Genomic DNA, 223,573 nt, shown 5'->3' with positions numbered 1-223,573 from the left:
CAGGCCCCATAACATTAAGATACTAGGTTAAGATGATTTGGGAGGCAGGAGGGGAGGCAGAGCCAAGATGGCAGAGTAAAAAGATGCACATACCCTAGCTCTTCCCCCACAGCCCATAAAATACTTGTAAAAAATGACTCAATAAATTCCAGAGCAGCAGAAGCCACAGAACGACAGAGTGAAAGAGATTTCCAGCCAAAGGTAATCTGGAAGGCTGACAGGAAAGGTATATTGCACGAGACACTGAGCAGAGCCCAACCTTGGCCACGCAACACCAGGAGGAACAGGACCAGTACAGGCCTCCAGGGCAGAATTCCCAGCAGGAAGGGTCTCAGATCCCTCAACTCACAAGCGCCAAAGAAAGCTTCAAAGATCAGTGAGAGGGTTTTCCCAACTGGGTGAGAGGGGAGCAGGGTCCTCCCTAGCACTGGCCCCAGGAGGCAACCGTAGTAGCAGAGGCAGCAGCAATGGCTGCAGCAGTGGTGGTAGCAGCAGTTCGGCCTAAAAACCCTGGGGGAATTGAGCAACTAATCTGAATCTCAGACCTGAGCACAGTCCTGAGGGGAAAAGGCACACTAGGACCCTCCTCTTGACAAAGGATTCAGAAGTCAAGTAACTAACTGGGAAAATGCACTGGGAAAATGCCCAAAAAAGGGGGAAAAAATAAGACTATAGAAGATTACTTTCTTGGTGAACAGGTATTTCCTTCCATCCTTTCTGATGAGGAAGAACAATGCATACTGTCAGAGGAAGTCAAGGCTTCTCCATCCAGTACTTCCAAAATGAATATGCAATGGGCTCAGGCCATGGAAGAGCTTGAAAAATGAGTCAACAGCTTGCTAAAGGAGACCCAAAAAAATGCTGAAGAAAATTATACCTTTAAAAATAGGCTAACTTAATTGGAAAAAGGGGTCCAAAAAGCTAATTAGGAGAAGAAAGCTTTAAAAAGTAGAATCAGCCAAATGGAAAAGGAGTTTCAAAAGCTCACTGAAGAAAATAGTTCTTTTAAAATGAGAGTGGAGCTGGGGGAAGCTAATGACTTTATGGGGGGGAGGGGAGAGATGGGGAGAAAAACTGGAACTCAAAATTTTGTGAAAATGAATATCAAAACCTAAAAATAAATAAATAATATACTAGGTTAATTTGGAATGTCTCCCCAAATTCATAACATTAAGATACCAAGTTAATTTAGAATGTCTCCCCAAATTCCCCAGAATCAGTGAGGGTAGACAGGAAGATTGAAAGGAAACATTTGAGACTAACTGCTTTAAGGATTACCCCTAACTTAGCAAGCATTTTTTCATTTTCTTTATACAATAAAATGTGTGTGGTTGCAGTCTAGGCTATATAATATAAATAGAAAGGATCAGCCAGGTTAAAGGAATTTTACAGACAGAGAGGGGGACTGAGCCATAGAGAGATTTCTATAATTCTCACAATTCTCCATTTTCTTTTTCTGCTAAATTCATTTTGAATCTGGCTAGTTGGATAAATAAACCTGTTCAACCAGGTCATGATGCAGGGAGGGGGTATCTTGAATAAGCATTGGAGAGACCTTTGTCTAAGGATGTAAACCTACCTTGACCAGTAGCTGAAGTAGAGCATTACCTGGTAGAAAAGGCACATATCATGCCTCACTTCTGGTTAACTGATAAATTAGGAAGGGAAGTGACAGCATGCTTTTCTCGAGGCTTCCAGAAAGCAGGTATGGGTTGCTGCTGCAGCTGCTGCAACACATGAAATGTATGCTGGAATGCCCACCAAGTAAATATACATGTAACTGGCATCAGTACAGCAAGAGTTTTCCAAAAGTGACAAAGTCTGGGCCATACTAAGTCCTCTCAGATTACTAGAGGTCTTGGTGCAAAGGCTAGAAGAGCATTTGTCAAGAATATTAGATTCCTGGGAATTCTTGCTAGGTGTGAATTAGGCTCTGTAATCTAAACTCAGATTTAGGGATGATAATGACCAATTTTAAAGATTTTTATCACTTCATCCTAACCCTAACCACTGACCACAGGGTCTAAGTCAGTTCTGTTTGATTTCCCAAGTGCCTAACTTCTTTCTCCCTGTTCTTAACCTGTATATTAACTTAATACCAACACTATGAATTTGGCTATCTAAGTAGCTGTTTTATCCCTCTGTAACATACCCCTCAGGCAGCAAGCTGGGTGGCAAAGTAGATAGAGCGCTGGGCTTGGAGTCAGGAAGACTCCTCTTCCTGAGTTCAAATCCAACCTCAGACACTTACTAGATATGTGACTCTGAGCAAGTCATTTAACCCTGTTTGCCTCAGTTTCTTCATCTATAAAATGGCCTGGAGAAGGAAATGGCAAATTACAGCAGAATCCTGGCCAAGAAAACCCTAAAAGAGGTTATGAAGAGTCAGACATGACTGAACCAACAACATCAATGACAATTTACATCTCTTTAGATGCCTTAAACAAATTCTCTTCTTTGGTCACTTTTTGGGTACACTGTACAGCCTGGCTCATGGCCTGGCAAAGTACCTGTTGATCCACTCCATCCTCCCACCCCCAGACTCTAAAGGCAAAAGATGCTTCAATCACAGACCCCAAAGATATTTACCCTGAGGTTTCAGGTCTTAATATCTTTCTTATCCCTGGAACTTTTAAGTTCTAAATCTGTTCCTGGCACATAATAAGCACTCAGTATATGCTTGCTGATTGACTGAATGAGTGATCTCATAATACTGAAATTTCCAAAGTTTGGTCACCCATAAGTAATGACTATTTTTCCTCTCCTCTCCCCTCCTCTCTTTCCTCTCCCCTGTTCTCCTCTTTCCTCCTCTACTTTCCCCTCCTCTCCTCTCCTCCCCTCCCCTCTTCTACCTTTCCTCTCCTCTTCTCTTCCCTTTCAGTGTCTTCTTCTGTTTCCTAGCTGATTCCCTAAAGTCAAGAGTACAAATTGAATCTTTTTGGTCACTTTGAGCTTTGATGGCCAAATTACTTATTGTCCCTATGTCATGCAGGTGACACGAACCAAGGCCAGTCTCATGCCCATGCCAGGTCCTTCTCAATCTGGATCTCCAAACTCCTCACCATGTAACTTCTCATTTGCCCTCTAGCTCTGAATATATACTCCCAAGCACTTGGGAGCTGTGTTGACAGAAATATCCAAGAACCAGCAGACACAAGAAATGTCTTTCTGTCCTCACCTAAAAATACCACCCCTCCAGCTCAAGAAGTAGGTCATTAAATTTGACTTATCTGGGGATAGTGTTAGAATAATAAACTGAGATGATTGTTCGTTGGAAATTTCCTTTGGATCATGCCTCAGTCCCTCCTCCTTGGCATGAAACCTAAAGACTACAAATTAATGAAAAAATGCCTGGGAACATAGTAATATCAACTTATCTTACCCTTCTACTCCCAGTAATTGGGTGGTAATTTCATCACACCTCAATCCAGCTCTTCTGCTCATTCCTTCTTAGAGCATCACTAGATATTCCTGAGTTTATGACATTACTAGATTCCTTAGCTTCATTCATGTTCCCCCAGCCTTACCTCTTGACCTCATCATCACTAAGCTCACAGAAAGTTAAGCTGGCCCAGGAAGTTGCCTCCAATAAAAATTTCTAATACAATAATACTCATATATTATTTATAGATAACCCAGAAATAAATGTTATACTTTGAAGACTTTAAGTAGTGCATAATTATCTGTACAATAGAAGCCAATTTTTCCTACAATAGAAAAAATTGTGGGGGTGCCTTTCATCTCAGTACGAAGCCCTCCATTTCAAAGGAACAATCAGTCTTAATTGTTCTAATGCTTCCCCAAAATAAGCCAAGCTAAATGAAGTCAAACCATCCTTCCTTTTCCTCCCAGCACCCTCCCCACACTATGAAACTAGAGGTGAATGCTACAACACAAAACTCATTCATTTGGATTTCATTTCTTCAGTTTGGGGGACACTGTGAAAATCCAATTTTTTTTACAGAAATGTTATCATGGAAAACCAGTTTTTGTGGAAAATTGAAATCAGCTATTTATCATACAAATTTGTTTCTTAAAATCCTAAGAAATTCTGTTCTCCTCCTGTGGTACTCTCTGTGATTCTAAAGCATTAGCCTGATCTGAGCAGGGTAAAAGGTAGATTACCCCAAGCAAAAAGCTCAGTTACAGTAGTTAGCACAAGGGAAACAAGCAAACTGAGATCAGAGGCAGAATGTGAACAGATAGCAGAATATGAAGGTAATGGAATACAAATTGTGCTATAAGAAAGGAGGGAAAAGTTTCAAACAGACTTAGAAAGACCTGTATGAACAGATGCACAGCAAAGTGAGCAGACATGGAAGAACAAATTATACTGTAATATCAGCATTATAAAAATGAACAATTTTGAAAGACTTAAGAACTCGGATCAACTTTAATTATAAAGCTGATATAAAAGAATGCTGCCTACTTTATGACAAAGAAATGATTACACTAATATGTAGAATAGAAACGCATTTTTGGAGGTGACCAACATGGAATGCTTTGTTTGTGTGACACAGATGTCTGTTTGGGTTGGTTTGGTTTGCTTTCCTTCCACTCTCATTTCTCCTTTCTTTTCTTCTTTCCTTCCTCTTCAGTAGATGGGGGAAGGTAAGAAGGAAAAAAAAAGATCATTAAAAAAATAATTTCTTACAGTTTTGTTCAAAACCTAGACCTACATGTTAACAATACAAGATCCAAAGGGCAAAACAGAAAAACATGACTCAAGTAGAGGTAAGAATCTCTTAATACGTTGGAGCTCATATAAGGAGCTACAGTCTCAGTTGGTTTGTTAGTGGAATGAGAATGATCTTTTAAGTCACAGCATTGTGCGCTAAAACTTGCCTTCCCTGCCCCTCATACTCCTCATGGTGCTGATGCAACTTCAGGTATGGACAACACTTACTCCCTTGTCACTCCCCATCCTCCTCCCCAAGAAATTCTTATAAAAGAAATTTCTGAGTTTACATTTCAGTCAGCTCTATATTAATTGAATAATGATGGGAGGCAAAACATGCTTTCTTTCCCACATTAATGAATTACAATTCACACAAAAGTTCAATTTTAAATTACACACAAGGCTTATAAGCATAATTAAAATCTTTACTGATCATTTTAATTTCCTAAGACTAGTTTTTCTATAAAACACAATTACATTTTTAAAAATGAGATTTTTTTTTAATTCAGACATGGGTTATGCTGAAGCTTACCTTTGTACTACTTATTAAGGAAGGATTTGCTAAGCAAATTAAAAGTGGAAATGAAATTTCAAGGGATGTGCTTAATTTGCTTGAGAACAAATTATTTTCAAGTACTTTGGAAGCATCCATTTGCATAAAAATGTATGACACACTAATTATAAATTATCATTACCTGTTCATTAAAGCAGGTTCCCCAAAATCCTCTACTTGGCAGAGTTGTGCCAAGTTACTTGAAGTTAGAATGTTCTTTCAAGTAACAAAACTTTTAATATTCTAACTAGAGTAGGTTTTTCACTAATTCAAAATGAATTTTTCTCTACTTCAAATTAGTAAAGGTTTAACTATGTATATTTTTAATGTGCTCACATTAAATGATTAATAATCATTTAATGTTAATAAATATGAAGTAAGTCTCCTCAGGGTCTTAGCTTGTTCTCAGGCTGACTTGAGTACTAAGTGTGCCCCTTTCTCATTTCCTCCTATTTTGATAGCTGTTGAATCATTTCAGTTTTGTTGGACTCTTCATGACCCCATTTGGGGTTTTCTTGGCAAAGATACTGGACTGGTTTGCCATTTCTTTCTCCACCTCATTAGGAAACTGAGGGAAACGGTTAAATGACTTGCCCAGGGTCACACAGCTAGTATGTGTCTGAGGCTGAATTTGAATTTAGGAAAAAAAATCTTTCTGATTTCAAGCTCAATTCTTTTTTTTTTTTTATTTAACTTTTAACATTTATTTTCACAAAGTTTTGGGTTACAAATTTTCTCCCCTTTTATCCCCTCCTCCCCCCCAAACCCAAGCATTCTAATTGCCCCTGTGACCAATCTGCTCTCTCTTCTATACTCCCTCTCTGCCCTTGTCTCCGTCTTCTCTTTTGTCCTGTAGGGCCAGATAGCTTTCTTTACCCCTTAACCTGTATTTCTTATTTCCTAGTGGTAAGAACATTACAGTTGATCCTAACACTTTGAGTTCCAACTTCTTTAGCTCCCTCCCTCTCCACCCCTTCCCTTTGGAGGACAAGCAATTCAATATAGGCCAAATCTGTGTAGTTTTGCAAATGATTTCCATACTAGTTGTGTTGTATAGGACTAACTATATTTCCCTCCATCCTATCCTGTCCCCCATTACTTCTATTCTCTCATGATCCTTTCCCTCCCCATGAGTGTCGACCTCGGATTGCATTCTCCTCCCCATGCCCACCCCTCTATCCTCCCCCCCACCCTGCTTGTGCCCTTGTCCCCCACTCTCCTGTATTGTGAGATAGATTTTCCTATCAAAATGAGTGTGCATTTTGTTCTTTCCTTTAGTGGAATGTGATGAGAGTAGACCTCATGATTTTCTCTTGCCTCCCCTCTTTATCCCTCTACTAATAAGTCTTTGCTTGCCTCTTTTATGAGAGATAATTTACCCCATTCAATTTCTCCCTTTCTCCTCCCAATATTTCTCTCTCACTGCTTGATTTCATTTTTTTTTAAGATATGATCCCATCCTCTTCAATTCACTCTGTGCACTCTGTCTCTATGTATGTGTGCGTGTGTGCATGTGCATGTGTGTACTCCCACCCAGTACCCAGATACTGAAATGTTTCAAGAGTTACAAATATTGTCTTTCCATGTAGGAATGTAAACAGTTCAACTTTAGTAAGTCCCTTATGCCTTCTCTTTGCTGTTCACCTTTTCATGCTTCTCTTCATTCTTGTGTTTGAAAGTCAAATTTTCTTTTCAGCTCTGGTCTTTTCATCAAGAAAACCTGAAAATCCTCCATTTCATTGAAAGACCATTTTTTCCCCTGAAGTATTATGCTCAGTTTTGCTGGGTAGGTGATTCTTGGTTTTAGTCCTAGTTCCTTTGACTTCTGGAATATCCTATTCCATGCCCTTTGATCCCTTAATGTAGAGGGTGCTAGATCTTGTGTTATCCTGATTGTATTTCCACAATACTTGAATTGTTTCTTTCTAGCTGCTTGCAATATTTTCTCTTTGACCTGGGAATTCTGGAATTTGGCCACAATGTTCCTAGGAGTTTCTCTTTTTGGATCTCTTTCATGTGGTGTTCTGTGGATTCCTTGAATATTTATTTTGCCCTCTGGTTCTAGAATCTCAGGGCAGTTTTCCTTGATAATTTCATGGAAGATGATATCTAGGCTCTTCTGTTGATCATGGTTTTCAGGTAGTCCCAGAATTTTTACATTGTCTCTCCTGAATCTATTTTCCAGGTCAGTTGTTTTTCCAATAAGATATTTCACATTATCTTCCATTTTTCCAATCTTCTCGCTATGTTCTGTGATATCTGTCTTTCTCATAAAGTCCTTAGCGTCCATCTGTGCCATTCTAGTCTTGAAAGAACTATTTTCTTCAGTGAGCTTTTGAATCTCCTTTTCCATTTGGCTAATTCTGCTTTTGAAAGCATTCTTCTCCTCATTGGCTTTTTGAACCTCTTTTGCCAATTGAGTTAGGCTAGTTTTCAAGGTGTTAATTTCTTCAACATTTTTTTGGTTCTCCTTTAGCAGGGAGCTGATCTGCTTTTCATGCTTCTCTTTCATCCCTCTCATTTCTCTTCCCAGTTTTTCCTCCACCTCTCTAACTTGATTTTCAAAATTCTTTTTGAGCTCTTCCATGGCCTGAGCCCATTGGGTGGGCTGGGACACAGAATCCTTTATTTCTGTGTCTTTGTCTGATGGTAAGCATTGTTCTTCCTCATCAGAAAGGAAGGAAGGAAATGTCTGTTCTCCCAGAAAGTAGCCATCAATAGTTTTATTTCTTTTCCCTTTTCTGGGCATTCTCCCCAGCCAGTGACTTGACCTCTGAATATTCTCCTCACACCCACCTCGCCTCTTGGTCCTCCCAGCCAGCGTTTGGGGACTGGGATTCAAATGCTGCTTCCAGCCTTAGGGCTTTTGGCGGGGGCAGGGCTGCTATTCAGTGTGAGAATTAAGTTCAGATGGTCAGGTCAGGGCAGGGCCGCCTCTCAGGCTCAGTTCCCTCAGGGGGTTTATGCACAGACCTTCCACAAGGGATCCAGGTTCCCGCCCGCTTGGGGAGCCCCTGTCTGCAGCCGCCTCTCAGCTTCTATCTCCCTGGGGGGCCCGAGCCATGGGGGCACCCCACTCCCCTCTCGACCCGCCAAAGAGACTCTCTCACCGACCCCCGTCACCTGTGGGTGGAGGGGCTTGTGCCGCTGCTGGAGATCCCGTCCCTGAAGCCTGCTCGGATCTGTACCTCTCGGAGCCGCGGCCGCCGCAGGTCTGGGCTGGGCTCCACGTCTGCAGCGTGACGGACCTTTTGCGAGAGGTTTGCAGGTCCCTCTGTGGGTGGAGAGACCCTCATGGCCACTGGAGATCCCATCCCCGTAGCCTGCTCAGATCTTTTCCTCACGGTGTTGCGGCCGCTGCAGGGCTGCACTCAGCTCCCAGTCCCAGCGCCCAGTCCGCAGCGTGAAGGACCCCCCGCGAGAGGTTTGCAGGTCTCTCCAGAACAGAAATCTCCCTCGCTCCAATATTCCGTGGCTTCTGGGTGCAGAATTCACCGTGAGTTGTTCCCCTCTAGCCGTTCTGTGGGTTGTTCAAGCTCAATTCTTTATCCATTGTACCACCTACCTACCCTTTTCTCCTACTAGACTTGAATTTATTAATATTAAATGAGTATGGAAGTAGCCTTTCTGAACAAAATCTCCTATCTTTCTACCTCTCCAGTCTACCATCGAACCTCTCCTTTTCCCCTCATCATGACTTCCAAGGGGAAACATGCCGTTTATCTGGATTTCCTGTTTATGTTCATGGTTTTACTATTTTCTCAGCCACTAAGACTTGAATTATCAGTCATTTTTGTTTCCCCTCTTTTCTTCATGCCCACATCCAATCAGTTCCTGAACTGATACCCCTCACAAAAACATATCTTGCCTCTGTCTCTTCCTCCCCATTTCCATTCCAGAACCATCCTGGTTCAGGCCATTATTAACTCTTACAATCAATGCACATCTGGACATTATAGTCTTAGAGATTGCCTAAGGTACTAAGAGATTAAATGACTTGGCCAGGATCATACAGCAAGTATTTATAAGAAGCAGGACTTGAACCCAGGCAAGCCTTCCTATTTACTTGATGACCTTTCTATACTCTTCACCTCTGTTTGGTTTGGGGAAGGCAAATGGGGAGAGGATGGTTATATGACTTGCCCAAAGTCACACAACCAGCAAGTATCTGAGGTAAGATTTGAACTCAGGTCCCCCTGTCCCTGGAGACAATGCTCTATCCATTACATCACCTCGCTGCCTATATACTTTTCAACTCTTGTAAAAAAAACGCTATTGAAATAGCGTCCTTACTTTCCCATTTCCATCCTCTTCTCACCTCTAATCCATAGTGTGTGCCTTTGCCGGATTAATTTTCCTAAAATAGAGCTCTGACCATGTCATTTCTTTGCTTAAAAGTCTTCATTGGCTCCCTACTCACCTAGTGAGTTGGGTCTAGATTCCTTGGCCTGATTTTAGGTTGTTTACAATATGAACCCAGAAGACCTCTTTATCTCCTGCCATTTTTCTTCATACCCTGTACTTCAGCCAAACAGTACTATATCCTACTGCCCTGATCAGAGTTGACTTTCCATCTTAGGAATGTATGGCCATGCTCACTCTCACCATGCTCAATCTGTTGAAACCTATCCGTCAAGTCCCTCTCAAATGCTACTTCCCTTAATGCATGAAAAAGTAGGACAGAAAAAAATCATAGAAAATCAGGGAAACTTTGAAAGTTGTATGTTGAATTTATGATACCCTTAAATAAAAAGTAACACAGATAATAGAGATTTGTAGTTTCATGTTCAAACATTTTTTCTATTTTATTAGGAATGTAGAAATGCTCACTTTATTTGGCATTTAAGTTCAGTGATACTACAAGCAAATTAGAAGAGCATAGAATAGTTTACCTGTCAGATATATACAAAAGGGAAGAATTTAGGAGCAAACAAATTATTAGAAAGCATTACAAAATGTAAGATGGATAATTTTGAGTATATAAAATGTAAAGAATTTTCCACAAATAGAAATACTTGTTAAAAATAGTAATCAAACGCCACTTCCTTTATGGAGCTTTTCCTTATGCCTTCCCTCCAATTGGATGGGATATCTCCCTCCTTTGCACCCCCAAAGCACTTTCTATCTCTTATGTCCTATATATTCCAAAACTCCATTCTAATGCCAAATCTTGGTGTAGAGGTGATCTTGGGTTCTCATAGGCTATTTCAGCATAGGACAAGTTCTTCTAAGTTCTCCTAAGCTGGTTAAGCTTTGACCACAGACTCAGTTATGGCTGTGAAACTGTCACATATATCAAAAACAAGGAAATATTTGCCCACCAAAAAAACTTTATTTAAGGAAACATCCATGCCAACTACACTCACTCTAAACCCAGATTAGTCCAAGACTCCACAGACTACTTCTCCATTTTGGTCCAGCAGTGTCCTAAAATTATCAATACCTCCATCTCTCCAGGCTCCTTTTCTGGTTGATGATTTCCTTCCCTGACCTTCCATGGAAGGAAGCGCTCATGATAACCATCACTCCAAAGCTGGGTTAGCTCTTGATTCCTTCAACTATTCTTTAATCTTGCCTCCTTATGGGTATCTCTCTCCCCCTTTCAGCTTCTTTTTGTGTGTTTTCTTACCCCTATTGAAAAACAAGCTCTTTGAGGTCAGAGATTATGCTGACCTTAGAAGTGTATGCCCCACAGTACTTTGAATATCGATTAATCAAGCAACAAGCATTTATCAAGCACTTTCTGTGTGCCAAGTACTGAGTCAGTCCCTGAAGATGCAAGGGCAAAATGAAGTAGTCTCTGACTTCAGGGAGCTTACAATCAAGGCAGAATAGACAACAGGAACATATGTAAGTATATAACAAAATAGATAGCAAGAATTTCTATAGAACTTTACAAATATCTCAGTTGATCCTTATAGCAACCGTGAGAGGTAGGTGCTATTATTATCCCCATTTTATAGCTGAAGAAACAGAGTTAGACAGAGGTTAAGTCATTTCTCCAAGGTCACAAAGCTAGCAAGTATCTGAGGCAGGATTTAAACTCAGATCTTGACTCCAGATCCAATGCTGTCTTCACTGCACCACCTAGCTGCCTCTATATAGTTATAGTATAAAGGTTTGGTGAGTTGAATGGAAATATAGAGCATAGGTTTAACTTAAACTCTTTCTGTAACAAAGGAAGTCTCCTCAGCTTCTTAAATTGATAGAGAAAAAAGATGTAGCCAAAGAAGGAATGGCATTGGTGAGATCCACAGGGACTCTAAGACTTGAACTGGGCTATTAAGAATGGAGCTGAAAGAATGCTTTGGGGATAACACAATTCAATTCAACTGTCTTATATCTTGGTCAATTTTGCTGCAGAGATTCAGAGCAGCTCCAAGGGTCTTTAAAAGTCTGGAAAAGTCAAATCTCAGAGTTGAAGTAATCAGAGACAGTCCAAGTGAAAAAACAAATTGGGTTTGTATAATTACTCCAAACAAGTACTGGAACATCTGGGTTATTCCCCCAATCTTCCAGCTCATGGGGAGGTGTCTGGCACAGATGGAAAGGCTGTCTAAGCACATCACGTTATTGTGGTGCTGAAGTCACAGGTCAGATCAGAAACCTTATTTCAAGTCTGAAGACATTATATATCCTAAGACAGATGTCACAACTTTCAACTTTTAATAGCTTTGGGGAGATTTACATGAGCTCATTCCAAGGCCCAGGTCAAATCTGAGACCTTCTTCCACACTGAGGGAAAATTAGCTCCCTCTAACATATGGTACAATTGTTGGCTTATAATGGTCTAAGCGGAGCTCCCATTTAAGCCTTCAGAGTTAGCAAGCTCTATTGTGAGATCAGGTGACTGCTCATTAACAGCTACACCTGCAACTCTGGGGAAATTAATTTTCCACTCTTACCTGAGAATTCCAATCAATGTTAGCTTTAATCAGACTATCCATGAGTCTCAATTTGAGTTTCATTTAAACTACCTATCTGAGCCAGAGGGGAGAGAAGGCCTAAGTGTGACTTGGAGAACAGGTTTGATTTATCAAGACTCTAGGATATGCCCTTCCACTCAACCAGGGGAAATGTGAATTAGCATGGGGGGAGGGCAGGCCATTAATGGAGAGTCCATTAGTGAAATGGAGAAAGAAATGAGTGCGGGTTTTTTATAGTGTAACTAATGCTATGGCATCTCTGGAAGCCTATATGTATGCAACTGATCTCACCACAAATAACAGTTTTACAAGGTAAGAGAGAGAAGGGACCATGTTATTGGCTTGAAGACATGAAAGTCTTAGGTTCTGTTCCTTCTTATAAAATAAGTGGATGGAATTTGTTCAGAAATGACAAGAAAGAAGAAAGAAAAATGATCAGAAGAAAAAGAAAACAACGTACAGATGCTCACCTAGGAAAATACCTTAAAATAGTCAGAATCAACCAGATTGATGAATAAACAGGCAATACAACGTCAAACTGGGGAAGAATCCACAGAAAACGGTGGATTAAAGACAGTGAAACACATGCACACACACAAGCACACACACCTGAGAAACAGTAAGAGTAGGTGGGTAGCACTCAAATGACACTCATAATTACACACAGAGGAAGTTCTTTCGTGAACCTGAAAACAAAGCCCTGAAGAAAAAGAAGAAGACAAATTCAAAGAACTGTTTATGTAACCTTAGGGGATTTGAACAGGGAGAACTGACGGTCCCTGAAACATAGAAGGGAATTGAAATGGTGCGGGGGCTGAATGTTAAGAAATAGAGCTTTTGGCAAGAGGTCAAAGAGAAGAACGGAAGTGGTGGGGAGAAAAGGGGGAGAGAAAGAGAGATTGAGGATGGGGGAGGTGTGACTTTTATGTTAAAAAGAAGTTAAGAATTTCTTTTAATGTATTTGGAATCTAGAGAAAAATACACCAAAAAGAGAGAAGGATCCTTCTGCCTGGAATGGTTATGTGGGCAACAGCCTTAGTGAACTTGACCTTGCCATGAATGTCATCTCCTAATTTCATTTGTGTCACCATGAATGTCATCTCCTAATTTCATTTGTGTCACCCACAAACCCATTATTACACTGAAGTGATGAAAAAGCACCCCTAACAAGAAGTTTCTGGAGAAAATGTGCTGAGTTCCCCAGAGCTGGGTATGAGCAGAAAGGGAAGATTTCAGAAAAGCCAAGTGGTATCTGTGGAACAAGCTAGACTGGTGTAGCCCCAACAGTCACTTGAGGAAGCCACGAGGAACACTTGTGATGGGAGTCCAGCTTTCAAGAGTAGCTGGGTGCTTGTGGCATTCTAAAACAAATGTAGCCAAAGAGTATTTACAGAGTGCCCACTCACTCTGTGCCAGACACTGTCTTATCCAATGAAAGGGGAAATAACACTATATACATACACATATGTGTATACGTATGTATATATGCATAAGTGTGTATGTATATATTTGTATATACATATGAGTATATGGCATACATATATGTGCATGTATGTGTATATATAACATATATATAAAACAGTCTCTGCTCTCTTGTAGCTTTCAGACTACATATAGAATCATGGAATATTAGAGTTGGAAGATACTCTAGGGGAGGAGTCCTTACCCTGGGAATCTGTGAATTGTTTTAATATTTTGCTATTTCAATATATTTGGTTTCTTTTGTAATCCTATGTAGCTTATCTTATGTATTTAAAAATATGCCAAGAAAGGGTTCATAGGGCTTACTAGACTGATGGTGGGTTCCAGTACACAAAAAAGGTTAAGAACGACTATTTTAGAAATCATTGGATCACAGATTTAGAAGTGGAAGAGACCTCAGAAGTCATCCAGGGCTTCGTAAACTTTTTCCATTTGCAACCCTTTCAGGTCTTCTTCATTTTATAGATCAGGAAACTGAGGGCCAGGGAAGTTGTTACTCCTTCATGTTCACATACATATGGAATTTGAATGTAGGTATTCCCGATGCTAAGTCCAAGACTTTATCTGCTATGCCAGTCCAGTATTCTCATTTTAAAAAAGATTTAGAAATAGAAGTCAAAGAGAGAATTATCATGACTGGCTGGTTCCCCAGCCTCTATCTGATATGTATTCTCAAGAAAAGGTGGCATTTCAGATTTCCAGATCTCAGTGAGCCAAGCCACACTGACCTCTAAGTAGGTCTGATAATATAAGACCACATTCCAAGAGCCATCAACCCCTAACAGCACATTGAGCCAAAGAGGGGCTTCAAAATGAGACCCTATATGCGCAGAGACAAGGATAACAGAATGGATTCATCCTAAGTCCCTGAAGGAAGCCCCTAACCCTGAGTAAGACACATAAAGCTTGGAAAATTGGCTGAGTCTCCCAAAGTTATAGAGGTCATATCAAAGAATCATAAAATCTCAGAGTAAGAAAGGACCTTGAAGGTCACCAGAGAGGTTATGTGGTAGAGTAGAAAAAGTTCTTGATTTAGTGTCAAGAGAGACCTGTGTCCAAACTCACCTTGGCCATTTACTTGCTATGTGCTCATGGCTGTCATTTAACCTCTTCTGAGTCTCAGTTTCCTCACCTGTAAAATAAGGGTAATAATACCTATAGAAAGTATGTACCCCATGGGGTTGCCATGAGTTTCAAATGAAAAAATACAAATGTAAAAATACTCTGTAAGTATTAGTCATTATTATCTACTCTAACTCATGTATGATGAAGAATCTACTCCATAATATCCCCAAGAAGTAGTCATTCAACCCCCAGCAAGAGGGAAATCACTGCCTTCCTAAGTCATTTTTGAAAAGCTCAATTTGTTAGAAAGTTGTTCCTCATATCCAACCAATATCTGTCTCAGCAACTTCCACTACCACTTCTTGTTCTACCCTCTAGGGACGAACAGAACACATATAATCCCTCTTCCACATGACAGGCCTTCAGATACTTTAAGACAGCTATCATGTCCCCCTTAAGTCTTCTTTTCTCCAGGCTAAACATCCTCATTTCCTTGCATTGAACCTTATACTGCAAGTTTCGAGTCTCTTCATCATCCTGGTTCCCTGCCTCTGGATAAGTTCCAGCTTGTCAGTGGTCCTTCCTAAAATGTGGCAGCCAGAACTGAACCCAAGATTCGATGTGATTTGATCAGGGCAGAGTACAAATGGGACTCTGAACTCCATCATTCTGGATATTGTGCTTCTGTGAAGACCACCCAAGTTCACATTAGCTTTTTTGGCACCCACGTTACATTATTAATACATTGAACTTGTCCATTAAAATCCCAAGGACTTTTTCACATTAATCATGTCTCCAATAGCCAGTGTTCCTTTAGCTGAGTTTCTGAGGCTAAATGTAGGACTTTATGTTTATTCCTACTAAAATTCATGTTTTGAGAGTAGTTCTAGCTTATCAAAACATTTTTGGATTCTCATTCCATCATCCAACGTACAAGCTTGCTCCCCAGCTTCAGGTCATTTGTAAATATGAAAAGTATTCCATCTATACATCTATCCAAAATAAGAGCTAAAAATAGTGAATAAATTTGAAAACCATGCCATCTATGCATTCATATAATGTTATGCTAAATGGTGGACTAAGAAAGGCTCAGAGGCAACACCCTACAAGACTCCACTAGAGACTAAGTTGATATTGATTCATAATGGCCAGTTCAGGGTTGGGGAACCACTCATCCCATTCTAAATATATTTAACTATAACATTATGCAGCACATATTTTCCCTTAGAGTCCACAGTTATACTGCAAGAAGACTTTGTCAAATGCCTTATTGAAATCCAGTTATTTTCCCAAGGACAGTCTATGCTGTGAGCAAATGTCTTATTTCAAGCAGGAAATGAGTTCAGTCTGCTATAACTTGTTATTGATGAACCCATGCTGGCCCCAAATGATTACTGCTTCCCTTTCTCACAAACCATCCCTTTTAATAACACATCTAGAATTTTTCTGGGAAATCAAGTCAAGCATATCAGTGTAGAGTGAGAAGAATCCATTATATTCTCCTCTTGAAAATCAAGATCTGTTCTCATACCCCTAGTCCAGTGATACCTGGAGAGCAGCACAGTAAATTTTTTCTCTGTACCTGGGGCCTTGAATTCATCATTGAGGGAAGCTAGGTACTTTCTCAATATCTTTTTACTTATCTCTGCTAAAACTCCATGTTAACCATTTATGTTCTTTTCCCCCAGTTTAAAATTCTCATTGTCAGAGAAAAAACGACAATGCTAAAAATCAAGTAATTTTCTCTTCTCTCGATTCTACAATATCATTCTCCTATCCATTCCCAAGGCAATGAAGTTATCCTTTCTTTTATTTTGCCCTTGACCCCCAACATGGTTTTGAAACCTCATTTTGTTCTTCTCAACCTTTATCATAGCCTTCCATTCACTTTCATCTTTAGCAGTCTTGACATCATTCTTAAACAACCACACCACTCTTTTGTTCTCATTTTCAATTTTCTGCCTTCTTTTCTAGACAGGCCTTTTTAAATCTGAGTAAACGAGTTTCCTATGCAGCCACATCAATTTCTTTAGACTGCATGTCTTTAATACACATCATATGCACCCACCAGATTTCCAGTGTCATGGTCACTCCCTCTCAAAGTTCCCATAATTTCTATTTTGGTAGCCAAATCTTTCTTATTGGTAGTAAGAATCAGACCCAGTATGGCAATTCTCCTTATCATTTCATTTACTTTTTGCATAAAATGAAGTATTTGTCACCTGCTCTGCTTTTAGCAGAGCAAATGATCCAACAGATGTCCTGATAATTCAAATTCCCATCACAGTTCCATGACCTTGTGCCAGATTTATTGCCTACTTCTACAACTTCTTCATTTCTTGCCTCTGGCCAAATGATCCATAACATAATCTCCATCCCAGTATTATTTCTGTTTCTCCATTCCATCCTTTCAGTTTGTAGATTTCCTCAAAAAAGCATATCTTCTTCATCTATAGTGCTACTATTATTTAATCTAATTCATGCCTTTTGAATAAAGTATGCCCTTCCACAGACAGCCTAGTCAGGACTCACACTCCACCAAGTTTCAATGGTACTTAAGAGTCTGAATATAACTCTCCTTTTGCTAACATATGTAATTAACTTTGTTTATTGCCTCATAGTTGTCCTTGAACTTATAGAAAACATGAGTATTACATCCTTGGAAACTCTAATTTGGTCAAAAGCAGGTTCCCTATTTTAAAAAAAAATCCTTCCTACTTACTCTTTGGATGTTTGAAAGAGGGGTCATCTAGTTATGGAATTGTCATAAGTGAAGGAAATTGTCACAGCTGCTTCCCCAGTCAACTGGGAAATTTCTACCACTTTATAATATGCAAATTGTTTTATTTGCTGAATATTTCACTGATTTTACATAGCAAGCATGGCAGAAGGAGATTGAAGGAGCATTTTGGAATACATATAAACATTATGGATACACAAAAATGGAGGCACTGTCTAAAGAAATTGATGCAGTTACATAGGAAAGGAATGTTTTTGAAAATCAAGTAGATAACCACCAATTGAGAAATGCCTAAAAATCTTGGGGTACCTAGATACAACAGGATATTATTGAACTATAATAGCAAAGCATGGGAGGACTCAAGGGAATTGCTACAAGGGGAAGGAAGCAAAATTAGAAAAACAACATACACAATGATACAACAAAGTAAAAAGAAAGAAAAATCAAAATGCTGTGAAATTATAAAAGTCAAGCTTGTTCCCCCAAAATATCTATAAGAATGAAGCTGGCAGGACAGCTAGGAAGCTCGGTGAATAGAGTAGCAGCCCTGGAGTCAGGAGGACATGAGTTCAAATCCAGATTCAGACACTGTATGACCTTGGGTAAGTCATTTAACTCCATTGCCTAAAAAGAAAAGAATTAACTTTTCTCTCTCCTTTATGAAAATGAGGGGAACTATGAGTGTGGAATACTTTATATAATTTTGAACTGGATTGTTATTAGTTAGTTTTACTTAACTACTCCCTCCCTCCCCTTTTATTCCTAGTTATCAGGAATAACTCTCTCGAAGGAGGAAAGGGAAAGATATATTTGAAATTAAGGTGATATAAAAACAAAAATATCTATAAAATTTTAAAGTAAAAAAGACATATTTGACAGTTAGAGAGATGACAAAATGCAATTGTCCTTGGTAATACATCCAAATCTATAAGCCTTTATTATCTATTTTTTTTTAAGGTCTGTGAGGCATTGGGGTAACAAACACTAAAATCAAATGATCCTTTCCCTTGAGGACTTTACACTGTATTGACTTAAGTTAAATACACACACATAAGGACTGATATGAATACTTTTCCTGAGGGTGGGTTTTCAGAGTGGGAAGGAAAGAGGAGAGAACATGGGGTCAGTGGGCACTTAAAGTGGAGCAAAAGAAGGAAATTCCATAAAGAAAGGAAAGGGAACGAAGGGGCCTTTGGGGGCCCTGAAATAAAGCTTCTCCATAATTCTTATCAGGACCAATCTTGTCTTTGTTTTTTGAAGAGGATAATATTGAGATAGATAGACAGACTTGGGGCATGCCTCGTCATTTCATTCTTTTTGAAACTGGATTTTCCAATGGGATAATGAAGATAACAAGCTGTAACAAGCCTCCCTTACAAGAATATTAGGAAGATTCACTTTGATAACCTTTAGTGGAAAAGAGCTTAATGAACTCCAAGTGGGATTGTGCTATTACCACTCCCCCCAGAAGCTCTTATTTCCTTAGAATAATCCCTCTAGATCCAAAGCTGAAGAGACCTCAGATGCTATCTGGTCCAATTGCTTCATTATAGAGGCAAGGAAATTAAGGCCCAGAGAGATAACTTGTCTTGCTCAAGTTTGTCCAGGTAATTAAGCATAAAAGGTGTGATTTGAACCCAGGTCCTTCGACTCTAAAGCCAACATGTTTTTCACTATCCTGCAATGAAGCAGCTTCACTTTGAAAGCCTTCTTTTGTCTTTATTACTCTCTTATGATCAATTTCTGCCATTTTGTAATAGGAAAATTGTTCATTTACTGAATATTTCTCTGATTTTACATAGCAAGAGGGACAGAAGGGAGGCTGAAGGAAAGTTAATGCATAGGAATGACTGGAGGACAACAGATGAACAACATTTAAGACCATCAAGTCTACGTGAAACAAGGATAAATGTGAGGGACAGTGTGTATGCACACACATACGTATATTTCAGAAGATCCAGCACTGATGGGAGAGGTTACGGTTGACCTGTTAGAGGCAATAATTTTGCTTACTTCCATGCTTCATTAGGCGTGAAATATACACCATTAGATGTTTCCCCTCTGAAGTTCGGCATATGGTCTGCATGAGTTGCTATGGCTTAAAAGCTTTGTGTGTTGTCATTCAGTTGTTTTCCAGTTGTGTTCAACTCTTCATGACCTCATTTAGGTTCACTCTATCATCCGGTCATCAGTCTTCTACGAATGGGCTTCTCCAAACTTATTTGGCCTGGTGTTTGAATGAGAGCCACTGAAATAATATCAAGGATAATATATTAATATTAGCAATGCTGAAGTGCTTTTACATGTAACATTTTATCTGATCCTTGAAAACATGTTGTGAAGACAGTCCAAGAGCTCATATTGTCCAATCTAACAATCTCCATCGCCAGTAACCAGCCTTCTATTGATGGGTCTTTCTAAACTTAACTGATGTAGTGTTTGAATGCTTGGCACTGTGCTAAGTGTTTTACGATCAGTATCTCATTTGATCTTCATAACAACATGAAAAGTAGGTGCTGTTGTTATCCCCACTTTAAAGTTGAAGAAACTAAGGCAGACAATGTTAAGTGACTTGAGCAGGGTCACAAAGCTAGGAAGCATCTGAGACTAAATTTGAACTCAGGTCTTCTAAACTCTAGGCTTAACTACTCTATCCACCACTCTATGCACCACACTGTTACTGCCTTGAGAGGAAATATGCTTAACCCCAGTACTCATCAGGCAGCCATGAAGCAAACTCCTTAAGTCATTCCTCAACTACTGTCCCTTCCTTAGCAGTAGGAACACAAGTACTTTAAAAAATGGTTAAGTTTAAGGAAGAGAACAGCTAATGAGACATAGGGAAGGCTAATAGTACAGGCGCTAACTGTGTGCTACAAAGCAAAGATAGGCCTGTCCCTAACTTAATAGCATCAAGCTGACATGCTCTTGATAGTCAATGAACAGTAACTTCATGCTTTATGTTAGCCAAGCGTCCTAGGCAGCACTTGCAACTTTATAAATCAAAATTCAGCCATAAATATTAAAAATGTCACCTGCAAAGCCCTGAGCTAAGGAGTTTTGTGGAGTTTTTTTTCCCCTTTCATCAGCAGGAGACATAGCTTTGATCTGCCAAGAACACAGCCCACAGCTACACAGCTTCGTTTGAGTAGAAGTGAGGGATGTTCACAATCATTGTAAAGACCGGAACCTAGGCCTTGCTAGAAGAATTGGCCCAGAGCCAACAAATGGAATTTGTTTTCTGCTTACCTGGTGACTCTCAGTTTGGATATCATACCCCAGGCACATCCTCCTTAGCCTTACCTACCTCTCTATCTGTGCACAAAAGAAAAAAGAACAGAGAGGGAGAGGGAGGGAGAGAGAGAGAAAAAGGAAGAGAGAGAGAGAAGAGAGAGAGAGGGAGAAAGAGAGGGAGAGAGAGAGAAAAGGAGAGAGAGAGAAAGGGAAAGAGAGAGAGACAGAAAGGGAAAGAGAGAAAAGGAAAGAGAGAGGGAGAGAGAGAAAGAAAGAGGAAGAGAGAGAGAGAGAAAGAGAAAGAGAGAGGGAAACGAAAAGAGAGAGCAAGAGAGAGAGAGGGGAAGAGAGAGAGACAGAAAGGGAGAGAGAAAGAGAAAGGGAAAGAGAGAGAAAAAAGGAAAAAGAGGGAGAGAGAGAAAGGGAAAGAGAGAGAAAGAGAGAGAAAGGGAAAGAGAGAGAGAAAGAGAGAGAGGGAAAAAGAGAGAGAGAGGGAAAGAGAGCAAGAGAAAGGGAGGAAGAGAGAGAGGGAGGGGTGGGAGAGAGAGAAGGAGAGAGAGAGAGGTTTTAAGGAAAGGGAAAATGTGTATTTCTTTAAATCTTCACCTTTGGTCTAATTTTTAAAGCTTTTATTTACTCAAAGCATATGGTATAGCAAAAACTATATCTCAACATCCTTCTTATCCTTTACTTTGTGCATTTTCTCTTGTTTCCATTAACATGCTATTTAGGCACAATAAATAAGCCAAGATGGAATTTTAGGTGGAAAAATGTTAGAGGGGTGGGACAGAGAAAATGAAAAAGAAAGAGAGAGGTGAAAGAAAGAAGAACTAGACAGTGAAAAAGGATGATGACAGTGGGGGAGATGAGGGACAATGAGAGCACAAGAGGAGGAAGAGTAGGTTAGAGGAAGTCTGGTGCCTTCCCTTCATGTCACAGGCATTCAATAAATAGTGAACAGAACTGAATGGTTGGGAAGAGGAGGGTATAATAAGTGAGGGAGCTCAGAAGAGCACAGCAAGTCTCACGTTTTCTTTTTAACAAAAGTTGTCCATAAAGGAAAGTGTGCTGTCCTAGACCTGGGTTTTTATCCCAACTGTAATATTACCTAGCAGTTATATGATTGGGCAAGTTACTTAACATCCCTACACTTCAGTTTCTTTATCAGTAACATGGAGATAATGTCTAACTTCCCCATCCTACAGGGCTGTACATAGCACGGGCTTCCCATCACGCTTCTGATCTTCATGCCAGAACTTCTCAAAAAGGCTCTCTTACTAGATCGAGGCTTTGTGTTTCTTGTGTAGACCAGATCCTGCTCTGAGTGTTCACCCCAGATTGCCTGGGATTCGCCCACTCTGGGAGTCCAGAGCAGAACTTTGCTCTTCCTTCAGAGCATTCTGCCCTCCCTATCACCATCTTTGACTTGACACCACCCTATAGGTAACTGGGCCCTTCCTCCTCATCCCAGGAAAAAAAACAAATAAGCGCCTCTTTCGTCTTTATTCCTCTTTAGCGCCAAAGAAGTAGTGACATTAGTACCACTTGCTGCTTGGATGAGACAGGACCTCCTGGCATCCCCAAAACCAAACCATATTCTAGCCTAAAGATCCTATAGCCTGTGCCTGAATTAGCCCCACTTAAAGAAGCCCTTTCCTTGGGCTAATTAAATTACCCTCAATTCAAAAAGACCACTCTTACACCCAATTAATTTAAGGCCATTCATTGCAGTCATTTAAAGGAGGGCTATTTCTGTGAGTTCTAGGAATTTTCAAAGGCAAAGACATGATTCGTTCCTCCCACTCACCTCAGTTCCTATATTTTGCAGAAAGGTCTTGCCAAACTAATAGTAATGTCAGTCCATACAAGGAAGGAAGGAAGAGAAAACTAATGCACAAGAATTATATGTTGGAGGGAGATATTAAAGAATACCCTGAAGATGAGAGGGATGCTGTCATCTTCCAAGTCTGTGTTCCAAGGGGAGTGGTGGTATGGCAGATCCCCCCAAAAACAGTTTCCTAGCTTTCTTCTTTTTTACAGGAAAACTCCCACATCTGACATGTGTCAGGATGCTCCCTTGCTTTTTAGAAGTTCCATGGTGGTGATTAGGGAAGCAAGGAAGTACTAAGATGTCGGTTACATGTGTTCCTAGATCTATGCTTTGTGATTTTTGAGTCTTGTCATTGGCTGACAGGTCTGAGGAAGAAGAAAGGGAAAGAGTAGGAGAGAGTCTGTTTCATTCCAAGGCTGACTTTGGGCCTGTTCTCATAGAGATAGGAGCCTTGGTCTTCATGGCCTTGGCTGGACTTCTAAGAAACTCTCCCCAGCACAGCTGGTTGTGAGCTCATACAGAAAAACAAAGGTGCCAAAGCTCCTTCAGGGTCTGAATTTATTATTTAACTTTTAACTGCCCTTAACCAGTCTCCTACCTCCAGAACAGAAGTTATTAGCCTTTTTTTTTTAATATCATAGACCACTTTGGAAGACTGGTGAAGAATATGAATGCCTTGCAGAATAATGTTTTTAAATATATAAAATAAAATACATAGGATTACAAGGAAAACCAATTATATTAAAATACAATCATTTTTTTAAAAATTTTAAGTTCACTGAGCCCAGATTGAAAACTTCTGCTCTAAAGCACACTAAAGGGAAACCAATTAGTTCAACATTCATTGGAATCTTTCCTTATACTAGAGTATAGGCTTGCATCTATGAAATGGACTGTCAGATAAATGCCTAGGGTTAGAATAGGTCTTAACACAATGCCCACTGTAGCCCTTTGGACCGTCCACAGTTTCAATCCTTCTGTGATTGTGGTGTTCTTGATTCATATAGTGCCATGGGGAGAAAGAATATTGATGTTTTTTTAAAAAATTACTTTTATAGAAGAGGACAGCTTGAAATCATTGAAAACCTTGCACAACTTCCCATTTGAAATTATTCATAGACTAAAGTTATGCTAATTATTTCCTTTCAATAAGATGTATCCTTTGAAGTGTTTCACAGTAATAATGATAAAATTCAATTCAATGATCATCCCCACTGGATGCAAATCACTGTACTAGGTGCTGGAAGGGGGAGATAAAATATTTATATAAGAAACAGACCTTATCTCCTAGAGTTTATAGTCCAGGGGAGAAATATCTACAACCCACATTCAGATCGTCATATTAGATATCATTATGAACTGGAATGATTAGAAAGGGTTTCATGAAGGAAACACTTTGTGAGCTGGACTTTAAAGGACAAGTGGAATTTTACCAGGATGGATGAAGAGGAGAATATCCCAGACACAGGGAACATCATGATCTAAAGTACAGAAGTGGGAAAGCATGGGGTGTGTATAGAAGATACGAGTAATCCTTTGAAAAATAGAGTACATGAAGGGGAGCAGTATAAATGAAAGAACTAATGGGTGAATGAAAAACCCATTTATTATGAATTTAACAAAAATAAGGTCTTAGATTTAGAGCTAAAATGAATCTAAGAGACCATTGAGTCCAACACTTGTTTTATGGATAAGAAAAGAAAAGCATAGTCACATAGTTAAGTTACTAATTGTCTAAGGTGGGATTTGAACCCAAGACTACCTGCCCTCAAGTCAAGCACCCCATAATAGTGTACCATGATGATATGCAACTATTAAGTGTTAGGAATTGGGTTAGATAGTCTCTGCCTTCAATGAGATTACAACAGGGAGACAATACCTATAAGTGAATGGTAGCAAGGAAGGGATTCTTGGACTGGAAAACTATAGAAACTGTGAGCAGAGTCTCCACTGCCATGGAGAAAGGAAAGATCCAATGGTGATGCTAGCTATAGCATACTTGGCCCATCGCATACCTATATCTTTTCCAGAAGCAATGGTAGTGTTGGTATGAGATTATTTTCTAACTCAAGAGGTAGAGAACAGACAGATGTGGGTCTAGGATTGACTAGATTTAGCTTGTACTCGCCAATCAGTACAAATGGGGCTGGGGAGGAATTCCAGAACTGAGTGGATAAACTTCCCTAGGGAGCAAGCATGATCCTGCTGCCAGGAAAAAGTAGGAGGTGAGGGAAAGCCAGGGATATGGTATCAGACAAGACATCCAGGATGAGATGACACAGCTGAAAAGGCTAAGTGACAACAGATTATAGAGGGTCTTGAATACCAGACTAAGAAATTTCAACTTCATTCCATAGGCAGCAGTCGAAATGTTTTGAACAGGGTGTTGCAAAAGTCTTAGTGCAGTTCCAAGCTATCAAAGCTCAGAATTGCACTAAGATTTTGGAACAACCTATACAAGAAAAATGAGATGCACAACCTTGTGATAGGAGATTTGGAACAGGAAGAGACTTGGAGATTTGGAGACATAGGAAGACCTGATAGGAAGCCTAGTCCAACTGGTTTGTAATGGGAGCATGAACAAGGCTAGTAATAATGGGAAGAAAGTACAAAGGGCACATGTAAGGAATATTGTAGGGGTAGAATCACTAGGCATTTTTTAAGGATTGGTTATAAAAGAAAGAAAAGAGAACAAACATTTATTAAGCACCTACTATGTTCCAGGCCCTATGCTGAGTGCTTTACAAATATCCCATTTGATTTTCACAATAACCCTAGAAGGTAGGAGGTATTGTTATCCTCATTTTACAGTTGAGGAAACTGAGGCAGACAAGTTATGAGACTTGCCCAGCATCACACAGTGAGTGACTGAGGCAGGATTTGAACTCAAGTCTTCCTGACTCCAGGCCCAGTGCTCTCTCTACTATGCCTCAATTTTTTTTAACATGAGAGAATGAGTGGATTAAGGTTAACAGAAGATGTGACATATATTCATAAGCCAAATGGCTAAGTCCAGAAAGTATAGTCTATGGCTATGAAATTTATTTTCTCTATAGTAAGTCAACAGGACTTTAAGGTACTTTAACTGGACAAGCTGCCCTGACACTTCAGTAGAAATGAGATGAAGGCCTCCTCACTCCCAAACTGCCTCTCTTAGTAGAGTACTTCAGGTTGGTCTTTTACAAACCTTTGTTCTCTTTCACACCTATGCCTGTGCCTGTATCTATGTCTATGTCTACGCATTTGCGTCTCTGTGTCTGTTTCTGTGTCTATGTCTATGTCTGCATAAGACTCTGTAACTATTAATTAGGTTGGTTGGTTTCTTGCTGGGTATCCTTGCATATATTTACCTTCCCTGCTTCCACTTTGAATAACCAAATAAGATCTTTCTTGGCTCCTGTCTCTCTGGCAGAGGACAAAGTAGATATTTCTGTGAGCTGGAGTAGTGGAATAGGTTAGACCTGGGGTCAGCTCTAGAAGTTCCCCTGACACCTTTCAATTGCAGGCTCAACCTGGAATATTTTAGTGATGGTGTGGTATAGTGGATCAAGCTCTAGACTTGAAATCAGGAAGATGTAGGTTTGAATCCCACCTCAAACACTAATTAGCACTATGCTACTGGGAAGGTCACTTAGCATCTCTGGGTCTTGGTTTCTTTATCTTTATTTTTGAAGGGGTCAGACTATGATCTTAATCTATTGTCTGATTCTTTGGCCTGTATGAAATTGGCTAAGAACTATTGATGAACTTTGTGATCATTTTGTTGAATATTTTTAAATAAGTAAGAAATGTTGCTTTTAGCCTCATTTTCTTCTCTATGGCCTTTCTTTTGGTGACCTTGATCTATTCCCATAGGTTGTACTATGATCTCTATTGAAATTAATTGCAAATTTCCCAGCCCCAGCTTTTTGTCCCTAACTCCAGATCCACATGTCCAATTACCCATCCATCTCCAGTTAAATGACCCATCCCCCAGAATCTCCAAATCAATATGTATAAAATTTAGCTCATCATCTTTCCACTATCATCTGCTCCTACTCCAGAATCCCCTACTGCAGGTAATGGCATCACTGTTCTGCTAATTATTCATTCAGAATCCTGCAGTTATTTTTAGTTCCTCACTCTCAAACTACCCCTCAGTCAAGAGCTGTTGCCAGTAGAACATAACAGTAGAACGTTTCTCTTTTTGTTTTTGTTTTTTCGTTTATGGGCAGCTCATGTTGTTCACTTGTTTCCATTGTGTCTGACTCTTTATGACCCCATTTAGGGTTTTCTTGGCAAGGATTTGGGAGTGGTTTGCCATTTCTTTCTCCAGCTCATTTTACAGATGAGGAAACTAAGGCAAACAGGATTACACAGCTAGTAAGTGCCTGAGGCCAGATTTTAACTCAGGAAGACCTGAAGTCAGGAAGAGTCCAGGCCAGGCACTCTCTGCACTGCACCACCACATGCTTAATAAATGTTTGGTGATTTAAATTCTATCTCTACAAAACCTCTAGCATCAGTCCTGTCTTTCTGCTTACACTGCCACCATCTTCCAAAGACCTTCATTAGCGCTCACCTAGGCTGTGAGCAGGGACTTTGGTGGGGGTTAGGTAGGGGGGTGTTTTGGCTTGGGCCAGTTTTGTTTTTTTATTTGGGGTGGGGGACTTTTGCCTTTTTTCCTATCCCCAGTGCTTAACATGATGTTTGACACAGATGCTGAGTAAACGCTTGTCGACTGACTGACTAACTGACTGACCTCCTAGACCAGCTTCCCTTCATTCTTCTTCCCTTCCTACTCTTCATCATAATCTATTGGTCACTGGACTCGGATGACTCTGGAGGAAATAGTGAGGCTGATTTCTCTGCACACCCCACCTCACTTAAACACAATTCACTTGCAAGTGCAGACATCACCCAGCTGTTATCATTGAGAAAGAAGTCCAAACAAAAACAAAACAACATCCTAATCTATTCTTACCAGATTAATTGTCCTAATGCATAGTTCTGATCTCGTCACTCCCCTGATTGAGACCTCTTGATAGCTTCCAAACATCCCAACCTAACATTCAAGACCATCCACAATCCAGCTCCAATTTCCAACTGTCAGTAAAGTAAGTAAAAGGATTTAGGGGAGTTAGTAGGCAAAGGGATTATTGTGTCTAGATCAGACTAGCCATCACACAAAGGTAGTCAGAGAATGCCCTAAGAGTGAGTGTAGGGAGCTTCAACACGGATGTGGTGCTGGTGCCACCTCGGTACAAATATTGATTCTTTCTCCCCTGCTGGTATCGTCATGGTATGTGGGCACCTTCACAGACCTCTGTGTTGGTCTGAGGTTGAGCCTCATGTTGTTCCAGAGACCATGTGCAGTCCATACAAGAACTGAAGAAGTAAGGGATTATGAGAGTTATACACAAGAACCCTTGTCTGCAATCTACTAGCTGAGCTCACTCCTTTGAGAAGCAGTAGACTATGGAGGCCAGCAGACCCATGTTACTTTTCTCACACAACTGCCCTGATGAATGCTGTACCCCCTGTCCAACTGACCACCCTCTTGCTTTTCTGCTTCAGTGTCTCTGATCACACTTTCCCATACCCTCAAAATGTGCTTTCCCCTATCTCTCATCGTTGAAAACCTGCCAGTTCTCAAATGCCTGTCATGCAAAGCCAAGAGGTAAATTTCTCCCTCCTCTGAATGCTCATCACATTTTATTTATCCTCATGTCTGGGTCACATTCTGCCATGTAGTATAGTCAATGTAGTACATGTTCCCTACATAACTGTAAGGCTTTCCTCACCTCTTACCTGGGCGATTACAGTTGTCTCCCTACCTATAGTTTTTCCCCTCTACAATCCATCATCTTCACACCCTTACCAGATTGATATTGGTAAAAACTCGCATCTGACCATGTTATTTCTCTTATCAAAAACCTTCTCTGTTGAGGTATATATATATATATATATATATATATATATATATACTGAATCCTCTCCTATATTCTCCTGTGTGCAAGTGTTTTTTCTTTACTTATTTTATATTTAAGTTTTACTGTTTGTCTAAAATAAATAAAAAGAGAAAACAAACCTTCTTTGGTTTCCTATTGCCTCTAGTATAAAGTATAATAACCTCAGTATGCCATGTAAAGCCCTCTGCACTTTGTCTTCCACCTAACTCTCTGTTCTTGTCAGAATTTTTTTCTCCATATTCAATCTATTCCAAACAAACTGATCTGCTTCCTGTTCTCCATTCACAATCTTCTATCTCCTGCCTCCAAGCATTTGCAGCGTCTAGAATGTACTCCCTCCTCACCTCCCTCTTTTGGAATCTTGTTCAGTTGTTTCATTGGTGCCCAACTCTTCATGTCCCCATTTGGAGTTTTCTTGGTAAAGTGGTTTCCAGCTCATTTTACGAAGAGGAAACTGAAGCAAACAGAGTTAAGTGACCTGCCCAGACACAGATAATTAAGGCCAAATTTGAACTCAGATCTCCCTGACTCCAAGTCTGGTGCTCCATCCATTATACCACATAGCTGCTCTTGGAATCTCCAGCTTCCTTCAAAGTTCAGTTCAGGTGGTATCAGTTCTTCAGTTGTTCTCGCCCTTTTGAAACTGTTTTGTATAACTATGCACGTGCTCCACATTTGTTTAATTATGCCTATGTCCTCTCCCCTGATTGAATGGACGCTCCATAAAAAAAGGAACAGTTTTATTTGTATCTCTAATATCTTTTGCATAATAAGCATTTAAGAAATATCCCCTGCTTTTTCCAGGCAAGACTGCCAGCACTCTGGTCATGCTATACATTCAGCTCCCACTGGAATCTGGTCTTTCCTCCCTAAGATTCTGTGTTCTGATAGATGAGGTTTTGTTTTGTCTTGCCTGGAATGGACTTACCCGCCCCTTCCCTTTCAAGCTCCCTTTATATATGTTCCCTTCACTCATCAGAATGTAATAGAGCACAGACTGCCTTGTATGCTTGTATTTGTAACCCCAGCGCTTAGCGCAATGGCTGCATCATAGTAGGTGCTTAGAAAATACTTTTTTCATTCATTGATTTGAGAAAGAAAACCTCCCTTCTTTACCTTTGTACTTACCCCAGTGGCTAATCATAGTACCTTCTCAAACACTTCATAGTAAGTGCTTAGAAAGTTTTTTAAATGAAAAATTACATTTGATCATTCTATTACTGGTAAAATATTGCTTAGAAACCATGTGATTGTTGTATTTTTGGTAATTTACATGTAAAACATATGTAAGAATTTATACCTACATAGGAATGATATATAGAAATATATATACTTTTTGACATGTGATTCATCAAAATATAATATTCATGTATATATACACATAAATAATGGGAGTAACATTCCATTTATCCAGAAGTCAGATTTCTAGTAATGTTAACAATTGAAAAAAACATAGCTTGACCTGAAATAAGAAAAAAAAGTCCTTTGTTCACTGAATCATCGTATGGCATGTTTTCCACCACAGGAAAAATACAGACAATTCGTGTAGAAAATAAGGTAACAGTTTTTAGTGTCAGGAGACACAGAGCACTGACACTTCTTACTGAAGTGACAGCTGATGGCACATGGAGGAGACAGACAAACATAAAAAGCAGACTAGGACTTCTGTCTGCTTGTTAGCTCTGTAACATTCAGTCTGGGGTCATTTAACCAGAGCAGAGCAAAAAGCCCTCCTTACCACAACAGCTCCCAGGGGCACCTTGCATTACAGCCTAGTCTAATAGTGGATGTTTATAATAATAAGCCTGAGTCACAAGGTAAAGGAAAAATGATATTGAATAAATTAAAAAAATATGTATTACATCCCTACTATGTGCAAAACAGTATGTTAAGTGCTGAGGGTACAAATAAAAAAGCAAAGACAGTCTCTGTTCTCAAGCAGCTTATATTCTAATGGGAGAAACAATATATGCAGGAGGTCTCAGCTGTAAGTGAGATGTCAAAGTCCTGTGGTCCTTAGGGTGCAGCAGCTAAACAGATGGTCATGTTTCTTTAATGTCTTTTCCACTGATAAAAATAAAATCACATCAGTTTCTAATGTGGAACCACTTGATAATACCAAGGAGTATGGTGGTGAGAACTTACTTTTCCAGGTTGACAGATGATAGATAGATAGATAGATAGATAGATAGATAGATAGATAGATAGATAGATAGATAGATAGATAGATAGATAGGGTTTATAAACATTTCATATATTATTTAGTAGAAAGCTGAATTCTATGCCAGATATACCTTGCAATCATATCCTGCTTCTGTCATGTACTTGCTTTGCAAACCAAGAAAAATAATTTAACCTCTTAGTGCACCAGGCAGCTTTCTAAGACTATAAATTGCAGAGAAAGTGCTGACTTGCATCTGCAGAGGTAATGGGCTCCTCCAGGAGTTCATCATAGCAGTGAAATCACAGTTCCCAGTCCCTACTCATTCCCCACTCTCTGCTTTAGGAAGGAAGGGGATTGGACTTATCAAAAAACACATTTTGGCCCCTTTCCTTCTAATTCACCTGGTATGTCTTGCATGTTGTCAACCGTATTAGAACATGAGATCCTCGAGGGCAAAGACTGATTTTGCTTTTCTTTGTGTCTTCAGTGCAGTAATGTTAAGAGAATAGGAAGATCTTCCCTGCCCATTAATATGGAGCCTGAGTCACAAGGAGCTGAGACTGGGAGGAGCTTGCCCAAGGAGGACAGAAACAGAGAGAGACAGAGAGAGAGAGAGAGAGATGGACAGAGAGAGAGACACACACAGAGAGAAACAAAAAGAGAGAGAGACAGAGAGTGAGAGAAAAAGAGAGAGAGTATGAGCAGAGAGTGAGAGCAAGCAGAGCAGAGAGAATCAAGCTGTGAGCGGCAGAGGGAAGAATTTGTCTAGGGGAACTTGTTTTTGTGAGGAGGCCTGAAAGAAAGAAAGTTTGGGCACTCCCAGGATTAGTGATAAGTACCTTGTTAAATCTTACCTCCTGGTATTCTAATGACGTCCCAAATAAATATTTTGGCTTTGCCTTTGAGGAAGAGTTTATTATATTTTGCAAATTTATCCAGGAAATACATATACATATTCATAGCAGCTGCTCTGGGTATCACATTGGCATTACAAGTGCCTAACAGGCGGCTAGGTGGCACCGTAGTGCATAGAATGCCTGGTCTGGAGTAAGGAAGTCTCATCTTCCTGAGTTCAAATCCATCCTCAGACATTTACCAGCTGTGTGACCCTGGGCAAGTCACTTAACCCTGTTTGACACAGTTTCTTCATCTGTAAAATGAGCTGGAAAAGGAAATGACAAAACCCTCCAGTATCTTTGCCAAAAGAAACCCCAAACAGGGTCATAAGGAGTCTGAAGTGACTGAACAATAAAAAGGAAAAAATAAGAAGCTAACTGACATTTTTCCCTTCCTAAAAAATTATATCACTGTCATTTAATCTTTGTCTCTTCATAACCAGTAACAATACTCTTGTTCAATACTTCCATGGTTCCAAGCCATCCCAGCTGAATGACCAAGAGGATGACTATGGAACAGGATCTTGGTGTGGGAGGGAGACTTTTCTCTGTCATCTAGAGGCTAAAGATAAAACCTGAGGGTATCAATGCAAAAAAAAAAAAAAAATGTGCTCCTGACACAAACCTGGCATTAGTGGAAGATACAGGGCAAGCACCCACATAAAAGCCAGGGCAGCACTACAACTTGACACTTCATTCATGCCAGGCATAACAAACAGGTCAAGGCAAATAGGGCTTGTGGCCCCTTTGCAAAGGTCAAAGGGACACCGTGTTAAATTCCACAGGCCTTGATCATTTGAAAAGACTGATCATCAGTCTCACTTCATCTTCCTGATTCTCATTTTTTAAATAAAGAAGGCAAAGCCAAAAATAATGTTATCCATTCAACCTCTCTTCACTGGGAAGAGCCTCAGTTGATTAAAAAGACTTTGTTTAGACTATAATAGATCACAGAATCTGGCACTGTCATCCTTTTCCCTAACTGGCTCAATCTGAGATTTCCTTGGACAAGGCATTTCACCTCTAAGCCTCAGTTTCCTCATCTGCAAAATAAAAAAAAAATGGAATTAATGATCCCAGGGCCCACAGCCATCATCCTGGGAAAGAACTCCTGTGGAAATAAAGCTTGGCAACTGATCCTGCTGCTACTGGAGACCTAGAATACAAAGGTCTTGTCACCAAAGTCCTTGTTTCAACATCAGAAACTGATGTGATTTTTTTTCCAGTGGAAATGACATTAAATATTATGTATTACTATCTGCTAACTCTAAAAGTGCTTAGCAAGCTGCTTTACATATCATAAGTACTTAATAAATGTTTTTTCATTCATTCATTCTCTAAGAGCTCTTCCACCTCTAAAATTCTGTGATTATACTGAATTAAGGAATGAGTGAGCAAATGAATGGCTGGATGGATGGAAAAGCATTTATTGAATGCTTACAGTGTGCCCAGCACTATACTAAGTACTTGGAATACAAATAGGAAAATAAGTCAGCCCCTATTTTAAATTCTCTACTGTGCTTCTATCTGTTTCCACCTCCATTATCCTACCCTGGATTGTATCCAAAGGCTCTTTTCTTGGTGTAATTGCTAATCAAGGAGTTAGCCACTGGTAGCCCCAGCTCTCCAGTATTTGATGGGTGAGCCAACACAATACAACCTATGCTTCTGTCAGGTAGGTATGCTCACTAAATCAGAGGATTTAGCCTAGAAGGGACCTTAGACATCAGCTAATTAGCCACACTCATTTTGTTGCCCCATGGAAACTGAGGTTGAGGGAGACGAAGCAATTTTCCTAAGGTCACATAAGTAGTTGATAACTGGTATCAACATCAGAATTCAAACCCAAGTCCTCAGGGTCCAGAATTCAGGTTCTTTCCCACTACATCTCCCTAATACTCCTTCTCCCTTGACAACCTTTAGGATCATACTCCTGCTTCAGATTAAGTTTGGCACCACTACACGATAATTGCAGTGGCTGACTTTTGTATCCCACTTTAAAGTTCATACAAGACTTCATGTGGATTTGCTCATTTGAGCCTCACAACCCTGTGAGCTCTGTAGTGCAGATATTATCATCTCCATTTTGCAGATGAGGAAGCAAATTCAGAGAAAGTGATTTGCTTAATGACAAAGCTTAGACTTGAACCCAGGTCTTTTCATTCTAAGACTATGATTCTCCTTCCACTATACCATGAATCCTCTATAACAAATTCACCTGAAAAATCTGAATCTGTTCATTCTCATTCCTCCATTCTTTTTACAAGGCTTCTTCTGCCAGAAGTCATTCAGCACATGGATTCATATCTTGCCAGATGTTCAGATTCACATGCTCACTTAGGAAGAACTATTCAGGCTGGCATCGCTTGCCATTTATTGGGTGCTTAGTGAATTGCTGGCACTGTGAAAAACATAAACAACCTGTCTGGACCCCATTTATGTCACCTAAACCAGGGTTCACAGCTGCTAATACCTCATCTCTGACCTCTCTTTCAAGACAAGTTTCCACCAGTTTCTGTTTTTTTTTCCCTTTGCTGAAAGGTTGCACAAATATGCTCTTGAAATGATTTCAGCTCACAGAAAGAAGGCAGTTTGCACCCTTGCAAGTTTGGTTGCCTGAGAGATATTGTTAAAATTGTGGGACTTTAGCAATCTTAGAGCCCAATCAACAAGCATTTGTATAGTGCCTGCTGTGTGCTGGCACTAGAGATGCAAAGACAAAAAATGAAAGTTCTTGCCCTCAAGAAGCTTACACACTTTCAGGGAAGAAAGTGTATCTATATCTGTATATGTTCACACATACACACACACACACACACACACACACACTGAGTTGTTCAGTCATGTTTTGGTCAGTTCCAACTCTTTAAGACCTCATTTGGGGTTGTCTTGGCAAAGGTAGTGGAATGATTTGCCATTTACTTCTGCAACTCATTTTACAGATGAGGAAACTGAGGTAAACAGGGTTAGGTGACTCGTCCAGGTTCACACAGCTGGTAAGTGTCTGAGCCCAGATTGGAACTCAAGAAGATGAGCCATCCTAACTCCAAGCCAAGTACTCTATACACTGCACCACCTAGCTCTGTGTGTATGTGTATATGCTTACATATATACACACACACACACACACACACACATATGTGTGCGTGTGGTTGTATACGCACATGTATTTACATATTTATGTATTGTGTATATTCTTAGTCATATACATTGTACATATACATATGTGTACATATGTATCTGCGTGTGTATATATGTGGGCACTCATGTCTGGGATGGGGAGGTATACCAGTCCCAAAGCCCACTGGTATGAGACTCTCATCACTGATGGAGATGAATGTGCCACCTGGTTGGAGAGATAGGATGGGAGTGGTGAGAGCCTGGAAGAGTTTCAATCTCTTCAGTCTAATTTCCTCCTCAAGCTTTCTTCCAGTCACCAAGTTTGAAGCTTCAGCATTCTCTTTAAGCTTTGAGACACTTAGTACCCTGAAGTCACTTCAGATGCTTCTGGCTTCCATCTTGAGGAGGGAAGATGGAGGAGGCCAACTCCACTGCAGGTTGCTAAAGGAAAAGTTTCTAGGAAGATACAGGAAGAACCAATAGTCTTCATCATGTGCTCATTCTCAGCTTGCTATACCATACACTTTTCCTTGGGAGAGATCCATGGCTCTTTCTGTGATTTGCACTGAGTTTTCTTGCTCCCAATGGGACAGCTCCTTCTCTCCATACTGTTGGATATGTATTACTCTACCTATACCTTCTCTGATTTCTGTTTTGCTATGATTTGAAAAAAATGGTTGTTCTTGGATAAATGTTAGGTGGTTCATTGTGTAATTGGGATGGGGGGGAGAAAGAGAGTCATGTCTTTGATAGAAAGCCTGGGATGCTCCCCCCTCCAGTAATGAATCAGTGATCAGAAGTTAGCTTGAAACTGAAAATCTCATCCTCTAGAATAACAATAATTAAGGCAGCAGTTATAGATAATTCAGTCTAGTAACCTCTCTCTGAGGAGAAATAGAGTGACTTATGATCCCAGCTTTCTGCTTCTACTCCTAGCAGGAATTAAAGTCTTTTTCAGAAAAGGGAAGGGGAGGAGAGGCTAGAGAGACCTATTCTGTCTCCCTTTGACTCACTTAATGACACCCCCATGACAGATGTAGCAGGACCACTCTCAGGATTTGTGAGGGCTTGTTACACACATACATATGTGTGTATATGTAATGTGTGTGTCTGTGTGTATATATGCATATAAACTCACATATATATATATATATATATATATATATATATATATATATATATATATACACATAAAATATGTACAAAATAGTCCAACTTCCCAACCAAATGCCAAAAATCTCTTCTACAAATGTAACAATGGGGAGTTCACCACTACAAAAAAAAACCAACCCTGCTCTGTTGATGCCCTTAAAGGGACCCATCATTCCCCTTGGCAGAATTTACAGTTAGCTAATGTGATTTCTTGGGTAGTTAAGTGGTGCAGTGAATAGAGCACCAGGCCTGCAGTCAGGAAAATGTTAGTTGAAATTCAGCCTCAGAATTTTAATCGCTGTGTGACCCTGGGCAAGTCACTTAACCCCATTTGCCTCAGTTTCTCATCTGTAAAAATGGGGACACACTGGAGAAGGAAATGGCAAACCATGCCCATGGACAGGACATGACTGCATGGGTGAACCAGTGTGACTTCTTAAGTAAGAAACTAGAGGGGGGAAGGGGAACATGGCAGAGTCAAGAGTCAACAGCCTTTGTTGGATCTCGGTTTTCCCATTTTTTAAATAAAGACATACCTTTTGCTCAAGGCTTTTAAGTTTTAATTTATCCAAAGGGTAGAAGAAATTTCAAGAAAAAATAATCCATGGCACCATCATAATTGTAATTTAATTAATGATAGTAATGATCATCATTAAACAAAAGGAAATCTATACCTTACATGAAGCTCTATGCTCTATCAGCCTTCCTAACATCTTAAATTATGAGAGTTGCAATTTTTAAGTCCACTGTTCCTCATTATTATATTACTGCTAATACTCCAGTTGTTTCCATCTGGCACTGATAGTGCTGTTAAATGTGGTGTTACTATCTGCCATTCGTAGCTGAGTTCATTTAATAAATGTCTCATTGAAATTGGAATGCGTAACTTTTGAGAAATTTTCTTCTCATCTTCCACAAACAGCCACATCAAAGCTGTTTGACTACCTTTAGCAAAACTAAATTCAAGAGGTTACAAGGGCTCATTCTAACCTTGGTCTCTTTCACTTGAAATCCCTCAATTTCTCCATTGGGTGAAGGGTTATCAGAGGGTGCTTGTTCTCGCTTGTCTTCTATTTGTGGTGATATTCCTTTGAAGGGCCAGTCTTTGAATAGCACCGGCTTGTGTTTATTTTCTCTGTGTTCACCACACGTGGCCCTCTTTGTTGTACTTACAAACAGTGCTTTTGCTATTTTCAAATCTTTACTGTATGTCATGTTTCCTTTCTGACTGCACTCATCATTCAGCATTAAAGGCAGAAGCAACAGGAAGGAAAATGAACAAATCAGCAGAAAACAGTTACAAATATACTCAAGAGGTTCTCTGCCTAATGAAAATTTTCCATTGAATACCCCTGCCACAAAGACAGAACTATAATACTTTGATTTTTCACCAGTCAGTGAAATCTGTACCTGGAATTATATAAGATTACATATATTGGATACCCTTTTCAGTCAGCAATGCAATGGGCGTTGCCACAGTCAAACTTAAAAAGGTCAAGGTCTCCCACCGCATCCTGGGCCATCTCTAGTCATCCTGATCTATATCTTGCCACTGGACCGATATGGCTGTGGAAGAAAAACTGAGGCTGGCAACTTTGTACAGCTCTCCCTCACTTAAATCCAGTTCAGTTGCAGGTCATGCCATCACCTCCCTGATGCCATGGTCCTCTTCAAGAATGAAGGACAAAAACAACCCAGGAACATCATAGCTTCTAATACAATGCAGGGAACTTGCAGAACAGTCAGTTCTCAATAAGCAAGTGCTAATTAAACATGGCAAGTATCTCCATATTGAGCCAGACTCTCTTATTTCAAATCTGCATCAGTGAAGAGAGTTTCCACAGCAAGAGTCCATTACATTTTTTACATCACAAGTCCAACCTGGGTGTGGTGGCATATGCCCACTGCTGCTGGGGAGTGAGGCAAGTGGATTGAGTTCAGAAGTTCTAAGCCATAATAGGAATAAAATTGATCATTTGATTACACTAAATCCAGTACTAATATGGTGAGCTCCCAGGAGTCCCTAGGAAGGCTACCAGGATGCCTAAGGAGGGATGAACCAGGTTAGGTCAGAGAAATACTCTGCCAACCAATATTGGGATCAGGCTAGTGAGTGACCACTTCATTTCCAGCCTGGGTGAGATGGAAAGGGAGGAAAGAAGGGAGAAGAAGGAGGGAAGGAAAAAGGGAAGGGAAGAGAAGGAAAAGAAAGGGAAGGAAAAAGGAAAAGGAAGGGAAGGGAAGGGAAGGGAGGGGAAGGGAAGGGGAGAGGAAGGAAGTCTGTTTTTCTCCAACTCATATTTTTTGGAGCCTAATACCCTTTTTCAGACTCCTAAAAGACTGAGATAGCCAATTGTAGATCAATTATTAATCAATGGTATTAATAGTTAATAATGCTTTACCAACACCCCAGTGCCTTCTTATGTATAGAACAGTATCCAGACTTGAGGTTGTCTAGGAGCAGAAAAGACATCGCCTCTGCCTTCCCTTACTTTTAGTGACTTTACTTTACACGTCACTTTTATAACCACGTGGCACTTCCAAGGTGTAGCACAGGCATTAGAAGACTGTCTCTTAAATGGGGATAATAACCCTGTCCTCCCAGAGTTGCTGTGAGGATCAATGAAATAATATTTGTAAAGAACTTTGGAAGCCTTAAAGTACTCTTTGAGTGTAGCTATTATTATTGCCATTAATTTCTTTCTTTTATAGATGAGGAAATTGAAACCCAGAGAGATAAAGTGTTTGCATAAGAGCACAGCAAGTAGTGAGTATCAAATGAAGGCTTCAGATTTTGGTCTTCTCGTTCCAGACCCAGTGTTCTTTCCGCTAAAGCAAGCTCACTAAACACAGTTGATACACAGGAAGTATTTTAATGGATCACAGAGCCATGTTCTCTTCTTTGTCTACTCCCTTCTCCTGATAGATAGTAACTTATCCATGGCTTCTCACACTATATGTCTGTTGCTCATGTTCTCCTGTCAGTCTTCCAATGACTACCTACCTAATGAATTGGTCATATTTCATGAAAACTAGTTGCCTGTGTGTTAACCAATCTTCACATTCAATATGTGACCAGGCCATTTTTTTCTGGTCATGCACATACTTGATAATGCCTTTAATAATATATCTTTTGTTAATGTGTTTGAATCTACTAATAATCCATCATACGTTAATTTCTTCATTGTCTTTTTGATTTTTTTGGCTCCTCAAATACCCCAAGTTACACAAGTTCAGTATTTGTTGATTTAATTTGATTTGAGTTGGAAAGCTGAGTCAGATGACAACATGCCATTGATTTGACTGTTTTAACTTGGATAGATCCAAGGTTTATCATGAAGATGGCTAGTTATCATGAAAAAGTTTTTGATTTGGGAGTCAAGAAACCTAAACGCTACTCTCAGCACTTCCTCTAACGAGGTGCCTAATCTGGAGCCAATCACTTACCTCACAGGACTTTATGGGACTAAACTAGGTGAGAGGCAACATGCTGTAATAAAGCATTCAATTTGGAACCAGTGGCTCTGGATTTAAATCTTTGTCTATTCTAGCACCGCAAATCACACCCAGTTTCCTAGAATCTTTTTGGGTCCAGCATTTATTCAAAATCCCTGCTCATAAGCCTCCATCTTCCTTTGACTATTAATCAGAATCAATCACATGGCAACATGGTCATGTAAAAAGACATTTACTTAAACCAGAATGCAGGGTAAATAACAAGTAATTAAGAAAGACAGCTGGCACTTCATTGATCATTCCTTTCAGACTTATAGAGACAAGAAGTATGTGAATCCATTCATCTCCACTTCTCCGCTGTATGTTCTACAAAATAAGAGAGGGACATAGGCAGGTTCACCACCTGCCAGCAATCCCTTTCATCTCCATGACACATGAGGAGGCAAGATAATTCAGTCCCTTATGGAAGATGGTACGGAACCTTGCTCCTTCTACTCAGAAGTTGCAAATAATCAACAATCTGTTCCTTGTTCATGGTTATCCAACCCCTGGTCACCTTGCTCTTTTACTGCTGCTACCCATGCTCAGTCATGTCATTTCTGCTCTTGGACTATCTCTTCCTTCTCCACTACTCAAAACTTCCCACATCTCATTTCTCTCCAAAGATAACCATCTCCTATTAGGCACCAGAGTTTGTGAGTTTCTTTCCTGTCTATTATTTTATTGTATGTCCTTGGGTAAGCTACTACCTCTCTGATCCCTTGTTTTTTCATCTGTAAAGTCAGAATACTCTCCAAGGTCCCTTCCAGATTGCAATCCTATGGTTTTTAAAATCACTTTTAGGTCTCTGATTCTATGAATTCTGCTTTGAGGCTAATTATGTGTGCATTTTCCTACCATCCTACTCCAGTCTTATCTAAAGTTATGAGGAAACTTGCCAGGAAAAGTCACTTTCCACTTGTAAATAGTACTTTTTACATGTGGTGAATTCTCTATTATCTGCAGATTGTGGTTTATGATAATCCACATTGTGACTTTTCTGTGGTAAAGCTTGATTTCATGTTCTTATTGACATTATCAATAACTCTAGTTAATTGGTTCTTTTGTTGATATATCCTTTCTGATTCTGGGGAAATAGTTACTGATAAGGTTTTAATTTTTTTGTTTTTCCTTAATGTTTTTTTCATTATCTTGAAGGGCAGTAGAAATAGTATTGGACTTGAAATTTAAGGATTTGGGTTCAAAACCAGCCTCCACTATTGTGACTTCAGGGAAGCTACTCTCTGGGGCTTAGTTTCCTCATCTCTAAAATGAGACTGTATTACTATATAACGTCTAATGATCTTTCCAGCTCTAAATCCATGATCTTAAAATTTAAATAGCTAATAGGGTATGCCAGTGTGCAAAGGAGATAAGCAAAGATGGGACATGGTATACCATCTTTAATAGACCTAAACTCAACCTCAAAAACATTAATTTAATGGACCGTCTCTGCTGCATTTGCTACCCTCAGTAAAAATTTCTTTGAATTTATTTTATGAGATGAGTATTTTTAAAATAAAGTAATAGGAGTTGCAATTTCTCTTTTAAAGAAGCAGAATTTAGATAGCCTTCTTACCCTCCTTCTAGCCTTAAGTGTGTATATGTTCCTAAGAAATTATTCATGTGGATTTGGGTTTGTTCTTGTACCACAATGACAGGTCGAATGCATTATGCATTGTGGAGGTTAATATACCCAACCCATACATTACAGCTGACATGACAGCGCTCTAAAATATTCATCAAATTCACAAGCCGTTCATGTTCACTAAAGCAAACAAACTACCAACAATAGAATTCTAAACAGAGAGAAAATCGGAATGCAGGATCAACAAATGGCACAAAAGCAACAAGGTACAATAATATCTCAATGGCTTTCCTTCATTTTGCAACATTGCTTTCTAGGCTAGAAACTAGAGCTAAAGAGTATCTAAAGAAAGGTCTATGCCAATCAGGCAACAAACAGAAAAGACCAGGAAGGTTTCTTTCTCTCTGTTCCTTCTATTGCTTTCCCTCCTTCTCTACCTCAGAAACCCAGGGCTGAGATCAAGACTGCCAAATTGCTAAGCCTGTGGTTCCACAGAGTCTCAAGACTCCAGCGGAGGGGTTTAAGTCACTAAGCCTCCTCGGCTACTTTAGAGAGAATAATGACACATATTGGGCATGAACAAGGAGTTCTAGTGCTTAAAGGATTTCACTTTTAAATCTGTCATTTGTAGTAGAGGCCATGGCAGCTCAGGGGAGGTGTGTCATAAAGTCAAGTAAGATCTTAAAGGGTTCCTGGTCTGGTAACTCCTTTTAGTTGAGGATAAGATAAAGCAGCAAGGTGGCACAGTGAACAGAGTGATGGGCCTGAAGTCAGGAAGATTTATCTTCCTGAGTTCAAATCTGGCATCAGACACTTACTAGCTGTGTGGCCCTGGGCAAGTCACTTAATCCTGTATGCCTTAGTTTCTTCATCTGTAAAATGAAATGGAGAAGGAAATAGCAAATCACTCTTGTATCTTGACCAAGAAAACTCCAAATGAAGTCACAAAGAGTTGGACATGACAGAATAACAGCAAAAGAAAAAGCAGCAGGAAAACAGTAATATAATTGATCCAGGGAAGAAAAGCACGACAGGACTTCTTTCGATGATGATTGTCATCCTTAATAATGTTGATATTATTATCATTATAAATACAAAAGCAATCCAGTATCTGGCCAGATCCAGAGCCCAGGTATAATGAGGGTAATTAGCAAATCTGGTCTACCTGATCTGGATAGCACTTCTAATGGAGCTAGACATGTGCTCTGGCTGGGGAACTTCCAGTTGAGTTAAGTATTTACCATGTCCCCTTCCACTGGCCTCATGACTGGGACACACATCTGATGACCTCTTGTTGGAGGGCATACCTGAACAAAGCAGTAGGTCACTTGGTCCCTATAACAGGGGATGAGAGGAGGTTGGTTCACCATGCCAAAGAAGGTTAGCCACAGAGCAGAAGAATTGCTCACAGAGGAGGCTTTAAAGAGATAGCCTTAATTATCTCCCTCTATCTGTCAAAGCTTACCAGTGTATCAGGAATCTTTTAATTGTCCTTCACACTTTCAGGGTCCTTCACACTTCCAGGGGCAGGTGTGAAGGGATCTCACTTCCCACTTCCTCAGTCAGGTATGATGGCTTTTCAGCAGTCAATCCCCATCACACATAGAATAGTGAGGTAGAAATAACAGGATTTGTTAGGCCCTGGGTTCAAAGTCCAGCTCTGCCACTTGCCACAGGTATAACTTTGGAAAATCCACTGAACCTTTCTGAGTCTCACTTTTATCAATAAAATAAGGTGGTTAGGCTAGATGGGCTCTAAGATTTTATCTAGCTACTAAATCTGTGATTTTATAAATATACTTTTGCTACAATAGCTAACCAATGTTGACTGAGACAGTCAGGCAGCAGGAGTCACTCACTTGGGTTCTAACCTTAAAAAATTTTGTCTGCTACTACTGAGTTTGGACAGGTCATCCAACTTCTCTGTACCTCAGGATCCTAGGTCATGAATAAATTATCTCAAAAATGTCGTCCCCCTCTTAATTACATTTCCTATGAAGATCAATGAGGACTATGCTAGAAGAGCTTTGAGTTGGGTGGGTGGAGGAATGGGTAGCAAATCTGTAAATTACAAATATTATTAACAGAGAAATGTGTGTTCAAACCTAAGGACCAATTTTCATGGCTTGCCTTCCTGTGGCTTGCCATCACGCACACATGGGTATATCCAAGTGTTTATTAGGAATTTCTGTAGCTCCTAACCAACATTTTGTAAGAATCAAGTATGATCAGATAGAATGTTAAGACCAAGCAATATGGTGTTTTGGATAGAAAGATGGCCTACTAGTCAGGAATACTTGGGTTTAGTCCTGCCTCCTGTGTGACCCTGGGCAAAAACTTAACCTCTTAGTACCCTTAGGTAATTCTTTAAGACAAGAGTTCTTCTTTTCTGTGTCATTGCCCTCTCTGGCAGTCTGATAAAACCTAAGGACACCTTCTAAAAATAATGGTTTTAAATGTGTAAAGTAATATGCATTGGATAAAAAGGGAACCAATCACATTGAAATACAGTTACCAATTTTTTTAAAACTAGTCCACAAACCTCAGGTGAAGGAACCCATGTTAAAAGACTCTCAATTACAAAGAAGACACTAATCCACACTGACAGAGGAAAGGCTTCAGTGGGAGTTCCCAATATCAAGAAAATCTCAGGTATTGTGCCATCCTCTCCCTGTAATAAAAGGGGGAAAAAATCCAAAGTCTACCTTACATTGTGTGGGAAGTCTTTTTTCATCCACTGAGAGGTTTTCCTAATGCCCTAATAGATTATTAAAAAACAAAAAACAAAAAAAACAACAACAACTTGTTATACAACCAAGAAGCTTGGCTGTCAGAAAATAATACATTCTGATTTTTGTCCTCCTAATGCTATACTATATTTAATCTTTTGCCTTGGGATAGGACTCTTATATGTGGGATGCATCCAGGGGAGCTGGATTAGGTCCATCATCATTCAAAAGAGTAAAGAAGAAAATTGGCTGTAACCTAGTTACTGAATTTCAAACTTTAACCAGGACAGAAAAAAGAAAGCAGGGAGGAGGGAAAGCCATTAAGAATGATTGGAAAGAGATTATTCTACACTTTGCAATATAAACATGTTTTAATAGACATCTGTATATGTCAAGGGATTACTTACCACCAGGCTCCCAGAGAGCATACACCCTCCTGTTTTTCTAATGATGGATTTTCTGCATTATTAAATTGTAACCCAAGTCCCCTGCTATGTACTATGAACTTTTCACAGGATCCAGGTGTGCTTTTAGATGAATAATTATTTGTTAGAAAGTTGCATCTGGTGTTGACCATAAGAATAAAGAAATGATTTTTTTTAATCTATGAATTTGTCCTCTCCTCCTAAACCATATTAACTTGATGATTGATAAGCTATCTCTGGGGAGCTTATCATCTGGGTCTCACTTCATCCTGATGTCAAGTAGAGGTAGAAAGTGCTTTAACTGTTAAATCACTGGTCTCAAGAAAGGAGACAGGACCTCATCAGTTCAAATGTAGAAAAATTGTATAGTTCAGAAAGGTGCTTGCAATTGAATCTTAAAAATATCAAGAACAGACTTCGAAATATTTTCCTTGCCTGCAAAAACTCTCCCATACCTGCAACATGGTACAATGCAAATAATAATTAATAATGATAATAATAGCTGGCATTTATATAATACTGTAAAGTTTGTTTTATGTGTATTAACTCATATGATGTTCACAACAACCCTGTGAGGGAGGTGTCTACACATGAAGAAATCAAGGTTAAGACAGGTTAACTGACTTGCCCAGGATCACACAACTAAGGCAAGATTTGAACTCAGGTCTTCCTGATCCCAGTTCTAATATTCTACCCACTCTGTCCATCACATGGCTGCCTGGATTGAGATCTTGAAGACATGGGTTTCTGTCCTGATTTTTATAAACTAGCTGTGTGACTGGGCCAAGCACTTCTCCTCTTTGCCTCAGGGGTCTCTGTGAAATGACATTGGACTTTGGACTGGATGATCTCTAAACTCCCTTACATAGAAGGTCAAAGACTTACAGGAAAAGGGATAGGGGACACAGTAGCTGCAAGATAAATGCAGGGTGAAATGTGATGAGGCACTGGCTTCTTTACAACAATCGTACTCATTCTCATTTGACCCCTTTCTTTTGTTGAGAACATCTGGGCAGGAAAGACCAATCTCTAAGAAAGTTCTATAGGCATGCCCACAAGGCAAAACATCGATTTTAAAAGCCAGAGTGACTCTAGAAAACCCTTATTCCCAGGGGGAAGTGTTATGGGGTATTCTAGAACACAGAAAGACAGAGGAAGTGAAAGGTGAGAGAACAAATGATAACCTGCATGGAAAAAGATTCCTCTTATGAAACTGTGGTGCCTTTATACAAGAACAGATTCATAAAGCAAAAAGTGGTGTGGCAGGAGAGTTTAAGGTTAAGACCCAAGTGGGGTAGCTGGCAAGCAGCAAATCAACTGGAGAAGCTTTTCTTTTGTGCCAACATTTCCCTAGGTCCACGTCACCATACAATGAGGGGGAGCGAAGTCGACTGGAGTTGATGAAGGGTTTCATGTAGTTTAACTTTTACCTTGATGAAAGTAGTGAATGGAACAGCCTTTGGGAACTATGGTGTACTGATTGATCTCTCTTGGACTGGAGGAACAGGGCAGTGTTAATGGAAACCACCACCCCAAAAAAAACCGTGAAATATGTCTCTCTTAAAGCTATGAAGCTATGAAGAGAGAAGCTATGAATGTGGCCACATGGTAGTCATTCTATTATATATTGATTTTATACCATTTGTTGATTATAAACACTATGTCATAATATGACTGCTTATTTACACAACTTACTCTATCATATCCTGCTTAACCCAACTAAGGCTCAGAAAGTTTTCCCTGGAAAAGGGAAGTTTGAGGGATATTCTGATTAAATCTTAAACTAAGAGTAACATCGGCAATCTAAAATCTGTTGTAGAGAGAGGGACTGGAATGTTATCTTCTGTCTTGAGAACCAGTGCTAGGTACTTCCCCAGAGCTCCTTTTTTAGGGGTTTAGGGGCAGAATGTACTACTATGAGAATGTGAGACTGCCCAATACCCTTTCCTTATATTGAGCAAAGTCAGGTTCATGTCTGATTTAACCACTCCTGGTGGTTAAATTAATTTTTTCAGTGGAGCTTACCCCTTCCATTCTAATCAGTCTTTTAAAGGCTACAGTTTGGAGGATTGTTTTTCAAAGTATTCAAAGTTTTGTTTGTTTCTCAGATTGAGGCTAAGGAGGGAAGAAGAGAAAGGGGGGGGGGGAGGGAGGGAGAGAGGTGAATATACTTCACTTTACATGTCCACTCCCTGCCACTAATGAAAAAGCAATTCAGAAGTCATTACTGCTGGCAATGAGTCAAGCAGTAGCATCTTTAGATGCTAGGATAGCAAGTATGTTATGTTTAACTCATATTTGTGAATTGATGGTTAAGAGAGATTGGTTTATTCCAGTAACATTTAGTAAAAAAAGTCAATCTTTTAAAAAAATCTGATTTATTAGGAAGATAAATCAGACTTTAATGTATAGTAAAAAAAAAAAAAGAAGTCTAGATACTTAGGGAAAAGTCCAAGAGAAAAGATACCACACATGTTGTGATGAAACAATTAAAAGTACTAGACATGGAGGGAGCAGACTTGTGTTCTAGCCCCATCTCTGCCTTTAACGAGCTCTGTAACCTCAGGCAAGTCATTTAGCACCTCTGGCCTCATTTTTCTCAAGTGTAAAAAAAAGAGTATTGGACTAAGTGATTTCTAAGGAAATTATTAGCTCTAATGATCAATGTTTCTGGTTCCCTTGATGCTTGTAGAAAATAGTTATTACTCTGCTTAGTTATTATTAGGAGATATATATAAGTATATATATACATATATATCATATATGTGTGTATATATATCCTTATAATATATAATATCGTATAGAGAGAGCCATATAAGATATTTTTACCCTTTTTATAGGTTAAACAACTAAGGTTGTTTCCCCAAAAACATAGCTAAGTGGTAGGAAAAATAACAATTTTGATATGAATCATAGGTCTTCAATGTAGAAAGAACATCCAAAGATGATCTCCAGCCTCTACGTCTTGAGTCATGCGAGATATTGCCCATTTTATAGGTTAAGCAACTAAGTCACACAGCTAACTGGTAGGAAGGAGGGAGGACTAGAAGTCAGGTGTCCTATTTCCTACTACTATTCTTTTCACTGTGTCATGCAACCCATACTACTAATAGTCACATGTAGATACATATACACACATAATACATGTGTGTGTGAGTGTGTGTGCTTCTTCATAGAGTACAAGCTCCTTGAGGCTAGACATTTTTACATCTTTGCCTCCCTAGAACCTTACATAGTACCTGGCACATACTTCAATTGCTGAGGGTTTCCTCTTCACTGGTGTAAATTATAACCCATCTATGCCTTCTCATCCCATGTGATCATTATCTATGTCCTCCACAAAGAATCTACCCAGTGAATTAAAGGTCTTCCCCTAAGACTTTTTTATGTTTTTATGGGCATCAATGCTATACTTGAACTGTCCATTTGCTATCCTTTATTCTCACTACATCTCCTGCCCAATCCCTTTTCAGATGATACATTTCTTGAACGCTATCTCTTACATGCATGTAAGTCATGACTGAAAATATGCTGCAGCCCACTTGTACCTAACATCCATCTCTGTATCGACTTCAGAGGTCATGAAAAGAGATTACAGAATTTCATTATTCCCCACCATACAGCATCACTTGAAGAAATAAAAATATTCTATACTCAAAAGGATTTGTGTCCCCCTCATAGATTCACATGTAATCTCTGTGTGAATATTCATTCCAGTGCTACAGATTGGGCTATTTTATGAATCATAAAGTGATATGTAGATGGTGTTGGGTTGCTCGGTCATTTTAGTCATATCTGACTCGTTGTGACCCCGTTTGAGGTTTTCTTGACAAAGATACTGGAGTGCTTTGCCATTTCTTTCTCCAGCTCATTTTAGAGATAAGAAACTGAGGCAAACAATTAAGTGACATCTAGTAAGTGTCTGAGGTTGGATTGAAACTTAAAAAGATGAGTCTTTCTGATTTCAAGTCCAGTGCTCTATCTACTACATCACCTAGCCACCCCTTATATAAATGTCCACTGCTAGTACTATTATTAATTACTATTATATAGCTGAATCCCAAATTCTTTACCAAAGGTTTTCCTCCTTTTCCCTCAGCTATAGGCAGCTTCCACTGGGTTGTGCATGATAGTACATGAATTGTATCAATCCTAGAACACACTAGGGCCTCCTTAATGAAATTCATGATTATTTAAAAGACATCTGTCTAACAACCCATAACGAAAAACTAGATAGATGAAAAATACTTATTGGCAGATTATGAGAGGCCATTTGATAGTCAGTCCATTGATTTAGCTTCTCAATGTAAATGCCTGAGACAGATGGATGATACAACTGGATATTGGACCCAGAATTCAAAAGGAAAAAGACAGTAACTTAGATTGCATTTGGGGAATTGTGCAGTACTTCTAATGATCCAGAGCTACTTTCTGGTGTCAAAAACAAGCAAACAAAGAAGCATGTTTTCAACACAAACATAAACCCTATAATTATGGATCTCATTTAGGAGGCCCTGCAGTGTTCTGGGGCTTGATGCAGTGAGTGCAATGTCATCCATAAAAAGGAGCAGAGAAGGACCTCCCCGTCTCTGGCAAGTCTCTCCTTAACTAGAACTCTGCCTGCATCTCTTCTATGACAATGAGTGGCAAATACCCTCGGTGATCAACATACATCTCCTTGTTTTTGCCTAACCTGATATTAATGGTCAGAGGGTTGTTGAACAAGGTTATCTCTGGTGTAATACTTTTCATGGAATCTTGTATAATTTTTGCATGTGTTGGAGAAGGGCTTTTAAGGTAGCATTTTGCTCCTATCAAATCAAATGCATTTTGGGTCTAACAAACAGTAAGTATAATGGAATCTTTTCTTTTCTTCATCTTTCAGTCAGTTGTGTGATGGTAAAGACGTGCTATTCTGTAGAACATCATTTGAAGAAGGCTTCCCATTCCCTTTCAATATCCTCATCAAAGATGCCCTTCATGTACGTAGAAACAGAATTTACCAGAGTTTCCCTTCATCTCAAATAGGGGTAGGAAAAGAAAAGGTGACAAAGCTAGGACTTGGTTGGCCTGAGAGTGGGAAAAGATTCAAGTTGTGCCTCCCTTGATGCAGGTTCCAAACAACCTCTAGTTGTGTGGATATAGTTTTCTGGTCACCTAGGAACACAAATGGTCCCATACATGTAAGGTAGGGGTGTCTCTGATGTGGTGGATGTCTGAAGACTATGCTAACTTGATGAACAGACTTTTCTCTATGGAGATAAAAGGAGTCATATTTATACAAGGTAAATGCCACTGTACCCTTGTTACACGTCCTCGTATGTAAGAACTAAGTAAACATTTTTGGGGTCACTGAGCTTGAACTAATAGGTTGTCACCATCAGTTCTGCACCTAATATATATGTTCTAGAGCCTCCAAATTGAGGAGCATAATCATTCAAAAAGTATGGCCTATCAATTCAGAAAAACCAAGTGGATGAAGAGTGCCTAGTGTCTAGATTGTAATATATAGTTGGGTAGGCAACCTATTGAGCTTATCAATCAATATGTCTTTAATAGATAGACCATAAATTAGGCCAAGAAATGAAGAAAAAGAAGCAAGTAGATTGAATAACCTTTGAGGTAACCTTCATTTAATGATCTCAAGTTTTTTCAATCTTTTTAATACAAATATTCTTTTGGTGGTGTTGTATGGCTGTTAGTCATGGAACACCAAAATCTCTGAAGGACTGAAATTGAGGATCATCTGAAGTGTATTTAGAAGCACCTGGTGAATGTTATAAATCTGCAACATAGTGTAAATCAAGAATTATATGGGAAGAAATGCATGATTGAAAAATAAGATAGGTTGATCACTTGGTGAGTGTAAGGGACAAACTGATTGACAATTTTAACATGTTCCATTGGTATCCTTGGAATGTCAGGAGAAATCACCCTCCCCCCCATATTAAGTGGAATTCCCAGGGCATACATATGGGAGAATGTAGACATGAATCACAAAGACCTACATGAGATGTATTCTCATCACTGAATGTGTTCGCCATTGTCATGGGAGAGATAAAGGCAGAATTTAAGTTAAGGAGAGACTTGCTAGAGATTGTGAGATTCTCCAGCTACTCCTTTTTGTGGCTGATATCACACTCACTGCATCAAGCCCCAGAACACTACAGAGCCTCCTAAACATGGTTCATAATTATAGGGTTTACATTGGTGTTGAAAATATGTTTCTTTGTTTGTTTGTTTTTGACACCAGGAAGTAGCTCTGGATCATTAGAAGCACTGTGCAATTCCCCAAATGCAATCTAGGCTACTCTCTTTTTCCTTTAGAATTCTAGGTCCAATATCCAGCTGTATCATCCATCTGTCTCAGACATTTCCATTGAGAAGTCAAGTCAATGGACTGACTATCAAATGGTCTCTCATAATCTGTCAATAAGTATTTTTCATCTATCTAGTTTTTCGTTATGAATTGTTAGGCTGATGTCTTTTAAATAATTATGGATTTCATTAAGGAGGCCCTAATGTGTTCTAGGATTGATACCATTCATGTACTGTCATGCACAATCCAGTGGAAGCTGCATATAGGTAAGGGAGAAGGGAGAAAACCTTTGGTAAAGAATTTAGAAGTCAGCTATGGAACAGTAATTAATAATAATAATAGCTAAGACTTATATAACACTTAATGGTTTACAAAACAGTTTAAATATATTAAATATGTTTAAATATTAACTCTTTCCACTGGATATCATGGGAACATTGCGGGAGACCTGGAAAAAACTTCAGAGAGCTCCTAGTCCAACCATTTCATTTTCCAGCTGAGGTTCAAGAGGTCTGAGTGATTCACTCAAGGTCATGCAGGAAGTAAATGACAGGAATGACACTTCAGCACCAGTCCTCTGACTCATTCCTCTGTGCCACAATGCCTGGAGATAATCCTGTGGAGTAGATCCTATTATTATACACATTACACGGATGAAGAAACTGAGGCTGAAGGATGGCTGTTTTTGTTTTATTTATTTTTTATTGAAACAGTAAATAGTCCACCCGCAGCAGTGGGTGGTGGAGGTTACAAGTTACACAGCTTCATTTTGTTTGAGGTCCAAACCAGTGCCCTAGAACAAACTTCCTCACCCAGCAATCACTGCACAGCAGCAAACAGCTCCAGGTGGAACAGAATTAAATTTCTCAGTCAAAGAAATGGTGCCTACAGCGGACTTCAATTAAGAAACATCTGCCTCTGACCCAAGTGGGTCCCCAGTGAAGCAGCTCAGCCTGGTGACCCAGCAGAGGCTGCAAAGTGGAGGGGCCCTGGGTAGGGGTGGGAAAGGAAAGGGAGGGAGTTGGGACCTTATCTCACTTAGATGATTTCAACAAATGAGGTTGCATCTTGCCCCCAACTCCTCTTTGGCCTGTGATTAAGGTATCTAAGGGGGGAGAGTAGTCTTCACCCCTGGGAGCTGGGAACTTGCCCACAGCTGGTCCTTTCCAAAATGCAGAGGGAACGGTGGGCCAAGTAAAGAGGTAAATGAATCTCTGGAGAAGCTTAGGGCCGGCCAACCCCTTCCCTCTTCTGCTGGGGAAACACTAAATTCATTCTTGATCCAGTGAAGTCCCACCTTCCCCTCCCCCAATGGGAACACACCTCTCCTCTGTCTTTTCTATCCCTAGCATGGCCATCCCATTTTTCTCAGGTTAATCATCTGGAGTCAATGAGACTTCTCCTAATACAACATTTAAATAGTGACTGTCAGCACCCTTTGGTGGCACCTGTTCCTTTGCCCCCTGGTAGTGCAGCCAGGTGGCAGGGTCAACACTGTATACAGGGTGTGCCCTGAGGACCCATCCGAGCACTCAGCTGACCGGATCCTGGGGAGACGGCTGGCTGTGCTCGCACATCACCCCCGGGTCCGAGATATCAGTCAGGGTAGCAGGCGATTCTTGGCGTCGGCCAGAACGTTTAGTGGGAGAAGAGGGGGGTTATGGTGGCTCCCTGGTAGAAAGCCCGGAGGGATGAACTGAGGCAGCGGTGGGTAGTAGCCTTGTCTTAAGACTCCACTAGTATCCCGCATTAGCAAAGAAGAGGTCCGCTCTCCATGGTTGCTGGGGACATGGCGGAAGCCCCTCTGGAGGGGCATCCCTGGGGCAGCAGCAGAGCCGCGGTAGCTGGGCTGGTTGACGAGGCCCAGTGGGAATGGGCGGTAGTGGTACATGCTGGCATCATCAGGGTACATTTTAGACTGCTCTGACCAAATATTCAGGTCCCATCACGCACTCTAGGGCAATGTTGGAAGGGTGCCCGAAGTCAGCATAGGGTGGGCTAGAGGAGGCCGAGGTGGAGGCGGCGGGGCCGGCAGGGGCATGGGCAGGGGCAGGGGCATGAGCAGGGGCAGCTGGCCCCGGACCGTGATCTTCTGGCGCTCCGTGATCAGGTGGCACTTCTCGCAGGGGCACTGCTTCCAGCGGCACTTGCGCACGTGGCCCTTGACTGGCACCAGAAAGCCGTGGCTGCGGCAGGGGGGGCACTTCGGGGTGCGCCTCTGGTCGGCGGGGGCCGCCTTGGGGGGTTCAGTCTTTGTGGTCCAGCCGCCGGGGCTGGAGGGAGCTGGAGGCGGCAGAGTGGAACGCTATGGTGAGTTCGGAGTCGGCCAGCAGGCTGCGGCTGGCTGCTCCAGGGAATGCCCGAAGTGGGTACACTTGTAACAAGTCGGCACCTCCGCAGCCCATTGGCACGGCAGCTCCTTTTTCGGGTACAAAGGCCCCTGCACCCCGAGAGCCCGCGGAGGGGAGCCCCGGGGAGTCGGCGTGAGCGGGACCTGGCAGCCTGGGCGGGCATAGGTTCCGGACTCCTGCTCAGACAGCGGGAGAAACCGAGGTCCAGCGCGCGCTGCCTCAGCTGTCTCTGGGCTGGTGGAATGCATGGCGCTCACCTGGAGTCCCCAGGAGGTTGCTGTTGCGTGGACCAGGTGAGCAGCGTTAGGTAATTTGCCTCGGGTCACATAGCTAGCAACTGTACGAGGCAGGAGTTCAAGTTAGGTCTTTCCGACTCCAAGTCTGGTATTACATCCGCTATGCCACCTGTTTGTACAAGCAGTCCCTCATTCCCCCCCCCCCCCCCGGGTCATTTTTTCTATAAATATGTTTTTAAATATACTTTTTTTGGAATTCCCTCCCCTTCAAAAAAGAAATAATAGAATAAAAGCTTTATTTTCCTTGGCTTTTGCAAAGGGAAAGTATATGCCGTGTTCTTTTTCACATTTCGCCCTTGGGAAATAATGCTGCCATAATGGAATCTGGGATGAGGAGAGGGGATGTGCACAGACTTAGGGAGGGGAAGGTACCAGGCAAAGTGTCAGGAGTGTGCAACTGTGGGACCAAGACAAGGAAAGGGAGAAACAACTGTTCCCAGACACTAAGAGGGAAGACAAGTGTCTACTCCCCCAATTCAGGGGTGGTGTTTACCAGGTTGGAGGTTGAGATCCTGGCCTAGTAGACTGGTCATGAGCATGGGAACATGGAACGAAATCTAGCAATTATAGTGAATAATAATAATAATGATCATGATAATGGCAGCTAATACTGTGCAAAACACTTTGTAAATTATCTCATTTGTTTCTTACACAAGTCATATAACCCTTTGAAGTTGTATGTTTCAGTGAGACCAATCAGTCCATCAACAAGTATCTAATAAAAACCCATTGTGTGCCAGATAAGCAGGGGAGGGAGTGGGAGTTGGGGGTTGGGATAGAGTTGATTAAAAAAAAAAAAAGGAAGGAAGGAAGGAAAAAAGGTAGGGAGGGAGGGAGGGAAGGAAGGAGAAAGGGAGGGAAGGAAGGGCAGAGAGAGAAGAGGGAGAGAAAGGAAGGAAGGAGGGAAGGAGGGAGGGAGGAAGAGAATAGGAAGATAAGATAAGAGAACAGGAAGAAAGCCAAGAGGAATCACAAGCAAGTAGGGCAGCTTTGAAAGTTACATATTCCATTTATTATATGCTTAAAAAGAAAAGCTTTTATGGCAGAGATTCACAATTTAATGGACAACTCTCTCTGTTCTATTGTGCACATAGAAGTGATCCTTTCAGATGATGTTTAAGTTCAGAACTGGAAGAAATAAATTAAATAAATCTATAGGAGAGAAACTCTCTGAGAGAGATCATGTTGACAGAGATCAGAGCAGAAGGTTGTGCCTGAGCATCCTATATAACCCAATTCACAGAGACTTTTCTGCGACTACAAAAGAAATATTTTCATTTCAAGAGCAACACTGGGCCCCAACTTACTGCCAACACAACTGATAGAAAACAGTGCCTACTGGGTGCTCATAAATACTCACATGTGACCTGGTACACTTGGCTTCCAAGGTAATTCCCATAAAGTTCAATAAAAGACTCAGTACGCTGGGCTGGCAACCTCTTAATGGAAATCATTTTCTCTCTAGTCACACAAAAAATGTGTAGACACTAAAATTCTGTTTAGGAAAAAAAATAATATAAAGGAAGCTTATCTTTTATTTGATATTTATCCTCAGCCTGCTCCATAAGATGTTTATGAATGTTCACAATCTATCTTCATATAAACCAACCAAGACAAAAATGGTTCCGAATTGTCTGGCTTTTAAGCTCCATGGACCACAGAAACCTTATTCTGCAAGGCAGTAATGAAAATTCATTCCAGCTCAGCCAACAAAGAGCTAAATAAATAGTTCTGTCTATCCTCTCCCCCTTCCTCATGTAACACTGCCATCTCACTTGAATGCCTATGTCCCAGTATCTTTTGTTAGAACATTTTTGTGCCCATATGTTATTGTGCATTTGATTATAGAATTGAGGGAACACGTATGCATGGCCCATGGGCCCAATTAAAAGGAAACCTTAAAAGCTGTCATCCATCAGCACCTTCTCTTATCGTGTGACTTAAAAAAAACCCTAGAGTTCATTTAATCCAATGCACTTATTTTACCAAAAAGTAAACTGAGGCCCAGAAAATTTAAGTAACTCATGCAGGGTCACATAGATAGTCACAAAATATAAGTCATTCATAGTCAGTCATTCTATAAATATTTATTAAATAATTGCTATGTGTCAGGCACCATGGTAAGGAATACAAAGGGGCAGCTAGGTGGTGCAATGGATAGAGCACCAGTGCAGGAGTCAGGAGGACCTGAGTTCAAATCTCATCTCAGTCACTTGACACTCACTAGCTGTGTGACCTTGGGCAAGTCACTTAACCCCAATTGCCTCATCCTGGGTCATCTGCAGTCATCCTGATGAATATCAGGTCACTGGATTCAGATGGCTCTGGAGGAGAAGTGAGGCTGGTGACCTGCACAGCCTTCCCTCTCTAAAAACAAACTTAAGTGCAAGTCATGTCATCATTTCTCTGATGGCAAGGTCTTCTTTGGCAATGAAGGACGAACACACAGGAATACAAAGAAAAAGAGAGGAGAAGAAAAAGGAGGAGGAGGAAGGAGGGAAAAGGAAGGGGAGGGGAGGGAGAAGGGAAGGGAAAAGGGGAAGGGGAAAGAGAAAAATTAAATATCCCCAAACCTGAAATTTAAAATCAAGTTAGGGACACACTGGCAGTAGGAAGAATTCATGATCGGAGTCTTGTATCTCCATCTGCATTAAGGCAGCGAGGTAGCCCAGCAGATAGTGTTGGATTTAGAATCAGAAAGTCCTGAGTTCAAAACCTCATCCAAACACTTACTAGCTGCGTGACCATGAGCAACTTAACCTCTCTCAGCTCACTTTCTTCATCTTCACAACTGAGATAAATAATAGCACCTACCTCACAGGGTTATTGTGGAATCCAAATGAAACAATATATGTAAAGTACTCTGCAAACCTCGAAGCACTCTCTACTATTATTATCAGTCCTGGTATAGCAGGTTCTTATCTGCTTGCAGTGTGGAAGCTCTCCTACAGAATCACAGCCTTTGCAGGTTTTGGACTCCTATGTGCATCACTTGTGAGTATATAATGTACCAGAGAGGGGTGTATAGATCTACCCTGCCCCTCAGGACATAGAACTGGAGAAAATGAAATCTGGCATTTCCCCATTCTTGGAAAGGTAAATGCTTTCCTGGCATTACTTGCAGGTACCTACAAAAACCAGCCTCTTCACCTGAACATAGTAGGGAGAAGGAATCCTTCCTCGAAAAAATAAGTTCTAAGTCCTGGTACTCACTTAGCCAAGGCCTATTTCAAGATGCAATGACACCTCAGCACAGGGATGGCATAGGATAAAATACACATAAGTGGCAGCTACAAGACTATCCACCAACTATGCAGTTACAGAAGACAAAGAGAAGTCTCCCTCTTTCTCATTCAGCTACTCCCTTGTATCCTTTCACCTTCTCCCACCAACAGGAGACATGTCTTCCAGCTGTTTAACTTTTCACCCACCCAATAGAAAGCCAGGACAACTACCCTCCCCAAGGTTCCCGTTTGGTGGAAGGTTTACCCTGTAATTCTCCTCCAGGTTAACTGCCATGAACCACCTGGACGCATGCTATTTTAGCCTCAGTCCTCATCAGCAAGCCTCTAGGAGAGAGGAGTTCCTCGAGGAAAAAGCCCAGATCTGTGCCATCCCTTTCACTCTCCATAGAGCCAAATGCAATCCTCTGGTGGCATCCCAGATTACTCTGGGCATTATTACTCAGATGGTTCTACTGCCAGGTCATTCTGGTTTTTTCTAGGTGTCTTCATGAGCTACTCATGTGTAGCTGAAATTCTGAAAGAACTTTCGTGATAAGGAACAACAAATCAAATGGATAATTAATAAAATACAGTCTCTTGTCTGAAGCCATAATGAAGAGTTATGAAACATAGACCTTTAGCCAGCCTGTCAGGTGTATAGTTTCATAAGCCTCTGTTTCAGTTTAAAAGTTCTGTCCTGACAGATCATAAGGCAAAAAAGGAATTGGAAAAAACAATGTTGCAAGAAGGAGAGCAAGGCCATTAATTCAACAAACCTTTCTTAAGCACATAATATGTGAATTGTGGTTCTATATGCTAGGGAAATACATCATTTTATACAAAACATGTTCCCTGCCTTCATGGACCTTATAGACTGAGGGGGCACTGGCAGTCAGAGGACTGGTATGGTTCATGCATAATGGCAGTGCTAGTGGTGGCAGAGTGGCAGAAATGGGGGCAAAAGGTGCCAAGAATCATAGTTGTTAGAACATCAATAAATGTTCTAAATTGAGCTCCTAGTCAATGAATAGACATCTTGCTATAAATGAAACCAGAAGATAAAAGGAAGTTTGGAAGGATAGAAAGATAGCTCACAGGTTCTCTTTGGAAAGACAAATAAATAAATAGATGAAAGAGAGAGAGAGAGAGAGAGAGAGAGAGAGAGAGAGAGAGAAAACAGTTGGCTTTATCACTTCTCCAAGAGCAACAAGGAACATCATTTCGAGGGATATTTGGTCATCTTACATTATAGTGTCATGTTATCATTTATCAAAAGGTCACTATAATTATATAAATATATAAATAATTATAACTTTTATTCCAATGTATTTTGTAGAATTTTAGGAGATAAAGAAGCTCTAATGTGAATCTGAGAAGACCTTCCAAATTAAATCAGCATATTCTTGATTTTTGAATACACAAGTAGTAGGCATAAATTGAAGGGAGACAGAGAAAAATGTTAGAAAACATAGTTCAGAAATAAGACCAGTAAAAGTTTACATCTACATATCATGAGTATGAGGTACTGGATACAGTAAACACCAAATAACATCCTAAAGAATGAAACTGATTATATTTTAACAGACAGGAAACAATTATTTTTTTATGTATTAGTTATTTCTGGATCAGTCATCTATGTTCAATAAGATTGTCAATATGTTAGAGAAAAAATTAAAAGGATGCAATTAAATGAAAGAATGAAAATGAGGAGATATTGCCATACAACGAAACACCACTTCAACCTAAGTTTAAAACCTGTTGGTGCTGAAAAAAAATGGGGAAAGGATAAAAAGAACAGATATTAACACAGGCTATCACTATATCCTAAGGATGCTTAAATCTATGTAAATGAACCACTATGAGAACAGCAATCTCTTGATTTTTTTGCCTATCATAGATATGGCAGCCATAAGCAACAAAAGTTTAGAATCTCTATTCATTTGAAAAATCTTATGGAGAACTTTGGAAAATTATGAAGTTTTACTTCATAAAACAACAATGGAGGAGGAAAACAAGTTAAAAGAAAGCAAGACAAGATAGCCAAACAAGCAAAATTTTCCTGGAGACATATAAGGATGAAAAAGAAAAGAGAAATCAGTTGAAAAATGCAAAAACTCTCTCAAGATTTTGGTAACAAATTATTTTCTCCATTAATGACAGGAGAAGCATCACATTTACATTATAACCTTAGGGTCTCCAGAGTTCTGCATGAAGAAATAGAAAACTTCAATTAAAAAAAAGAAAGAGAGTATCTGGGGCAAACCAAATATACACAGAGGAAGTCTGTGCTGGAGGCAATAAGAATTTTGGAGGCATAAAAGAAATAATTCTCAAACTATATGAAAGATAGAAGGATAACAAATGCTTGGGGGGGAAATATAGACCTCATTATTATAAAAAAAGTAACCAAGAAAACATCAGTAGTATTGGCCTGTTTGCCTACTTTCCCAACTCTATAAAATCTTTATGCGAATAATCTTCACATACATTGAGAGCATGCTTGATGAAAGAGGAAACATTTGGTCAAAGTTTTACATATAATACTCTGCATTAGATCACAACTCTACATTCACCTAACTGAGTAAAAGATTTAAAGAATGTTTAAAAATCCCCCTCCCCCCTCATGCTGATTGCTTATGTGCTGTAAAAAGGCATTTGATTACATAAAGTAAAATTCTGCTTTAAAGACTGTCTTCCAACATAGTATCTTCCATGCATGTCAAAATCATATAAGGTTTCCTAAAAGATCTCATAACAAAGATACTTGATGAATATGAAATAGGGAGATGTATGCTTTCACAAATTGCTTTCATGGAGGAGATTTAAAGTCCAAATGAAAGAGATCAGAGACAGAGATGGAAGGAGAGAGAGAGAAAGAGAGAGAGAGTTTATATATATGAGATTTTATACATAAATACATATATATTATACACACATATGCACACATATATGTATACACACACAGCAGCTAGGTGGCACCATGGAGAGAGTACCAGGGCCAGAGGCAGGAATACTCATCTCCTTGAATTCAAATCCAGCCTCAGACACTTACTAGCTGTGTGACTCTGGGCAAGTCACTTAACCCTGGTTGTGTCAGTTTCTTCATCTGTAAAATGAACTGGAGAAGGAAATGGCAAACCACTCCACTATCTCTGCCAAGGAAACCCCAAATGGGGTCACAGAGAGTCAGATACAACCAAAAATCGGTTGAACAACAACACATATACATGCATAACATATCTATGTGTATGTATGTGCACAGTGCCTGGCACAGAGTTAAGTGCTATATAAATGTTAACTGCTACCATCATCATCACTATGATGACGATCATATGATGAGGTCTTCTAGATACTTCTTTTTGCTAGTAATGCTAAGCTGATTATTGTGGAGCTACCTAAATGAGATTCACAAACACTCAAAAGAGTTTGACCTAACTGTCTACACTGGAAAAATCAAGTGAATATAAAATGTCAATTGTCCAAACTATCATATGCAGTTGGATATGTATCCATCAGTATGTCTATCTTAAACAAATACTACTTATAGTCAATAAGCTGGGTCTAGAATTAAACAGGCGGAAGTTGTTCCAGTCTGATTCAGACAAATCAGATGCTTCAGGTTTGGAATTAGACAAAGTAAGACTCATAAAACACCTAACAATGAAACTTTAAAGTGACATTTACTTAGTCATAGTATAGAATGGTTTCTCAGCAAGGTTACTGCATGGATTCAGTTGAGCATAACATCCTCATCTCTGTGTTAGCCATCATGGATTGTTGGTCAGAAGCCAAATGAAAAAGTTCCTGACTTTTCATGTGTTGGCCTTTGGACTTGGAGCACTAGGACATTACATCGATGACCTGAGCTTAGTCCCTAGAACCAATCAAATCTGAAGACTTCTTTCAGCCCAGCAACTTTTTAAGAAAAATTATCCATGCCTACTTAGCAGAAATTGTTCCTGTCACAGAAGAGGACAGGAGCCCTTGGGAAATTGTTTAGTGCTTTTAATAACCCAAAGATTCTCCCTAAACAAGACTCATCAAATGCCCTTAGCATTAATATTCTTCCTATAATGCTGTATGGCTTCAAGTCATAGAATATGACTGTCTCCAAATAAAGAAAATGATGGGTCACTAAAGGGAAATGAAGAGGTTTGTGGTGAATATGTTGTTCAGCTGTTTTTCAGTCATGTCTGACTCTTTGTGACCCCATTTGAAGTTTTCTTGGCAAAGATACTTGAGTGATTTGCCATTTCCTTCTCCAACTTATTTTATAAATAAGGAAACTGAGGCAAATAGGATTAAGTGACTTGCCCAGGATCATACAGCTAGTAAATGTCTGAGGTTGGATTTGAACTTAGGAAGAGTCTTCCTGCCTCCAGACCCAGCACTCTCACCACTGTGCCACTTAGTCGCCCTGCAACATGTGACCAATGAAGAATTGTATTAGAGAAGGGGTGAAAGGGATATCATCAGAAATGTATAATCTCAAAAGAAGATTGATCTGTCAGGTAGGAAGAACAAGAGATGTATCACAGTCTGGATTGCCAAGAATAGTACTCACATCAGTAAGATTTTACATTCCATCAAAATTTTGACAGGTGATTTGGAGGGCATAGAGGGAAAGAGAGAAGACTACCAGAGGGCTTTTGAAATAATCCGCATGGACAGTAAGAAAGGCCAGTACTATATGATAGGACTTGGTAACTGCCGCTCCAAGAGATGATTAAGAGGGAAAAAGTTAAAAATATTACGGAGATGAACATCATGGTGCCACAAACAAAACTAGGAAACTCATAAGGAAAAATAAGCTGTTTTAGACATGTTGAATATGAAACATAGAAGGGGCATTCAAGTGGAGATGACATATACAACCAAAAATGTGAGTCTTGAACAGCTAAGGGCTAAGTATACAGTAGGTGCTTAATAAATGTTTGCTGAATTTATTAAATTTAGCTTTCTTGCCCCTGACTTCTCTTCACTCTTCACTCTTGCACTTCAACAGTGCAATCACTCAAGCGTAGGCCCTCTTCACCTTTCACCTGGACTACTACAAAAGCCTCCTAGTTGACCTCCCTAATTCATCTCTCTCCACTAATCCATCCTCCATTCAGCTGCCAAAGTGATTTCCCCAAACCTCAATTCTGATTATGTCATGCCCCTACTCAGTAAACTCTAGTGGCTTTCTGTCACTTCTAGGATCAAACATAAAGTTCTTCTATTTGATATATAAGGGTCTTTACAACTTGACCCCCAACTGACTTTTCCAGTCATGTTACACATTCTCATTCCCCCTGTTAATTCACATTACTATCCAGTCAATTCCTGATCAGTCATTTAAGTCAACAAGCATTTATTAAGGGATTGCAATGTGCCTGATGTTGTGCTAAACACTAGGGTTAGAAGACAGATAAAAATACAAAAAAAAGAGATGAAAAGTCCATACATTCAAGGAGTTTGCATTCCAACGAGTGTGACAACATGAAGATAATCATATATAGAATGTAAAAACAGAAGGAAATTTCAGAGACAGCACACTGAGAATTGGGAAGGAGGATGGGGAAAGAATCTTTTTTTTAAAATTTATTTATTTATTTCACTTTTAACATTCATTTTCACAGAATTTTTGGGCTCCAAATTTTCTCCCCCCTTGTCCCCTCCCCCCACCCCAAAACACCGAGCATTTCAATTGCCCCCATCACTACTCCGCTCTCTCCTCCATCATTCCTCTCTGCCCTTGTCTCCATCCTCTCCTCTGTCCTGTTGGGCCAAATAACTTTCTATACCCCTTTACCTGTATTTCTTATTTCCTAGCGACAAGAACAGTACTTGACAGTTATTCCTAAAACTTTGAGTTCCAACCTCCTTTCCTCCTTCCCTTCCCACCCCCTCCCCTTGGAAGGCAAGCAATTCAACATAGGCCAAATCTGTGTAGCTTTGCAAATGACTTCCATAATAGTCATGTTGTATAAGACTAACTATATTTCCCTCCATCCTATCTTGCCTCCAATTACTTCTATTCTCTCTTTTGATCCTGTCCCTCCCCGTGAGTGTCGACCTCAAATTGTACCCTCCTCCCCATGCCCTCCCTTCCATCGTCTCCCCCACCCTGTTTATCCCCTTGTCCCCCACCTTCCTGTATTGTAAGATAGGTTTTCATACCAAAATGAGCGTGTTTTTTATTCCTTCCTTTAGTGGGATGTGATGAGAGTAAACTTTTTTTCTCTCACCTCCCCTCTTTTTCCCCAAACTAAAAAAAATCTTTTGCTTGCCTCTTTTATGAGAGATAATTTGCCCCATTCCATTTCTCCCTTTCTCCTCCCATATATTTCTCTCTCACTGCGTGATTTCATTTTTTTTTAAGATGTGATCCCATCCTATTCAATTCACTCTGCGCACTGTCTTTATGAGTGTATGCGTGTGCATATGTGTGTGTGTAATCCCACCAAGTACCCAGACACTGAATAGTTTCAAGAGTTAGTAATATTGTCTTTCCATGTAGGGATGTAAACAGTTCAACTTTTATATGTCCCTTATGACTTCTCTTTGACGTTTACTTTTTCATGCTTCTCTTCATTCTTGTGTTTGAAAGTCAAATTTTCTTTTCAGCTCTGGTCTTTTCATCAAGAATGCTTGAAAGTCTTCTATTTCATTGAAAGACCCATTTTTCCCCTGAAGTATTATACTCAGTTTTGCTGGGTAGGTGATTCTTGGTTTTAGTCCTAGTTCCTTTGACTTCTGGAATATCCTATTCCATGCCCTTCGATCCCTTAATGTTGAAGCTGCTAGATCTTGTGTTATCCTGATTGTATTTCCACAGTACTTGAATTGTTTCTTTCTAGCTGCTTGCAATATTTTCTCCTTGACCTGGGAATTCTGGAATTTGGCCACAATATTCCTAGGAGTTTCTCTTTTTGGATCTTTTTCAGGTGGTGATTCTTTCAATATTTATTTTGCCCTCTGGTTCTAGAATATCAGGGCAGTTTTCCTTGATAATTTCATGAAAGATGATGTCTAGGCTCTTCTTTTGATCATGGCTTTCAGGTAGTCCCATAATTTTTAAATTGTCTCTCCTGGATCTATTTTCCAGGTCAGTTGTTTTTCCAATGAGATATTTCACATTCTCTTCCATTTTTCCATTCTTCTTGCTTTGTTCTGTGATTTCTTGCTTTCTCATAAAGTCCTTAGCCTCCATCTGTGCCCTTCTAATTTTGAAAGAACTATTTTCTTCAGTGAGCTTTTGAATCTCCTTTTCCATTTGGCTAATTCTGCTTTTGAAAGCATTCTTCTCCTCATTGGCTTCTTGAACCTCCTTTGCCAATTGAGTTAGCCTATTTTTCAGGGTGTTATTTTCTTCAGCATTTTTTTGGGTCTCCTTTAGCAGGGTGCTGATCTGTTGTTCATACTTTGCTTGCAAGTCTTTTATTACTCTTCCCATTTTTTCCTCCACCTCTCTAACATAATTTTGAAAATTTTTTGAGCTCTTTATGAGATTTTCCCAGGTCTGATCCCATTGAGTGGTCTGGGATGTAGAAGTACTGACTTCCGTGTCTTCCCCTGATGGTGAGCACTGCTCTTCCTCATCAGAAAGGAGGGGAGGAGAAACCTGCTCACCAAGAAAGTAACCCTCTATAGTCTTGGTTTTTTTCCCTTTTCTGGGCATTTTCCCAGCCAGTGACTTGAGCTCTGAATATTCTCCTCACACCCACCTTGCCTCCTGATCCTCCCAGCCAGCACTTGGGGTCTGAGATTCAAATGCTGCTTCCCAGCCTCAGGGCTTCCACGGGGGCAGGGCTGCTATTCAGTGTGAGATTAAGTTTAGGTGCTCAGGTAGGGGCAGGGCTGCCTCACAGGCTCAGTTCCCTCAGGGGGTTTATGCAGAGACCTTCAACAATGGATCAGGGCTCCTGCCTGCTTGGGGAGCCCTGGTCTGCTCCCACCTCCGTTGGTGCCTCCGGAGGGGGCCTGAGTCATGGGGGCTCCCCACTCCCCTCTGTACCAGCCAAAGAGACCCTCTCACCGACCCTTGTCACCTGTGGGTGGAGGGACCCGCGTGGCTGCTGGAGATTCTGTCCCTGAAGCCTGCTCGGATCTGCTCCCCTCTTGGATCTGCTCCTCTCGGCCCGGGTAGCTGCGACAGGGCTCCCAGTCCGCTGCGTGAAGAACCTTTTGCGAGAGGTTTTCAGGCTCTCTGGAACAGAAATCTAATCCGCTCCACTGTTATGTGGCTTCTCCTGCTCCCGAATTTATTGGCAGCTCTTTACTACAGATATTTCATGGGCTGTGGGTTTGGAGCTAGCGTATTTGTGTGTTTCTACTCCGCCATCTTGGCTCCGCCCCCTGGGGAAAGAATCTTGCAGAAAGTGGAATTTGAACTGAGTCTTGAAGGAAGACAGGAGGTTGGGAGGTAGAGGTAAAGAAGAGGACATCACTATCATCCACCTCCTTTCTTGGTGCCTTTCCATTTCCGTACTGTGTTTCTTCCTGATGCAACCTCTTGGAATCCCTGGCTTCTGTGAAGACTATGAAGGAGGCCTTTCTTGGTAGCCTGTCCACCTGCTAATGCCCTCCTCTGCCCAAGGCTATCTTGCTCAGCCACATACAAGCTCCACAAGGCCTTTGAAGCATGATCGGGTATTATTTCCAGTCTGCTTACTTTATGAAGTAAAGCTTTTCAGTTGGCTACTCTTTTGGAACTGATAATGCTTATAAAAAGCATTGACTTTATGGAAGACACTCTTTCCTCCCTGGCTGCAATAGGAAAGACATGGTGTAAGCCTCTAGGTAGAATGAAAAGGTTTGTGAATGAAGGACTCTATTTTTGTTTCTGCCTTTGTTCTTTCCTGCTTTTAACAGGAGAATTCACACTAGTCTGCAGCTCTAGAAACTTCAAAAGGTCAGGAAGAGCAGGCCACCAGAAAGGGATCCCGACTCCATGCCAGATTGGGCCAGCCTCACTTAAGCCTACTGAGGAGGGAAGTCCTGAAAGACCAGCACAGAGGTAGATCAAAGGCAGCCAGAGAGAACAAAATAAACTTGATGGGGGAAAGAAACTGCCTCAAATTTGAGTTTATTATCCCCAGGGAACAAGATAATATAGGGGAGATCATACCCTATACCATATTAGAGGAAAATATTTGCACATCTGTTCCTACTATATAGCTTTTCAGAAAATATTTCTTTGTAAAAGTTAATTGATAATAAATAGCTAAGCATTTAGCATAGTACCTGGCACATAGTAGAAAATTAAGAAATGTTAATTGATTAATTAGAAGAAACAAGGGCACTAATCACTAAAGATTATCAATAGCATAAGGGAAATAATAACGGTAATGGGTGCTTGATATTGCAGAAAACACATCATGGGACACTAATCCATTATCAGTTGAAGTGTAAATTTATCTGACCATTTTGAAAAACAATCTGGAATTCTGCCTAAATACACATATAAAAATGTGTATACCCTCTGGACCCAGTGATACCACTATTAGATCTGTTTCCCAAGGTGATCAGGGGAAAAGAAAAAGAACCTACATGTTCTAGAATATTTATAGCAGCTCTCTTTGTGGTGACAAGGAACTGGAAATTGAGAGGAAGCTCATCAATTGGAGAATGGCTAAGCAAGTTGTGGTATGTGATTGGGATGGAATACCACTGTAAGAAATGATCAGGTTGATTTTAGAAAAACTGTGGAAAGACTTGCATGAAATAAAATAATGAAAAGTGAAATGAGCAGTACCAAGAGAATGTTACATACAGTAACAGCAACATGGTTGAATAATAACTGTGAATGACTTGTTCTGAGTCATAATAATTCATTATTAATAAGCAGTATTAATATACTTAACTATATTAATATTAATAAACATTTATTATTCTAGATACTCAAATCAACTACAAAGGACTTATGAAGAAAGATGCTATCCACCTCCAAGGAAAGAATCGATAAATAGGAGTTATGTATAGTATGGTTTTACATATATACATACATAATACATATACATATCCACACATATATATGTGTGTATATGTGTGTATGTATAATGTGCTAAATGGTAGCCTTCTGTAGTGTGGGTTAAGGAAGGAGGAAAGGAGGGAGACAGTTTGGAACTTAAAATGAAAAAAACTAAATTTAAAAAAATTTTTAAATAAATTGGTTGAGCTATTTAAAAGCATTGGAATGGGGTCTTAAGTTGATAGTATTAGGGAAGATACCCACAGTCCCTCAGAGTTTCTAGAACTCTGAAATAGAGAGCCAGCTTTGCCCTAAGGACCCAACTCGATGAAAATGGAAGCCATAATAAAGTCCTCAGAACTTATAAAGGCTACATTTGTTGCATGTGTGTGTATTTATATATGTATGTATATGTACTTATATGTATACACACACAAATATACATATATATGTATACATATATATATGCATGTGTATTGTTTCTCCAATTATAAAATAATTTCCTTGAAGGCAAGGACAATTTTGATTTTGTCTTCTTACCATCTGTACTTAGTCCAATGCCCAGAACATGTAGGTTCTTAATAAATGTTGGTTGATTGCTACTGGGAAAATTTATTAACTATCTTAATAAGGACCAAAGTTTGACAATACTTACAAGTCAATCAGAGGGGAAGGTGACCCTCATGGGAGAATGTTCAGGGGTTCAAATAGGAAGGTGGTCTCCATGCTCCCCTGTTCAGTCATTTCCATTGGGATTTTCTTGACAAAGATATTGGAGAAGTTTTCCATGTCCTTCACCAGCTCATTTTACAGATGAGGAAACTGAGGCAAACAGGGTTATGTGACTTGCCCGGGATTACACAGAAATTAAGTGTCTGAGGTCATATTTGAACTTAAGTCCTCCTGACTCCAGGCTCAGCACCTATCCACTTTATTCCACTGAGCTGCCCTCCTGGGAGTATATATTTATTGCCAATATTTTCTAAAAACCATCAAATCCAAACAACACGCTCCACCTTTTTTTTTCTCTCACACAGGTATTGTCACATCTAATCATTGGATTCAATGGCTTCTAAGGTCTCTTGCACCCCTCTATGCAAGAGACCTAAGAAGCCACTGAATCCAACGATTAGATGAGACAATATATAAATGTCAATAACCTTTACAACTACTACAAATAGCTAGTATTTATATATCACTTTAAAGCTTGCAAACCACTTTATAAATATTATCTCACTACCTTTGTTCAGAGAGATTAAAACAATATGCAATAGCCTGGACCAGTCCTAAAATAAATCCTTAATTCCAACATCAGAGCAAGTTAGATGTTCAGTTGGACCCATGAAGAAGGAATCACTTTGATTTCATTTATGATTTTGTTTCTTATTTTGAATACTTACATGTATTTGTATTGACTTTTTTGAATATGTAGGGTTAATACATTGATAATTGTTTAAATTATTTTATTTGTTTTCAATTTTCTACAATCACTTTCATATATCTTAGATTTTTTTCCCCTTCCTCTCCTTCCTTCCCCACTCCAGTCCCAATGCCTCTCCAAGATGGCACACAGTCTTATATAGGTTCTATGATACATTCCTATTAAATACATTTCCACCTTACTCATGTTGCATAGAAGAATTAAAATAAATGGGAGAAACCATAAAACAAAACATAGCACTAGAGAAAATGGTCTGCTTCATTCTGCAATCCAATTCCATAGTTCTTTCTCTGGATATGGAAGGCATTTTGCCTCAAGAATCCACTGGGAATTTCATAGGCCCTTGCATTGCTATGCACTATGTATGCCAGAAAAATTTCCGACACAGTGGTTGTTGCTGTGTACAAAGTTCTCCTGGTCCTTCTCCTCTCACTCAGCATCAGTTGATATAAGTCCTTCCAGGCCTCTCTGACGTCTTCCTGTTCATCATTTCTTATAGCACAATAGGATTCCATGACATTCATATACCACAGCTTGTTCAGCCATTCCCCAATTGATGGACATCCCCTTGATTTCCAGTTTTTGGCCACCACAAAGAGAGCTGCTATAAATGTTTTGTAGATGTAGGACCCTTTTCCATTTTTATGATCTCTTTGGGATACAGTCCTAGAAGCAATATTGCTGGGTCAAAGGCTACGCACATTGTTGTAGCCCTTTGGGCATAATTACAAATTGCTCTGCAGAATGGTTGGATCAGCTCACAGCTCCACCAACAATGAATTAGTGTTCCAGCTCTCCCACATCCTCTCCAACTTTTATTATCTTCCTGTTTTGTCATGTTAGCCAATCTGAGAGGTGTGATGTGATATATCAGAGTTGTTTTGATTTGCATCTCTCTAATCAATAGTGATTTAGAGCATTTTTTCATACGACTACAGATAGCTTTAATTTCTTCCTCTGAAAACTGACTGTTCATTTTACCATTTATCAAATGGGGAATGACTTGTATTCTTGTAAATTTGACTCAGTTCTCTATACATTATAGAAATGAGGACTTTATCACAGACACGTTGCAAAAATTTTTTCCCAGTTTTCTGCTTCCCTCCTAATCTTGGTTGCATTGGGTTTGGTTGTGCAAAACCTTTTCAATTTAATGTAATCAAAATTATCGATTTTGAACTTCATAATGTTCTCTATCTCTTATTTGGTGAAAAATTTCTGCATTGTTCATAAATCTGACAAACACACTATTCCTTGCTCCACTAACTTGTTTATAGTATCAATCTTTATACCTAGATCATGTACCCATTTGGACTTTATGCTTGTGTACAGTGTCAGGCATTGGTCTATGCCCAGTTTCCATCACGCTGTTATCCAGGTTTCCCAACAATTTTTGTCAAACAGTGAGTTCTTATCCCAAACTCTGGAGTCCTTGGGTTTACCAAACAGTAGATTGCTATATTCGTTGACTACTATCTTGAGTGCCTAACCTATTCCACTGGTCTACCCCCCTGTTTCTTAGCCAGTACCAAGTGGTTTGGATGATTGTTGCTCTATAATACAATTTGAGATCTGGTAGGGATAGGTCACCTTCCCTAGCATTTCTTTGCATTAGCTCCCTTGATATTCTGGAGCTTTGTTCTTCCAGATGAATTTTGACATTATTTTTTTCTAGCTCTAGAAAATAATTATCTGATACTTTGATTGCTATGGCACTGAATAAGTAAATTAATTTAGGTAGAATTGTCATTTTTATTATGTTAGCTTGACCTATCCATGAGCAACTGATATTTTTCCACTTACTGAGATCTGCCTTTGTTTGTGCAAAAAGTGTTTTGCAATTGTGTTCCTATAGTCCATAACTTTGTTTTGGCAGGTAGACTCCCAGATATTTTATAGTGTCTACCAAAGATTTAAATGAGATTTCTCTTTTTATCTCTTGCTATTGGGCTTTGTTAGTAATATACAGAAATGTAGATGATTTATCTGAATTGATTTTGTCACGTGCAACTTTGTCAAAGTTTATTGTTGTTTTTATTTCAAGTAGTATTTTAATTGATTCTCAGGGATTCTCTAAGTATATCATCATATCATCTGCAAAGAGTGATAACTTAGTTTCTTCTTTGCCTATTCTAATTTCTTCAATTTCTTTTTCTTCTCTTTGCTAAAGCTAACATATTGAAAGTACCATATTGAATAACAGTGGTGATAATGGACATCCATGTTTCACCCTTGATCTTACTGAAAATGCATCTAGCTTATCCCCATTGCATATAAGGCTTGCTGATGGTTTTAGGTAGATACTACTTGTTATTTTATGGAAAGTTTCATATATTCCTATGCTCTCCAGTATTTTCCACAGGAATAGGTGTTGTATTTTGTCAAAAGCTTTTTCTGCAACTACTAGATAATCATGTTGCTTTCTGTTAGTTTTGTTGTAGATATGATCAATAATGCTGACAGTTTTCCTAATATTGAACCAGCCCTGCATTCCTGATATAAATCCTTCCTGATCATAATGTATTCTTCTCATAATAAGTTGCTGTATTCTTTTTGTTAATATCTTATTTAAAATTTTTGCACCTACATTCACTAGAGAAATTGGTCTATAATTTTCTTTCTCTGTTTTGGTTCTTCATGGCTTAGGTATCAGAACCATATTTATATGATAAAAAGAATTTTGTAGGACTCCTTCTTCACTGATTTTCCCAAATAGTCTATATAGTACTGGAATTAACTATTCTTTAAATGCTTGATAGAATTCACTTGTAAATCCATGTGGCCCTGGAGATTTTTTCCTAGGGATTTCATTGTTGGCTTGCTCAATTTTTTTTTTCTGAAAAGGGGTTATTTAAGTATTCAATTTCCTCTTCTGTTAATCTGGGCAATTTATATTTTTAAAAATATTCATCCATCTCATTTAGATTGTAGAATTTATGGGCATACAGTTGGGCAAAGTAATTTCTAATTATTGCTTTAATTTCCTCTTCATTGGAGGTGAGTTCATCTTTTTCATTTTTGATATTGGTAATTTGGTTTTCTTCTTTCTTTTTTAAATCAAATTGATCAAAGGTTTTCCAATTTTATTGATTTTTTCATAAAATCAACTGTTAGTTTTATTTATTAGTTCAATAGCTTTCTTAATTTCAATTTTATTAATCTTTCCTTTGGTTTTCAGTATTTCTAATTTGATATTTACTTGGGGGTTTTCAATTTGTTCTTTTTCTACTTTTTTCAGCTGCATGTCCAATTCATTGATCTCCTTTTTCTCTGTTTTAGTCGTGTAGGCATTCAAAGATACAAAACTTCCCCTAAGAACTTCTCCTGCAGTATCCCATAAGACTTGGTAGCTTGTCTCATTATTGTCATTCTCTTGAATGAAGTTGTTGATTGTTTCTATGATTTATTGTTTAATCCACTCATTCTTTAGGATTAGATTATTTAGTTTCCAATTAATTTTTGGTTTATCTTTCCATGGCCTTTATTTTACATATAATGTTTATTGCATTATGATCTGAGAAGGATGCCTTGACTATCTCTGCCTTTCTGCACTGAATTGTGAGGATTTTATGGCCTAGTACGTGGTCAATTTTTGTATATGTGCCACTGAGAAAAAGATATATTCCTTTCCATCCTCATTCAATTTTCTCCAGAGATCTATCATATCTATGTTATCCACAGTTTTATTCACCTCCTTAACTTCTTTCTTGTTTATTTTGAGGTTGGACAGTTCAAGTTCAGACAGGCATAGGTTGAGGGCCCCCACTAGTATAGTTTTGCTGTCTATTTCTTTCTGTAACTCCCTTAACTTCTCCTCTAAGAATTTGGATGCTATACCACTTGGAGTACATATGTTTAGTAATGATAGTGCTTCATTGTCTATAGTGTCTTTTAGCATGATATAGTTTCCTTCCTTATCTCTTTTTATTAGATCTATTTCTGCTTTTGCTTTGTCTGAGATTAGGATTGCTACCCTGCTTTTTTTACATCAGATGAAGCACAATATATTCTGCTCCAACTTTTTACCTTTACCCTGTGTGTATGCTCCCGTTTCAAATGTGTTTCTTGCAAATAACATATTGTTGAATTATGGTTTTTAATCCATTCTTCTATCTGTCTCTGTTTTATGGGAGAGTTCATCCCGTTCACATTCACAGTCATGACTACTCTCTGTGTCTTTCCCTCCATCCTCTTTCCCCGTATTTATGCTTTTAGTTCTCCCTTTTCTCTTCCCCTCCACAATAGAGTTTTAATTTTTGACCACCACTGCCTTCCTCAGTCTTTCCTTCCTTCAGCCTGCTTCCCTTTTATTCCCCTTTCCCCTTTCTACTTCTTCCATATCTTTCAGTCTCCCCTCCCTTTTCTTTCCCCTTTCCTCTCCTACTGTCTATAGAGCTAGTTAGATTTCTACACTTAACTGAGTTTGTTGTTCCCTCTTTGAACCTAATCAGATGAGAGTAAGTCTCAAACAATGCTCATCTCCCCTCCCTCTTTCCCTCTACTGTAATATATTTTTGTGCCTCTTCCTGTGATTTAATTTACCTTGTTCTGTCTCCTCCTTTTCATATCTCTGATTACAATCCCTTCACACACTTAAATCACATTTTTGTCATCACATCATTTACTTTATGCTGCTCCCTCTACCAATGTATATCCCTTTTATATATCATAATAAATATACAATTCTCACGATTAACAAGTATCATGTTCACTTATAGGGATGTAAACAGTTTGCCCATGTTGAATAACAAGTCTGCCCCCCCCCCCCATTTACCTTTCTATCTCTCTCTTTGGACTTGTGTTTGAAGATTGAATTTTCTACTGAACTCTGGCTTTTTCATCAGGAAGGTCTGGAAATCCCCTATTTCATTGAATGTCTGTCTCCTTGTCTGAAATATCATGCTCAATTTTGCTGAGTAAATGATCCCTGGTTGTAGTCTCAGCTCCTTTGCCTTATGGAATATCATATTCCAATCCCTTTGATCTTTTAATGTAGAAGCTTCAAGGTCCTGTGTGACCTTGACTGTAGCTCCACAATATTTAAATGGTTTCCTTCTGGCTGCCTGCAGTATTTTCTCCTTCACTTGATAGTTCTGGAATTTGGCAACAATATTCCTTGGTGCTTTTAGTTTAGGATCCCTTTCAGGAAGTGAATTGTGGATTCTTTTGATGACTATTTTGCCCTCTGAATCTAGGACTTCTAGAGCAGTGTTCCTTGATTTCTTGGAAGATATTGCCCAGGCTCTTTCTTTCATCATTCCTTTCTGGTGGACTAAGGATTCTTAGATTTTCTCTCAGATATATTTTCTAGGTCACTTATTTTCCAATTAGATATTTTACATTTTCTTCTATCTTTTCATTCTTTAGATTCTGTTTGACTGATTCTTGATGTCTCATAGAGTCATTAGTTTCTACTTGCCCAATTCTAATTTTTATCAAATTGTTTTCTTCAGTTAACTTTTGCATCTCCTTTTCCACCTGTTCAATTGTTCCTTTTAAGGAGTTATTTTCTCCAGTTAGTTTTTGTAGTTCCTTTTCCTTTAGTCCAATTATCCTTTAAAATTCTTAAATGATTTCGTGTTTCAGTTTTTAAAATCATTGGCCAGTTTTTCTTCTACTTCCCTAATCTGGCTTTTAAAATCCTTCCTGAGCTCTTCCAAGAATGCTCTTTGGGCTTGAGACCAGTTCATATTCCCTTCTGAAGTTTCCGATGGGAGTACAGTCTCAATGATGACCTCTTTGGTATTTGTGTTTTGGTTCTTGTCCCTATAGAAAGATTCTACAGTCTTATCTTTTCTGGTTTGCTTCTTGCTCATGATGATCTCCCTTTTCTTGGCTTTTAAAATGGATCTTTGCTTCTGGGGCATGGGGGCTCTGTCCCACCATTCTTATGCTTAAAACTTGAGGTTTTGTGTTTTGTGGCCTCTGGTTCTTTCAGCTGGAAGCTAGAATGTTATAACTTACCTGGTGCTCAGCTGGCTGATATGCCAAAGCTGATACCAGGTGGAGGCTTTCTGAGTTTCTCTGGAGTTGCCCTGGAAGTAGCTGCAGTAAGTGTGGGGGAGGAGTGGTCTGGCCACAGGAGGTCTCCTTTCTTGATCATAGGCAGGCTCAGTGGTTGGTGAACCCTGTTTGCACTAGTGTCTTCCCTATTCCCCTGGAGTGCTGAGGCACGCCTGGATCCTGATGTTGACAATTGGCGGGCTCCACCCCCTGGGGCTCAGGATCTCCTCCTGTTCACTAAGGTGGGACCATCTGGGACAACTCTGTTCCCACACTGGTCCCCTTCAACTACAGCAATAGGGACCCCCCCCTTTGCAATTTTCCTAACCTCACAGGCTAAGAGACTGTTTGCCCCTTTGGCTGAACCCACTGTTTCAGGATTTTTTCTGGAGAAATATTCTATGGGTTTTTCAAAGTCAGTAAGGGGAGGAGTAGAGCAATTATCTGATCACTACACCATCTTGGCTCCCAGAAGTTCAAGTAGTTGACTTACAGACATTTAATCTGTGGACTAATAGTCTCAGGAGCAGGCTGCTACAGTTACCTGAGTGGTTCTCTCTTTCTCAGTTCCACTGGACTCCCATCCTGGGCTGATATGTTTGAGAATTCACACTGCTACTGCTTCAGATGGCCCAGGGCTTCCTGCTTGGCTCTGCTATGGCAGGGTCTGTGCTGGTACAGGCTGTATGCTGTGCACTCTTCCAGCCCTACGCAACAGATTCTTCCCTTCAGCTTTCCAACCTGTCTTGGGTTGGAAATCCTCCACAGTCTGTCTCTCACTGGATTCTGACACTCCAAAATTTGTTCAGACTCTCTTTTTAAAGGTATCTGAAGGAGTTTGTCCTAGAGCTTAGGTGAGTAGTTGCTCTCACTCTGCCTTCTTGACTCCACCCCCCCCAATACATTTATAATTTTAAGAAGAAAAGTAATTACTCTAATAATCCAGCTAAAAAATGGACTGCTTAAATCCACTGATTCTTAACCAGACACTTTTAGTACTGAGAAGTATATATATTATCATTTCCCAAGGTCACTTTTTCGGGTACACAGAGTAGTTGAGCAGGGAATTGGGAGCAAAATATTGGTATGTTTATGCACACACACACACACACACACACACACACACACACACAGAATATAGTTTTAAAGAAACTGAGAGGAAAAGGAGAACTTGTAGCTGACTTTAGGAAGAAAAAAGGAAACCTTAGTTACCAATTTTGTAAAAGATAAAATTATATTGGGGGAAATACAGCTGATCATTTATCAAAAAATATACTTAATTTCTTAATTAAACTGTTAGTAACTTATGTATTAAGAGACACTGCTGTATAAACTCTAAATTAAGTATAACATTGAGTGAAACTACCCTGGTGAAACTATGAGCTAGAGTGTCAGATGTAGTAATGATTTTTTAAAAAATGAAAGATATGAGAAAATGGAGAGGGAAGATTTTAGAATTAAGAATATTCATTGAGGTAAAGGTGGTTTTCTAAGAGACAGTGTGGAATCTTTGCCATTTCTCCAGTAATCTCCACACATTATCTGTGTTTGTAAACTGTAATTAATGACATTTGCTAATTAAGAAAACCAGGAAGGAAAGGGTGCCAAAATCTAATGTTGATACATGATCTAGGGCAACAGTTATATACTAGGTCCAATTCTCTTCCTCTGACTTAGACACATACCTTTGCATCCAAGACAGAAATAAGCATCCCCATTTCTCCTCCCTGATATTATACTCTCCCATCATCTCTGCGCCTTGAGGTCATCCTTTTTTCTAGCTCATGTAACCAATTGGGTAGTGTCAGGGGTCCAGCAGAACTGCTTGGAAACACTATCAGTATACTAAAAAGAAAAGAGCCAATACGATATAGTAGAAAGAATGTAGACTTGGAGTCTGATGCCTTGTTTTCCAGGACAGATCTGAAATTGATAGTATCAGCTATGAGACAAGAAGAAAAATGGAGAAAAAGTATCTGTCTCACAGAGTTGTTGAGAAGATGGCTCTTTATAAACCTAAGGTCCAAGAATAACATATTCTATGAGAGTTTATCCTTACATCTCAGGATGTAAGGAGAAGCAAGGACTCTTTGGGAAATAGAATCACAAAATAATAGAATTCTAAAGTCTCAAGGGTTAAATTAAAAATCATCCAGTTCAATCACCTTCATTTTCTAAAGGGAAAACCAAGAGGTAAAGAGAATTATACATGATCTTTTTTTCCCCATAATATTTAGAATGTTAGACCTGAAATCAAGAAAACCTGAGTTCAAATTTGACCTCAGATACTTGCTAGTTGTGCTACCCTAGGCAAGTCACTTAACCTCTCTCTGCCTCTCTTTAGCTGTGAAATGGGGATAATAATATTATGTGAGGAAAATAATATTATGTGATGATAAAATGAGATAATAATTTGGAAGCACTTAGCACTTAGAAAGTGCTTACTAAATACTTGTTCCCTTGCCCCTCCCAACTCATAAAAGGCTACGATTTCATAAGGGATTAGGTTCATATGGCATAGCTTCAGAGGACAAAACTAGGTGGATATAAGGGAGAGACAGTATCAAAATGAGGAAGAGTTTTCTAACAATTACAGAGATCTAACCATGGATTAAGAAGTTGTGAGTTTCCTGTCAGTGGAAATATTTATTCAAGCTAGATCACTATCTGTTAGGGTTATTGTAGAGGAAATTCCAGCATTCATTAATTATTTACTAATCTAATCCAGTGATTGGATTAGGCCATCTCTAAGTTTCCATTAAATTCCACTTCAATTCAATTTAGATTACAAAATTACAAAATTTTATGTGTTCTCCACCTACACCCAGACCAAGGTAGGTACATCATATCCCAGGTATACTAGAGTACTGTTAGTTGTTGCTGTTTTCAAAGAGGATCATTGGCATCATGGGTTGTTGTCTTAACTTGCTAGTGAACTGGATTTAAGCAAGGCAAAGGTAGTAATGGTAGGATGGAGATTTCTCAGATTCAGAAGCTTTACAGTCAAATCCATTCACACTACACATTCCCAAACAAGGGTTCACTTCTGAGAATGCCTTTGAATACCTTTGGATTATTGTTTGTTGTTTGTCTTTCATTCTCAAAGAGAACCATGACATCAGGAGAGGAGCTACCTACAAGAAGTCTTTTTAGGGTTTGCTAAGAGTTCCTCTTACCAAAGAGTTCCTCTTACCAAAAGTGTATCTCCAACATATCATCTGAAATTCTTACCCTAAAGGAGGGAGCTAAGGTTTTTGGGCTAAGGCTTTGTTTCTGGAAAACCTGTTATTTACAATGAAAATATCTGGAAGTGGTAACCCATTAATTCATTAGCCTCCATTATCATGTTAGCATAAATTAGCTTATCAGATAACACATCTGAACTGGAGGCAAGAGGAGGAACAGAAGGAATGATACACAGGACAGACAAGTTCTGATAGCCTGAAGGGTAAGGAAACATGGAGGACACTACTTGAAATACACAGACTTGGAATGAAGAACTGCTATAAATGACTTGGGAGTTGAGTGATAGCAATAAAACGTGGGATAACCAGAATAAATAATAATGAGAGAAAAGGAATGAATGGAGAAACCTCAAAAATCAATGATGCCCAGATCTAGCTCTAAAAAGATTCCAAGAAAGAAAATACACAAACACATATACATACACACATGTATGTGTATATATGTGTGTATATGTGTGTTTATCTCACCTATAAAATATTCCCTGGCTTATATTATACCTAGCAGCACAGCATCATAACCAAGTGAATAATTCATAGATACCTTCAAAGATACTATCTCCCTAAATAACAATTTACTCCCATATGGGGGCTTCCTAGTGCTTGGGGCCATGCCAAATCACACGTTCAAAACTCCCCTATATTCCTCATACATTCATTGGAAGGAGTTGGGAGAGACTGGTCTCATCTCGACAACCTTACTTGAGACTGAGATGTGAAGACCCAAGTGACTCGTGAGGCTCTATCAAAGGGATAGGAACTCAGGCTATGATTTTAATGGTATAGTAAGTTCTCAGCTGAGGAACACCATGTCTCATGTCTCCCTGTCCTTGCATCTCATTTAAACTTTGTGTTTCCCTTAGCACCTAGCACAGTAGAGGCTTAATAAATGTTTGGTGACTATCACTGCACACAGTAGGCAGGTTCCTCAAAAGTTGAATGTAAATCAAAACCTTGCAAATCGAACCATTTTTAAGAGTGATTTCAAAACTCTAAAGCTACATATGAAAAACCAGGAATATGACTGAGCAGGTATCTTCCTCATAAGTTTAGCTTTGTCTCTGTCTTTTCTTCAGTCTCTCATCTTATATGGCAGAACAGAAGAAACCTAACACTGGAAAGCTGTGGAACCTCCCCTACACTCCAGAGATGTTTATTAAGTTGTAAATAGCCCTTTCATAACTTAGAATCTAGTCTTCAGAGATGAAAATTAGAAGGAACAGGGCGGGAATATTCATTATGAACTAAAGTGGGGTTGTCTGTAGTGACTTAAGTCAAGTAACTAGAAAGCTTAGTCCAAAAAGAAAAGATACTCTAAAGGCACTACCTTTCTCAGAGGACTCTAGTCTTTCTTCTAAAGAGATGCCTCAGGAGGGGAATCTCATATTACAGGTGAAACATCTAAGATTTTGAAAAGATCAAGCCAGGGAAAGTTTCTTGACATTCCTGGCTTTGAACTGGGAGAGCACAACCATACCCACTTGTCTCATAAGGAAGAGCTAAGGATTTCAACTGAATCAGAAGGTGGAAATAGAAGTTCTGCTATCTCATAATTGGTGGACCATGCCTGACAGGGTCCAGCAAAGGCTACATGTCCAGAAAGAGACCAGCAGATGCCGCATGCTAATGTTGCTAAAAGATGTCAGCAACCTTGCAAGGAATGAGTTTCCTCTATGCTATCTATATGCCTATCTATATATGTCCCTTACATGTGAGCCCACACAATGTGCCCTGGCCATATATGTTCACTGAGCATATTCTTTTCTTACTTGTTCCCTGTGTGAGTCCACTATTCCCATTGATCATATGTGTATTTGTGGTTAATGGTATGAGTATTTTCTATACCTGGCCCATCTTCAAACCCTGAAGCAAAATATGGATGCAGGCCCTGAATTCCATAGAATTAGGATATAACTTTAAAAGGCACCCATGGTATAATGGATGGAAAACCAACCTCAGATCCTGGAAGATCTGGGTTTATGTCCTAGCTCTGACATATACTGGTTATGTGACCCTTAGTAAGTCAGTTAACTTCTCAGTGCTTTAGGATATTAAATATATTAGAAGACTGTCTGTCTGTTTCTGTATGTGTGTGGGTGTGTATGTGTATTCATATGCCAGACCTAGAGGCCTGTGGGCTACCCGAGTCTTTCTTACCTCACCTCCCGAGGTCTTTGGCTGGCCACGCCGGGTGCGCATATGAGAGAAAGGACGTTCCAGAGTCGAACAAGGGTTGAGCTTTATTTCAGGGTCTCGGTTACAAGTGCAGGGGATTCTTCCTTAGGAGGGAGAGAGAGAGGGATCTCCCAAGAAGGAAAAGATCTTACAATAAGAGATTGGAAGTAGAAGTATAAGTGAGGAGAGAGGGGGAGGGGAGAGAGGAGAGAGGAAAAGCGGAGCCTTGTTGTCCTGTCCGCTCCTCGCCCCTCCGCCCAAGAGAACTTTCAGGATTTCCTGATCCTACTTAAGCTCTGCAGAGGCATAGTTTGCATCTGAATACCGTGCCTGTTAGGTAACTAGGTGTGCTCCAATCCGGGACAATCTCGAGGGCAGGGAGAGCTCTCTCCCATCACGTTTCTCACGGGAAGAGGCGGAAATACACGAGATAGCTCGGTTCACCTCGATTCCCAGCCGTTTCCTGGGGGGTCTTGTAAGAACTCTAAGATTTAGAAGTTCCCACCTTTACCCACCCGAGACTGTCCACATGGAATTGAGCTTCCAACCCTAGCATTCATACATAAGACAAATATTATAGGACAATAAATTACAGAGAAAGGGCTGATTTGTATTGGTAGAAGGAGTTTCTTCATCTAGATGCTGGCTACACCACTGAAATCACAGATCCAGTCACTGTCCTTATCATTTAGCATCATTGTAGGCTTTAAACAACTTCAATTCAGAGACAGTAGAAGGCTCTTCTTTTTTGATTCTTTCTAATGGGTCAAGAGAATAGAAAACACATACAACTCCCAATCTAGCATTTGCCCATATCCAAGGTGTAAAGGCTCATTCACAATCAGCAGCTGGCCTGAGGTGGCTCCAGCACACCCCTAATTGAAGACCCATAGAGTACCTGGGACCTGTGTTAGCTGCCTCCCTAAAGAAGGCACTGTCCAGGATTGTGTCTTTTTGAAAGGTTAAAAATACTTTTTTATTATAAATATCATTGGGAAGAAGAAAAAGAAGGAGGAGAAGGAGGAGGAGGAGGAGGAAGAAGAGGAAGAGAAAGAAGAGGAGGAGAAAGAAGGAGGAGGAAGAAGGAGAAGGAGGAAAAGGAAAAAGAAGAAGGAGAAGGAGCAAGAGAAGAAGAAGAGGAAGAAGGAGGAGGGGGAGCAGGAGGAGGAGGAAGAAAAAGAAGGAGGAGGAGGAGGAAGAAGAAAAAGAAGGAGGAAGAGGAGGAGGAGGAGGAGCTGTACGAAGCCACCTCTGGGCACTGGGTTTTCATTAAGTTCATCTATATAGTTGTGTTGAACTCCACTGGATACATTATAATTTACCCACTTGACAACTAAAAGTTCATGAAAATTATTTCTTGTCCATTCTTATTTTTTTCTCCACCTTAATTTCCTTCCTGGACAAATTGGCTGCTATTTGGGGGTCAATGAAGAGTTTGGAGACACCAGATGTATTAAGTGCATTAAATACTGTCCTGTCACACATTAGCAATTATGAAATCATAGTTTTTCCTACCCTAACAACTCAACTGCAGAACACCCTGGGACATGAGAAAGACCCAATAAATCAATCAATATTGATAGAGTGCACCCTACTGAACAGATGCTTCCTTCTGTAACCATACTACAGGCTAATATTCCCCTGTTAATGAACATCCACTGAGAACAGACTGATGAATAACATTAAATACTAACCCCATTACCCCAAAGACACAGAGGGTAGAAATTAGCAATGTTCTAAATAAATCTGAGCTCTCTCCTATTGAAAGAATGAGTCTGTTGATTTTTTAATGGGAACATAAATATGCCACGTTTCTAAAGTCAGCATTGTCTCTCTCTCTCTCTCTCTCTCTCTCTCTCTCTCTCTCTCTCTCTCTCTCTCTCTCTCTCTCTTCTCTCTCACCCTCTCATTTCTCTCTTGGTCTCTGTCACTCTATCTCTCTGTTTTTCTAGTACAATACAAATACATTTTCAATGTATTCCTGAGATTTCCTTCATTAGAAAAATGTAGTGATCTGAACTGTTCAGCTAAATGACAATATTACAGGTCATAAAGGAGATTTTAATATTTGATCCATTGAACTATTCGAGTTTCAAAAGTCTTTCTAAGCTAGAGTCAATTTCAATTACAATTCTGCTAATTACATTGTTTGGGGATTGGGGAGGCAGCTACAGGATGGATAAATAAATGGACCAACTGGGGCCTGGAAGTTAGGGTCTCCAAGTTGTCACTTGAACTTAGCATGTAATCTGGAAACCTTTCTACATCTGGGTCTTAGCTTCCTTACTCACAAGAAAGAGCTAAAGCATTAAAAAATTATCTTAACATGTAACTGAATATATATATGTGTATGTATACACACATACACACGTGTGCTTAAAGCCTCTTTCTTTGTGGATTGACTCATTGAAAGGTGCCTGAACTTTGATCATCAATTGAGAGTTAAAAAGAACTTTACAAACCCTCTAATTTTAAAAATGAGGAAACTGAGGCCCAGAGAAATTAGGAAATTTGACCACGGTCACATAGGTTGTAAAGGTAACATTTGAACCAAGGTCTTCCAACTCCAAATCCAGCCCTCTTTCTACTGAGCCACTGTTTCACTACTGTCTGAAATGGGTATCAAATACGTACAATCTTATTTAATCCCAGCTTTCATCAGTATCAGAAATAATGGTAAACAGATAGGTTTCTCTCTAGGAACTTTTATATCTCATCTATCTTAAACTAGAAGAGCAATGATCTTATCACCTTGCCCACTGTCTACCCTCAAATCTAATGTCCTTGAAGATAGAGACTGGTTCTTTTTTTGTCTTACATTACATTTCCAACCTTGCATGGGATCTGCAGCACTTGATAAATGTTTGTAGAATTGAATTGGTCTTTAAGAGACCTGGTTTCCTTGAACTAGAGCCAGAAAGAGTATACCTAAAGCCTTAATTCTTCAAAGATGCAGAAGTGGGGAGGAGGTATAAAATACATAACTTAAACCAACAAAGTAAGAACTAGCCAGAGAAACCATAAATCTAAGGTTAAAAGACCTTAGCCTAAAGGAAGAGTCCACTAACTGAAGGGGAATATTGACAAGAAGCACCTGGAAAGGACTATTTAGAGCTTTAATGCTGAGCCAAGCTAAAGAACATGAGCCTGTACCTGTAATTTACCTCAGTAATATCTACCCTGTTTTAAGCAGGGGATGATATGGTCAGACTTGGGCTTTAGGAAAATCACATTGGCAGCTGTGGAAATGGATTGAAGTGGAGAGAGCCTCAAGGCAGGGAGGCCAATTATAAGGCTACTCTAGGGATCTGGGCAAGAGAAGATGGAGATCTGAACTGGGTTGGTGGAGATAATTACAACTAGCACTTTAATGTATTGCCCACTATGTGCCAGGCACTCTGCTAAGTACTTTACCAATATTGTCTCATTTGAATGTATACAATAAATGGGAAGATAGAAAGGACAAGATTTGGTAAAGGATTAAATATTTGGAATGAATGAGAATGAGGCGTTGACAACCCTAAGGTTGTAAACCTGGGTAGTTGGGAGGATAGTGGTACACTCAATAGTAATACAGAACTTTGGAAATAGGGAAAGGTTTAGGACAAAAGTAGGTTTAGAACAAAAAAAAAAGCATGTTTTGGACATGATTAGTTGGAGATACCTAGTCTGAGATATCCAAAAGACAGTACTGTGGCTTAGGAGAGAGACTGGGGCTGCTTATAGATCTGGGAATCATCCTCATAGAGATAAAAATCAGACCCACAAAAGATGATGAGAATATAAAGTAATGTGGCATAGAGTGTAAAGAAAAGATACATCATGAAAGAGTCTTTAGGTGCACACATGGTTAGTGGACAGGATATGGATGAAGAACCAGCTATATGGCTATGACTGAAAAAAATGACACAATAGAAGAAATAGAACCTAGCTGTTGTTTTGGAGCATGGGCTTTTATGAGTTTTCTAATCAGGGTGTGTAATGACACCAGCCCCCATTCTCTGTGCACTAAGTTTCTAAGTGCCAAAAGGGAGAATGGGAGAGGAAAAGGTTTACTGGATGAACATGTACCTCCTTATTGCTTTTTCTCAAGGGGTCAGATGGTAGCATACTTTGTACTCTTTTTTGCCAGTTGTACATGTATTAGGCAATTAAGAAAAGGAAACACTGATGGAGTAGCCAGTAGGGGAAAGGTTAGTATTTGGGAGCTTAACTTCTGATAAAGAAATCATTCCCAAGCTGAGCGATTTGAACATGGAGGGTGCTCAACAGCTTGCTGAATAGAATTGAATTGGCAATGAAGAAAACAGTAGAAATCTGTCAGCCATCCACCAGCTTCACCTTGTAGGTGGATGGACCTGCAGACCTGGATACCTGCCATCATTTTCCTGGTTTGGGTAGTCAAATCCAGACCTCCTTCCAATCTTTAAGCTGGCAAAAGAATTTAAATGGGAATTTGGGGGAGTTTTGTGGAAGGCAAAGCCCAGCAGATGACACAGAGCCTATGATCAAAGACCAAATTTTACAATAAGGTATTTCAAACATTTCATAAAAAAGAAAAAATTTCAGACTTTTTCTCTGGTAAGAAGGAAGGGCCAAATGTTTAATTTTACATGGATTTTCTGCATCATTGGGGCTCTGGGTCCCTAACCCAGGGCATGTGGAAGGGATAACTGTAATGCATGATATCTGCAACTGAGGTATCTGCCATCACATGAGTGATCATAGATTTAGAGTTGGAAAGTATAGGCGGGCGTATAGCTCATGTTCATTTTTCAAATGAGGACACTAAGAGTCAAGTGACTTGCCCAAGGTACTTAAGAGCAAAATCAGATTAAAGTCAGGTGCTCTACTCCAAATCCAATGTTTTGAGTCAACAGAGTCTAAAAGCCACATTAGCCTTGAGTGATAAATGAATTTCAGCTATTCTAATTTTTTAAAATAGTTGTAAAGAGTAGTTTTGAGCCAGATCAAGTTCAAGTACATTTATTATAAGTTGTTTTTTTAAAAAAAAAAAAAGCAGCATACTTTTTATACTTAAGATTCTTGTTCCTCTGTTATTTAGTTTGGTGCTGCATATGGTTATCAATGTGTTTTGCCATTATCCCACTACCTCACATCCAGGAAGATCTGGAGATGAACTGTGGTTGTCTGCAGAGTAGACAGTAGTAGGTGGGTAAGGAGGGATTAAAAACTTGTCAGCACTCTCATTTCACTGGGTGTGACATTGCTGAAAGCTACTTGTTGAAACTCAAATTCTTCCTTTGATCTAACACTTACTTTTGGCCCTGGAATCTTGTTTCTTTCTACCTCTTGGCTACCCCTGCTTCTCTTCTATTGACCACATCACTATCTCCTTTTTCCTCATTGTTGTTCAGTCGTGTCTGACTCTTCATGACCCCATTTGGGGTTTTCTTGGCAAAGATACTGGAGTGGTTTGCCATTTCCTTCTCCAACTCATTTTATAGAGGAGGAAACTGAGGCAAACAGGGCTCAATGACTTGCCCAGAGTCACACAGTTAGTGTCTAAGGTCAGATTGGAACTCAGGTCTTCCTCTCTCTAAGCCTGGCTCTATATCCAGCACCAGTCACATAGCTGCTCATACTTTGCCCCATACTCTGAGTGGAAATCCTCTCTCCAACTCTACATGTTGCTTCCATTTGTTCCTGGACCTTTCTTCCCCTGACTTGTCTCTGCATCCTACAAGTTCTCAGCTGGTGACATGGAAGAGGCCTATACTCCCAAGAGTCTTATTCCAAGACTCTAAGATTCCAGGGAAATGGTTGGTCCTGGAGTCAGAAAGACCTGAGTTCAAATCCAGATATGTGACCCTGGGCAAGTCAATCTTATTTGCTTCAGTTTCCACATCTGTAAAACGAACTGGAGAAGGAAATGACAAACCACTGTGGTGTCTTTGCCAAGAAAACCCCAAGGACAATATGGTCCATGGGGTCATGAAGAGTCAGACATGACTGAACAACAGCTAGATTCCGGAAGCTTGGGCAGAGTCCATACCTACTTATTATAGAAGAGGAATTAATTTGTCTTCTGAACACTGCCAGTTAACTCTCAGGCTATTTATTCTCTTTTTTCTTTGCCTCTTTTTCTCCAAACTGCTTTCATATTCCCATGAAATTTTTCCTTTCCTTTTTCACATGATTACATTTCATCCAATAAAGAATAAGAAACTAGAGCGTACAAGGAGTGGGAGGCAGTGCAGAAATACCTTGAATTCACTGACAGAATGTGATTCTCTCCCTAGTGCCTCTCCTGAACAATTATGATTTTGAATCAAGGCTAATTTGCATTAATTGTTTATACTTCCTCAGAAACTGACTAGCTCTGTGATGCTCTGCAAGTTGGTTACACACTTTCAGTCTCAGTTTCCTCATCTGTAAAATAGAAATCATAATAGCACTCACCTTACAGGGTTATTGTGAGTAAAAAAATATGTAAGGTGTTTTGCAAACCCTAAAGTGCTGTATAAATGTTAGCTACTATTACTGAAGTCTGAGGAAAATTTCTTTATAGGTTTTATAATCTAGACTTTGACGGAGGCAAGCTTTTAACCCTAAAATTGGCTAGTCTCCCTTTCTTCTTTAAAAAAAGTGAAAGAAAAAGGCTTTAAAAATATATTTGAACAAAGTGGAACAATTTTCAAACCAATGTATATACATAAAATTATTTTTTCCACAAAGATCAAGTTTCAAAAAAACTTGTCAACAAATTTAATTTGTTGGTATTTTTTAAAAATAGTTTCCTATATCTAAATAAATTCTGAATCAAACACATTGCTGTCTGAATTGCTCCTCATCTGAGCACAGAAAATTATTTTTGTGACATCCCCAGCTTAGTCCATGCTCTTTTGAGGAGTCTGGTTTTCATAAGGATTAAGTGTTTTTAATATTTGGCAGCTGGGAAAAAATTCTTTAAAGTGAGCATAAATGAGAATATTGTTAAGTGGCTAAATGCAAAGTATGGAGGAGGGAAGGTGATGATGAAATAAAGAGTTACAATACTCTTGCATTTACTATACTTACAATACTGTAAACCCTACCCCCTTTGTTTTGTGCTTTAGATAGATTTAACAGGTAAGTGAAGACTTCACTGAAATGGCATTTTTACCTCAGTATGTTAAATTTCTGGGGGTAGCTAGGTGGCACAGTGGATAGAGCGGTAGGCCTGGAGTCATCTTCCTGAGTTCAAATCTGACCTCGAACACTTACTAATTGTGTGACCCTAGGCAAAGTCACTTCACTCTATTTGCCTCAGTTTCCTCATCTGTAAAAAAATGATCTGGAGAAGGAAATGACAAATCATTCTATTATCTTTGCCAAGAAAATCACAAATAGGGTCACAAGACATGACCGAATGACAACAAAAATGCTAAATGTTTATAATGCTAAAGTACATGATCAAGGTAACATTCCCAGCAACTAACAGACAATTGTTCCTGCCTCAATGCCCCTCCTCTGTTTGCTACTAGATGTTGATACTACTTCCAAAATGTGTTCCAGCACAGCTAGCAAATGATGGTGCTGATTCCTCACCAAATATGGAAAAGACATCACCCCTATTTTTCCAAGAATTAGGGTCACAAAGAAAAAAACAAGGTACAGGAAGAAAATAGACACCAGAATTGGCAGGATTAATCTGACGGAAGATCATTTCCATTGCAAACACTAATTACAGTGGCTGTCATGTGTTAAAATAACCCCAAAATGTGCCCATTCATGCCAAAGTCTAATCTCTTTAGGTATAGTGACCAAGACTGAATGTACACTCTTTGGAGTTGTTCCCTTGCATTTCCAAATTCTCTGGAAATTCCAAATTCTGTTAATTGATGGGGCTCCTTCCTATTTGTAATAGCTCATCAGCATCATTCCTGGTCATTCCTATATGCAAGCTAAGCTAAAGGTCGATGCAGAGCAAACTATGTGGATCATGTGTTCTAAATTACATTCCATTTCCAAAAGACCCCATGTGCTCAGCAAATTAACTTCATGTTCTTACTAAGAATGCTGTTGATAACCTTTTGCTATTTCTACTCCAATCTTTACAAGATGTACAAAACACAGAATCTTATTTTTGATTCTTAAATTATAATGATAAGCATTACCCTCTCTTGTTTTGGGATAGGAGGGAGTGGGGTTGTTTGTTTTTGGTCAACTGAATGAACATTCTCCATTTGATTTTGGCAGGTCTGAAAAGTATGCAAATTTTAAGGGCAACCACTAATAAGTCTTAAAGTTTAAGGTTTAAAGTTTAAAGTTCATAAGAATAGTCTTGGCCCTTGTTAAAGTTTTCATTTCCTCATCCATATTCTTTTCTTTCTTTTTTTTCATAGGAGGAGTGACATTTGTGCCTGACAAGGTCAAGAACTTTTTCCATTTTTATGGAAGTAAATAAACATTTATCAAATACTTGCTACATACCAGACCCTGTGCTAAGTGCTTTACAAAATTATTTTGTTTAATTCCCATTTTTAAGAGGATTTAAACCTTAAACAAGTCTCCATCTTCAAACATAACTGTCAGAGTAGAAATGTCGGAAGCTAGCCCTAGGTAGAAGGATGAATACCAATCTCTTATCTTTCCAGACTATACAAAATTTAATATTAATTATTATTACCATTATCATTGCAGAGATGGATAAAGATCTGGCCTCCGGGCCAGAAGACCTATGTTCAAGTCCCACCTTTGACACCTTTTGGATACGTGATCCTGAACAAGTCCCTTAATCTCACAAAATCAGACAACTGTCTAAGAATATAAATTACAAAGAAGATGCCCACTGAATTGGTAGAGGAAATTCCTCATCTGGGAATTCCCCATATATCTGTAAACACAATTATAGTTCCTAGTTCTGTCATCATCTTGGGTCCACACAGCAGAAAATGAATGACTAATTACCATTCAGATGACAAAACAAGGTAATTCAAAGTAAAATATCCACTCAAGGATGGGTATTAGTTGTTTACATTGGTCCAATGAATCAGGCAATTGCAATTCTGCTCTATTTTATTCTATGTAGACCTAACCTTGTAGTTTATACACACACACACACACACACACACACACAGCCTTCTGTCACCCTGTCAAATGTGTTCTTTTTCTGTTTTTGAATACTTTTTTGTTGCATGCCATCCAAGAGAAAAAATCATAGAATGGGGAAAAGAAAATACAGGAATCCAAATCATTTATTATATCGTATGAAGGAGCTATTCTTGCTGCATCCATGACCTCTATCACTGTAAGGTCACAAAAGCTGCAAATCTTTCTTTTTCCTAAAGTTTAAAATGAATACACTTTTAAAATTCCATTTCTGAGGAAGAATAGACCGATATCAGAGCACATGATTTAGTGCTGGAACGTGCCTTAGAGATAATCTGTACCAGCACCTTCATTTTTTTCCAGCTGAGGAAACTGAAGCCCAAATGAAGTTAAGTGATTTGCCCAAGGTGACATAAACATCACTGGATTTTAGGCTAGAAGGGACACAGTGAAGGTGGCAGGCAGGGGTTGGGTTTGGTGGGGTTGGGGGTCAGTGCAAAGAGTGCTAAATTAGAAATCAGAGAACATGAGTTCAAATATCCCCACCTGATTACATCCTGTATCACCTTGCCAGTTCCCTCAACTGTGAATTGAGTATGGACTCAATGACCTTTAAAGTCCCAGCTCTAAATCCCTTTTATTTTATAGATGAAGAAAGCTCATTTAAACTCTCTGGGTCTCAGTTTCCTAAACTGTTAAATGAGTGAGTTGGTCTCCATGGCCTTTTAAGTTCTTTCCTGGGAGATGCTGGCAGTATGGCAGCTGTGGCTTGCTCTGGAGGTCTGAGCATCCCCGGCCAGAGGCAGAGGAAGCTCTTGCGTCCCCGTGCCTGCTGGCCAGGTAGGGTGCCCATACCAAGCCTGGTGTGGGGCAGCCTCATAAAGACTGAAATGACAATCCCTGAGCTCTAGGAATTTGCCCTCTCTACTGGGGAGAATCCAGAACCTTGATCAGGCAACTGAAACCTACTCTACACTGGACATGGGAATATGCCGCTGAATGTGAAATGGTCTTTCCCCTCGGTGCCTCCTCTGTCTTGGGCTCCAGCCAGTAGTGTGGTTATTGTGGGTACCTACAGCTGCTTCTGGACCAAGCACATTAACCGCTTTAATGTGTACAAGTAGGTACTCTATCAACTGATCGAGAATTGAGATCCTGGCACACCGCTAATCACTGTCTCCAATCACCAGTCCTGAATGGATGACCTACACCTCTGGGGGATTCTGAAACTCTACCACATCTGGAACCTGAGGCTGAGGAGGTGGACCCCAGCAGCTGCAGTATCTGTTTCACCAAGGAGCTGCATTTCCATTTCTTCAGCTTGGGAAAATGTGTCCCTGTATGCCAAGGGGAGGGCGTCTACCAGAAAGGGATTGACTTTATCCTGGAGAAACTCAACCATGAGCATTGGGTCCATATTTTCCCTAAAGGAAAAGTGAACATGAGTCAGGAATTTCTTTGTTTCAAGTGGGGAACAGGGTGCCTGATTGCTGAGTGTCACCTTAACCCCATCATCCTTCCACTCTGGCACACTGGAATGAGTGATGTGCTTCCAAACGCTCCACCCTATTTTCCCAGATTTGGACAGAAAATCACAGTGCTTATTGGGAAGCTATTCAGCGTCCTGCCTGTTCTTGAGCATCTATGAGATGAGAATAAGTCAGCAGTGGAGAAGCGCAAAGCCCTGACAGACTTTATCCAGGATGAGTTTCAGAGCCTGAAGGCACAGGCAGAATTACTCTACAATCCTTGAGGTAGCCTGAAAGCTCCCAAGGCCCTGACCTGATTACTGGAGAGGATTCTGTCCTGCCAAAGGCTCTCCCACACTACTCCATCCTGCCACACTCTTCCAGGAAAGTTCCATTCTCCTGCCTCAAGAGCTGAAAGTGTCCCCTACCTCCCCCCAGTCCCACTCTCCTGATGGCAGCTCAAGATATCTAATCTAGCACCTTGGGTAAAGAGGTGAACTATGCATGGGGAGCCAGGAATGAACTGCTTCCCTTCCAGACACCACTGTCTCACCCTGGACAAATGCATGGGGGAATGTATATTGGGGATGAGAGAGGACAGTCAACCAGTAAGTGTCAGTAAGGGCTTTGGTTTCATACTTTTTAGACCCTAGGTTTCACCTTGGATCATCCTTTTCTGGGCTCCCCAGTGTGAACCCTTCAGTTTTTCTAGAGAGAGCAGCAGTTCCTATTACCATGTGCCAAAACTTTCTGTGGTCGCTGGTGCAAATCAATGAAATGGTGACCTGGAAGGAGTGGGATGGTTATGAAGTTCACCGTCGGGGAGGAGGAGGTGTGTGTGCAGGGAGCAGTGTCCCAGACAGGGTGTCCCTGGGCTAAGAAATGTCTGCTTTGCTTTTGCTCTATTGGACAACATTTAGCTGCCCATGGGGATGCATTATAGTTGCCTCCTTACTCCAATGAGAAGCCCACTCAAAGTTTCTGTTTTAACTGGAACATGTGTTTATGGGACAGTTAAAGCCTAGGAACCTTCTTTGGAGTTCCCACAGCCTGGATGAGATGAGACTAGGAAAATCATAACCTTTCCATTTTTTAATCTGAGAGTCTATTATGCATTCTGCTCTGCTAGCTAATAGTGGAGACTGGGGAGTGCTGGGATACTTAGTCAGGTCACAGCACCTAAGACAGACTTAGATGTTAGATTTGTGAGGACCCTTAATGGTCATAAGGCTGGTCTACTGGGATTGTGATCTGGGTTGATGACCTTTGCCCATACATAAAATCATGGAATGATCTTGAAATCTTGAGGTATATATTTTCACATATAAGGGAGAAACAGGCTGACTCTAGAAGCTCCCAAAAAACTTTTACTCTTCCCTCTTTCCCCTACAACATAGGTTTGGTTGAGGCAAGGTATGAGAAGCACAAGGAGACAGTCTCCTCTAAGGAGAGCCAGAACGAGACCTGCACATAGTAGGCCCTGGGAGCAGAGTGATGCTCCTTTTCATCCCAAGGGGCTCTTGTCTGGTCCAAAGGAGGGAACATTACTCCTCTCCCTGTCCACCACGAGGTTGTGGTGGCCTTTCTCTCCCCACCATCTTTTACACCTGTATGGTTTTTAATAGATTTTTAACCACAAAGTCTGTGTCTGTGCCATGGTTCCACCTAAAAAAAAAAAGTTCCTTCCTGCTGTAAGATCCCCATAAAAGCCTATGATCTTCCACCTTGATGCCCATTCTCCTGATTGGCAAGTCCCAAGTCTAGCCAACTATTTCCTGAGAAGCCCAGGCCATGATGACTTCAATTCCCACTTCACTCTTCAGACTTCTCCAGCTCCTGGCCTGCAGCCCTTGACCTCTTGAGGGTACGCCTCCCCACACTCCTTTTCCGACCCCTTTTGTCCTCCCACATTAAAATGAAATTTCTTTGAGAGTAAGGAATGCAGTGTTTTGTTTATTTATATTCCCAGGGCTTAGCAAATTATCTGGCATATACTAAGTAAATGCTATTTCTCTGTCTATCTGAAGATATATATTATCTATCTAAAGATATGTATCATCTATCTAAAGACATATGTGTATGTTTATGTTTGCATATACACACACATATACATATAATATATACATATCATATATGTATGTGTATATATGTGTGTGTACATACATATGTGTGTGCATGTGTATATGTGTGTGTATGTGTAGGTCATGTAGATCTGGACTCAAATTAGTAGGACAAATCTAAATCTAGCTTACTAGCTGTGTGACCTTGGGAAAGTCACTTAACTTCTGCCTCAGTTTCTTCATCTATAAAATCAGTATAATAATAGTATTTACTTCCCAGTATTATAAGACTCAGCTGAGATAATTACAGAGCATTTAACATAGTGCTAGTCACATAGTGCTATATAAATATTATTAGTATTGCTATATCATCTAACTATTCATATATCTATAGATGCATATCACTTATGGAAAGATATACAACTTCTTTGGCAACTAGGTGGCTAAATGGATACAGTGTTGGGTACAGAGTCAAGAAGAATTCATCTTCCGGAATTCAAATCCAGCCTCGAGCACTACTAGCTGTGTGTTCCTGGACAAGTAACTTAAGCCTGTTTGCCTCTGTTTCCTCATCTGTAAAATGCGCTGGAGAAGGTATTGGCAAACCTCTCCAGTATCTTAGCCAAGAATATGAAGAGTAAACACAATTGAAAAGTGACTAAAAGTATGTTGTCTGTTTGCCTACTTGTTATCTAAAGATGTATACCTTCTATCTATCTCTAGATATAGATACCATTTGAACATCTAAAGATATATTATCATATCTATTTACAGATATCTGTCCAGCTAAAGATATATATAATCTAGCAGTATTATATATATGAATATATATACATATACATATATATATATATGTGGAGAGAGAGACAGATCTATATCTATCTAACTCCAGAGGTGGGGAACCTGCAGTCCGAGACCCAGAAAAGCAAAGAAACTTGCTAAGGTCGCTTCAGTAGAAAGTGAAAGACTAGATCTTCTGCCTCCCTGCTTGTGGTCCTACACCATGAAAGACTCAGTCTTTGAAAACTTGTTTGAGTCTGAGGTTATAAGGAAGGGGGGGGGGGGGGGGGTCTCCCTGGGTCTCACCAGTTACAGCCTCCTGTTGACTCAAAAGCCCGAGGTGAAGTGCAGTAAGTAAAGAGCTGGAAAAACATGCACACACGTGTCTGGAAGCTACATGAATTCAGCAGCACCCTTGCCTGTGGGTGTCTCGGTGGTGGGTCCCTTCAGTAAATGAGGTTTTGAGTAATGATGCTTTAAAGTTGATTCGCCTTTTGAGCCCTCCGATCCCCAGAGGCCTGGATTGCTGTTACCAATAGAAGAAAGGACACCCCCGCCCAGCCAAAAAAAAGAAAAAGAAGAAAGAGCCTGGCATTTTGAACTGAGGGGTAGCCTCTTCCAGAGCGCAGGAAAGCCAGCCGCTCTGGATGCGTCGGAGGCAAAGGGGAGCCGCAGGGAGCGAACTTGCCGAGGGGCCCGGGAGAGCTTTGCCTTCCTCTCCACTGCTGGGAGAGACCTCTAGGTGGTGCGGGTGAGTTTGCCGTGGAAGAAAGCCCCTGGCTCGCACACGACTTTTCCCAACTCTCCAAGGGGACAGCAGGCAGGGAAGGAAAGAGTTCCCGGGAAATCTTTTGAAAGCCCCAAGAGCTCCAGCGCCCGGCTGAGCCCAGAGGCGGTGGGCGCGCTGTGCCCTCGGTCCCTGGGGGCTCGGAGGGACCCTGCAGGGACTGACAGCGCGGCCCCGGCTCTTGGAGGTGGCCGTTTGCTGCTGCGGACAGCCAGAACCCGGTACCCCAAGGGCAGCGGGACCTTTGCGGGAGCTCTCCTTCCAGTCGGACAGAGCTGCCTGCTGCAGGACGCTTGCTTGGACCGCCGTCAGTGCCAGGTAAGCGTGGGTCTTGGCTTTGACCGCGGCTTGCTCAAGTCCTAGCTGGGCAGAGACGGGGCTGTCTGCCGGTCAGGGGGGAGGAAAGAGCCCAAGCGCACATTTCTGAGATGCATCTCATTTTTGCGTTGTGTTTGAACAAGCCGTACCTAGCACTGTGCGTCCGCTCTCGAGGCTTTAAGACCCAAGATCCCGCCTTTGTTTTGGGGGAAACACCAGAAACCCAAAAGCCTACCTCAATTGCAGGTTTAAAGGGTAAGCCAAACTTTGCATGTGCTTAGCTGGCTTCAGGCATTCGGTTACTAAAAACAAAGGGTGTCTCCTGAGAGCCCCGCAAAGTGTACTTTCCAGGACTTAGGAAGAAGCTGGCTGGCTCCTTCTGAGGGGGACGTTGTTAGGATAGTTGGTCTGTTCTTTCAACAAACATCCCCAGCGCCTAGAGGTCTCTCCTAGGTGAGGTTTTGAAGAAAGCTAACAAGTCTTAGGATGATTATAGTTGTGGTAGAACCAGCAGCAGTGGCAGCAGAAGCAGATGCAGTAGTAGTAGTAGCAATAGTAGTAGCAGTGGTGGTAGTGGTGGTGGTGGTGGTGGTGGTGGTGGTGGTGGTGGTGGTGGTGGTGGTGGTGGTGGTGGTGGTGGTGGTAGCAGCAATAATAGCAGTGGTAGTAGCAGTAGTAGTAGTGGTGATGGTGGTAGTAGCAAGTAGCATTTATATAATGCTTTTTAAAGTTTGCAAAGCACTCTATATATGTTATCTCATTTGATAAGAAGGGAAGGCACTGGGGCCCTTAGAGAACCTAATTTTAAATCCTGGTTCTGCCCCTTATTACTACCTATATCTCCTTAAACAAATCATTATACATCTTTGGGCTTCATAAGTAAAATGATGTAAGGTCAGACTAGATAACCTCTAACGTCCCTTTCAGTTCTAAATCTGTGTTTCTGTGAAACCTAGCTTTGCACATCAGCTTTATTGCTTTACTTATCTGTGTGAACTTGGGACAGTCACTTCCTTGTATCTTGGTTTCCTCTTGTGTAAAATGACTGCGTTGGACTAAGGTACAACTAAGTTTTCTAAGGTATCTTGCAGCTCTAATTTCTAGTGGAACCTGTGTTTTTATCTATTTGATCCTAGAAGTGAGAACCAGATTTGAGCAAAGACTTGATATTTCATTTCTAGCCCAGATATTTCAATTCTAGAACCCCAAAACACAGCAGCTCATGTCCCACAATGAAGAGTCACATTTGAACTCAGAGCAACAGAAGCGTTTTCTTACTGTCAAATGTCTTAAGTATTTCTCTTTAGTGTCAGATTAAAGGACCCAGATACTAAAGACCAGGAAAACTTGAGAAGAAAATGTCAATTGGGCAGAAAAAAAGCATCAAAATAGATGACATTTCACATCAAGATATTCCCTGGCCTACAATGCATTATATTCATTTAATGACCAAAATCAAATTAGAAGCAGATACAGAAATTGAAGGAATGGTGTTGACAGACAGACAGACAGACAGACAGAGGGATTAAAAAAGAAAGAGACAAAGACAGAGAAAAACTAAGAGACGGAGAGACCAAGAGACAGAAAAACATTTTAATGTTGTAAAGACTTGATCATTCAGAGAAGAATGACACTGTCCAGATTTAAGCTAGACAGAGGAATGTACTGCTGACATGAAAAGTGTGGAGGACAGGGAAAATATAACAAAATAAAAGGAAAACTAGACTGCTCGTGGTCCTTCTTTGATAAGTGATCTAAGAATCAAACAAATCTAAAATGTGAAAAAGGTAGTGAGTTTTAGGGAGGGGGAAAAAGCCAATTCAAATGATTAAGGTCAGCAATATTTAGTTTGGGTTTCTTGCTTGTCATTGTCTAAGAATGCCAAATCATAACAACTTGAGCACTTAAGTATACAATTTACTAAGTCCAGCAGAAGGAGAAATTGTCACCGAGTGTGGAAAATCACAGCTTGTCACGATTCTCACCAGTGTTTACACTCCTTTCCAGGGATGGGGCAGTGAAAAATTTTGAAAACTTTGGCAACAATGGCTTTATTTGCCCTTTACAGACCTCTGCCCTCTGCCACTGGCTCCTATAAACTTGCATTGTAGAGAATATTCTTTGGCAACAGCATATCTGGGAAAACCCACCAGCAACCCACCCTCATATTTCTTTAGGAACACTAGTTATCTCAACATCAAAGCGAAGAGCTAGGGTAGGGAAAGGTTTCAATATATAGGCAAAAGTCAAGTACCATTATAATTTTTCCAGCAGTCAACATTTGCACTTTGAGAATCAAACTTAACTCATGTTTCAGGCCACCACAATGTTGTGTGCTCAGGCACATTTCACAAATGGCACAGCTAAGGCTCACTGATGGCCTGAGGGTAACCAATTACCCACAGGCCATCAGCGAGCCTTGTAGCAAAATATTTTACCATCCTTCTGGTCAAGGGGTTTGCTTATGAATGACAAGACCATAGATAGGTACCTTTTTGAAAGGGCAAATGGAACCTTGGTCACCTGATTCTCCCAGTCCCAGATCCAGGTAAGTGCTGTGAATAACAAAGAGTGGAATTCATGCTAAGGAAAACGCATAGGCTCATAACTTCAAAGAATCAACCAAATCTGAAATTCAAACACTGCAGACATAAACATGATTGATTTTTGGAACCCAGCCCCATTGCTTAATGGTTCATTCACCTCCCATTCTGTTCTCTTCCTGACTTCAAGGAACATATCTTGCACACTACCTCTGCCCTTGGGCCCTTTTCTCTCCCACAGAAGACACCTATCCCATTCTCTATCTTGGCAGCTATTGCATGATCTATCTGAGTGATATCATCCCCTCCAATATCATAGTTAATTTATATGTAATAATCATACCTCATTACAGTAATAGGCATAGGGGAGATCAGATCCAATTCCCTATTTTAAGTAAGAGGTTCAGTGTTTAGATATCTCATTCTCTCCAGTTGATTTCCTTCAGTCCAGTTCGCACCTCTCTCTACCGAGTTTTCTTTAAAAGAGTAGAGTGAGGGAAAACAGAACATGAAACGAGTTGTCTTGAGAAGTGGGAGGGAAGGCTTTAACCATTCCTTTGTGAATGGGTTGGACAAGATGGCAACTGAGGTCCCTTGCAATGCTCAGAGTAGATTCAAAAGAACCTTCAAGAGAAAGGCACAAGCCTCTGGAAGAATGGTAGGTGAGCCATCTTGATGAAAGGTCTGGGAAGGAAGAGGGTCAAAGCTGACAAGTAAAGTAAGGTTTTGGGACAACTTGTGGATTGTAGTACAAGCAACCTCTGTCTTTTGTTAACAAAATACAACAATAACTAAGAATTAACTTCTTTTCTTTCCCCTCATCAATGTTTCTCTCCGGGGTCTCAAAACATTGCCGAGAATTAGTCAAGCCCATCCAGGAACTCTGTGTGAAAATACATCTAACTCAGCTCTCAGGGTTGAAGTAGGGTCCGTTGCTCTTTCTGATGGCACAGCTGAAAGTGGGTACCAGACCACCAAAGTCCCCAGAGTAAACAAATACACAGATTCCAGCTGGCAGCTGTGTACCTCCTGGGCTTTTGCAGTGGCAATTGGAGGCATTTAATATTTCTCAACAATCACATGCCTGAGGATGCAAAAATCTCCTTCTTGGCTTCAGAGAGGCACAGCTGCTTCAGTATTATCAGAGCCTGAGGCTACCCGTCATCTATTCCAGTAGCTACTGCCTGCCTGCCTGCTTCCCCTCTTCTGATGCCTCCTAGTTTTATTTGGAGATTTGCATATGTAGCTAACCAGGAATGCTTTTGTTCTCCATTTCCTACAAATCAAATTACTCTGCAATAGGTAACAATGATCAAGACTACAGAGGGTGTTGCATTTGTGGAAAGATACCACAGCCATGATAGACATCCAGCATTTCGTCAACAATTCACTTTACAAGCTAATAAATCCCATCTCTCTCTCTTGCAGACCGTTGTTATTTTTCCCAGTGAGTCAGTGATGAAATCAGCCATAAGTGTAACAACAACAGTAACAAAGCTACCACTAATAATACCAACAGAAATCAAAGCCACTAGTCTAGAAATCCAAGTGGAGGTCCTAAGATTTCTTGCACGTATTTTTATATTTTGTACTACGAAAGTGATGATATGCCACCAAAAATGCATGGCTAAAAAATCATGTGCAAATGCATGGAAGATCATGAGATTATAGATTTAGAGCTAGAAAGGACCGTAGAGTTCATCAGTCCAAACTTCTCATTTTATAGATAAGGAAACTGAAGCCCAAAGAGATGAAATTACTAGACTGAACTGACACAGGCAGTTAAAGGACAGAGCTGGGATTCAAATCCTGGTCTTCTCACTCCAAATCCCATACTCTTTATACTAGAAATGTAAACCTGGTCCTCCCCCTCCCCCAAAAAGCAACAACCAATTTAACTGTAAAATAAGATGACAGTATGATGTTAATAAATTTAAAAATTAGCATCATGACATAGGATTATAGCCTGCAGAAGTCATCAAATCCAGTGCCCTCTTATTGAGAAACACAAAAAGCTTAAATACATAAGCAGAAACATCAAATGGAAAATGACAGGTGATTATTTAAATAAATATAAGACCATTCATTGCCAAATCTTCTTGTAAAACTTCCAGCAATCTCTTAGGTATTGCTCAAATGCATTAAGAGCAAGGGAGAGAAGAAAGATGCCACAGACTTTCTGCTAAAAGGCTACAGATTCAGACCCCAGCTCCACTATTTAACTACCTGTGTGACTCTGGGGCAAGCTGTTTAAGACCTCAGCATCCTCATCTGTGAAATGAACAGGTTGGACCCCTCTCAGAGGTCTTCAAGTAGAAGCTGAACGAGTATTTGTTAGGCATGTGCAAATTCTTGTGATGTTTGCTTTGAATTAAATTGCCAATGAAGTCTCTTCCAACTCTGAAATTCTGAGAGTCTTCTGTATCAAAATGATTTCTAAGGTCCTTACCAGCTTTAAATCTATGAAGCAGTGATCCTATGTTGCTAAGTCCACCTCCAGGGCCTCATGGTACAACTATGACCCTGAGTTCTCAAAATGATGCCATTGGAGCCCCAGCCCTAACAGGTCCTGGCCTTGAGCATGGGTCCAGTCTCATCTCTGTCAGCTGAAGACCAGCCTGGCCAAGTTTAGAGACATTCATTAAGAGAAAGATGGTCTCCAGGTGATGAATCCAGTTTGCCTCATGCCCAGAGGGGCGTGGAGTAGTGTTTCTGAAGATCTTATTTGTAAACCTAGAATTGAAACTTGTTAACACATTTTAATTTCATTTTCAAACTGAAAATGGCATCAGCACCTAGCCTAGTTGTTACTGTGTTTTTGTCCTTCGTTCTTGAAGAGGACCATGACATCAGGGGGATGATGACTTGACTTGAAGTTGAGGTTGATTTGAGTGAGGGAGGACTGCCTTGCCTGGTACCTGGCATGTGGTAGGTTTAATAAATGCTTGCTAAATTGAATGCTGTGTTAATAGAAGAACATGCACAAAAGAAGAAGTTAAGCATTCACAAAGAATGGATGTTGCTGGGGACAGGTAAAACATTTATATGATGTCTATTGTGCATCAGACACTGTGCTTAAACACTTTTTTTTACAAATATTATTATCTCATTTGATCTTTATGTCAACCTTGGGAGATAGATGTTCATTCTCATTTTTGAGTTGAAGAAACTGAGGCAAACAGAGGTCAACTGTTTTGTTCAGGGTCACAGAGTCAGTAAGTATTGGGGGCCAAATCTGAACTCAGGTCTTCCTGAATAGAGGCTCACTGCTTTATTCTCTTGTACCACCATCTGCACTGGGTGGAAGCTTGGCATGCTATTCATTTCCCCTTGATTAAGAGCTCAAAATGGGGAGAGGAAAAGTCAGCATTGGGGCAGAAGGATCCTCTTCCCAATTGGAGAGAACTTGCATTTTGATGAGCACAGAAGCATTCATCCAAGAGCAGGCAGCGTGTTTCCCTAAATGTTTTAAAAAAAAAAAAAAAAACCTCCTTTGCTGGGTGTGCCATCATGGAACTAATTTAGAGGTCAATTTAGCACCCAATTTGGCATGCCAACCTGTTGTTCTCAATTGCAGTAGGTATTTTATGGAGTTAGCAGAGAATCTCTCTCTACTGTGGCTTGGCTCCTCTGAGTTCCCTGCGTACCACAGAGCTGGGCACACACTCCTGTCAGACAACCTATGGAAAGAGATGGGTAGTCTCTGGAGATCATGAAAACAAATGACTGTGTCTTGTTATTGGAAAGGTGCATAAATAGACCATCAGAGGGGAATCAGAATTTGGTTTCATTGATCCAAAGTTCATGATAGTACTACTAACACTGGACAAGATAGCCAGCCAAGTTTATAGCGTTTTTAGGAGTTTGGGATATAATGCAAATATTACCTGTTTCATGTACCTCGATAGGTAAGATTCATACTTTACTGCTTCTACTGAACTTCTGTGTCCACGTATAATATTAACTTTGGTTTTTAATTCTTAAAAAAAATAGAAAGGCATGGAGCTTTTATAAAGGCACCTTGGAGGGCTCTTAAAGTGTATTTTCTTAAGATTTAGTCTTTAATATTGTTTGGTTGCACTTGTAACAGCTACTGCTAATACTTCCTGACCATAATGAAAAAAAATAAATCAGAAAGTACACATTGGGCATGCAGTTCTTTAGACATTCCATATTCTATAGAACTGAAGCATTTCTTGAAGAAGGATAGCCAGTAGAATCTGGCAATAACAACTTTTCTAAGAGTTGAAATTGTAATGAGAGCAAATCCTCTCTGCACTGTTAGACTTACAGCAATGTGGTTTTCTCCTAAAGGGATTCTTTGCGTATTTAATAAAAATCAAAGATAGTAAGTTAAATACAAAAGAACTCCATCATAACCCAACTCCTTGGTCCAAACGATCAATCAATAAGCATTTGTTAAACCTAATATATGCGAAGCACTGTGATGGTGCTCAAGATACAATAATGAGACAGTCCTTTCCCCTTCAAAAGCTTACCTGCACACGAAGAAAGCACTGAAACTATACAAAGTATAGAAATGTGAACCATGTGGAGAATCTGAGAAGGCACCAGGAGTCAAGGTGGGGGGAGAGATCAGGGAAGAATTCAAATAGAAGGTATTTGAGCTGAATCCTGAAGGAAAAAAGAGATTCTAAGGGGGTAGAGGGAGGTAGGAGTACATTCCAGGCATGGTACAGCCAACCAAAATATGGAAGAACAAAATAGAGTGTTGTGTCAGAGAACCAGCAAGAAGGTGGTTTGAGATGGACCACATAGTGTAGGAAGGGAGTGGGGAGGTGGGGTGAAAGGACCAAGAATTTATACAGCATCTACTGTATGCTGTTGAACATATGAACATAGAGTTACTATACATGTTCCAGGCAACCACACTAAGTGCTTTGCAAATATTATCTTCTTTCATCTTCACAACAACCTTTCGAGGTAGGTGCAACTATTATCTTCATTTTACAGCCGAGAAAACTGAGGCAAGCATAGGTTAAGTGACTTGTCCAGGGTCACACATTTGAACTTGGGTCTTCCTGCCTCAAGGCTCAGCACTGCTATTATATACAATAAATTTGGAGATGGAAGTTGGAGCCAGGTTTGTGAATGACTTTAAATCCTAAACAGAAAAGCTAACATTTGATCCTAGAAGAAAAAGAGAGCTATGCAGTTTACTCAGTAAGGGAGTGATAGGGCCGGACCTATGCTTCAGAAATGCTGTAAAAATGCAAATGAAGCTTGGGACTAATAACATTTTCTGAAATAGAAACAACAGTCTGATTTTTGTTGTTGTGTCATTTTCAGTCATGTCTGACTCTCCATGATCCCATCTGGGGTTTTCTTGTAAAGATACTGGCGTAGTTTGCCATTTCCTTCTCCAGTTCATTTTATAGAAGAGGAAACTAAGGCAAACAGGATTAAGTGACTTGCCCAAGTAAGTGTCTGAGGCCATATTTGAACTCAGGTCCTCCTGACTATCCACTGCACCATCTAGCTGCCCCTAAAATTTAATAGAAGAGAGACATAAAGAGGCAGCTGTGGCATCATAGAGAGAGAGCTGGCCTTGGAGTCAGGAAGGCCTGGGTTCAAGTCCTCCCTCTGACACAGACTGACTGTGTGTGGTTCTAGACAAATAAATCACTTACTTGTTGTAGGTCAGTAATGTCTGACCTACAGACCTAAAGGTCAAACTCAAATACAAACCAGAGGGCTACCTATTGACTTAGAAAACTGATTATTAGCATTATCTATGTTCTATTGCATTTTTATTTATTTTGTTCATTATTTCTCAGTTATGTTTTTGTCTGGTTTGGGCCATACTCAGGAGTTTTGCAGAAAAGGGTTTTGAGCCCTCTACTGTACAGGCAACACTGTCAGGCTATAAATTGCAGAGAGGCACTCTTCTGCGTTGGTAGAATGTTTCCTCATCTGGGAGCTCTCAATGTCATTGAAATCAGAAGTTCAGCCCCCAGCCCCCATATAGAAACTAAATTGTAATGTATTTTTTCTGCTAATCTTTTCCTGTTCTAATTAATGCTCTATCTATGGCCATTTGAAAGAGAGAAGACCTCCCCAAAACCAGTATTATATATTTTCCAATTCTTATTTTCTCCCTATGTACCTTTCACCAAGGGATCACTGAATAAGTACATCTTACATCTGGGTTTGCTAGGGAAACTGAGGCAAAGGAAAAGTTTAGTGTCTTATATGGGGCGACAATTTCCTTTCTATAAAACAAGAAAAAAATCGCAAATGACTGAATTTAGGGAATTTAGGATCTTGAATCATGTGCCATCTCTGAAAATAAGGAGCGAAACCAAACTTTCTCCTTCATTAGTGCCAGTGGGCTTTCAACTAGAAGGTTCCACATGAAAATCATTATCCAAACAGACCACACACATTTTATTCATTTGATGTGAGTGTGTATAAAGCAGCAGAGCTGGAGAAGGCTACACTGATGATTATCATAGTTTTTGCTTTTGAAGGCAAATATTTATTTTTGTAAAGATTGCAAAACCAAGAACGGTAGAATATGAAATCTTCTGTGTGTTTACATAATAAACAGTGAGGAGACACTGGCAGATTCAGCTTTCTCTCCTCCCTAAGGACTGATTAATTCCCTCCTGAAGACATCAAATAAGTAGAAACAGTGGCCTCTGGAGAGGTGGTCGGGCAAACCACTAGAGACAGCAATTTTTCCTGTCTCTGGGGTTGTCCGTGTGCTTTCCCCATTAATGTTTTTCTTGTCAAGGAAGTCAAGAGTGGGATGGTCCTGAATTTGGTGCAAAGAATTTGTTTGAAACCTCCTTTCATCTGAGGGCTTGGCACCTCTCAGCCCTCCCAAGGTGGTTCCCTCATTACTCAACAGTATTCATTGACCCATCATGACCTGTGCACTATGAGGAAATCCAGAAGGCTGAGAAAACATAGCCCCTGCCCTCCAGGAGTTTATAGTCCAGAAGAGCAGATGATCGAAAGATAGAAAGAACAAATGAAAATTACCATTGGCTATGAATAAAGTGCTGGAGAGAAATCAGAGATCAAGATCACTTTCAGGAAGGAGGAGGATGACGGAGGAGTAAATATATTGATACACAATTTAGTAAATTTTCTTACTACAGGGTTAAGTTTTACAATACGTATGAATTTTCTAGATCTGTGCACTTGCTATCATCCAGATTTCTTTAGCCTCAGCTACAGATGTGAGGAGCTAGAGTGGAGAGAGGAATTTTTCTGAGATGAGGGGAGCAGAGCAGGGAGGAAAAGAGGGGACTTCTCTGTTTAATGTCATCCACAAAGGTGACAACGGTTAGAGTAGCTATGGCAAAACCATTTCAGGAGGTTGGGAGAATCTGACTATTTCTGAGTAAATCACTTTCAACCTCAGAAATAGACCCCCACTACTGAGGCCCGTAACGAGATCCCAAATGGAGTATGGCAGAATTGGGCATGAGCAAGAGGTACTGAATATGCATGGTAAGACTGTTCTGACTGTTCACTGGATACAGGGATGAACTGGCCTGATTATATTTGCTATGCCACTTTCTTCCATTCTGTGAAACCCTCTTTTCAGCTTGAGTCTGAGGGCTTTGTGGAGGCTAACATCATCTGGAGATGAGAGCCTCTGCCTTTGAGATGATCATGGCTAAAGTCATCAATTCATAGACTGAGACTGGAAGGATCTGCAGTGGTCATCCAGTCCAATGTCCCATCTAAATTGTGATTCCTATCTACAATATCCCCAATAATACCACCCTTTTATATAGAGCAGTTTTTAAAAAATCACCTACTTTATGATGTCCCTGACATGTATATTGTATAAGTATTATTTCCCTTCTTGCAAATGAAGAAACTCATATACCTGGTTAAGTAGCAGAATTGGGAGACATAGAGACAGAGACAGAGAATGCTTCATGAATTGGCACGTCATTCTGGAAATTCTGGAGAACTTGGGCAGTCTTCCAAATATCCTGGTGCAGTGGTCCTCATAGAATGACTGCATTTGGATGCGTAATTGGGAAGGGCTATGAGTTGGTTCCTTTGCTGTCTCCCTTCTTGTGCTTTCTGGGTCTCTCTCTCTCTCTCTCTCTCTCTCTCTCTCTCTCTCTCTCTCTCTCTCTCTCTCTCTCTCTCTCCCCCTCTCTGTCTGTCTGTCTCTCTCTCTCTCTTTCATTCTCCCTTTTTCTTTCTCTCTTTCTTTCCCTCTCTCTCTCCTTCTCTCTCTCTCTCTTTCTCTCTCTCTCTTTTTCACTCACTCATTCCCTCCTTGTCTCCATGATTACAGCCTCCCTCCCTCAGCCCTAAGACAGGATGAGTGCACTTGCCCCATTGTGGAATGGTGACTACTATGGAATCAAGTACAGTCAAGTCAGAGTATCAGACAGGGTGTTGTCAGTGGTATTTCCTGGCATTGGGGCTCCTGGCTCTCAGGAAATCTTCCAGGATAACACTGGCTTTATTATCCACTTCAGGGGTAAGTGGACAATGTTGTTGAATGAGAGACCATTTGAATGACAAGCTTGGAGGTGGGCAGTGTTCAGAAATCTCTCATTTAAAATTTGGCTTTAAAGTCCTGCATGGCTAACATTCTTTAATCAACATTCTGTAGAAATACATATAGGCTATTGTCTAAGTCTGTAAAGTACAGAGAAGGTACAAGCCTGCATCCATAGATGGAGTTTCCTCACTTGGAAGTATGCCAATGGAATCCCTATCCCTGCAATATAGTATAGATTTTAAAATGTTGGTAGGGATAGGGGCTGGATCTTTGATTTCCCTGGTATAGGAAATTCTTATATAAGGAAATTCCCTCTAATCATACAGGTTTCCATCTCCTATATAAATTGTATTCTTGTAGAGCTGCCTAGAGCACTGAGTCTTGTGGCTTACTCAGGGTCTCACAGTCTCAAACAGTCTCACTGGCCTCAAACTAGTATATATCTAAACACGTACATATACATATACACATTACATATATACATATATGTCTAGATTCTAGAAGTATAATTTTGGCATCATAGGGAACCAACCATCAGTGAAGAAATTTCCTCTAACCAATGCAAATGCACACCTTAGAATCTTTGAGAGTCTTACCTGTACTGAGGATACTAAAAGGCTAAATGATTTGCCCAAGGTCAAACAGCCAGTATGTGTCAGCAGTGGACTTGAACTTCATCTTCTTGACTTCCAGGCACAAACCCTACCCACTAGGCTATATCACTACTCAGACATAGATAGAGGTATCAGTGAAGCCACAAATTCCTCCACTGATTTCCCCTAGTGCCTAATCATGGTAAGGAGGTAGCCCTGGCTTTCTGAAGGTTGTGTGAGTGTAACCCATGCTCCTAGAGGTCCTTGCAAGCAGAGAAAGTTTTAAACTAGATTGTGTCTCCACTTCTAGGACATACTTAGAAATGGAAGTTTGAGGGGCAGTTAGGTGGCACGGTGGATAGAGCACCAGCCCTGGAGTCAGGAGGATCTGAGTTCAAATTTGGTCCCTGACACTTACTAGCTGTGTGACCCTGGGCAAGTCACTTAATCCTAATTGCCTCCAGGGAAAAAAAGATTTAAAAAGAAATGAAAGTCTTGGGGATAAGTCTTGGAAACCACATTTCATAGCATCATAGATTTGAGCCAAGAGGGACTTCAGAGATAATACAGTCATATCCACCTTCATCTTGAAGATGAAGACATTAAAGCCCAGAAAATTTTTCACTTGCCAGAATTTCTCAAGAACTTCAGAAAGAATTCAAGTCCTATATTTCCTGCTGGAACATTTCCACCTGGAAGTTCTAATGTGTCTCAAATTCAAACTGTAATTCAGTTCAACAAACATGTTTATTAAGAACCTACAGTATTTAGAATGTGAGTTAGTGTAGAATAATGGATTGATGAACTTGGGTTCAAGTATTGCCTCTGACATACACTAGCCATATAGTAGTGCTCTAGGACTAGAAGCTTCAGATGATTTGCCCATCTGTCACTAAGAAAAGTTAACCCCTACCTTCAAGAATCTTACATTATATTTGTAGAATCAACTTGTACATGTTCAGAAATACAAATTTCATACATGTGTGTAGATAGATAGATAGATAGATAGATAGATAGATAGATAGATAGATAGATAGATAGATAGACAGATAGACAGATAGACAAATAGACAGACAGACATGGTGATAGGGTAGGGAACATTAGCTGCTGGGGGATCAGGATAGACTTGGTCTAAAAGGGGATGCTTGACTGAATCTTGAAGAAGATTAAGGGTTCTAAGAGGCCAGGGTGAGGAAGAAGTGTATTCTAAGAATGGGGATAGTCAGTGAAAAGGTATGGAAATTAGAGGTGTGTGAAGAATAAGAAAGCCATTTTGTAGGGAATGTGAAAAAAATAGCGTATGATAAGGCTGGAAAGGTAGTACCGTTACCCCTTCCACATCACGCCTTTTCTAATCTAAGTTTCAATGTATTATATGGTGGCATAAGAAATTAAATGAGAATTTGGGGGGAGTTCGCAGGAGCTACAGATGATAGGCAAAGACCAGCAGACAACACAGGAAAAGTTTCAAAACTCAGAAATGTATAAAATATATGTAAAATATTATATAACATCAACATATTTCATGGTTTAATATCATAATAATTCAGACCTCTGGTATGAAAGAAGGGCCAAAAAATTTTACCTGGATTTTCCAGATCAAGGAGACACAGTGCCCCTAACCCTCCACCTCCCTGTGCACTGTAGAGTAGGAGAGATAACTATACAGGGCTGAATTATGAAGAACTTTAAGTGCTAATCCTAGGAGCTTGCATACGACCTTAGAGGTCATTGAGAACACTAGTTTATTGAGCAAAGTGACATGGTCATACTTCACTCCCTATCCAGATGGTTGTTACTGTAATCATTCTTCCTCCTTCCTCCATAAGTTCAGAACTTGATGCAAAATTTTCTCTACTCCAATCCCTAACCTTCAAACGCCATGAACTTCCAATTCTTTAACTTACTCAACTTCTGTCAAGTCAGTCTGCCACAAACAGGAGTGATCAGACCTTAGGCTGTTCACCCTAGAAGGCGAACTCATGGGACACACACAGTTCAAATGAATTTGCCCCAGGGGCTTGGATTCCTAGTTAAGGCTATGATTTAAGGTATTATATTGCAATGGAAAAAATGCTTGGAGGCAAAGTGTGGATTCAAATTCCAGTTCTGACACTTACTACTTGTGTGGCCTTGGGCAAGTCACCAACTCTGGGCCTCTTCTACTAAATTAGTGGGTTTTATTGAGTAACCTCTAACTTTAAATGGATCCTCTGATCCTACCTCTCTGCCTTTGCTGATCTCATTCCCCTCCACTTAGAATGCACTCCTAGTTTCTGCCTACCCAAATCCTACCCATTCTTCAAAGGTCATGTCTAAATTCAACTCCATGAAGTCTTTTCTGATAAACCCTATCCCTATTCTGAATTCTTTTAACACTTAAGATTTGTATCATTAATTGCTGAATGGTGATTAATCCTGTATTATCTTATGCCATGACCTTGACTTACTGATAATTGGTATAGATAAATTAAGAAATATAATCATAGCTCTGTCACTTTTCTTAGCATAGGTCTACAACAGGTCTAACATGTGATGTGCTCCTCATGCCTTTTTTTTAACCTATGAATAAAGTTGGGGGAAGTCAAATTAAAGTTTGACCTGAGAACACTTGAGGCCTATTTCAGAAAAGTTCCTAATCTGCAACAGTGGAAGTAGTTTCCATAGTAGAAGTTCCCTACTCCCTGCCTCAGTTTCTCTCTGAGCAAATGAAATGGGATTAAAACTACTTCTCTGGTGAGAAAACCCCAAGGATTCTTTTTGTAGCTTTCTTGGGGGAGAAGAAGGAATAAGAGGATGATGCAAACTATATCCCAGAAATTCCCAAGTTTGAGAAAATCCAGCCGAAGAGCTTATTTTGTCATCACGCTTTGCAAAAGGAATGCCCTTTGTCAGATCATGAGACTCGATTTTTGATTTGGAAAATATGGTTGCCATAGAGACAGTCTGTTATCCTGGATTCTCTTCCCGTGGCTTAAATTGCAGAAATTTTCTGGCCTCAGTTTTGGAAGGTTATCCCACCCTGTCTGGGATCCATTTTAAGTTCTTGTCCTTTCCTCTTCCAGGGTCACTTGGCCTCAGTTTCTTTCTGTGCAAAAAGGGACTAGAATGACCTTTCTAATAAGAAAGTGCTAAAGATTATTCAATCCTATCAGCATAGCAAAATGCTAACAGAATTTCAAAATACTCATGTTGCTGTTGTGTTCAAAGAGAAAATGGTCATGAGCTACTAATTTTTTCTTCCCGAAAAAAAAAAACAACCCTGTTCCCATGGAACCTCCTAAAATATGTAGCTATTTAGTGACTGTCAGTCAGAGAAAGGCATTGGCCCAGGTGACCTGGCTCTTTGTCGAGAAGTAAGAAGGCCTTAGGACCTATAATGTAATTATATCTTTGCTGAATCCATTCAGGATATCTTCTGAATAGAGGCTGCCAAATGCAGCCATATCACATTTCCACCTTTAAACAAGTGTTCTTGTTTCAATAAAATATTCATCACCCTTGGCATAGATAGAGGGGTTTTTGCTGGGTTTGAACAAGGTCCAGGGCCAGGGAGTAGAAGTTATTCCCCATTTTAAAGGTGGTCAGGTGGCTTGTGTGAAATGAACCAGTGGCCTTGAGCCAGCTCAGAGGCAGGTGGACAGCTTCCTGATGCTGAGGACAAGCTGATGTCTTCATGAGCTGCTGGGCCGAAAGGCCAGGGCCCGGATGTGCAGGGAACACTGCCTGACTGCTAGAGTCCCCTCATTCATGTGCTCATTGTTATCCAGCATTAGGGCTCTCTCTCTCTCTCTCTCTCTCTCTCTCTCTCTCTCTCTCTCTCTCTCTCTCTCTCTCTCTCTCTCTTCTCTCTCTCTCTCTCTCTCTCTCTCTCCCCCCCGTCTCTCTGTCTCTCTCTCTCTGTCTCTTTCTTTGTCTGTCTGTCTCTGTGTCTGTCTGTCTGTCTCTGTCTCTCTTTGTCTGTCTCTCTGTCTGTCTCTCTGTGTCCGTCTGTCTATCTGTCTGTCTGTCTCTCTCTCTCTCTCTCTCTGTCTTCCCAAAAGGACAATAACTAATGAGTTAGGACTTGTTTGAAGCACCACGTGAGAAGACCTAGGCTCAAATCCAACCTCAGGTACTTGCTATCTGTTTGCTTCCAAGAAATTCAGCTAACCTTTCTGAGCCACAATTTCTTCTTCTGTCAAATGGGAATAATCATGGTACTGACTTGTGAGAATCAGATGGGATCATGTATGTAAACACATCTTAAAGTGCTACATAAATATAAGCAGTGACTACAGAGCCCTTTGCTTTGATTATTATAAAATTATATTCAAAGCAGTCAGTAGAGTCAATTGTATTGGGTGACCTTTAACTTTAAATTGAGTAGAGCAGGGAAACTGCATCTGAGATGAAAAATATTTAGACATTTGCTAGACTGGGGTTGGGGAAGCTGTGGCCTCTAGGTCATATGTAGCCCTCTACATCCTCAACTTTGGCAACAGAAATCTGTGAAGTTTGGATTCAGTCAAAGGGCTGCACTTAAGGACACAGAAGGCCATATGTGGCTTCAAGACCACAGGTTCCCCATCTCTGGCTTAGACCATGGGTGGGCCCATTGCAAAGTCAGGAGGTTTGTGATTAAATGGGGCAACAAAAGAAACTTAGACAGAAATAAAGCCAAAGTGACTGTCATTAGAGAGGACCACTCCACCTCAGAGGGCCTCTCTGCTGAAACTCTTTCCATTGTAGGAGACACACCTTACCCAAGCAAACAGACTAGAAGAATGCCCAGCCCCAAGCTGGAGAATACAGCAATATTAATAGAGTAAGCACTTATTATGTACCTTTTTTAGGTGTTGTAGGAGGTAAGATTATCTGGCCTCTGGTACCTGAGTGTCTTAGAACAGTCTAAGGACCACCAGAGTTATGTTGGCTCCTGCACTGTAGCCTGTTTATATTTTAACAAGTTTGTGTTTCTATTAGTATGATCCAGTATGTACAGCACAAGACTTGGCATCAGGAAGACTAGGTTCAAATCCTGTCTCAGATACTTACTAGCTGTGGGACTTGTGAGTCACAAAATAGTCAATCACAAAGTATTTACTAAACATCTACTATGGGCCAGAAAGGATGAATATTAGGGATGCAAAGATCATGAATGAAATAATCCCTACTCACAAGTTATTTAAGTTCACCATACCTTAGTTTTCTCATCTGTAAAACTGTGGGGAGGGGACTCGCTGGCCTCTAAGGTCCCTTCCAGATCTAAACTGATGATCCTGTAATCTAGAGGAAGACACCCAGACATTGGGTGAGTCATCTCTGACCTATCCAATTTTCATAAATTTGGAAATTTATAGAATTTATGGAAGGGTCTGGACAAGAGTTACAAAGGATAGACAGAAACAGATGAGTTGCAATCTGTAGCACTGGAGGGAAGATCCACACAGATGACCTCATCAATCTTTTGAAATGTTGAAAAAGTATTTAGATGAATAATGTGTACCATTTTTTTTTGGATAACCCATTGGATAGAGTGATTCCTTCAGAGATAGTGTGTTTGATGTTGCTGAAAAGAGTGGCTTTTAAATGAATGTCTCATATCTCTTGCTAGCTGTGACCATGAGCAAAGTCACTTAACCTCTTTGAACTCTCTAAGAATTAACCATTGAAGGAAGGAAGAAGGAAACAAGCATTTATTAAGTGTGAACTATTTCTTTTTTTTTTAATTAATTTATTTATTTAACTTTTAACATTCATTTTCACAAAATTTTGGGTTACAAATTTTCTCCCCTTTTGTCCCCTCCCCCCCAAACACCAAGCATTCTAATTGCCCCATGACCAATCTGCTCTCTCTTCTATCATCCCTCTCTGCCCTTGTCTCCATCTTCTCTTTTGTCCTGTAGGGCCAGATAACTTTCTATACCCCTTTACCTGTATTTCTTATTTCCTAGTGGCAAGAACAGTACTCAACAGTTGTTCCTAACACTTTGAGTTCCAACTTCTTTGCCTCCCTACCTCCCCACCCCTTCCCTTTGGAGGGCAAGCAATTCAATATAGGCCAAATCTGTGTAGTTTTGCAAATGACTTCCATAATAGTTGTGTTGTATAAGACTGACTATATTTCCCTCCATCCTATCCTGTCCCCCATTACTTCTATTCTCTTTTGATCCTGTCCCTCCCCATGAGTGTCGACCTCAAATTGCTCCCTCCTCCCCATGCCCTCCCTTCCATCATCCCCCCCACCCTGCTTATCCCCTTATCCCCCACTTTCCTGTATTGTAAGATAGGTTTTCATACCAAAATGAGTGTGCATTTTATTCCTTCCTTTAGTGGAATGTGATGAGAGTAAGCTTCATGTTTTTCTCTCACCTCCTCTCTTTATCCCTCCATTAATAAGTCTTTTGCTTGCCTCTTTTATGAGAGATAATTTGCCCCATTCCATTTCTCCCTTTCTCCTCCCAATATATTTCTCTCTCACTGCTTGATTTCATTTTTTTAGGATATGAGCCCATCCTCTTCAATTCACTCTGTGCACTCTGTCTCTATGTGTGTGTGCGTGTGTGCGTGTGTGTGTGTGTACTCCCACCAAGTACCCAGATACTGAAAAGTTTCAAGAGTTACAAATATTGTCTTTCCATGTAGGAATGTAAACAGTTCAACTTTAGTAAGTCCCTTATGACTTCTCTTTGCTGTTCACCTTTTCATGGTTCTCTTCATTCTTGTGTTTGAAAGTCAAATTTTCTTTTCAGCTCTGGTCTTTTCATCAAGAATGCTTGAAAGTCCTCTATTTCATTGAAAGACCTATTTTTCCCCTGAAGTACTATACTCAGTTTTGCTGGGTAAGTGATTCTTGGTTTTAGTCCTAGTTTCTTTGACTTCTGGAATATCCTATTCCATGCCCTTCGATCCCTTAATGTTGAAGCTGCTAGATCTTGTGTTATCCTGATTGTATTTCCACAATACTTGAATTGTTTCTTTCTAGCTGCTTGCAATATTTTCTCCTTGACCTGGGAACTCTGGAATTTGGCTACAATGTTCCTAGGAGTTTCTCTTTTTGGATCTCTTTCAGGCGGTGTTCTGTGGATTCCTTGAATATTTATTTTGCCCTCTGGTTCTAGAATCTCAGGGCAGTTTTCCTTAATAATTTCATGAAAGATGATGTCTAGGCTCTTTTTTTGATCATGACTTTCAGGTAATCCCATAATTTTTAAATTGTCTCTCCTGGATCTATTTTCCAGGTCAGTTGTTTTTCCAATGAGATATTTCACATTATCTTCCATTTTTTCATTCTTTTGGTTTTGTTTTGTGATTTCTTGGTTTCTCATAAAGTCATTAGCCTCCATCTGTTCCATTCTAATTTTGAAAGAACTATTTTCTTCAGTGAGCTTTTGAATCTCCTTTTCCATTTGGCTAATTCTGCTTTTGAAAGCATTCTTCTCCTCAATGGCTTTTTGAACCTCTTTTGCCAAATGAGTTAGCCTATTTTTCAAGGTGTTATTTTCTTCAGCATTTTTTTGGGTCTCCTTTAGCAGGGTGCTGACCTGCTGTTCATGCTTTGACTGCATGTCTCTCATTTCTCTTCCCAGCTTTTCCTCCACCTCTCTAACTTGATTTTCAAAATCCTTTTTGAGCTCTTCCATGGCCTGAGCCCATTGAGTGGGCTGGGATATAGAAGCCTTGACTTCTCTGTCTTTCCCTGATGGTAGGCATTGTTCTTCCTCATCAGAAAGGAAGGGAGGAAATGCCTATTCACCAAGAAAGTAACCTTCTATAGTCTTATTTCTTTTCCCTTTTCTGGGCATTTTCCCAGCCAGTGACTTGACTTCTGAATATTCTCTTCACACCCACTTCGCCTCCTGATCCTCCCCTCCAGCGCTTGGGGTCTGAGATTCAAATGCTGCTTCCCAGCCTCAGGGCTTTGGGTGGGGGCAGGGCTGCTATTCAGTGTGAGGTTAAGTTCAGGTGCTCAGGTGGGGGCAGGGCCACCTCACGGGCTCAGTTCCTTCAGGGGGTTTATGCAGAGACCTTCAACAATGGATCCAGGCTCCTGCCTGCTTGGGGAGCCCAAGTCTGCTCCCACCTCCGCTTCTGCCTCCCAAGGGGGCCTGAGTTATGGGGGCACCCCACTCCCCTCTCAACCCACCAAAGAGACCCTCTCACCGACCCCCATCACCTGTGGGTGGAGGGGCCCACGCAGCCGCTGGAGATCCCGTCCCTGAAGCCCACTCGGATCTGCTCATCTCGGTGCCGCAGCCGCGGCAGGGCTGTGCTTGGCTCCCAGTCCGCGGCGCCCAGTCCGCGGCGCCCAGTCCGTGGCGCCCAGTCCTCGGCGCAAAGGACCTTTTGCGAGAGGTTTGAAGGTCCCTCTGGAACAGAAATCTCCTTTGCTCCAATGTTCTGTGGCCTCTGGTGCTGCAGAATTCGCAGTGAGTTGCTATTTACAGATGTTCTGTGGGTTGTGGGTTCGGAGCTATGTGTATGTGCGTCTTTCTACTCTCCCATCTTGGCTCCGCCCCCTGTGTGAACCATTTCTTGAGGTTAAATTCATAGACTAGGACAGCTGGGCACACAGTGTTGGGCTTGGAGAGAAAAAGATTTGCATTCAAATCCAGCCTCACACACTTCTTAGCTGTGGAACCTGGGCAAGTCACCTAGCTTCTATTTGCCTCAGTTTCCTCAACAGTAAAATGGGGAGATTATTGAAACCTACCTCTCAGGGTTGCTGTGAGGACCAAATGTAATAATGATTGTGATGAACTTAGCAAAGTGTCTGGCACATGGTAAGTGTAATATAAACATTCATTAATATTCGCTATTATTATTAAGCGTCTACTATATGCCAGGCACTCTATAAAGTACTTTACAAATAATATCTCTTTTGAGCCTTGTAACAACCCTAGAGGGCAGGTGTTATTACTACCCCCATTTAACAGCTGAAGAAATTGAGGCAAACAGAGGTTAAATGACTTGCTTTGTGTCACATAGCTAATAAGTGTTTGAGGCTGAATTTGAACTGAGGTCTTCCTGGCTTCTCTTTGCCACCTAGCTGCCACTGTGTCTGTGGAATAAGACTCAAGAGAGACAGTTCCCACACTGCTGAAATCATAGATCTTTGATGTAATATCATAAATATTTTTATACATAATATAATATTAAGTTACAATAATAATCAGACTTCCAAATTCAACCAGGAGTGCCTGGCGCAGCTGAAGTCTGCCCAGTTCTAGAGCTTTGTGTTTTATGTTGGAGTTGTTCATTCATATTAGACCAAACAGAGTCTGCTTTGTTGATTAATAAAGACACACCCAACTGTGGGTTACTGCTCACAGAACCAACTCCTTTAAATCTTGTGGATGGTCTAATTGTCTACATAGTACTATACTGGTAGAGTCTTGCTGGGCTCAATCCTTACTTAATCTGTTGCTGGTCTTGATTTACGGGTGTTTTTTTCCCCTCCTTATAATTGCAGAGTTCCAGTACTCCCAGGTGATGTATAGCTTTATAATTCTGTCAAAGAACCTTGGCACTGCCAGCCAGTCCAGCCTCTGAGCTGAGCTGAATCTCCTTTCCTATGGCACCAAACATCTCCAAAGCTGCAACAACTCAGTTTACAAAGTAGACACTTGAGACCTTCATTTCAAATGGAATTTCTCTTCCTTATGAGCCCCTGGTGAACATGCTTGCAGTTTAATAGGGTCTTCTTGGAAGCTGTTCAAATTATATCCGTTCAGATTTACATAATCTGCTTCCCTCCACCCCATTTGTGGATTATTTCTCTGCTTGGGTTCATTTAACCAGATATGCAGCTGTGCTGACAAATTCATTGATGCTTTCCTGCATCCAGAACTGATTTTCATGATTCTTTTCTTTTTACGACTTTTCTAATATACTGTTTCCATATTGCAATGGCCTTGGAGTTAGACAGCATCTTTTTTGATTCCCCTTTGCCCTAAATGCTTCTCCTCTGACCAACCTCCAATGCCCCTCAAGTCTGAACAAAGTTAATTATTTGATTTTAATTGTACAAATTAATATTTTAATCACTATGAAATGTGCCCCTTCTTATGGCTCTAAACCTCCGTATAACATCACATTTGTATTCTATAAACATTAAGATCCCTTGGAGCTCTGCTCTTTAGAAATTCAATTTGGAGTTGAATCTTTTAAAAAAAAAAATCTTCTAAGGGCTACTAGACTCACAACTACTGCCAAGTCCAATCTTTCTGTGATTTTTAATTAGCTCTTCTATATATAATTAGATTTAATGGGAATTGTGGCCACCTAATAACATTGTGATTGCTGAGCACCACAGAAATGCAAGTGGGTGCTGCAGGCCCTTTGCTTCATGTACCTTTGAACTGGGACAGTTTATGGCCTCTACTTGCAACTCACTTTCACCTTCACCTTTCATACCATTGATGTGTCCTGGTTGCTTCAAGTCTCAAAGGCTGATTTCTTGGAGACATTTGGAGGTGTTCTTGAATAGAGACAGCTAGGTGGCACAGTAGATAGTCCCAAATGCTGTGATTCTGTGACAGATGCCAGTCTGTATGTTCCAACCACTCAATACCTCACCTTGGAAATTTATTAACTGGGCTTTCAATACAGTTGCAACACAGGCAGCACGCGTCTTTACGCTTCCCATGGTTTTCCTCATGTAAGACAGTCAAATTAATGCTTTCGGCCATTAGCCTTGATACCATGGTCTTCTTTGCTGTGGGAATCTATTCCTTTCTTTAGTTTCCTTGAAAGAAGCTCATGATCCGCTGTGTTGGAAGAATGACTGTACAAGAGAAACTGACACCTTCTTGTATTGCCTCTTGAATTATTATTTTAGCTTTCCTTTCCCTCTCCACTGTAAGTTACCTTTTCTCATCTGGGAAGTAATCTGCCAAAGAGGAAAAGTGATAAGAAAGTTCTATCCTTTCCCCATATCTGGGCTATCAGTTCATATTCCCCCACCTCAGCTCACCCCTCCTTTCCTTTACTACACTAAGAAGAATTTCTCCAGTCCTTCCCCTGCCTAGGATCTCTCTAAGTTCTCTTTTGTTTTGGATTTTCCACCCCCAACTCCCACCTGCCTCCTTTCCTACCCACCACTCACCCTGATCCCACACTCCCCTCACTGCCACTGTCTAGCTCCAGCCTATGTCAGTAAGGACTGCTTAACCATGTTTAGTCCTGGATTCCTTTGACATTGTGGAAGTCTGTGGATCCCTTCTCAAAATAATGGTTTCGTTTGTTGGGCTTTTTTAATTAATAATTGAAGGACATGATAACTTCCCAATAGAGGTTAGTGAAAATTAAATTGTATTTTTTTCCCAACCAAGTTCATAGACTCCCTAAACCTATCCACACTTAGACTTCAGATTAAGAACCCCTGATAAAAAGGAAAAACATATTTGAGGTCTAAGTATTTAAATGATAACTGATGTTCTCTCTGGGGGCTTGCTCAGAGAGGATGATAGACACAGATGTGCCAAAATTCTCTATCACCCTTTCCAAACTCGCAAAGACCAAAGTGCTATGCATATAGTAGATGTTCAATGGTTGTTAAATGAGTGGAGAAGACTCTGAACAGTCCAGTAGTAAAGCCTTTCACTTTTCATGAACACAATAAAAATGGGAAATTCTTTTTGCACTTGAACCAATAGTCAAGAAAGTCACCCTCAGTTAGGGGTTTTTCACAGGGTGAAGAAGTGTATGGTCCCTGGGTGGGGTGAGAAAGGAGGGACACCCAGTAGTTTCCAATTCAGTCTAGTCTAACAAGCATTTATTAAGTGGAAATACTGAGACAAAATTTAAAATAACTGCTGCTTTGAAGAAGCTTACAGTTTACTAGGGAGATGAAATATGTAAACAGGTAAGCATATAGGGATGTATTTGAAAAGAGAGAGAGTTAACAATGAGAAGAATCAGGAGAGGCTTATTCTAGGAGGTGGCATATTGACCAAACCTTGATTGAAAACTCAGAATTCTAAGAGACAGAAGAGACATGTTCATGAATGTGTCATGAGACTGAGACCCAAGATCAAGTGGAAAGTTCAGACAATAACAAATAGGCCAGTCTGACTGGAACATGGAATTCACAAAGGGCAATAATGGTAAATAGGACCAGAAAGTTAGACTGGAGCCAGATTGTGAACATTTTAAATGCCAAACTGAATCGGTTATATTTTCTCCTAGAGGCAATAGAAAGCCACTGAAGGTTACAGCAACTAGGTGATATAGTGGATAGAGCACTGGACTTGGAATCAGGAAGGCTCCTCTTCCTGAGTTCAAATCTGGCCTCAGACGCTTATTAACTGTGTGACCCTGGACAAGTCTGTTTGCCTCAGTCTCCTCATTTGTAAAATAAGCTGGAGAAAGAAATGGAAAACCACTCCAGTATCTCTGCCAAGAAAACCACAAATGGGGTCACACAGAGAGTTGTATACAACTAAACAACAACAAACAAAGGTTACAGAGAAGTGGAGTGAGATGGTCCAGTTTTAGGGAAAATTATCTTGATCATTTTCTAGAGGGTGGTTTAGAAAGGCAACAGTGAAAGCCAGGATTCCAGTTATCTGCACAAGAAGTGATGAGAGTCTGAACTAGGAGAGCAGCCATTGAGTTGAAAGAAAGAGAGATGAGAGATATTGTCAGGGTAGAATTAGTAACATTTAGTAATTGATTTGATGTGTAGGGGTGAGGGAGAAGAAGAGTTGAGGTTTACTTGGTAACTGATCGGATGGATGGTGGTAACTTCAACAAAATCAGAGAAGTTTAGAGGAGGAAACATATGAGTTCTGGTTTGGACTTGATACATTTGAACTATCTGTGAGTCATCCAGTTAGGGATTCCTATAGACAATTGGTGATGTGGGACTGGTGATTAGGAGAGAAAATAACATCCTCATGGCAATTCCATGCTGCTTCTCACCGTGTCTGAGCTTCTCATTGATGGAGGATGGGTAGGTTATGGGGAAAGAGGATGGATGGCTGTCCCTTGAGCCAGTGCTGACCACTTCACACTCTCCTCCTTGTCTTGTCCTTTTCTTTTAGCCCAAGTACCTAGCTCATCCCAGTGTGAAGGTTTAAAGATTCAGTTATGCCCATCATCTTACCTGCCTTTTTAGGAAAGGGCCTAGGGTTTGGGAACCACAGTATCTCTCAAGAAGAAGAAATGCCCATCTCTCACTTTCTTCAGACCTGGTGGGGAGGTGGGGGTAGAAGAACTTCATCCACCAGAGAAACCAAGAGTCTTGACAGACCTACCCCTACCTTAACTCCCTTACCACCCTTCTATAACTGGAGAGCCAATCTGGTACCCTCTACATTCAGCTACAGCTAGGACATTGCCCAGCTTCCCCTGCCCTGGTGATGGCTCTTATTGCTAAACATTTGTAAGTTTATTTGATCCTGAACTTGAAGATGGAAAAAAATGGAGCTGCCTTGACTGTAGGGTTAAACACTTTAGTTAGTTTCCTAAAACCAGAGGCCAAGGGCATGATGAAAAGAATCCAGGCTCCCTGGGGTTCTGATGATGATAATGTTTCTAAGCCTGAGTTGGAGGAGATGATGTGCTCCTTATAGATAATGTCCACTTTTGAAGGTCATGTGGAACTGGGAACACAACCATTCTGTGAGTAGACATCCAGCCCCATAGTCTGCTTTCTGTCCACTGGGCTTTAAATCATCACAATACCAAGAAAGAAAATTCTTCTTTTTAGCACAATGAGCAAATGGTCAGCTGTTTGGCAGGCAGAGGTGAGAAAATAGTGATGGTCCAAGTTCTCTAAGCATCTCCTATGGCTGGAACCAGACTGTCCTCTAGCCAAGACCAAAACAGAAACTTCACAGAGCTGCTCACTGCCATGGTTCAAACTCAAGTTAGTGAAATGAAAAATAAACTATCCTAAAACTAAAAACTCTGTGAGGCAGTCAGACCATCCACATGATTTAAAGAAGTTGATTTGGTAAGCAGTAACCCCCAACAAGTACATCTTTATCAATCAGCAAGGCAAATTCTCCTTGCTCCCGTATGACACAAAGATATACGGCTGAAGTCCAGATATCTCTGAAGGATTTCCTAGTAAGTTGGTTTGAGCACAATTTCGGGTGCCACGTTGCAGGAAGGACATTTTACTATCTGGAATACATCCAAGAGAGGGTGACCAGAGTGGTCAGAGGATTATTGGAAACCTGACAAAATGAGAATCAGTCAAAAAAGTGAGGATGATAAGACTTTGAAAAGACAAGGGGAAAGTGGTCAAATCTTTACATATCTGATGGACTGTCATTTAGGAGAGGGATTAAACTGATTCCACTTGGGCAGAAGAAATTATAGAAAGGCTGAGTTTGCACCAATATCAGGTGTTGTTTTTTTTTTTTAAATACCCTTCCTAACAATTGGAGCTGTCCAAAATTAGAACATGCTGCCTTGGGATTAGTGAGTTCTCTACCCCTGAAAGTCTTCAAGGAAAGATTAACAAACACTTGTCAGGATATAATGGAAGGGAATCCTATTCAGGTAAAAGTTGAACTAAACAATCTCTAAGGTCCCTTACTTCTTTTAGATTCTTTAATATTGTGAATCCCCACAGTTGCCTGGTTGCTACAGAATTGTCTATACACCTATCTATCATTCTCTTTTTCACATGAAAGAACAGATAGAGGCTTGTATCAGAGGAACTGCTTTCCTAACAGCAGATGCCAGCCACCCCGCCAGGAAAATCACTTCAAGGACATGTTCAACTTAAAATGATTCATTCACTTGGAACAAAGGGAGGCACTATTATAGACTATGGTTTATTCATTGTGGTATCCGCCTCCCACAATGCTACGTACTATAGTGTCTTGCACACAGTAGGTGCTAAAAAATAATATTTGCTGAATGAATGAACACTGAAGACATACTGTATGGAAGAATTGTTCAAGATTTAACAGCTGAAGGTTGTGGCTCTGGGCCATGCCCCACTCTGACAATTCAATTTAACCATAAGAACAGAGAGAAGAAGATGAGGGAAGGTGCCAAGCTAGCGAGTGAACTGGAGGAAAGCCAGGACAGAGAGGGGGCAGGAAGCAGGTAGGGGGCACAGCAGAGAGGAAGAGTCACCAGCATGAATCAGACTTGGCCTGGGGCTCTAGCTCATTTCATAGTCAGTCCCTGCAGTGAAAGTCAGTGATCTCTCTTTATGTCAGCTTCCATTCTCCCTGATTCCCTAGGACACTCCTGGCAAAGGAATTCGATGATGGTGATAATAATAGCTCACTTTAAGGTTTGCCAAACACTTTACATATATGACCTCATTGGAGCCTCACCAAGGTCCCTGAGATAGGTGCTTTTGTTATCCCTACTTTACAAATTAAGAAACTGAGGTTAAGGTCACCAACCCATGGTTTTACAATTAGTTACATGTTTGAGATGAGATTTAAACCCAGTCTAGTACTCTGATCCACTGACTCTCAACTATTTTTTTCTTGTTTTACTCAATAAGACAAACGGCTTTATTTCGTTAAATCTCATATCAAACAGTCGATCATAACAGGGAGGTGGAAGTAGAAAAGAAATATATGCCATCAGTAACACAATCAATTTGGTCCCACTTGCCTCATCCACACACATCATCTTTGTGATCGTCCCAAGGACGGATTCATTTCCTTTCTTGTCCACTTCAGCCCAATCTTACTCTCACTTCCATCTTTGCCGGAGAAGTGAAGAGCACAGCTAGGAGGAGGTGGGATCTGAGGTAACAACAGCAAAAAAGCACTGTAACTGTATACTTGCTGAAGTTGCCTGGCCAGACCTATCTGTGTTCATTTGTCCATATAGATCCATAGCATCATATATTTAGAGCTGGAAGGAAACTTAGGAGTCATCTGGTAACAGATAAGGAAACCAAGACCCAGAAAGGTCAAGTCACAGCTCAAGAAAGAGCTGTTAGCAGAAATCTCTCCTTATTCCCTCCCCCAGTATTAGTGATCCCTTTTGTTCTATATTTGAGTAGAATATCAGCCCCCTGAGGGCAGGAACTGCCTTAATCTTATTTTTACAACCCCAGAACCTGGGGCATGAAGTAGGCGTTTAATAAATGTTTACTGATTGATTGTCCAATCACATAGCTGATAAGGAGGAGAGTCTGAACTTGAATCCAAGTCCTTTGACTTCAAATCCAGGGTTCTTTCCATGGCACCATACTGCCCTGCTATTGTCTATTTAGAGCAAGGGTTTCTAAAGAGCAAACCTAAATTTCTTTGATTCTTCAACTGTTTCCCCTTACCTGAAGTTGTAGAGAAAAATATGGGCATCTAGTGTGGGATGGTACCAAGAGCATGTGAGAGCTGGAATTCAAGAAGGTTGGATTTTGTCTCTGCTTTACCATAGAGGACTTCTATTCCATGTGATTCATGCAACAATGCTGTGAATCGTTACACCCATTTTCTATATGAGACAACCAAGGCACAGAGACAGTCACTGAGCTTCCCAGGGTGACATGGTAAGGAAGTGGCAGAGCTGAAACTTGAATCCAGCATGCCTCCTAACCTCACGAAGTCTTAGAATATTCTCACGGATAAAAAGACGGAATTGGATTCGACACTCTCAAAAGTCCTTTCCAACTCTGACAGTCTCTGAGTCATTCCTGCAGTCTGCTATTGATTCATCAAACATTTATTCGGTACTTACTATGTGCATAATACTTTTCTGAGTGTTAGGGGGATGTCTAGTACCTGACACAGGCCTGCCCTGACTGTCTAGCTTTCTAACTGCCAACGTGAGGAGGGAGTACATACATTCACTCATTTAATAAACCTAGTACCTCCCACTCAGCACCTAGCATGATGCTAAGCACTAAGTAAATAACTGTTTAGTTAGTCAAGGTGAAGAGGTTAGGGATGCTGGGACCCCAAGAAGGCCAAGGCAGAGTTGCCTGGAATGAATTCACACACTCAAGTCATCCATCAGTCAAGAGGCAGTTTATTGTAACACCAATAGCAGCAGGTGAAGTTCCCTTGGGGGTGAATCTAAAGCTCGTATACAAAAGGGTCGAGGAAAGGAATAATTAGGTAATGCAAGGGTTCCAGATGTCTTAGGAACAGGCGTCAGTGATGGGAAAATGCAAGGAGTTTTGCAGAGAGAACTTTGTTGATACCAAATGTTGAAGGAGAAAAGACAGTTTTTTTGTTTAGTTGTCAGTCATGGACCTTGGGCCAGCCAGGGACAAAAATTTTTGGCCCAAGCAACCTTTTGTCTGTTCTGAGAAGAGATTGTGTTTTACAGCAAGGGAAAATTTTTCACAGTACAGGGGCCTTAGAAATTAGGAGGCTTCCTGAGCCATGTTCTTAGAGCTTTGGGGGATCCAGGTCCCACCACCCCACCAAAGTCAATTGCTTAATTAAGCAATTACCCTTAGCAACAGGAAGCTAAACAGAAGCATAATTCAAGGAGTGGTTCCTCATTCTTTCCTCACAGAACAGCCAGGCTTCTTTATCACATCCACAGGTTATAGAAATTGATTACAATAGAAAGTAGGGTGGAGAGGCCTAGAAGTTCTGGAGAGTTCTGTAATTTCAAGTAAATCCTTCAAGATGAAGGATACAACAGTTTTATCTAAAATCAGAGAGAAAAACAAACCAAGAATTACAAAGCTATAACAAAGGAGATGAGGAAAGAGAGAATTAAAAATACTTTCTCTGATACTTAAAACCAAGAGAAGTAATTCCCTCCTGTCTGGTCCTCCGAACAGAAAATGCTAGATGATGCTTACAAGAGGGTCTGCCAAAGAGCCTAGGCTACTGGTCTTCATAGAAAAGAGATGTCAAAGCTAACTTGGCCAAGGATCAAGCATTCAGCAGAGGGCAATCCAAAGTAACAAGCCTTTTTTCTGCAAAGCAGTGTGGTAGAAGATGTAAGCCCTTTCCCCCTGTAGCTAGAAAACACAATGCCTATTATCAGCAGGTAATATAAAAACACAGAACCCTATTCATGAACTATACGCCTAGTCCCATTATGTTGCTAGAGAGGACAACGTAAGAGTGCCAAGAATTTCAGGCTAGCCGGATGCTTACACTTCCCAGTCTTTATCTATAGGTTGTATGGACTGCTGGGAAGCAGCCACAGGCAGACAGTTAGTAACAGCATGACATAGTGCCGAGCACATGGTGGACAATAAATAGGTACTGAGCAATCCACAAAACATACAATGTGATTTTATTGGATGAGACCCTCCTTCCCCACCAGGGACCTCCTTCACTTCATCAAGGTTCTAAACCAAATTTCATTAACCTGGCTGGGGTCTTAACAACCAGAGAGTATACCTACCACCCTTTCTCCCCCTTTCCTGAACAGTGATGTTAATCCTTAATATTTGGCAGATCTAAATAGTGAAAAAAAGGAGAGACAAATATAGAGAAAAACAGAGAGAGAAGAGGAAGGAGGGGGGGAAAAGAGGGGGGAGAGAAGGGAGAGAGGGAGGGAAAGAGAGAGAGAGAGCTCACATTTACAGGGCCACAGGGAGAATTAAGCAATTAAAGACCAAAGGATGTAATTAATCAAAGGATCCATTTTTTAGAAATGCTTTTCAAAGGAAAGGATGTTGTAGCCTAGTCTATATAATGACATATGAAGGCGGTCTGACTGCTAGTTATATCTAAAGAAAAGCTTTTCCCCCCTTTTAATTCAAATTCCATTGTCTTTTCCAATCAGTTTCTCAAAATGACTACGCTTGTACAAATGGGCAGGGGGAGAAGAGAAATTTTTTTAAGTAGCAGGTGTTATACCTGTTTCCAAAAACAGCTTTCTTAAAAGATCGCTTAATTCGTGTGTAAAAGGAATCTGTAGCCTTTGTTCTTGTGTGCATAAGCTATTTTCTATTAATGTGGCTGTTGGAATGATAGGCTATGTTTCTACAAAGCTGGATCTGACAGCTCTTAGACCTTAAATCTCAAGGATATTCCACCTTTTGTCTTTGTAAAGTCGTTGCACTAGCTACCATTGTTCCATAAAGAGAAACTATATCTTGGTGGGTTTGGGGTTGGTTTGGAAGTGAAAAGAAAGGTTTGGGTTTTTCCTTTTTTTTTCTCTAGACACAGGTATCACACCTTCAAACAGACACGTATACCCAGTTTTTAATGCCATAGATCCTGCTATATGAAGCTTTGTGGGGATGGAGATGGAGCAGAGGAGGAGGGAAAAGAAATTGGTCTGTGGAATAAGATTAAAGCAATTAAAGGATCAAATTCACATTTAATTTTCCTACAAAGATGCAATTTTTCTTGCAGTGACAGCATCCAGATCATTTTAAGTTTTATAGCCACTTTATTTTGGCAGAAAAATGAGGAAACTGCTTACTTCAGTCAGGACTGCAATAAACCTATTTGGTCATAAAAATGGTGGAGGGTGGGGGGACATGGATTAAAAGAGAAGTAAGAAGACCCATAAACACTAACTTTAAAGCCTTGTGAAGCAGCATACCTTCATTTTCTTGTTCTTTTTTTTTTTTTCACAAACCCTCAAGTCATTTTTTCTACAATAGATTCACTGCAGCTTCAGGGAAATATGAATTATTAAAATCAAAGAAAATTCCAGCCTATGGTTTTTTGCTCCTTTTTCTGCTTTTCTCTATGAATTATAAACCCCAAAATAGTCCTTCCAGATTCTTGATCTTGTCAGTAGTCTGCTCCAAAAATTCAAGACCACTTGACATAGTGAGGAAATGTTTAGCAAAGAGAATTGAACTTGTTTCTCTTTCTTCCCCCCCCGCCCCTTATTTTTATGTTGTATTGGATTTTTTTCCAGACTGATCTTTGATCAAGATCAAGTTGTGACATAATCTGTTAAGTCTACACCACATGCCTGAGTTACAATTCCTGTGTCTCCTCGCTATAAATAAACAAAGTCCCTTTGAGTCTATGCCCATTCGCCTTGGTCCTTACAAATAGCTGGTCAAAAGAGCTGACATGAAACCACTACTTTAACAAAAGCAAGAGCTGCTGATTTGAAACTCAGATGAGCCCTATGCAAAATTAGAATTGTATCTAAGACAAGTTTAGGTCACTGTTAATGGTTTACATTCAGTTATGTGTAGTAGAATTTCCTCATAGCTGTTGTTTGGAAACCAAGATAACAGAGTCCTTTGTGAGTATTTAGAAAAGGAAGCAATGACCACTGCAAGCCAGCATGGGTTCATCAAAAACAAATTTTAACAGACTAATTTTATTTTCTTGTTGACAAGGCTATCAATCTAGTAGCTAGCTAGGAATAGCTAGCATAGTACTTACTAAGCAGTTTTGAAATTTGCAAAATATTTGTGTATATATATATATATATATATATATATATATATGTATGTATGTGAATATATATGTATGTATGTATATATATATATATATATATAGAGAGAGAGAGAGAGAGAGAGAGAGATAGATAGATAGATAGATAGATAGATAGATAGATAGATAGATAGATAGATAGATAGATAGATAAAATCTTGTTTTGATCTCAAAACAACCCTGGGATGTTGTTCAATCATTTCAGTCACATCTGACTCTTTGTGACCCCATGTGGGGTTTTCTTGGCAAAGATACTAAAGTGGTTTGCCATTTCCTTCTCCAGCTCATTTTACAGAGGAGGAACCTGCAGCAAACAGGGTTAAGTGACTTGCCCAGGATCACACAGCTAGTAAGTGTCTGAGGCCAGATTCAAACTCAGGTCTTCCTGATTCCAGGCCCAGTGCTTTATCCCCTGAACCACTTAGCAGAGTAGCTCTTTCTACTATACCATACTTCCTGCTTAGCATGCCTGGGATTTCAGCACAGCGTTTGGCATGCTATTGAGGACAAGATGGAGAGATAGAGGCTGAACCACAGAAAAGAGAGGTAAATTTGGAAATGGTTGAAGGATCAAACCCAAAGAATGATGACTGATATGATATGAGGCCAATTTTGTCAACTTGGAGGCACTTCAGAGTTCAAAGTCCCAAGGCCCTGTTCTGTTTCACACTTTTGTCAGCAGTTTGGGTAGGGGCATTGATGGCACACTTTTCAAAGAAGAGCTGAGCAGTAGAAGACAGTATTAAAATCAGCCAGTCAGTCAACAAGCATATACTGGGAATACAGATATAAGCATAAGGAAAGGCTTCTACCCTCAAGGAACTTATACTCTATTTTTTCCAAACTTATTTATTTGCTTGTTTTCAGTTTTCACCAATCACTTTCATAAGTTTCAAATTTTCTCCCCTTCCCTCCCCCAGATGGCATGCAATCTGGAAGAAGTTTTTGGAAAATATATCAGAGATCTCAAGAAGATCACAAAAAATCTTGATAGGTTAGCTCATGGGTCAAATCTAAAAAGGTGAAATTTAATAGGGATAAATTAGTTTTAAAAACTCATTTGTACTGCAGATTATGTGAAAAATGACTCAGGGGTTTTGGTGGACTATAGACTCAATACCAAGTTGACCTACCAATCAGAAAAGCTGAGGCAACTTTAGCCTTTATTAATAGAAGCTTGGCATTCAAAATCAGTGAAGTGGTAGTCTTTCTCTAATCCACACAAATCATACACCTTGCACAGCCCTCCCTCACTCAGATCAAAGTCAACCGCAAGTCATATCCTCATTTCCCTGATGTCATGGTCCTCTTCGAAAACAAAGGACAAACACAACCTGTGAGTAGACTGAGCTGTCTGAATGGGGACCCAGCCAGTTGGGTAACTCAGCTCATCCTCTCCCTCTCCCTCTCCTCCTTTCCAAAGAAAGGTAAATTTTGATGGCCAGAAGCTGCCCAGTTAACTTGAGGTTTACTGGTTAGATTTCTTCTTTCTTTCTTCCTTCCTTTCTTCCTTCTTTCCTTCCTCCCTTCTTTCCTTCCCTCCCAGCTTGATTTTTTTTCTTTTTTCTCTCTAATTAAAGGAACCATCCCTTGACTCATTTTTTAAAGAGGCCTATTCACCTATTCACTGAGTGAGAATTACCTCACTCAAAATGAGAATCTGAAAAGATCTTAGCCTAAAAGGGCCAGGGTCTCCCATTGCATCCTGGGCCATCTCTAGTCATCCTGATGAATATCTGGTCACTGCTCTCAGGTGGCTCTGGAGGAAAGGTGAGGCTGGTGACCTTGCACAGCCCTCCCTCACTCAAATCAAAGTCAACTGCCAATCATGTCATCATTTCCCTCATGCTGTGGTCCTCTTCAAAAACACTATACTTCTCACATGTTGTCCATCTGGGTGCCACAGATGAAGAGAAATATTGATAAGCTGGACCTTATCCCAAGGAGAAAGACCAGCACAATAAAGGGACTCAGAAACATAACATATAAGAATCTTTGGAAAGAGGGAGGGGTGTTAAGCCTGAAAAGAAGAAGAATTTGGGGTTTGGGGAGAGGGGAAAATAACACAATCCTTCCATTCATTCAATTCATTTATTAACCACCTCCTATATGCCAAATACATATTAGCAATAGGAATTCAAAGGCAAGAAAAAGAAAGAAAGAAAGAAAAAAGAAACAACCCCTATCCTCAATTTTATATTCTACTGGGGGAAAACAACATGAACACAGAAAAATAAATACAAAAAATATTCACATCATTTCCCAAAGGGAGGGAATTAGTGACTTCTAGTGACTGGCTTGTTCAAGCTAGGGCTTGTGTAGATGTGCCACTGGAGCTGAGCCTTTAGGGGAGCTAAGGTATTAGATGAAGTAAAGGTAAGGAGGGAATACATTCCTGGCACTGAGGGGACAGCCCATGACAAGACAGAGACTAGATGGAATGTCACATATGGAAAAGAACAGGAAAGCCAGTTTATCAGGAATGTAGAATAATTGAAGGTGGTTAATGTGCAATAAACCTGAAAATATGGCCTGGGGCCAGATGACCAAGATTACCAGATCTGGCTTTAAATGCCAAACAGGGGGGCTTGTATTTTATCCCAGTGGATATATCCTTAATCGTATTCAATCAAGTGCCATTGTAGTTTCTTGAAAAAGAGAGTAGGGGGGCCACACATATGCTTTCAGAATATCGTGATAGAGACCTTCCATTACTAGTAGTGTTGGCGCAGAGCATAAACCAAATAGACAAATGTTGATTCATTGCTCCTTTGGCTTCTATGGGGTGCAAGAGGGATTAAATTTTTTTTATTAAATCCCAGAAAATAGAACTGGAAGCAATGGGTAAATGTTAAAGAGAGGCAGAATAGAGCTTAATTAAAAAAGGAAATTTTTCTAACAATGAGAACTAACCCAAGATGGAATGGGTTTCCATTTTGGAATGGAATGGAGTAAAAAATAGAAGTCTTCAAAGAGAGCCTTCAGAGAACTTGTTAGGGATGTGGTTGAGGAGATTCATGCTTCAGGTTAGAATAGATGACCTGTGAGGTACTTTCCAATTCATTCTGTGATTCTGTCATTCTGTGAATTTCGTTATAGATTTACCATATTTTAAGAGGGATGCATAGGGCATGCCTGTGTTCTTAGGAGACATGGTTTGAGACAAAGTCTCATTGATCTGTGACTTAATGAGGCTCCTTATATTGGGATCTTACTGTATTAATTCGTAAGTATTGTGCCAAAACAAGAAAATAGAGCAAAAATATAGTACAATGCTTTTTTAAAAAAACTTCTTGTATAGTTGAACTGTTAACATTAGCAAATATTTTTCACCAAAAATCTATGTAGCAAATGTTGTGTTTATTCTATTAATACAGAAACTGTGATGGGAGAGGCAGAGCAGTATAGGGGAAAATCACACTGCCTCTGGAAGTCAGAGGGCTGGAGTCAAATTCTGCCTTTTCCTACCTATGTCACCTTGAGCAAGTCACTTAACTTCCCTGGGCCTCAGTTTCCTCATCTATTAAATCAGGGGATTGGACTAGATACCCTCTAAAGTCCCTTCCAACTCTAGATCAGAAATCCTATCATCTTGGTAGCAAATATGATTGATTTAGTTGGCAGCCCTTGAAACCCATTCTCATTTTCTGATTTTAAAAACAAAACAAAACCCACCAAACTGTAGGAAATGAGTGATTCAAAATGAACGTGATCAAAGAGAGTCACCTTGGTGAGTTTTTACCTTTCTTGTCCATAAATTGTACTAGGTCCAGGGTCATCATAGTTATCATCAGTCAAAGTTAAAAGTTGGAAGGCATCACTTGTAGCCAAGGGGAAAGCATGACATGAGATGTATACAATTCAGTCTCATTAGTTCTAATGTATTGGAAAGTTATCTCTCTCAAATTGCTGATACCCTGTTTTTCCAGTTTTCAGAAAATGGTCTTTTAGGGGAGGGAGACTACACACCAGATGGGAAGGGGGGCTACCCTCAGACAGTAAAGGTTTACATATTCAAATTTCATTTGTGCTTTGAGGTAACTACTCCCTTTCCCTTACCTACCTGCCCATGCAGAGATAGCTCCACCTCCCTAACATCAAAGGTTCAATTAATATAAAGACTAGGAAAATGGGCAGAAAGCTTTCAACTCTTAATCACCAAAATGGGAAGCAAAGAAATGCATAGCCAGGCAAAGGTAAGAAAAGACTATTCAAATCACTCTAAAACCTGGAGAGCCTTAGGAAGAGAAAAATCCTTCCTGGTTAAAATTCTTTAGAGGAGCCTCTTATTTTTGCAGGCTCTTAGACTGTTTAGGCAATGTCCATCTGGTAATAGTTAGGATTGTGTGGTTCTATCCAGAAGTCAATTTTAGAACGGATTATAAGTGTGGCATTTTGGTCTGTCAGAAACAATCCTAAAACTTTACAATTTATATGGGATAGCTTAGGAAAATGGAAGGCACATTCACTTAAAGTTGGACTATTTCCAATTTTATTGAGATGATAGAAAAGTATTGTGATTGCTAATTTCAGTTTAATAGAATATAACTAAATTGAGGGTCATTTTGCATACCTTAAATACAATATCTAATTAGTATTATCTAATACTATTAGATAATATGATTTTGCCTTAAAGTGTTCATCAGAGATGTCTGCAGGCAAATTATTTCTAGTTTTTTGTAATTGGAAACTACTGCTTGAAGCAGAATTATATGTAAGGACTGGTGCAATTTTGCACAGAAGTGTTACAGCTTGTAATATATGAGCAGCCATGGATTTACATTCAGTGCCTCTTTTTTTTCCTATAGCCCTAGAGAGAGGCAAGGACTTTATTACCTGGCTGCTCAGTCCTATTGTATGAGCAATGAGAACATTAAGTTTGGTGTTGGTTTGTTCTTTGTGATTATTTACTGTCTGTAGTAACTTTAGTAACTTGTCTCCTCTTTAAGCAATAATCAATCCTTCATTTTCTGGAAATGGATTCCATTTCATCCAGCCTTTCATGAAATTACTTGGCTTTATTTTTCATATATTTCCCATTTCCTGATCTGTGAACCTATTTTATCTTCAGGTAGAAGGTAAACTCCTTATGGATAGTAACTATTTCTTTTTTGTTGCTGTTGTTTTTGTACTTCCTTGCCTACTACAGTGCTTGGTACGTAGTACATAACTAATACCCGTTTTCTTGAATTGAACTGATGAACTACATGGTGATGTAGTAGATGAATTATGATGTCATTCTTTTGGCTGGCTCTTGATTTTATTCTGTTTTGCTTAAAGATTGACATACATATACACAAAGCAATTCCTTTTTGTGTCATCCAAATATTTTTTGGCTTTATCTTACCAAAACTCTGTTCACATTCAGATGAGATTATTCACCATGTCATAATGAATAACTCAAAAGCATGGCAAATACCCGTAGGTTTAAATAGATCCCTCATTGCTTCTCTGAGTTGAGTAGATTTATGTTCAGCTGTACTTCTGTCTGTGCAAAAGTTATAAAGAAAGACTGGCAGTAGAAATGGACTTCGTCATTTGAAATAGCTGTAGTTGTCCTGTTGCCAAATGTAGGTGGACCATGTTACCTTGACCAACTTCAGCCATACATACCTCCATTGGCTGAAGCAACTCACCCACACTGAACCACTGAGGTTGCATCCAACCAAGATCTGAAGAAAGTGACCTTTGGGAAGCAAATACAGCATCTCCATCAAGCCTTTTGGCAACTTTTAAACTTTGAGACTTTTAACTTTATGAATTTATTAATTTAAGTTTAGGATTGTTATATTAAAAGGCAAATTGGATTTTCTTCTCACAGCTACTAAGGTCTTCAGTCTTATGAGTACGGCTTACCTCCCGTCCATTTTCTTGTTTATTTGTCAGAGGATCTGAACTATGAATACACTGTGAAATACGGTGGCTTGACTTTGAGAAGTCTGCTGTTTGTAAATTATTCCCAACATATTTCCATCCTATTTTTTAGGTCACCAAAACCTGTGATCTCATTGGTACAAGGAACTTTCAAGTCACTATCTTCTCTGTGGCTTATATCACTGTACCCCTGAAAAGTTAAGTGACTTGCCTGATACAGCCAGTATAGTATGTCAGGGAAAGGACTTAAGCCTCAACCTTCCAACTCTCTATGCTCTATGCTACACCACCACACATGCAGCAGATAAAGTTTTAAAATGCACAAGGATTTCAGGAAGATTCCACGCTAGTGTCTAGAACTGACAGCATCTAATCTTGACTGACACACAGTAGAATTGGAAGGAGATCCAGGGCAGATACAAAAAGAACCAGCTTGGCACCAGAAAGGATAAATGAGCACACCTTTTCCTCAGCATCTCAGCTCTTCTGACTTTGGAGAGATTGGTCACCACAGAACAGTACCCCTGATTGCATGTCGATTTTTGCTCTTACTTTTAAAGAGATAGCAGGGATAGCCTCCTTTTGTATTAATTCAACAATAGTTTGACCCATGAATGAAATCGGGAAAACTTTCTGGGGTTGGAGCATATGCCCCAGAGCTCTAGAGAAAAATTTTAAAACAAGGCAAAGGTAAGAAAGGGTCACATTGAAGAGTGATCATCTTGCAGTTGAAATACAAGAGAGGTACTGCTGATATTTTTTAAAGTGTGTGAGGAAGGGTGGGGGACTATGGGTGGAACCCTCTATGATGTCAAACTCAGTACGTGTGTTGACTGCTAAGAACTGCTTTTTTCCCTTTTTCGTTATTTGTTATAAGGGATGATTCTCTGGGTAGGGAAATAGAAATTGAGATTGAGAAAATTAAGATGATGTAAAAACTGAAGATGCCAGCGTAAAAAAATATATAAGAACATGGAAAAAGATATATTTTATAGATGTAGAACTTTTTTGACATATGACTTCTACATTTTAACAAGTAAAATTGTCCTTGGAAAATGCGTCCTCCAACACTTTCGCCAAACTCTGTTATATTTGGGGCATGTTTCAGAATGAACCAAATTCTAGCTTCGGTCAGACACCTGCATTTTCCCTTTGACATTTTTTGCTTCCTGAATATGGATATGTATGTGTGCATGTGCACATATGCATGTATCTATATGTACACATACACATACATACACATTTACATTTTTTTTTTCTGGACAACAGCAATTTCAGAGAACTATGTCCCTTTTCAATGCTGCTCGTTAAACCACCTCCTTAATTTATTATAGCCCTGGATTTGTTTGGGACCCATATTTTAAAGTAGTAAGATGACCAAACTTGGCGTCAGGGGATCTGAGTTCAAATCCTGCCTCTGTCAAGCGATGATGACCTCTACGGTCCTTTCTAATTGTGTTTATGATCATAGGATCCTATGAACTTTCCAACCTAAATCCTGAAATTGCAGTAGCAGCTTAATGGCTGGTTCCCTGGAACAAATCACTCCTTCCAGCAGGGCTGTCAGAGGGCTGTCCTGAGGCCAGCCAACAGCACTCTTACCCTTGAAGCCAATAGAGGAGATATGATAATTATGACACAAGTAGCCCCTCTGCCTCTGCATACCGAATGTGTGTTCCATACATACTTTGGTGCTTTCCATAATATTCATAACCAAGGAAACAATTTTATCTTGGCCTCATGAAGTGATAGGAATCAGACATTTCTCAGAAATATTCATCGAACACAGGTCAGGTGATAATCAGGGTTCACCATGGAGAGTTTGGCTGGTCCTGTCTTGTTCCATTGTTTTCTCTCGTTCTACCCCAGTACATGGGTTATCTCCCATTCCACATTTCAAATTTGGTCAGTGATCCCTTTACAAAAGTCTGTGCCAAACGGCCTGGTTTTCTGAGACAAGACATCAACTCTCCCAAGGCAAAAAAAAAAAAAAATCAAAGTAGCAAAAGGCCATTGCTGTTTTTGTTGTTCATTGGTTTTGGTCGTGTCTAACTCTGTGACCCCAAGTGCGGTTTTCTTGACAAAGATGCTGGAGCAGTTTGCCACTTCCTTCTCCAACTCATTTTACAGATGACGAAACTGAAGCAAACACCGTATAGGTAAACATGTATCACCTTCTTCAGGGGAAATACAGGCATTCAATGTCTCGAAGGAGAGAGATAGAGGGAGAAAGAATATTAATTCTGGAGTCAGAAAACTTGTATTCAAATCTTATCTCCGATACTTACCGCTGGTGTGACCTTGGGTAAATCATTTAATCTACCCCTGTTTCTGTTTCCTCACTTGTAAAATGAGAGAGATGGGAACTAGATGATCTTGGAGGTCCCTTCCAAGTCTAAACCTCTGGTCCCATGATTCTTCATCTCTACCCATGCTGTTGGCACCTGAGAGAGGGTCAAGTTGAGAGAAGCCAGAGTGAAAATGGTAATGGTATAATGGACAATTCAGCCACAACAAGAAAACCACAAACCCTGCATCTGTCTACTCCACTGACTGGGTTGTATAGCCCTGAGCATATACTGTAACCACTGGGAACCCCATCTATGTGACAGGTGTAAAAGATCATGCCCAGAGTCTGTGGTTCCAGGCTGACAAAAGCAGGCAAGCCTTTTTCTTGGGTTACATAGTTTCTTTTAAAGACACTTCTTCTTTGTCATGTCAAATTGTTTAAGAAGGAAAGGGGTTTGGAGTATTTTCTTCCTGGACCAAATTTATTCATTTGTTTTATCATTACCTACAAAGCTCTTGATTATTTCCTTCTTGTCCCTGGACCTCACAACATTACCAGAAACCAGTGAGGTTGCTTGACTGTGCTCCATTCTGTCCCTGCTCGTTTGGTTATAAGCTGTGAAGCTGTGTGTGTGCTGTATTGTGTGTGTTTGTCCTTTAGTCTCAAAGAGGACCATGACATCAGGGGGATGATGACATGACTTGCAGTTGACTTTGATTTGAGTGAAGGAGGGCTGTGCAAGGTCACCAGCCTCACTTTCTCCTTCAGAGTCATCTGGGTCCAATGGCCAGATATTCATTAGGATGACTGGAGATGACCCAGGATGCAATGAAAGACCCTGACCCTTTTAGGCAAGCAGTACAGAAAGGTCATACCTCTTCAGTCCCCATCTTGGCATAACACTTGAGAGAAAGCTTGAAGCTACCATTGGCTTACCCCAGGTTGGAAGGAGTGTATGTTGGGTCTACTATCCCTCTTAGTTTGATTCTGAATTACATCCATATCCCTTAGTCTTATTCATGTTCTCAGTGTATATTATTTGGACCTTAGGTTCACAGAAAAACAGAAGTTTAAAGTCAGAAAGGATGTCAGTTGCCAACTACTTTTCCCTGTACTGGAAAGGAATCCCTATCCCAACATATCTATCAAGAGGTCATCCAATCCCTGCTTAAAGACATACAAGGAAGTAGAACCATTATTTCCATAGACATCCTATTTCACTTTTGAATAGTTCATTATTAGGATTTTTTTTTCCCTTTTATCAAATCTAAATTTCTTTCATTTTCACTTTTACTCTGTGTCTGGTTTTGCCTTCTGGGGTCAAACTATACAACTCTCTTAGTTCCCAAGTTCCATTCAGTGGAAGGTCAGGAGTTTGTGGAATGGGAGCTGAGAGAATAAGGAAAGAGAAGAAAGCAATCAGTCAGTGAGGGTTAGGGAAGTGTTTTTATGTACCTACAGCCTGGATTCCTGAAATGCATTTATCCCATCCTAGATCATCATTTTCCCAAGGAGATTAGGATACTATTCTCAAATAGTAGTTTGGTTTTAGTTATTATTATATTACCTTAGTTCTGCACTTGGGTACATGGGTACACTTCTCTAGAAGTAGTCAAGAGAACTTGGTATCCAGATAGTTCTATTTCTGTAGCTTTCCTTTTTAAGAGAACAATTCAAAAAAACAGAGACTCAGCTTCCCTCAATAATAAATGGATGGAAAATCTGATGTTTTAGAAGAAAACTATCTTCCTGACAATTTTCAAACAGCCCTTTGAGCCAAGAATCTGACTATATTCCAAACATTTGGACACAGTCATGTGACCTTACTCCTGGGAGCTCCCTTTTCTTCAGCCTCATCTGGGAAACTGATTTCCCCATCCTGGCTGCTTCATTGGATTCAGCAATCATTAGCTAGGTGTCAAGAGCTATATTTGCAGACTCCAGCCTGTCTCCCATCTGGGTGTGTCCATTCTGCATGTCATGGAGTGTGCTACACTTAGCAGGGCACTCTATAGACCAACAATCAGTATCATGGAAGCCTTGAAAAATCTGTGTTGTTTTTTGGCATCTGCTCAAAGATATCCCAGTGAGAAAAACACCAATAAAGATTCCTTGGTAAAAAAAAATCCAAGAGGACTACAAAGAAAGAAAAGCCAATTTCTTGGGAGTGGGCCTCCATATCCCTTACATTTAAATATCTGAGACTCATCCTCACAGCATAAATTTTGCCTACCACCCTCCCTTCCACCACCATCAGCCCCAGGATTAATTTTAAACAATGACTAAATCACAATTTGTTGTTTCCCCACACACTTCATTAAAAATCACCTCTAGGATTACTCGTTAGCTCCTAGCTCTTGGTCTGAGAAAACATCAACAAATACTAGGAAACTGTGATTTCCCTTCACATGAATCACTCTCTGGAAAATGGGTCAACAAATGTTCACTTTATTGAATGCTTGTTAAGTTCAGAATTAAATTAAGAAAAAAGGAAAAGAAAGAAGATTGACACTGGGCCATGTTTCCAGGCTGGAATTAGGTTCCTTCCCCCCAAACATCACTGAGGTTGGCTAAATTACTGAACCACCATGGTCCTGGGGTTATAGCACCTGTGCCCCTCCCCAGATGTGTTAGTCCAGAGCAACCTCTGCATGGCCTTCTCTGGAGCCTGAAGTTCTTTGCTGTCCTGCTCTCTCAACTCCATTAAGGCATTTTTCCAGTAATGTTTCCCAGGGTCAGAAACTGATGAGAAGCAGCAGGAAGGTGTTGACACAAAACGTGTTCCTTTTTTTTTTCTGGCTTTGGCCCATGTTTACAGCAAGCCGAAGAGAGCACACTGTTCCATTCTTTGTGGGGTTTTGCCAATTCCAATTGCCTCATTGCTGACAGTGGTTTGTGCTTGATTGGAACCTGACAGAATTTGAATGTTCTCTATGGGAAGAAGAAGGAGTCGGAAGGGACTTCAGAGATCATCTAGTATGATCCCTCCCATCTTAGAAATAAGGAAACTGAGGTTCAGGAGAGTGAACAGGCTGGCTCAAGGTCCTAGACCAGAGGTAGAAAGTAGCAAAGCTGGAATTTGAATCCAGGTCATCTAATAATTAAATCCGATCCTCTTTCCACTGCCCCTCACTGTATTCAAGGGTTGCTAAAGCAAACTTATGTGACATGTCAGTATCATCCCAACAACCTACTTCTCCAAGGATCCCTACCATATTTCTTGAGTTGGGAAGGACCTTAGAGGACATTTGGTTCAACTCCCTCATTTTTTACAGATAAGGAAACTCAGGCCCACAAAGATTAATAATAATTTGCTCATATGTTAAGTAAGAAATAAATTCTAGAGCTGGGATTTGAAATTAGGTCCTCTAATCCCAAATCTTTCCCTTTCCACTCTACCAAGCTGTCTCTAGAACCCCTAAATAAGACTGTTCTCTAAGTTTCTGATTGACTTCAAGACCAAAATCCTCCTACGAACCCCACCTCAGTTTCTACAGTGAATTCAGAACCCTCACTCCCAGACATTCCAATCGTGTAGGTAACAAATTACCGGCTCTCCGAGATTCCATCTCAGGTTAACGTGCCTGATAATTGGACTCCAGAACCCAAGTGGGAAAGGCAAGCACCTGAACATTGGGTCTTCATCAGAGAGTGAGTATGGTGAGGGATGTGGGCTTTCCCCACCTACTTCCTGTGCAGATTTCCTGGGGACAAGGGCAGACTTGACATACAGCCCCTTCCTACCACATGTTCTTGTTCTACAGACCTTTCTCTCCTAAGATCTGATTGTAAGGTGTAAACAACCTTTTAATCCTCTTATCCAAGCCCCACTTTCCTCAACCCATGATTCTAAATTCATGGAGTCAACCCCTCAAAGACCACCCGCACCCCCCCCCACCCCCAACTAAGTGCTTTAGCTTGTTTTTATTTATTTATTTTTGCCTACTGAAGGAAGGACTATCTCATGGTTATTAATGAAAGTGATAGCTATCCCTGGTATATTTATCTTAGATTATGAGGTCGTTATAAAATGAGGTACCCGAAGCAGTCAGTCTGCGGTTGATTTGAAAACAGACGAGTCCCAACAATGAGCTTAAGGAAAGGTGTCAGGTATAAATCTTGTCTTCAAACAGTCAGGGTACATTCCAGACTTCAGAGACACTTCTTTGTGTAAAGTCTTTCTTTCTTTTTTTTTTCCCCACTCTCTCTTTTTTTTTTTAATTCTGCCTTTCTTTTCCTTGGGCCTGGAAGAGGATGAAAGCGCAGGGGTGTGTGCATTATTTTAGTCTGATAATGAGGGTGAGGCCCCCAGGCATGGTAATTTGGCAGCCCCAACACTTCCTGTAACAGTTTTAATTTTTTTTATCCAAGAGCTGCTTAAAGACAAAGATTTTTTTTTGTTGTTGTTGAACTGCTGGTGGTTCATTTTATGCAGGAACCGTGCAATTAATCTTGTTTATATTAAAGAGACAGGTTGCCTTTGTCAGCTTTCCTGAGCTATAATTAATAAAGATCAAAAACGTTACAAAGACATAATATTTGGCTTAATGCAGATGAGGCTGTGCAACATCTGCCCCAATTAGAGAATCTAAAAGAAAAACAAATATCCCGTGCCCTTTGGAATAGCTCAGTTATCTTAGCAAAAATATCTGATCAGGAGGAGTCTTCTCTCAACCTTAGCCCCTCCCATTAATTCTGGTGAAAAACTGGGGGCAGACATCAATTAAATTGTTATTTCCCAACTTCTAGTGCTAAAGACCAATTGGGTTTTATACATGATTGGAGGGGGTAAAAGTTTCTCCATGTGAAGGCAGCAGAAAGTTATTCAGGTGTGTGGGTGTAAATTAGAATGGCAGGAAGCCCAGGGAACTGGGACAGGGGCTAAGGAAGAGATTCTTCACACGATATTTCATGTGAAAAAATCCCAAGCGGCATTACCAGTAGGAGCTTTATATAACTATCCTACTTGTCCATTGTTCCCTCCCCCTAAAACCCTTTGGTTTAGGCTATTTAAAGTCTCTTGTCCAAAGAATTGTCATTAGGAAATGAAGCTCAGGAGTTAATCAGATGAAGCAAAAACTTATGGATTGTCTTTTTGAAGTACTATCAGCCTTTCTTACAGCAGCATTAATGTAAAAGGTACTACCGTTACCTACAAATGGAAGATGTCCAACTTACAGAATGCCACCACGATGGCCATCACAACTCTGTTTCCATTCCACAAACTCAAGGGCAAAGAAAAGGGAAGGGCTCAGAATATACGGTCAAAGATGTCAAGAAGGTATTGCCAAGTTGTAACTGCTCTTTTGAGACAGGGTCATCATTCTATCCCCAAAAGAATGAAAGGTCTTTGAGGAGAAGGACTTACATTTTAGTCCTTGTATCCTTAATAACCCAGCACAGTGCCTAGCAAGTAGCAAGCATTTAATAAATGTTCATTTAATGGTTATCACCCAAACCTTTTCATGCTTTCTGTACCTAAGACTTCAAGCAGCTTATAGCATAGTTCAAAGCAAAGGACTTTCCTGAGCACACCCACAACACAGGGAGTACAAATACCGACACACCAAGAAAACCAATAAGGTAACTACACCACCCAAAATTGTCTGGCATTGCCACAAAGAAGCCTAACCCAATTTTCTTGCTCTCCCTTCTGCTAAAACATCTAAGTATCTGTTTGGCTTTATAATAGAGAGAGTTAGTTACCTACATAGTTTGATTTGAAGAATACCAAAAAGAAATCCCCAGACTCCCAAGATGTCTCTCCTTCCCTGTTGTCCACTATTAGAGATTTACTCCTTTGGATTAATTAATTCATTATCCCTAGAATATGACTACCTAAAGGAAGAACAATTGACAAGTGTTTGTTACTTCAGTTTATCAGGTCACTTTCCTTAATGTCACTAGCTCAGAGAGATGAATATATAAGGAATGGTGGAAGAGGGGGGAGAAGAAGAATATTGGCTATGGAGGATTAGCGAGGCAAGGCAACCCTACATGATATGCCAAATGAGCAAGGCTAGATGCTGAGCAACAGACTACTAGTTAAGAGATGTAATGAAGCAGAAAGCAGTGAAGCCCTTATCACCTTAGACTCGCTCTGTAAGGAACATTCTTTCCCAATATAATTCAGAGTTTTAACTTGATAATCTAACATTACAGTCCATACATATGTGTGTTCCAGCATAGTCCACAGGTCTGGATGCTTAGGCTGAATTAGAAGTTCCTATCACTGGTCACAATATAACGATATAAAGAGATTAAGAAAATGCAATTCCCCACCTCCCCAATCCACAGTACACATTGAGTCTTAACAAATAACCCTTCGTCTGGGACAAACACAGTCCTCCTATGGCAGAGCCACAAGACTCTAAACATACTTGCTCTAAGTATCATTTTGGTCCATGTATCAGTTGGTCCAGGATAATAACAGCTAGCATTCATAGAGCACTCACTATGCACTGTCTTGGCTGTCATTTAAGTGTTTGCTTGTGCTTTTCCCTCCACCTGAAATGCTCTCCTTCCCAACCACCATCTCAGTAGAAACTGTAATCATCTTTCAAGGCCTAGCTCAAATGATACCTCCTCCAAGATCATTCCAATCACTCCTTCGTCCTCTGAAGTTCTATAGCACTTACTTTCTGTCTCATTCATGTGGTATTTATTACATTATAGTTCACATATTATCTCCCCAGCTAGATTGTAAGCTTCTGGAAGGCAGGGACTTTGTCTTTAACATTAGTGTGTCTTTTATAACACCCATGCCAACAGATTCATAGATTATTAGAGCTAGATCTACTGAACATAGTTGTTCTTCAACAAATTATCTATTGAATGATAAGGAACAAAGGACCTATGCCCAATAAGAGAGGAGAGGAAAGCAAAAGGAGGAAAAGGAAGGGCAAGGAGTGAGGAGTGATGGAAAGAACACATTTTAAGAGTGATAACTATGGTTGAAATCCCCATTTTGTTCTTTATTATTTATATGAATATGGACAAATCTCTTAATTTCTCTAAACCTCAGTTTCCCTATCTATAAAATATGGGTAATACCTGTTCTACCAATTTTACTGGTGATTGTAAGGATAAAGTGAGACAATAGGCACAAAGTGCCTTATAAATTGTTTTATACACACATACATGCATACATACACATATATATGCACACATATAATGGAGAGAGTATGTAGATGTGAGCCATAAGTGTTTGTGGATGCATCCCGCCAATCCCTGGTTTTAAGAAGGAGTTCCATAACAGGCTCATGGCCCTCCTCACCATGAAATTATCATTCCATGACAAGGGAGAGCTGGACTTCAATTTATCTCATTATCTCAATGCTTTTCTAATGAAGAGGCAAAAAAAAAAGAAATTCCCATTTCCTTAGCACCTGAAGAATTTCAAAAATGAAAAGTTATTTTCCCCTCCATGAACAGATGACATTTTTTAGTAATACATAAATTTATGTTTCACACAGACAAATCTATACTAAGTTATTTCAGAAATGTCTAGCAAGAACTGAAATTTCCAGTGTCTTTTGTTCAAAAATTTATGTTTACCAAGTTGAATGAAATTTAATTCAGCAGGAAAATAAAATTTTTGGTTATCATTTTTCAAAAATGCAGGTTGAATTCAAAGACTAGTTGAAATAAAATTAAGTTATGCCTCTACAACCTAACAAGACTCCTATCAGCAAAAGAGAAAGTCCTACAGCATATAATTGAAGTGTATACCTGCCTCCTGTGTAACCTTATGTTTTTTAAAGCAATTTGTAAAAACACAAATCACCAGCACAGAAATTGCTTGGTCTCCCCAGCTGACAACAATTTTTTTCTCTTTCTTTGCACCTCTCATTGAACTTTACTTATATCTACGCTAAACATGTTGCATTATCTATATTTTTGTTATAATATCTCTCCTCCTAGATGGTAAATTCTGTGAGAAAGGAATTGTGTTATCTGCTCCTGTTTTTATCCCTCATTATTCATGGTATAATATCTTATAGTATATATATGTATATATATATATATGGTATATACACATATGTAGTAATATATACACAATCAATGTTAAATTGTTGAAATTATATTATTAAAAATTCATCTGTTTTGCAACATGAATCAGATGTAATTCCAGTTTTATGAAATAACACATATTTTAGTCCACACTGAATATATCGATACTAGTTAGACAGATAGCATGAGCCATCACCATGAGTGAAATTAGATTATTCTAAACTTTTAGGTAATGTGTTAACCTTGTTAATATAAGAACAAAACCAAACTGGAGCATGGTATAGAAACCTGACTTGGATTTGAATCCTTCCTCCAACGTTTACTGCCTGTATTACCATGGGCATCATCATTTAACCCAGGAGTAGGGAACCTGTAGTCTCAAGGTCACATGTGGTCTTTGGGTCTTTGGGTCTAGGTCCTTGGGTGCAACCTTTTGAGCGAGTCCAAGTTTTACAGAACATATTTTTTTGTTAAAGGGATTTGTTCTGTGAAGTTTGAATTTAGTCACAGGACCCCACTTGAGGACCTAGAAGGGCACATGTGGCCTCAAGGTTACAGGTTCCCCATCCCGATTTAATCTATAGGTCTTACCTCACTGAGTTGTTGGGAAGATCAAATGATCTCTAGTATCTATATAAACTGCTTTTTTATTACTCTTTTCTTACTAGCTTTATGATTTGGGGCAAGCCATTTACCTCTGTGGGCGTCATTTATAATATTGTGGGACTGAATGAATGAGTACGAGTGAATGAATTATTAAAAAGCATTTATTAAGTGCTTACTATGTCCAAGGTATAGTTAAGTGAGACTAGGTGATCTCTAAAGTCCTTTTCATCTCTCATAATCTGGCTGTTTGATATATTTTCCTTGCTTTAGTGCTATGACTACTCTGCTACCGTCCTATCCTGTTATAACAAGAGAAAAGTGATATGCATGAAATAATCTACCAACACAGATCTCAGCGGAGTCTTAGAACAACTCTGTGAGGTAGTTACAAGTGTGATTATTCTGAACTTCAAGGATCTAAAGGATACATCTATGGCAGATCTATCCATCACAAGTCCAAACCTCATAGCTATAAAACTGGACATTTATATAATAATGAAATTATATTTTTTAATTAGGTATTATGTCAACACCACATGTGTTAAGTCTCTACAGGTTTGCTAAGCTGAGCTTTTTACCGTCCTGGGACAGTGTGTACGGCCCAGGGAACAGTTTTTAGTGATAGCCAAGTGGAAGGAGGTAATCACAATGGACAGAAAGCACAGTCAGCATGTTAATCATGATTTGATGCACATCAGTGTTGATGTCCAGATTGCGATGGGAGAATCATATTAGCACAGTGCAATTTAGATTAGACAGGAATGAATGAATTGAAGGATCACAGGCCAGGGCCATAAACATCTATTGACAAAGAAAGGACTTCCAGATGGACTGAACTATGAGAATGTCATAGTTATCGGTCAGGGGTGGGAGGGTGAGGGGAGGGTACAGAATTCCAGGATAGTAGATAATACTGTATGGATATCAACAAGAGTGTCAGAGTTTCCAAAATCCTTTGTGAGTGTTCAATAAAAAAAAAATGAGACGAAGTGGGTAATGCCTAAGATGAGTTGGGTTAAGAGCTCTGTTTAGGGGAAGAGTGAGTATTCCAGGAAAATAATTCATAAGGGAGTATTTTGGATTGACTCTTTAACAAGAAAGTTAGCTTTTTCAAAAAGTCTTAGTTATTCATGATAAAGATTTGGTATCTGATCTCAGGAGACTCTTCATGTTTAATATAGCTAGTATGTATTAAATGATGAAACGTATTTATTACTTGTGCTATTTTCAGCAAGTCATTAAATCTCTGGGGGCCTTAGTTTCCTCGTATTTGTCAGATGACCTCTGATTACCTACTTTAAAATGCTATGGATCCTATATTACGTATGTATAGGGGCATAGGGACTGGGTCTGTGATTTTTTTTGGTACTGGAAACTCCAAGGTGAGGAAACTCCCTCCAACAATGCAGGATGACACCTTCTCTGAAATTTAGAGTCTTAAGAGAGTCACTTAGCATTCTGAGAGCCCAGGCTCACCCAGCTAATATGTGTTAGAGGAAGGATTTGAACTCTGATCTTCCGGCTCTGAGACTGGCTCTGTACACCACACTGTCTGTCTGCAGTGTTTATGGTAGTCAGTCAACAAGCATTCATTAAGTGCCTACTATGTGCCAGGCACTGTGTTAAATGCTGAGGATATAAAGGAAGGCAAAAGACAATCACTGTCCTCAAGGAGATCCCAATTTAATGGTGTGTATAAATATCACATACATATATGTATATTGACATAGTCTTCTGACAAACGTCTAGGGCAAATTATCTATATTGTGTCATAACAGCAGAAGGGAGCCCTTTGTAACTGCCCAGTCCTGTGGGTACTGAAATCAGTTTGGCATTCATCTGAATAGTAGACCAGAGCTAGAGAAAGAGTAAAAAAGAGAGAGGGAAGGGGGAAAGGCAAAGAAAGAGGAAGAGGGAAAAAGAGAGAGAGGAGAGAGAAACAGAGACAGAGAAAGTGAAAAAGACAGGCAGATGATTTAAACAAGTTAATTTTAAACTTTGACTGCACCTTAAGTCTGGATTTCATTCAAGAGGATTTTTCAGTACAGTTATGGGGGATTGCCAGAAGGAGAGGGAGATCTTGTGTCCTTATAACTGTGAATCATTTCACATTCCTCACAATTGGCTATGATTCCCTTATGCCTTAAGGAGTAATTCTTCACATAACAATGCAGAGAAATGGAGGAAGAATACTTAACCTAGTTGAACTCCTCGTCCCCACCCCACTTCTGACTTTCGGAAATTTGTCAGGAATTGAGATATCATATCATCCTCATCCTCATCCTCATCATCTCCACATGTTTATTTAGCATGCACTCCTTTCTCCTCCATAATTTTGTCCTCTTTGATGAGTCTTTCATCTGTTCTCACGTTCATTCTGTCAGCAGATCCATTCCTATTTCCCATCTTCTCTTGTCCACTCTGCATCTGGATTTTCCTGCTTTCCAACCCTTCCTCTGCTAATCTAGGAATTCTTATCCTTTTTTATGTCATGGACCCCTTTAACAGCCTGGGAAAACTTATGGAACCTCTCTCACAATACTGTTTTTAAATGGTTGAAGGAAATTTTTGATTTCTGTTAAAGGTTAGTAAGAAATAAAGATGTAATTTTTCCCCATCCAAGCTTACAGATGCTTGTCTCTCCATAGACCCCTTGGGATGGTGGGGGTGGGGAATGAATTCTAGATGAAAAACCCCTCCTCTGATCTATTCTCCGTGCCTCAATAAGCATAGTCTTCCTCGGATGTATTTTTGGTCTTCTCACTCTCTTTCTCAGAGTCAATACTCCAATATTCCAATGAATCTGTGATTTCATTCATACTGGTATTGCCTCTAATGATCCATAACACAGCCTATTAGAGGAAGTGTGGCATATTGGATAGGGCATTGGATCTGGGTTCTAATTCCACCCCTGACAATTACTAGCTATGGGATTATGGGCAAGTAACTTCACAGAGCCTCAGTTTCCTTATCTGTAGAATGTGCAGGTTGGAGTAGATGGCCTTCAAGATTCTTTCCATTTTTAAATTTATTATCCCATGAACTATTCATGTGTGCCCATACTATGTGACCCTCATTCATGTCCTCCCAAAAAAATTGCCACAAGAAGTCCACCCAGCATGCATGGGGCCTCCCTCTCATTTTGTTACATAAGAAGAATACCAGTGAAGTACAGATTATTCCTCCCTTTTTCTATGTGACTGGCTTCTGTCATACCTTTATTTGAAGATTTCCTTTACACTGCAGGTACACAATGGATAGAGTGCTGGGCCTGGCATTAGGAAGATTTAAGTTCAAATATAGCTTCAGACACTTACTAGCTGTGTGACCTTGACCTTGTATGCCTCAATTTCTTTATATGTAAAATGGATATAATAGCACCTATCTCTCAGAGCTGTTTTAAAGCTCCAATAGGATACTTGTGAAACCCTTAGCACCTAACACAGTAGGCATTATTAAATATTTTTCCCTCCCTCTTCTTTTCAGAGCTTCTAGAGCACAATCAAGCCTTGACCTAGTACTGAAGTCATTTCTTCTCAATTACATTTTGTTTCATACTCCCTAATCCCTCTAGGAATTTTGCTTTTTCCCATATGACTTGCCAATTCTTGAGGAAATAACTATTCCCCTTTCCCTTTTTCCCACTCACACTTTTCTTCCTGGAAATCTCTATTCAAGTCATACTTTCCATACAAGTCTTAGAAAAATATAGGTACTTAAAAGCTGTTTCTAATATATACGCTAAGTGATTTTGAGTGGGTGTGGGTTTGTGATTTCACTGGTGTACAGAACTCCCAGCATGAGAGTTCAAACTCCCTCCACTTCAGCTTATAATTTTGGAAGTTCATCTGAAGCATTGAAAAGCTAAATGACTTGTCCGTGGCCACACAGATAATTAAAGACATGATCTGATTTGCGACTTCCAGTCTTCTCTAACCATTAGACTGTACTGCCTCTATTTAGAATTCGGCTCTACAAACATTTAATTGATGCCATATGTATGTCTATTTTGTGCTGGGCAATGTGAAGTTTGGCATAGTCCCTTACCCTGGAAAGGTTTAAATCTAAAGTGGGGAAAGTGTGAGTCAGAACTGGTCACTTATAAGCCACAATGCAGTAGGAGAAAGAGGTGAGTGGGTAGTGCACAGCCACAAGATAGAGGACTAGACAGTGTGGGATCAGAAGTCTCAGGTTAACAGGAGTTAGGAGCACTGGACAACCTTTCTCCTCCTCAGGATGGATCACTTCATGACTGCCTGCTTTCCTGTGCCCAAGTCACTGCTGCTGTTACTATAAACCAAAGGCTATGTGTTTTCCTAATTTGGGCAGATCCTTTGGAGTTTGTTTTAAGTTAAGGCTGCCTTGCAAGTCCTTGCTGAGTCAATGAGCTCCTAGTCCCTGTGATAACCTTTGCTGAAAGATCTTTTGCCAACCTCACTCTGGCACTCAAAAAGAAAAGCTCTGGTCTTCTTCTGAGTCTTTTAAAGACTATATATTGCCAGCAGCATAAACTTGCAACTTAAATTACACGGTAATTTAGATAAACCACGTGTCTTTAAAATATGCTTTTTAAACTCATCAAATACCCAAGTTTGGAGAATATCTCCCTCTTTAGACAAGCGTTTGATGAAAGGAATATCTTTAAAAAGTTAAGAACTTTGAAAATAATGACAGCACTCCTCCTTCATCTCTACCTGTTGTAATCCAACCCAGCCTTTGAGGTCCAGTGAAGACTTCCCTCAAGGAAAGTGCTGGGAAGATTTGCCAAGAGAGAAAGGGATGACTGAGGGGAAAGGGGGAAGGGGAAAAGTTGTTTCCTCAGGGGCGCAAGTCATATGGGGAAAGGGGGCAAGCCAAATTCCTACAGGGATCATAACATTTTGTGGTTCTCTTTAATTTTTATCAAGTTCTACTCACAAATATGTGTGTGTGTGTGCATGTGTATGTGTGTGACAGAGACAGAAACAGAGACAGAGAGAGAGAGAAAGAGAGGGGGGTGGGCAGGAACCATTTCCTAGTTATTGTATCTCAGCTAGAGCATACATAGTACAGTATGCTTGTTCATAGCAACAACTAGGTCACTAGATAAGGAAGGCTGCCACACCTGGAGTTGGGAAGACCTGAGTTCAAGACACATAGACACTTACTAGTTTTTGGATCCTGGAAAAGTCGCTTAAGTTCCAAAAGTAGCAGTTTCCTCATCTATAAAATGGGGCCAATAATAGTACCTATCTCACAGGGTTGTTATGAGGCTAAGACGAGTGTGTGTGTGCGTGTGTGTGTGTGTATAGTATATATCCATTTGTAGACCTTGAAGTGCTTTACAGATCTGTAAATTATTGTTTATAATATATAATATAAAATTATTATTATTGTTATGGCAGAGGTTTCATAAATTTTATTTGAGTGAATAAATAAGGCTGTACACACTGGCATATATTCAGGAGACATGAAACTCCTAGTGAAGTTGAAGAGTTTCCAGGAAAGGTCAGCCAAATGACCCTGAGGTCAGTAAAGGGTTCCTACTAGAACGGAAGGTCCTTGAGGGCAGGGCCTGTGTCACTTTTGTACCTGTATCCCAAGCACCTAGCACAGAATCTGGTCCATTGCAGGTGCTTAATAAATGCCTGGTGGTTGATTTAAAGGAGATAGATGAGGAGAATTGGAAAATATTCCTACAAGATATCAATTTAGTGCTAACCAGAAATCCTATCTGGGTTGTAGCTATTTGCTACTCATTCAGAGGTATCAGAAATCCATGATACTGGAATAATGTATCACTTTCCTCTTTTAGAATCCCTAGCTTCCTTCAAACTGAAGCTCAGCTCAAGTTCCACTTCCTTACGTGAGGCCTTTCCTGATCCTTTATGCTTAGTCTACGTATTATTTGTATGTATACATGTATGTATAATTTGTACTTAACTTGTATGTGTACATATTTCCTCAAGGGCAGCTAGGTAGTGCGGTGGATAGAAAACCAGTGTAGGAGTCAGGAGGATCTGAGTTCAAATCTCACCTCAGACATTTGACACTCACTAGCTGTGTGACCTTGGGCAAGTCATTTAACCCCAATTGCCTCATCCTGGGTCATCTCCAGTCATTCTGATGAATATCTGGTCACTGGATTCAGATGACTCTGGAGGAGAAGCGAGGCTGGTGACCTGCACAGCCCTCCCTCACTCAAAACAAAGTCATGTCAAGTCATGTCATTATTTCTCTGATGGCATGGTCTTCTTTGGAAATGAAGGACAAACACACACACACACACACACACACACACACACACACATACATATTTCCTCAACAGAATGTAAGCTCCTTGAGGGCAGGAACTGGTTTAATTTTTTTTTTTTACTTTGTATTCCAGCACCTAGTTTATAATAGACATGTAATAAATGCTTTTTAATTAATTGACCTTTTTTAATGGCTGTACATTTACTCTCAAATCATTCCCAAATTTTCAGTCTGATATTACTCATGGTCAATAATTTTTTGGCAATTCAAACAAGGAATCCTGGGTTCATTTCAGAAATTTCTTAAAGACACAGAGACATTCTCCACTTTTAATATTTTACCCTAGTTAGTGGGTTTGGGGCGGGGGGGAATTGTCTTATTATTTTCACTCTGTCGTCCTCAGGCTCCAAACACTTTGGCACTGCTTTATGGGGCTTGGCATGGGAATCAATGGCATTCTGACTTATGGTGACTGTGAGGTTCATAATGAAACACCTCATAAAAGGCATCTTTAAATACTACACCCTTTGATTCATAGGCAGGCCACGGAATAAACAAGAAAAATCTTTTAGGACTGGAGAGCACTGGAAAAGCCACAAGAAGGAGAATGAAGCTGAAAGTCAGTCCTTTTGTTTAGTCTCACCACAGAGCAACTGTGTGCTTCTTCCTGGAGCCCTAGGACAAGTCCAGAGTTACCAAGTCACCTGGAAGTATAGAACCACCAGCCAACATGGGTACAAATACAGCCATCAGAGCACAAAGTTTAGTGTCACAGGACCCGGATTCAAATCACTCATTACCTGTGCAACTGGGCAAATCTCTTCACCTTGCTGGCCTCAGTTTCTTCGTTTATAGAATTGGGGAACTGAATGAGATATCTCCCAAGGACCAACTCTAGGCATCAGAAAAGAAGACAGAGAGACAGAGATGTATTTTGTATGCTAATATGTTGCCATTACTTTGGAATGGTGAATAAAGTAACGGACTTAGACTGAGGAAGAATCAATCTGAATCTTGCCTTTATCAGTTACATGACCCTGAGCAAGTCATTTTAACTTCTTGTCCCATTTCATCTACAAAAAATGACAGCACATGACTCAGTGGTGTTACAGGGGTCAGACGAGATAACATATGGTAGGGGTATGGAAAACTCCCACCCTTGATATATGTAAATCACTTTGCGAAACTTAAGGTGCTACATAACATCCGCTATTGCGATGAGCTTTCAATCTCACAAAGTGTCCATTTTCTGCCTCCCCTGCACCAGGAAATTCATGTGTTCTAAAACGCTTCCTAACAAAAGCAGACGCCCAAAGAGCCCTTTTTCTTTTTCTGAAATTCACCAACTTTCTTTAATAGAATACTCCTGAAACCCAAGACCATTTTCTACCAATAGAAATCAAATCTAAGAACCTACAGTGATAAGTCGGCGGTCCTGCTCACTTCAAAGGACTTGGAAAGGCTTCCCAGCACAGTGCTAACCAGACAACTAAATCTGCTCTTTGAAGGACAAGCTCTGTCTTCAATACAGCAGTTTGTATTCTTTCCATAGTTAAGGGAGGCAAGGACCCAAAGACTCCGTATAAATCCCATTTTCCAAAAGAAAATACTACTCCATCAAAAGGAAAGAACTCCTCCAAACCACATGATTTAACAATCACATGCACAGACTACTGAAGTACATGAATAACCTGTACTTATTCAGCGCCCTGACCTTCTAGCATCCAGGACTTTGACATTTCATCTCCACAACCTCTAGCACATAAAGAAGGAAAGGTCGATAGATATTAAAGCATGGTGGTTAGAAAGACAGTTGTACATGACTAAGGTGAACATGTATTTAATACAAATGTATGTGTAGAGCATATATAAAACTGTATGCAGTCTCAGGGAGGGAGTGGGAAGGTGGGGGGAAGGAGGAGAAGAAAGGGGAAAAAAATCTAAGATATATGGAAGTGATTGTAGAACACTGAAAACAAATAAAATAATTTTTTAAAATAAAAATAAAAAATAAAAAAATAGAAAGGCAGTTGCAGGCAGGAAGACCTGAGTTCAGGTGCTGCCTCTGAGGTGATCCTAGCCACAACCTTATGGAGCTCCAGGCAATAAGAGCTGATATTAGTATAACGCTTGAAAGTTTGCAAAATACTATGCATGCATTCTCATTTTACCCTGACCGTAGCCTCCTGAGCCTTAGAAGAGGCGCCATTCTACCCTGACAGAGGGAATTTTTCACTGAGGCTTCTTTGAACTGTTAAAATCAGAGGTGCTGTGCAAAATTTTTTCTAAAATAGCCCCACTTTACAGGTGAGGAAACTGAAACGGATAGGCAAGCGTTTTATCCAAAAGCCACCCAGCTAGGTAAGGGTTAAAACTGTCCTTGCACTTTCTGCCAAACCATAGAGAAGACGCAAGAATTCAGGGAAAAAGGATGATAGATTTAGAATTAGGCTGGAGACTTTGCTTCTGTTTGATACAGGCCAACAGAAATGTCAAATATTTACTCTACTAAGTCAGTGAACATTTATTAAGCGCCTACTGTATATCAGGCACTGTGCTAAATGCACTCTTCTCCATAAGCCAACCTGGATAATTCATTCAGAAATTTATTCTACCTTCTACCCAAACTTTTGCCCAACTAGCGGTGAAATTCAAGGCTCGTCTCTGACTAGTTTCTACCTGCCCCTGGCCATGGTGATTCTGCTGCTTTCAGTCTCCTGAGAAAGTGTTTGCCTGTAGAAGTTCACTCATGACATCAGCCCCATGAATGCCTCAAAAGAAAGGCATGAAGTGTGAGTATCATTACAGCATAATCTATATTATATAAGTGTATAACCTAATTATATTGCAAGGAATGAATTAAACCACTAATAAGAGATTTCCATCTCTAAGTCCCAAAGTGCCCTGGCTTTATGGGTTGTGAACCCCCTTCTCTGTTTTCCAGCCTGTTTTGGATACAAGAGGTTACCCAGTTGGAGCTGTGGTGGTGAATGGTAGCACCAGCCCAGCCTCCTATCTGGTGCTCTCATTAATTCAGCAACAGCCTTAGCTCATCTTGCTTCCTCCCCCCAAGGCCTTTGCATTACTTGAAAAGAAAGCGCTGAAAAACAAATTCTCTTTCAAACCGGTAGAACAAGGCCCTGCATTTGACAGAAAGATCCAAATTTATGAGTTTACTTACTTCGTGCTAGGACTCGAATTTTCTCAAAAGACCTCTCCAAAGGGGGGACAGTAAATGGTTATTTATAACCACTGGAACATCCCAGTCACCTGCATGATCAAACACCAGCTGGAGCTGGGTTATTTCCCTCTGAGTCCCAGCTGAGGAGTGAGGGAAGGATTGGCTTAATCCTGAGATTAGGGAGGGAAGAAATTTAACGCTTGTGAACAAACAAACAGCTGGAAAAGTCCAGTCCACTCCAATCTAAAAGTTTTGGGAGTAACCAGTTTGAATGGGGAGGTATTCGGTCTTTTGAGTAAGAAATACCCCCATATTCTCTTGCAGTAGGAATTCTGACCTCATGGGGCAGCCCAGACAGCTATTCTTGTACCCTGTGATTTTGATATATCTAGTAACCAGCAGAACTGACTTGTCTAATGTGTGCATGTGTGTGAGTGGATGTAACAGAGAGGTAGAGACAGAGGTAAAGGAAGAGAAGGAAAGGAAAGACTCTTGAATCTCAGTCACCTACCACTGAAGATGCTTCATTCAGGAATAATTCCTGCTGATACAGCATTTTAAGGTTTACAGATTGCTTTCTTCTCAACAACCTTGTACCGGTGTTATTATCCGCATTTTATAGATAAGGAAGCTAAGAATACTAGGGCATCCCAAATTCACATAGCTGGTAAGTATCAGAGCCAAGCTATGAATGTAGGTTTATCCCAAGTCCAACTCCAAGATTCTTTCTGTAATATCAAACTATCCCAATAACCATCACCCTTTCTACAGTCAGAAAAGCCAGGCAGCAGGGAACGCTGAGTCCTTCCAAGAATTTTCAGATCATTAAGTAGGACAGAATTATGTCCACATGTACCAACTGATGGCTCTTTCCCTCTCCCCATTTCTCCCCCTTAGATTTTTTTCATCTTTTTGCCCTATGTCCCCAGAGCAAGACAATGAAATCATCTGCCTTCACAAATACAGTCAGTGTCCCCCTGGTCCCCCCCCACACACACACTTCCTGATTTTCTCTAGAATTATCATTCATTTCTAGCAGAATTCCAGGTCGAGTTGCAAAGGATGTCGGTGGGCATCTGGTCCGCCTCCTTCATATTCTGATGCCCAGAGAATACCCAAGGGAAGGTGCCTTTTTTCCTCACTGGCTTAAATGCCAGTGGAGTTTTAAGATAGCAAGATGCCTTTGCCAAGAGTAATGAGAAAAAGGCAAATGCGTGCACCCTGTGACTCCTCTTGTGGCTTACATCAGTGCCTGTTAGAAATTACTTCTCAGCCAGCTAGGGTGCTGACTTGCCGTTAGGAACCAAGAGTCAAATATTTCTCTGAGGAAAATTTAGATTACTTACCACTTACTGGATCTTTATCCAACAATGGTTATTGGGAATCATTTGTAAGAGAAGTCATGGCCTCAAGGCCACATATGGCTCTCTAGGTCCTCAAGTAGGGAGGACCTGCATGTGGCCTCAAGGCCATGGGTTCCCACCCTTGGTCTAGAGAATCAGACAGTTAGGATGGAGCTCTAGGTTTAGAATCAAAGACCCAAGTTCAAATCTGACCTTGGACTAAGATGTGTGAACCTAGACAACTCACTTAACCCATGTCAACTTCAGTTTCCTCTTCTTTAAAATTGGGATGATAATAATAGCATCTGCCTTCCAGGGTTGTCATAAGTATCAAATGAGACCATGTTCATAATGTAAATGTTATACAAATGACAGCTATTTTTATTATTACTGTTATCTGTTGGGCAGCTAGGGAGTTAGAGTACCAGGCCTGGAGTCAAGAAGAGCTAAGTTCAAATGCAGGCTCAGACCGTTCCTAGCTGTGTGACCCTGGGCAAGTCACTTAACCCTGTTTGCCTCAGTTTCCTCACCTGCAAAATGAGGTGAAGGAATTGGCCAACCACTCCAGTATCTTTGCCAAGAAAACCCCAAACGGGGTCCCAGAGTTGGACAAGACTGAAAATAAATAAATAAGACTGTTATCTTGGTTCAAATTCCACCTCTGAAACTAACCAAGAGTATAAGACCAGACAAGTCACTTGACCTCTAGGACTTATTGGAGTTATAATCTGCACTGGCTATGGAAGTTATTAATAATAATTGCTGGTATTTATATAGAATCTCCTAAGTACCACACATTGTGCTAAGCACTTTATAAATATCTCATTTGAATCTCACAACAATTCTGGAAGGTAGGTGCTATTATTATCCCACTTTACAGTTGAAGAAACTGAGTCAGACAACAGTTAAGTGACTTGCCCAGAGTCACCGAGCTAGTATGTATCCGAGGGGGGATTTGAACTCCTAGCCTAACACTCTAGACACTATGCCACCTAGAATTTCCACAGAGGGCATTCTCAAAACTGAGATGAAATCATATATCTTTCTTGTATGATGCATTAAATCATTTGTAATGGCCAATAAGCTATTTCAATACATAGTCCAATAACCTGTTACTGTTAGTAACCTGGTTACTGTTGTGTGTTTAAGCCTAACAGAAGTTAAAACGATGAAATCCACCTGATGAGGCTTTGGCCAGACTCATCATTTCCCTTCCTCTTTGATGTTACTCTTTGGCCCCACAGTGTGGATGATATAGAAAGGTACTGTATATTTAATTCCTATGTCACTAGTAACTAGTGTGTAAAGTTTCCATGGCAACCACCTGCTGAGCTAAAAGTGTTATTTACATAGGTCCCAGTAAGCCTTTCAAAGAGGCCGATTCAGGGGAAAGCAGTTTGTCCTGGAGGGAAAAGGAAAAGGGGACCCTGGTGCTTTCCAAATTACTGTAGGGGAATAGAAGCAGAGGTGACTACAGCCATTTAGTGTTCTATCACTCTATTGTCCGGAGCAGACTTGGACAACTAACAAAGGCAATGTCTCTGGGTCTCCATAGCACTAAGAGCAAATAAGCCCGTAAAGAGAAGTATTCCTAAATGGAAAGTGTCCCGTTGACATGTTGGCCAACCTACCTCCTGATGACCAGATGGGACTTTACCTAAGTTTGAAGAATCTTTAAGAACTCCTGGGAGATATAGTCAATAAGTAATTAGTAAGCACCTGTTATGTATCAGTCACTGTGCTAAGTGCTGAAAATACAAAGATAAAAGGTTAACTCCAATGAGTTCAATGGGGGGAAATAATTGAAATGTTGACATACTGTGAAAAGTAGTTTATCATAATGCAAATACTGTTTCCTTCGGTTTGAAAAAAGCAGAATATACCAAACAATGAAATCCAAACGTATCTATGAAACTTTGAGAACTCTAATTTAATAACTTTCTAAAGGCAATGGAACTTGGATGTGCCCATCTATAAATGGTCAGGTTTATTCATGCAGGCCACACTGTGACACTAAAGTGGCTTTGGAATTTCATTGATGCCCTTAAGACATCTATACATCCATACCAGACATCCTGGGCAACTCTTGTCCATGTTCTCCCATAAAAATCTGGTTAAAACCTGAGGATATCTTTCCCCTTTGGAGCCAAAAACTCCAATTCCTATCTTTAAGCTTTAAGTGATATTCATCAACCTTAGATACCTTCACAGGAGGTCCACCCCAATGTGCTAGAAGCCTTCCTTTAGAATTTGGGGATCCTTAACTTTTTATGTGACGTGGATCCCTTTGGCACTGTCTAGTGAAACCTGTGGACCTCTTCTCAGAATAATGTTTTTAAATGTACAAAATAGAATTACATTACAGAGAATTACAAAACAAACCAAATATATTGAAATAACTATCCATTGAAAAAATAAGTTCCCTGACCCCAGGTTAAGAATCCTTGTTTTAGATCACTTGACATTGTATATATACCAATGGACTCCATGTCCCTTGGTTTATCTTTGCTCCTGCTATATGACTCACTAACTCTCTCTGATGGCATCCTTTGTGCCACCATTCCAGTAGAATTTGTCAGTAGTAATAGTGATAGCCAGCCAACTCCCATGATGTACCTCTTACCTCTTCATTCCCCTTTGCAACTTTAATTGTGCATTCTGTGCCTCGAAGCTATTTTGCATCGCTGAAAAAATATTGGTTTTTTAAAAAGATGGACTTTTGTTTCAGGAAGAAGCTTGTCATTAAAAAGCACTACAGGTTTTCAAAGGCAATCCAACCTACTTCCATTCCTCCCGTGCAGGATATGTCATATATCACACAGAACAATGTAATATAAAGATTTTTTTTTACCTAACACATTTTATCATATTACAAATCTTACAAATAATTATATATTAGCATTATATAGTAATACTGAGATGATGAATTTTTCAGAATAGATACTACTTATAGAATATATATCCAGGCTATTTAATCTACAGCCAACTGATTTTTCTCTTAAGGGCTAAGAGAATGTATGCCTGCCTTAGAACAGTCAAGCTCTAGGCATTGGTTCTGGGCCAGACTTGGCTTCCTCTCCGCCCACTGAATCTCTTTCCAGTTAAGAGTTCCTATTGACTTCAAAGGGAGTCAATGGACTGGGGAAGAGAACTGAGATGAGTGGGAGGAAGGGAAAAGATTGGAGAGAGTGAGAGCTAAGTACCCCTCGAGTTTCAAGTTGCAAGGTCTTCCACCCTGGCCTGGGTTTGGCATGCAGATGTTCATTACAAAACCCAGGATGATTGACAGCTCTCTTGGGATTCAGACAACACACCTTCACCCCTGTCGAATGTCCTTTGGCCCCTGCCATCCATGATGGAAGCCTTCTACATTACTGCAGCATTTTTATAATCCTTCAGATGAGCATCAAACTCTCTAAAAGTTCCTCCAGGGCTAAAAATAAGAAGAATGTTTAAAGCCTCTTTGCTTCGATATTCTCTCAGCCTTGTAGCTAATTTAGAATCTATTGATCCTAGTGCCAATAAACAGTTTATCTCTTAAAATTGTCAACTTAAAAAAATATCTTTGCTGTCAAATTAATGCCTTACAGTTGACGAACATGGTTCAGGATCCTAGTAGTGTATCTTACAGTAACTATTTTATTATACATGTGTTTTGGTTTTCTTTAAATCAAAACTGACCTGACTGAAATGCATTCACACAACCCAGCTCATTTCATAAGCCCGTAGAAGTATTTTAATTCACGTGCTAATTTGCTGCCATCCAGTGGACTCTGGATTCAGGATCAGTGGCTGTGTTTGGACCCTATAGGCTGGTCACTGGGCGGATTTTGACCCTGCTTTCCCTAACCACCTCAGTAACCAAAAACAGCAAAGAAATTACGTAGTATGAATTGGGGGTGGGGGCAGGGAATTGACACTGCACCATCTGATTAGCAAGAATCAGAAAGCAATTCGTGATTCATCTGAACGCAGCGGCACAGACAATGAAGTTGTGACATTTCCTTCCTTGTTAAATGGAAAAGCATAGAGTTGTTACTGGAAAGGAATTGGCTAGAGTTATAGTGAGTGTCACGCATCACAGGGCACTGGGGAATGAATTGTATCAAGTCATTACAAAAAGACTAGCAAATCAACTCATTCTTTGAGAATAGCAAATGGTATAGATAGGTGGGTGGATAGATAAATGGATGATGGATGGATCGCTACATAGAGAGATAAGTGAATGGATAGATAAAAAGATGAATTAATGTATGACTGGATAGATGGATGGATGGATGGATGGATGTAAAGGTAGCCCCCAATTTAAAAACGGGATGAGTTCAGAAAATTAATTTGTAAAGTGATTGTTTGAAACTCCAAACTTGCTTCATCCAGCCTGTCAAATAAACATTTATTAAACACCTACCACTGTGCTAAGAACTGAGAATGGAACAAGACAACCCCTGCTCTCAAGGTTCACAATCTCATCACAATCATTTCCCCACCAGCACAATGTAAGCAGTGATAGCAGATCTCTCCAGCAGCCCAGAGAGGTTTATTTAATCCAGAATGTACTAGAAGTATAGAACTATTAGAAGTAAAAAACCTGACCCCAGGAAATTTTGTTGACAGTTCCAACTTGAGAGGCTAGGCAGGAGCTTGTGTTCCCCTGCAGGTGGTGCCTCTCTGGCCTGGAACAAAAATGTTAGTTAGGGTGGAAGCTGTGGATTATGGAGGGTTATAAGGCATTTAACACTGAAAGGGCTTTAAGAGATTATCTAGGTCCTAGATTCTAGGTAGTAAGAGTACAAGTAGTGTCCAAGCTGGGGATCAGATGCAGGCCTTCTGACACGAAATCATCTGATTTTTTTTCTGTTTTACTGTATGGGAAATGAAAGAGGCAGGAATGGGGGTTCTATATAGATCAGAGGATCTTCATGCTGGAGACAATCTGCTAAAGAGTTCTCTGGAGAATCTCTCTTCTTCTTCTTCTTCCAAGGGGCCCAGGGGTTAGCCTACCCATTTTGCTCTGCATTGCATTTACGTCAGGGTTTCTCTCCTGCTTTGACGGTGGAACAGAATATCATCTCATAGCTTCTTCCCTGTGTTCCTGTTCCTGCATTACGCACAGTCTCCCTTCAGATTTTCTCCCCAAAAGTCACCCACAAGCACCCATGCTAGGTCTCTGTTCTCAAAGGACTGAAGTTAACTCCATCTACATTTTAGAACTTAACCAATATTTGGTATTTTATCCAGGCTCTGGGCAGGGATAGAGGGCTGTGGAGAGAGGAGAAGTGCTCTAGTCTGGGAGAGAAACATCTGAGAAGGCTCAGGGATGTTGGCCAAGGACCAGCAAGAATAAGAGTAACCTTTCTTTCTTCTCTGACTTGGTTCCACCAGGTCCTATCCCTTAAACCCCATTCACATCTAGCTCTGGGGCGAGGTGAGATTCAAAGATGGAAATGGGTAAGAGGGTAAAAGGAAGTTTCAGATAGCAACCGTAGAAGGAAACAGCTGAAGAAGAATCTGAAACCATGCATGGGGAGAAAAGGGGGAATTCCTTTTGCCACCAGAAGCAACCATGCAGCTGCTCTTAAAGAAAGAAAATAAAACCAGCAAAAAAGGAAAGGCATACGAATGATGGTGACTGCTTATATTTTATTTGCATCTCCCTTTCTAACTTCACCCTAAGAATACTTTGCCTTAATTTGAAGGAGGTGATGAAAGAAGAGTTGTTTGTTTTGACTTCAAGGCTCACAGTACCTGAAAGGAGACTTAAGTTAGGAGAGTAACTGCCCTCTTTATGCCCTCTAAGATGAAAGTTTGCTCACTGTATTCTTTTCATAAGGAAGCTCTCCAAATAATAGGTGCATCCCATCCCAAGCTCCCCTGGATATTTGGTTGATATTTGAGTCTAAATACTGGTGAAAGCTTCTCTTTACTGTTTATTCTCCATCCCCAATACTGTCACTTCATGGATCTCTGTTCCTGTAATAATGTAATTAGTGTTCTGGGCAATTCAAGCCTTCTCTGACAATGCCAATAATCACGTCGGGCATTTAGAGATGCTTTTAAGCCAAGGCTGTCTGCAGCACTTCAGAAACAATTACATCTGTCATCAGTGGTTTATATGTGAAGAAGCAGGAGCTGCAGAGCAGCTCAGTAACACTAATAATCCATCAGGGAATTGACAGCAAAGGCAGGGAAGTTCTAGACTCTAGATTTCTTCCAGAATTAGTTACGTGCCTCCAAAGGCATTTTTCAATAGCCCCATGGAGCCTCTAATTCAAAATCCTCAACTGAATGGCTCCTACCCTTAGATACCAAATAAGATCGATCACACAGCTGCGCCTACAGTCTATTCCAGGGTTCCCCAAACCACAGATTGAGTTCTACCAAATAAAACATATCTTGGATCTTCATCTGGTAGACTTCCAAACCAGCTGCCACCACCACCACTGCCTCCTATTTTCTGGGATTTCTTGGGGGAGAGGAGCAGCCAGAAGCAATGCCCTTTTTCTGTTATGCTCAATGACAACCCATTCCTGTCCCCTGCTAATTCCCAAATGATCTCAAAGCTTTGGGGCAACAGAGATAACACTTCCTTATAAAAGATCTCTATCCTATCTTACAAATTATCTCATCAATCAATAGATCTTTATTAAATATCTACTATGTGCTAGCCACTATGCTAAGGGCTGGGGATGCAAGCGCAGAGAATGAAACAATTTCTATTCAGAAGGGGTTTACATTCTAATGGGGGAGACAACAAATACATGTAATTCATATATATATGTACATATATATATATTACACATATAGACATACACATATATGTATGTATGTATATATGCAGCATACATAACAAGATAAATACATATATGTCTATAAACAAAATAGTTAAATACTATGTAGTTTGGGACAGAGGGTTTAAGGAAAATTACTTGGGCAACAATGTGTAGAATGGAATGGAGTACCGAGAGCCTTGCGATGAAGAGACAACTCAGGAGGCTATTGTAATAGCTTGGGTGAAAGGTGATGAGGGCCTATGCCAAGGTACAAAATTCCTCACAATGCTCAATTCAAAGGTCCCTACTAAAAATCTGTGGTTCTATGGGCTTGGTACAGTTTCATGCATATAAGGGGCACTCCATAAGAATTTGAAGTCATGATCTTACATTTGGGCATCCTTGTATTCCTCTGATACTCTAGGCATGAGCTAGCGTAAAGAATATAGCCACAACTAGGACTTTTTGTGCCTGGAACAAATACTACACACTGCACCTGGCATAAGCAGCACAAGACATGCTCTCAGTTGAGTAGGGGTTGGGAAGAAGGGGGAGTCAGAAGATTCTCATTCTAGAATACTGCTTCTTCTGAGACAGACTGCAGGTGTAGGCAAAGGTTAAGCAGGAACAGTAAAGAAGAACTTATCCCAGTTCAGTCAGTATCAGCTTCCGATTTCAATGCATCATTCTGGATAACTATGCCCAAAGCTCCATGGTTTTTGATAAAGGACTGCATGAGCTGAGAGAGTCCTCCGAATCTGGCATCCTGCGACAAAGCCCTGCTCACCTTATCCTAGTTGTGGTTCTGGCAAGGATCAAAGTCTAGGGAAATAGCTACCAAAAATCTTTGCTCTTATGCTTTAGGAAAAAAACTAAGTTTTATAGTGTTCCCGAGTGCTTATATAATACAAATCACCAAGGGGATTTTTATGTTGCTGTTCCATTTTATTTCATCCCACATTATGACAGACAGATAATTATGCTTGTGGGAAGGCTGGGAGCTAAGGGGATGGTCCAGAAGCCCTTTACACGTCCATTTCAAATCTTTGATTCCCTGGTTCCAATGTTGCCGTTGATAACCATAGTCCCATCCTAGCCATTGTTTCGCTCAAAGAACTCTGAGTAAGAAAGTCCTCAGCCCTCAGAGCCTTTAGCTGGCCCTCCCTGCTGTTGTAGTAACATGTTGGGTTCTATCTGTGGGTTGGAGTAATTTGGGGGGATTATAGGATCATAGATTTAGAACCAGAATGGTTCTTAGAAGTTATCAAGCCCAACCCTCCCTTTAACTTACAAATTAGGAAACTGAGCCCATGGAAGTTAAGTGGCTTACCCAGAATCACACAGCTGCTAAGTGTCTGAGGCAGGATTTGAACACAGGTCTTCCCGATTCGAGGTCCAAGTTTCTATCCACTACACCAATTCTGTTTGTTTTTATTTTCTTTTATTTTGTCTTGGACCTCTTTGGCAGCCTGGTGAAGTCTATGGACCCCTCCTCAGAATATTTTGAAATGCATAAAATAAAATATATAGGAAATAAAATAATAAGGAAAACATTATAATATTGAAATAGCTATCAAAATATTTTAAATATAAAGTTCATGAGCCCCAGGGTAAGACCCTTATCTATATACCATGCTGCTTCTCTCTGCCCACAGTTTAGTGAATAAGACATTGACTTTTCTCTGGTCTCCCATCAGTGTTTCTTCCATAGCTTTGATAAAATAAACCTGCCTTTTAATAACATTGAATAGAGCATGAATTAATCTCTTCACAATCTAGCATTAATTAGCATTCTCCAGCAGAGACTATGGAAGCTGCACAGACATAAATCATGTCAAATAAAATTATTTTCTGTTGCTCTGATAATGAGATCCACAGCGTCCTGGAGGGTGAATAAAAGGTCTGTTCCTGAGAGTGGAAAGTCAGAGAAAGTCTCCTGGGAAGTCTAGGGAGTGGAGAATCTTATTGACAGCATGGGAAGGCCACCAGCAGCCTTCCTTTCCTTCACCCCACCCCAATCCCCTTGGTTTCTTACTGCTTGAAGATGGATGGGATAAAGTTAGGAATTAAGGGAGGGACATTGGAGGCAGGAAATGGAGAAATAAGTGATACTACTGTTTTTACCTACAACATGAGCAGCTGCTGGTTTGAGGACTGAGTGGCTAACTGCCTCACTTCTTTCTCCAAGGTGGGGAGGGGAAGGAAAGAGGACGAGAGGCTCACAGAATAGAGATGCCAGCCAACAGTTTATTTTTTTTACCCCAAAGATCTCAGGGCTGAGGAATCTGCTGTATTCCTTTTCCCACCTCCCTGTGACCCCTGTACAGTAGATGTTTCAGATGTAGGTCAAACAGTAGAACAAAAGTTCTTCACCAGGGATCCATGGATAGTCTTCAGGGCATCCATGAACTTGGACGGGAGAAAAGACCCTCTCTCTTTATTTCAATGTAATTGTTTCCTTTGTTATCCTATGTATTTTATTCTATACACTGAGTATCATGATTCTTAGAAGGGTCCATTGGCTTCTCTAGCCTGCCAAATAGGTCCATTACACACACCAAAAAAAAGATTTAAAATACCTGCTATAGAATTGGTTTGGTTTATTGATGATGCTAACAACAGCCTTCTGTCCAGTCACTGTGAAGGATCAGAGGGATTTCTGGAAGTTGCTCACTTAGGACCCAGTTCATGTTTAATCTCTAAGAGAATTCTGTCCCTGGGTTGCTCTTTTCCCTTTGCCTTCAATCTACTTCTCCTGTAGTTCACAGTTTTTTGATGTTAGTTACAACTTGCTAAGAAAGAATGATAATTACCAGGGAAATCTGATATCTGAAAAAATTAGCAGCCTGATGGACAAGAGTAGTATTAGTATTTCAGGTGGTGGGGTAGAGGAGGGAAAACTAGACTTGGGGAATTTTAGAGCCTTCCTTTTCTTCACTTCTGTGCTGAATCTTCTAGTCTAGAACTAGCCTAGCGCTGATTTGCTAGATGCTGTCTGAGCTGCTTTTTAGGGCTACTTCATATTCTCTGTGGTAATAAAAAACAGGATAGGAAAGCCAGGAAAGTATGAATGCGTAATGATATAAGTAATTAGAGAGATTGTCAAATAGATGGATGGATGGATGGATGGATGGATGAATAGATAGATAGATAGATAGATAGATAGATAGATAGATAGATAGATAGATAGATAGATAGATGATAGACAGATAAGTAGATCTAAATTCCCAACCTGGGGATTTAAATTAAATTCCCAAGCACTTGTGAAGGAAGCATCTACATTGGGCTAGGCACTGCACTCAGCATTGAGTATACAAATACAAAAGAGAGACAGTCATTGACTTGCAGGAGTTTGTCTTCTATGAGAGAGGTACAATATGATCACTGGTAAAACAGTGTAGGATATCTACCCAAAAAAATACAGAGTAATGGAAAAGAGAGTAGTAGTAGTATGCTGGTAAATATTCAAAAATGGGTTTCCCCAAGACACACTTTTAATTGTTAACATTTTTTCCATTGCTTTCTTAAATCTAGACGATCAACAAAATAATAAACCAAGCCCTGATTTTTAGTGTAGATTTCTGAAGCATAAATGCTCATAATGAAAATTTAACAGTGGCCCCTTGAGAACACTTAGGAGCTGGTTCCAGTGTACCACCAGGGAGAGTATCCCTAACAACTAGGGGACTTAGAAAAGGTCTTTTGAAGGAGGTGGCATTTCAGCTGAATCTTGAAGTGAACAAGAGTTTCCAAGAGTCAACAGTAAGGAGAGAGAGCATTCCAGGCAAGGGGAACAGAGCGAGGAGATGAGACACATGGGGGACAAAAAGAAAGCCAGTTTGACTGAGTCCCAATGTACATGGGGATGGGGGAGGGATAACGTATAATACCAGGAAAGACATTCCAAAGCCCAATTGTGAAGAAAACTCCAGAGCTTGTATTTTGAAAAACTTCTATTAATTGTGAAGAAAACTCTGGAGCCTAACAGGGATGAGGAACCGCTGAAGTTTCTTGATCACAGAAGAGATATGGTCAGACCTGCGTTTAGGATTTTCATTGTAAATGTTGCACAGAGGATGGAGAATGCTGTGGAGAGGAGAAATACTGGAATTAGGGAGATTGGTTAGGAGGCTATTGCAATAGTCCAAGAAAGACGTGATGAGGACTGGACTATGATGGTTGCGGAGAGAAAGGGGTGAATGTAAGGGATGCTGAGGAGGTAGAAATTACTGTAGGATGAGAGGGGTGAGTGAGAGTAGACTTGGAAGATCACTCCTGGATTATAAATTCAGGTGACTGGAAGAATGATGATACCCTTGATAATTATAGGGAAGTTAAGAGGAGGGGTGGGTTTAAGAGAAAGATAATGAGTTTTAGGTCAGACATGTTGAGTCTAAGGTTTTTGTGGAGATGCCCAGGAGACAGTTATAGATGTGGTGCTTGACTTTAGCATGTAAGGAAATGGTGGTTAAATCCAATCAAGTTCATGAAAAGGGATAAACAGAAATAGCAAAAGAGACAGAGAGAGAAGGGAAGCTAAAGACAAACATTTAAAGAACAAGAGTTAGCACAATGTAGAACACTGGCCTTGGAGTCTCAAATACCTGAGTTCAAGTCTTGATTCTGATATGGCTAGCTCATCTATCCTGGGCAAGTCACTTATCCAAGGAAACTCACTAAAACAACAAAGGATTTTATTTTAGCCAACTCTCCCAGTATATTGCCTTCTACTTTCACAGTGCTTTTATCAAAATTGTTAATAAAGTTTAAAAAAATGGAAAAGGCTGGGCTGGGTGCTCTTTGAGCAGCTATGTGATCCAGTGGATACATTGCTGGACTGAAGTTAAGAAGATTCATCTCCCAGAGTTCAAATCTGGCCTCAGACACTTACTACCTATGTGATCCTGGGCAAGTAACTTAACCCTATTTGCCTCAGATTCTTCATCTGTAAAACGAGCTGGAGAAGGAAATGGCAACTTACTCTAATATCTTTGCCAAAGAAAGCCCCCAAAGGGTCATGACAGCTCACACAAGCCTGAAAATGACTAAACAACAAAAAGTGCTTTTCAACATCATTGCTTAATCTAGGATTATTGAGTAAGTGAATGAGTGAATAAGTAAATTGATGAATGAATGAATTATAGCTAGGTAATCCCCAAAATTAAATAAACATGGTAAGAGTGGGGTAAGAAGATCCAGTACCAGCCACTGGACTATTGGAACTATTCACAGAATTAGCCTGTAAACTAGAAAGCAAAAGGTTCTTTCTTTATGGCAGGAGATGGTAAAAGATAATGAAGGAGGATTTTAATGTCTGAGTCTAATATATTGGAGAAGTGATTTTTGATCATTTCATATCAAATTCTCAGAATCAAAACAGACAGGATGCCAAGGCAGAAGGCAGCTCCTAACACTGGTTCCTGACTGACTTGAAATCCCTTAGTGGAAATCCAAAAGATATTCCCAGTCTACCTTCTCCACTGAAGTTCCCAAGGCAACATTTCATTTTGCTAAGACAAGTATGGCTTCAGATATGGAATCTAAACTAGAGAAATATGCTATATCCCCTACATCCTCTCCCTTTCACAGGAATGTTATCAAAGCAACAACCCTTTCTTTGTCTCCTGTCTATCTGTCTCTGCCTTTTTCTGTCTACTTCTGTCTCTCTGTCTCTCTGTCTCTCTCTCTCTCTCTCTCTCTCTCTCTCTCTCTCTCTCTCTCTCTCTCTCTCTCTCTCTCTCTCAGCACTCAGCAAGGGAAACCTGAGTCTGAATCCTCCCTCCTGACATTTGCTGGGGGAGTGACCCCAGATAAGTCAGTTAACCACTCTTTCAACCTCCATTTCTTCACCTAGGGACACTTTAGTCAGAGAAACAGTACCTGTCATAGGCTTGTTGTGAGGATCAAATGACTTGACATCCAGAGCATTTTGCAAGCCTTAAAGTGATCTATACATTTTAGTCATTATTATTAATGATTATCATTATTCAAAAGCCTCAAGGTGAACAGTAGCCTCCAAACCTGTTTCTTAACCCTCTCAATAAATGTTTCTGCCTTCTACCAAACTGAGGCCGGCACAGCCCTCCACAGTATTTCTAGGGAGCTTCTCCAAGGCCCTGCTATAATTAGAAGTCAATTAAATTAGAAGCCATTGATATTATGCTTGGAAGGCCTCCAGCAGCTTGGGCTCTCTGAGGGGGAGCCTTTCTGCCTTCTCTACCAGCTCAATAGAAACCCAAAGGAGCGCTCTGCTGGCCTTTGAGGGAAAGGAGCAACGTTTAGGGAGTGCCTGTTCTGAGGGAGGAGAGACTCTGCCCCTTTCCACTGGGTTTTCTTTTTGCAGTTGCCCCTGCTTTCATCTTTCGCACTCTCCCTTTCCCACCCCTTCACTTCCTTCACCCCACCCCAACTGCTCCACTCCCCTCCACCTCCAGGAGTCATTTCCTGAAGCACTGAAGGTACCACACCACTCTAGCCTTTCCCCTGAGCTTCCTGCCCTGACCTGCTCCATGGCTGGAAGGCAAACATACACTGAGTTCACTGCTGGGGTGGCAGGCTCTTTAATCTTGTCTCAATCTATTTAGTGTTTAGAAATGTAAACTTTGGGGCTCTCTAAGCTAATTTAATAGTATTGTAGAGTATACTCCAAAAAGGAAAGACGACCAATAATTAGAATCTTTCTGGGAGGTTTTAAGATAAGGGCTTTTAACCTGGGGTGCATGGACCACCCCTCCAAGAGGCCTATAGATAGATTTCTATGAGGGGGTCTGTAAACTTGCATGGGAAAAAAGAAATACATGTTTATTTTCACTCATCTTTTTTTATTTTATATATAATTTTGTTCATTGAAAAACATTATTCTGAGAAGGGATCCATGGGCATCATGAAGGGGTCCATGACTTTAAAAAAATGGTTAAAAGCCCCTGATCTAGAAGAACCTAGAGCTCTTTACAAGATAACATCAAAGGATCATCATTGTGACTGCAGGGATCAAATGTCACAGCCACAAATCACAGCCAAGATGTTTAATTTGTGAAACCCTTTGAGCAATGCCTCAACTTCCCGTTTATACCTTAAATGTGATTTCCTTTATCCCAGGAGCTTTTGAGGGGAAGAAGGGAGGTGACCTTCCTTAGCACCTGTAAACTCTACCTACTCAATCACCATCAGTTCTTGTTCCAAGCTAAAGGAAGAATGCCCTTCTAAAGTTCTGCTTATCATGACAGAATAGGAAGATGATAAATGTTGGAGAGGATGTAGGAGAGGTGGAACAGTAATTCATTGTTGGTGGAGCTGTGAGCTGATCCAAACATTCTGGAGAGCAGTTTGGAACTATGCCCAAAGGGCTACAAAAGTGTGCATACCCTTTGACACAGCAATATCGCTTCTAGAACTGTATGCCCAAGAGACCATAAAAATGGGAAAGGGTCCCCCATGTACAAAAATATTTATAGCAGCTCTCTTTGTGGGGGCCAAAAACTGGAAATCAAGGGAATGGCCATCATTTGGGGAATGGCTGAATAAATTGTGATATATGAATGTAATGGAACACTATTGTGCTATAAAGAAATGATGAACAGGAAGACTTCAGAGAGGCCTGGAAAGACTTATATGAACTGATGCTGAGTGAAAGGAGCAGAACCAGGAGAACTTTGTGCACAGCAATGACCACAGTGTGCGAGAGTTTTTTCTGGTAGACTTGGAACTTCATTGCAATGCAAGGACTTAAAAAAATTCCCAATGGTCTTTTAAAGCAAAATGCCTTCCACATCCAGAGAAAGAACTATGGAATTCAGAATGTAGCAGATCATTTTTTTGTGTGTATTACATTTTGGTTTGTTATATGATTTCTCCCATTCATTTCAATTCTTCTACACAGCATGACTATAGTGAAAATGTATTTAATAGGAATGTAAGTGTGGGACCTAAATAAAACTGTATACCATCTCAGGGAGGAAATGGGGAGATGGGGAGAAAGAGGGGGAAAAAATCTAAGTTATATGGTAGTGGTTGTAGAACACTGAAAATAAATAAAATTAATTATAAAAAAAAGTTCTTCTCATGTTTTAGTGGCAATTGACTTATGAAGCTTAGTGTTTCAGGTGCTTTACTGAACCATGAGTAACAATGGGTAGCCTTTTTTAGAGAACAAGATCATAGACATGACTTGTAGAAGTTTAGAGAGGGAATGAAAGGGGTTAGATTGAGTTAACTCCAAAGTCCCTTCCAAATCTTTCCATATTTTATAAAACATAGACGTTAGGTCAGATCTCTTCCTGCTTCTGTAACCATAATAGAAGTGAGTAGTGGTAGTGGGTGAAGTTCTTATCCAGGGTGTTGAGTCCAAGTCTCCCCTTGCTGAGGGGCGCAGAGGCCAGGATGGAATCTAACAGAGCAGCTAATGTTTAGTGTTTTTGAAAAGACCTGAAGTTTTTACAGCCCACACCACATATTAAACAATTAGTCACTAAACGTAGAGTTTTATAATAGATTCTTCAGTGTTCTCCAAGGATCTTTTTTTTTTCTGGGATTTACTCCCATGAGTGGGTGCACTTCTGGGTTAGGGCCATGGAATCAGCCCCAAGGTAGGAAGAAATGGGATTTAGTTTGAATACAGCTTTTCTTTTTTGGTGTGCATTATTTATCCCTGTGTTTAGTTAGCACTACATAATAGCCTGATGGGCCATACACAACAGTAACTTGCATTTTTCTTAAAGGCAGTCTTGTTCACCAGGTTGGCAGGAGGAGAGAGCATGCATTTACTCATTCAATCATTCACAAATATTTATCGAGTCAACTACGTCCAAGGGTACCGTGCTAGGTATATCTCCAGGGGGAACGAAGTTAGTTCCTGGAAGAAAAGCATTGAGCTTTGTATTTAAAGCAGGGGCAGAATGTCCTGGCAAAGCAGGGGCTTCCAACAATTCTGTGTTTGGGTCTCTGCATTGTACTAATGAATCGTGTCTTTCCAGGTGAATATCTCAGAAAATATGGCCAACGTGAGTGACTATAAATGGACCCATTTCCTTCCCTTTCTGGTGGTGAGTATGTCTCGTCTCTAAGATTAGATTTCTTTTTGACTATTTCAATTTACTCCTTCCTCTGCTCACTTTAAGCAACTCTTCATATTTGGGTATAGTGAAGCTTGATTGCAAATAAGTTTTATGAGTCTATAGATTTTTAGCCTTTTTCTCCACCTATCCCCAAACCACTAAATGTGGAAGAACAGTTGGTATGAGAGGTGCGTAAAGCATTCTTTCACATTTTTTTGTTTTGCTTTCTTATTAATTAAAGGGATCAACCCTTTACTTACTTCTTAAAGAGGTGAGACTTATTCGCTGAATGGGCACTACCTCACTTTAAGTGAGTACCTGAAAAGGCCTTAACCTAAAAAGGCAAGGATCTCCCACTGCATCCTGGGCAATCTCCAGTCATCTTGATGAATATCTGGTCACTGGACCCAGATGGCTCGGGAGGACAAAGTGAGGCTGGTGACCTGCACAGCCCTACCTCACTCAAAACAAAGTCAAGTGCAAGTCATGTCATCATTTCTCTGATGTCATGGTCCTCTTCAAAAATGAAGGACAAACACAATATACCTAGTTGTGGTCTATTGTGCTGTGAGTGCCTAGACTACAGGCTAGCACTCACATAAATAGACTTGGGCCATGTTGGGGTGGGGGCTAGGGGACAAGAAGAAGCCAAGGTGGGAATTTCCCATCAAATAGCTATATATTCAAGTAACTCACAGGATGGGTAACACTAGAGCTGGGTATTGGGTTCTACTACTTATATCCTCCCATATGCAAAGGGGAGAAGGATCCTTATAACTACAAAGCTTACAAATGTTAATCTAGTTAATATGCAGACATGTGCCTAAAACTGTGCATTATACCTTATGTGTCTATGCGAATTTGCCCTTATATTACCTAAGCTTACCAAAAAGGACTAACCAGAAAAAAAAGAAATTCTGCAAGAGAGAGAAAGGGAAAAATAAAAAAGTAATAGAGAAAGAATGTTCTTAATTTCACAGAAAGGAGAAAAAAATCATAATGAAGTGTATTATTGAGAACTCCTTTTGTAAAAAGCATTGTTATTTCATATAATCATGGCTGTAGTGCTGGAAAGGATCTTAGTTCCCCCTACCCCCATTCTAGTTACAACCACTCAGTTTACAGATGGGGAAACTGAGGCCCCAGGAACTTTAGTGATTTGCACTAAGTCATACAGGTAATGTATAAAAAAGCTGGAACTTGAATCCCGATGCTTAAACTAAAATCCAAAGTTCTTTACATAGATAATTTTGTAGATAATTCAATTCAAAATATATTTATTGGATCAAATAAGAAAATATATGTGAATCGTTTTATAAACCTTAATGTCCTAAATTAATACCGGACATCATCATTATTACTATTAGTATCATGATGACGTACCTATGTGAATTGGTCCAACATCATTAGGAAAATAAAGTGTTCCACAACAAAAACTGACGAAGAGTCCTTATTGGTAACCATGTTGGAAGAAAAATTATGAAGGGGACCTCACAAACTGAATAAACACTCTACTGAGTGGGTCCCTTCTAAAAACAAAAATACTCATACATGCCCCCCCCCACCCTTGCTTCCTCCTCTACTATCACAATAGAAGCTATGGAAGACTTAAAGACTGTTCCCCTTCCAAAAGGAAATCTGAGATGTCTAAGTACTTGTCTTTGGGCAAATGTCTAATGTTTATAAAGGGTCAAGGAAGGCCGACGTGGATTCCTATTCTTGGTGACAGGTGTCTCTGATGTACCCAGCCAGCGCTGAGTATTCAAACTGTGGAGAGAATGAGTATTACAACCAGACCACAGGGATGTGCCATGACTGCCCCCAGTGCGAGCCTGGAGAAGAACCATATATGGTAAGTACTGAATTCATCGCTTTGACCAGATTATTTCCCAAAGGAGACCAGCTGACTAGATCACTCCTGAGAGAACACAAAATACCAAGTGCAAGGGGAACAACCTGTTAACCTGATGTAAAGATTCCAAAATATGGATGGCTCTCTGCTTCATATTCACATGGCTTGGATATATTTGATCTTCCTCAATAACTAAACATTGGGATTAGATAGCATAATCTCCAGTGATAGAGCCTATTCTTAGTAGGATGAAGATTATTGATATCTTCTTCCAGCTTGATTTAACATATTTCAAGAAATCTTCACCAAGTATGACAGGAATTCTTTTTAAAAAAGGATATCTGATCATAGGTTCTGCACCTGTTCTCTTTGGGTAGAAAGTCCACTATATGTAACCCTATTAGAAAGTTAAAACCGAAACAAACAAATAAAACCTTTCAAAGGTCCATGTCATAGGGTCTTAGATTAAGACCTGAATGAGACCTTGGAGGTCGTTCAGTCAATAAACATCTATTAACCACTTACTACGTGCAGGCACTGTATTTTCTGTGAATATACTGTACATCTCTTTTTTATGTGGGGCAGCTAGGTGGTGCAGTGAATAGAGCACCAGTGCAGGAGTCAGGAGGACCTAAGTTCAAATCTCACCTCAGACACTTGACACACTAGCTGTGTGACCTTGGGCAAGTCACTTACTCCCAATTGCCTCATCCTGGGTCATCTCCAGTCATCCTGATGAATACCTGGTCACTGGATTCAGATGGCTCTGGAGGAGAAGTGAGGCTGGTGACCTGCACAGCCCTCCCTCACTCAAAACAAAGTCAAGTGCAAGTCACGTCATGATTTCTCTGATGGCAGGGTCTTCTTTGGCAACGAAGGACAAACACACACACACACACACACGCACACACACACATTCTTTTTTTTTATAAAAAGAGGCAAAAGAGAGTCTCTGGCCTCACAATCTAATGGGAAAAATGACAGGCCAACAAATCTTTACAATCTATATATAAAATAAATGGGAAATAATTAACAGAGAGAAGGCACCAATAAGAGAAGATTTCCTCTAAGAGATGGGATTGTAGTCGGTATTTAAGATAAACCCATAGGCAGAGGTGAGGAAGGAGAGTGTTCCAGGCAAAGGGACAGCCAGAGAAATTAGTTCAAGCCTCCCTCTCACTTTACAGTAGAGGAAACTGAAGCCCAGAGAGGCTGAAGTGACTTGCCCTTGATCATACATGTTGTCAGTGAAAAGATTTAGGGCAGATGTAGGATGTAGACCCCAGTCCTTTGGCTCCAAATCCAGTCCTCTTTCCACTGTACCAGGTTACTTCACTTCATGGGCAGATGCCAGAAGTCAGGTGCCAGTGCCCAACTTTATTAATAATTATGATTGTATTCCCCTTCCAGTTCCCCTCCTTCTTTCCTCATACATATAACTACCCATACAAGTGTTTGGAATAATGGAGAACTCCTATTTACTCCTTAACTGTACCTGGGTGGGTGCAGGCCGGCTGATCCCAAAAGCCTAATTATTTGACTGTGGAGAAGTTGCATTATCTGGCACAGAGTGCCAAGCAGTGACGAAGACAGAGAGTGACCAATAACCCATGTCAGTGTCCCATAGCCAAGCCAAATATGGTGGCTGTCAATGGTGAACTTAGAGGAACAACCTGTTAACCACATGCACAGAGACAAGCTGGGGTCCAGCATGCCTCAGAGGCTATAGTAAGCCTCACTTGCCTTGTGGACTGAAGATAGTAAAATTTTGTCAAATGAAGATGATGATATTAGAACCATATGGTTCTTGTGTTCACAGGGTTGTTGTGAGGTCAAAATGGATAGCATTTTAAAACCTTAGAGCATTATATAAGTGCTAGTCATTATTATTATTAATATTATTAATAATAAATAAATGGAACAAGTACAAGCAAAAGTATGGGCATCCCAGAGATTCCATGATAAAATTAACCAGATTACCCAGATTTTGTTCAGCTTTTCCTCCTATTGCTCTTCTCCTTCATTTTGCCAAAAAAACAAACAAACAAGCTTAGAGGAAGTCTTCAAACTTACAAATGTTTGTGGGGAAAAAATGATATAAATTTTAAAATACAAGCTGACTCTGACCTTCCTATAGGAAAAAATTTTTATATAAATATAAAATATACAAATAAATTCATATCCAATTTTTTATATAAATAAACAAGAAAACATCAATTTACTTTGCTAAAAATTATATAGCAGCGGCAGGCGTTATAACATAGTGGAAAGTCAGCCTTGAAGTCAGGAAGACCTGGGTTCTAGTCCTTCTCCTAGTATGTATCATCTGTAATCTGTGGAACCAGGGACACATCGCTCTCAGTACCACAAGGAGTTCTCCAAGAGTATAAAGTACCAAGTAATTGCCCACCTGTGTTGGTAGAGGAGATTTACGCATTAGAAGTTCCCGATGCTAATGAAATCACAGGTACAAACAAAAAAGCCCATATCTGTAAAAGGTATTTTCTTACATGTATATAAATCTATTAAGTAACTAACAAATCACATATATTTTATTTAACTTATTTATCTGAGACTTGAGCAAAAGGACCTGTCCCATAAATTGGGAGCCAGAGGGACCTCTGGGACTCTTTGGAGGTCAGAAGTTAAAGGTCCAAAGGAAGGAAGGCTGCCTGAGATGCAGAACCAGAGGGTTCATGCCCCAGAGCATGGCAGCAAGCTGACTAATGGGCAGGATGTGTGCTGATGACGCCAGAAGTGTGGACAAGCAAAGTAGAAGCATCGCGCTTTGATCACTTGCTGGGTTTTCTTTTTGTTACAGACCTGTGGCTACGGCACCAAAGATGATGATTACGGCTGCGTCCCCTGCCCCTCAGAAAAGTTCTCCAAAGGAGGCTACCAGATATGCAGGCGTCACAGGGACTGTGAAGGCTTCTTTCGAGCCACTGTCTTGACTCCAGGTGACATGGAGAATGATGCAGAATGTGGACCGTGTCTCCCTGGGTAAGGACTGAATGTTGTGGGCTCTCCTTTTCTTTTCTAGACAAAATCTTGAGTTCCATAGAAGAGACACTCTCCAGAATGAGATGAAACATCTGTAGACTTTCCCTGATGAAGATGCAATTTTAAATGTTTTGTAATGAGTAATTCAGTCATTTAAACTAGTCTTAATATGCAAGGCAGTTCTAATATTAACAGCCTAATCCTAGATTCAGGAAATATGAATTCTAGTAGGGATGACTGCTGAAATCTAGCTATGTAACAGTAGGCAAGTAATTAAACCATTCTGTGCCCCTGTTTCCTCATCTGTAAAACTCACCTAATGCTACCTGCCCTGAATGCTTCAGAAAATTGTCATGAGAACCAAATTGGGGGTGGGGTGAGGAAATGCTTTGGAAAATTAAAATCATTCTCTGAATTTAAGGCATTACTATTCATATATTATAGAAGGCATGGGTTAAAAAAATTCTGGATCTTGCTTCAAATCCTACCACTGATGCTTATCACTTGCTTCCTAAGGCCTCAATTTCTTCACTTGCAAAAATGAGGAAATTGAACTAAATCACCCTAAACAGCTCCAGACTATTTAGCCTGAAATGTTCAGAGGGCTACTGAAAATAAAGCAAGGGCTTTAACTCCACTGTACTTCACTACATCGGAAGGCTTTGGAGGGAAAGGTGTTGAAACATGACCCTGAAAAGTCTCCTCTATAAAAAAAGTAAAATAAAGTGAAGCTGTCAAGTCCTGACGTTAGAGCTACAGCCTAAAAAGGTTTCTACTATGGACATTGTTGCTAGCACCCTCAAGTGGTCTGACATATGATAATCCTGCTATCTATGTGGTACTTAGAAATGGGGAGCATAGTTCGGTACTTCAGTAGTAGCAGGGGAGCAGATTGGGAAAGAGAAGAAAGAATAAGTGGAGTAAACCGAGCCAGAACTTTGGACTGTACGTCACAAGTGACCGGGTCTATAAGAAATAGAATGTAAGCCCTATCCTTAATTCCTTTTCATTCTTTTCAACTCAGCAAACACTTATGGAGTGCCTACTGCATGTTAAAACATGGCAAACAGCCCCAGTTTTAGCACTGTTTCTGAGATGCAGAAGGTCTCTACTTCAACCTGTATTTAAAAATTGGAAAAAGTCAGGCATAATGGTACATACCTGTAATTAAAACTACCAGGGAAGCTGAGGTTGGCAAATCTCTTAAGCTTGGGAGTTCTGAGCTGCCTTGGGCTGTGCCAGCAGGGTGTCTGCAACAAATTTGGCGTATGGTGAGCCCATGGAAGCAGGGAACCACCAGTTTGACTAAGGGAGGGCCAAACAGCCTAGGTCAGACACAGGTCAACGTTCTGTGCCAATCAATAAAGGGATCTGACCCATGAGTAGGCCCAGCATTTCCAGCCAGGGAAAGAAAAGGGAGAACCAATCTTTAAAAAAATGTTTTATAAAAGCAGGTATAGAGGTGTCTGGAAAAATTAAAACATTTAGAATATGTGATATAACAAAAGCCATCTTCATATAATGATGTCCTCACAGAATATGAGAAGAAATTGAAGGAGAGCAGTACAATGGAATCCTTAGAGCAGATGATTGAACTTTACTCCATTTCTTTAAAAATGTGTTCATATTTTCTCCCAAGATATTTCTTTGAATATTCTTTCCATTTACGCATTAGAAGTTTCCTATGCTAATGAAATCACAGGTACAAATAAAAGAGCCCACACCTGTAAAAGATGTTTTCTTACATATATGTAAATCTATTAAGTAACTAATGAATCACATATATTTTATTTAACTTTTTATTTGAGACTCAAGCAAAAGGACCTGTCTCAGAAATTGGGAGACATTGGGAGCCCTTACTGGTTGATAGAATTAGCCACATTTCCATCATGGGTTAATTGCATCCATGCCAACAGAAAAAGAAAAAGAATAGACCTGGCCCATTACTAAAAATAATCCATCCCCAAAGCCTGAAAAGGTAATGCGGAGCAATGGATAGAACACTGGACTAGGAGTCAGGAGCCCTTGGATCCAAATCCTACCTCAGACACTGGCTAGCTATATGACCCTGGACAAATCCCTCAACCTTTCTGTTTCATCATCTGTAAAATGAAGGGAAGAGGGTAGAACTTTCTGACCTCTAAGGTCCATTCCAGCCCCAAAACTCTTATCTTAGGAGATCTACAAAGAACAGAGTTGTTGGCAAAGAGGTGAAAAGTAAATCAATAATCATGTAGTTGAGGGACAGAAATTATGTCTTCAGTTACAAATATTGGGACAGATGAAGCCATGGAAGAACCAAAGTTTTTGTGCCCTGGGGTGTTAGGAGCTATTTGCTTAGGGCTCTGAGCCCCACATCTGCTTCTGTACACATTGTAGCAAGAGTGTCTATGCCACAGCTAAGCATATATATGCATACATACATACATATATATATACACATATATATGTATACATACACACACACACACACATACACACACACACATACCCTTTATGACTTTATGAGAGCCCTTTTCCCCCTCTCCAAGACTGTAAATTAGGAAGAATAAGAACTAATTAGAGGCACAGGTCCAGTAGATTTCTCTATACACCAGATGTGCACAACACCCAACAAATAGATTCTTGTTCAGATATTATTGGTCTGATGTTGACCATCATATCAATTCATTTATCTCATTGCTTTTACCAATGTGAAATTCTGTCCTCCGATGCTACCAGTCAGTGCAATGAGGATATAAGTTGAGCTGTAAACTTCATACTGACAAAGGTTAATCTAGGGTTTTCGAGGCAAGTTTGCACCTCAGAAAGGAGAGAAAAATATATTCTTTAGAACAAGGAAAAGGAATTATGTCATAGCAAGAGAGAAAGAAGTTAAGCAAACTGAGTCTTATTTTGGAATGCCCCCATTTAAGAAGAGCAAGAGGACAGCTTTTAGCATATTGAGTAAATTCTTTATAGAGGATTATGGGAAATTATGGACAAGGATGTGAGGACAGAGAAGGACTGTGATCTATATCAGTGGAAGAGATGTCCATACCAACCAAAGTAGACCCAGTGAAATAGTGGCCATTTAATATGAGCTCCCATTCTCTCCATCTCAAAACCCTTTGACATCGTCTCCCAACTCTCCTCATTTTCCTCAACGACTGACAAAGAAATAGCCCTTCTCTTTGTCAAGGTCAACCCCTGTGCATATGTACCCAATCCCAGCCCCTCTCATCTTCTCCAGCAGATTACATCCTTCTCTCTTGCAGGTAATGGGAGAGGGGGAAAGAGAAAAAACATAGAGTCAGTTTCCAGGTTAGTTCTGAGCCAAGATACTGCTATTTAAAATAAACCCGACCAACCCCATGGCTACCCAAACCAAAAGCAATGTTTCATTTCCATCTTCTTCCTTACCACTTAGTTTTATATCTTATGTCTTTATGTCTTCCAGACACATTACAAATGACTGCTTCCCTTCTCTCCCCTTTTGAAATTAAATCATTGGTCAATGTCTGATCCAAGAGAACTCCCTGAGGTCAAGGATTATTTCTCATTTTTATCGGTATTCCTAGTACCTAGCATAGTGCCTTGTTCCTTGTAGGCACTTGATAAATAAATGCTAGTTAAACTGAATAATGGTGGGACATCCCACTTCCTTGTTTTTCACTCCTGCTTTGAAGAACAAAACTCAATCTTCCATGGCATTTTACTGGGAGGAATTGAAAAAAAAGAATTGGCAGATTAATTTAATTAGATTTATAAAAGGCTGTTTATCTTTTCTCAATCCACTGTGGCCATTAGGCTGTGGATCCATATTACCTTCTATTTATCTTTATAACTCCACAAGTATCTTTGGCCTTCCCTTCTTGATTGTGGTTTGGCAAAAGGCTCTTTCCTCATTCACTACAGGCTTTACCATGCATCAGTATGTGACAGTGGCACTCTTTTGAACAATAGCCAGTACATGGGGCTTTCCTATCTAGAAGGACGCAGGGGGTGGACCAGGGATTGAAAAAACAAAAAAGAAATGAAAAAGAAAAAGGAGGAGAGGTCAGATTTCAAAACCACCTCTCAGGATCTGCTTATGTACTAAAGATGCTCAGCTTGCTGGTTTGACATGCCTTGCCCCTCTACCCTTGAATGAGCCTATAGAGGATGATGAGATGAATGGAAATGCCCCAACTGGTCATTTCTATGCTTCAACATTTTTAGAGAGATGTAGCAAGCCCCAGGGGTGCCTATTGTAAGTCATATTTTCAACCAAGTGTGTCAAGTGAAAGGAAAACCTATCTGTGCCTTTTTGGCTTGTGGGAAATTAGTCACTTAAATAAGAAAGCCAAGGGGCCATATTTAAACTGTCCATTTCTGGGTTGTACATCTTAAGAGAGATTCAGAAAACTTAGAAAGGAATTTCCCTCCCACTCCTCCAGATCCACATGTGAAGCCCTGGAAGATTTAACCCTTTCATGCCTGCGGCTCCTGCTGTGACTCCTCCACTCATCCCACCTTTGGTGGCTGCCTCAGTCTCTCATTACATATAGATCCAGGCTGTAGCCAAGTTTAACTTCACTCTCCACCCACCTGTTCACCAACCACCATGCTGTGTGCAGGCACCTCATGTCCCTTCCCACCTCTCCACACAGTGGAGTAAAGACTTAATAGATGTTTTCTTACTCCCCTGCTCCCCAAAAAAGAAAACTTAGAGGATGTCTAGGTAAGATTCCAAATATGATCAATGAGTTGGAAGTTAGACTATACAGAGAAATTCAGAGGATTATAGATTTGAATCTGGAGGGGTCCTGAGAAATCATCTAGTCCAACTACCTAGTTTAGAAGTAAGGAAACTAACACCCAGAGAGGGGTAAATGACTTGTCCGTGGTCATATGGTGAGTCATAGCAGAGCTGGGATTTGAACCCAGATTCTCTGACTCTAAATTTGGAACTCTTTCCACTATACAGTTGTAGGATCTAAGATTATCTAATATAAATAAAATATGACTAGGCTCATTAATTAATAACTCTCAAACTATTTGATGGATTACTATATAGAACATTATTTCAAACTGCTTTCCATTTCCACCAAAAACAGTTCAAGAGGAATAGAGGAAATTCTAGTTATGTTAAATATAAACAGTCAAGAATTCTCAACAACAAAAGCTTAAACACTGACATATGTAAGCAAGAGAAGTACAGACTATCCTTCCTGGGAGTTATTTTTAAATGGCTATAGATTTTCATATGCCCAAGATGCTTTTAGGTGTGGTTTTGTCTAAGGGCAGATGGAATATAAGAAATGACATTTGACGTCATTTTTCAGTAGTTGATCAATACAGACCCATACCTTCTTAAGTAAGTTTAAAACTTAGCTAGCATGGCCATTCTCATACAAGGAAAGACTTGTTGCTCCCAGTAGGGAGATCTATTCCAGACACAAAGAGGAAACAATTCACCAAGATAACTAAGGGCCTCGAATCTGCTTTTATATACAGATTAATTAGAGTAACTGGGCATGGTTAACTTGACAAACAGATAAGCTGAAGGACCTCATAGCTGTCTTCGTGTCCTTGAAGGACCATCATGAGGAATAGAAATTTAACTTTTTGTTTTTGGCAGAAGTTGCAAAAAAGGCAAAATTAGGCTTGAGATCTGGAAAAACTTCCCAACAGAACTATGGCAGAGTGGAACAAGCTGTTTCCAGAGCTAATGTGTTTCCCTTTGTGATAGTGTTCAAGCAGAAACTGGAGAGAAATTTATTATTGTGAGTCTTGATTTTGGGTATGGGTTGGGCTAGGTGGCCACTGAATTACCCCTCAATTCTAAATTCTGTGATTCTGTGTGAATATTCATCATTTTGCCTGTACTGCTCCCTACCTTACAGGAAAAAAAAAAAAAGATGTACACTTTCCTTTCGAAAGGAGTGTTTGAGAAATGCAGAACAGCTCCTAGCCTTTCTCTTTCCAGAAAGGGTTAAATGAAGATACGAAGATCAGTATCTGTGTGTCATCAAAGAAATGTTTTGCATGCTGATTAATTAATGTTTATGAGAATCAAAGGGATCCCAAGATTTTAAAAAAACCATTGGAAAAAGGCAAAACAATTATTATAATAATGTTATTGGTAATGATCCAAATTTATTAAGGTCTGGAGTTTAAATTCCTACACAACCAACACTGTGGAGACCAAGCTGTCGGTAATCACTGCTGTCAGCTGGATGTCTGTCTCTTCATAAAGCCAATAGGGGAAAAGAAGAATAAAAGAAATTATTAAACAAAAACAATGGAAAAATTCAATAGCAGGGAAAGATTTTTCATCTCTTGAATTGTAATAAAGGAAAATGTTGGCACTCATTTCTTTATTTAATATACTTTTCAGATTGTGATAGATAACATTCATGATCTTCTGTTGAATGTTTATGTTTCTGGAAAACTTGTGCACACTGAGACAGGAGCCAAAGCCAGTGGTTAGAAAAGCTCTGTTGTAACAAATTCATGCTGTAAAAGATGAGAACCACCTGCTCTGGAGCACTGAATGGATGAATGAATGAATGAATGAATGAATGAATGAATGAGTGAATGAGTGAATGAATGAATGAATGAATGAATGAATGAATGAATGAATGAATGAAAAAGCATTTGTTAAACACTTACTATGTACTAAACACCACAGAGGGAACAGGAATAGCTGGGGCAGAGATCTCCATTACTCATACTAGATGGAATAAATCCTGAAGCCGTTTGCTCTGATTTTTGGATCTGTCTTTTAAAGTTGGTAAGTCACAGAGATACTGCACAGCAAATGCTACTTTGAGATAGAGAATGCAAAAAGGTTTAGCCTCACAGTGTGATAAATTGTTGAGGTCTATGTCATCTCCTTTCTATGTTCCAATCAAAGTTTTGCAGCTACACAGGTGTTTAAGACAAGAAACTGCCCTCTGAGGAGAAGGCTGAATTTAGATTACAGCTGGGTTGTATTTCATGCTACCTTAAAACATGCTACAAATCTCCAGAGACCTACATGAAACAATTGAACAGCTGCTTTTTTAACTCCTGTCATCATTATTGGCAACCCAGATAAACTGGATTATCTTTTTTCCAAAGGGTTGGAGCTAAAGCGACCGTACTCAGTCCAGGAGCCTTGAACATAGTAGGCACTTAATAAATGTTTATTATTGATGATGGTAATGAGAGCTACATTGCTGTTGAGTCGTTTCGGTCATGTCCAACTCTTCATGGTCCCATTGGTTAGACATTCCCTTCTCCAGCTCATTTTACAGATGAGGAAACTGAGGCAAGCAGGGTTAGCCCATCAGATCTACATACACAATGCCAAACAAATTAAACAGCAGAAAGAACTCCAAAAGAGGATATTCATTCATAGGTGAAGAAGGTTCAGTTCAAAGAATATTAAGTACCTTCTATGTGAATATGTAGTGGATAGAAAGCCACCTTTGGACTCAGGACAACATAGGTCCAACTCTGCCACATACTGGCTACATGAACCTGGACATGTCACAACCTCTCAGAGCCCTGAGGCAACTCTCAAAGAGTATTAAGCCAAAAAGTAGGTGCCAATCTGTATTGGAGAAAATAAAAGGAATCCTTATACCAATGAATCCATGGATCTAGTCCCCCCCCCCCCAAAAAAAATGGGCAGGTACTGTACTATGAAGCTGGGTATTCAAAGACAAATTTAAAACAGCCAATTGCTTCAAGGAGATTGGATATATCCTCATCATAAGGAAAAATTCCTTTTCAGGGTAAGCAAAAAAGCCCCAGTTGAAACTCCTTGGGCAGGAGGTGGTTAGTGAAGCAACATTCCTGATTCACACTGTGTATGTGTGATTAACTGCTTTTGTCATGGGCCTGCTAGCGGAGATGAAAGCTGGAAATAATCAGTCAAAACGGATAGGGTCATCAAGCTGACAATAAGGAGCCTGCTAGATCATAGCAATTTTCTCTCTTACCATAATTGGTCACTGCTTAGTTACTCATGACTTTGTGCCCACTCACCTACGTCATTTGTTTTGTCTCGTCTTGTCCCTCGGTGTAGTTACTACATGCTGGAAAACAGACCAAGGAATATCTATGGAATGGTTTGCTACTCCTGCTCACTCGCACCCCCAAACACCAAAGAATGTAAGTTGCTCTTTTGGTTTCATTTTGCATCTTTAAATAAATAATGGTAATAATATCAATTAATGGTGATAATGATGTCAAGCATAATCTTTATATAAGCAAGAACCATTTGAATTCTTTCCAAGAGAGATGACTTTGCAGCACATTCAAGAAACAGCTTTAATTAACGAGTCCTCTTTAGGAAGTTTTGGGAATTGGAGTGTTTGGGGACCTGGCCAGAATCTGAAGCAGTGGAATACACAGAAAATAAAAGATCACATCATCCAATCCCCACATTTTCCAAATGAAGAAATTCAGTGGCAGTTTTTTCAACCCACAAAACTTCAGAAGTCACTTTGTGGGGAAATAACTTCCTATTGATACAAACCCAGACACATTAGGACAACTGATTTGTAGCTAAAGGGGATTTCTAGAGTAGCCAGTTTCATCTACTCATCAACCACTCCTCAAAGGGGACAGGCAGTATGGTTCAATCCCAAATAACTTAGCAATATCTAGAAATCTAACCCAGCTCCTCCTTTTTAGAGATGAGGAAACTAAAGTCCAGAAATGTGATTTGCTTGAGCAAGTCACTTAACCTCTGTGTTCTAAGCCAGTGGTGTCAAATTCAGATAGAAATGGGGCTACTAAAGCACACGTAAGGATTTCTGCAGGCCATATATTGACTTAGAAAACTACTAATGGAGCAGCTAAACAGCTCGGTAGATAGATCACCAGCCTTGGAGTCAGAAGAACCTGAGTTCAAATCCAGCCTCATATACTTACTAGCGGTGTAGCCCTGGACAAGTCACTTAATTCCAATCACCTCATAAAAGAAGAAAACTACATGCTAACATTATATATACTTTATCATATTTTTATTTATTGTCATAAATATTCCTTAGTTATATTTTAATCCACTAGACTACTACTCAGGAGTGTAGTGGGCTATGTGCAGCCCACATGCTCTAAAGAGCTCTCTATAACTACACATTGCAGAGAAGATTCTGGCTTACATTGGTAGAGGAAGTTTCCTTGCCTGGCAGTGCCCTCTATCAATTAAATCACAGGTCCAGTCCCTATCTCAATCCCTATGGAGCTGGCAACAAATTAAAGATCCAGGCACCAGAACACAACCCAGCTTAGTGCAAAAAGGACTGACGACTTGGATGATGAATTTGAGGAAGGCAACAGTAATTCACAAAAGCTTTCTAAATTAATTAACAATTTAGTCTCATCTCCTCTTGAGGGCGAAATGTGAAAGCAATACTGTGTGTTCTTCTGTAGGATCGCCAGTGCATAAGAAGATAAGACAACTTTTTACCGTTCCTTTTCTCATAGGATGCTGCCTTATGATGGGAAGAGAGTAGGATAAGGAACAGCTTTTTTGTTAATAGTTTCTTATTTTGGGTCCTCAGGTAACAAATATTCCTCCCCAGCCCTCCCAAAAGAGCAGATTGAAACAAACAAAAAACAAAGCCTTCAATACATGGCTTGCATAGTCCAGCAATACAAATTCCCACATTGGTCATGTCTTAAAAAGCATGTCTCTTTCTGCATTTTAAGTGAATCACCTCTCTTTCAGGAGGTGAGGGGCATATTTTGTCTTCTTTCCTTTGGATTCATGGTTTAATACTGTGATGATCAGAGTTCTAAAGTCTTGCAAAATTATTTTTCTCCATAATATTGTTATCATTGTAGAGACCATCCTAATTCTGCTCACCTTGCTCTGGGTGCATTTGCAAAGACCTTCCCATTTTCCTCTAAAATTCTCCATTTCATCATTTCTTATGACCCAATGACATTTCATCACATTCATATTCATATTCATTCATCAGTTTCCCAGGAGGAGGACACCTCGTAGTTTTGGGGAATGAAGAAAAGAGCAGTAAGAAATATATGGGCACAGATAAATCTTTTTCCTCCTTTTATTTCTTTGTGACTTTGTCTTAGTAGTAGTATAGTGAAAACCTTCAGAAAAGAAAGAAAAAGAGAAAAAAGGGGGATATAGAAAAATATCTCCTCCTTCCTTCTACCTCCAGCATTGGGAAGCTCTATCCACAGCATTTTCAGCAGTTCAGAATGACTGTACTCTGAATTGGGCCAGGGAGCGTTGGCAGAGTGGGATAGAACAACCTCTGTCTCCCACTAGGCAGGTCTTCAAAAGCATTAAAATAGACAAACATGGTGATGATGGATTTGCTTGCTTTTTAAATCTGAGATTGTCTACACCTCAGTTTGTAAATGACTACACAAATTAGGGGAAATGTGTGGGCTTACCAGCAGGTTATCATAATGACCCATGATGAAACTGGCTACCACCACCAACCACTCCTCAAAGGGGACAGGCAATACGGTTCAATCCCAAATAATTTAGCAATATAAATTCCTCATTTGACAGAGTTGTAAAATGCTCACTCCCTATTTAAAAACATCACATTTATAAAACAAGAAAAATATTTTGTTTTCTTACTGGGAATTCATTTAGCTTGAATTCTTTTCAAGTTTTCCAAAGTTCCCCATTTGTGTATTTTTGATGCAGGGCATAAATGTTTGATGTTAGCCCTGAAAAGAGCAAAGTTTAGTTTCAGTAGGAAGGTCACAGTGGAAAAGAGGGCTGAATGAACTAAGTTCCAGGGAATTTAGACTTATTCATTTGAATGTGCATGGATTGTGCCATGGAGTGCCTTTAATTTTGATAGGCATCTCCTCAGTAGAGCAGTGGAGCCAGATCTAATATTTGAAGCTTTTAAAGTACATTCTTATTAAGTTTACAATCCTGGAAGAAGGTAGAGCCTCGTAACTAATAGAAATCAATCAGTGGGCATTTATTAAGGACCAAATATATGCTAGAAATTATGCTAGAAAGAGCTTCATACTGACATGCATACAGAGACCCAGAACTCTGCTCAAGTCCTGCTGCCAGCTAATTATGTAATCCTTGGGCAAGTTATTTTACCTCTCTAGTCACCCCTAAAATGACGGGCTTTGGAGCAGATGGAGTTTCAGAGTGCAGCACTAAACTAAATCAGGAAACTTGAGACCTGTCCCCCTCCCCTCCAAAGACATAGGAAAACATGTTACATGCACTTTCAGATGAAGCTGAAGTGTTCTCTGCCTATCAATCAGGTCATGGCCTTCCCTGTCAATGCTAGATCCAACTCTACAGATCCTTTCCTTCCTAGAACTTTTTCTGAAGGATCAAGGACTTTCATAAGCACAGCCATATGAAAAGTTTAAAATATTTTGCTTTAGCCACCTTCACTGAGACTTCGGCTCCTTCTGTAGTTGAGTCCATTCAAATAAGCCTTAAGTGACCCATCAAAGACACTGAAAGGGCCCTAAGAGTACCAGGAAATTTGAGGAAAATAACAAAGGGGATAGCTTATGGCTACCAATCTTGGAACACTACAGTCTCCAAAGAATTATAATTGGCCATCCCTCATAGGTAGGCATAGGTGGTAGGTGTGGGGAAGCTGCAACATAAATCAAGTGGAGAAGCCAATTGGGCTTATAGATCTCTATTTAAAAGTAATCTTTTTCATGAGGCTTGAAGCAAAACAGCGTAGATTCTAACACCTCTCTCCCTCCCTCCAGTTACTTCAACTGTACCTTTACATGTCCAGGAGGATGCTGTCTAGCTGCCAAAGCCAACGTAATCTAAATGACCCTTAGGTAACCCTTAAGTTCATCCTTGCATCAGCAACTGTCTCTCTTTCATGATAAGATGCACACTGTAGAAGAGTCTTCGTATAGTAATTATCCGGTCCCCTCTCATTCATGATATATTTTCCTGTTTGCTAATATGTGTATACACACACACACACACACACACACACACACACACACATACACAGGGTGTCCTAAAGTGCTAATACAACTTTAAGCTATTAAAGCTTAAAACATATTTCAAAATACACATTATGTATAGTGGCTCCAACCCTACCACTGATCATCATAGAAACTTTGACCCACTTCGTTTCCAACATGACCAGTTCACCTCTCTCTTACTCAGTCCAGTGCCCCTAGTGCCTGCTCCTGGAGACTTACCATTTTTCTTCTAGATTTAGTTAGGACACCTGATTGGCTTTAGCCCAGTTGTAGCTCAGATGTCTTCAGGGATGAGGAAGATGCGACTTCAAGGCCACATGTGGCCCTTTAGGTTCTCAAGTGCAGCCCTTTGACTGAATCCTAATGTCACAGAACAAATCCCCTTAATAAAAGAATTTGTTCTGTAAAACTTGGATTCAGTCAAAAGGTTGTACCCAAGGACCTAGAAGTCCACTTGTGTCCTTCAGGCCACAGGTTCCCCACCCCTGGAACTTTAAGCAATCCACTATTTTAGTGGATTATTGCAATTGGGCAGTATGATAATTGGACTTAAACTCCCCCCGTTAATAACAGTTCCTTTGAATTCCATGTGTCTGCCACCATGCTTGGCACCAGTTGTGTTTTTTAACTAAAACTTTGAGCAGTCTGAGCTACTAAGATAAAGTACTTTTTAATTCCATGACACAAATAAGGAACTCCAAAGAACCAGAGCAAAGACATGTCATCAAACGAATTTAAGTACAAAAAGGGCCAGGTTTGTCTGTGCTAATATGTGCTAATAGATGGACATCCTTGTGCTCTGTTGTGACACCAAGAAAAATCAAGGAAGCCCACCAGCACACTGGGTGGACTCCCATTGTCATACTTACAGGGTGCATGGATAAGGGTCAGACTGTGGGCAGCCATGGATGGGCTGAGATCTGCATCATTGGAGGGAGCATCCTTATCTATGAGATCCCAGATCCATCTGAGGATATGTTAGGTGGACATCAGTCCTTCTTCAGCATTTAAATAGGCTCAAAATCAAATTCTTCTTTAAGTCCTATGAATCAAACTCAACTGCAAGTCATGTCATCATCTTGATGTCATGGTCCTGTTCAAGAATGAAGGACAAATACAACAACAAAAATGTACAAATTAAAAAAGGGTTAGGACAGAGTAGCCTAAATTTATTATTCTGTAAAGTCAATGTTTCTAAAGGATCTTTTTTTCTAGCAGGGGTGGGAAACCTGCAGCCTTGGGGGCACATGTGGCCTTCTAGGTCCTTGGGTGCAGCCTTTTGACTGAGTTCAAGTTTTGCAAAACAAATCCTTTTATTAAGGGAATTTTTCCTATGAAGCTTAGATTCAGTCAAAGGGCTGTACTTGAGGACCTAGAGGGTCACATATGGCCTTTAGGATGCAGGTTCCCCATCCCTGATCTAGCAACAACTTTACCATGTTTCCCAAGGGCCACCACATTTCGGGGGCTCCAGTTAATCAGCAAATGTTTATTGAACACTTGCAGTATGTCCAGCTCTGAGTCAGACAATGTAATGGTATTTTAGTCAGTAGTTTCACCAGTGCCTACATGTTATGGAAACCCACAAGGGTTATATGAACCCTTTGGGTATCATACTGCCCAATTGCAATAGTCTTTAGCACTTACTTCAAGGATGTTTCAGGGTAAGTAAGCACCATATAACAATGGAAGGAAGACAGAATTTGGAGTCAAAGATCTGAGTTCAAATTTGGGTTTTACCACTTGCTACACATGTGATCTCAGGCAAGTTACTCAGTTCCTCTGGCCTTCCCTTTCTTTATCTGTAAAATGAAAGGGTTAAACTAAATGACACTTTAATATGCCTCTAGAGTTACTTAACCCTGAGATCTAATAAGTTTTCATCCTCTCAGCTCTACATACATCTCTTAGGTGCATGCTGGCATATTTATGGGATTAACTACAATCTCAAAAGCATCATTAAAATCTTTGATTACATAACATAGAGGTTTCACTGTCTGAGCATGCACCCTTAGGGGCTGATTAGACAGCTACATTGTAGGAGGACAGTCAGTCCTGGGCACAGCTTCCCACCTCCCTCCCTAGCCAGACTGCTATGGAATCAGTACCAAGGTTTTCATTTATCTAGACATCACATAACATCAGCTCTAGCAGAGATAACCACTTTGTTTTCTAATATAAAGTGGTCAGTCAGTCTTATTTATATATTTTTTAAAAATATCCTTTGCCCCAAGTTTGTAATCCTTTCTCAGTTTTGTTTCTTTAACGAACTAATGTTGTTACTTAGTGGTTTTCAGTTGTGTCCTACTCTTCATGAACTCATTTGTGGTTTTCTTGGCAAAGATACCAAAGTGGTTTGCTATTCCCTTCTCTGGGTCATTTTACAGATAAGGAAACTGAGGCAAACAGGGTTAAGTGACTTGCCCAGGGTGACACAGCTAGTAAGTGTCTGAGTCTAGATTTGAACTCAGGAAGATGAGTCTTCCTGACTCTAAACTCAGCTCTCTATCACTGCACTACCCATCTGACCAGCAAATTAATGAAATCCCTAATTCAAAATACTCTGGAAAGAGAGGAAGTGAGTGAGCTACAGGATGCAACAGCTATGTGGCCCAGTAGAATTTGACGAACATAATGTTTAATTTTCTTCTTCATATTGAAAGGACATTGATCCATCATATGAGCAAATAAACTGAAAAAAAGAAGGGAATAAGCCTTTATGTAGCACCTACTATATCCCATGCACTGTATTAAACACTTTACAAATATTGTCTCATTTGGTCCACAAAACAACCCTATGAGGTAAATGTTATTATTCCAATTTTATAGTTAAGGAAACTGAAGCAAATAGACATTAAGTGACTTGTCCAGGATCACACATCTGGTTGGTGTCTAAGGTCAAACTTGAACTCAGGCCTTCGTGACATTAGGCCTAGCACTTTTCCACTGTGCCACCTAGCTTCCTTAATATGGCCACTGGTATTGGAAAAAACCTCACAAACCACCAGAGTACCTTTTAATCACTGCTGGATTAATTCTTTATAGACCAATTGAGAGCCTGGAATGTGTTTTTTATAGCTAAATTATAATCTCTAGGTAAGGAAGTCTATAGTGAAGAATTTGATGTCCACAATTGTTATTCTCTCCAGTGTGTATAACCCAAGCTCAGACCACCATACCTCTGTTCTCCATCCATCCTGAGACTGACAAGTCAGAATGAAGTCTGCAGGGATTCCCTGGCTTCTGCCTGAATCCTGTTTCAATCTCACATATACTCTAAGAGATGTCAGAATTTCAACCAAATTTGAGATTGAGGTTTGGACATCAAGCATATTTTAGAATGTTGTAGTGTGTTCTTAACCCCAAAGAGAATAAAAACTCTTCTTTTATGGAAGAGGAGGAGGAGCAGGAGGGGCAGGTGCTTTTCTCCTTTGGGGAATTTTTCCCCTGCTCCCCCAAAACTTTCACATATAAATAACAAAAGATCTAGAGAAACTGACTCTTTTGGATTCACCTTGTACTGCAGGTGCATTCATTGGCACACTCTCTAAAACCACATCCAAGGCTCGAAGTTGGCACTTTTTGACAAACTCTCCCCAATTATTCTCATTGATAATAGGCTTAGCACACATGTAAAAACTGTAACACCTTCTTATAAAAAGGTGAAAGATGCTGACATTCCAGGGGTAGGGAGGAGCTACAAGGGCATATGGTCCACAGAGTTCAGGAGTACCAACATCCCATTCTAGCAAATGGGGAAAAGTGGAGAGAGGGTCCAAGCTGGATAGCTCCCATATGCCAAGGAGGACACTGTCTAAAGCCCATAAACACATCATGTAAGGCCTGGTTTGAGAGAAGCCAAAGTCTTTGTTTTCTTCCTTTGGGCTGTCACTGCATTCTGTTAAAATGTCTAGTCTCCCATCAAGTAGCTCTTCATCCTGCAAACTGTGCTGTCGCTAAAAATTAAAGGACCAGGTAGGAACAGGGCTTGGGCATGTCTGGCAGTCTGAGGTCACAGAACTGGCAAAAGGAGAAAGAAAAATTATGGTGAACTCCCTAATTCTACAAAGCTAACTCATCTTCTGTACCATGAGCTATCCATACTTTCTCTAGGACCCAAACATTAGAGGATTCCCATGGGCTAAGAGCTAAGAAGATATTTTCCCAGAAGGTCTCACCCTGAGTTAGACTACCACAAATAATCAGGCATCTGTGTACTTTTCCAGGTTCAAATAGAAGGGAATTAGCAATAAATGCCTTTAGACATACTACCCTCTTCTCTGGTGTTTTAGAACCTTCCAAGTCTCCTCTTTGGGGCTTCTTTGACACAAATATGCTCCCTGAGAGGAAATATCTCCTCAGCTATAGAGCCTGTTTCTCTGAAGTCTTTCTTAGCAGGAGGTTCCGACTCCTCTTTCCACTCTCCTAGCCCCAACTCTGAACCTAGATAAGATTCATGTGCTTTGGAAAACAAGCAGGTGCATTATGTATCTTTAGGGAACCAGAGAATATCAATATTGCAGAGAACAGGCTTCATTCTTCAGTGGTTCTGTGTTCTCACTGCTGTAGGTACAGATACTCCAATGGTGTTGATCATTCTTTCTCACCCTATGAGATTCTTAGCCTTGTCTTCTCATAGATCCTCCAGATACTCTAACCTCTAGAACTCTAACTTCTCCAGATCCTCAATGACCTCCCGCACTTTCTAGAATTCTTCCTCTGATATTTTATCATTTCTTGGCTACCAGTAAACCATTCAGGCTCTCCGTTTGCTATCTCTTGCTCTCCCCATATGATCAGATCACCTCCTTTTCCAGCCACACATTTCTTTAATGATACCCCTTACGGTGCTTTTGATAAATAGACTGTCATCAGAATCCATAGGCTATTTGTGCCAACTGAAAATAGAGAAACAGAACAAAGAGGATAAAACACATGCAATGCGCTGGATAGCCCATGCCTCAAAATGGATGGATGGATGGATGAATGGATGGACGATGGATGGATGGATGGATGGATGGATGAGGGATGGATGGATGGATGGATGGATGATGGATGGATGGGTAGATGAGGGATGGATGGATGGATGGATGAATGGACAAAAAAACATTTTTAAGTGATTACTTTCTGCAAAATGTTGGAGATACGAATGGAAAAACAAAACAGTCCCTTCTCTTGAGGAACTCTTGTTTTCTAAGAGGGAGAAAACACATGTAGGAAGTTTCAACTGCAAGTCAGATGGGAAGACCCAGTGGTACTTACAGGGCACCAGCAAACGTAACCTTTGTAATTATAAAAGGAGCAAAGGAGAGAAAAGGTGTTGGGAGCAGGTCCACAATGGCAACTAATGAAGTACAGTTTATTTAAAGAATTTTCCACAGCAAGTTTGTAAATAAGCACAATATGAAAAAACTCACCCTTAGGTAACTTTTGATTTTTGCCAACCTAAAGTCCTCTCAGAAAAGTATATTGATATTAAAATAAATGAATTATTAAAATAAATTAATTTTCTGCTGTTCACTCATCTATGCATGGCATGGATGATTCATCTCCTTGGTAAATTAGCTATTTGTTAACTTTGTTCCTAGTTCAATCGGACTCAATCATAAGGTCCTTCTTTGAAAGAACCTGAACACTCTCTGGTGTTGCTAGCTATGTGCAAAGGCAATGTGATACAGTAAATAGAGCACTGGACTTGAAGTCGGGAAAAGCAGTTCAAATCCTACCTCATATATTTACTAGAACGCTGGTCAAGGGAGATTCAGTGATTGTTATCAGAGGCACAGGGAGGTTAGGTGATTTATCTAAAGACACACAGCTAGTAAGTGACCTTGACCTATGACTCATAGGATCACAGCCCTAGCACTGAAAAGGATCTCAAAGGCTAATTCATCCCGTCCCTTATTTTACAGATGAGGAAACTGAAACCCAAGAAGTTCCAGTAATTTGTCCAAAGTCTCACAAAGGAGCAGGCATAGGATGGATGGGATTTGAATTCAAGTCCTCAGACTCCAAAGTCTCAGTTCTTTTCAAACTATTGCTTCTACCTGTTCATTTATTTTTGCTGCATACTAAATTGCCTAAAATCCATCCCTTTCTTTTGATTTTTTCCCAATATTCCTTCAGTCTCTTCCTTAGAACATCATGCTCTTTCATTTTTAAGCCACATACACAAGTATTTGAGGAAACCAGTGTAACATATTTTCCTTTAGAACTGCCTCTTCACTCTCTGTCCCTGACCTCTTCCACTGTGAAGCTAATTCTGTTCCTGGCTGCTATCATAAAAAAAGGCCATTTATGTGGAAATAGCTCTCAGCCCTTCTCTCAGCTGCCTATGGAAGGAGGCAAGGATTTGGAACCACTCAGTTCTTTGGACGGGAAGCCATTCTCAACACCTCTTTTCTACATCAAGCTGGTTAAAATGCTTTGGGGAGCATCTAATCCCATTCCAAGGGATTTTATAAGATTTCTTCATGTTGTAACACTTTTCAAGTTGGAAGAATGGAAAACGGAGTCTGAAAGGCTCTTGTATGGGAGGGAGGCAAAGATATCTATGGTCAGAATGTGAGGAGTAGCTTATTTAATTCAAGGTCAGAAGTTTAGAAATACCATTTAGATAAATCAGTGAAAGGTAAAAGACTTTCTTTCCTGCTACATTCCTTCCCACAATCTGACCATTTGCACTCTCCCACCTATCTTTCTGTCTTCCTCCCAGAATGCAACATTTCTTTATTAGAACTTAGGGATAAATGAACCATTGGAGTGTGTCTGATGCCGCTACTGAGGCCAAAAGAGAGGAGCAGGAATTATTCAATTAGCATAGGCCAGAGTTCAACTGTAGAAAAGGGAAAGAGGTGAAAAATGTGGATCCAACTGGGGAGCTGGCGAGCCCCAGCCTGTCACCTAATCCAAAGGGCGGACAGAGCTTCATATAGTCAATTCCTGTTTGGTTCAGGCTAAGAAAAACTGTTGTTGACTTGTCGCAGCCTGCAAGAATTGTTTGGCATCATAATTGTTTAATCAACCTTCGCCAGAGGACGCTAAGAAATTTCATAAATTTGATCAACTGTGTGGGCCAAGGTCTGAGTCCCCTTCCCAGACCACAGACCTGGACTTCTTAGGTCTTTCTCCCCAGCCTATCTCAGCCTTATCTGGCCAGAAAGAAATGACAGGATGGAGAGAGATGACCCTTATCTATACTGCCCAGGGGCCTGATGTCCTTTCTTATGATCTCTTGTATCTTGCCAAGACATAAGTGGATAAATTTTTAATGTCTTGTTTGCTTTGACAAGGATGTTTGAGCACGACTACAGCTAGTACTTGGTATTGTTTTCTTTTCTTTCACAGTATCTATTAAACTTTGATAGGATGTGGCCTGATGCTACACACATGCTGCGTGAAGCATGACACTCGTTCTCTGTGGAGCATATTCACTGGCTTTGGAGTTGAAGTCAGAGGTCCTGGGTTCAAATGCTGGCTCTGTTACTCATTACCTTGTGTAACACTGGGCAAGTCATTGGATCTTTCTAGGTGTCATCTTCCTTATCTGCAAGTAAGGTAGCTAAATTAGATGGTCTCAAAGGTCCCTTCCAGGGGCAGCTAGGTGGTACAGTGGATAGAGTACCCAGCTTGGAATCAGGAAGATTCATTTTCCTTAGTTCATTTACTAGCTGTGTGAACCTGGGCTAGTCACTTAACCCTGTTTGCCTCCGTTTCCTCATCTCTAAAAAGAGCTGGAGAAGGAAATGGCAAACAACTCTGGTGGCTTTGCCAAGAAAATCCCAAATGAGGTCACAAAGAGTCAGACATGACTGAACAACAACCACACAAGGTCCCTTTTAGATCTAAACCTGTGATCCTTTGAACGGTTTTATAATGAACAAATCTGCATATCATATGGAAGGAACTTTTAACTGAAAGTGAGATTTTGTTTGATTAGTCACAATCACTGTTTTGTATTTAGACTCTCTGAAGAATAGAGCATTTGTTGGGAGTTGGGGGTGGGTCTTAATAGTGTGGATTTTAGTTTTTACCTCAGTAAAGAAGGAAGAAGCATGTATTATCTCAATTTTACAAATGAAGAAACTGAGGCAGAGGTGAAAAGGACCCCACTGTTCATATAGCCACTCATTTTTCAGATAAGGAAGCTGAGGTTAAATGATGCGCCCCATATCCCAGGTTCCTTGAATCCTGGTCTGAAGCATTTTCTATCACACCATGCTGAAAAAGCATTTTTTTTCCTACAAATCACAAAACTTCTTAGTGACATATTCACTTGCCTCCATGTACTCTGTGGTCCAGTGACTCCCAACTTTGGGCACTTTCACTGACTGTCCCCCATGCCTTGAATGTTTTCCCTCCTTTTCTGTACCTCCTGGTTTCCCAGACTTCCTTCAAGTTCCAGCTGAAGTCCTTTCTTTTGAGAGCTTTTCTCAATCTTAGTGCCTTCCCTGTGAGATTACTCCATATGTGTGTGTATATATATGTATACTAACACATATGTACACCATAGATATACACACATATATATGTATATTTATATTATATTTACATAATACATATATGACACATATTTTTGTATATTTTTGCATGTGTATCCTGTATATAATAACACACACATGTTTTATATATGTACATAGTTGTTTGTAAATTGTCCAGATAGACTATGAATTCTTTGAAAGCCGGGACTTTTTTTTGTCTTTTCTTTGTATCACTAGAACTTAGCATAGTGCCTTGCACGTAGTAGACAATAAATGTTAGTTGACCTGACTCAAGTTGACTTGGCATGCTTGAAATAACAGTTCAGGTCCCCTGAGTCTTTATCGCTCAAAAGAGTAAATCTGTGACCCATCCTGGGGGGGTGGGGGTGCAGTGTATGTTTGGAGTTGACAACTCAGCTAGTGACAAAATCACTTATCTTCCAAAGAGACACCTAAGAAGACTCAAATGAAGGGATAAGGTCAAACGTAGCAAGCAACAGACAAACACTTTCCCCTTTTTCCGCTCCAAAAGAGGCTATCAAACAAAGCTTTCCTTCTCCCCTTCCAGAAAGACAGAAGTAGCAGCCTCAACACCAAAAAAATAGGTGGTACAAATGGATAAGAGGGAAGGGTTTGGAGTTAGGAATTCCTGAGTCGAATCTTGGCTCCAACCCTTACTTGCTATGTGGTCAGGTCACTATGAAGTGGCCTCCAAGGTTCTCACCAGTTCTAAAGCTATGACTCTATGGAAATAGAGAACAAGAAAAAATGAGTAAATGAAATTTACAAACTTCATTTGAGCTTTCAGCTTCAATTTTCCTTTTCACTCAACCTTTGGTCAAATTGTTATTGTGATCCAGTATCTTTTTACCATAGATAGTTTCACTTTTTACCACAGCCAGGATGAGTAAGGACTCAGCCAGACATTTGGAAAATGTCTTTCCTTGGGCACAACAGGAAATGGCCAAGGGAGTATGGATAGATCCACCAAATCTACCACTACCACCAGATGGACCAGGTGCATTATCTTATGCTACATTCCAACTATTACTCGGGGAAAGGGGAGAGGGAAGGAAACCTATTTGATTCTTAACCTCCATATTCCCATTTCTGGTGGAAAACCAAGAAAAATGCTCAAAGTCAAGAATAAGAAAGGAAAGGGGGGAAAAGGTTAAAATGAAATTGAGAAACAATAAGGGCTAACAATAGGGCCATTAGTGTCAGGGTGAAAGAATCCTTCCAAAAGAAATTGGTAGAGCTGAGCTAGGTGAGCCTCCATGATAGATCCCTTGCTCCAACAAAGTTTCCAAGGAGAAGGTTGGCTAGCTGGAACATTTAAGAAAATCCCTCAGCTGATAGTGTGTGGGTAAAGAGACAAAAGTCAGGAATCTATGAAGAATCTATGGACTCAAGAACAGGCCCTGGAGGCTTTATTAAGCCTACATAAATCTTTCCAAAGGTCTTTTTCATTTGATTTTGAAAGGGGTCTGCTTTAATAAATTACTCCTTTTGGGAGTTCTATAAAATTCAAATGTGGGTTTGGATTTAATAGATGATGAAGTAGGAAAACATATCCCTTCCCTTGACATTCTGAGCAAGTTTGATTCTCTCACTCTTTTTTAAATCCCCATATTTAGAGGGAAAGTCCTTTGAAACTCATTTTGGTTGGAGAGTTATTAGCTCCAAAGTACATATATCATCTCCTTGATAGAGCACTGGTTCATGCTATGTAATGTTTCATAACATTAAGGTTCGTTATTTAAAGAGCATGTATATTTTGCTTCTTAGCAGGCTGTATGACATTTTTCATATACTAGCAGACAGTTTAATTTCCTGTCTAACCTGAGTGATGGGCTGGGGCCTGAGAGATTTTATGGTACTTAGCAGAACAGCAGAATATTACAGCATTTGCCATTTTTCAGTTGTGACACGGACCTGCCCAAATAAGCCAGCTTGCGGCTCCTTGCCTCCTCCTCTTGCAGCATTTTGTACAGTTTGTATTTGTGCTAAAAGTGGTTATTATTCAAAATGTCCTGACATCACCTCCCCAAGCATGCCTGCCTTCATGACGACTAGACGAGGGAACCGAGCAGACTTTTTTCTCTGTGGTTTCCTATGATTAGTGTCCAAAATAGCAGCTCTTAGCCTGCAATCCCTGGACCGCTACAGGCTCCAACAATAGATTTCAGGGTGAGGTCTTTGAATTTGAATGGGAAAAAAATTTACCTTTGCTTTCATTAACCATTAACCAAAATTTAGCATTTCCTTCGATTATTTAGCAACATTTTTTAAAAATATGGAATGTTTCATGAATTTACATGCCCTTGCACAGGGACTATGTTCATCTTCTCTGTATTGTTCCATGCCCACTACATGTGCTGGTGAATCGAGCGCTGTCTTAAAAAGATTTTTCTGAGCGGTACGTAGACTTCACCTGCCAAAATGGTCCATGGCACAAACAAGATGATGGAACCTGGGTCCAAAGTAATTATCCACAAGTTTCTATATCTCCTTCACTAGACCCCATGAAGATTTCTATATTGCTTTTAAAATGATGATTCCAGGGTGGTTAGGAAAGGGGAATTTCTATATTTTCACTAATGTGGAGGGGAGCACGAACCACCTTTACTCAAACTGACTGCTCAGAGGCGTCTCAAGGTAAAAGCAGAAAATCTCTTTTATTCGGTTCTCCCAAGAAGTGGGCAGTCCCTTCACCAGTAAAGCTGGAGTAGGGAGGCGCCTTATAGAAGCAGAATGGCAATATATATAGACCCTGACTCAGAAATCCCCTGCCCACAGCTGACCATTATTCTCATAGGCTGAGAAGCACGGTCTTACATTCTAGGTATGAAATCTAACCAATCCCTTTTGAAACCCGGTTCAAATTTCCTGCTCCTGGATGTCACAAAGCCCGCGAAAATACACGTCATTCTATGCACATTAGGCATTGAAAATATACGCAAACGAAGCATTGATGACTCATGCAAATTGGGCATTGAGAACTTATGCAAATCAGGTGGACCTGTGTGAGGACTGCAGACTGCCTGCGCATATGCAAATTAGGTATTGAGGAGTTACTGAGTCATATCCAATCATTGATCCTAATGAAATACATAGCCTTTTATGGAAATCACCTGGCTCTGGAGGAATGGAAACCTGGGCCCAAGGTCTCCACTCCAGGGAGAAGACTCCATTTTCCTGAGAAGTCTTCACTAGATCTGTTCCCATTCGCTAAGATGCTTAAATAGTCGGTATTAAAAGAAGCTTCCCCATTCCAGAATCTTGTTTCTTTGGGAAATGTTTGCTGCAAGGGACAGTCAATCAATAAACACTTATTAAGTGCCTACTATGTTCCAGGCACTGTGCTCAGTATCAGAAGATGGCTGATCTTAGTAGAACTATCTTTCCTAAACTGGGTTAGAGAGGAAAAAGAAGGAAGGAAGGAAGGAGGGAAGGAAGGAAGGAAGGAAGGAAGGAAGGAAGGAAGGAAGGAAGGAAGGAAGGAAGGAAGGAAGGAAGGAAGGAAGGAAGGAAGGAAGGAGGAAGGAGGGAGGGAGAGAGGGAAGAAGGAAGGAAGGAAGGTAGAAGGAAGGAAGGAGGGAGGGAGGCAGGAAGGAAGGAAGGAAGGAAGGAAGGAAGGAAGGAAGGAAGGAAGGAAGGAAGGAAGGAAGGAAGGAGGAAGGAGGGAGGGAGGGAAGAAGGAAGGAAGGAAGGTAGAAGGAAGGAAGGAGGGAGGGAGGCAGGAAGGAAGGCAGGCAGGCAGGCAGGAAGGAAGGAAGGAAGGAAGGAAGGAAGGAAGGAAGGAAGGAAGGAAGGAAGGGAGGAAGGGAGGAAGGGAGAAAAGGAAAAAAGGGAGGGACGTAAGGACAAGAGGAAGGAAGGAAAGAAGAGAACAGAGGGAGAGAGGGAGGAAATAAGCATTTATTAAGCACTTTCTATATGCCAAACACTGTGCTAAGCACTTTATAAATATCTCATTCCATTCTCACAACAACCCCAGGAGATACGTGCTATTATAGTGCTCACTTTATAGTTGAGAAAATTGAGGCAAACTAAGGTTAAGCGACTTGCCCAGAGTTAGATAGGCAATAAGTACCTGAGGTCAAATTTGAACTTACTACTTCCTGATTCCAAGCTCAGCCACTGCTCCAACATAGATACAGATATGGAGGTAGAATTATTTTCTAGATTTACATGTAGATAGGTACATAATATATTGAGGAACAGAGAAAAAGAAAGAAATTATAATATGAGAACTGATTGAAGAAAATGAATTGCCTTGAAAGGAAAAGACTCAGAGAGGTCATGATAGATGTCTTATTATCTAAAGAACCAGCATGTGGAAGAGGGGTTGTACTTGATCTGTTTGGCCCCAGAGGGCTCTCATTCCTGACCCAGGAGCAAAGACATCAATTTGGACTTGAGGTCAAGAAAAATGTCCCAACAATTTAGAACTGGATAAAAGTGAAATAGGCTTCCTTGAGAGGTGATGGGTTTCCCCTCCCTGGAACTTTTCAAGCAGAAGCCCCTTACTTGTTGGGTATGTTACAATGGAGATTCAATTCCTGCACAGGTTGGACTGAAGTCCCTTCCAAATCTCAAATTCTGTGATAATGTCATTTATCAGTGAATGTGGTGGTTTTACCCTCGATTTGTAACCTGCTTGTCCATGGCACAGTCAACACTGACTGAATTCATGTAGAGCTAGGAAGACAAAAGGGGAAAGAGGAAGAAAGAAATTTACAGACACAAGTGTTTTTATTGATCATAACAAGCAAAGAATAACAACCAAAAACAAACCCCAACCCACCATTGCTTGTCCGGTCCTTGCCTCTACTTGGTAAAAATGTACTTACTAATTTTTTTCAAAGAAGAAAATTCCCAGTGCTCCATCTTACTACAGTATCAGCTTCCATTCCTTTCCTTACCACAATCCACTTCACTCCCATTACAGGGGTGTTCCATAAATCATTTTTCTGTAGAACTGCAAAATACATTTTAGCTGTAAGCAACTGAAAGAATTAGTCGCTTCTCACTACGTGGAAACCGGGCCAAAGTCTTCTGTTAGCTCCCCAGTATAACAATTGTTTACAGGTTTTACAATACATTATCCCCATTCACAGGAAAAGTCCCTTTCTGGAGTTTGTGAAAGCCCTGCCCCCAAAGGCTGGGATTCAGTTTGGGGGGGAGGTTAGCTGTTCATTTTTGTATGTTCATTTATTTGGTTGGTTGGTTGGTTGGTTGGTTGGTTGGTTGGTTGGTTGGTTGGTTAGTTGGTTGGTTGGTTGATTAATTTGAAAAAAAGAAGTATCCAGAGTGGTGAAATCTCCTCAGCAGCAGATGACACTTTAAAAACCTGAGGTTCTCCTGCCCTCATCCCTGCATTGCAGTATCTCCTTTACTAATCAAGAGTGGGATCATTACCAAGGGAACCTCAGAGGAATTTATGCCAACTTTGTTCCCCTTGCAGGTGTGGGAGCCACCTCTGGAGTTTCCGCCAGTCTCCCAGGTACCTCTGGCACCAGCACCAGCTCTCCTTTCCAGCATGCCCATAAAGGTAAGGAAAGTGCACAGGTACTGATATTCTGGATTTAACATCCTCAGAAATCTCAGGTAGGTTGGATGAAAGTTAAGAGGAAGGAGGAAATAATTATTAGTAATGCTCCTGAAGAGTTTTCCCCACCTCAAATCACTTTTCTAACGAGTTAAGCCGCTAAGCTGGGCTGGGTTGCTGGAAGTTAATAATTATCCCAGCATCGCACAGGATTGATCACTCTGTGTGTGTCCTGTGGCCATTAGCCCATGTTGTCAAGAAGCTCACGTTTTTTCAGGGTCTTAACAGTTTCCTAAAGATATTGATTAACAGGAAACCCTTTCCCTCCCCATCTTCCTCTTCATCTTTGAAATGTGTGGTTGCAATATGAAAGTGATAGGAGAGTCTTGAGTTAATGAGCAAAGATCTAAGGAGGAACAGTTGATATATGCACAGGGCTTTAAGGTTTGCAAAATGCATGCTTACATACTTTATCTTATAGTAAGTACTTTAAATATTATGCTCCATATTCTACAGATGACGAAACTAAGATCTAGAAAAGTTGAATAACTTGCCTATGGTAATGCCCGAGGTGAGATTTGAACTCAGGTCTTCATGACTCCTAGCTCAGCACTCTGACTTCTAATTCAATATGGAAGGACAGAAGAAAATTTCTGCCTTAACTTCTGTCTTTACACTCTAGCATGCCTTCATGCGAATTGCTTCACCTTAGCCCTTGAATATTCAATCAAATAAACACAACTACTATCCCTAATCCTTTGGGTTTCAAATGGTTGAGAAGGGGCAGATTCTCAGGTACCCCAAAGCCTAACATGTCTTTCAAGCAAGACCCTGGTGCTATGTCCTGCCTGCTGCTGAACTTGGCCTTGCCACATTCCATTATTTCAACATTTTAAAAACATAATAACTGAGTAGTTTAGTATCTTTCACTAGACAACCCCCTTCTCAGCCTTTAAAACCTGACCCACCCATGGACTATTGTAGAGGATTAAGCCAGGAAACCTTGTGGAGATATATGAATCTCATTTTCATCAGGACTCAGGGGAAGTAATGCTGAGAATATTAAAAAGATTATATCATCCATACCTGGCAACCAAAACTGTTACACATGCTCTTAAACTCACATACTGAGACCAATTACCCTGCATGCAAGTCTTCTCATCGGCAGAACTGCTCCCTGTGGTGCATTAATCCAAAGGAAAAACTCTAAGCTTGGTGTCCAGAGGGGGTACCCAGTTCTTGGACACAAGTTTGGAACTCTTCCATCAGCAAGAATAACATGTGTTTTCAGTGTGTCCACTTGGGTGAACTTGCCTCTTGGTGTGGGGAGTGAGTCGCATCCTGGCTTATGAGAGTTTCTGCCAAGATTTTCTTCACAGAATTAAAAATGAGTTTTGTAATTAATGTGTACCCCCAATAAAGGAAAGAATTCATCAATACAATGGTCCCAGAACTTCCCAAGGTAAGGTGGGGGTGACACCCTGAGAGGCAGAATTGCCATAGAAATACAGTAAAGCCCTATGTGAATCTGTGAGGTGACCTTTGCCCTGTTGCTGTCATTGTGTACAATGTTCCATTCAGGCTAAGCAAAGGTGGCCAACCCAATACAGAGACACAGGTCTTAGATTATCCAGTGATGTTCCTTTCACCCCTTCATCTCAAAGAGCTCCCCAGGAAATCTGAGTCCTCATGGTAGTGAAGATAGTATTTCTATCCTCACTTTGCAGAGCTGAGGAAATATTCCCAAGGTCTCAGCGGAACTAGAGCACATGTTGCTAGAAGTCCAGAAACCTGGATTGAATTTTGGTTAGTTTGCTGTTTCTTGTGTCTATCTTCCTGTCCTCACCACCCCATCTCAACCCCAGGTCCCCAAAGCAATTGAGCCAAGAGAAGGGGCCAGGAAAATAGGACTGATCTGAATCATGTGTCTCCTGTTAAAGTCTATAAAGGAAGCACTCAACTGGGGAAAGATAATCTAACAGTAATACATGATGTCATGGTCAACACCGATCTCAGGAGCAAATCAATTTCATAAATTCCTATGAATAAAAATTGAGATCAACACAATTTTGGTCCTGGCTTTCCAGGTCCACCAAGTCAATAATTCCATTTCTTTCTAGCTACCCAATGATATTTATTGTCTCCTTTATTTCTCTGACGTCAGCAGATCTCTCAGGACAAGGGCATCTGGCCACTGCCCTAATCATCGCCATGTCCACCATCTTCATCATGGCCATTGCCATTGTCCTTATCATCATGTTTTACATCATGAAGACAAAGCCTTCCGCCCAAGGTAGCATGCCCCACCCCCAACTCATGACATCTCCAGAAAAAGTTACACCTGTTTACTCAATGCAGCCCCTAAGTATGACCACTAAAGAACTTCTCATTCATGTTCCAGCCTGCTGCACCAGCCACTCAGTGAAAACTGTGGAGGCTCAAGTCAGCAAAGAAGACAAAAAAGAAGTTCAAGGTTTGAACAAACTGTTTTACACTTTTTAGCTTTCCCCTGGAGACCAGGAGGGATTACATTTCCCTTTTATCAGCCACCTCTGAACAGCCTTCCCTCCTAATTGCTTAAGCCCTTGTACCATTTAGAAAAGAGACTAGGGGAAGTGGTATCTGGAGCACCCAAATTTGACTTAATCCTCGGGGAGTAATTAGAAGAATAGGGGGATTTACCTGGCACACACAGACTGCCAAAGAGGCAGAGCCCCAGCATCACTTTCAACTCATCTCTCCATAAATCCTCTTATTCACCTGCAGAAAACGTCGTGATTTTTGCCGAGAAGGATGAGTTTGAGAAGCTGACAGCAACACCAGCAAAGACTGCCAAGAGGTAAGGTCAGATCGGGTGGCAGGGATGCTACAAGTGATATTAAGGAGCAGGGCTTAACAGCAGCTCCTGGCAGGGAACATGAGAGACATTGGAGGAAGCCAGCCACCTAGGGAGCTCCAGAGTTAACCACACCAATCAGTCTATAGGGTTCAGTGCTCTAGGCTTCTGCTGAGGGGCTCAGGGATGCAGAGCATACTAAGGATGACAAGGCTCTGCAGGTTACTGGGGCTGGGCACTTTTAAGGACACATTTAAGCGTGGGCCGTGAGAGTTGCTGGTAGAGTTTACATTGACTGGATTACTATGGATTAAGTCATCAAAGTCTGGCCTCACTTCTTTAGATTCTTACCTCCTTAGGCTACTAGCTGTTTGTTATCCGAGGCTGGTTTAGGGCAATGGAAACTAATTTCTGCTTGCTTGTTTTGGGGTAGCCAAATCACCCCAGGCCTACATAAAAGCTAAAGTTAATCTAAGGCATGAAGGAGGACATAGGACGCAGGATTAGGAAGGTCAGAAGTCCTTTTCCCTAATCAGTCTACATCTTCTAATCCCATGTAGGCAATTTCTATGTGGCCATGAGGAGGGTTTAGAAGAAAGACACCTTTGTTGTCTGTAATGGGGAAAGGTTGGCTCAACAGTCTGAGAATGAAGTAACTGGACACATTTTTATCTGACATAATAAAGCAATTCTCTGACCTTTGGGTAAAGAAATCTTAATAATACTGTATGATCTGAAGTGTTACGACATACCCCTCACTGACATATAACAAAGATTTATTAAGCATTTATTAAGTATGTAGAGCACTGTGCATGGTGTCAAGGGAGACACAAGATTTACCCATGGCCCCTGCCCTGAAAAAGCTTACAGTTCAATGAGGGATGAAACACCAACATGGGTAGCTATAATGAACAAGATGACAGGCCTTAGAGTTTATTAGAGAGTTAGAAAATAAGGTACTATCTGAGAGAAATAGGAAAGGAGAAGAGAGGGGAGATGAGGAGGAAAAGGAGGAGAGGAGAGGAGAGAGGAAGAGAGGAGAGGAGAGGAGGAGAGGAGAGGAGAGGAGAAGAGGAGAGGAGAGAAGAGAAGGAGAAATAAATAAATAAATAGTTCCTGCCATTAAGGAACACAAATGGGACATGAATGTGCTGGGAAAATCTTTAAAAGAATATGTTCTAGGAAAAGTAGAACCTTGAAAATGGGACTGTGAAAGCCATACCCACGCTGGTTCCATCTTTTGCTGCCTTCTCTGAAATCCTTAGGTAATGGATCCGAGTAAGGGCCACGGGACCCACTTGCCCATTCCCTTCTTTCACCTTCTGTCATGGGCAGGCAATGGATGAGCCTCTGAGCTTTTGAAATAAAATCAGAGAGTGGGCACATCATCCACTGCTTCTATTTCATTTTTAGCGCTGTGCCTCCAGGGCTGTTCTTGAGTGTGGGCTTTATTACTCTAACCCAGTTACCCACAAATATAATCCTTTTCTTAAGACTTCAGCCAAACCACAAAAGAGGAACAGAATCCTTATGAAAGAATATTGTTTTTATATATTTTGAATGATTTTAATGAGCTGTGGAGAAGCCTTTTCTGAACATTGACTCTTTAACTAGCTTAAAGCCCCAGGGCACGCGTGCTTAGGGGTTAGAAACGCTCCTCAGAGAGCTCCTTTGGAGTCCAGCAGGGAGGTTTGTGGGTCTGGAAGACAAATCTTTCCTCGTGGGAGATTTGATCTATCCCTCAGTTCCCTATGGAAAGGATTCCTTGGACTGGATACATAGAGGTGATGCTTATAAAAAAAAAATAGGCATATCTGACAAGCTTTTCTAATGATAGACTCAATCTTCCTTTCTGTAAACTCTACCTATTTTTTATTTATTTTAATTCTTCCACATGGGGTAAAACAGAACAAATTTAACTCCTCTTCTTGTAACAATTCTTCAAATATTTGAAGATAGTTACCCTGTCCACCCAAATTTTCTTTTCTTTTGATTAAGCCTGACAGGTTTCTTTAGCTGAAGTTTCCAGTTCTCTCACCATGTGAGATGCCTTCTCCTGGACTGGCTCCAGTGGTTAGTGTCCTTAACTAAAAAGTGGCATCCAGAATCCTGCTAAGTGGCTAAGATCATTTTTTTAAAGCATCCTCCCTTCTCCCATCCTCACCCCTCTTGCTCATTGAGCTCCAGGGGCTTTTTCCGTACCTCTAGTATTAAATACAAAGTCCTTCATTTGGCATCTACGGCTCTTTATAACCTGACCTCTTCTTACCATCTTACATCTCCCCCTCCACCCACTCTACCATCCAGCTTTTACTTGCATTTTGTAGAATATGACTCCTGGGTCCCCTTCTCCCTCCTCTGCACTTTGCCAAGGGAAAGAACTGGAGTACTCTGACCTTCACCTCTGCCCAGGGGCATGCTAGAGCCTTCTCTTCCCAGCTTGTGAGACCCAGTTGTTAAATTTATCCCTCAGAGGTCAGCAAATACTACAGATCAGAGCTTCATTTAATTTTTTGTCTACTATCTAGACTTAAGAAAGTGATGGACAACAAGTTTGTAATGCAGAATCATTTGTACCTACTTCTTTTTTTACTGGGGAGCTGATTGTTAAACATTTACCAGCATACCATTTCCTTTTCCTCTTAGCTTCCCTGGCTTCCTTGAAGACTCAGTTCAAAACCTACCTGCAGGAGAGCTTTCCTGGTCCACCTCACCTCCGATGTGCTTATGCCTTTCCCTCTATTATTACCCTGTCTTCTAATATACCTTGTATCTATCTAATTGTTTATGGGTTGCTTCCTCCATTAGGATATATGCTCCTGTAGGACAAGGACGGGGCCTTTTTTGCCTTTCTTATATCCTTAAGACAGTATCTGGAATAATAAATTCTTATTGACTGACATATAATATTCCAAATGTCGTCTGACTCAGAATACAGTGTGACTCTCACCTCTCTTAATTCAGCCAAAGATTGCATTGACTTTTGGGTCCCTTTCTTACCTTGTTGATTCTTATTGACCTTGTAAGTTCATTGAAACAACAACAAAACCTGTTTGTTATCACATTAACTGCTCTGTAGTAAGAGCTTTTGCATCCTTCTGTCACCTTCATGTATAGTTTATTATTTTTAACCCAAATGTAAGACCACCTTTATTCATATTAAAAGTCATTTTATTAGACCTGACCCATCATTCTTGCCTCTCAGGATTTCTGGCACAATGGAAAGATGATCAGATTTTAGTCAGATGTTCAAATCTGGACTATGCCATTTAGTATAATCATGACCTTGGAAAAGTCACATTAATGCTTTCTTCCTCCTTCTGATGCAGTAGTTAGAGCACTGGGCCTGGAGTTAGGAAGACCTGAGTTCTAATTCTGCTTCAGACACTGTATGACTCTGGGCAAGTCACTTAACCTCGGTTTGCCTCAGTTTCCTTATCTGTAAATGTGTTATATTTTGGTTTGGTTTTTCTCATGGTTTCTCCCATTCATTTTAATTCTTCTATGCAACATGACTAATGTGAAAATGTGTTTAATAAGAATGTAGGTGTAGAACCCATATAAGATTGCATGCTGGAAGGGAGAGAAGAAGGAGGGGGAGAAAATTTAAGAACTATGGAAGTGATTGTTGAAAACTGAAAACAAATAAGTTAATTTAATAACAAAAATAAAATAAAATGGGGATAATAATGACACCTACTACTTGGGATTGTTGAATGGATCAAATGAGATAATAATTGGTCCATTGTGCTTAGCACAATGCCTGGAAAATAATAAATGCCATAGAAATGTTTAGCTGTCATTATTCTATTTATCTGTTTACATGTTACCTCTAGAAAGTAAGCTCACTGAGGTCAAGGCTTACTTTTCTTGTTTCTGTCTTTGTATCCCCACCTCCTAGAAGGGTGCCTGGCACATAAGAGTCCTTAGTAAATGCCTATTGAATTAAATTAAATTGAGTATCAATCCTCACTTAAATGACGCACAAATTCCAACCAATTCACATCCATTGGTGAAAGGAACTCTCTTTAATGGACCCTCTCTTGGTCCATTTGCAGACATGTTTTAGTTTGCATTGGGTTACACTTTGAAAGATGACATTAACATTCCCTTGGTCTTTCCCCAGTGAAAATGATGCCTCTTCAGAGAATGAACAGCTCCTGAGTCGGAGTATGGACAGTGATGAAGAAGCCGCAGTTGACAAGCAAGGATCCCCAGAACTATGCTTGTTATCATTAGTCCATCTGACAAGGGATAAATCTTCCACAAACAACAAATCAACTGGGGTAAGTTTCTGACATGCACACATCATTCTTTTACCAATATCCACAATTTATGACTACGCTAAAATAATGCCATGCATCTACAATGGAGAGTCACCTGATTGATGGGAATTTATTCACAAGAAAGTTCCTTTCAGCAATGTCTTCTGGTACCACAGTATTCCTCCTTGAAGTCATGGATGTTGAGCACGCTGAAAACTAATTCCACTGTACTGCATTGTCTTCATGATAGAGCTATCAATGGACCCCTTTGCAGGAAATAAAGTTTTTTAAGTGGGAAGTGGACTAGACTTTTGTTGGAGGCTTTTCATGGCTCCCAAATTTACTACACACAAATATCTCATACTCAGCTCCACTTTGGAAGAACAAAGCTGGGACTGGTCAAGGGGATTGCTGGGAGGGGTCTTTAGCAGCCACTGTTTAGACCACTGTTTCCCCATCAATGTGAAATCATGTGTTTTTTTCTATTTCTGTTTTTGTTTAAAGATTCAGAGTAGAAGAAAGAAGATCCTTGATGTGTATGCCAACGTATGTGGGGTAGCAGAAGGTAAGCAATAGGCCTGGCATGGTAGCTGGCAAATAGTAGGCACTGAATAAATGCTTGCATTAAACTAAATTGAATATCAGTCCTCACTCACATGATATACACATCCGACTAATTAGAGATGTAAGTAAAGTAGGTAACTGTAGCCACAGTCAGTAAGATGAGAGCTCCAATCCTACATCTGACAAATTTCTTCAGCTTTCAGTGCTTCAGGAAATGCTCTAATGTTTTCAGTTGTTACTCTGCCTGGATAAAAGGAACTTTCTGCTCAAGAGCTCCCTGTGTTACAAGTCAAGTCAACCCCAACTAGGTGATCACTTCTAGGTACATCCTAGGTCCTTTTAACCTCATATCAGTAATGAGAGAGTTGGCTCAGGCCTTCCAGTGTTCTTTGGAAGCAAACTGAGCAAAATGCCCATACAAATGTATCAGATGTACTGGATTAGCTAACTCAACCAGCCTCGGGAGGTAAGGGACTGAATTTGGCCAAGCCAATCTATGGTATAGTAGAGAGGTCCTCTCCAACCAACCGTCCTCCCACCACCTCCTCAGCATGGACAAGCAAACACTTGGCCTCTCCTGACGAGATCTTTGTGGCGCATTCTTGAAACCATGAAACAAAACACTTCTCCTTCCAGCTAATATCCAAGTGGGCCCAGCAGCATTCTCTGTCACCACCAGGTAAAGGGTTACATGGTGCATTATGGAATGAACTAGGCTTGGAGTCAGAGGACATGGGTTGGAATCCCACACCTGCCATTTACTACCTGTGTGACAAAGGACAAATACTTCATATCTCTGGCAAAATGAGGGACTTGGGTTAGATGGCATCTGAGATCCCTTCCAACTCTAAATCTATGATCTCCCTTCATGATCAGAAGCAGGGAGGGAGTCAATTCAATAACCATTTATTAAGCATTAAATTATATATGGACAAGGTACATATACAATCCTTTCCTAAATGCAAAGGGGCTTTGTTTGGGATGCAGTGATCTCATAACTTCATTCAATTTGGCACCACCCATCACAAAAATATTTATTAATCAGTTTATCTAATACATGTCTAAGATGAGATGCAGTCTGGTATAAAAAGCTGGCCTCTGAACCAGGAAGACCTTGGTTCAGGTCTTACCTCATGCATACACTTGCTGGGTGGCCCTGAGCAACCATTTAATCTCTGTGTTCTAGGTCTAAGACTATAAGTTGCTGAGAAGATATCAGTCCTCATTGTTAAAGGGAGTTTCCTCATCTGGGAGTAACCCAGATTTCATGTCAATGAAATCACTGGTCCAGTCTCTATCCCTATAATCAACATGGTCCCTGATCTCCAGAAACTCGTAATGTAAAACGGCTGGCTAAAGGAGGCTTGAGTCTGCTGCCTGCCACTCACTTGACCAAATTTGACTTTATTCTCTAATGGGCAGTTGCAGTTTGGGAACTCACTGTAAGGAGGTAGCAAAATGAGGAAAGGTCAAGATTCTTATATGAGTAATAAACCACACTTCTCATCCCTTAGAAATCCTCCCAGAATAACTTACCCTCAAAATAATCAGTTTTTCTGTGACAGCCATGACTGCCCAAACTGTTCTTCTGGGTTCTGTCCTCACTGAAAGTGGCTAGCTCTGCCTCCTGTCTCCAGGTTTTTCCATTTCTATGGGGCAGCTAGGTGGTACAGTGGATAGAGCTGCAGACTTGAAGTCAGGAGGACCTGAGTTCAAATCTGGCCTCAGATATTTGACACTAGCTGTTTGACCCTGGTCAAGTCACTTAACCCCAATTCCCTCACCACCCCTGCGAAAAATGCAAAATAAGCTAATGAAGGCATTCTCAATATTTCTAAGTTAAATGATAGTCATCTAAGTGATACAGATCCCTTCATCCTCATGTGACAAATAGACAAATGGAGACAAAGACTTAGGAAAAGCTTAGCTTGAGTTCAACAAGATTGAACAGAGACTAGAAAAATATAGAGACCTGCCCCAGCCCTCACTAGACCTCCATTTCACAGTAAGCTCTCAGTTCCAATTTTTTTTTCCTTTCTTTGTACTCCCAGCACTTAGCACAGTTCCTGGCACATAGTAGTAGACACTTAATAAATGCTAATTGACTGAATGACTCCTAGAGACATATCCCCTTTGCAGAGAAATAAACAGAGTGGCGGGCAGCTCCTTCTTCAAAATTATGAATCAGTGCCAGGGCTCAGAATCCATCCTTTCCTGAATTTACTTCCAACTGGCCCCTTCTCCTCTTTCACCCATCCTCAAATACCATTTTACGGATGGCTGCTGACCCACGAAATAATGAAGGTTTATCTTCCTTTGGCCTGGACTGAACAGAAAGTCTGGTTAGGCCTGAATATTTGGGCAAAGGAAAAACCCAAGTGCAGGGGCTAGATAGGAAACTAAGCCTGTTGCAGAAGAGATTGTGTTGACCCCAAAACCCTAAAAATGAGTGGCTCCAGATCAGGCCACTGGAAGGTTGGCGCTTCTGTAGGCTGATCTGGAAAGTACTCAGTGAAACACCTGTGATCCAGACAGCTGCTCTTAGCTGCTTGGTCTATGGAGTCTTTACCTTATGCCAATCATAGCCCAGAGCTTGAGAATAGGCTTCGTTATAAGAGAAAATACATCACTTATGTAAGAAGGGATGGCCCCTGCCTCCAGGTTGACCTTTTCTGACTCGCTTAAAATTCTGTTGTCCAACGTGACCAATGTGTCATCAGACCTAATGGAATGCATGGTTGTTACTTACCTACAAAAGAGGGAGTGCCTGGATTCAGAGGTATCAGGAATGCTGCCAGTAGCCTTTCTAGGGAAGTTTCAATAGAAATCTACATGCCAAATTCTTTTTTAAACTTTTTGTAATCTTCTTTTGGGATATATTTTATTTTTATATCACCTGCACCATCTAGCTGCCCTTCCCTGATTCCATACCATACCATACCAAACCAAACATGGCAGCAGGGCAGGATGAGGCTTCCCTTCTCAGAAGGCATCTGATAGCTTTGGAGCTTACCTTTCCCATCTCCCAGACCCACATCTGGGAGAGTATCAGTCAATATTATTGTGCCATTATTATTATTCATCAATAATTATTGTGTCAAGAGTTACCTGAATTGAAGAGTAATGGGATAGACCTTTTTTTAAAAAAAAAATGGTTTTGTGTTCCTATTGTTTATCATGTATGATTTCTGACTTGAACTCTTGGCTCTTCCAGGTCTCAGCCCCACAGAATTACCATTTGACTGCCTAGAGAAGACAAGCAGGATGCTAAGCTCCACCTACAACACAGAGAAGGCCATTGTGAAAACATGGCGCCACCTTGCTGAAAGCTTTGGATTAAAGAGGGACGAGATAGGAGGGATGACAGATGGCATGCAGCTCTTTGACCGCATCAGCACAGCAGGCTACAGCATCCCAGAGCTGCTCACAAAACTCGTACAGATCGAGAGGCTGGATGCTGTCGAATCTCTGTGTGCTGACATTTTGGAGTGGGCTCAAGTCATGCCCACACCTCAGCCTCCTGTCACAACCTGATGAGCATCCTTGAGAACTGCCTCCCTTTTTCCTGGGATGTGGCTTCACTTCCTTCACCTAAGAACATTCCAGGGGTGATTGAGCTGGGAAATGTGGAACCAGCAATGGTGCCTATTCACAGGCTTCCTAAAAATAAGGCTTTTCTCACATGTCACTAGGTCATACAGGCTGTTCTGGGAGCAAGGGGAAATCAAAGACAAAGCTAGTGATCTACCAGCTGGGGAATCTGAAGCCAAACACCGTACCTCATGAGGATGAATGAACAAACACATTCATTCAACAACCATTATTATTTAGCACCTACCATGTTTTTTAAAGCACTGTTCTAGACACTATGGGAAGATATATACCATATGGTCTCTGCTCTCAACGAACTTACAGTCTAGTTGGGGGAGAGGAAATTCACATAATGGCAACACAAAGTGGTTCGGTTACTCATGCTGTTGGAGTTAAAAGGAGGAGGAGGAGAGTACGTCTGGCAGGGAATTGAGGAAGGCTTCACAGCAGGGGCATTCTTCATGAGAAATTTTGCCAAATGGTCATCATGAACACATACTTCTCTCCATTTCCTGGCTTTACTTCAGATTGGTCTATTAATATCCTATCTGGCTTGGCAGGGAAACAGTTTAATTACACATGAGTCTGTGCATATTTCTTATGCCTCTCTCCCATCAATAATTTAGCAGCACTCTCTGTGACTTACTCTGTAAAACAGTTACACAAAGCACCTCCCAGTAGATGGAAGTGATCACTAGTTTCATTGCTTTCCCATATCACAGATCTGTCCAGAGTATCTGAGAGTATAGTATTGCCGATTAATCACTTTGTATTTTCATAAGTAGCCCAATTTAGGGATGTCAGATTTAGGCAACAAAAGTGACCTAATCTATTCCCTTTGGTGGTAGATATGAAACCTGAGGGCCAGAGAGGTTAAGTAATCTACAAGGTTACACGGCTAGATAAGAGTCCAAGCAAGGTCTTAAACTTGAAGGTACCAGATACTTAGTCCAGGGCTCTTTCATTTATTTATTTTTTTTAAAAACTGGGTCTCCCCATCTTGCCCAGGCTGGAAATGCAGGTGTTACCCTCTAGCTTAGTCCCACTCCTGATCAGCAGGGGAGCTTTGACCCGCTCCACTTACAAACTGATCCAGTTCGCCCCTCAATAGGGAACTTAGTGGCCCCCTGTTTCCTGGGGCTCACCCAACTGATGGTGCACACTGTGTTAGCCCCACTGTCCTTTGGAACTCACATTAGGAGTGCTTCATCCACCAGTACTCCATCTCTGCAGAACCAATCAGAAAAGGGCAAAGATTGAAACTCACTGGAAGGCAGCTAGTCTAAGCACCGTATCAGAAACCTAGAAACCTAAGTCATAGCTTTAGCTATCCCTCCTCATATCTAGTTATGCAGTTACTTCACCTCTCTGGGCCTCAGTTTCCCCATGAATAACAGGGTTGTGCTCACTGATTTATTAGACTGCTTCTGGCTCTGGAATTTCAGAATTCTGTCATCAACAAAACTGAGGCTCATCCGAGTCCAATGAAGATGGAGTCTTAGGAAAACAACAGGGTTGAAAAAGCTGTACATGGAAACCATATGGATTTGAAATGCAAAATAGGAACCAAGGCCATAAAGACTTAGTTTTGAAGTTTTCCAAGGCAAGTGTCTGCCATAACATTTAGAGATAAAGTTAGCAAGTGACATGGCTCTTGGCAGGGTGGTTCTCCCAAACCTCTAACTGCAAAGAGAGCGGCAGCCAGCCCCAGTTATCACCCCAGTGGGTTAATTTACAATTCATTGCTGAGATGCTGTAATGACAGGTTTCACTAGAGCTATTCCTAAATTAAAACAAATTTCATAGCTTACAAAGTAATATTTTTTAAATTACAAGTTCCATGACTGAGCAATTGTTTTGGGGTGGGGGAGGTTGGGCAGGCGGGGAGGAAGGAAATCAGTTGTCTGCTTGAATCTCACAACTAATCTTCTACTATTGCAAAAGTAGAATGTACTGTGATAGGATCATAATTAGGTCCTGAATATTTAATATCACCATTTACAGTCTCTGTTTGCTGCTGTTTTCAGAACCTATTTTGTATATCCTGTGAGCAACATACTCTGAGGTAAAACTTAATTATCCTTTTAATTCCTCTTTGAAATCCTACCGTGCGCTAGCTTCACCTTCTTCCCCCTGCTTTGTGCTAATGATGATAAAAGCTTCGCCCTTAATTAGATGGCAAATGCCATATGTGATGAGCACTGTCTTCTCCAAGAGTAGGTTCTTGTTTGTTTCTTTTAAAAATTAGTTTCAATAGAGAAGAGAAGACAAAACCACTATTTCTGTCTTGGGCGTTTGGTGACATCCAGTGAGTATATTCTGAAGTCATAGATTTGGCCTAAATCTTGCCATCTTTCATCTTGTGGCCACAGACCATTGACTCACCTGAAGGTAGAAACACTTCAGATGGCATATACTGATGAAGTGTTGATGGAATGTTGATGGATGGCTTTCAGAATGAACTGGGCTACCATGATGAGTGTGCCATTGGCTACCCTTGTCAATTTCTGGGGAGACTGCCATAATTTTATTATTGCTAAAATGCACAGGAGAGGAAGCTGAGCATGGTGGATAAAAAGCGGATAAAGTAAGACCTAGGTTTAAGACCTGCCTCTGACATGTACTATCTGTGTAAACATGGACAAGTCCTTCAACTTCTCAGAAATCCCAGGCAACTCTTTAAAACTGTACATTATAGACAAGTGGCCAATCTGTGGTAAGGCAAGGAGTTGCCATACCAGGAGTTCCCAACACTGAGGAAATTGTAGGTTTGGACCAAAGGGGAAAATAAAAGAGAGAGAGAACCAAAGTAGGATATGCCTGTATCAGTGAAGTCTTAATTGCTAATAATTTTGTCTGACTGTATATATAACTTATTATATTGTACAATCTAAATACACAAATAAGCTGATAAAGAACATTAAATATGGTCTGTCATTATGGAAAATCCTTATCTTGCATGAAATATCGGGATGCAGTGTGGTACCATGAGAAAAGCTGTGGATGTGGACTCAGAAGACCTGTGCTTGAATATCAGCTCTGTTACTTGGGTGACCTGGGGTGATTCACTTAGCTTCTCTGGACTTCAGTTTCCTCATCTGTAAAAGAGATATAAAAGGAGGAGTGAATGATCTCTCAAATACCTTGCAGCCCAAAATCTATGATCTTCTGATTGTGGAGTTGTAAGCACCAAATATTATTTGCCCACAATTCACTATTTGGGGGTCATTTGTTCCAAAGAATGGGTTATTGAAATATCATTGCAGCAGCCATGTAGTGCATCTTTTGCCAAGTTGCCATGACTTACAGGGGTGGTTTGGAAATGGATTGTGAAACATAACAAGGCAATATAACTTTCAGGGCAGTACTCTGTCACCAGCAGGCTTTCCAGCTGGATTTATTTTATCACGTTTATAAAGTGCAAAACAAGTAGTGGGCCAGCTTCCCAATGGAAATTCTTGGGAGAATTCATGGGTGAATTTCCAGATGGTTATAGAGGAAGAAAGCTGAACCCAACCACTTGTGAAATACGCTAGTCAGAGGGTTCTCCGTGCCAAAGCCCTACAGATGAGCCCTACCCTGCCTGTCTCCTCTGGGACAGAGATAACCTTATCCCCAATCTAATCCTGTATGGGGATGTGAGTGAGGCCACTCTCTCAACCACAGCCTCCTATAGTTGGCTGAGTGATTCATGAGTTCTTCCATTTTTTTACATGTTGCTCATGCGTGCTAGTGAAACCACTTACTTTCCCTATAACAGGGACCTTGGGGGAAAAGGAGGGAGGGGAGGCAGCTAGGTGGCCCTGGAGTCAGGAGGACCCGAATTCAAATCTGACCTCAGACACTTATTAGCTATATGACCCTGGGCTCTGATTGCCTCCCCCATCCCACCCCTCAAAAAACCCAGTGACCTTGAGGACCCAAAAGTAAGCTACGGACTTTCTATACAATAGGCCTATGAATACAATAGGCCTATGAGGTGAGAGAATCCTTCCACCTCTCTACCCATCCATTTGGAGCCCCATTCCATCTCCCACTCCCCCGGCAGCAAAAGGCTGCCCCAGGGTTTCTTTCTATGTATATTAGATATTGCTTAATGATTGTTTTTGTTCTTTAATGATGAGGAAAAATTAAAAACTGAACAGAGATAGGAGAACTGGATCCAAAAGAAAAAAGGTATACACTGGCCATGGAGTCAGGAGGACCTGAATTTCAATCCAGCCTCAGACATTTACTACCTGTGTGACCCTGGGCAAATCACTTAACCCTGACTGCCTCTACCCATCCTGCCCCCCAAAAAATGTACAGAGAGATAGGCTTATCATCCAGAATAATGAAACAAGAACCCTAGCAAGCAAGTTGACAACTCTTTAGCTAACTGTAAGAGACATCTTGGTGTGGATATAGGGCTGATCTCAAATCCTGGAAGACCTGGATTCATGTTCTGCCTCTGACATATCCTAGCTATAAATGATCCTGAGAACGTCGTTAAACCATGTAAGTGACCAAGGCAGCTCTGTAAACCTGTATTACAGAGAAAATGCCAGCTTAGATTGGTAGACAGAGTTACCTCACACGAGATTTCTTTATACTAGTGAAATCATAATTCTAATCTCTATTCCTATTTAAAAAAAAAAAAGCTACTTTACAATTAAAGCTATCCCAAAATGGAGTGGGCCTTTTTTAGAGGTTTTTTTTAGTGTGTTTTTTTAAATAACAGCATTTTTTTCCAATTCTATCTGAAGACAATTTTTAACATTTATTTTTTTTTTTAATTATTTGAGTCTCAAATTGTCTCCCTCCCTCACCATTCCTTCTCTAAGGTAGTAAGCAATTTGATACAGGTTATGTATGGACAATCATGTAAAACATATCACTGTACTAAGGTGAGGTCTCACCTCAGACACTTGACCCACACTAGCTGTGTGACCTTGGGCAAGTCCCTTCACCCCAACTGCCTCATCCTGGGTCATCTCCAGTCATCCTGAGGAATATCAGGTCACTGGATTCAGATGGCTCTAGAGGAGAAGTGAGGCTGGTGACCTGCACAGCCCTCCCTCACTCAAAACAAAGTCAAGTGCAAGTCACGTCATTATTTCTCTGATGGCGTGGTCTTTGGCAACAAAGGATGAACACACACATTACTGTATTAGTCATGCTGTGAAAGAAGAAATATACCAAAAGAAAAAACAAACACACACAAAAGAGTGAAAATAGTATACTTCGATCTACAGTTCCTTCTGTGGATGTGGTTAGCATTTTCCATCGTGAGTCCTTTGATATTGTCTCAAATCACTGTATTGCTGAGAAGAGCTAAGCTGTTCATGGTTGATTATTGCACAATGTTGAACGTACAAGGTTCTCCTGGTTCTGCTTACTTCACTTTGCAGCAGTTCACATAAGTCAAAATTTCCAGGTTTTTCTGAAATCTGCCTGCACAAGAGTATTCCATCACAATCATGTAACACAACTTGTTCAGTCACTCCCCTAATTGACGAGCATCCCCTCAATTTCCAACTCTGCCACCACAAAAAGAGGTGAGTTATATAGATTTAGATGCAGATCCACACACATATGTATACATATATGTATGTATGTGTGTGTATATATATATATACATATTTGCACACATAGTGGTGTTGCTGCATCATAGCTTATGCACAGTTTGATTGCCCTTTGGGTATAGTTTCAAATTGTTCTCCAGAATAGTTGTTTCAGTTCACAACTCCACCAACAGTGCATTAATGTCCCAATTTTCCCAAATCCTTTCTAATTTTTATCATTTTCTTTTTCTGTCATGTTAGCCAATTGGATAGGTGTAAGATGGTGTGTTTGAGCTATTTTAATTTGCAATTCTCTAATCAATAGCGATTTGATCATTTGTTAATTGGGGAATGGCTTATAGTCTTATAAATTTGACTCAGTTCTCTATATATAGTTGAAAAAGGAGGCTTTTATTTGACACACTTACTGTTTCCCAGATTGTTTCCCAGAAAGAAAGAGCACTTATCAGTAGTTACTAAGTTCCAAGCACTAGGCTACACAATACTATCCTGATCTCAAGAAACTCACATTCTAATTAGGGAAGACAATGCCTAAAAGAAAGTTCATTTATGAATCAAATACAAAGGTCTAGAAGTGCTAAGGGTATAGTAGCAGGGCAGATGGCAAGGTCCAGGAGTCTTTAGGTTGTATTAGTAACAGTGCCAGGGGAACACAGAGACAATAGTAAGATCTGGTGGTTCTCCATCTCCCTCTAAGGAAAAATCACTAGCTCTCATCTCATCTAAGCCTTGTGAGTAGCCTATTACATCAAGCTGGATTGTGCTCTGGGAGTCTTAAGTTGAGAGAGGGGACAAAAGAAAGAAAAAGGGTGAGTGTTGATAGGTCTTCCTGATGTCCAATGGTCCCAGACAGTGTTCTATACTATAATGATAAAAATATATGAGGATGTTGCTGAAGATGAATAATGTCTACAATTTCTTCTATCATAAAGATTCTACAATTCTATAACCATCTACCAAGTTCTTTAAATAATTTATTGCACTGAAAAGGTAGTCAGAGAACTCTTTTCAAAGGCATGACTTAGGGATGGTTGGCTTCCTCAGGTAATAATAAGACAAGGGGGGAAAGGGAGAAGTTGAAAATATTTCCTTGAAAATAATTCCACAGTTTTTTTGTCTGTGTTTTCTTTCATAGCTTGACTTACATGGAAATACATTTTGCATGACTACACATGTGTAACCTATATTGTTTGCCTTCCCAATGAGATGGGGAGGAGAAAGAGGGAGGGAATTTTGAACTCAAATTTTGAAAGAAGGAATGTTGAAATTATTTTTGCATGTAATTGGGGGGAAATGAAATGTTACTTTGTTAAAAAGAAAAAGAAAATAATTCCATAGTATGGGGCATAATGTATAGTGAGTTGGACTTAGTGTCAGAGTAGGCTTGGGTCCAAGTCCCTTCTTTGATATATACTGGCTATTTGACCCTGGACACATCACTTAACGTTTCAGTGCCCTAGGCAACTCTTCAAGATTAAGCTACACCTCAAGTGAACACTGAAGATTTGCATTGATTAGGGAATTTTCCCATTGGGAGTTCTCTGTGCCACTAAAATCACAAATCTGGTAAAAAAAAAATCTTACAAGAATGTTTCAATCTTTCTTATGAGGCTATTTTTCTCTCTGCAGCATCTCAAAAAATCCTTGATGGTTCCAGATGAATGCTGCTTTTTTGTTGTTGTCTTTCTTTTTATTTTGTTTTAGAAAAACTGTACATTATTTATATTAGATAATTGTTGCTATATATTATTTCTGGAGTAGGGAAAATTAATCCTGTTATGTACCCAGGTTATTCATTGGGGAGGAAAGATATTCTTCATATAGAAAGTTATATTTATGAAGCTAGGTTATTGTTTTCTGTAACATCCATCTAATATAAGTGTTTTTAATTTTGTGTGTGATGGATCTCTTTTGGCTGTCAAATTAAACCTATGGACCCTTTCTTTAAATGTTTTAAGTGCATAAAAGGAAATACATAAGAGTACAAAGAAAACCAATCACATTGAAATGCAATGACCAAAAAACTTTTTTAAAAAAAATTCACTGGTGCCAAGTTAAGAACTCTCAATCTAATATGACATAGAACATGACCTATTATTTATTTTATGATCAAGACACGAGCACTAGTATCAGAATCTAAACCAAAAGATCACAACTTCTAACAGTCATTACAGGTAACATGTACAGGATGTTACACCCTGGTAACCACTGGAGGCTTTTGGTACTGGAGAGCTTGCTTGAATATCTGGAGTCTCAATCATATCCTAGAACGAAGTCATTGACATTATTCACTATAAAGCAGATTTCAGAATAAACTTGGTTTGCTTTTAAGAGCCCCCAAAACATAATTGTGTACCTAGCATAAGGACTTTATTAAATAATCTCATTTCTAAATGGTGCCATGGCACAGACCCTACAGGCAATATTTTTCACAAGATCTCATAATACAGCCAAATCTTGGCATGGTTGCTATGCTGCATGGGATATCATATGAATGGCAGACATACTACCCTTCATACCAGATAAAGCAAAACCAACAGTTCTGTGGAATTTCTCTTCTATGTCCATGGAACCATATCCTTTATCTTCCTTTTGGGGGGGGGTGTTATTTGGGTAGTGTCCAAGACCATTTAGGGCTCACTGACATGACTAAATAGGTGGCAATATACACACACTTGGATTCTTTTGATTAAAGTTCAGATGGATTCCTCAGGCAAGATTGTTATCTTTGAGGAGCACTATTTATTCCTTACTTCAATGAGACAGCCTCCAAGACAGTGGGGCTTAATAAATAACTGCAGAATTAGAACTTTGATATTTCAAGGAACCTGTGATCTCATTCATGTGGGTATTCCTTCTAGTGGGCATATTACAACCCACCCATGATTTCTCATCCTGTGCAATTCTTATCCATGACTTCCCTTATTTCTCCACAGGAGGAGCCTACCTAACATTCTATAAGCCTTCATCTAGACTGGGGATCTTAATGTCAAGTCCACAGACCCTCAGGGATCTGTGAATAGATTTCAAGAGATCTGTGAACTCCTACAGAAAAATAAATACATCCTTCTTTTCACTTACTTTTGGTTTTCTTTGTAATTCTATATATTTTATTTTAGGGATTTAAAGAATATTGCTCTGAGAAGGGGCTCATAAGTTTCCTCAAACTGCCAAAGAGGTACATGATACAAAAAGATTAAGAACCCCTCAGTTAAACATCTTGGCACTATGTGGTTACCAAGGGAGCACAATGATTATCCATCTGTCATGTTATCCTTGGTTCTAGCTGTTTTTCTAGTTACACATTTGTTTAATGTTATCTTTAACATCATTTCTGGTGTTAATATGCTACAGCCTACCTGCACTCACCATGTGTTTCTCCACGTCACTCACTATTGCGTCCAAAGGATCACCTACAGCATCCATACATCAGAGAAGGAGCTATGCCATTAATGACATCCATACAGCACTGCCAGGAGACTACTGGCATTAAAAAGATGGTCTTTGCTTCACAGAAAACCTTGAGGTTATTAAAAAACACTGGATATTTTTCCAAAGGTAATCCAGCCCATTCACTTTCTCCTGTTCAGTTCTAGGCCCTAGTTCACTATCTACATGCAGTGTCTATCCAAGATGTATGTATTGTGCAACTGACTTTACAAGGTATCCATTCAATTGCATATCACAGTCTGAATCATAGATTTTCTTGAAAGGCTAATTTGTTGGGGATTTTTAGTTTGCTTTCCTGCATGAATAGTTTTGAGTTGCTTGTTGTTTATCTTTGTTCTTGAAGATGGCCATGAATTCATGGAGGTGATGCCACAACTTGCAAGTGAGTTGGATTTTAGTGAGGAAGGGCTGTACAAAGTCACCAACCTCACTGTCTCCTCTGGAGCCATTTGGGTCCAGTGGCAAGATACAGATCAGGACAATTGGAGATGGTTCCACTGAGATCTCATTTAGGAAGCTCTGCAAAGTTCTGGTTTTGGATATAGTCAGCACAAAAACAAAATCTGAAGGACCTCACCGACTTCAGGGAATCCCTCTTACATTTAGACTCAGTGCTGCACATTTCTGTGACCCGTACCTGCCCTCATTTGGACTTCTCAATCATGTCCAAGAAACCTCACAATCCTAAAAGATCACATCAGCCTTGGTACTCACATCTAATCAGTAACTTGGGGATCCCTCTAGTTGGAGCAGAGAGGAGAGTTCCTCCAAGAACCTCCGTTTCAAGAGGGCACCCAACCATGAATTAGAGAATGACTGAATAAGTTGTGGTATATGAGTATAATGGAATACTATTGTATAATAAGAAATGATGAGCAGGCAGACTTCAGAAAAACCTGGAAAGACTTAAATGAATTGATACTGAGTGAGGGGAGCAGAACCAGGAGAGCATTGTACACATTTACAGTCACAGTGTGCGATGACTAATTTTGATAGATTTTCTTTTCTCAGCAATGCAAGCTTCTAAGACAACTCCAAAAGGCTCATGATAGCAAACACTATCCACATCCAGAGAAAGAACTACAGAGTCTGAATGCAGGTCAAAGTATACTATTTGCTCTCTCTTTGTTTTGTTTTGTTTCTTTTTCTCATGGTTCATCCCATTGGTTCTAAATCTTCTTTACAACATGACTAATGTGAAAATATATTTAATATGAATGTAAATGGAGAGCCTATATCAGATTGCATGCCATCTTGGAGGCAGAGAGGGAGGCAGAGAAAATTTAAAACTCACAGCTTGTGGAACTGAATGTTGAACGCTAAAAATTAATTAATTAATTTTAAAAAATAATAAAGAGGGCACCCAGGCCAGCCATCCCTTCATTGCCCAAAAAGTTACCCTCCTTGAGGACTGGAACTGTCTTTCTTTTTCATAATTCTATCCCCTATGTTTAGCACAGTGCCTGAATAATAATGGAGGAATTTCTGATTAGCATCAATGGATGGAGGAATTTTTCACACCAGGAGTTCCCTAGGTTGTGGGAAATCATAAGATCTCATGTTATAGATAAGAAAACAAGCCCAAGATTTCATTTTACAGATAAGAAAACAAGCCCAAAAAGTGATCTGTACATGTCATAAAGGTAGTGCCCTAACCAATATTTAAATGTAGGTCCCTTATTTTCAAATCCAGCATCCTTTTCATTGTACTATTCCATCTCCTCCCAGACCACTCACAGCTGTGATTTTTTTCCTCCAATATTTATCATCCTATCCCCTTTTAGGTATCTTAAGGATTTGTCCCTCAATTCTATCAAAATTGCGGTGCTTCCAGCATAGACATCCCTTATGCATACCTGATTGACCACAGCTGCTCTTTCCTCCTTTGTATTTTGTATTTCCTCATTTGTATTTTTTAATGCCATTTGCATCCTGGAAACTGTGATTCTAAAGTCCAAATATTGTGGCACCATTGTTATTTATGAAGAAAATAGTTTGGCATGAAATTCTTGACAGATTTTTTTTCATTTATTGTCCCTGTTGTCCTCCCACTTTCTGGGATATGGACTGATTATGTTTTATTCTTTATTTCTTACAAATAATTACTAGGAAAATGTCAGTCTTAGTGGTAACAATGCTATTTTTGCCACAGTTATTACAAAACAAGATTAAGTAATAATGTTTAATTGATGTTTTTTATAATCAATTCAATAGCCACAGTTTCTAAAGAACCACAGTTTTTATTTGGGACAAAAGACAAGAGTAATATAAGGTAATATTACAGTCAATATTTAAGAGGGTCCAAAAATTCTAAAACTTGAACCTTTTAGGAAAAAGAGTTGAACCCCTTTCCTAATTCCATGAGTAACATATAAACTGGATTGTCAAGGCTGTTTAATAGAAGTTAAATTTCCTTATTGTAGAGGTTCTTAACTTTGGGTCAACCAACTTGTATTTCAACTTACTTGGTTTTCTCTGGAATCTTGTGTATTTTGCTTTATGTATTTAAAAACAATATTCTGAGAAAGGATCCATAGACTTCACAAAGCACCAAGGGAATGACACTAGAAACAATGTTGATAGATTTCCATTTTGGTTTCTGAGTCATGATCTCAAAATAGTCAGTGTGCGTCTGAGTGTGGTCTATACTTAACAAGTACAGCCCCCCACTCATCAAGGAGGTCTGTATGTGCATGAGTCATTGAGGAAGGGCAATTGTCCATAAAAACGTCCTATAACCACTGTCTGGAACTTGTGTATGGGAACATATGGGACAGATTCTTCTTTAGAGATTGTGAGGTACTTAGTTAAATCCTGGGCAGCCTCAGCAACAGAATATGGATGTTATTTATTGCCAGACGCATCACCTCCAACAGCATCTTCCTATAAGCACAGAAAATCAAAAGCAAGCTCAAATGGTCCCAGATAGACAACGCTAAACAAAGCTTTCATTAGTCATTTCTTCCTCTTCCAATTCTGTCCATATTGTGTGGGCTCAGGAGCAATCCAACCCATGAACCCAGACATTCCCATATGTCACAATGACAACAAATGGAGAAGAGACCCAAGCCCCAACCACAAGCAAGGATGCCACAGCTGCACTGCTCTTCTCCACATTAACATCACCTGGCCTTACTCCACAAACTGCTCTGTCACCATCAATTACTGGCTAATTTCCTTGGGCTACCAGCCACCACACACCAGCCCCCTTGCTACTCATTGGTATATCCAAATAGGCCAGGAAGTGCAATCAGTCACTCTTCACTTCTACTGTGATGGACATATTGGAGGCAAGCCTGTTCCATGCTGCCTAAGGCATCACTTGTGGTCCCCTTCTTCCTCCCAAATCCATATTGTCCTAACCTCCTTAGAAAGGAGACCACAGAATAGACTTTATTCTAAACACAAGTTCAAGATCTTCATGATTCCAGTGCTGGGAAGATTCATGAATTCATTCTCTTATGATGTCATGGTGACCAGAGAGAATGAAAAAAAAGAAAGAAAAAGAGATTATGAGGAATGCACTGATTTAAAAAAAAATTATCTACATATGCTTCAAGTTGTTCACAGAACCATTGACTTAGAATTGAAAGGGACCCTAGAGGTCACTGAGTCCAACTCTCTCATTTTTCACGAGGAAACAGAATCTCCTAAAGGTTAAGTGATTTTCAAAGCCACAC

The 223,573-nt window shown here is 40.2% G+C and overlaps 1 protein-coding gene, 1 non-coding gene and 1 pseudogene across 7 annotated transcripts; 2 read left to right on the top strand and 1 right to left on the bottom strand.

Moving 5' to 3' along the window:
- The first annotated feature begins 89,072 nt into the window (after positions 1-89,072).
- LOC140512249 (tafazzin-like) lies at positions 89,073-89,842 on the top strand (annotated as a pseudogene).
- A 3,043-nt stretch (positions 89,843-92,885) lies between these two features.
- EDAR (ectodysplasin A receptor) lies at positions 92,886-213,804 on the top strand. 6 transcript variants are annotated; one of them, XM_072621830.1, is made up of 14 exons: positions 127,481-137,251; positions 151,096-151,245; positions 154,127-154,239; positions 168,720-168,788; positions 170,530-170,652; positions 173,474-173,655; positions 181,694-181,779; positions 199,540-199,626; positions 201,788-201,916; positions 202,025-202,096; positions 202,390-202,462; positions 206,586-206,745; positions 207,229-207,289; positions 210,503-213,804. In XM_072621830.1, exons 4-14 carry the CDS (start codon positions 168,738-168,740, stop codon positions 210,820-210,822), a joined length of 1,344 nt encoding a protein of 447 aa, XP_072477931.1. In that variant the 5' UTR covers positions 127,481-137,251; positions 151,096-151,245; positions 154,127-154,239; positions 168,720-168,737; the 3' UTR covers positions 210,823-213,804. The 6 variants fall into 6 exon arrangements, with proteins under 6 accessions (XP_072477932.1, XP_072477934.1, XP_072477931.1 ...); XM_072621834.1 differs by having other exon boundaries at positions 127,482-137,251; positions 201,791-201,916; XM_072621832.1 differs by lacking the exon at positions 154,127-154,239.
- On the bottom strand, positions 196,360-196,463 carry LOC140512908 (U6 spliceosomal RNA). The gene has a single exon (XR_011969968.1). It is a non-coding gene; the product is annotated as a U6 spliceosomal RNA (small nuclear RNA).
- Positions 213,805-223,573: the final 9,769 nt, after the last annotated feature.

Source organism: Notamacropus eugenii, chromosome 6, assembly GCF_028372415.1.
Source record: "Notamacropus eugenii isolate mMacEug1 chromosome 6, mMacEug1.pri_v2, whole genome shotgun sequence".
NCBI classification, from domain to species: domain Eukaryota; kingdom Metazoa; phylum Chordata; class Mammalia; order Diprotodontia; family Macropodidae; genus Notamacropus; species Notamacropus eugenii.
Note: the sequence above shows the minus strand (reverse complement) of the source record. Positions and strands in the feature narration are given on the sequence as shown.

What these genes read in the sequence shown, in the direction of transcription:
- EDAR (XM_072621831.1), top strand. Translation starts at nt 168,738, where the DNA reads ATGGCCAACGTGAGTGACTATAAATGGACCCATTTCCTTCCCTTTCTG. An exon ending in ATTTCCTTCCCTTTCTGGTG is followed by an intron (nt 168,789 to 170,529) that starts GTGAGTATGTCT and finishes TCTTGGTGACAG; the next exon opens with GTGTCTCTGATGTACCCAGC. An exon ending in TGTGGACCGTGTCTCCCTGG is followed by an intron (nt 173,656 to 181,693) that starts GTAAGGACTGAA and finishes CCCTCGGTGTAG; the next exon opens with TTACTACATGCTGGAAAACA.